The 288,358-nt window shown below is 42.5% G+C and overlaps 1 protein-coding gene across 2 annotated transcripts; it reads left to right on the top strand.

Moving 5' to 3' along the window:
• Positions 1–136,962: 136,962 nt before the first annotated feature.
• JADE1 (jade family PHD finger 1) lies at positions 136,963–288,037 on the top strand. Of its 2 annotated transcripts, none has more exons than XM_075860454.1 (11): positions 136,963–137,241; positions 188,580–188,658; positions 225,901–225,980; positions 227,748–227,905; positions 243,473–243,663; positions 247,172–247,383; positions 261,565–261,732; positions 262,752–262,868; positions 275,501–276,022; positions 278,587–278,707; positions 285,511–288,037. In XM_075860454.1, the coding sequence occupies exons 2-11, from the start codon at positions 188,607–188,609 to the stop codon at positions 286,392–286,394; spliced, it is 2,505 nt and encodes an 834-aa protein (XP_075716569.1). In that variant the 5' UTR covers positions 136,963–137,241; positions 188,580–188,606; the 3' UTR covers positions 286,395–288,037. The 2 variants fall into 2 exon arrangements, with proteins under 2 accessions (XP_075716569.1, XP_075716570.1); XM_075860455.1 differs by lacking the exon at positions 136,963–137,241 and adding an exon at positions 137,784–137,947.
• The last annotated feature ends 321 nt before the right edge of the window (positions 288,038–288,358 follow it).

Genomic DNA, 288,358 nt, shown 5'->3' with positions numbered 1-288,358 from the left:
CGACGCTGATGTGAATGAGGCTTAAAAGGGGTTGTCCATGGCATATGTCATCAGTATATGATCGGTGGTGGTCTGACACCTGGACCCTGCACCGATCAGCTGCACTGACTGCCTCCGGGCATAGTAGATGGCTCCGTACACAGAATAGCGGCCGAGCTGCAGTACTGTAGCTCTGCTCTTATTTAAGTGAATAGCAGCATCTGGTGCCCGGAGGCAGCTGTAACAGTTGATCGGTGCGGGGTCTGGGTGTCGGACCCCCACGATCATATACTGATGACCTATCCTGTGGATAGGTCATCAGCTGCCCGTGCCAGAACAACCCCTTCTAGTACTATATGGCCTGGCTGCAGCAATTGTCTGGTCTGGGGTCTGAATTTTTTCAAAAACATTCTGTTATTGTGACATATATTATCTGTGGTCTAAATAAATATTGCTGCAATAATACTATTCTGCCAGAGTAAAGTAATGGCAGAGAAGAGGTTGGTGTTATGTAGACCAGTGAGTGTGAATGGGGGACCTAATTATTCCCCTCCCTCCGCAGCCATTTTTCGGATTTTCACTTCTGTTTTTTCCTCCCACCTTCCAAAAGCTATAACTTTTTTATTTTTTCATCTATATAGCTGTATGATGGCTTGCTTTTTGCGGAACGAGTTGTAGGTTTTCATGGCACCATTTATTGTACCATATAATGTACTGGGAAACTGGAAAAAATGTCTTTGTGGGGTGGAATGTGAAAAAAAACAGCGATTCCTCCATTTTTTGTTGAGGATTTGTTTTTAAGCGTTCACCACGTGGTAAAAATTACATGTTAACTTTATTCTGTGGGTCAATGTGGCTACAGCGATACCAAATTTATATTTGTTTTTATTTACCGAGTTGACTGAATAAAAAATTTGGGGACCCTCTTGCAATTTTGCCCAGGGCCACACTTTGCCTAAAACCGGCCCTGCCTGTTATTCCTCCTGAAATATATGAATAAATAGACAACTGGGAGTTGCCATTCCCCTTGTCAATGGGGTTTATCCCTAAACATGCATATTAATATATTAATGTGATTCTGTCCCTACACAGTCTGACACTATCCAATTATTGTTGCTGTTTGAAAGATAAAATATCGGTAAAACTGTGCCTGGGCTATTGCATAGCAACAATCCTGGAATATCCGGGGTGCAAACCATGTATTTTCTTAACCTTGTGTATTCTGCTGTGGTCCCTGAATTTACCCTAGGCTGCTTCCTGTAGATTATGTCACGCTGTAGCCAGTCAATAATCTCTGCCCCTCACAGCAGTGAGCTGTCGTTGGCACACTGCCTTCTGACATGGGTATTGCAGCATAGGCACAGTCTGCACCCTGCCCTGTATATTTTCCTATTCCTTAGATCTGCATCTGTGGCTCCCGAACATCCTGCTCACAATTTGTAATGATCTATATAAATTTAGCTTCTGCTAGATTTCATATGCTTATACCTCCCTGAAAAAAGCAACATGCGAAGTTGCCCGAAGTACTGCCTGCAGTGATTCCTGCAGAATATACTATACTCTTCTTGAGAAATCTGAAGATTATTTGAAGGAAAAGAGTCACTGTCTCGTGATACGATTTCCATCAAGAATATAACCTGCACTTTTTCTTCCATGCTTCTTTATCATTATAGAGATGACATTTGGCAACAAAACAGTGACTCATGCAGAAGTCACATTCAAGCACATACTATGCAAACTTAAGATCTGATTATAAAAGGTGACGTTTAAATGTCACCAAAACTAGATCTGCCCTTCTATGTAAAGTGCATTACTTATGAACGGATACTCAGTAAATGGCTTGTTGTAAATTTGAAGCAAAGATTAGTGTGGATAGTGTTTGGTGTGAACCTATAGTTCCAATATTAAAGTATACTTCCTGAGATGAAGGATATGTATTGAAGATAGCTACTGTATATTGATTTCTATTGAAACCTAAGTAGGTGGAGAAACTAGCCATGTTCCATCAGATGCCATATTACCAAGGTATTCCTCCTTAGAAACATTACTTCTAGATAAGAATAACTCCGTAATATAGTGGCATAAAGCGCAACATATAGCAGCACATGGAGTGAAAATAGCCTTATTCCAGTGCTGGGGAGCGCTGCTCACTGAAGTGCTGGCAGCAGATATTATTACACGACGCCGTCACTTACAGTAAAATTGAATGAAGTAATTTCTATTTCAAAACGTTTAATTTTTAATACATAAATATAAACAAAATCCTATACCCCCTCCCAATCCCATCCTCTCAAAAGAGAATCCACAGTTTGTTTCAGCTATAGCCCGTGTTCAGGAATAAAACATCTCAATACAATCCATTCCACATTATAAGACAACTAGTATAGAATCCCCGTTACACGGGTTTGCTAGCAAAACGAATGATAAGTATTTATAATTGTGCTCTTTGAGAACGACGTTGTTCATTACAGGCTTGTCTTACTTCAGGGTTTTGCCTTCTTAACGCCTTGTTTTGGGAATTGGTTTCTCGTTGTTTCTGACGTTCTTCTGCACTCATAGTTGCTCTTTTTCTTATTCCCTGAGTTAAATATATATATATATATATATATATATATATATATATATATATGATTATCAGCATTGTCCCTTTTATAAGTTAGCGTGATGACACATAACAGCTAAGGGACAATCCTGATAATCAATATATCATTGGATAACTATGGGTGCAATTCTCTTATGTGAAAGAATTGTGTCTTAGTATTTTTATGAGATAAGGGAATTGCATGCACAGTAATTTTTTAATTACTCCTAAAAATAAGAAAATCGGCAATCAAATAAAAAATCATCCATAGGGTTGACAAAAATCTAGATTTAATTTTTTTCGCAAAATCGCCCAGCCCTACACACAGTGATAACTCTGAGTACAGATAATGTAGTAGATGTCAACTGCAGTCCTATGTAACACCACAGATAACACAGTGATAACTCTAAGGGTAGAGATAATGTAGATGTTACCTGCAATCCTATGTAACACCACAGATAACACACAGGGTAGTAGATGCACACACAGAAATATATACACATACAGATACAAGGGCGGAGCTAAAGGCTCATGGGCCCTGGTACAAGAATTCAGCTTGGGCTCCCCTACCCCTTCCCAACATCACCAGACCCCTGCGCACGCCTATGCCCAGCCGCCTTGCCCGACAGACCCCCTGAATGCCTTCACAATATAATGCTCCCCATAGTTGATCCCACAGTATAATGCCCCATAGATGCTCCCACACAGTATAATACCCCCATAGCTGCCCCATACAGTATAATGCCCTCATGCAGTATAATGCACTCCATACAATATAATGCTCCATATAGTATAATGCCCCCATAGCTGCGACATACAGTATAATGCCCCCCATAGCTGTGCCATACACTATAATGTCCCATACAGTATAATGCCGCCATAGCTGCCCCATACAGTATAATGCCCCCATACAGTATAATGCCCCCTATAGCTGCCCCATACACTATAATGTCCCATACAGTATAATGCCCCCATAGCTGCCACATACAGTATAACACACCCCATACAGTATAATGCGCCCATAGCTGTCCCATACAGTATAATGCCCCATACAGTATAATGCCCACCATAGCTGTCCCATACAGTATAATGCCCCACACAGTATAATGCCTACCATTGCTGTCCCATACAGTATAATGCCCCACACAGTATAATGCCCCCATAGCTGCCCCATACACTATAATGTCCCATACTGTATAATGCCCCCATAGCTGCCACATACAGTATAACACACCCCATACAGTATAATGCGCCCATAGCTGTCCCATACAGTATAATGCCCACCATAGCTGTCCCTTACAGTATAATACCCCACACAGTATAATGCCCACCATTGTTGTCCCATACAGTATAATGCCCCACACAGTATAATGCCACCATAGCTGTCCCATACAGTATAATACCCCATACAGTATAAACCCCCATAGCTGTACCATACAGTATAATGCCCCCCATACAATATAATGCCCCCATAGCTGTCCTTTACAGTATAATGCCCCCCATACAGTATAATGCCCTCCATAACTGCCACATACAGTATAATTCCCCCATACAGTATAATTCCCCCTATAGTTACCCCATACAGTATCATGCCCCCCATAGCTGTCCCATACAGTATAATGCCCCCATACAGTATAATGCCCCCCTTTAATGTCCTATACAGTATAATGCCCCCATATAGTATAATGCCCCCTCAGCAGCTACCATATGAGCCCCCTCTCCAATATCCAGTATAATGCCCCCATATGTACGTACCTAATAAAAAAATAATAACATAATTACTTCCCTATCCCTGGTCTCACGATGGGTGGAGAATCCTTCTCCTCCGGTCTGTGCTGTGAGTGACTTGGCGCAGACAGGCGCGATGATGTTACTACATCGCGCCTGCCTGCGCCGAGCTGCTCGCGGCACAACGAATGCTGAAGCAAGGCTCCAACTTTGCACTGAACTGTATTTGCGTCCCGAGGAATACAGTTGGAAGTGCGGTCAGCGCTGTGTGGCAACGGGGGCTCTGCGTACAGGCAACGTTTCATCTTCCCATTGAAGGCATTGTTAATGTTGCCTGTATGTTGGGTGAATAAACTTTTTGGGATTTTTCTATTACATTGGAGTGCTGCCTCTTTTCTTGGATTGTCTTCTGACGTTTATATGAGGTTTTTTGTCAGGATTCCTCTGAGGATAGCACCCACCAGTTTCTGGTTCCTGCTACAGTGCAGCTCCTACATCTTGTTTGTATCTTGGTAAATTTTAAATGATTGGACATTGTCAGTCTATGTAGGGACACACTCCCAACTGGTAACAATTGTCAATTTATTCATACATTTCCAGGAGGAATAACACAACTTAGAGTTCTAAGAATCTGTACTGTAAAAGTGTGAGCCAGCCACCCATTACACGCCTGCATGAACCAACTTGAATTATACTATGAGACTGTGTCGAAAAGTGGTATTTCTGTTGCTGTGGTCGAGTGTGATGCCACACCAGCCGTAGTAAATATTTTGTTGCCACAACTCCCGGTCTCCATAATTTTTTGCCATGACAATCCTGCCTAGGCTTTACGTCACCCGAGCCTCATCTTACAAGTTGGCATAGTCAGCCGAAAGGTACATGGGTCGCATGTACACTACCGTTCAAAAGTTTAGGGTTACTTAGATATTTCCTTATTTTTGAAAGAAAAGCACAGGTTTTTTCAATGAAGATAACATTAAATTAATCAGAAATACACTCTATACATTGTTAATGTGCTAAATGACTATTCTAGCTGCAAACGTCTGGTTTTTAACCCCTTAAGGACGCAGCCTAGATTTGGCCTTAAGGCTCAGAGCCCATTTTTGAAATCTGACATATTTCACTTTATGTGGTAATAACGTCGGAATGCTTAAACCTATCCAAGCGATTCTGAGATTGTTTTCTCGTGACACTTTGGGCTTCATGAAAAAACTTTGAGAAAGAGAAGTCATTACGCCAAAGATATAGTAAAAATGTAACAAATTTTATTAGGACATACAACATAAAAATTATTACATAAAATTCAAAAACAGATCCGAATAAAAATAGGAACAGGAACAGGAGTATTCAAAACAGCATTTAGAAAGTTTTTTAACCCTTCAGGCATTTCACAGGAATTAAAGCAAAGTGGAGGTGAAATTTGCAAATTTCATTTTTCTTGCTGAATTTCAATTTTATTCTATCTTTTTTCTGTAACACATAAGGTTTTTACCAGAGAAACACTGCTAAATATGTATTGTCCAGATTCTGCAGTTTTTAGAAATGTCCCACATGTGGCTCTAGTGTGCTTCTGGAATAAAACACAAGCCCTAGAAGCAAAGAAGCACCTAGTGCATTTTGAGGCCTCTTTTTTATTAGAATATATTTTAGGCAGCATGCCAGGTTTGAAGAGGTGTTGAGGTGCTAAAACAGTAGGAATCCCCCAATAGTGACCCCATTTTGGAAACTACACCCCTCAAGGAATTCATTTATGGTTGTGGTTACCATTTTGACCCCACAGTTTTTTCACAGCACGTATTTGAATAGGGCTGTTAAATGAAAAAAATGTCATTTTTTCCAATAAAATTTCATTTGTGATCAAAATTTCTTATTTTCACAGGGAACAAAATACCCCATTTTGTTGCCCAATTTGTCCTTAGTGTGGCAATACCCCATTTGTGGTGATAAACTGCCCTTTGGGCCCATGGGAGGGCTCAGAAGGGAAGGAGCGCTGTGTGTTCTTTGGAGTGCAGATTTTGCTGGTTTGGTTTTCGGGTGCCATGTCGCATTTGCAGAGCCCCAGAGGTATCAAAGCAATGGAAACCCACCAAAAGTGACCCCATTTTGGAAACTACACCCCTCAAGGAATTCATTTATGGGTAATGTGACCATTTAGACCCCCGTAGTTTCTTCACAGAACTTATTTGAATTGGGCTGGGAATTTAAAAAATATATATTTTTTCCAATAATATGTCATTTTAGCTCAAAAATTCTTATTTTCACAAGAAATAAAGTACTCAATTTTGTTGCCCAATTTGTCCTGAGTGCGGCAATACCCCATTTGTGGTGATAAACTGCTGTTTGGGCCCATGGGAGGGCTTAGAAGGAAAGGACCACTATTTGGCCTACTGGGGATTTTGTAGTGCGAAGTCATGTATGCAGAAGCACCTGAGGTACCAGTACAGTTGAAACCCGCAAGAAGTGACCCCGTTTTAAAAACTACACCCTTAAGGCATTCATCTAGAGGTGTAGTGAGCATTTTGACCGGAGACCTACACCCCATAAACTGTAATGTGGGTTCTCCCGAGTATGGCAATACCCTACATGTGGCTGTTATCAGCTGCCTGGGCACACAGCAGGGCTCAGAGGTGAAAGACGAGGGGGGATAAGCTGTGCGGAGTGCATCAGGGTAAGTAAAATTGGGGTAAATTATAAACCAAGGGATGTATGATAAATTTTAAAACACTCTTTCATACAGAGCTCTGGTTATTCAGGACACGTGTCACATTGATGTATTGTGTCATCCCTTATCGCCCTCTTATAGCAGACTTTGCACCTCTTTTGACTTTTTCCCTTCTTGCCAGTTTGGTGAACTTCTCCTGGAAAGTGTTGCCGCCCTGGTATGATGCGTGTGGCCCCGCTTCCAGAAGTACTGGGTGCCCCCCACCCCTTCCTGGTCCCTAAAGATTAGGTTCTTGATAATCACCTCTTGAAATTCCAGGAAAGTTCCCGTCTGGCCTGCACATCGACGTAGCACGTACACATTGTACAATGCCATCTGTATGATGTGTACGGCCAGCTTCTTATACCACACCGCATGGCGCTGTAGGGCTTCAGGATTTGATTTTACAAGTCCATCCCTCCCATGTACCTATTGTAGTCCAGGATGCAGTCTGGTTTGGGGGTGGCCTTTCCTTCATATATCCTAAACCTGTAGGTATACCCTGATGCACTCTCGCACAACTTATACATCTTCACGCCATACCTTGCCCTCTTACCCGGCAGGTACTCGCGTAATTGAACCCTCCCTTTAAAATGTACCAGGGACTCATCAATAGAAATACACTTCTCGGGGGTGTATGCTTGGGAAAACCGGGCACTGGAACGGTCTAATAGGGGTCTCCGTTTATACAAACGGTCAAAACTGGGGTCATCTCGGGGTGGGCACGGCTCATTATCAGTATAATGTAAGAAGCAAAGTATTGCCTCATTTATTTATTTTTTTAGGTTCCAGTTCAGTTCTGAAGTTGCTTTGAGGGGCCCATATATTAGAAACCCCTATCAAACACCCCATTTTAGAAACTAGACCCCTCAAAGTATTCTCAACAGCATTTAGAAAGTTTATGAACCCTTTAGGTGTTTCACAGAAATTTACAGCAAAGTAGAGGTGAAATTTACATATTTTTTTTGTCAGAAAATCCTCTTTATACCATTTTTTTAATAACACAAAAGGATTTATTAGAGAAACGCAACTCCATACTTATTACCCAGATTCTGCCGTTTTGAGAAATATCCCACATGTGGTCCTAGTGCGGTAATGGACGGAAGCAGCGGCCTCAGAAGCAAAGGAGCCCCTAGCGGATTATGAGACCTCTTTTTTATTAGGCACCATGTCCGGTTTGAAAAGGTCTCGTGGTGCCAAAACAGTGGGATCCCCCCAAAAGTGACCCCAATTTGGAAACTAGACCCCTTGAGGAATCCATTGTAGTTTTCTTGGGGTGCATGCAGCTTTTTGATCAGTTTTTATTCTATTTTTAGGTGGCGTGGTGACTAAAAAACAGCAATTCCACTATTGTTTTTTTATTATTTTTTTTTTACAGCGTTCACCGTGCGCTATAAGTAACATATTCACTTTATTCTGCAGGGCGATACGATTACGGCGATACCAGATGTTTATAGTTTTTTTTATGTCTTATGGCGTTTGCACAATAAAATACGTTTTGTAAACAATCATTCACTTTTTGTGTTACCTTATTCTAAGAGCCAGAACTTTTTTATTTTTCAATCAATAAAGCCGTGCGAGGACTTATTTTTTGCGTAACGAACTGTAGTTTCGATCAGTGAAATTTTTCGCTACATGCGACTTTTTGATCTCTTTTTATTCCATTTTTTGGGAGGTGAAGTGACCAAACAATTGTGATTGTGGTACGGTTTATTATTATTTTCTTTTACGGCGTTCACCTAGCGGGATAAATAACGAAATAATTTTGTAGTTCAGGCCGTTACGGATGCGGCGATACCAATTATGAATAGTTTATTTTTGTTTGTTTATATATTTTTATTAATAATAAAGGACTGATAAGGGAAAAAGGGGGATTTTTAGTTTTAATACTTTTAAAACTTTTATTTTCTTATTTTTACACATCTTTTTTTAACTTTTTTTTTACTTTATTACTTTATTACTTTGTCCCACTAGGGGACTTGAGGGCAGGAGGCCCTGATCGCAATTCTAATACACTGCACTACATGCGTAGTGCAGTGTATTAGAACTGTCAGCTACTCACTGACAGCAAGCATAGTGGGTCCTGACGTTGTCAGGGCCCACTAGGCTTCCGTCTATGGCATAGCCGGACGCCATTGTTTGGTGTCCGGTTGCCATAGTCACCATCGTCGGCCGCTATCGCGTAGCAGGCCGACGATGGCAGCTTAACCCCTAAAAAGCCGCGATCTCTATAGAACGCGGCTTTTAAGGGGTTAATCAGCGGGGACACAGCGATCGGTCCCAGCTGTCACAGCTCCTGTATGTGTCGGGAGGACGGCCGAAACGGCCGTTACTCCCGAGACGTACTATTAGGTCATGGAGCGCGAACGATACAGCTACCATGACCTAATAGTACGTCCAGGAGCGGGAAGGGGTTAATGCAATATCTACATAGGTGTATAGAGGCCCATTTCCAGCAACCATCACACCAGTGTTCTAATGGTACATTGTGTTTGCTAACTGTGTTAGAAGGCTAATGGATGATTAGAAAGCACTTGAAACCCCTTGTGCAATTATGTTAGCACCACTGTAAACAGTTTTGCTGTTTAGAGGAGCTATAAAACTGACCTTCCTTTGAGCTAGTTGAGAATCTGGAGCATTACATTTGTGGGTTCGAGTAAACTCTCCAAATGGCTAGAAAAAGAGAGCTTTCATGTGAAACTCGACAGTCTATTCTTGTTCTTAGAAATGAAGGCTATTCCATACAAGAAATTGCCAAGAAACTGAAGATTTCCTACAACGGTGTGTACTACTCCCTTCAGAGGACAGCACAAACAGGCTCTAACCAGAGTAGAAAGAGAAGTGGGAGGCCCCGCTGCACAACTGAGCAACAAGACAAGTACATTAGAGTCTCTAGTTTGAGAAATAGACGCCTCACAGGTCCTCAACTGGCAGCTTCATGAAATAGTACACGCAAAACGCCAGTGTCAACGTCTACAGTGAAGTGGCGACTCCAGGATGCTGGTCTTCAGGGCAGAGTAGCAAAGAAAAAGCCATATCTGAGACTGGCTAATAAAAGGAAAAGATTAACATGGGCAAAAGCACACAGACATTGGACAGAGGAAGATTGGAAAAAAGTGTTATGGACAGACTAATCGAAGTTTGAGATGTTTGGATCACACAGAAGAACATTTGTGAGTCGCAGAACAACTGAAAAGATGCTGGAAGAGTGCCTGAAGCCATCTGTCAAGCATGGTGGAGGTAATGTGATGGTCTGGGGTTGCTTTGGTGCTGGTAAAGTGGGAGATTTGTACAAGGTAAAAGGGATTTTGAATAAGGAAGGCTATCACTCCATTTTGCAACGCCATGCCATACCCTGTGGACAGCCCTTGATTGGAGCCAATTTCATCCTACAACAGGACAATGACCCAAAGCACACATCCAAATTATGCAAGAACTATTTAGGGAAGAAGCAGGCAGCTGGTATTCTATCTGTAATGGAGTGGCCAGCGCAGTCACCAGATCTCAACCCCATAGAGCTGTTGTGGGAGCAGCTTGACCGTATGGTACGCAAGAAGTGCCCATCAAGCCAATCGAACTTGTGGGAGGGCCTTCTGGAAGCATGGGGTGAAATTTCTCCCGATTACCTCAGCAAATTAACAGCTAGAATGCCAAAGGTCTGCAATGCTGTAATTGCGTCAAATGGAGCATTCTTTGACGAAAGCAAAGTTTGAAGGAGAAAATTATTATTTCAAATAAAAATCATTATTTCTAACCTTGTCAATGTCTTGACTATATTTTCTAGTCATTTTGCAACTCATTTGATAAATATAAGTGTGAGTTTTCATGGAAAACACAAAATTGTCTGGGTGACCCCAAACTTTTGAACGGTAGTGTATATATAGAATATTTTATTGTGGTTCTATAACACCTTACCACTACATGACAAATATATTTGTCATGGAGCTCCATGACTAATATATTCGTTATGGCATCAAACTGTCACCATGTCTTAGAGCACGGTGACAGAGCTGTGATGTTAGCTGTCACAGACAGCTGACCATCACCGCTAGCCAGCCCGAGACCAAGGAAAGCAGTCCCGTGTCGGCGAGCGCTCTAATTGGCCCGTGAATTCTTTCCTTCTGAGCCCTGCCATGTGCCCAAACAGCAGTTTACATCCACAGGTGGGGTATTTTCTTTCTCGGGAGAAATTGCTTAACAAATTGTGGGGTGCATTTTCTTCATTAACGCTTTGTGAAAATGAAAATATTGGGCTAAAGCGAAGTTTAATTGGAAAACCTTTCCGTTTTAATTTTCACAACCCAATTCTATGAAACATCTGTGGGGTCAAAATGCTCACTATACCCCTTGATAAATTCCTTGAGGTGTGTAGTTTCCAAAATGGGGTTATTTGTTGGGGTTTTCCACTGTACTGGTACTTCAGGGGCTCTGCAAATGTGACATGGTGCCTGAAAATCATCCTAATAAAAAGGGGGGCACCAAAATGCATAAGGCTCTCCTTCCTTTCTGAGGACTGTGTTTCAGACAAGTAGCACACTAGGGCCACATATGCAAAACTTCTACAAACTGCAGAATCGGGGTAACAGATATTGATCTTTGTTTCTGTATAAGCACCTGCTGTGTTACTGAAAAAAAAATATTTTTTTTTTGGACTACGTTTTTGAAATTTATCTCCATTTTGCATTAATTTCTGTGAAACACCTAATGGGTTAACAAAGTTCATACATGCCATTTGGAATACTTTGAGGGGTGCTCTTTCTAAAATGGGGTTATTTATGGGGTTTTCTATTATATAAGCCCCTCAAAATCAATTCAGAACTGAATTGGTCCCTAAAAAACTGAATTTTAACATTTTCGGAAAAATTAGCAAACTTGCTACTAAACTTATAAGCCTTCTAACATCCTACAAAAATAAAAGGATGTTAAAATAATGATGCCATTATAGTGTATGGTAAATGTTAAATACTAATTATCTTCGGTGATATGACTATCTGTCTTACAAGCAAAATAATTGAAACTTTAAAGATAGGTAATTTTTCAAAAATGTCAATATATTTAGCATTTTTTAATAAATAAACGCATAGAGTAATGCCCAAATATTACCATCAACATAAAGTACAATGTGTCACGAAAAAACAATCTCTCAATCACTTGGATAGGTAACTGCATTATAAAGTTATTCTCACATAAAGTGACACATGTTAGATTTGAAAAAATGGTACCAAGCCTAAGTCCCAAACTAGGCTGCGTCATTAAAGGGAATGTGTTGCCAGCAAAACATGTTTGTTTTTTTTTAGTTAAACAATTAGTGTGTAGGTGATTAAACATTGTTCTAATTTATTTTATTTTTTTCACGAGTCAGGAAATATTATAAATTGGATTCAATTTATAATATTTCCCAGCACTGGTCACTAGATGGAGCCATTCCCAAAATTGCAGCATTGCATGTGGTAAAGCAACCACATTGCTTTATGCTGCAAAATTGGGTAAAAATCCCTCGCTCTAGTGAGCTCTCAGAATCCCCCCCTCCTTTATCCTGGCTAGTGCCGGGAGAAACGAGGGGTTTGAACGGTCTAACCTCCTACACTGTGTGTCGCCATTTTTTGAGCTAACACACAGTGTAGTAGGTTTACATACAGTAGTAAACACACACTGAAACACGAACATACATAGAAATAACTTACCTGCTCCAGTCGCCGCCGCTCCCTCCGGTCCATCCGCTCCGTCTGCTGCCGCTGCTCCATGTGCTCAGGTCCGGAAGCCGCGACCGGAAGTAGTAATCTTACTGTCCAGCCGCGACTTCCGGTCCACAGGAAAATGGCGCCGGACGGCGCGCATTTCAAATTGAACTGTGTGGGAGCGGCGCATGCGCCGTTCCCACACAGCTGCGTACACGATAGTGGATGGAACGGGCCCCGTTCGCAGTCCCTATGGGACTGGAGCTGCCGTATTCCATGTCTGTATGTGTCGTTAATCGACACATACAGAAATGGAAAAAAAAATGGCAGCCCCCATAGGGAAGAAAAAGTGTAAAAATAAAAAAAAGTAACACACAAACACACAAATTAATCCAAACGTTTTTAATAAAGCACTAACATCTTTAACATATTAAAAAAAAATTGGGGTGACACTGTTCCTTTAAGGGGTTAAAGAAGACCAAAATAGATTGTTCACCCCAATACTTAGGAGAAGACATCAATGTTTGATAGGCAGGGTTCTGAATCAGGACCGCAGAATGAAGTCGCCAGGTACCATTTATTGTGTACATAGACACAACGGCTCATCCGTATGAGTGTTTGTGCCTGGTACTGCAGCTCGGACCCCCACCAATCAAATATTGATAATGTATACTAAGGATAAGCAATCAAATTTAAATCCTGGTAAATCCCTTTAATCCAAACGTAATAATTTTTCTTATGTGATTTTCTGGTTATGCACAAGCAGCGCTTATTCCTATTGAAGTCATTTGGAAGATTTAAAGAGTAACTGTACTTTCAGAAAACGTTTGATATGTCATAGAGGCATGTAAGAAGTTTTCATCTGTGAGGGTCTGGGTACTGAGACCCTCACTGACCGTTTAGGCGATAAGGCAGAAACACTCAGTCCCAGAGGTGTAACTTAAAGCTCCTGTGCCCCAATGCAAAATCTATAACAGGGCCCCGCCATCTACCACGTGCCATTTATAATACATGTGGCAGATAGGGCTTTGGGCCACCACAGGAACCAGGGTTTGCGTGCAACTGCTTCCTCTGTACTCCCTATAGCTATGTTCCTGCTAGGGCATCAGTTCCTGAAGCAAAGAGCCAAACTGTGTCAGAGGACTATCTTCGATATTTCCACCTACCCTCAGTGAACGTAATTATAAAAGTCACCCAGGATAATAAATGGAATACCTTCTTGTCCCTCTAGAAATGACATCACTTTTCCTACCACATCATACTTTAAGAGTGTTGATAATAACATAGGCTAGAGATAAATAGCGCAGTGTAGACCAATAATGCCGCCATTGGCATCTATTTCCTTCTGTAGACAAAATTTGTCTGAACGCCCAGAAAGACCTGACATACCAGCTTACATGTAGTGGCTGCAGAATGCATGGCAGATTATAATTTTCCCCATTCCTTTTGTATAAATTACAGATTATAAATCACAGATGACACCCGGACTCAGACAAAAATAGTTCTTTATAGGAATTTATCCACTGACATCAAAGCTTACAGTGACAGGCAGTGGCTCAAATGTAGAAACTAAGAACAAATTATCAGGAGCAGATTTCAAACTTTTATCACTGAACAATTATGTGGTGAACCGCCAACTGTGCAACTATAGCCAAACCATTATCACCGAGAGAATAGAGAAGGAAGCACAAAGAATGAGGATGAGGTTTGGCTGTACTCCACTTCCTATAATATGTCATAACCTCTTTTATGCACCATCAGACAGCATGAGGTTTTTTTTACAGCAACAAGCAAAATCATGTTTTAAGTAGATTTCATCCAGATCTATCTATCTATGTAAAAAAAAAATAGGCAGGACTCCTGGATATCAAGGCGAAGAACCAGTGATGGTTATCCGACTATCATAGTGAATCTATCTATCTATCTATCTATCTATCTATCTATCTATCTATCTATCTATCTATCTATCTATCTCTCTATCTATCGCTAGAGAAACTTCAGTGCGGTATACATAAAATGTATAAACAGTATACAGTATATGCCCCTTCTGTACAACATTCTACAGTGAGGTCATACCAATATCAAAAGTTGGTGGTGCTATCATGATGGTGGATGCTTTGCTTGCCATTATTGAAGGGTCTATTTAATCTTTAGGGTATATTCACATGCGGCAGATTTGTTGCAGGAACTTTCTGTGACTGAAACTGAATTCCATTCATCAGATGAATGAGACAGTTGCAGAAATGTATGCAACAAATCTGCCATGTGTGAATTTACCCATACTTTAACAGAAGCTAAACCATAATTGGCTTATTTGAGTAGATGATGCAATTATCCATAATACAAGTTTACATCTGAATTTCCTACCATGCAAAAAAAGTTTTTTCAAAAAGGAAGTAAACTGTCACTTTAACAGTCTTACTGAGTTGAACTAGTTAATAACTAGGCGATGGCTTACCCATGTGGCTGAAATTCCTCTCTTTGTCTCACCGCCAGGGTCTCCAAAGTTTCCTGTTTCCTTACTCTGCCTTTTATTACTGCCTGCCTTGACCTCTATCTCTGTCTTCTCATGTTGCATGAACTCTGCCAGCCCTTACCTCAAATTTGTACAACGTTTATCTTTATCGATTCTAGTACCTCGCTTCGGAAATTCCATCTGCAAGCCATCAGCATTTGCTATTAGATACTGCACTATTGATGCCACCTGAAGATTACTTGCACAAACTCCATACTCCCGTGAGAGGTGTTATAAGGTCAAATTTGCAAAATCTCTTGAACCTCCACACATTCACTTTAACGCTAGACCAAATCTCATAGTAATACAGTGGGTTCACACTTTTGTCCAAAGGCCTGACCATGATATAGTCAAAGTTCTTATGTGAACCAAATAGTGACGCCAAACCATGACTGTTATAAACCAGTCTTTGGGGGGATGTAATATTCTTAATTTTCATGTTGTGAATCAATCTCCCATGCCATCTATAAAAGGGAGAAGTGTTATGAGTTATGTTTTTATGCCCATGCATCAGGTAAATCTCCCTGACTGTCAGGGATAATCAGGATGTCCTTTTCCAGAGACATAATCAAATTAGAAAGTACATAGGAAAATGGGGGAAGGAGGGATCCTCCAGCTCACCAACTCAGCGTTCCGTCCTCAGAACTCGCCCGGATCTCCGTGACGGCACACGGCAAACAACATAGAAGAAGCAGAAGAAAAATCCAGCGACGTACGGTGGGTAAAAGGAAATCCTGGTTTCCACTTTATTTAGGCAGACTATGACATATACCACACGGGAGGAAGAACGCAATATAGGTGGTCATACAAAGGCAGATAATGAAAGCCTACGCGTTTCGAATACACACAGTATTCTTAGTCATGGCTGATATCGTCTGCCTAAATACAGTGGAAAGCAGGATTTTTTTTTACCCACCGTACGTCGCTGGATTTTTCTTCTGCTTCTTCTACATAATCAAATTAGTTTGCATGTCAACACAAGGACCAAATGAGTCTCTGGGGGTCCCATCACACCTGGGTGCTTATAAAGTCAATGCATTGGGAAGCCAGACAGCCAGACTCCAGTATCCACATGTCTACATAAATGGCTGTATTGGACAAAAGAAACATAATCCTTCAAAGGCCCCCCCCCCGTCATAATTTATCTTATATATAACCTAGCTAGGTGTATATGATCGTGGAACTCAGACGCTCCTTGGGTCTCAAGCGCACAGATTCTTGGCCTTGGGAAAGTCCAGAACTGAATTTTGGTTAAAATTATTAATATTTCATAGTCATGTTTGGTATGCCAAGTTGTTAAATATATGCCCGGGAAATTGTCGGACATAGTATCTCCCTAGGAGATTCATAGGAGGAGTTATGTCCGATTAGAAATGTGTCTGTCCCTGTTTTGCATGTAATAAGCCATCTTCCTCCCACCTGACCAGGAGGAGGGGTGAGGGATCTTGTTTAGACCCTTTATAATGGCACACCAAGACATATACAGTGTCAGACCACAGGAGATGCGACCACATTGCAGTTCTGTCCACCTTCAAGCTGTTCTACTCAGCGGGATCTCTAACCTATCATATACGTAAGAGATCTGTTATTCTTTGCTTTATTCCCTTTTATTTTGTAACTGTTTTGATATTTGTATGTCGTTTTATTACATAATTTTTTAACCTTTTTTGTAAGCACTGTACTTTCGTATATTAAAACTTAAACTTAATAAGTTTGTTCCATGCTGCTCTAAACCTACCCACAACCCTGAAGAGGAAAAGCGTAAACCTGTTGAATGCTATTTAGATTCAGTGTGTGCCTGTGTGAACGTGTGCGCTACCAGGAGGAGGCTCTTGTCGGCCTAATACGGCAAGGGGTGGCAGCATTTTGTGTGGATGTGTGAACTGGTTTTGGGGTGCGCTTTACTCATTGTTAGCCTTTTGCAATAGGCATGTGTAAGAGTGATAGTGGACAAGCGGAGTACCCCTTTACAGTAGCGGTGGCAGCGGTGGGATCATGTAATTTTTTTTTATTAGAGCATTAAGTGCCTGGATTAAATAATTAACCCTTAAGAGGCTCTGTCACCACATTATAAGTGCCCTATATTGTACATGATGTGATCGGCGCTGTAATGTAGATTACAGCAGTGTTTTTTTGTTTAGAAAAACGATCATTGTTGACGAAGTTATGACCTATTTTAGCTTTATGCTAATGAGTTTCTTAATGAACAACTGGGCGTGTTTCACTTTTTGGCCAAGTGGGCGTTGTACAGAGGAGTGTATGACGCTGACCAATCAGCGTCATACACTTCTCTCCATTCATTTACACAGCACATAGCGATATAGCTATATCGCTATGTGCAGCCACATAAACACACTATAACATTACTGCAGTGTCCTGACAATGAATATATATTACCTCCAGCCAGGACGTGATGTGCATTCAGAATCCTGTCACTTCTGTAGAGTCTCTGTGATATTTACAGCAAGGCAATCGTAATCTCGTTTGAAATGACAGGCTACATCGCAATCTCGCGAGATTATGCTTGCCTTGCTGTAAATATCACAGAGACGCTACAGAAGTGACTGGATTCTGAATACACATCACGTCCTGGCTGGAGGTAATGTATATTCATTGTCCGGACACTGCAGTAACGTTATAGTGTGTTTATGTGGCTGCACCTAGCAATATAGCTATATCGCTATGTGCTGTGTAAATGAATGGAGAGAAGTGTAAGACGCTGATGGGTCACTGATTGGTCAGCGTCATACACTCCTCTGTACAACGCCCACTTGGCCAAAAAGTAAAACACGCCCAGTTGTTCATTAAGAAACTCATTAGCATAAAGCTAATATAGGTCATAACTCCGTAAAAAATGATTGTTTTTCTAAATAAAAAACACTGCTGTAATCTACATTACAGCGCCGATCACATCATGTACAATATAGGGCACTTATAATGTGGTGACAGAGCCTCTTTAAGGACTGGCGGAATCCTTGCCAGGAGCTCACAAGGACAAACTCAGTGCCTATTTTTTTTATACTTAATTAAGACATACTTGCAAACAGTTCTCCTCCCTTCTTGTTTTTCTTTTCTATTTTTATTTGCCAAGTAACTGCTAAGATGGCAGCTACTTACAAGAAGCAAGACAAAGCCGTTTTGATCAGCCTTTGTGAGCAGAGAGGTCTGGATGGGACTGAAAAACAAAAGAAATGCTGATCTGGGCATTGGTAGAGGATGATGCCAAGCACCAACGCCGTGTGTTACCTGAGCCAGGGACCTATACAGCACATGGGGATCAAGCGATGGATATGGCTCTGGAACTGGCAAACCCAGAGGGTACCAGCAGCAGCAGTTCCCGGAGTGGAACGGACTCCTGTTTGCCACTAATTCATCAATAGATGCGTGAGTGTGACCCCCAAATGTGTATGCAGCTTGCTTTACAAGAACGCCAAGCAGAGCGAGAGGCGCACCAGGCGGAGTGCCAGGCGAAGCGAGAGTACCAGCTGGAGTTAGCGCGACTCCAATTGCACACTTCTACACCACAGAACAGAGAGTCCAGGGATACAACAACAAGATTTAAACCCTGTCTGGAGCACTTTCCTGTTATGGAAAAGGATGGAAACCAGGACACTTTCCTAAGAGGTTTTAAAAAAACTTGGTACGGTCTACCAGTTACCTAGTGAGCAATGGGTCAGGTACCTAACCCCAGGGTTATGAGGCAAAGCCCTGGAAGTGTTTGCAGCTCTTCCCCGAGACCACAATAGGGATTATGATGCCATTAAACAAGCTTTGATCCAGAAATATAACCTCACCCCAGAGGTGTATCGCAAAAGATTCTGGACTTTACAACGTGGACCTAACGACAGATGTGGTAGATGGCCTGAAAATCAACCTCCAGCAGTGGATCCGAGGGTTTTCCATCACTACCTTTGAGAACCTGGAGGATCTGATTTTTATAGATCAATTATTGCTCATTTGCTCTGTGTAAGTGTGACAGTTTGTATTGACCGGGAGCCCAAGGATGCAACCAAGGCAGCACACATTGCGGATGCCCATGTTGCCAACCAGGAACCAGCAGTGTGGAATCCTGCTATTGCCAACTAGAAATGGGTGTAAGCCAACTACAAACATATTTTCTTTTTCTAACCGACCCACAGGGGGTCCTGGCCCTATTCCCCGCACCACACCTGCCTTTGATTCCCGCAGGTGTTTTGTGTATCACAATTTGGGCCACCTGAGCACTACTTGCCCTGAGAAAAAGAAGAATACCCCCCTGCCCAAGCCACCTGGTTCCCCTCCAGATGTTTTGTTTTTGGGTGGGATTGAGGGGAAACGCAGTGACAATCTACAGTCGGTTACTGTGGGCAATGCCGTCACTGTGGGGCTGAGAGACACCGGTGCTGAGATGACCCTGGTCCATCCTGAACTTGTATCTTTGGAGGACATTATTCCTGGAAAAACCCTGACTGTCACAGGGATTTGGGGAGTCAACCTTGCTTTGCCCATGGCACGGGTGTACCTTGATTGGGGTGTAGGGAGGGGGTTAAAAGAAGTGGGGGTGTCTGAAAATATTCCCGCGAATGTCTTATTGGGCACTGAACTGGGACGGTTCGTATCTCAGTATGTTGCTTCAGATGTTGCTGATGACCCCCCAACCTCTGTTGAAATGTGTGATTATGATAAGGTAATATGTTCCCCACTTGATCTCTCTGAACCCTGCAATGTAGAATTGTCTAATGGTGTTAATGTGCTATGTGAACATGTGGAACCCTGTAATGAAATAACTGTTGGGTGAGGCAGCTAAGGTAATCGGTAATAGTTGTGTAATCAGTCATGCACTAGAGATACGTCCTGATAACCGTAATATGGTATATACTTAGAGTGACCCCCAGAACCTAGCTAGCCAGAAGCTGACTTACATATCAGCCGTGACCCGCAGTCAGAGTAACCCTAACTCAGCGATCTGTATGCCAGCTAACAGTCCAGAAAATGTCACAGAGGAGCCCAGTGAGGCTGCCGCTTTTACTTCCCTCCTAGCCACCCAGAGCCAAGAGTTCCGGGCCGCTTTACATGATGATGCCAGCTTAGACAAGCTAAGTGACCTTTCTGGAAAAACACATGATGAATCTGACAAGGAGAGGATATTCTGGGAACAAGGCAGGCTGTATAGGTAGACTATTCCCTGTGATCACCAACAGGCATAGTTAAAAGTGCAACAGCTCATAGTACCCCACCAGTTTTGTGAGCAATTAATGAGGGTTGTCCCAGTGGCGTAACTACCGCTACTGCTGCTACGGGGCCTGCGGCATGAGGGGGCCTGTGTCGCCCGCCGGCACGGGCCCCCACCATGGCCGGAGGCTCCGCTAGCAGCCGCTATGGCTGCTACAGCGGGACGCCACTGAACACTACGGCAGAGCAGGGAGGTATCTCCCCGCTCTGCCATTAACTGGTTCCCGACCGCTGGCTGTATTTTTACGGCCAGCGGTCAGGGTCCTTAAAACCCGAGCCATAGACTTTCTATGGCTCGGGTTTTAACTTGCTGCCCGCGCGATCGGGCAGCTGAATGTCGGGTCTCCGGCAGTCAGTGACTGCCGGGGACCCTGAGGAGAGGATAGAAGCAGCTTTCGCTGCTTCTGTCTTCTCTGATCACTTGTACACAGCGCTGAATGCGCGCTGTGTACAGGAATAGAGACAGCAGCAGCGGCGCTGTCTCTATTCCTCCCGGTGATCATGTGACTGGTCACATGATCGCCGGGTGCCGTTAGTGGCAGGCTGCTGCTGGGTCTTACTAGACCCATCACAGCCCTATTAGTGACAATCGTCACTATGAGAGGGCTGATTTCCCCTGTAACTGGGGCTGCTGTGCTGCTCCAGTTACAGTGGAAAAACATGGTGTAAAAGAAATAAAAAAAATATATAAAGTTCCCCAAAGGTCTTCTTTGACCTTTGGGGGACAGACCATAGTAATAAAAAAATAATAAAGTAAAGTGCAAAAAAAATGTAAATAATAAATACACATAAAATACCCACCCCAAAAAAAAACGTTCCCCCCCCCCCCGCCAATCATTGTTGCAACGCTAGCGCTGACCCAATTACCCTAATATAGACATGTAATATATAAAAATTTACGGTAGACAATGACGATCACAAATAAAAGGTCTATTTTAGGGTAAAACTATGTTATTACCAAAAAAAAAATAGCTGAAATGTAAAAAAGCTTATTTTTTTACTATTATTTTCAAACTTTATGAATAAAAATTCTAAAATAGCAAAAAAGGTGTGTATAAAAATGATAAAAAATGAAACCTGCATTGTCTACGGAAAAAACGTCGCAAAAATCATGTAGTTAGCCCAACAAATAAAAAAGTTATAGCCATTTAACTAACACGTGCTAAAAAGGGCTAAACGGTGTCTGGTCCTGAAGGCCCAAATAGAGCAAAAGACATGTATCCCCTCTCCCCACAGGACAGGGGATACATGTGTGATCGCTGGCATTGATAGGGAGAACGGGGGACTGAAAGTCCCCTGAAGTTCTCCATCACAAACCTCGGACTTCCGGGGTCTGTGTCGGCAGCTCCGTAGAAATGAATGGAGCGCCGGTCGCGCTTGTGCGCATGCGTGACCAGCGCTCCTTTCATTTTTATTGAGCTGTGCAGACGCCGGAAGTCAGAGGTTTGTCATGGAGAAGTTCAGGGGGACTTTCAGTCCCCCGTTCACCCTATCGCTGCCAGCGATCACTCATGTATCCCCTATCCTGTGGAGATCCTGTGGAGATCCTGTGGAGAGGGGATACATGTATTTTGTAGGACACACTGTAGGTCGCATTTTTTTGGGAGGGCGGACGCTGTATGGCATTCCCTACAGGGTGGGGGGTGGCTGTATGGCGTTCCCTACAGGGGGGGTGGCTGTATGGCGTTCCCTACAGGGGGAGCTGTATGGCGTTCCCTACAGGGGGGGGCTGTATGGCGTTCTCTACAGGGGGGGCTGTATGGCGTTCCCTACAGGGGGGGCTGTATGGCGTTCTCTACAGGGGGGGCTGTATGGCGTTCTCTGCAGGGGGGCTGTATGGCGTTATCTACAGGGGGGCTGTATGGCTTTATCTACAGGGGGCTGTATGGCGTTCTCTACAGGGGGATGTATGGCGCTATCTACAGAGGGGGGCTGTATAGCGTTATCTACAGGGGGGGGCTGTAAAAAATGCACTATCTACAAGGGGGGGGGTTGTGTGACACCCAGGGGAGGGGGGGCCCCAGTCAAAAGTTTGCTATGGGGCCCAGTCTTTCCTAGTTACGCCCCTGGGTTGTCCATGAGATTCCCCTAGCTGGACATTTAGGGGTACAGAAGACAAAAGCCAGGCCTGCTCATAACTTTTATTGGCCTAAAATGGGAACCGACATAGCAAACTACTGCCGTTCTAGTGTGACATGCCAGAGGGTTCGGAAGTCGGGACATATCCCAAAAGCTCCATTAGCCCCTGTGCAAATCATTGATAAGCCCTTCCAGAGAATCACTGTGGATATCATTGGTCCTCTGGCAATACCCAGCAGTTCCAGGAAACGCTTCATCTTAACGGTGGAAGACTATGCTACAGCAATATGGGTTAGTACTTCACTCTCCATTTCAGATCTTCTCTGAAAACTTTTGCAATAAGCACTTTATAGTCAGTACATACAATCTAATGGAGTAGCGATACAGGCTTTATGCTAGATTCCTTGTGGGGACTACTAACAGCGTATGTCAAACATCTTTCTAACTGGGCACACAAATGCCAGACATTTTCTTTGCACTATGCACTTTTCTATTGTGTCCTGTATAATACATATTCTGGTATATTCAAACATTTCTGCAATACTTTCTCTTGCTTAGCGATTCTCTCTTCATCTGTGATTCATTTTGAATGCTTTGTATATGTAATTGTTTATAATTTATGAAATAAAAATGTATGTTTTATATCTGACTTTGTGGGCTCTCTTTTTGGTGTTATATTGAGTGTGATGATGACTATTAATAGACAGACGGCCTCCTCTCTTCTGCCTGTGGTTCCTTTGTTGCGGTATTTGGTGTTGTTGTGTTTGCGATTGAACTGTTTCGTTTCGGTGGTGCATGTGTCTGGTGTGCATAATGAGATAGCTGACTTATTGTCTCGATTTCAGTGGGACAGATTCCGAGTTTTGGCACTGGAGGGGGAGCAATGTCCCGGTCAGCTGTGGAGTTTGTCCTTGGAGTGACAGGTGGTCGGTAAATAGGGTGTGTCGGCAGCAGTTATGAATCTGAAGATGTCAGCTTTGTCTTTCATGTTTAATTTTAGAGGGGAGCAGGATTGGGCTAAGCCTTTTTTGGTGAGGTAGATGATGAAAAGTTTTAGGACAGGCAGTGGAGTCCTATGTGACCATAGGCGGTCTGTGTCCTTGAAGTTCTTGAAGTTCTTGGGACAATTGTATGATGTCTTGGAGAGGGTGTGTTTGTCGGTGTATTAAAATGTGCTGTTTCGATTGTCTTTTGCCTGGGCCTTCTTTGGTGCTTTTCGTGTGGGTGAATTGGTGTTGCCCAGTAGTTTGTGTCCCTGTGCTTGTTAATTGGGGACATAGTCAGACTGGCTCACCAGAGTACCAGAGGATCTTCCGGTGGGCACATACTCTGACTCAATAATGGCTCCTAATAGGTCTAGCAGAAGACGACCCCATTTGGAGATGACTTGTGAGCCAAACACTTGCCACTAGGGTCTATTTCTTATGGGTGATTCACCAAAAACCTATTAGACATTATTGAAGATATGTGATATGTGTAAAATGATAACAACAAGTGGATGTGCACCTATTCTGTAGAGATGGTGGGTGGGCCACCAGAATCATTCCATTTCGTGGACCCAAGAGACCCCAGTCCGACATTCGTTGGGGATGTCTTCAGGCAAGAGATAAAAGTGGTGTGTCGCTTGCGGAAAACTAAGATGGACCAGGTTGGTAGAAGTGCTGAAGTGGTTTTGTACAGTTTGCCTGGTGTGAAGGTGTGGCCAGTTCTGGGTCTGGATGATTATTTGAGGTTGCGGCCTGATGGGTCTAGTGCTCTATTAGTTGATGTGTATGGGTTTGCCTTTTCTCGTTATCAGTTTATGTCTGTTTTTAGGGCGTGCTTGAAGAAATTGGGGGAGTGTGAGAGTGAGTATTGTACCTATTTGTTCCGCATTGGGGCATCTTCTGAAGCCTCGCAGTCGGGTCTCAGTCCGGATGTGGTGAAGAAGATTGATCAATGGGAGTCTGAACGTTTTCGTCTGTATGACCGTCTTCATTTGTTTTGAGGTTGCTTCTATATGGTCATTTGCTGTATTGTTATGTTCTAGGTAGGTCATCGTGCGGGTCTTGTTTGGATTGTTGGTCATTCGTATGTTTACTGAGGTGCCATCAGAGAGGATGTCCGTACGTCAGACCAACAGTTAGGGATCCCCATAGCCTTGGCAAATGTTTGGTGGATAGGAGTTAGGGGGATGTAGTGGGGTGCGGTACTGCCAGTGATTTTATGCTCGCATCGATCATCCCCCAGATGTGCTGGTTTTGCACATAATAGGTAATGATTTAGAAATGCGTACTTCTGGGGAGCTCATCAGAGACATAAAAATTGATCTGCTTCATCTGATGACGTAATTTACAGGCCTAGTGGTGGTGTGGTCGGACATTGTAGTGAGATTGGTGTGGCGGTATGCCAGGTCCCCATTGGGAATCAATAAAGTCTGTATTAGGGTTAGCAAAGATGTTACTCGATTTGTTGATCGCAATGGGGGGTAGCGCTGGAAAATAGGGAGCTGGAGTCTGCTGATAAGATATTTTTGCAAGATGATGGGGTTCATTTGAATGTCATAGGCATTGATTTGTGGACCTTGGCTTTGCAAGACGGTGTGGAAAAAGCATTGGGTCTTTGGCGGGTGGCACAAGTGTAAGGTTTCTCACATGCGTACTGTGGCAGCGGAGAAGTGGGTCATTTGAAGGCTGAGGTGGTGAATTCAAGTGTGAGACTGTGGGCATTTTGGTCCTGGGTTAAAAAAAAAAGGGTAGTCAGCCTCTTACAACTGTGTCCTTATTCAGAGGAGTGTTATGGTACCTTTGAGGCGGAGTTAGCGGCTGAGGGTAAAAAAGAGTTGGTTGAATAATTTTGAGTTATCTTCAAGTGACTCCTATCCTGACTCCACGGTTTGATGTTGTAGAATAATATTTATATTGTTTCTGAAATTAATTATTAAGGGGCTACTGTGGCCATTTTCAACCAACAGTCACATAGTGTGGCATATTTATTTCTTTGGCATTGAGGAAGGTTCGGGTTTGTTGAGTTTATCCGCAATGCCATGTGTTTGGCCCAAAAACTAAGCCAAAAACTGTATCAAAACTATGTGTGTGATCACGGTCTTACTAAACCCACATATTTAAAAAATAATGTCATGTATACAAGTGACCATGTTTTTTACCTGAACTGGTGATTTTTGAATTCATATTGCGCAGAGTTATAAATTATTATTATTATAGGCCCTTTACTTAAGCTGACAGACTCTCCAGGGTTAAAAACAGAAACATCCTAAATAACAGCTGTGAAACATGATTTACAGCTTGTACTATATCTCATGATCTTCCCATTTATATAATTTTGATGTCATGAGTCTTTTTTATTACAATAAAGTGGTGATGTTAATTATAAAAACATAATAATTGTCTGGGAAAAAATTCATTTCCTCCCCAAGAACAGATGCACATACAAATTAGACTGTCCGAGTATCAGGTTTAAAAGAATGGGGCCTGCTGACATCAATATAATGCCCATGGGCTGGCTGCTTATTGAACTATCTGTTGCTACAACCATTTTCTATAACTGACCATGGTCTGATTCTATATTGTTTATAAACTAAATTTCTGTGAAGTCTGAATTTCAAGTAGTTGTCTGCACGATATGTACATGATATAAACAAAAGTATATTTGAACATGTTCTCATCAAAACTTTAAGAGATTCGACAACACTGTACACATTGTGGATTGCAGTCTATACTTTGGTCGCATGCAAATAACTTAAATACCTGAGAGATGTGTAATAGTAAGGATGATAACTGTGATGGCTGACATGAAAATAGTGTGCCCTCTAGTGGTCACAATTACGCGAATAAACTGTAATAATGAAATTTCATTTCAAACAATAATAATAAAACAATGAATAGAGACACTTGTAACAGTTTGTCAAATGTGCTTTCTATATTTCATAACAGACTCAGATCTGGGGACCCCACCCACATACACATAAGTGGTACCTCTGCAAATGCTTAGGTTCAATTCAATGAAAGTGGACACATTTATCGACAACAATGAACGGAGGTAGAGGACCTTCAGTTGTCACTTAATTGGCAAACTATTATTACTCTCTTTTTACCAAAAATATATAGAAAATACTGAATATCCAAATGGTTTGGATATGTATGTAATTAACAACCATATCTCATCCTATATTGTGCCTGTTTCTGTTAGACAGTTTTGATAGATGAGGCCCAAGCATGCACAGTTAGGGTATGTTCATACGGCAGCGTCCGTAACGGCTGAAATTACGGGGCTGTTTTCAGGAGAAAACATCCCCGTCATTTCAGCCGTAACGGCATGTGCAGGCGCTTGAACGCCGCGTCCATTACGGACGTAACTGGAGCTGGTTTTCCATGGAGTCCATGGAAAATGGCTCCATTTACGTCTGAAGAAGTGACATGACACTTCTTTGGCGCGGGCGTCTATTTACGCGCCGTCTTTTGACAGCGACGCGTAAATATACGCCTCATGTGAACAGACAAACGTCAGCCCATTGCTTTCAATGGGCAGATGTTTGTCAACGCTTTCAAGACGTAATTTCGGACGTAATTCGGGGGTTAAAACGCCCGAATTACGTCCGTAAATAGGCTGTGTGAACATACCCTAACTATATAACTTTATAATACTCTTATTACATAATGCTGACTTATATCTTTAGTATTTAAACTAAATCCACTTTTTTGATTTTGTCTAAGTAAAGTACTTAATGAGTGGTCTATATGGACAACCATATGAAGAATAGTGAATTTTTCACAGATATCATAAGGTACACATGATTAAAAAAAAACAAGCGCTAAAAGCAAAATAAAATTCATTTTAGGCCTCATTTACACGAGCGTGTGCGTTTTGCGCGCGAATAAAACGCAGCGTATTGCGCGCGTTGGCATTGCGTTTGCACTGCGTTTGCACTGCGTATACACAGCGTTGTTGCGTTTTTAACGCGCGCACGACTAGCGTTTGCAACGCGCGTAAAAAACACAGAGGGGATTCATGAGAGGCCAGCCTACAAATAGGCCAGCTGGCCCAACCCCTGCTTGCTGGGAGAAGCAGGTTTTGCACCTTATTTCCGCCTCTGCAGAAACCCCAGTGTGTGTTTCTCCATTGAAGTTGGGATTGGCTTTGCACGGCGCACTTATGCCTTCTCAGTCGCTGGCACGTGTGCTTCTTGCCTGGATGATCTCACGTCGTTTTGGGGAGCGTGGACCCATGCTGCAGCACCAGACGCCTGTAAGATGTCGCATTTGGGTTCATCCACTTGTGGCCCAACGTACGAAGAAAGGCCATTTCCATAGCCTGTATGAGGACTTACGACGGAATCCTGAAAAATGTAGAGCCTTCTGCCGCATGTCTGTGGGCACATTTGACCTTCTGCTTGAGCAGATTCGCTCTGGTCTCACCTACAAGAATACCAACATGAGACGCTGCATTTCGCCCGAGGAACGTCTGCTTGTGACCTTGAGGTATGTGTGCAGTTGCTATTACTTAGTCAATGACGCTGTCTGCTTTACCAGCCCCCCCCCCCCCTAACATGTGTTGTGGCTTTCTTTTTCTTTCTCTTTGTTTTCTAGATTTCTGGCCACAGGCAATAGTTATCATTCGTTACATTTTGAATTTCTTTTGGGAGTGACCACCATTTCGTTCATTGTAACATCCACCTGTGTCGTGTTGTGGCAGAGGTTAAAGACCACGTCATGCCTCAGCCCACGACAGAACAGTGGCTAAGAATTTCAGAGGGATTTATTAGAGCAAGTGAATTTCCAAATTGCATTGGTGCCCTAGACGGCAAACACATTCGTGTGAGAAAGCCCCCACGCAGTGGCTCGCAATACTATAACTACAAGCAAAAACCTAAAGTTCGGAGTCTGACACACCAAAATAATTTAAAACAAAGATTTCTTTATTAAATACATCTTAAAAACAACATAAATAAAACAGAGATGATTTCCACAGTGTGGAAAGACAACCAGATAAATTGTATATAGTATATCCAAATATATGGGTAATGGGTGACACTGTTCAAATATAGGATTATATCAACGGTATATTACAATTTATATAATGTACATATACTGATACATATATCAGTAGCACAGACTAGTCAGCAACAAGACAAATTATTTATATATCTATTCACATTTAAAGTATGATTAGAGTAAATATAAGTTAATGAGTGTACACCAGTGTACATACCCCTGATTAAAGCCAATTAGAAAAATCAGTATTAGTACTATACATGAACCAAATACATGGCTCAGTTTGACCTCGTAAAAAATCCACAAAGCAGTCAGGGCAGCGGCTGTGTTGTCAGCCATAGGTGCAGACACTCAATGAAAAATAAGTTTAATCTAATGAAAATCATTTGCTGAACAAAGTGCATAGCTGAAAACCAAGTTCATACCCATTAGAACAGGTCACCGTCTCTGGTTTGTATAACTACAAGCAGTTTTTTTCCATGGTATTGTTAGCCTTGGCGGACACTAATTATTGTTTAACTATTGTTGACATCGGCTCGTATGGAAGCTCGGCAGATGCCCGCATATTCCGTTCATCAAGAATGGGGAAGCGACTCGTGAATAATCGACTGGCGGTGCCGGAACCTTCCATCCTCCCGGTCTCCAGAGGACCCCCAATCCCGTATGTCATCGTGGCGGATGAGGGGTTTGCCCTGACAAGGCAAGTCATGCGTCCTTTTGCGAGAAGGGGCTTGGATGACTGTCGGCGCATGTTCAATCTCCGCCTAGGCCGAGCTCGTTGATGTGTGGAATGTGCCTTTGGCATTATGTCGAACAGGTGGCGTGTCTTTCTGACGACAATGCAATTGTCCATGCAGAATGTGACACGTGTTATACAAGCGTGTGTCGTTCTGCATAACTTCTGCAGCATTAATGATGCTACCTTTGATGCAGAATATATCCTAACATATGCAGGCACACTGTCCCGGTTATTCCTCGCGGCCGATCTCTCTCATCCGGCCTTCGAGTGCGGGATACTTTGGCGGCATATTTCGAGTGCCCATCAGGAGCCGCACCATGGGGGCGTGATGACCTTTGAAGGGTTGTCTGTTGTTTGGAGGCTTCACTACACACGTCACATGTGGCCAGGGTTTTTGGAAGTTTTTGGGGTTCGTGTTGGGTTAGGGACTCGCAAAACATGAGGACCCTTGACGCGGGTTGCGAGCTTACATCTGTCGGGGTTTGAGCAGGACTTTTGACATTTGGCAACATGCTTTCTGGAGAAAGAATGATGGGTGGCCTAAAGTTAGGCAAGTCCAATTGCAAGTGTACTTAGTGTGCTTTGGGGCCCATGACAGCACCCAAACGTTCTCACCTCTTGCAAACAATGTCAAACCCCGAGAGATTAACTAAAACCTCATATCACGTGTGCATGCATTGGGCCCAAAGGCCAGAAGTGTGTGAGGGTATAGCCAAAAGAAATGTGGGTCAAACATTGTGTTGAGGGGTGTAAAATAAAAACAACACGCAATAGAAACAATCAACATCCATGTTTTTTATGTGTTCGGAATTCACACAACGGAAACATGGTGTGGTCAGTAAAATACACATACATATTGTAGCAACAAAAGAACACCAACATGGTGTAACCTACATGAGAGGACGAGTTGCCATCCCTTAATAAAAAACAAATTGGCCGCCCAACTATCACGACACCAACACACTCACAGGTGTTGGTAGTGGTGGCCCGGGGAGGAATACGCCGGCATTTCAGCACCACTATGCTGGACCTGGAGCTGCGGAGGTTGTTCCTCGCCAGCATAGTGGTGCTGATGTTGTCCGTGGTACGTTGGGGCAGGGAAGTGGGGAGCCATAGGGCGCATATAGGGGTGCGGCCGTGCCATCTGGGGGGCTGGATGGTATGTTGCCAGCAATTGGGGCGTGGTGGCTGGCATGGCTAATCCGCGCCACTGCTCTATGGCCGTGAAGCAGTGGTTTGGATTGTGGGGGGGTGTGGAGGCGTCGATCAAGGTTATGATCGACGCTTGCAGCCGGGCCATGCGATCCATGGGGACCAGCCGGAGTAGGGGAACTATGCTGCACCCAAAGAAGTCGTTGCCGTCCTCATCCGCGGCTCGGCGTAGATATTCCAGTATCCGGCTATCAACTTGGCCACCAGCGGAGGCCTGTGGAGCACGGTGCCGGTGAGTTGGGGCACGCACGGGGCGCTCCTCAGCCGGAGAGGCGACGGCCCGGCAGACTGGACAGGGGCGGGGTCCAGGGGTGTCGGCTCGGGGCTAAGGGGCAGGACATGGGCAGCAGGAGGTTGCGGCAGAGACTCTCCGATGTCCGTCTCCTCAGTTGTGTCCTCCAAATTGTCGGTGGTTCTATAATGGGAAAATTGCGTAAGAACAGAATATAGAACAATGCCCACAACAAGACGATGGCAAACAGGACATGGGCGAACACACATTAGACACATGCAAAAGCAGAATCTCTTACGTGCGCATCTCCATTATGTCCTTGAGGAACATCAAATGTTTTGTGTACATGTAGGGGCGCTTACGCGAGCCCCCATCTCCGCTGCATCCCTTTTCCCCCATTTCTCGGCGGAATTGGTCCCGGCAGCTCCGCCACCGTGTTTTGATATCTTGGACTGTTGGAGTAAAAACAAATATAACGCCATAAGAACTGTGCCCTCTCACTAAAATGAGGGGCCCTACCCTGCCAATGACATGGTACACGGTGATGCGCCTGCTCCACAAAAGGTCATTGGGCAAATGCGCGGAAGACACATACAGGGCAACAGTTCTTCAATAGGGATGATATTGCATTGCCTGAAAAAACATGGTACTCACCCAACCGACTGCGGTCCCGGGTTCGGCCACTCTCCCACTCCTCGCCAAAAAGCTCCTTTGCTACCTCCTCCCAGGCGTCCTCCTTGACCGTGCGGTCGTGGTACGCCTCCGCGCGAGTGTCCCAAATAGCCCCATGGCCCTGGACCAGGGTGATGAGGCGCTCGACGTCAATCCCACGCGGCATGGCAGCAGATCTCAGTGGAGGGAAAGTTCTGTGTCAACAGGCTTGCCCACTCGCAGTGAAAACGCAAGCACTTCCTGGTTTTTGTTTGCTTTATCCAGCTTTATAAACTCTTTTTTATGGACATAACAAGTGATGCGTGAAATTCGCGCATGCAACGCAGGAGCTTCCGTGTGTCATGCGTGTTTTTCACGCACCCATTGACTTCAATGGGTGCGTGATGCGTGAAAAACGCACGATTATAGAACATGTCGTGAGTTTTACGCATTGTCTGCACTGCCCCATAGAGTATTATAGGTGCGTACGACACGCGTGAAAAGCACGCGCGTCGCACACGCGTATATTACGCTCGTGTAAATGAGGCCTTACTGATATATGATCTATTGCAGGTATTATGTAAACAGACAGCAACAGAATGAAAGTAATGACAAAAAATAGGAAAAAGTGCAATTTTTAAAGGCATAGGAACAAACACTAAATAGATATCGTTATGTGCACAACAGTAATGACAGAATGTAGTAGATTAAAAACAACCTTTATGTATCAGTTTGAACCAATATAACAATTGGTGCAGAAAGCAATTATTGAAATTCACAAAATGATCTCCATTGAGCCCCATAACATATGAACCGGATAAACACTTATCTAAAATGAGCAATAGCAGTCAGGCATCTAATGAAAAGAAATTTGGTCAATGAAGTGAATTTCTGCAGAAAAAGTAAAATAATAGCAGCCAATAACCCACTGTGCACCATCCATGGTAAATGGTCACAATGAGAAGAAAGTGCAGAGACTGTGGAGAGCTTACATTGCTCATGAGATGTCATGGATCAGGAAACTCATTGTCGTTAATTTACTGCCAGACCATCCAATAGTTGTCCATGGACATTGTCAGAACACAGTAGAAATTGACATAGTGCAAGGTGATTAAACTGGACGAACAGCAAGTCTTAATATTGATAGATGTATATAATGGCTTAAAGGGCCATTAGCTTTTTTTAGTTTGATACTAACACATCTATAACTGGTTATTAATGGAAAGAATATCTACAAATATAAAACTGGGAATTGTATGTGCATATTTGCTTTTCAAACTTAAGAATCTGAAAGGGTATGTTGACCTTTGCAACCAATGCTCCAATGCATTTAAGATTAAATAAAAAGCAGCTGTGCAAATAATCTTGATTAAAAATGTCATACTGTTTTCTGTCAACAGCTCCTATGCAGAACTTTTGCAGAACTATTGCAGAACTGTGTCTCCATGGCTATAGAGTACAAACCCTTTGTAGTCTGAATCTACCACATGTATGTTAGCAAGAAGTAGAGGAGATATGAAGGGGAGTATGACTGCAGGATCAGAATACACAGGGTTTGTTTGTAGTCTGTAACCATGGTGATACATACATCTGCATAAGAGCTGTAAACACAAAATAATAGGATATTTTGAAAGACATGGCAAAGCTGCATGATTTTTTATTTTAGCTTTCATTTGCATTCGTTGCAAAGGTGCACGTACCCCTACGTAACGTAATGAAACTAAATTATAAAGATAGGGCAGTATTGATCATTAGGCACAGTAAACCTCTGCCTATAGGAAGCAGGATATAACTTGAAGCTCTTGGGCCCCAATGTAAAATCAGTAACAAAGCACAACACTTACAATATGTTATTTGAAATACTGGTGTCTTCTTCTGTAGCAAAGTGTAGCAAAGTAGCCTTCTGTAGCAAAGTGGCCTATGGGACCATGGCCCAAGACTACTTCCTCTGCACCCCTTATGGCTACGACCCTGAGGCAGAGGTTGAAAAGCATCCCCTTTCACTAATCCATGTGCATCTCAAATGTATCTTCTTTCATTGGCCAAGAAAAATAACCTTATGATATGTTTCACGGAGGTATGATTGAAGTCAAGTACCAGGCTATAATGGCACTATAAAACAGATTTGACTAAGTGACCAAATGTATTTTGTATTTTTGGGGGGATATTATGCTGTTGGGTTTCCAACATTAGATATATAGGCATTATACTACACCTACACATCGACCGCATCAAATCTTCCTAAGGCCGGATTCACACGAGCGTGTTCAGTCCGTGACATACGGTCCGCAGGTCGGCCGCATTTCCCGGACTGAGCACACTGAAGGGAGCTGGGCTCCTAGCATCATCGTTATCTATGACGCTAGGAGTCCCTGCCTCTCCGCGAAACTACTGTCCCGTACTGAAAACATGTTTTCAGTAAGTGACAGTTTTCCCGCAGCGAGGCAGGGACTTCTAGCGTCATAGATAACGATGATGCTAGGAGCCCAGCTCCCTGCAGTGTGCTCAGTCCGGGAAATACTGCCGACATACGGACCGTATATCACGGACTGAACACGCTCGTGTGAATCCGGCCTAATAGGTAGCGCTGTGACATGGTAACCCTTTATTGCATTACACATGCGCATGTGTTCCTCGTAAACCCCCTTCCAGCCCCGTATCTATGGAGATAATACATAAACGCTGGGTATCATGTAATATGGTACTTGACCACGTAATTACACATCCAAGCGCTTGACATTATGTGATGCTGGACTAGGAGGAGGATGTGTGGGTAAAACAGGTGTGGCACGGCGTCACTGAGGAACAAGGTATTTAAAATTTAATCAGCCCCTGATAAAGTTGATTCGTGATTGGTGTTCCTGTGCTAATATAGGGAATATGTGATTATGATGCGACCCTCAGACGAAGGCTGAAGCCAAAACATGTGTGGTGGTTGGTGCCATGGAGACTGCACTTCAGCACTTTACCTATGATGAATTGTGTCATTTTTTGCTGTGGTGATCTACGTCATTACTTAACTATATATGTACTTTGGTGGTATTGGCTTGTTCTACATGTAAGACTTGAAACAGAGAAAATCTTGTGAGACAAGAAACAGTGAAAAAAAACAGAGAAAGGGCATAGGCCTTAACAGTGGCGGATTATCATTAGGGCGTTTCGGGCGGTCGCCCGGGGCCCAAGACTGCCAGGGGGCCCAGCGAGCCTATGACCGCCCGAACCCCCTCATGCCCAGTGGCGTCGCTAGCACCGGAGGGAGCCCCGGTGCCAGGACCGCACCTGTCAGGCGAGGGGAGCTTTGCTTCTACTTAGCAGCCGTGGTCTGTGCTGCTTTAGAAGCTCCCCCTCCAGCCCCCCTTCCCTGCTCTAAACATCTCTGCTGCTAGCTGTCGGGACATGGGGGAGGGGAGACTGTCGGCGGGCTCTGTGCTGTGAGCAGGAGAAGAGCTGCAGTGAAGACATAAAAGGTAAGTGCATGTGTGTTTAATATCCATATTCATGTGTGTTTAATATCCATATTCATGTGTGTTTAATGTCCATATTAATGTATGTTTAATGTCCATATTCATGTATGTTTAATGTCCATATTCATGTGTTTACAAGGTGTACTTTGTGTATAATGTGCATACTCGTGTATAATGTGCCTACTTAGTGTATAATGTGCATACTCGTGTGTACTTTGTGTACTATGCATACTTTGTGTATAATGTGCCTACTTTGTGTACTTTGTGCATAATGTGTGTACTTTGTGTACTGTGCGTACTTTGTGCATAATGTGCGTACTTTGTACTGTGCGTACTTTGTGCATAATGTGCGTACTTTGTGCGTACTTTGTGCATAATGTGCGTACTTTGTGCGTACTTTGTGCATAATGTGCCTACTTTGTGCATAATGTGCGTACTTTGTGCGTACTTTGTGCATAATGTGCCTACTTTGTGCATAATGTGCGTACTTTGTGCATAATGTGCGTACTTTGTGCATAATGTGCGTACTTTGTGCATAATGTGCCTACTTTGTGCATAATGTGCGTACTTTGTGCATAATGTGGTACTTTGTGTACTGTGCATACTTTGTGCATAATGTGCGTACTTTGTGTACTTTGTGCATAATGTGCGTACTTTGTGCACTTTGTGCATAATGTGCGTACTTTGTGCATAATGTGGTACTTTGTGTACTGTGCATACTTTGTGCATAATGTGCGTACTTTGTGTACTTTGTGCATAATGTGCGTACTTTGTGCATAATGTGCATACTTTGTGTACTTTGTGCATAATGTGCGTACTTTGTGCATAATGTCCTTACTTTGTGCATAATGTGCGTACTTTGTGCATAATATGGTACTTTGTGTACTGTGCGTACTTTGTGCATAATGTGCCTACTTTGTGTACTTTGTGCATAATGTGGTACTTTGTGTACTTTGTGCATAATGTGCGTACTTTGTGTACTTTGTGCATAATGTGGTACTTTGTGTACTTTGTGCATAATGTGCGTACTTTGTGCATAATGTGCGTACTTTGTGCATAATGTGCGTACTTTGTGTACTTTGTGCATAATGTGCGTACTTTGTGCATAATTTGCGTACTTTGTGCATAATGTGCCTACTTTGTGTACTTTGTGCATAATGTGGTACTTTGTGTACTGTGCGTACTTTGTGCATAATGTGCATAATGTGCGTACTTTGTGCATAATGTGCCTACTTTGTGTACTGTGTGTACTTTGTGCATAATGTGCGTACTTTGTGCATAATGTGCGTACTTTGTGCATAATGTGCCTACTTTGTGCATAATGTGCCTACTTTGTGTACTAGTGTTTAGGTAGTGTTAGCAATAGTTACGGCGCGGCAGGGTGGTGGTGGAGAAGGGGGGCCCAAGTTTGGGTAACAGCCCAGGGCCCATGGTCTTCTTAATCCGCCACTGGGCCTTAACCCTTTCACGCCGCAGCCCTTTTTCAGATTTTCATTTTCGTTTTTCCCTCCCCACCTTCCAAAGGCCATAACGCCTTTATTTTTCCGTCTATACAGTACTATGAGGGCTTGATTTTTGCGGGACAAGTTGTAGTTTTTCGTAGCACCATTTATTTTGCAGTATAATGTACTAGGAAACGGGAAAAAAATTATTTGTGGGGTAGAAAATGAAAAAAACTGTGATTCCGCCATGGTTTTTTGCGCGCCATTTTTACGGAATTCACTGTACAATTAAAACAACATATTCATTTTATTCTATGGGTCAATACGATTACGCCGATACCAAATATGTGTAGGTTTTTCTATATTTTACTACTTTTACAAGTAAAAACCTAAGTGTAAAAAAGAAAATTTATTTTGTTTTGCCAAATTCCGAGAGTCGTAACGTCTTTATTTTTCCGTCGATTAAGTGGTATAAGGGCTTATTTTTTGCGGGATAAGCTGTAGTTTTTAATAATACCATTTTGGTGTAAATGTGACGGTTTGATCACTTTTTATTTCATTTTTTGTGGGAGATGAGGTGAACAAAAAATAGAGATTCTGGCGTTTACAATTTTGTTTTTTTTACGGCGTTCACCGTGCGGGTTAAATAATGTTATATTGTGATAGTTCAGACTTTTACGGACGCGGCAATACCAATTATGTTTATTTATTTAATTTTTTACTATGCTCTAGGGGGAAAATGGGAAAAGGGGGATTTTTTGAACTTTTAATATTTTATTTTTTTTTACACAAAAAAAACAACTTTATTTAACTAATTTTTACATTTTTTATTAGTCCCCCTAGGGGACTTCAACCAGCGATCGTTAGATCGCTTGCACAATATACTGCAATACTAATGTAATGCAGTATATCGTGATTCTGACAGTCTCCTATGAAGCCCTGCCGGAGGCAGAGCTTCTTAGGAGTACCAAGATGGCGGACCTGGGGGACTTCGTCAGACCCCCAGGCAGCCGTGTGAACCAACGGCTCCCCCCGATCTCGCCGCAGGGGGGGCGTTGAGACGTTACAGGTGGTCGCCCCCCTGTTTTTAGTAACTTAAATGCCGCGATCTCTATTGAACGTGGCATTTAACGGGTTAAACAAGCGGGATCGCGCTAAAGCGCGATCCCGCTCGTAACCCGGAAGTGTCGGCTGTAACACACAGCCGACAGATTCGCTCTATGGAGCGGACTCAGCCCGTGAGCCCGCTCCATATTCCCCCACCCGGCGTGCGCCGTATATATACGGCGGATGTCGGGAAGGGGTTAAACAGTAATGGAAATAGGTCCAAAATAACATAGAGCCAAAAGTAAACATTAAGCATGAACAAGGGGGAGACAGCCATATGTATGCATGACTGGAGCCGGAGTTCCAGGGTGAATACCTCTGTGGCAGATGTGAGCATGTTGGTCATCTGGAAGCTCGCATTAGAGATCTGGAGGAGCAGAATGCAACACTGAGGAAGATAGACAATCTTGAGCTGAGCTTGCTGCTCATGGATCATGCAGTTAGTGGGGTAGAACTGGAGGGTGAAGACATGGGTGAGCAGGATCAGGCAAGTAGCTGGGTTAATGTAGTTAGGGGCAGTAGAAAGGGGTCAAAGAAAGGGAAGGCCAATCCTGTTTCTGAAAATCCTGGCAAAATTACAAAGTTGGGTGATGATACGAGGGTGTCGGTCTCAGAAGTGGCAGCCCTAGTGTATACTGATCTCCCTAACAGAACAGCCCAGCTAGTAGTCGGCAGGATGGTAATGCAGGTAAGGCAAGACAATTGATAGTTGTAGGGGATTCTATAATCAGGAAGACGGATAGAATAATTTGTCGCCAAGACCGCCTCAACCGAATGGTTTGCTGTCTCCCTGGTGCCAGTGTTCGGCATGTGGTGGAACGGGTGGACAAATTGCTGGGAGGGGCTGGTGATGATCTAGCTGTTGTGGTCCATGTAGGTACCAACGACAGAATAAATGGTAGGTGGAGGAGCCTTAAGAATAATTTTAAAGAACTAGGCTACAAGCTGAAGGGAAGGACCTCCAAGGTAGTATTCTCAGGAATACTGCCTGTGCCATGCGCATCACAGCAAAGACAGCGGGAGCTCAGGGAGTTAAAAGCATGGCTTAAGTCTTGGTGTAGAGGAGAAGGCTTTGGGTTTGTAGAGCATTGGGCTGACTTTTCATTGGGTACAAACTGTATTCTGCAGATGATTTGCTCCTAAATGGAAGGGGGTCCGCTTTGCTGGGGGAGAGAATTCTAGCATGGGTGGCGGAGTATTTAAACTAGAGCTGAGGAGGGAGGCCAATGTAGAAAATAAAGGGGTAGTTAGGTTAGAGAGGGGTCAGACTATATTGGTGGGGGGAGAAACAGACTGTGGGTAGAGGACTAGGCAACAAGATAAGGAGATCCTTTCGTTACAAAAGAGCAGTGAAAATAAAAATGGCCAAATAATGTCAAATAATCACATTTCTGATACTGAAAGTGAAACATTTAAAGGCAAGTTAAAGTGTATGTTCACAAATGCCAGAAGTCTAGCAAGCAAAATGGGGGAGCTGGAGGCCTTGGTACTGGAAGAAAATATAGATATAGTTGGTGTTGCTGAAACATGGCTGGACTCTTCACATGATTGGGCTGTAAATCTACAGGGTTTTACACTGTTTCGGAAAGACAGGGTGAATAGGAAAGGTGGTGGTGTATGTCTGTATGTGAGAAGCGATATGAAGGCGAGTTTGAAAGAGACAATAGTGGGTGAAGATTGTGAGGAGGTTGAAACCTTGTGGGTGGAATTACAAAGGGAGGTAAACACTTAAAAAATTACTTTTGGTGTAATCTATAGACCCCCCAATATAACTGAGGAGATGGAAGGTCAGCTATATAAACAGATGGAGCGGGCTGCACAGGTTGGTACTGTAGTGATAATGGGAGATTTTAATTACCGGGATATTAATTGGTGTCATGGTTCGGTTTCAACTGCAAAGGGGAGACATTTCCTTAACCTGTTGCAGGAAAATTTTATGGGCCAGTTTGTGGAAGACCCGACTAGAGGTGAAGCTCTGTTGAATCTGGTCATTTCTAATAATGCAGAGCTTGTTGGGAACTTCAATGCTCGTGAAAAGCTCGGTAACAGTGATCATAATATAGTTATATTTTACATATACTGTAAAAAACAAACACAGGCTGGGAGGTCAAAAACACTTAACTTTAAGAAGTCCAATTTCCCTACTACACCTGCTGTCATCCACCACGTCTGGCGCATTCTGCTACACCAACTACCATCCGTGCCAGAGCCCCTGCCACCATCTGAACTATTTCAGGTACCCTTGTTCTACAAACTTGTATAGTCTTTTGCAAAGACTGTGACTTGGCACGCTGCCTCGACGCTACGGTGGAGCGGCCTAGTGGGTCATGGAACCCGCTGGCCAGCCCAAGACCGCAGATCAAAGGATTCAGACGGAGATGCATGACCTACGGACATGTCAGTATCATCTCCTTGAGGCTGTAAATTCCATCATGGCCCGTCTGGATCAACTCACTGTTCTACCTCCGGTTCTTCCTCCAGAGACTGTTGCCATCCCACTGCACGTTGCTCCTCCTGTTTTTTCCGGATCCACAGTTTCACTGCCTCTTCCTCCTCGCTATGATGGTGATCACAGAGCCTGTAGAGGGTTCATCAACCAATGCACGATTCATTTTTGGCTAAGAGCTCATATTTTCCCCTCTGAGGAGGCCAAAGTAGCATTTATTATCTCCCTCCTCGCTGGCAAGGCCCTTGCATGGGCGAATCCCATCTTGGAACAACAGGAACCTGAATCCTCGGACCGAGCCTTGTTCCTGCAGTCTTTCCGTACCGTGTTCGAGGAGCCGGGCCGAACATCTTCTGCCGCAGCCACTCTTCTTCCCTACCCTGGCAGCAGAGTTCGCATGGAACAATGAGGCATTGGTGGTGACCTTTTGGCAAGGACTGTCCTCACACACCAAGGACGAGCTAGCAGACCGCAACCTTCCTTCTACCTTGGATGCCCTCATCCTGTTGGCCACTCGGGTTGACATGAGAATCTGGGAGCGCACTCAGGAGGTGGGACAGGAGAACTGGTTTCACAGTCTAGCACCCTCTGGACCACTATTGCAGACTATCTTTCCTCAGGAAGTCTGCCTAGGTCAATGAGAAGGTCTGCCTTGATTGTTCTATCAAAGGGTAAGGATCCGTCACGTATTGAGAATTGGAAACCCATGGAACTTCTCAATACGGACAGAAAGATCTTGGCAAAGATACAGTTTAATAGATTGGTCCAATGTCACGTAGGGTTCGTAGACTCACTAGGCCATACTGCCTTGGCAGCTGGCCAACAGGGCGCAGGTAACAGTCTACAGTTCATATAGGGTACCTGTGACAGCTTGGACAGTAGTAAGGCAGGCTTGGCTGGGACTAGGCAGCGGGTAGATGTCAGGCGTGGAGTAGCAGGACAGGCGTGGAATACAGCACAGCACAACTACAGCACAGCACGGCACTTGACCAGGATAGCACGGGATAAAGGAAACACTGGGATCTGGAAAACACTGGGAGACCATTTGCATAGACAAACTAGGATACGACAAACAACGCTCAGCTGGGCCCCTCTTATAGTCTAGGGAACTCATGGGCTGATTAAACATGAAAGTCCGGTGCGCGCGCTGCCCCGTTGAGAGCGGGCACGAGCGTGCGTGCGCACCCTACGGGACCCGGCCGAGGTGAGTGGAAGTGAGCGCTGGCATCTCCTGAGGAGGAGACTGGGGCCAGCGTTTGCAGACCCATGGCTGCGGCCGACAGGAGGAGAGTGAACCTGACGGCCCACGGACATGACATCCAGTTTGCACCCCAGCTCCGCTCAGGGGCCCAGCACTGCTCTGTTCCAGGTCGCAGTACATTTAGTGCTATTCTTGGTGTCTGGGAGGCCGTGGAGCAAGGCAGGGCAGGCCTCTGGGAGGGGTATGTGCTGTCTTGCATCAGGCAAAAGCGTTTGATCGGGTTGATCATGAGTACCTCTGGTCTGTCCATTTGAGATATGGCCTGCCTGGGGGGGTTGTTGATTGGCTTAAGACTTTGTATGCAGGGACTGAGACTTTCCCACTTGTTAATGGTTGGTTGGGCCGTCCTTTTAAGGTGGACTCCGGTGTTCGCCAGGGTTGTCCTATGAGTCCCCTTCTATATGTGTTCGTGATTGACCATTTGTTAAAGAGGGTTGAGCGCGGACCATTGGTTGGAGTCGGGGACGACCAGGTGGCGTCGGGGTACGCCCTGAGGACGGTGGCATATGTTGAACGACGTCACTCTCTTCATCTCCTCGAGAGGGAGGCGGACTTTGTGATGTCGGAAGTTGCCTGCTACTCAGAGCCATCTGGGTCCAGCATCTATCAGGACAAATGCGTGAGTCTCTGGATAGGAGATGGAGATCCTGCCTTTGATCTCCCGGACACGCTCCCAGTGCCCTCAGATGTGGCAAAACTTCTCGACATCGATTTCGGACTTGGGGATTTTCCAATTTCAAATTGGGAAAGTAGGCTTAAGATTGCTGCTCAGAAGTTGGCCCAGTGGAGGGGTTGGTCTTTAAACCTCAGGGAAAAGATCAACCTGATCAAAACATACCTGATGCCCATTTTAAAAGTTATGTAGGCAGTGTATGTATCTTGCCAGAATCTCTCTGGGCCCGGGTCTACAGTTTGTTCTTCAAGATGTTATGGGAGAAAAAACTCAACTTAGTCAAAAGGGAGGTCACTTACCGTACAAGGAGACTAGGGGGATTAGATATGGTCAACCCTGTGGTATTTCTAGTGAATATCTTTCTTGAGATCAATCTTGCAAACCTCTGGCAAGAGAGGGCTCCTTTGTGGGTATTCTCCTGTAGGGGGTGGTATTTGCCTTTCTTCCAGGAATGGGAGAGAGGAGGGCAAGTGAAGAATTTCCACAGACCCCACAGATATATCTTGGCTTCCGTTGCCTTGGTTCTGAAGGTAATTTACCGGTGGGGTTTGGGGGTGTGGGAGATTAGGGCCTTGTCGAGGAAATTCCTTGACATAAGAGTCCTGTCGACCCATTTCCAAACTCCATTGGTGCTTAGGGATTGCCCAGGCAGGGTCCTAGAGGTCGGGCTGGGTTTATTGAATAGCAAAAGGATGCCCGCGAAGTTTAGAGACTTCGTCTGGCACTGCTTACAGGGGAAACTGTATGTAAAGGGTAATTTGAAGTACAGGAGGCTCGAGGAAAGAGGTTGTCCTCGAGAGGAGTGCTGCGATACGCTGGAAAGCATGGAGCAATTCTTGTTTCAATGCCCATTCGATGCAGAAGTGTACAGTAGGGTGGGTACTTCCATCGGTTGGCCTAGGCTGGCCGGTCTTTCCTATCCTGAGGTGGTTTATGGATCATCGGAGGCCTTGGTGGGAGGGACCAGAAAACTCTTTATCTAGTTAGCGTAGTTGTTAGGTTTTGCACCTGGAGCGCACAATGTTTAGTGATGACGCAGCAGAAAATCCTCCCTGTAGATGAAATATGTAGGAACATCTTGGGGAACCTGGTGAAGGTACGCTCCTTGGAGTTTGAGAGACTTGGTGTTAGCAGGGCCTCTTCCTTGTGGAGGGGTCTTGCTTTTTAAGTGCACTGACTCTTGGCTCCCTTCCTGGTGATAACACCCTAGTCTTTTGTTTTCATGAAGTACGGTGAATACATGGCTTGAAAGCACTGAAATTGGGCCTTCAAGGGTGTGTTTTGTTGGTAAGTTACAGCCATGCCACAGCTGATCCACATCGTAGGCTAGCAAGTGGGTAAGCAGAGGGCCCCAGCAGTATCAGCTCGGTTTCCGGTTGTGGCCCTGAGGTGCTGTGGGGTTGTTTATGTGATGCAAAAGGGCATATATTTGTCATATGTTGTCTTATAGAGAAGCATGGGTTGTTTTTATTCCTTTTCTTTTTTATCTGGTTCGTCTCTCCTTCTAGGTGATGGACGCATGGGCGAGGGAAATTTTTGTACATTATTGTCAGACTTTTTTTGCGGGGGGGGGGGGTTAGGGGGTAGTAGGATGATATTGTTTGTTCTCATTACTTTACTGTTATTATTAAAAATATATATATATATTTATGTATGTGGTAGTAGTGGTTGTTTTCTTGCTTGTAGTGTGTGTTAAGTGGGGATGCTGGACCAGTAAAATGGAGAGTAGGTTCTATTTGGTATGTATGATCATGTATGGGTATAGAGGTGGAGTGGATGGATGTGAGAATGGGGCTTGGGCCAAGGAGGTTGGGCTAAGGATGACTTTGTGTATGGTTAATATATGGTTAGTGTACTGTTGCAGTTGTAATTTTTCTGTTGGTATGGTGACAATACTGTCAATGGCAAGTTATGTTATGTTTTTCACATTTTTTAATAAAAAAAAAGATTAGCAGACCAGCAGGTTTGGAGCAGGTAGACTTGTTCGAGGCACAGTTCGTACATGAGGAGACATAGTCTGAAACACCTCTAGGCAGAGTGGGCCACCAATAGTGATGAGCTATCGAGTCCTGTGTCTTATGGACACCAGAGTGCCCAGCCAGTTTAGATTTGTGTCCCCAGCGGAGAATTCTCTTCCTGTCCGCAAGACGAACAAAAGTTTTTCCGGGAGAAATGTCTCTAATTTGCAGAGGGTTAACAGCAATAATCCTAAAAGGATCTATGATATATTGAGGAGTTTCCTCAGAGTCATTGGACTCAAACGAGTGAGACAGAGCATTAGCCTTCACATTCTTGTCTGCAGGACGAAAGTGAAGCAAGAATTGAAATCGGGCGAAGAACAGCGACCATCTGGCAAGGACTTAGTCGCTGTGCCGACTGTAAGTACGTGAGGTTCTTGGGATCTGTATAGATGATAATAGGACGGATAGCACCCTCCAGCAAGTGTCTCCACTCCTATAAGGAAAACTTGACGGCCAGCAACTCCCGATCCCCGATGGAATAGTTGCGTTCTGCTGGAGAGAATAATTTTGAAAAGAAGCCACAAGATACCATCTTGCTTTTAGAGTTCTTTTGGCATAGTAGAGCTCCAGCACCAACGGAAGACGTGTCTACCTCCAGAAAGAACTGCCGAGGAGCATCAGGGTGAGAACAGAGGCTGAGGTGAAAGCGCTCTTGAGGATAGTAAACGCTGATGACAGCCGATGTGGCCGGTGACAGCAGGCGTGGCCGATGACAGCAGGCGTGGCCGATGACACATACGACTCTAACTAAAGGCCTAGGTACAGGAGACAATACAGCAACAGGATACAGGATACAGGAACACTGGGAGCAGGATACAACTAAGAGACCATTTGCAATACGAACATGGGTAGACAACGAGGTGGGAGACGTCAGTCAGAAGACAGGAGTCTGCGGTCGCAGCCGTCACGGGGACGTTATATTGATTTTTGCTGCACAAGTTGTATTTTTTAATGCCACTATTTTGGGGTACATATAATTGATTAACTTTTACTAACTTTTTTGAGGGGCTATGAAAAAAAAAAGAAATTCTGCCATTCTTTTTTGCATCTTAAATTTACACCGTTTACCGTGTGGTATGAATAACATAAAAAACTTTATTCTACGGGTCCTTACGATTATGGAAAAACAAAATTGATATAGTTTTTTTAATGTTTTTCTGCTTCTGCACACTAAAAACCCTTTTTTTTTAAAGTATTTGTTCTTGTGTAGCTATATTCTAAGAGTTATCACTTTTTTATTTTTCCGCCGACGTAGCTGTATGGGGACTTTTTTTTCTGTGGGACAAGATGTTTTATTCTATTTTTACGGCGTTCACCGTGCGGGTTAAATAACAAACCAGTGTAGCTACTTACCTGTAAACGCTGATGCTGCTGCAGAATCAACTGTAACCTCTGGTGCCGATGTGTCCTCGCTCGTCCGACACGATGCAGGACCTGGGGCAGGAAGTGAGTGACGTCACAGCGTGATCTCTCGAGAACACGCTGTGTCTGCACTGCCAGAAGCTGGGCGTTGTGTAGAGAAGTGGATGATACTTCTATACACAACGCCCAGCTAGTAAAAGAAGTAAAAACGCCCCGATGTAATGAACACAATACACGCCCAGTTGTACTTTTACTTTAAACACGCCCAGTTGTACTTTAGAAAGCCTCATTTACATAAATATAAAAATGGTCATAACTTGGGCAAAAATGCTCGTTTTAAAAAAAAAAAAAAAACGTTACTCTTATCTCCATTGCAGCGCCGATCTGCTGCAATAGGAGATAGGGGTTGCAAAATCTGGTGACAGAGCCTCTTTAAGACTATGGTAGATACCCCAGGCTTTGATAAGAAAGACAAAACCTTGCAACAATCTTTAGAGAGGTTTACTAATCATCTAAAAGAGCGTAAGCACTTCCCGTTCCAAAGAGATCTGCAGGAGTTCAGGGAGAAAAAATCTTATGATTTTGTAAATCAACAACAACAACAGCAGCAGCAAAGTAGGGGTTTAAGAGAATCTGACCCTTCCACATCTGAGAGTGAAACTACAGACTCTGAAAGAGTGGGCCCATTTTTTGGGACTAGTGGCGGTAGACAAAAATATAGGGGGGGTGCCAGAGGCAGGAATAGAGGCCAGGCAAGAGCTTCTTCCAACAGTGGCAGTAATAATTTTTTATCCAACAATCCCCCCATTTCCCGCTACATGCTGAGGGGGCAAAAGGATTTATAAAGGGAAGAGGAACAGATAAATTACAAATTATTAATTTATCTGAATACAATAAGTCCATCTGAGATCATGCTTCTGGAGAAGGGGCTTTCATTTGTCCCCACAGTGAAATTTGATTCATTTACCTGGGTGAAGGATTTGAATTTATTTGCTCGTAAATTGAAATGGATAAAGTTCTTTAAGCATCACAATAGAAAGAAATGTCTCGAAATGGGTTTAGAAGAATCTGATTTGGAAGGCCTAGAAGCCTTGGAAGGGTTGCTTGAGGAATCAAGTAGAGCTCCAGGACTAGGTCCATTTACCAATTTAAAAACTAAAAGTAGGAGACTACCGCCACTGGGAGACTTTACAAATGTTGATCTGTTTGTTGATTTGGTGGGAGATGAGATTAAGGCTTTGGCTCAGGATGGGAGTGGAATAGACAACAATCTGTCTTGGTCTGAACGTGTAGCTCTTACCACTTTAGAAAAAAGACAAAACATTATTCTTAAAGCATCCGATAAGGGTGGGAATATTGTGGTTATGAGCAAAGAAGACTATAAGAAGATGTGTGAGGACATCTTTCTCAATCCTGACTGTTACACCGTTTTAAAGGAGAACCCCACAGCACAATTCAAAAAGGAGCTTTTAGGCATCTTGCGTGATCAAAGAGTAGTTCCCTGATTAGTGCTAGTGAATTCAACTTTTTGTTTCCACAATTTCCCATCATGGCATGTTTTTATAGCCTGCCCAAAATTCATAAAGGGTACCCTCCCTTACGTGGCAGACCTATTGTATCAGGTATCAATAATCTAACCCAGAATGTGAGTACATACATAGATGAAGTGTTGCGTCCCTTTGTGCTAGGTCTTACATCATATGTGCGTGACACTATGGATGTTTTAAAACAAATTGATGGTATTACGCTGGAACAAAATACATTTTTGGCTAGCCTTGATGTGGAGGCATTGTATTCCTCTATTCCACATGGACTTGGCTGTGAGGCAGTGGAATATTTTTTAAGATCTCGAGGCACTCAATATGTGGCTCACAACCAGCTTGTGTTGCAACTGTTACATTTTGTGTTAGAAAGGAACGTATTTATCTTTGAGGATCGCATTTTTCATCAGCAACGTGGCACAGCAATGGGGAGTCCTACTGCTCCCACCTATGCGAATTTATATCTTGGATGGTGGGAAGAGACAGTAGTGTTTGGGGATAAATTTGCAAAGTGGACTTCATCAATAGGTATGTGGATTAGATATATTGATGACGTGTTGTTGCTTTGGAATTCCACAGTTGAGGAATTCAATGCCTTTGTGGCAGCCCTTAATGAAAATAATCTAGGGCTGAGGTTTACATGTGAAATCAGTGATCAGGAATTATCCTTTCTAGATCTTAAGATTATGAAAACTAAGGAAGGCACAATTCGTACTAAAGTACACCGGAAGGAGACAGCTACCAACAGCTTTTTACAATGGGATAGTTGTCACCCTTATCCCCTCAAACGAGGTATCCCCAGAGGCCAATTTATGAGAGTACGCCGGAACTGTAGCTCTATGGATGATTTTGAGATACAGTCACAAGATCTCACAAATAGATTGAAGGAGAGAGGCTTCCCCAAGGGGGTAATCAAAAAAGCCTATGAGGGAGCGAGGGATTCAGACAGGCAGAGTCTTCTAGTTCCTAGACAACGGAAAGAAGAAAAGGTCACGAGACTTATAGGTACCTATGACTCCAAACAATCTGAGATTATGAAAATATTAAAAAGATACTGGCGTATCCTAAGTGCAGATGTGGACTTGGTGGATCAGATTACACAATGGCCTTCAGTCACGTTCCGTAGAGGCAAAAACATCAGAGATAGGGTGATGCACAGTTGTTTTGACCCTATAACACAAAAAGGAACTTGGCTGAATAGGCAGATACCAGGCACACATAGATGTGGCAGTTGTAAGGCTTGTGACTTTATCCAGAATGGGAGAAAATGTAAAAGTGTTACCACCAAGGTCGAGTATGACATTCGAGACTTTGTTAACTGCAAAACAGCAGGGGTGGTTTATTTGATAACATGTCCATGCCCACTGAATTATGTGGGCAAAACGGTGCGGCAGTTTCGGCGCCGGATTAGAGAACATGTTGGAGATGTTACAAATGAAAGAGATACTCCCATATCCAAACATGTACATGCAAAACATTAGGGCAGAGCAGAATGTTTAAAATTCCAGGCGATTGAACTGGTACGTCCTCCAAAATGGGGAGGGGACTGGGACAATCTTATTCTGCGTAAAGAGGCCCAGTGGATCTATAGACTGGCTTGCGTACAGCCTGAAGGTCTAAATGAGCAAACAAACTATACCTGTTTTATTTAAATAGATATCTCAACGTTACAACTTATGGTTGTCAAAGTGTGTGTGTGGCTGTTGTTCCTGGTTATTATACAGTTACTTGCAGTACACCATTTATTGTTTAACAGGTATAGTCTTTCCTTTCTAAATAAATGTTTCAGATTCTAACGTGTGGCAAATATGAATATTGCTTATTTATCCATGCAAAGTGTATTTACAGAGAAGGTGCTTTATCTACGGCAGCTGAGTTGCGGTTTTGAGCTGATCCGCAATATTTACCCTAATGTTATTATCATACTCTATCCCTGATGAGAATGGGTTTATGTGCAGTAAGGAGATGCGCTTACAGCCTCCCACTGCACCTGCGCGTTCGGTTTATGTTGTCGATGTTACTTCCGGTTACGTCAGCTGACGGCCGGGAGTCACATGGTCAGACGTCACGAATGAGGTGGGCCATTGTGATTGGCTGTTTCGAAGTGCACTGCCGAAGCCCAGGGGGAGGAGTATTAGCTATATCAACTCTGGGTCCCGAGTGAAGCATGCCGCTGACATCCATGCGTGCACGCTTCCGTGTTGTACAGCAGAATATCTGCTAATGAATGAATATCGCTGGCACCTTAGCCAGAATGACCAAGTTACAGACCCCTGATGAAATATATGTATAGAAACGCGTAGGGTCAGGTTAGTGAGGGATCATAGCGTAGGTGACAGTGGCACTGTTGTTCACCCTAGCACCAGGTGAATTAGGAGCGGTAACTGCAGGCTCTGGTGTGTTTTAGGGTCTAATCCACTGCTACACCAATGTTGAAACGCTGATCCCATATTTGTATCTTTCAAGTATACCCAGTTAGAGAGGGTTCACAAATGAACCAGGAATTGGAGTATGTGTTTAATACGTTTTTAATGCACACTGTGGGGCTTTTCACAGTGGTGACTGTACCCCTGTTTTTAGAGAGTTATGAAATAAAATTTATACGTTTTACTCATTCATCACTTCAGTGAATTACAATTTCCTATACCTTGTGGGAGCACAAGAAAATATATATCGTAGAATACAGTGAATTACAAACAAATTTCAAGACCATCCGATGGACCCTCTGGAGAAAAAGGCCAGGAACTGGAACAGAGATTGCACGGAACAAATAGAGCAGTTTAGGCAATAGGGCAAATTTGATCGCGTGCATCAGCCAAAACATGAAATGTAATAATGTAATATCTGTTTTCTTCTTCCAGGTGTCCCCGGAGGTGGTAAATAAGTGGAGGGTAGTCTTTAATGTTTAGAGTACATAAAGACTAAATTTTATGTGTACCTTTGGCATTTAGTACTCAATTGTATTGTAGATATTTGCTGTTAATTCAAGTGTAGCCCCTTTGATAAGCGGTATTACTATACACGATTGGATTAGGATTGATCTTGTGACAATAAAGGTGTGTGCACATTCAGCTATAGAAATCGGTGTGGCTACCAAGTGTGTGTTCATAAGCATCCTGTCATTTTATAATTGTGGTTGACTTGATTGGGTGGCCACATTGAATTAGACAGGTCCATTCATTCATTCTTTATGCAGATCTGGAAGAGCATTACCTGTTAAATTTTGTTTGCCCAGTTCTATGATAACAGTTAAACATCATTTTTGTCAACTTTCATTCTACTACACTTTTGATTTCTGAGTCTCTGATTTATACTAACTGATATATAATATACAGTTGAGCAATATTAGCTTTAATATCATAGGTGTGTGAGAACCTTAATAAATTACACATTGTTCTATTTGTAAGGCATGTGTGGCTTTGTAAAAAGAGTTGTTTATTTCTTACAATCTAATGTTTTAAATGTATAAAAATGTACAAAGCAATAGCAACATTCTGCTTTATATATTCACTTTAAGAAATGTAAACTTTGCAATGATTTCCTCAACTTGGCATTGTGTTACATTACTGCTATAATTCTCCCAGTAATTATAGTGAGCATATTTTAAGCTTATAATGATGGAAAATGCCCATGTATATAGACTCAAATATGTCCCCATGGTTTAATAATCTGCCACATACTCTGTAATCTGCTGGAGTGCACAGCAAGGATATGCACATAATTTACATTCTTTTTATAAATATGCCATTATAATATTGCAAGACTCACGCAGTTACCAACACACAACATTGGTTCACCATTTATAACCTGGAAAAATAAATTAAACACAGATTTTTTTAAATAGGAAATAAACTGCTCTAATTTTGAATACAACCCTCAACTGTTTAATATGCTACCTATATGCTTTATCCTGTGTCTATACATATTAGATATTTACTTCCTAGTACAAGAGAACTCTAAATGCCCTTTTACAATTATCGGGCAAACGAATGCTCAGAGAACACTCATTCCCAATCATTGCCCTGTGTAAACAGGGCAACGATCAGTCGATGAAGGAGCAAACACTCATTAATCGGATGATTGTATAGTTTATGCAGCCAAAAATATTATCGCCGGCAGCACATCTCCCTGTGCAAACAGGGAGACATGCTGCCGACATGATAGAAATGCATGGGGACGAGCGATCGTAGTAAGGAGTGCTCGCCCCCATACGTAGCTCCTTCTGAAAGGAGCAAATGAGCGCCGATCAACGAGCTATCTCGTTGATCAGCGCTCGTTTACACAGTCTACGTCGAGCAGTGTAAGAGGACACTAAGGCCTCTTTTACACAGCAGTATTTTGGTCAGTATTTTGCATTAGTATTTGGAAGCCAAAACCAGGAGTGAAACCTACACAGAGAAAATATATAATAGAAAGATTCGTACCTTTTCCATATTTTGGACCAATTCCTGGTTTTTGCTTACAAATACTGATGCAAAATACTGACCAAAATACTGACGCGTGAAAGAGATCTTAACCCCTACCCGCACCACGACGTAATAGCACATCGTGGTGTAGGGAGGTGATGTTTGGGGCAGGCTCACCCGCTGAGCCCGCTCCGTACGCAGTGGGTGTCAGATGTGTATTAATGAAGGCCCCCAGGACTGCCTTTCTTCATCTCCTGTTAAGCCCTGCCGTTGGGAGGGCTTAACAGGAGCCTGTAAAAATTACAATATACTGCAATACATTAGTGTTGCAATTTATTGTACCAGCGATCCAACGATCGCTGATTCAAGTACCCTAGGCAGCCTAATAAAATGTGTAAGAAAAAAATATATATTAAAAGTTAAAAAAAAAACCTTTTCCCATTTTTCCCCTGAAGTAATGTAAAAAATATACAAATTTGGTATTGCTGGGTCTGTAAAAGTCTGAACTATTACAATACAGCAATATTTAAGGAGCACGGTGAACGCCGTAAAAAAGAAAAATATAAATCATCAGAATCGCTGTTTTTTGGTCACTTCATATCCCACAAAAAATGAAATAAATAGTGATCAAGAAGTCTCATGGAGCCTAAACTGGTACCAATAGAAACTACAGTTCGACCCGCAAAAAATAAACTTGCCGCAGATTTTAGTTTTTGCAATGCAAAGACTGAAATCTGCTGTGACAATCTACTGCTTCTCCGCTGGCGGTCATGCATGCTGCAGAATGAAAATTTTGCATCGCAGCCTAAATTACGCACTGTTATTTTCCGCAGCGCCTGAACTAAGATTTCCTGGTAGACGGCTGCGTGGAGTCTGGACTTAATATAACTCAGTGGACCAACACCAGCAAATGACATGGCTGAGCAACATTGTTGGACCATTGTGTTATATCAAGTCCAGAGTAAACGCAACGTCTACCAGGAAATTTTCGAGCACTTCAGGCTTCCCTCTGCTGACAAGCTTTATGGAGATGCTGATTTCATTTTCCAGCAGCACTTGGCACCTGCCCACACTGCCAAAAGTACCAATACCTGGTTTAATAACCACAGTATCACTGCGCTTGATTGGCCGGCAAACTCGCCTGACCTAAACCACATAGTGAATCTATGGGGTATTGTCAAGAGGAAGATGAGAAACACCAGACCCAACAATGCAGACGAGCTGAAGGCCGCTATCAAAGCAACCTGGGCTTCCATAACACCTCAGCTGTGCCACAGGCTGATCGCCTCCATGCCACACCACATTAATAACACCTCAGCAGTGCCACAGGATGATCGCCTCCATGCCACGCCGTATTGATGCAGTAATTCATGCAAAAGGAGCCCCAACCAAGTATTCAGGGCATATACTGTACATACTTTTCAGTAGGCCAACATTTCGGTATTAAAAATCATTTTTGAAATTGGGCTTATATAATATTCTAATTTTCTGAGAGACTAAATTTTGGGTTTTCATTAACTGTTCCCATAGTCATCAACACTAAAAGAAAGAAATGCTGGAAATAGATCACTCTGTGTGTAATGAATCTATATAATAAATTATTTTCACTTTTTGAATTGAATTACTGAAATAAATTAACGTTTTGATGATATTCTAATTAATTGAGAAGGACTAGTTAATAAGGCCTTTATAGACGGCAGGAATTAGATCATTATTTTGCTTCAGTATTTGTAAGCCAAAACCAGAGTGGGTCCGAAACATGTAAGAGTTACAAATCTCCATTATAGTATTTCTGTGTAAGTTACAGTTCTGGTTTTGGCATCCAAAAACAAAAAACAATATACTAACAATATGCTACGGGACACGATATCACTCATCTCCCATAGACTAGAGTCTATGGAGGGATGTGTGAAGCGTCAAAAAATAGGACATGTCCTATTTTCTCACTGACCCTTCACACGATGCGTTGCAACAATGGCTGTGTGAACGACCACATTGAATTATATAGGTCCGTTTGACTGCCGTTGTTTCAACAACGTCTGAATAAGGCCTAACCTAAATACTGCTGTCTGAAAAAGGCCTAACTCAAAGCCTATGTTTAACCCTTTCATGACCGGAGGTGGTTTGGTCTTTCAAACCCAAAACAAATTATAATCTTTTGTAATGCTGCATTTTAAAGGTACATTATTTTTTTATATATATTTCTTAGTCGAAAGCAACATTTTTTGTTTCTTTTTTGCAAAACACATAACTTTCATATTATTTAACCCGTTAGTGACCGGCCCATCGTGTTTCTACGTTGGTCACTAACGGGCCTTATTCCGATGCCATAGACTTTTTACGTCGCGGCATCGGAATAAGTAAACAGAGCAGGGAGCTGTCAAATCTCCCTGCTCTCAGCTGCCAGAGGCAGCTGAGGGCTGGGAGCGTCCCTGCTCTGCCGGGTGAGATCGATATTAGTATCGATCTCACCCGTTTAACCCCTCAGATGCGGTGCTCAATAGCGAGCACCGCATCTGAGTGGTTTTGGAGAGAGGGAGGGAGCTCCCTCTCTCTCCCACCGACACCCGGCGATAAGATCGCCGAGTGTCTGTGTCTCCAATGGCAGCCGGGGGTCTAATAAAGGCCCCCAGGTCTGCCTGGAGTGAATGCCTGCTAGATCATGCCGCAGGCATGACCTAGCAGATGCCTGTCCGTGCTAAACGGACAGGCAGTAATACACTGCAATACAAAAGTATTGCAGTGTATTATAAATGCGATCGCAGAATCGCATATTATAGTCCCCTAGTGGGACTAGTAAAAAAGTTACAAAAAAGTTTAATAAAGTTAATTTAAAAAAAAATGTGAAAAAAAATGAAAAACCCAGCTTTTCCCCTTACAAAATGCTTTACTATTAAAAAAACAAAATAAAGTAAAAAGGTTACACATATTTGGTATCGCCGCGTCCGTAACGACCCTGACTATAAATCTATTACATTATTTAACCCGCACGGTGAACGCCGTAAAAAATGTAATAAAAAACTATGGAAAAATTGCTGTTTTCTGTGAATACTGACTTTAAAAAAATGTGATAAAAAGCGATCAAAAAGTCGCATCTACTCCAAAATGGTATCAATAAAAACTACAAGTCTTCCCGCAAAAAAAAGCCCTCATACAACCACATCGGCGAAAAATAAAAACGTTACGGCTCTTCAAATATAGAGACACAAAAACAAATAATTTTGAAAAAAAGTGTTTTTACTGTGTAAAAGTAGTAAAACATACAAAAACTATACAAATTTGGTATCGTTGCAATCGTAACAACCCGCTGAATAAAGTTATTGTGTTATTTATATCACACGGTAAACGGCGTAGATTTAAGACGCGAAAAAGAGTGGCAAATTTCAGGTTTTTTTCTATTTCCCCCCAAATAAAAGTTAATAAAAGTTAATTAATAAAAAATATGTCCCCCAAAATGGTGCTATTAAAAAATACAACTTGTCCCGCAAAAAACAAGACCTTATACAGCTATGTCGACGCAAAAATAAAAAGGTTATAGGTCTTGGAATGCGACGATGGAAAAACTTAAAAAATGGCTTGGTCATTAAGGTTTTAAATAGTCTGGTCATTAAGGGGTTAAAGTCATAAATGGAAAAATATACTTTTTGTTGAAATTTTTTTTAGTAGTTTGTTAAATTAATAATATTTACCCCAAAAATGTATCCTAATCTTATTCTTCAGGACAGAGCACAGAGATTGCAGGTACCTAAGCAAATCATCATCCAAGCCATCATCCAAGGACATACTTCCTTCCCTGCTATAACCCCCCTTAATTCTTTATCTAACCCCACTTCCTAAACCAATCACATGAATATCTGCTACTGTTACTCCAGTTACTTCAGGGCAAGCTGCCCACAAAGGAGTAGAGGAGAAGGGAGGAGACAAAGAAGCATCCTCGGCACTTCAACCCCCACCACTAAGTAAAACTCACACGACCATGACCCCATCTTGGAGGCTAGACAAGAAAATATCCGTGCCTATTGGTTTCAAATGCATGCTATCCAGCAACAAAAGATCGTTATTGTCTCCTTCCACAACATTCTTTGACTTACCGCCATGTCTCCCCTCAAACATATAAACCTAAAGACCATTAAACTAGGCAGTCTTTTGGCCCGTTTAATTTCTCCTAATTCCTAGCACTTCTCCAAATACATCTAAGATCGAACTCTAACCAGGCAATAAAACATTTTTTGAAGAAATCCAGAGAACGACACAGGTCAGACGTAGGTAAAGCTAATAACTCCCTTTACTTGACCAATGTCATTTCTTCCCACATGGACTAACATGGTCCATTTGTTATACGACTAACCACCACCACTTATGGCAACAACTGCAGAGCCCTATGATGCCTCGGCAATGGACATCGACTGTCGACACTCCCAGGTCCAAACTCAAAGCTCCATGTGCCGCCAGCTGAGCAGCCCAGTAGACAAAAGAATGGCCCAGGATCCATAACTGAGGATGCTCCAAACCTGCAAGAAAACAAAATAACTTATGAAAGCAACAGATCAATAAAAACAATAAATGCTGGCGCTTTATTCCATCTTTTTTCAAGGCTGAGGAATCAGCTTAAGTGGCCACCCTTATCCTGAAGGACTGCATACCTAAATCTCACACCTCCACCCCGATTCGTAACAGACTCCCTTTAAAAAATGCTGCAGATCCGTATCGTCTCAGCAGGGGACCATCGGCATTCACCAAGAATTGAGAGCCTACCACCCTAACAGATCAGTAGTTATTTAATATATGCAACCCCATCAATCTCCCCCTAGGACAGCACCATCGTAATTACCTGCCTTATCAGTCATGGATTTTCACACACACACACACACACACACACACACACACACACACACACTTTTATACTCTCTTCCAACACCCCCACCACCACATTTAAACATGAGTGACCACCTATGTTTTGGAGTAGGGGAAACTATTTCTCTTATGCGCATTGCTAAAAAATACCAAAGCAACAGCTACTTTGAAGAGCAACAAATATTCATACTTGCTCAAACTTCAGCCACAACTAACATAATTTGACTCAGAAAAAAAAGGTAACTGGGGGTCTCCAGTCCCTGTTAGAAGAATCATTTATCCACCCTGTTAAAGCCTGCCGCAACACAAACTCTTTTGTAACTTCCCAAAAAATCCACAATTTTAGCATAAATACTCCATAGGCCTGCAACTGCACTAGGGTAACCTCCAAATTCTTCTCAGTACTGAATGGAAAATTCTTACCAGCCAACCTCAACCAAACATTCCAGGCTTTGCTATGACTCCTCCATGTAGACAGTATTACTCATCAACGTCATAAGTTTGCCTTGACCACTGACCACAAATTCTCTGAGCAAGAATACCCGACACAAAGGCACGAAGTGTGGTTCCGCTACTAACACCATCTGAGAATAAGCCAATGCATCAGCCAGTTTGTTACCTACTCCAGGGACATGCTTAGTCCTAAACTAGACATTCAACTTTAGACAACAAAGCACTTAATGTCAAACTAAAGCCAACACAGGCAGCGAACCTGGCAACAGAGTATTAACCGCGTGCACAACTGACATGTTGTCAGAACTAAAATGGAAACGTATAGTCCCCTATATATCAACTTCACAATTTAATTGCCACAGAAATTATGACTAATTCAAGCAGTGTAAAATTTTTAGTCAAACCCAAATAAACCAACACTACCTGCTGCATCTGTAAAAACAACTGTAAATCCTTGCCTCTTGGCACACTTCCCTACCATTGAACTACTGCAACAAAAACCAACAAATCCTTGCTTATGCTTCTAGTAATCATAATAAAATGATATGGGTGCTGTACACCCCACTTTGCCAATGAGCAGCAACAGAGGTATTACCCACCCCATGGGAATGATTCTACGTACAAATAGCAGGCCGAACCAGGACTGCAAATTACTTAAAGCTACTCTCTTTGTGACTACATACTGATCAATATTAGCGACTAAGTGGCACCGCTACCTCTAAGGTAGCTTGAATGGCATCTCTATGTGACTGAACTTAGTTTTTTCTTCTGCAATTGGCACACAAATCCTTGCGATCAAAGACCTAAATGAATGTAACAAATAAATACATATCCCATGGGGGGTCAACAAACAAAAAAGTCATCTAAAAAGTGTATGAACGACAGAAACCCCTCTACTGCATCGGCAGGGACCACTTTAGCAGGCTGCTTCGAATTCTGGAAATGGATTCTGGATTCTGCTGAATCTACAGATGGAGCAGTCATGATGGAATTTACAAGTTGCAAAGAACCAACAGTGCCCTTTGTTATAGAGCCAGCAGGCTCCATTAGGCTGCTGCCCCAGGTATGGTTCCAGATGCAGTGGCTGCCCCTGGAAAGGGCCAGGTTAAACTGATCCACACCAATTGCCTAAGACGCCCAACCAATTGCGGGCATCATAGCCAAACGACAGCTAAACTGCTTATCATAACACTGTACAACTTGTTGGCGAGAAAGATGGTTCCCTAATAGACAAACAGCTCACCCATTTTTTAGATACAAATGCTGTTGTTTTCCACCGCTGAGCACACGTGACTGAATCACCGCTCCTGTGTAGTCTGGAGCCAGGACGCTCCTTCTTGAGCCACTCTCGCCAGTACAATGGCCTCCAGATCAACAGCCATTCTCAAGATGGCAGTGAAAACCCTTTGGACTCCTCACAGCCTACAGAGATAAACTTCTTGTAGCTGCAGCAGGTCAAAAAGGACATGCTTCTCCCCTGCTAACTATTTAAACCTTCCTTAACCCCTTGCCTAAGTCCACTTGTTAAACGAATCCCTTGAAGGCCTTCTCCTGTTACTTCACCTCTTCCTTCTACTACAAAACCCTGCATTTCTTTGCACTTTTACTATACACTTTAGTGCCTATAAGTACAACGACCCTATTTTAGTCTTGTAATGTATCTTTTAACTTTAAATGCAACCTCTGCGCATGGATGATCATGCAGGAATAGATATTTTTTACTGAAGGCACAAAAGAAGATAGCACCAATGTAGAACACCCAAAATTTTGTGGCCAGGGGATAATTAATGTATGTTTGGGGTAACTTACATTCTGCGTGACGTAATGTAATAATGGCTGAGCACGTGAAGGTTAATGCAAAATGCGTTCATGTTACGCAAGTGTTATGATCCTCACCGGAGTTGTGGATCCTCTAAACCACAATCGGTTTGGCACTGGCTAGACTGGGTTGCAGAAGGTATGGACTTTTCAAGTTGTATTTCAAGGTCACGGTCCCCTGTATAGTCACCAATTGATGGCAAGTGCGCTGAAGGAATTGTAGCATAGTCATGAATGAAGCCAATTGTCGTCACCAGAAACGCGATCAGGATGCAACAAGCCAGGGGATGAGACAAGAATTGTAGAAAGATTATGGGCTATGAATGAGAACCAGGAATAAGACAACAGGGACCAGGTGACAAATCCCAGGAGGAAAACAGTAGCAAAATCCAAAACAGTGTACCATAGTCAGCAGGTGAGGTGTTCAGAAAAGAGTCCCCTTTAAATAGACTGTCTGGGGGAAAGTCATCAAAAAAAGCTGGTTGCCATGACAAACCAATGCGGAAAAAAAAGGAATGGCGGAAAGTCACACTGGAGAAGCAGGTATGTGGCGTCCAGCAGAGGGCATTGTCTGAACGAGGAGAGGTTAGTCAGGCTGCCTAGTAACCTGATTCAGCAGACAGCTGGAGCCATGGCCGCCAGTGGGCACACGCACATGGAATGAGGTAGGGTGAGTAACAGCAGGATGTCGAATAATGGTGCACTTTTGGGGAGGGTAGGGCTTTTATTTTTTACTTTTTTAATTGTTAAATTATATTTTCTCATTTTAATTATTTATCCTTTTTCTTTTTTTTTTTACAATTTACTATATTTATTTTTTACTATGGGGGCCACAGGTTAGCAGGGAATACATGATCTATTTTTTAAACACATGATCTGTTTCCTGCTATCTATTTATTATATACTATATGGACAACAGTATTTGGACACTTACACATTACACCTACAGGAGTTGCTATGACATCCCATTCTAAATCCATAGGTACTAATATGGAGTTGGTGTCTCCCCCCCCCCCCTTAGCAGCTAAATAGCTCCCACTCTTCAGGGAAGGCTTCTACAAGATTTTGGAGTGTGTCTGTGCAAATATTTGCCCATTCATCCAGAAGAGCATTTGTGAGGTCAGACACTGATGTTAGATGAGAGAGCCTGGCTCGCCATCTCTGTTCTAGTTCATCCCAAAGGTGTTCGATAGGATGGAGGTCAGGGCTCTGTGCGGATCAGTCAATTTCTTCCACACCAAACTCAACCAACCATATCTTTATGGACCTTGCTTTGTGCACTGGGGCACAGTCATGCTGGAACCGAAAAGGGCCTTCCCCAAACTGTTCCCACAAAGTTCGAAGCTTACAAAGGTCCAAAATGTCTTGGTTTAAAATTTCCCTTCACTGGAACTAACGGGACTAGGCCAACTCCTGAAAAAAAAACCCACAGCATTATCCCTCCTCCCTCAAACTTTACAGTTGGCACAATGTAGTCAGGCAGGTAACGTTCTCCTGGCATACGCCAAACCCAGACTTGTCCATCAGACCGCCAGTGGCAGCATGCTTTGCACCACTCCATCTGACGCTTGGCATTGTGCTTGGTGATGTAGGGCTTACCTGCAGCTGCTCGGCCATGGAAACCCATGCCATAAAGCTCCTGGCGCACAGTTTTTGACCTGATGTTAATGCTAGAGGAGGTTTGCAACTCTGCAGTTATTGAGTCAGCAGAGCACTGGCGACTCTGATGCACAGTAGCGTAGCTAGCGGGGCACAGGGGGCGGTGGCCCCGGGCCCATTGAGATGGTGGTGGCCACCAATGCCCCCACCATTGCCATGCCACAAAGGGTGTCCTGCTGGTTGTCTGAGGGGGCGGCGGCGCAACTGGAAACAGCCGTCACCCCCTCTTGCACTAATTAAATGCATGAGCACGGAATGGTGTAGCTATAGGGGTTGCAGCAGTCGCAACTGCGACCGGGCCCCCAGCAATGGGTACACAGTAGTGCTACAATGATTCCTCTGCATTGCTGGCTCCCTGCTGGGGTACAAAAGAGACCCAGTAATGTATTTTGAAGCAATGGTGGCAGCTCAGCGGTGAAATAGTCATTGCACGGAGGGGGAAGACTCTTGCCCGCCCACTGTGCTGTCCAGCCAATCAGCTCGCTTCTAGCTGTTTACCTCTTCCTCGTGGCCTGTGCAGAGGGAAAGGAATGGCTACAGCAAGAAGATCGTGTGTGTGCTGTCTCCTCCCAGGAATGCTGACTCCTGCTGCTCCCTGACCCCACACCAGATGTATGTAAGTAGCTGCTAGTAATGCAGCTATTAACCCCTTCATTGTGTATGTCTGTCATGATGAGCAGTCACACTTCAGGGCTGACTGTTTAGCATAACAGACAAAGTATATCTATCTATCTATCTATCTATCTATCTATCTATCTATCTATCTATCTATCCATCCATCTATCTCATATCTATCTACAATACATCTATCTATCTATCTATCTATCTATCTATCTCATATCTATCTTTCTATCTATCTATCTATCTATCTATCTATCTATCTATCTACCTACCTACCTATCTATCTATCTATCTATCTATCTATCTATCTATCTATCTATCTATCTCATATCTATCTATCTATCTATCTATCTATCTATCTATCTATCTATCTATCTATCTATCTATCTATCTATCTATCTATCTATCTATCTATCTATCTATCTCTTATCCAATTGCGGTGTGTCGGCGATTCACAGAGTGAACAAGTGACCGGAATGAAGGGGAAGCAATGCTCGTACGAGCACTGCTCCCCCTTCAAAATAGCTGATTAGCCGGGGTCCCGACGGGTGTCTGCTAGGCACTTTATCTAAGCCAACCACATGGTAGGCTTAGATACATGGCCCATGTGTGATCCTGTCTGCTGGACCCTGTATCTAAGCCTAGCTCGTGTTAGGCTTAAACACAGAGTCCAACAGAAGTGGGCCCTGTATCTAAGCCTACAATGTGTGTTACTAATGTTTTTTTTTGTTTGCTTGTGTTTTTTTGCAGGTTCGGTCATTGGACTACTTTGGATTCGAGGACTACTTCGAGGACAGCTTTTTTTATTTTGAATAAAATGGTTAATGAGGGTTGTGTGGGGGCGACAATTACGAAGGCGGTAGTAATAAAGTTTAAAAAAAATACAAATATACAGAAAAAATATATTATTGAAAATAAAAAAGCACAGAACCCTCATTATCCATTTCATTGAGAATAAAAAAAACGCGCCATCAAAGTAGTCCAACATCTGAAGTAGTCCAACATCCGAACCTGTAAAAAAACACAAACCCAAAAAGAATTTGTAACATATAAAAAAGCAAAACAATTCTTATACTTACCTTTCCGGGGTCCAGCGCTGGAGCCGAAATGTCAGTGAATGGGCCCTGTATCTAAGCCTATCATGTGTGATACTGTCTGCTGAGCCAATGTATCTAATTCTATCAATATCTATAGGGTTGTAGTGCTATAGATATGCTGTCTCATATATATATATGTATATATATATATATATATATATATATATATATATATATATATATATATATATACATATATATATATATATACATACAGTGAAGGAAATAAGTATTTGATCCCTTGCTGATTTTGTAAGTTTGCCCACTGTCAAAGTCATGAACAGTCTAGAATTTTTAGGCTAGGTTAATTTTACCAGTGAGAGATAGATTATATAAAAAAAAACAGAAAATCACATAGTCAAAATTATATATATTTATTTGCATTGTGCACAGAGAAATAAGTATTTGATCCCCTACCAACCATTAAGAGTTCAGCCTCCTCCAGACCAGTTACACGCTCCAAATCAACTTGGTGCCTGCATTAAAGACAGCTGTCTTACATGGTCACCTGTATAAAAGACTCCTGTCCACAGACTCAATTAATCAGTCTGACTCTAACCTCTACAACATGGGCAAGACCAAAGAGCTTTCTAAGGATGTCAGGGACAAGATTATAGACCTGCACAAGGCTGGAATGGGCTACAAAACCATAAGTAAGATGCTGGGTGAGAAGGAGACAACTGTTGGTGCAATAGTAAGAAAATGGAAGACATACAAAATGACTGTCAATCGACATCGATCTGGGGCTCCATGCAAAATCTCACCTCGTGGGGTATCCTTGATCCTGAGGAAGGTGAGAGCTCAGCCGAAAACTACACGGGGGGAACTTGTTAATGATCTCAAGGCAGCTGGGACCACAGTCACCAAGAAAACCATTGGTAACCCATTACTCCGTAATGGATTAAAATTCTGCAGTGCCCACAAGGTCCCTCTGCTCAAGAAGGCACATGTACAGGCCCGCCTGAAGTTTGCAAATGAACATCTGGATGATTCTGGGAGTGATTGGGAGAAGGTGCCGTGGTCAGATGAGACTAAAATTGGGCTCTTTGGCATTAACTCAACTCGCCGTGTCTGGAGGAAGAGAAATGCTGCCTATGACCCAAAGAACACCGTCCCCACTGTCAAGCATGGAGGTGGAAACATTATGTTTTGGGGGTGTTTCTCTGCTAAGGGCGCAGGACTACTTCACAGCATCAATGGGAGAATGGATGGATCCATGTACCGTCAAATCCTGAGTGACAACCTCCTTCCCTCCACCAGCACATTAAAAATGGCTCGTGGCTGGGTCTTCCAGCATGACAATGACCCGAAACATACAGCCAAGGCAACAAAGGAGTGGCTCAAAAAGAAGCACATTAAGGTCATGGAGTGGCCTAGCCAGTCTCCAGACCTTAATCCCATCGAAAACTTATGGAGGGAGCTGAAGATCCGAGTTGCCAAGCGACAGCCTCGAAATCTTAATGCTTTACAGATGATCTGCAAAGAGGAGTGGGCCAAAATTCCATCTAACATGTGTGCAAACCTCATCATCAACTACAAAAAACGTCTGACTGCTGTGCTTGCCAACAAGGATTTTGCCACCAAGTATTAAGTCTTGTTTGCCAAAGGGATCAAAAACTTATTTCTCTGTGCACAATGCAAATAAATATATATAATTTTGACAATGTGATTTTCTGTTTTTTTTTTTTAAATATAATCTATCTCTCACTGGTAAAATTAACCTAGCCTAAAAATTCTAGACTGTTCATGTCTTTGACAATGGGCAAACTTACAAAATCAGCAAGGGATCAAATACTTATTTCCTTCACTGTATGTAGATATTGCATTAAAAAACAGACATTTGCAGCTAGAATAGTCATTTAGCACATTAAAAATGTATAGAGTGTATTTCTGATTAATTTAATGTTATCTTCATTGAAAAAAACAGTGCTTTTCTTTAAAAAATATGGAAATTTCTAAGTGACCCTAAACTTTTGAATGGTAGTGTATATTGAGTTGCATTTCTCATGTAAAACTTTCTGTGTTACAGAAAAAACTGTATTACAAATGATTTTCGGCAAAAAAAAAGAATTTTCTAAATTTCACCTCTACATTGCTTTAATTCCTGAGAAACGCCTGTGGATTCCTGAGAAACGCCTGTGGGGTTAAAACACTTTCTAAATGCTGTTTTGGATACTTTGAGGGGTACCGTTTTCAAAATATTGTGATTTATGAGAACTTTCTCATATATAAGGCTGTCGAGAGCGTTGCTGTGAAAAAATCCTAAAAAATTCGAATATTAGAGCTGTTTTTTTGCTTCCTACCTCCTCCATCCACTTCCCACTCCTGTCCTCCTCCTGTGTTCCCCTTGTCACCCCCACATTTTGGGTCAGTGATCTATCACTGACCACTTCCTATTCTTCAGGGCCACATTTCTTGGTCCCTGGGGTTTTTGATTTTTTTAAATATAAAAAACTAAAAAAATATCTAAAAATGTATAAAAATAAAGAAAAAAGTTAGTTTAGACAGTTATCAGCTAGTTAGTTTAGTATTAGTGTTAGTTAGTGTTAGTCAGGGAACCGTTGAAAAGCATTGTTGGATATAGCGTCAGGGAATTTAGCGTCAGGAATCTGTCACCGCAGTTAGGTTTAGCGTTAAGGATCCATCACCATAGTTAGGTTTAGCATCAGAGAAGTTCACATAAAATCTAGTTAGGTTTAGTGTCAGGCACCCGTCACCGTAGTTAGGTTTAGCGTCAGAGAAGCTTGGAATACTCTAGTCAGATTCACACGAGCGCTGCGCATCTCGGACATGAAAAACTACAGTTTTTCACGTCCGAGGTGCATCCGTGCTCAGCGCTGCGGGACGCGATGTCACGCATCCCCCATAGTTGAGAGTCTATGGAGGGATGCGTGATGCGCGAAAAGAACGGACATGTCTTATTTTGACATGTCTTATTTGACATGTCTTATTGCAACGGCTGTGTGAACGGCCACATTGAATTACATAGGTCCGTGGGGCGACCACTGTTTCAACGGCCGTCCCACGGATGTTTAACAGGCTCGTGTAAATAAGCCCTTAGTGTGAGGGAATCGGCACTGTAGTTAGGTTTAGCATCAGGGAAGTTCACATAAGATCTAGTTAGGTTTAGTGTTAGGAATCTTCACCCTAGTTAGGTTTAGTATCAGTGAAGTTAACTTGTTATATATATATATATATATATATATATATATATATATATATTGTAATGACGGGGGTGGGGAGACAGACAAGTGAGCCCTAATCTACCCACCACTCAGTCCCTGCCCACTTGCAACGACCCGCCCTAGGCGACGGGGTACAACTGGGCGACGGTCCCTACGCTCAATAAGTGCACGACAGACAAACAGACAAGGGTACACAGAGCTAGGGGGAGAAAGGGGCAGTTGCCCACGGCAACACCGTGAGCAACAAGAGAAGTGAACAAGCCGAGTCAAACCAGGAGAGTACGAGGTGCCAAACGCAGAGCAGAAGAGTAGTAAACAAGCCGAGTCAAACCAGGAGTGTACGAGGTACCAAACGCAGAGCAGGAGAGTAGTCAGCAAGCCGGGGTCAATATGAAGCAAGGACAATGGTCCAAGAAGCTGCAGCAGGGCCAGGAAACCAAACGAGAAGAATCACAAGCAAAGGAGGAACAGGAAAGGCAGGATAAATAGACAGAGGGCCGGAGCTAGCTCCGTCTGGCCAGGCTGTGATGGGTTCTCCCACTCCTAAGCCTGCCACCCTGAGTGGTGGAAGATGGAGTCAGTCTCACAGACATAGAAGCAGGTGCAGACTGATTATCTATGGGCGTTAACCCCGAAGCTGTGCCTGGCAGATCCTTTACAGTACCACCCCTTTTATGAGGGGCCACCGGACCCTTTCTAAGTCGACCTGGTTTACTGGGGAAACGAAGGTGAAACCTCCTGACAAATATCCCAGCGTGAACATCCCGAGCGGGTACCCAAGTCCTCTCCTCAGGCCCGTATCCTCTCCAATGGACCAGGTACTGGAGGGAGCCTTGGACCATCCTGCTGTCCACAATCTTGGCCCCCTCGAATTCTGCCCCCTCAGGGGTGAGAACAGGGACCGGAGGTTTCCTCGAGGGAGCCAAGGACGGGGAGCAGCGTTTAAGGAGGGAGGCATGGAACACGTCGTGTACTCGAAAAGATGGGGGCAACTCCAGTCGGAAGGAGACAGGACCGAGGACTTCAATGACCTTGTACGGCCCTATAAACCGGGGAGCAAACTTCTTGGACGGGACCTTAAGGCGCAAATTTTTAGACGATAGCCACACCAGATCCCCGACCATAAACAAGGGGTTAGCAGAACGTTTTCTATCTGTCTGAGTTTTTTGTATGCTCTAGGACGCCTCTAGGTTCTTCTGAACCTGAGCCCAGACGGTGCACAGTTCTCGATGAACGACCTCTACCTCGGGATTGTTGGAACTACCAGGTGAAACGGAAGAGAACCGTGGATTAAACCCAAAATTACAGAAAAAGGGGGAGACCCCTGACGAGTTACTGACCCGGTTATTAAGGGAAAATTCGGCGAGGGGAATGAATGAGACCCAATCATATTGACAGTCAGAGATAAAACACCTTAAATATTGTTCTAGAGACTGATTAGTCCTCTCGGTTTGGCCATTAGTTTCAGGATGGAAGGCAGAGGAGAAGGACAGATCAATCTCCAACTTTTTACAGAAGGCTCTCCAAAACAAAGAAACAAATTGTACCCCTCTGTCAGAAACAATATTGACAGGGACCCCATGGAGACGCAGGATGTGTTTGACAAACAAGGTAGCTAACGTCTTAGCATTGGGTAGTTTTTTGAGGGGCACAAAGTGGCACATCTTACTGAAGCGGTCTACTACAACCCACACCACCGACTTGCCTTGAGATGGAGGCAGATCGGTGATAAAATCCATGGAGATATGGGTCCAAGGTCTCTGGGGAATGGGCAAAGAACGTAGTAAGCCCGCTGATCGGGACCTGGGAGTCTTCGACCTAGCACAAACCTCACAAGCGGCGACGTAGGCCTTAACGTCTTTAGGCAACCCAGGCCACCAATAGTTTCTGGCAATGAGGTGCTTGATACCCAGGATGCCTGGATGACCAGATAGTGCGGAGTCATGATTTTCCCTAAGTACCCTTAGCCGGAATTACAGGGGAACAAACAGCTTTTTCTCAGGAAGGTTCCCGGGAGCTGAACCTTGATCAGCAGCAATTTCAGAGACTAAATCAGAATCAATAGAAGAAATGATTATACCTGGAGGCAAAATACAAGCAGGATCTTCTTCCGAAAGAGGGCTGGCCATGAAGCTATGCGACAGTGCATCAGCCTTAATATTTTTAGACCCAGCCCTATAGGTAACCAAAAAATTGAATCTGGTAAAAAATAACGCCATCGAGCTTGTCTCGGGTTTAGCCTCCGGGCCGATTCTAGGAAAACCAGATTCTTGTGGTCGGTAAGGACCGTTACCTGGTGCCTAGCCCCCTCCAGGAAGTGGCGCCACTCTTCAAATGCCCATTTAATGGCTAAGAGTTCGCGGTTGCCAATATCATAGTTACTCTCAGTGGGCGAAAACTTCCTGGAGAAGTAGGCACAGGGACGGAGATGGGTGAGGGACCTGGTACCCTGGGACAAGACAGCCCCCACTCCCACCTCGGACGCGTCAACCTCCACGATAAATGGCTCCATTTGGTTGGGCTGAACCAACACCGGGGCCGAGATAAAGCACTTCTTAAGGGCCTCAAAAGCCTGGACAGCCTCAGGAGGCCAGTGGAGGAGATCAGCACCCTTGCGAGTGAGGTCCGTAAGAGGCTTAGCGATGACCGAGAAGTTAGCAATAAATCTCCTGCAATAATTAGCGAACCCCAAGAAGCACTGTAACGCCTTCAGGGAGGCAGGTTGGACCCATTCCACCACAGCCTGGACCTTGGCGGGGTCCCTGCGGAATTCATGAGGAGTGAGGATTTGACCCAAAAATGGTATCTCCTGCACCCCAAACACACATTTTTCGGTCTTCGCAAACAGTTTGTTTTCCCGAAGGACCTGGAGCACCTTCCTGACATGCCCAATGTGGGAGGACCAGTCCTTGGAAAACACAAGTATGTCATCAAGGTACACTACAAGAAATACCCCCAGGTAATCTCTTAAAATCTCATTTATGAAATTCTGGAAGACCGCGGGAGCATTACACAACCCAAAGGGCATGACGAGGTATTCGAAATGACCCTCGGGCGTGTTAAACGCAGTCTTCCACTCATCCCCCTCTTTGATGCGGATAAGGTTATACGCCCCCCGTAGATCAAACTTAGAGAACCATTGGGCCCCCTGAACCTGATTAAAGAGATCAGGAATCAAAGGAAGGGGATACTGGTTCCTTACAGTGACCTTATTCAAGTTACGGTAGTCAATGCATGGCCTAAGACCACCATCCTTCTTCCCTACGAAGAAGAAGCCAGCACCTACCGGAGAAGTAGAGGGGCGAATGTAACCCTTGGCCAGGCATTCCTGGATATACTCTCTCATGGCTTCACATTCGGGACAAGAGAGATTAAATATCCTACCCTTAGGTAGCTTAGCTCCTGGTACCAAATCGATAGCGCAATCGTATTCTCTATGAGGAGGTAACACTTCGGAGGCCTCCTTAGAGAAAACATCAGCGAAGTCCTGAACAAACTCAGGTAGCGTGTTCACCTCCTTAGGGGGAGAAATAGAATTAACAGAAAAACATGACGTCAAGCATTCATTACCCCATTTGGTAAGATTCCCAGTATTCCAGTCAAACGTGGGATTATGCAACTGCAACCAGGGAAGGCCTAAAACCAAATCGGACGATAATCCCTGCATCAACAGTACAGAGCACTGCTCCAAATGCATGGAGCCAACAAGGAATTCAAAAACAGGGGTTTGCGGAGTAAAATAACCATTAGCAAGAGGAGTGGAGCCGATACCCACTACCGGGACAGGTTCAGGCAAATCAATCAAAGGCATAGCTAGAGACATAGCAAATTCCACAGACATGATATTAGCAGACGACCCTGAATCCTCGAAGGCACTGCCGGTAGCAGACCTACCACCAAAAGAGACCTGAAAGGGAAGCAAGATTTTATTACGTTTCATATTTACGGGAAATACCTGTGCGCCCAAGTGACGTCCCCGATGATCACTTAGGCGCGGAAGTTTTCCGGCTGCTTATTCTTACGCCTAGGACAGGTGTTCACTTGATGCTTGTCATCCCCACAATAGAAGCAGAGACCATTCTTCCTGCGGAACTCTCTACGTTGTTGGGGGGACACGGAGGCCCCGAGTTGCATTGGTACCTCCGAGTCTTCCGTGGAAGAACGAAGCAACGGAACCTCGGGAGGCATCATGGGGGAGTCAGAGGAGAAAACACATAAACGTTCACGTTGTCGTTCCCTGAGACGTCGGTCAAGTCGTACCGCTAAAGCCATAACCTGGTCTAGGGAGTCAGAAGAGGGATAGCTAACTAGCAGGTCTTTCAGGGCGTTCGACAGACCCAACCTAAACTGGCACATTAAGGCAGGGTCATTCCACCGAGAACCTACGCACCACTTCCTAAAGTCAGAGCAATACTCCTCAACAGGTCTGTTACCCTGACGTAAGGTCACCAGCTGACTCTCGGCAAAGGCAGTCCTGTCAGTCTCGTCATAAATGAGTCCGAGAGCAGAAAAAAAAAGATCAACGGAGGAAAGTTCAGGGGCGTCAGGAGCCAAGGAGAAGGCCCATTCTTGGGGCCCTTCCTGGAGCCGGGACATAATTATACCCACCCGCTGGCTCTCAGAACCTGAGGAGTGGGGCTTTAAATGAAAATAGAGCCTACAACTCTCCCGAAACGAGAGAAAAGTCTTCCGGTCCCCTGAGAACCGGTCAGGCAACTTGAGGTGGGGTTCAAGAGGTGAGGTGAGGGGCACTACCATGGTAGCATCAGGCTGGTTGACCCTCTGAGCCAGGGCCTGGACCTGTAGGGAGAGACCCTGCATTTGCTGAACCAGGGTCTCAAGGTGGTCCATAGTGGTATGAGGGACCAGGGTAGAGTAGGTATACGGGCTTGCGATTATGTAATGACAGGGATAGGGAAACAGACAAGTGAGCCCTAATCTACCCACCACTCAGTCCCTGCCTACTTGCAACGACCCGCCCTAGGCGACGGGGTACAATTGGACGACGGTCCCTACACTCAGTAAGTGCACGACAGACAACCAGACAAGGAAACACAGAACAAAGGGAAACGGGGCAGTTGCCCACGGCAACACCGTGAGCAACATGAGTAGTAAACGAGCCGAGTCAAACCAGGAGAGTACGAGGTGCCAAACGCAGAGCAGGAGAGTAGTGAACAAGCCGAGTCAAACCAGGAGTGTACGAGGTACCAAACGCAGAGCAGAACAGTAGTCAGTAAGCCAGGGTCAATACGAAGCAGGGACAAGTAGTTCAAGAAGCTGCAGCAGGGCCAGGAAACCAACAGAGTAGAATCACAAGCAAGGAGGAACAGGAAAGGCAGGTATAAATAGACAGAGGGCGGGAGCTAGCTCCGTCTGGCCAGGCTGTGATAGGCTCTCCCACTCCTAAGCCTGCCATCCTGAGTGGTGGAAGATGGAGTCAGTCTCACAGACATAGAAGCAGGTGCAGACTGATTACCTATGGGCGTGGATACAGAAGCTGTGCCTGGCAGATCCTTAACAGTATGATTATGTTTTCTTTGAATGTTGCAGAGTCCCTCCAGATGGGAAGAGGTATATGGAGGCTGAATTCTACTCTCCTGGAAGAAGCAGAGATAAGACAGGCCTTCCAGGATTTTCTTCAGAGCCGGGAACCTTTATTGGATCTAGGTGGTACTAAGTCTGACTGGTGGGAGGTGTTCAAAAAACGGGTGGCTTCGTTTTTCCGCCAGATCTCGTGCCTCAGGTCCATGAGCAGGTATCGCCTGTATCAAGACATGAGGAGGAAACTCAAACATCTAGTCTCAACCGGAGGTAGCCGTGAGGAAATCTCTGGGGTGAAAGCTCTGCTCAAAAGATGCCAATATGATAAGCACACGTCTTTAGTTCTTGAACAGGATTTCGGGAGGTACCGCTCGCCCGACCCTTACAGGAACTGCAAGATGTCAGTGAGTCGTAAGGTGGTGACAGGACTGGTAGATAGCACAGTCTCCTTGATGTGATCCAAATCATGGATCCTGGAGGTCATCAGATCCTTTTATTTGCAGCTTTTGGGTGAGCAGGATCTAAACCGAGACGAAATGTCGGCTTTCCTGGCTGAAACCATCCCTGAGCCAGGAGAAGACCCCTCACTTGGTGTTTTGACAGAGTCGATCAAGGAAGAGGAAGTGATGCTGGCGATTGATGGGTTGGCCATCAAAAAGTCGCCAGGCCCAGATGGCTTAACATCTGAGTTTTATAAGGCTTTTAAGGGAACCTTAGTTCCCCTCTTGACTGCGGTTTTTAATGAGTGTCTCTCCTCGGGCACTCTGCCAAAGTCAATGGGCAAGTCGGCCTTGATCATTCTGTCAAAGGGTAAGGATTCGACCCATATTGAGAACTGGCGTCCCATAGCGCTCCACAATACGGACAGAAAGGTTCTCGCAAAAGTACTGTTTAATCGGCTGGTGAAGTTTGCACCCCTGCTCCTTTCGTCGGACCAGCATTGCTCTGTTCCAGGCCGCAGCACCTTTAATGCTGTCCTCAGTGTCAGAGAGGCAGTGGAGCAGGGACATTCTGGCCGATGGGAGTTGTACATGCTGTCCTTGGATTAGGCCAAAGCTTTTGACCGGGTGACTCACAAGTACCTTTGGTCAGTCTTTCTGAGGTATGGCCTACCGGGTGAGTTCGTTAATTGGCTCCAGACCCTATAAGTTGGGGCTGAGTCTTTTGCACTGGTGAACGGTTGGACTGGAACCCCCTTTGAGGTTGGGTCTGGTGTCCGCCAGGGTTGTCCCTTAAGCCCCTTGCTGTATGTTTTCGCGATCGACCCCTTTCTTAGGTGGCTCAATCGTGGGCTATTGGCGGGGGTGGAGATGGACTTGGAGGGGCCGGAAGCCACTCAGAGGGTGGTTGCATACGCGGATGATGTCACTATCTTTGTCTCCTCGAGAGGGGAGGCAGAGTGGGTGATGTCAGAAGTTGAGCGCTACTCACGGGCATCTGTGTCCAGGATTAACCGGGACAAGTGTGAAAGTCTCTGGCTGGGGGGGGGTCCCAGTTTTGATCTCCCGGACACCCTCCCAGAGCCCAAAGGGTCTGCTAAAATCTTAGGCGTTGAATTTGGCCCGGGTGATTACCCCAAGAAAAACTGGGAAGGTAGGCTATCAATAGCTGCCCAGAAGGTTGGCCAATGGAAGGGATGGTCTATGTCCCTTAGGGAAAGGGTTCACCTGGCCAAGGCTTACCTGATAGTAATAAAAATAGGAAAAACGGGATAAAACGGCGCTGCTTTATGGATTGAATAATAATTTAATGAAATGATACAAAGGATGCTACGCGTTTCGACGCCAGACTGGCGTCTTCATCAGGCATATCACAAAGACAGTAGATAGACACATATATATACACACACACACATAGTTGATGACAACTTAATTGGGCCAATTCAGACCAGCCTCCTGGTCAAAAAAACCGCCAAAACAGCAGGTCAGAGTTCAACAGCAACACATTGGTAAACAGTTTAAAACAACTTAATAAATAGAATCGAATAGTCTCAAATAGGTGGTTTAACATGATCTGAAAGGATGGACAGTAAATATATAAAAGAATTGAAACAGTAAAACTATAAAAAAAACTCAGCCGAAGTAAAAAAGATTCCATATCGTTCATACAATAAAAACTAACTGTGTGCACAAAAAAATCAAATAACACGGAGCAAAAATGCGATATCAAGAATAAATAGGATGTATACACATAGAACGATGTCATAGTACCTGCAGAGGGAAACATGGGATAGGGTCCTTGACCAGTAACTTGTCCCATTTTATAGATATCCACCTTCAAACACATGTGGTTAAACTGCCATCCTACCTTAAAGATTCCACCCATTTAATTAGAGAATTGTATAACCTGCAATCTATTTACGATCTTACGGACCTTTGGTTTTTAACAGCAGATGTGTCATCATTATATACGAATATCCCACATGATCTTGGCATGCAAGCCACTTTAACATATTTATCTTCAGATTCACGGTTACCAAACAATCAGATTAATTTTTTAATGGACTGTATTGATTTTATACTTACACATAATGTGTTTACATTTGAAGGGAAATTTTACAGACAGATAAAGTGCTGTGCGATGGGGTCGCGGTTTGCCCCATCGTACGCCAACCTATATATGGGAGCCTATGAAGATTTTTACATATATGGTGATCATGACTATAGGGATAATATTGCTTTTTACAAACGTTATATAGATGACCTCTTTTTTATCATTAAAGGCGATCCATCTGTGATTCTGGATTTTGTTAATCACCTCAACAGTAATAATTTTGGTATTTCTTTTACACACACATCTTCTTTGGATAGAATTGATTTTTTGGATCTCACAATTGAGAAAAATGGCCAACTTTTAACCACCAAAACACATTTTAAAGGGGATGACGTTAATAGCTATTTGAATTTTAAGAGCGCCCATTACTGACCATGGCTGAAGAATGTACCCTTTGGCCAATTTAAACGGATAAGGAAAAATTGTACTAATGATAAAGATTTCTCTATTGAGTGCAACATACTAAAAAAGAGGTTTAAACGAAAAAACTTTCCGACCAGTCTTATTATGGGGGCGGAATCCCGAGCTAAAGCGTTAACGCAATCCGAGTGTATCAACCCTATTGCTCAAGTTGCTGAGAAATCTACCGACTTCAGCTGCAACTTTATTACCACTTTTAATAAAGGGAGCAAATTAGTCAGTTCCATACTCCTGAAACATTGGCATATCCTTAAGAATGACCAATTCATGAAAACTATCCTTCCTATTAGGCCCAAGATTACTTATAGAAGGGCTAAAACCCTAAGAAATCTGATTGCACCCAGCAAACTTCAGAAAATTATTCATGACCCCCAGAAAATATCAATAATCACTAATGGTTCTTATCATTGCGGCAAATCTAGATGCTTATGTTGTTTGAATATTGCAAACAAAATAACGCACTTCACCTCTGTAACAACTAATAAAAGCTTTCAGATAAAAAGCTTTCTGAACTGCGGTAGCGATTATGTCATCTATCTACTACAATGTACGCGTGATCGACAATATGTGGGCCGCACTACCCAAACCCTCAGAAGTAGGATCAACAAACATAGATTTAATGTTAGGAGTGGCTTCACGAAACATAGTGTATCTCGCCATTGTGCCATTGAACACAAGTGCAATTTTGACACCATCACTGTTACCCCCATTGAGAAAATACCTATAGACATATCCAATAGGTTTATTAGATTGAAGCAAAGGGAAAACTTTTGGATATACAAATTAGGGACATTATATACAAATGGTCTTAATGACATTAAAGTCTGCACTGGACTAATCACACTACATATTTATTTATTTGTTTATTTATCCATTTTTTTCATTAATTTTGTTTCATGTACTTTGAGTGTTGTGCATATTATTATCGCTAACATGTTTTTCTTCCTAAATGTTGATACTTGAAATGTCAATAATATAATATATATATATATACCTTAGAATCTTTTAGAATCTATCGATTTTACATTGCCTTACCATCAGGTAATTGTTTTCATTTCATTATATTTTTAATATAGCCCACTCGTTATACCCTGTTACCATGTATTTTTTATGACACTCCTATCTGCACAACTATTCGGTTGTACTTACCTATATGTACAACTATTCGGTAGTACTTACCTGTCTCTCTCCTGTCATCTTTGCATCAATCGCTCATTGCTGGGAAATAGTGCGTTCCATTCTTGACTTGAACCATCCCGGCCACCGTAGTTTTTAGCGGTGGTTATGACTACAATTGTTTACTGATCTATCCGATCTTTATGCTATATTATCCATTTGTTCAAAACTATATATTCACGTCTTTTTAAATACAAATTTAAGTCCCTGTGGCTCTGGCTAAAACCTTCCCTTTCCTCCGGGTCTTCGAGCACATTATTCGCGTCTTGCGTTCCATTATGCGTTCCACCATGACTTTTACCTCTTCCGCTATCGTATTGTTTATGATCTCATTGACAACGTCCGATGTTTCCCTCTGCAGGTACTATGACATCGTTCTATGTGTATACATCCTATTTATTCTTGATATTGCATTTTTGCTCCGTATTATTTGATTTTTTGATTATATGACATCGTTCTATGTGTATACATCCTATTTATTCTTGATATCACATTTTTGCTCCGTATTATTTGATTTTTTTGTGCACACAGTTAGTTTTTATTGTATGAACGATATGGAATCTTTTTTACTTCGGCTGAGTTTTTTTTATAGTTTTACTGTTTCAATTATTTTATATATTTACTGTCCATCCTTTCAGATCATGTTAAACCACCTATTTGAGACTATTCGATTCTATTTATTAAGTTGTTTTAAACTGTTTACCAATGTGTTGCTGTTGAACTCTGACCTGCTGTTTTGGCGGTTTTTTTGGACCAGGAGGCTGGTCTGAATTGGCCCAATTAAGTTGTCATCAACTATGTGTGTGTGTGTATATATATGTGTCTATCTACTGTCTTTGTGATATGCCTGATGAAGACGCCAGTCAAGCGTCGAAACTCGTAGCATCCTTTGTATCATTTCATTAAATTATTATTCAATCCATAAAGCAGCGCCGTTTTATCCCGTTTTTCTTATTTTTATTACTACTATTTGGCATCTCCATGGGAGTTTTGCGTTTGGGATTGGCAGCAGCTTCTTATTGCAATTACATGCCAGTAATTTGCAGCCACTGAGCTGAGCATTTATGTGCATTTCTGCTCATTTATTACGTATTGATGCGCACATTTGGCGCCGTGTCCTTTTTTGCTTTGTTAAGGCTTACCTGCTGGCTATGTTGCTCTACCTTGGCAGCGTGTGCATGTTGCCAGAACCTCTCTGGACTCGGGTCTATAGCCTGTTCTTCCAACTGTTATGGGGAAACAGGCTTAACCTAATCAAGAGGGAGGTTACTTACCTACCGAGGAAACTTGGTGGGTTAGGTATGGTTAACCCAGTGGTATTTCTAGTAAACACGTTCATTAAAATTAATTTGGCGAACCTCTTTGAAAGAGAAAGTGCTCCTCTGTGGATATCCTCCTGCAGGGGATGGTTTCGGCCTTTCTTCCAGGAATGGGAGACAGGAGGCCAAGCGAAAGACCTGCGTGCACCCCATGGGCACCTCCCGGCTTATGCCGCCCGGGTTCTGAAGGTTGTTCGTCGGTGGGGTCTGGAGGCGAGGGAGATCAAGACCATGTTGAGAAAATTTCTTGACAGAAAGGTCTTGTTGACCTGCTTCCAGAAGCCCCTGGCGCTCAGGGACTGCCCAAGTAGAGACCTCGGGGTGGGATTAAAACTTTTAAACTCTGTGAGGATTCCCCAGAAGTTTTGGGATCTGGCTCGGTGCTGCTTCCATGGGAGGCTGTATGTAAGGGGCAATCTGAAGTTCAGAAACTCCGATGAAAGAGGTTGTCCTCGGGAGGAGTGCGGTGACACGCTGGAAAGCATGGACCATTTATTGCTTCAGTGTCCCTTCAATGCAGAGGTTTACAAACGGGTGGGTGCCTCCATCGGTTGGCCCAGTCTGACCAACCTCTCCTACGCTGTTTGGGCCTATGGGGCATTCGGAGACCTGGGTGGAAGGGATCATTGCACTTTTTTAGTTAGTTTAGTGATCAGGTATTTCACGTGGAACTCACGGTGCTTAGAATCGACTCAGTTTAAAATCCTCCTGGAGGACGAGGTGTGTAGGAATATCATGGGTGACCTGGTGAAGGTCCGGTCTCTGGAGGTTGAGAAACTGGGTGCATCCAAGGCCTCTCGACTTTGCAGGGACTTTAATTTTAGGGTGCCCTAGGTCGAACCAACCTTCAGGGGAAGGGGAGGGGGTGCCCCTGGGTATTAGACTGGAGGTGGGGGTCTACACCTGGCCATGACACCGGGAAATAGCGATAGGGACAGAATGAGAGACAGCAGGAGGGACAGATTAGTTTATAAAGTAATAAGGGATAGAGATAGGGCAAGCAGGATAGGTTTAGCGATAGGGACCGGGGTGGTGGTTGGGGGTGGCTTTGGCCTCCGGGCTGGTGTTCTAGGGGGGCTTTCCTCTCTCTCTCTCCTCTGGTGATGGGCTGAGTAAGCACAAGTAGGTTTTTGTTTTGAGCTTTTTTGAGACAGAAAAAGGGCTTACAGGCAGCCAAACTTAGGTTTTCGGGTTTATGTATATAGTATGGTATTTTGTTATAGTCGGTATGATTATATGGTGTATAGGTGTATGCATGGGTTTGTGTGAATGTTTAGGTAAGATGGGCAGTAGATAGGTGGGGTGGGGGGGCCTGGGGGTGTGCCCAGCGCGATTATGGATTACGTGGATGTGAGGAGGACATGAGACGTGGGATCGGGCTGGGTGGGTGATGTGTTGTGTGGTGGGGGCCAGCATCTGAACTATGCGGACATGGAAGGACATGAGGCGTGATGCTGGTTGGGGGAGGTGATGGGTGGTGATGGATAAGTTAGTATGTACAAGGTTAGGTATGAATGTGGATAAGTTAATAAAATGTTAAAAAAATAATTTAAAAAAAATAAAAAAAAAAGAAAAGAAAAAAAATAAAATGTTTAAGAAAAATTTTTTTTTTCTTTTTTTTGTGTTTTTTTTGTGTTTTGTTCTTTTCTTTTCATTTACATGGTGCACTGAAGTAAGTGCACCATGGGATGGTAACTTTTATTTTTAGAGTTTATTATTATTATTATTTTGTTTCTATTATTATTGTGATTATTATTTATTTTGTTTTATATATGTGGTGATTCTTTTTTTTAGGGGGCCATTGGTTGGCACATGGTTTTTAAGAGTATGTTATAATAAGTATGTTGTATATAGTGTTATACAGTAGTTATGTTTACTTGGGGTTTGGGGGTATAGGTGTGTGTATGAATGAGTATGGGATTATAGTTATGTGTGCATGGGGATGTATGTAAGCAGGGCCAGGCTGGGTAAATTGTGATGTACAGAAATGTACATAAGTTTTGTTTTGTTTGTTTTGTAAGTACCGTTTATTTTGTAATGTTTTATATTTTTCTATTAAAAGAGTACCAGAGAAACACACATCAATATTTATTGCCCAGATTCTGCAGTTTTTAGAAATATCCCACATGTGGCCCTAGTGCATACCTCACAACTTTCAAGTATCACAAAGAGGTACAACCGATTTTTTTTCTTTTAAGCCACGCCTCTAATCCCACCCAATTCCCGCCCATACACACCCGATTCAGCCCACACAGTATCATGCTCCCATAGTGCCACCCACACAGTATAATACCAAATAGCTGCCTCCACACAGTATAATGCCCTCTAGCTGCCACCATACAGTATAATGCCCCCATAGCTGCCACCATACAGTATACTGCACCATAGATGCACCCATACAGTATAAAGCCAACACAGATGCCCCCACACAGATTCTCCCATGCAGTATAATGCCCATACAGATGCCCCCATGCAGTATAATGCCCAAACAAATTCCCCCTTAGAGCATAATGCCCCCATAACTGCCCCATACAGTATAATGCCCCCTTGGCTGCCCCCAATGCAATCCCTGATGTCACTGTCCATATATGGACAGTAACGTCAGTGGCTACTCCTTGTGCAAAATCCCCGTTGCCGACTCTGGACAGGGATTCCGCTCCAGCAGGAGCCACTGACGTCAATGTCCATATATGGACAGTGACCTCAGGGGTTTCCTCTAGGAGCGGAATCCCCAGCCAGATCATCGGCAATGGGGATTCCGCTCAAGGAGTAGCTACTAATTCTGAAGCAGGGAACCATCAGCTCCCTGCTTCAGAATTAGTTCAGAGTTGAGGAGCAGAGGGAGCTCCTCCGCTCGCCGAGGACTCCCCAGGCACAGCACTTCTAAGCGCTTTGCTCAGGCAAGCCCTTGACGGTACTGTCCATATATGGACAGTGACGTCAGTGGCTACTCGTTGAGCGGAATCCCCGTTGCCGTCTCTGGCCGGGGATCCTGCTCCAGGAGTAGCGACTGATGTCACTGTCCATATATGGACAGTAACGTCAAGGGCTTCCCCAAGCACAGTGCTTAAAGTAACGCTGTGCCCGGGGAGTCCTCAGCGAGCGATGGAGCTCCCTCTGCTGCTCCGCTATGAACTAATTCTAAAGCAGGGAGCTGATGGTTCCCTGCTTCAGAATTAGTTTGACAGCGGGACATACCCCCGGCCGCCCAGCACAGTGGGACACCGCCCGGAATCCGTGACTGTCCCGCTGAATCCGGGACAGTTGGGAGGTATGCCCTAGTGTGCTAATGGACTGTAACACATGCCTCAGTAGCAAAGGAGCACCTAGTGGATTTTGGGGCCTCCTTTTTATTAGAATATATTTTACGCACCATGTCAGGTTTGAAGAGGTTTTGTGGGGCCAACACAGTGGAAACACCTTAAAAAGCACCATTGGGCAAACTACACCCATCACGGAATTTATAGAGGGGTACAGTGAGCATTTTGACCCCACAGATTTTTTGCTGAACTTAGTAGAATTAGAATGTGAAAATGAAAATCTAAATTTTTTTCCAATAAAACGTAGAAATTATTAGTTTTTACAAGGCATAAAGAAGAAAAAACACCCCAACGTATTAAAAGCAATTTCTCCTGATTATGGCAATACCCCATATGTGGTAATAAACTGCTGTTTGCACCCACAGCAGGGCTCAGAAGGAAAGGAGCACCATTTGGCTTTTGGAGCTCAAGTTTGCTGAATTGGTTTTCGGGTGCCATGTCGCATTTGCAAAGCCCCTGAGGGACCAAAACAGTGGAAAACCCCCCAAAAGTGACTCCATTTGGGAAACTACAGGCCTAAAAGAATTTATCTAGGGGTATAGTGAGCATTTTGATCCCACAGTCTTTTTTCTGAGTTTAGTGGAATTAGGCCGTGAAAACTATTGTTTTTTATTCTTTTTTTTACGGCGTCTACCGTGCACTATAAGGGTATGTGCACACAACCTCTTTTCAGACATAATAGAGGCATTTTACGCCACGAATTACTGTGCAGACGAGCTGTCACTTTACGTGTCGCTGTCAAAATACGGCACGTAAAATGACGGCTCGTCAAAAGAAGTGCAGGACACTTCTTGGGACGTTTTTGGAGCCGTTTTCTCATAGACTCTATTCAAAACAGCTCCAAAAAGGGCTGTGAAAAAGCTGCGAAAAACGCGAGTTGCTCAAAAAACGTCTGAAAATCAGGAGCTGTTTTCCCTTGAAAACAGCTCCGTATTTCAGACGTATTTTGTTAATCGTGTGAACATACCCTAAATGACAAATTTAATTTGTTCTGTGCGTCGATGCGAATACGGCGATACCATATGTATATAGATTTTTTAATGTTTTTCAGTGTTTGCACGATAAAATCACGGTTTTAAAAAAATGTATTAGTTGTTGTGTCGTCATATTCTAAGCATGATAACTTTTTTATTTTTTTATCAAGAAATCTGTGTGAGGGCTTGTTTTTTGTGGAACAAACTAGTTTTTATTAGTACAATTTTTGAGTACATGTGACTTTTTGATCCCTATTTATTTAATTTTTTGGGAGTTGAAGTGACAAAAATAGTGATTTTGGTATTGTTTTATTATTTATTTTTTTACGGCGTTCACTGTGTGGGATAAATAACATTATATGTTTATAGTTCAGGCTGTTACAGATGCAGCGATACCAGTTATGCATAGTTTATTTTTTATTTTTTTTCTAATAATAAAGTACTTTTATAAGGGAAAAAGGGTGATTTTTAATTGTATTACTTGGAACTTTTACTTTTTTATTTTTGTAAAAACAAAATCCTTTTTTTTAACTTTATTTTTGTCCCACTGACAGGCAGAGTATTAGGTAGGACCTAATCGCCTTCCATAGATGGCAGGCCCAAAGGCTTTTGTTAGGCCTCCGGTTTCTATAGCAACTGTCGGCACCCCTTAAATGCGGCGGTCGCTATTGACAGATGCTTTAATGGGTTAATCGGTGAGGATCACGGGAGTGATCCCACTCGGTGTCTTTCCTCAGTACTAAGGCTGCTAGTAGCAGCCAGTACTGAGAGATGCCGGGCTACGGGGAATGAGGCTCCGTTAGGAACACATGTATATTAACGGCTGCAGGCACAAGGACCAGCACTGCAGCCTGTTAATCTACGTGGGCTGGTCGTGAAGGGGGTTAAATAATCTTTTCTTTTTATGTTGTGGAAAATACACAATATTTAATAAACATCATAATTCTCTAATTGGGTTTCTTGAAACAAATGTACAGTAATCATGTTCAATGCAAACATCTGGCCTTTTGGTGTTTTAGAAAGAGATTTTCCTTTCTGAAAGATTGTTAGGGAATGCATCTCTAAATTTAGACCAGGCTGTGTGTCTAGTCAGTAAAAAGATGAGATGTAGAAATACAGGAAGAAACAGATGGTTTGAAGGACAAAAAAAAGTTATATTTTTGTAGTCACCAAGACTATACTAGATGTCGTAGTTTCATACATAAGAAATGCCCTATTTCCTATATATCTTTAGTGACGGGTTCCCATGTAGCGTAAACGCTGCGGAATTTCCACAACGGAATTGTCTGTGGAAATTCCACAGCATTTACAGTAGCAACAAAGTGGATGAAATTTAGAAAATCTCATGCCCGTGCTGCGGAAAAAATATGCAGCGTAAACATTAATAAATTGACCTGCGGTGCGGAATGCTGCGTTTTAGTTAATTTTCTGTTGCGGGTATTCCCCACTGAATTCAATGGGGATGCAAATCCTGCAACAGAAAGCCAAGTGTTGTGACTTTTGCGGCGTATTTGCAGCGATTACGCCACAGAAATCGCAACTACGGGAAAAAACATACTTACAGAGAGGTCTGTTTCTTCGTCCAGTCCGGCCTCCTGGGGTGACGTTGCATCCCATGTGACTGCTACAGCCAATCACAGGCTGCAGCGGTGGTCACATGGGATGAAACGTCATCCCAGGGTGCCAGCCTTGATGACGTATGAGCGCTGCAGACCCTTCAAAACAGCTGATCAGTGGGGGTTTTGGGAGTCTGACCCCGACCAATCAGATACTGACGGCCTGTCCTGAGGATAGGCCATTAATTTCTTAGGACTGGAAAACCCCTTTAAGATTTTTTAACAAAAAGATAAAAACATTTCTGACAAAATTTCCTGCTCTGCTTCCATTGGTTGAATCTGCACCACACTAAATTCAGAGAGGGGGCTTTGTTTTGGCAACTCCTGTGCAGCCGAGTAACATGCAGCCATTGTAACGGACGCGGCTCCCTGCCACCTCCAAATACTCACTTTTTCACAGCGTCATCTGGCTCCTGGCTTATGCCACGTCCCTCCCTCTCTTCCGTCAGTTTGCGGCATGAATCACCGCCACTGTCCTTCTCCATCTAGGGTAAATCCTAGTGCAAACATTGACCCTTCCTCCCTTAAAAGGGCAATTGTGCGCCAAATTTCCACCCAGTTTTTCTAAGTATAAAAGGGACCTGCCTAATATAAAAAGGTTCACATAGGACTACTAAATGGTTAATACTGAACACAATACACTACTCACCTAATAGATTGGTAATAATGGGACATAGGGCTACTTCAAATTGCCCAAAGTGTTTTTCTGGCAATGCTAATCTTATACACTTGTACTGGAGATGCCCCAAGTTGTGGCGCTACTGGGAAATGTTCATGAATGAGATTATGTATACATACAAGCTAAAAATATATATGGATTTCAAATTGTGTATTTTGGGCAAAATAAACAGCCTTAAAATCCCCCAAAAATGAAGAAATAGCAATTCTAAGGTTGCTAATGATAGCCCAGAGTGGTGTTAATGCAATAAAGGATGTCTCCACAGATGCCTTCCCTTCTATATTGAAAAAATCAGGTATACTTCAAAATATGATTGGAAAATATCTATCAATCCAAGAATCAACTGGTTAAATTCAATGAAATATGGAATAAATGGATTTCTGTTCATCTATATGTTTAAATGAAATAGACGCGAGTAAGGACGTTTCAACTGTGTTCAAAGTTATAATCTACCCAATTTAGGTACTGCAGATTAATTGACGCATATCCTCTCTTCTTTCTTTTTTTATTTCTCCTCCGCAGTCTACTTCAGGGTGGGGATGAAGTCACTTATATTGTGATGAAAGTTATTAAGAAGTATGATATTAACTTATTGTACTGAATAAAAATTATTATAAAATAAAAAAAATAAAAAAAAGGCACCTCCCCTTTTCACCATTGCCTAAGCAATTTAGTTCCTCTTAGCTTGCTAGAGATACCCTGCTGATCGTTGTTTGGAATTCCTGTGTTTGACTCTGCCTAAACCTGTGACTATCCTTGCCTGCCACCTGCCCTCAAATAGTATTACAGACGATTTTCCCTTAATCGCAGCAGGACTTGACGGACATGCCTCCGATGTGTCATCGGATCTGGGGAGAAAATCAAAATGTCATCGAGATGGACCACAACACAAACATAGAGGAGATCTCGGAAGATATCATTCACACATTCTTGGAAGACCGCGGGAGCGTTACACAGGCCAAAGGGCATCACCAGGTATTCGTAGTGCCCGTCCCGAGTGTTAAATGCCGTCTTTTACTCATCACATTGACACATTCGGATTAAGTTGTAAGCCCCACGCAAGTCTAGTTTAGAGAAGATCTTGACTCCTCGTATGCGATAAAACAGTTCCAAGATCAGTGGCAAAGAGTATTTGTTTTTGACCGTGATCTGGTTGAGACCACGGTAGTTAATGCAGGGTTGAAGAGATCCGTCTTTTTTCTTTACAAAAATGAACCTGGCACCGGCCAGGGAGGAGAATTTTCATATAAAACCCCTCTCCAGATTCTCCTTGATATAGGCCGACATGGACTGAGTCTCTGGAAAGGAGAGTGAGTATACCCGTCCACTGCGCAGTGAAGCATTAGGAACAAGTTAAATCGGGTAGTTGTATGCCCGGTGAGGGGGAAGCATATCAGCCTCCTTCTTGCAAAAGACGTCCGTAAACTGTGCAAAATGAGTCGGTAACCCTGTCAATGACTGAAACATAGGAGGCAGGACAGGCTGAATCTGCGACAGACAGTGGTGGAGACATTTGGAGCCCTATTGGAGAACTTCTCAGGAATTCCAATCCAGAACCGGGGCATGAAGCCGAAGCCAAGGCAGACCAAGCAACACCGGATTGACAGCTTTGAGCAAGATGAGGAATCTGCTCGGTATGAAGAGCTCCCACTTGGAGCTTCAGTGGCTTTTTCTCAGACATGATGGGGTCGGGCAGAGGAAGTCCATTCACCGAGGCAACAGCCAGGGGTGTCTCCAAGAGGACCATCAGCAACTGCAGCTGATCCACTAGGTCCTATTCAATGAAGTTTGCCGCGGACCCAGAGTCCAGCTAGGCAAAGACCCGGTACGTCTTTTCACCGGACGCTATGGTCACGGGAATAGACAATTTATTATTTAGTCCTTTTCCGTCTAGAGTTGTCTCTCTAACCAATCCTAGGCGCTGGAGTTTTTTGGATTTTGGGGACACATATGCACAAAATGACCTCCGAGGCCGCAATAAAGAGAGTCCCGAAGTGCGTCTGCGTTGTTTCTCTTGAACAGAAAGCTTGACACGGTCTACTTGTATAGCCTCCTCAGGTGGAACCGCTGATGAGGGCAGCAGGGGTTGCTGGAATGTAGGAGCCAGCTTTGGAAGTCTTCTGGCCCGGCGAACCTCTTGAGACTGTTTCTGGATCCTCATGTCAATCCGGGTGGCTACAAGAATGAGGTTATCTAGGGTAGCAGGCAGATCACGATCGGCAAGCTCATCTTTGATATCGGAGGATAAACCCTGCCAGAAGGTAGCCACCAAGGCTTCGTTGTTCCAGGACAGCTCTGCCGCCAGGGTACGGAACTGAATGGCGTACTCGCCAACAGAGATGTCTCCTTGGTGAAGGGTCAGCAGGGATGCAGCTGCTGAAGAGACTCACCCAGGTTCCTCAAATTTGTAGAAATCACTATAAGTCACAGATCTCCAGTCCTTGACGTTCCCAGATGGGATTCGCCCATGCCAGGGCCTTGTCAGTAAGGAGAGAGACTATGAATGCGATCCTTGTGCCATCGGAAGGAAATGCTCTGGCATGTAGACTGAAGTGGATCTGACATTGGTTCAGAAATTCCCTGGAGGTGTTGGTCCTGTCGTGACCGGAGGTCTAGCATATCCGCCCGCCTGACTTGTGATGTTGTCATGGTCTTGGTTTGACCAGCGGAGTCCATGGCCTGAGCGTACTGTCACGATCTGTGGGTATGTGGACCCACTATGCCGCACCGCCGTAGCGAGGTAGCCAAACAACAGTGTACAAAGTCAATATAAAATCCGAGCAAAAGGGTTCCTGACAGTAGCAACAGCTTAGGCACAGATGGGGCCTTGGCGGCAGGTGATGCAAAACGTGGCAGATGATACCAGACGTGGTGTAAGCCAGAAGCGTATTAGACGGCACAACATGACTCCAACACTAGACATAGCACAAGAACAAATACAGCACAGGATACAAGTAGCAGAGCACGGGAACACAGGGAACAGGATACGAATAAGGAACCATTTGCAAAACGAACAGAATAATAGAAACAAAGCTCAGGCAAGGAGTGAAAGGGCAGGGCTCCTTTTATAGTCGAGGGTGATCTTGGAGTAAATAGTTCATTCTTAACATGTGTGCGTGCTGGCCCTTTAAGTGCGGGAATGAGCTTGCACACGCACCCTAGTGGTCACTGCAGGACAGGACGGCCACATGTGCTGGCTTCTCCAGGGAGGAAGACGAACGGCAGGATGAGTGGGATCTGCGGTCTGCGATCGCGGCCGTTACAGGTACCCCTGGTGGAAGTGAGTACCGGGGTAATAATGGGGGTTAGTGTTAGCCTATGCACCCGATAATACTAAGCCCCGCCTTAGTAATGGACAATGTCAATCAGCCAGCAGCTATTAATAAGGCAGTAGTAATAAAGTTTAAATAAATACAAGGACATTAAAAAAATATTTTATTGAAATTAAAAAAAACACACAACCCCCATTAACCATTTGATTGAGAATAAAAAAAAGCTGTCATCGAAGTAGTCCACGAATCCGTCGTAGTCCAACAACTGAACCTGTAAAAAAACAAACACACAAATAAAATTAGTAACACATAAAAAAGCAAAACAATTATTATACTTACCTTTCCTTGGTCCAGCGCTGGAGCCGCAATGTCAGCGAGCTGGGCCCTATATCTAATCCTATCATGTGTGATACTGTCTGCTGAGCCATTGTATCTAATCCTATCCATAGCGGTCCCGATGACGTGACCAAGGAGGCGGGACTAAGCCCTTATAGTCTCAGTGTTCCCGCGGCGCGTATATGACCAGACATCAGTGTCGTGTACGTGCCGAGAGAAACTGACAGCACATTTGTGCTGACCGGCTAAATTGATCCACATACTGTGTTACCGCTGAGGATACTCTCCATAATAATTGGAGAGCAGAAACGCGTAGGGATCATTACACATCAGTAGCAAGCAGAACAGATGTAATTTGCTACTATTGATACAAGTGTCCACGCTACAGTGAGAAAATGCTTTAGACATTATGTATCAGTCTGCTGGGTCTGTTTGCTAATGCCTGTTACCAGATGTATTGGGCATAAGTGCCTAGCTTTTAATATTTATATAATAAATTTATTTTAAACGTTCATTCAGGCAGTCTAATATTTTCAATAATTGAACGTATACCTCTATCTTGTTCGCTGTTTATTACTTTAATAAAATACAATTCAGAGGGGATGGCAGGCTTTCTTATGACTGACCTTAAGGCTGGGTTCACATGACCTATTTTCAGGCGTAAACGAGGCGTATTATGCCTCGATTTACGCCTGAAAATACAGCTCCAATACGTCGGCAAACATCTGCCCATTCATTTGAAAGGGTTTGCCGACGTACTGTGCCGACGACCTGTAATTTACGCGTCGTCATTTGACAGCTGTCAAACTACGATGCGTAAAATGACTGCCTCGTCAAAGAAGTGCTGGACACTTCTTTGGACGTAATTTGAGCCGTTTTTCATTGAATTCAATGAAGAACAGCTCTAAATTACGGCTGTCAATGACGCCTCGCAAAATGCGAGGACGAGCAATTACGTCTGCAATTACGGAGCGGTTTTCTCCTGAAAACAGCTCCGTAATTTCAGACGTAAATGCAGTTTACGTGTGCACATACCCTAACACTGAACAGTGGATTAGTGATGCAAGGGAGGATTTTTCGGAGAAGGAACTGGTGCTTCAATCACAAAATCTTAGTATCACCACCGCTTTCCGGTACCTCACCAGAATCTAGAAGGATCGTATCAGATCATGGTGGGAGGTACAAACAATTGAAACCTATTTTAAAAAATCAAATTGTACCCCGGGGTTTAAGAATCACACTGATTCCAGCAGCTAGACTGCGTTCAGTGGATCTTATACGCAAATGGGAGAAGGAATCGATTGAATTATCTCTGAGACTGATGGGGATTCTTTTGGAAGAGGAAAAAATTATCTTAACCAAGAGTGCTAAGGAACTAAAAGACGGGATGGAATCTGTTAAAAAATTCACTAATACATCTGAATTTGAAAGGAAGGAGACCATATTACAACAGGCCATTGAAAAATTCACTGCTCACATCAAAGAAAGAAAACATTTCCAGTTTGTGAGAGATATGTTGGACTTTAAGGAGGGCAAAATATTTGACTTCAACACAAGTAATAGTATACGTCAAGAAGTAGATACTGAAATATCCTCATCAGAACAAGAGCTTTCAGATTCAGAAAACCATAGATACCATCTTAGGAGAGCACGGGGTGGTAGGACCCAGGGTAGGAATCTAACACGTGCAAATCAAAGAGGTAGAGGCAAGGGCCCAAACAGGGAATGTTTTTTGGCCAAAAGCCACCCGATTTCGGACTATCTGATACGGGACCAAAGAAAATTTACCTCCTACTCTGAAGATGACCTGCAGATTGTTAATCTATCCACTAAGACCCTCACTATACATGAAACTAATGTCCATTAAAAGGGAATGTCTTTTGTTCCTACGAACAGATACAATTTATTTACCTGGGTCAAAGATCTGAATTTATTCCTTCGTAAATTGAAATGGAAAAAATTCTTTAAAAGTCATGATAGACTTCAGTGTCAGGAAATGGGCATTTTAGAAGAGGACCTCCCTCATGTTAGAGTACTTCATTAATTACTAGAATAAGGCCAAAGAGGCCAAGGGGAGGGACCATTCACAGATCTGAGAATTCCATCCACAGAAAACCCACCCATCAATGACAATACCATGATGGATGTATTTCTAGAAGTTGTCACTGTACAGCTTAGAAAACTAGAGGGTTTTAGTGGATTAGATTACAATCTGTCGAGGGAGGAAATGCAGAGTTTACAGACTTTGGAAAAGAGGATAGTATAATCATAAAACCGTCCGATAAAGGTGGTAATATTGTCATAATGGATTTGGCACAATATAAAACTATGGGTTTGAATATTCTGAAAGACACACTCTGCTATAGTGTTCTGGATGAGAATCCTATCAGAATTTATAATAAGGAGCTAAGAAGCATTCTGAACGAGGCCCTAAAGAACAGGGTTATTGACGATAAAGAAATGACATTTATACTTGGCAGTCATACACAATGTGCCACTTTTTACAGTCTTACGAAGGTGCATAAGGGTCTAGTCCCCTTAAAAGGACGACCTATAGTTTTGGGTATCGACAGCATATCTCAAAATGCGAGTCTTTAAATCTATAGGATCCTTAGACCTTTTGTCAGCACTTCCATCGTATGTGAGTGATACGATGGATGCGCTGAGAAAACTGGAGGGGATACGATGTGAATCAAATGTATTCCTTGCCAGCCTTGATGTTGAGGCGCTCTTCAGCTCTATTCCCCATCACCTTGGGTGTAGGGCTGTGGAGGGCTTCCTTCAAGAAAGGGGCACTCATTTTCAGACACATAACAGCTTCGTTGTCAGACTACACCGCATTCCAAATTATTATGCAAATTGTTATTTTTCGCTGATTTTCTTAAATAGTCGATGCAAATGACAGTCAGCATAATCTTCAAGCCATCAACCGTTGGAGTATAATGCAAATTTTATTGCACAAATCTCCTAATGATAACATATTTTTTTAGAAGTAAAAAACTAAAAATGCACTGTTTCAAATTATTATGCACAACAGAGATCAAAACATTTTAAAGTTTGTAAAGAGAACTAAAATGGTCATTTGTTGAATTTGCAGGATCAGGAGGTCATAGTTACAGAAATCAAAAGCTCTTTCAATCAAAAAAAACTTAACAGGCCAAGTTACATGTTAACATAGGACCCCTTCTTTGATATCACCTTAGCAATTCATGCATCCATTGAATTTGTGAGTATTTGGACAGTTTCTGCTTGAATATCTTTGCAGGATGTCAGAATAACCTCCCAGAGCTTCTATTTTGATGTGAACTGCCTCCCACCCTCATAGATATTTTGCTTGAGGATGCTCCAAAGGTTCTTAATAGGGTTGAGGTCAGGGGAACATGGGGGCCACACCATGAGTTTCTCTTCTTTTATGCGCATAGCAGCCAATGACACAGAGGTATTCTTTGCAGCATGAGATGATGCATTGTCATGCATGAAGATAATTTTGCTACGGAAGGCACGGTTCTTCTTTTTGTACCACGGAAGAAAGTGGTCAGTCATAAACTCTACGTACTTTGCAGAGGTCATTTTCACACTGTCAGGGACCCTAAAGGGGCCTACCAGCTCCCTCCCCATGATTCCAGCCCAAAACATGACTCTGCCACCTCCTTGCTGATGTCGCAGCCTTGTTGGGACGTGGTGGCCATTCACCAGCCATCCACTACTCCATCCATCTGGACCATCCAGGGTTGCACGGCACTCATCAGTAAACAACACGGTTTGAAAATTAGTCTTCATGTATTTCTGAGCCCACTGCAACCGTTTCTGCTTGTGAGCATTGTTTAGGGGTGGCCGAATAATAGCTTTATGCACACTTGCAAACATCTGGAGGATCCTACACCTTGAGGTTCGTGGGACTCCAGAGGCACCAGCGGCTTCAAATACCTGTTTGCTGCTTTGCAATGGCATTTTAGCAGCTGCTCTCCTAATCCTATTAATTTGTCTGGCAGAAACCTTCCTCATTATGCCTTTATCTGAACGAACCCGTCTGTGCTCTGAATCAGCCACAAATCTTTTCACAGTACGATGATCACGCTTAAGTTTTCTTGAAATATCCAATGTTTTCATACCTTGTCCAAGGTACTATTTCACTATTTCACGCTTTTCGGCAGCAGAGAGATCCTTTTTATTTCCCATATTGCTTGAAACCTGTGGCCTGCTTAATAATGTGGAACGTCCTTCTTAAGTCGTTTTCCTTTGATTGGGCACACCTGGCAAACTAATTATCACAGGTGTCTTAGATTGATTACAATGATCCAAAGAGCCCTAAGACACAATACCATCCATGAGTTTCGTTGAAAAACTAATAATTAAATGTTTATGACACTTAAATCCAATGTGCATAATAATTTGGAACACGGTGTACTATGGTTTATCTTGGAACATAATTTTTTTCTGTTTGATACCAAAATCTCCCACCAGCTCAGAGGAGTGGCTATGGGAAGCCCTTGTGCTCCAACGTAAGCCAATCTTTTTCTGGGTTGGTGGGAGAAAGAAGTGGTATTTGGTGATACTATGGAAAGATGGGCATCGCCTATTGTGCTATGGATTAGATACATAGACGATGTATTGATTCTATGGTCTGGTACGCAGACTGAGTTTACGGAATTTGTATCTGCCCTTAATATTAACCCCTTAAGGACGCAGCCTAGTTTGGGCCTTAAGGCTCAGAGCCCATTTTTCAAATCTGACATATTTCACTTTATGTGGTAATAACGTCGGAATGCTTAAACCTATCCAAGCGATTCCGAGATTGTTTTCTCGTGACACTTTGGGCTTCATGTTTGTGGTAAAATTTGGTCGATATATTCAGTCTTTATTTGAGAAAAATTGCAAAATTTAGAGAAAATTTAGAAAAAATAGCATTTTTCAGAATTTAAATGCATCTGCTTGAAAAACAGACGGTTATACCAGCCAAAATAGTTACTAGTTCACATTTCCCATATGTCTACTTTAGATTGGCATCGTTTTTTGAACATTATTTTATTTTTCTTGGACGTTACAAGGCTTAGAACATAAACAGCAATTTCTCATATTTTTAAGAAAATTTCAAAAACCTTTTTTTTAAGGTACCTGTTCAGTTCTGAAGTGGCTTTGAGGGGCCTATGTATTAGAAACCCCCATAAAGCACCCCATTTTAAAAACTAGACCCCTCAAAGTATTCAAAACAGCATTTAGAAAGTTTTTTAACCCTTCAGGCATTTCACAGGAATTAAAGCAAAGTGGAGGTGAAATTTGCAAATTTCGTTTTTCTTTCTGAATTTCAATTTTATTCTATTTTTTTTCTGTAACAAAGAAGGTTTCACCAGAGAAACACAACTAAATATGTATTGTCCAGATTCTTCAGTTTTTAGAAATGTCCCACATGTGGCTCTAGTGCACTCGTGGACTAAAACACAAGCCCCAGAAACAAAGAAGCACCTAGTGCCTTTTGGTGGTGCTTTTTTATTAGCATATATTTTAGGCAGCATGCCAGGTTTGGAGAGGTGTTGAGGTGCCAAAACAGTAGGAATCCCCCAAAACTGACCCCATTTTGGAAACTGCACCCCTCAAGGAATTAATTTATGGTTATTGTTACCATTTTGACCCCGTAGTTTTTTCACAGCGCGTATTTGAATTGGGCTGTGAAATTAAAAGAATGAAAATTTTTCCAATAAGATGTCATTTTTGATCAGAATTTCTTATTTTCACAGGGAACAAAATGCCCCATTTTGTTGCCCAATTTGTCCTGAGTGCGGCAATACCCCATTTGTGGTGATAAACTGCTGTTTGGGCCCATGGGAGGCCTCAGAAGGAAAGGAGCGCTATGTGTTCTTAGGAGTCCAGATTTTGCTGGATTGGTTTTCGGGTGCCATGTCGCATTTGCAGAGCCTCAGAGGTATCAAAGCAATGGAAACCCACCAAAAGTGACCCCATTTTGGAAACAGAACCCCTCAAGGAATTTATTTATGGGTGTTGTGACCATTTAGACCCCACAGTTTTTTCACAGAACTTATTTGAATTGGGCTGTGAATTAAAAAAAAAAAAACTTTTTTCCAATAAGATGTAGTTTTGGCTCAAAATGTCTTATTTTCACAACGAATAAAATACCCCATTTTGTTGCCAAATTTGTCCTGAGTGCGGCAATACCCTATTTGTGGCCATAAACTGCCGTTTAGGCCCATGGGAGGTATTAGAAGGAAAGGAGCGCTATGTGTTCTTTGGAGCCCAGATTTTGCTGGATTGGTTTTCGGGTGCCATGTCGCATTTGCAGAGCCCCAAAGGTATCAAAGCAATGGAAACCCACCAGAAGTGACCCCATTTTGGAAACTACACCCCTCAAGGAATTCATTTATGGGTGTTGTGACCATTTAGACTCCACAGTTTTTTCACAGAATTTATTTGAATTGGGCTGTGAATTCAAAAAAATGTAATTTTTTCCAATAAGAGGTAGTTTTGGCTCAAAATTTCTTATTTTCACAAGGAATAAAATACCCCAATTTGTTGCCCAATTTGTCCTGAGTGCGGCAATACCCCATTTGTGGTGATAAACTGCCGTTTGGGCCCATGGGAGGGCTCGGAAGGAAAGGACCACCATGTGGCCTACTGGGAATTTTCTGGTGCTAAGTCGTGTGTGCAGAAGCCCCTGAGGTATCAGTACAGTTGAAACCCCCGAGAAGTGACCCCGTTTTAAAAACGACACCCCTTAAGGAATTCATCTAGAGGTGTAGTGAGCATTTTGACCCCACAGGTATTGTGTAAAAGATAATGCGCAGCAGATGGTGCAGAGTGAGATTTGCAATTTTCTATATATATGCCATGTCAGTGTCCGATATATTGTGCCCAGCATGTGCCACCGGAGACATACACCCCATAAACTGTAATGTGGGCTCTCCCGGGTACGGCAATACCCTGCATGTGGCTGTTATTAGCTGTCTGGCCACACGGCAGGGCTCAGAAGGAAAGGACCACCATTTGGCCTACTGGAGCTTTTCTGGTGCTAAGTCTTGTATGCAGAAGTCCCTAAGGTACCAGTACAGTTGAAACCCCCAAGAAGTGACCCTGTTTTAAAATCTACACCCCTTAAGGCATTCATCTAGAGGTGTAGTGAGCATTTTGACCCCACAGGTATTGTGTAAAAGATAATGTGCAGCAGTTGGTGCAGAGTGAAATTTGCAATTTTCTATACATATATGCCAATTCAGTGTCCGATATATTGTGCCCAGCATGCGCCACCGGAGATATACACCTCATAAACTGTAATGTTGGCTCTCCCGGGTACGGCAATACCCTACATGTGGCTGTTATCAGCTGCCTGGGCACACAGCAGGGCTCAGAGGGGAAAGATGAGGAGGGGTAAGCTGTGCGAAGTGGATCAGAGCGAGTAAAACTGGGGTAAATTAAAAATAAAGGGATGGATGATAAATTTTAAAACACTCTTTCATACAGAGCTCTGGTTTTTCGGGACACGCGTCACATTGATATATTGTGTCCTTCCTTATCCCCCTCTTATAGCAGACTCTGCACCTCTTTTGACTTTTTCCCTTCTTGCCAGTTTGGGGAACTTCTCCTAAAAAGTGTTGCCCTGGTACGATGCCTGTGGCCCCGCTTCCAGAAGTACTGTAAGGCTTCAGGACTTGATCTGACAAGTCCACCCCTCCCATGTACCTATTGTAGTCCAGGATGCAGTTTAGTTTGGGGGTCCCTGTACTGGTACCTCGTACAGGTACATGGGTACTGGTGTGGCATCTCCCTTGTCTTGTACTTGACACACAATATGTTGCTGCTAGATTGTGCCCTGCTCTCACCCCTTCTGAGTGTTTGCCCAAGCAGAGTCTTAGGGAGGCCTCTCAGGTTTCTTCTAGCAGTGCCGCATGCCGCAGGACTTCTGGAAGCGAGGCAGTTGAAGAGTGGGACGCTGGTATAAAAATTATCCAGGTAGAGGTGGTAACCCTGGTCCAGCAGTGGGTGCACCAAATCCCACACAATTTTTGTATTAACTCCCAGTAAGGGGGGGCATTCTGGGGGCTGAGTACTGGTGTCCTTCCCTTTATATATCCTAAATTTGTAGGTATACCCTGATGCACTCTCGCACAGCTTATACATCTTCACGCCATACCTTGCCCTCTTACCCGGCAGGTACTCGCGGAATTGAAGCCTCCCTTTCAAATGTACCAGGGATTCATCTATAGAAATACTCTTCTCGGGGGTGAATGCTGGGAAAACCGGGCACTGAAATGGTCTAATAGGGGTCTCCGTTTATACAAACGGTAAAAACTGGGGTCATCTCGGGGTGGGCACGGTTCATTATGAGTATAATGTAAGAAGCGAAGTATTGCCTCATTTTTATTTTATTTTTTAGTTTCCAGCTCAGTTCTGAAGTTGCTTTGAGGGGCCCATATATTAGACACCCTTATCAAACACCCAATTTCAGAAACTAGACCCCTCAAAGTATTCACAACAGCATTTAAAAAGTTTATTAACCCTTTAGGTGTTTCACAGGAATTTAGAGCAAAGTAGAGGTGACATTTAATTAATTTAATTTAATTTATTAGGCACCATGTCCGGTTTGAAGAGGTCTTGTGGTACTAAAACAGTGGAAACCCCCCAAAAGTGACCCCTTTTTGGAAACTAGAGACCTTGAGGAATCCATTGTAGTTTTCTTGGGGTGCACGCGACTTTTTGATCAGTTTTTATTCTAATTTTAGGTGGCGTGGTGACTAAAAAAACAGCAATTTTACTATTGTTTTTTATTCAATTTTTTTTACAGCGTTCACCGTGCGCTATAAATGACATATTCACTTTATTCTGCGGGGCGATACGATTACGGCGATACCAGATGTTTATAGTTTTATTTTATGTCTTATGGCGTTTGCACAATAAAATACATTTTGTAAAATATAATTTATTTTTTGTGTTACCTTATTCTAAGAGCCATAACTGTTTTATTTTTCCATCAGGAAAGTCGTGCGAGGACTTATTTTTTTCGTAACGAACTGTAGTTTCCATCAGTACCATTTTTAGGTACATGCGACTTTTTGATCTCTTTTTATTCCATTTTTTGGGAGGTGAAGTGACCAAACAATTGTGATTGTGGTACGGTTTATTATTATTTTCTCTTACGGCGTTCACCGCGCGGGATAAATAACGACATCGTTTTGTAGTTCAGGACGTTACGGACGCGGCGATACCAATTATGTATAGTTTATTTGTTTAGTTATATATTTTTATTAATAATTAAGAACTGATAAGGGAAAAAGGGGGACTTTTACTTTTATTACTTTTAAATCTTTTATTTTCTTATTTTTACACAACTTTTTGTTACTTTTTTACACTTTTTTTACTTTGTCCCACTAGGGGACATGAGGGCAGGAGGCTCTGATCGCTATTCTAATACACTGCACTACATACGTAGTGCAGTGTATTAGAGCTGTCAGCTGTTCGCTGACAGCAAGCATAGTGGGTCCTGATTTTGTCGGGACCCACTAGGCTTCCGTCGATGGCGTAGCCAGAGTCCATTGTTAGGATTCTGGTTGCCATAGTAGCCATCACGGCCCGCTATCGTGTAGCAGGCCGGCGATGGCAGCTTAACCCCTAAGAAGCCGCGATCGCTATTGAACGCGGCTTCTAAGGGGTTAATCGGCGGGGACCACCGCGATCGGTCCCTGCACACTAAGCTGTGATAGCCTGCTGTCGGAAACAGCAGGTATCACAGTTCAAACACGCGCCGGGATTAAATGGCGCCGTGTTTACTCAGGTCAGTACTATTACTGACCTGAGCTCGAACTATGTACTTAGCGCGACGTAATAGTACTGACCTGAGCGCGAAGGGGTTAATGATGTTGGTCTGTTCTTTAGATCCGAGATTAGGAAAAACGATATAACATTCCTAGACATCAGTATACACAAAACGGATCAGGGATATCTGCAAACCGACATCTTTAGAAAGGATACAGCGACAAATAATTTGCACAGATGGGATAGTTGGCACCCAAAAGCATTAAGAAAAGGGATACCAAAGGGACAATATATCAGAGCTAGAAGAAATTGTTCATCTATAGCTAACTATAAAAAATCATCAGAGAATCTAAAGGAAAGATTTACAAGGAAAGGATATCCCAAATAAGTACTTAAAACAACCTATCAATATGCTCTTGCATCAAATAGGGAATCCCTTCTAAACCCTAAAGAACAACCACAGAAGGAGGAAAAAATTAGGGTAATTGGGACATATGATGAGGAGGTGAGAAGAATTCTCAAAATTTACTGGAGGATCTTGAAGGCAGACCCTGATATAGGGAATTTAGTGGGGGATAATCCCGCAATCACCTTTGGCAGGGGATGTAACATCAAGGACAGAATTGTCCATAGTCACTTGGATCCAAGAGAAAGAACAACTTGGTTGACAACCAATCTGAAGGGTACTTTCCAATGTGGTGGCTGTAGGGCCTGTAATTCTGTCCTTAAAGGCAAGAACTTCAGAAGTAGTACTATTGGCATAATTTTTGATATTGATTCTTTTATTAATTGTAAAATCATGGGAGTAGTATACCTCATCACCTGTCAGTGCAAGATTCAATATGTGGGCAAGACGAAAAGGGAGTTTAGGAGGAGGATCAGAGATCATATTTGTGATATTGGGAAGAGGGAGGATACCCCAATCTCCAGACATGTTTGGGAATATCACCAAGCGGATTCGACAGTTATTAAATTTCAAGGCATTGAAAATGTGAGACCCTCAATCAGAGGTGGAAACTGGGATAGGAGGATTTTGCAAAAGGAGTCCCAGTGGATTTTCAAGATGCAAACCATCAAACCACTGGGTCTCAATGAACATATCTCCTACATGTGCTACCTATAGAACAACTCCATAAATGGGATATGTATCTCAAATATTTGATCTAGGTATGTCATGTTTATGCCACTCCAGAATCCTGATAGGATTGTTGTTTTATCCCCAGTATAGCAATAGCTGTATGATAAGACCCAATATAGTCCGGAATATAAGATTTCTGGAGGATCACACGTATGAGACATATCCGTCTATCTTCTGAGTTACCTAATCTATTGTATACTCTAAATAATCTGCCAGTGTAATGTTAAGGCTAATAGAATCTGGGCCGCTTTAAGCTCCCCTATTTACTTATTATGCTTTAGCATACTTACCTGAGTGGCCGCGCTGTCAACAAGGGTATTGACCGCATCAGCGGACGTCATTCTGACGCCTAACACGCTGATTGGTCGGCGGTCCCGAAGATGCGACCAAGGAGGCGGGACTAAGCCCTTATAGTCTCGGCGTTCACACGGCACGTGTACGACCAGACATCAGTGTCGTGTACGTGCCAAGAGAAACTGACAGCACATTTGTGCTGACTGGCTATATTGAACCACATACCGTGTTACACCGGAGGACGCTCTCCATAATAATTGGAGAGCAGAAACGTGTAGGAATCATTACACATCAGTAGCAAGCAGACCAGCGTAATTTGCTACTATTGATACAAGTGTCCACATTAAGATGCTACATTGAGAAAACGCTTTAGACATTATGTATCAGTCTGCTGGGTCTGTTTGCTAATGCCTGTTACCAGATGTATTGGGGCATAAGTGCCTAGCTTTTAATATTTATATAATAAATTTATTTTAAACGTTCATTCAGGCAGTCTAATATCAGCTATTAATAAGGCAGTAGTAATAAAGTTTAAATAAATACAAGGACAATAAAAATATTTTATTGAAATTAAAAAAAACACACGACCCTCATTAAACATTTGGTTGAGAATAAAAAAGCTGTCATCGAAGTAGTCCACGGATCCGTCGTAGTCCAACAACCAAACCTGTAAAAAAACACAAACACACAAATAAAATTAGGAACACAAAAAAGCAAAACAATTATTATACTTACCTTTCCTTGGTCCAGCGCTGGAGCTGAAATGTCAGCGAGCTGGGCCCTATATCTAATCCTATCATGTGTGATACGGTCTGCTAAGCCACTGTATTTAATCCTATCCATACCTATAGGGTCAGAGTGCTACAGATATGCTGTCTCATATATATATACACACACATACATATACACACATATACATAAATGCACACATATGTTAGTACAAGGATACTTACTGCTGGGGACCTGAATCTAAGTCTATCATGTGTGATACTGACTGCTGGGGCTTTGTATCTAAGTCTATCATGTGGGATACTGTCTGCTGGGCCATGTATCTAAGCCTATCATGTATGATACTCTCTGCTGAGACAAAGAGGGTATGTAGGACTACCTACAGGGGGCTGCATGGCACTGTCTACAAGGGGGATGTATGGCAGGGGGAATGTGTGTGGAACCATACAGGGGGGTTGTGACACTATACAGGGGGCACTGTGTGGGGAACGCTCTACAGGTGTCTTTGATTAGAGCCCCGAGACAGAACTTTGCTTGGGGCCCCAGAAATGCAAAATTTGCCCCTGAGGATTAGTACAAGGATACTTACTGCTGGGGCCCTGTATCTAAGGCTACATTCACACAAGCGTGACAGCTTTACGTGCGTAAAAAACGCACTTAAATCTGGTAGTGTGCTTTGCGTGTGGCATGTGTTTTTCACGCACTTGCAAGTACTTGGGTGTTGTCCGTGTACTGTACGTGGTTTTCACACCCATTGACTTCAATGGGCAACTAGGTGCGCAAAAACGCACTAATATAGGACATGCAGTTTCATGCAACGGACTCTCGCTGTGTGAAATCTCACGCATGTGTGAATAGCCCCATTGAAATCAATGGGTCTGTGTGCTGTGCATTATTTTAACGCACAGCACATGGACGAGAATCACGCTCGTTTGAATGAGCCCTAAGTCTATCATGTGTGATACTGTCTGCTGGACCCCTGTATCTAAGCCTATCATGTATGATACTGTCTGCTGAGACAATGCATCTAATTCTTTCCAGCGGTGTAGCTAAAGGAGCCTTAGTCTTTTAGATATGCTATTTCCGATATATACACTACCGTTCAAAAGTTTGGGGTCACCCAGACAATTTTGTGTTTTCCATGAAAATTCACACTTGTATTTATCAAATGAACTGCCTGATTAGTACGATTAAAATATAAGTTTTATTGATACATTCTTAAAATAAGCTCAAAAAGCCCAAATTCAAGTATAACAGGCTCAGACAAGTGGTCAGCAGGAGAGAAAGGTCTATTAGTAGTGGTAGTATTGTTCCACCCCTAGACCCACCTCTCCCCTTATGATATAATACACTGAAGCCGCTTGCTGATTGAGTTATCCAACGCGTTTCTGTATCACTGGTAAACGTGACACATCATCAGGGATTAACGTTTATTATATTGTTTATGCCGGTTAGCACAGTTATGTGCCGGTTCTACCTCCCGGCGCGTGCACGACTCTAATGCAATAGCCGCACACGCGTCGGCGAAGTACCGGTCTTTTGACATGCATGAGCCCTTCCTCTCTGCTGACGTATTTTCGGCCAGCCGCCAACCCGATGTAGACACGTCAATCATGATGTTACTGGGTGGCGCCGAGCCTCCTTTTTACCAGCCAATCAGAGCCAACTCGGACGATACAGCGTCCCTGGTAGCCTTGGAGACCTGGAAAGCGGATATTTACACTTACGGAGGTACAATACAGTGGATCGGGTATGTCTTAGAGCAAACGATCTCTGCATCAGAACGCCACCATACTTCAGAAGCAGGGTTATATACGATTAGTACCAGCCAATCTAAAATAATAAGGTAGATAGAACTTGTAGAGCTCATAATTAAGATGAAATTTAGATACATAGTGGAGTCGGGCGGGTGGTAATGGGTTAATAAGGACATGGGACCATAATAGAGTATGATAGTTGTATCTCTACCTAAAAGGACTAATGTGTACGATAAGCCTGGATATGTACCACGGGGCCAGGCCATGTTAAATCAGATGTATATACATTTCAAGCCACAGATGTCACATAACGTCACGGAGCCAGATGATGAGGGTCCAGCTCATCTTAGAGTGCTGTGCAGCTGACTGTAGCCTAGTACTCCCTGTTATCAGGTGTTTCAGATTTGAAAGATATTCAACTATGACAAGAAAAGGATCATCCCTATATGAAACAGGCATAAGAGATCTGTTCATTAAGACCTAATGGACTGATGGTCTGCAGACAAAAGATCCACTGTGCCTCCTTTTATAGGATCCTCCTATCAAGATCACCGCCTCTCAATGTCGGTGTAATGTGCTCTACCCCTTGACATTTAAGGCTCAAAATATCCCCTTTGTGACATTCCCAGACATGACGAGACACTGGAGTATCCTCTTTCCTCCTAATGTCACCTATATGGTCCCGAATCCTTCTTCTAAATTCCCTTTTAGTTTTCCCGACGTATTGCAATTGACAGCCACATGTGATCAAATATACAATCCCCTTAGTCTTACAATTAAATTAATTAAATTTTAACTTAATTATGAGCTTTACAAGTTCTATCTACCTTATTATTTTAGATTGGCTGGTACTAATCATATATAACCCTGCTTCTGAAGTATGGTGGCGTTCTGATGCAGTGATTGTTTGCTCTGAGACATACCCGATCCACTGTATTGTACCTCCGTAAGTGTAAATATCCGCTTCCAGCTCTCCAAGGCTACCAGGGACGATGTATCGTCCGAGTTGGCTATGATTGGCTGGTAAAAAGGAGGCTCGGTGCCACCCAGTAACGTCATGATTGACGTGTCTACATCGGGTTGGCGGCTGGCCGAAAATACGTCAGCAGAGAGGGAGGGCTCATGCCTGTCAAAAGACCGGCACTTCGCCGGCGCGTGTGCGGCCATTGCATTAGAGTCGTGCAATCGCCGGGAGGTAGAACCGGCACATAACTGTGCTAACCGGCATAAACAATATAATAAACGTTAATCCCTGATGATGTGTCACGTTTACCAGTGATACAGAAACGCGTTGGATTACTCAATCAGCAAGCGGCTTCAGTGTATTATATCATAAGGGGAGAGGTGGGTCTAGGGGTGGAACAATACTACCACTACTAATAGACCTTTCTCTCCTGCTGACCACTTGTCTGAGCCTGTTATACTTGAATTTGGGCTTTTTGAGCTTATTTTAAGAATGTATCAATAAAACGTATATTTTAATCGTTCTAATCAGGCAGTTAATTTAGAAATATAACGGAACGTAAGATTCATATCAGTGTGTATAGGTATTTATCAAATGAGTTGCAAAATGACTAGAAAATATAGTCAAGACATTGACAAGGTTAGAAATAATGATTTTTATTTGAAATAATAATTTTCTCCTTCAAACTTTGCTTTCGTCAAAGAATGCTCCATTTGACGCAATTACAGCATTGCAGACCTTTGGCATTCTAGCTGTTAATTTTCTGAGGTAATCGGGAGAAATTTCACCCCATGCTTCCAGAAGGCCCTCCCACAAGTTCGATTGGCTTGATGGGCACTTCTTGCGTACCATGCGGTCAAGCTGCTCCCACAACAGCTCTATGGGGTTGAGATCTGGTGACTGCGCTGGCCACTCCATTACAGATAGAATACCAGCTGCCTGCTTCTTCCCTAAATAGTTCTTGCATAATTTGGAGGTGTGCTTTGTGTCATTGTCCTGTTGTAGGATGAAATTGGCTCCAATCAAGCGCTGTCCACAGGGTATGGTATGGAGTTGCAAAATGGAGTGATATCCTTCCTTATTCAAAATCCCTTTTACCTTGTCCATAACACTTTTTTCCAATCTTCCTCTGTCCAATGTCTGTGTGCTTTTGCCCATATTAATCTTTTCCTTTTATTAACCAGTCTCAGATATGGCTTTTTCTTTGCCACTCTGCCCTGAAGGCCAGCATCCCGGAGTCGCCTCTTCACTGTAGACATTGACACTGGCGTTTTGCGGGTACTATTTAATGAAGCTGCGAGTTGAGGACCTGTGAGGCTTCTATTTCTCAAACTAGAGACTCTAATGTACTTGTCTTGTTGCTCAGTTGTGCAGCGGGGCCTCCCACTTCTCTTTCTACTCTGGTTAGAGCCTGTGTGTGCTGTCCTCTGAAGGGAGTAGTACACACCGTTGTAGGAAATCTTCAGTTTCTTGGCAATTTCTCGCCTGTAATAGCCTTCATTTCTAAGAACAAGAATAGACTGTCGAGTTTCACATGAAAGCTCTCTTTTTCTAGCCATTGAGAATTTAATCGAACCCACAAATGTAATGCTCCAGATTCTCAACTAGCTCAAAGGAAGGTCAGTTTTATAACTCCTCTAAACAGCAAAACTGTTTACAGCGGTGCTAACATAATTGCACAAGGGTTTTCAAGTGTTTTCTAATCATCCATTAGCCTTCTAACACAGTTAGCAAACACAATGTACCATTAGAACACTGGAGTGATGGTTGCTGGCAGTGGGCCTCTATACACCTATGTAGATATTGCATTAAAAACCAGACGTTTGCAGCTAGAATAGTCATTTAGCACATTAACAATGTATAGAGTGTATTTCTGATTAATGTAATGTTATCTTCATTGAAAAAAACTGTGCTTTTCTTTCAAAAATAAGGAAATTTTTAAGTGACCCTAAACTTTTGAACGGTAGTGTACATTTGTTTACAATGGGAGTCAATGGGCACATATAACACTGTATGGATTACATGGTAACAGGACCAATGGCACTCTGTGGTGCAAAAGTAGGGTCCCATATATGAAACAACAGCACTCCTTATGATGTTTCAAATACATTTTTTAACAATTCAAAATAAATTGTCTGACATTTTTTTAAACACGATTGCCAAAGGTAGAACTCTCACTTATATCTCTAATAAATGTACTTGAAGCCTCATCTGGAGTGCAGAGTTCTTTTATACAGTATATATACTGTATGGATTACAGTTGCAATGTATACATTGGTATATTTTTCCTGATGTATTATATAAATGTACTGTGAACAGAGCCTAACAGTGATAGCTGCAGCACTCCAATAACAGGAACAGCAAAGACGCAACCATAATGGTGAAAGCCACATTGCCCCCATTAGTCCCAACCATAATGTTCCTGATGAATACTGGTATTCAACCCCTATGTTCTCTATGAATAACAACCACAGTTCTCCCCATCAGAATCAACTTAGTTTCAGCTATAATGTCCACCAAAACCTACCAGCGACATTTCCTTCAGGAGTACTAGCCAGGGTGCCACCATCAAAGCCATAATAAAATATATTGCCCCTGGCACCCTCTTCACAAAGGCTGAGTAAGTTACATGTCGACCGCAACTACTGTAGGGTGCTTTCATGTAACTTACTGCTGCTGCACTTGTATCTAACCCTATAATCTGTGTCCAACAAAGAATGCCACTGAACCATATCCAAAATCAGTTCTCCAGTAAAATGTTCTCTTTATTCCATAAAGAGCTTGAGAAATACCCTCACTTGGGTCAAAACGTCGCTTTGTATGGTGGAATAAAGACACTCCTTTTGATACCTGTGTGTGCTGCGGTTTTTCTATCTACTTGAAACCCCTATCATCTGTTATGACCGATGTTGATCAAAAATGTTTTTGCACATAATAATAATCTTTAACATTCGTCTTTCTGGCCATATCTTAAAAAATGATAAGAATTTTTAAAAAATTCTTTTTACGTACAGTATGTAGCTTGTAATGTAAAGGAGGCTCTTACCAATCTACTTTATGTACAAGTTTAATCACATTAATTAAATGTCTAAAGACAGGTTCTGAGGCCTTGGATACACCCAAGATTATATTACATTTCACATGTTGGTAAATTCCTCCTTTTTTTAATTGTAAGTTGCATATTGTAAATAAATAAAAATGTACTCCTGAAAATGCATGGACGTGATTGGAGGACCTGTAAGGCTAAGGCTTCGTTCACATCTCCGCTAGGGCTCCGTTCCGACTGCGCTATTGATTCCGTCAAAACGACGGAACCCTGTCACAACGGTGACAGATGGAAACCATTAGCTAGGTTTCCGTTACCATTGAGTTCAATGGTGAGGGAAAAGGAAGCTGAGGTTTCCGTTTGCCTTTCTGCTGAGGGGTTAACCCGACAGAAACCTCCGACCGAACCCCTCAGCGGAACACAGAAGGTGATGTGAACACAGCCTTATATCCGGATGACTAACATAACAGAAGCAACGGATGCAATAAAAAATCTGATTGATTTCAATGGGATTTTTAATGGATCCATTGTTATTAGTTATTTTAATCTAAAAACGGATCAGAGTAACGGATTATACAACGCAAGTGTGAACTTAGCCTAACTGCAGCAGTTTTGTTGTCATAGGGCTGCTGATTTTCTACAATGTTACTGAAGGAAAAAATTGCACATTGAATATATTGTCCCTCCATTTTCCATACTGCACTTTAAATCCTTTCCCATTTACCTAAAAAAGAAAAACCAAATGATGCATCACACAACTTAGTTCTGACATTTTAGAAATTTATGTTGTATATATTAATACATAGTCATAAAAATGTTAAAAGTACAGAAAATCGTGAAATACAGAACAGCATAAAGCTATCCAGTATGAACGTACCCGCAGGCTTGGAGGCATTTTTGGGCCTACATCACACTGAAGAGACAAATGTTAGGCATGTTTTGTGACAAGTTTTGATGGTGAAACAATACTTTTTATACATGAACGCTCTATGAACACAAAAGGTGTAAGAACACACGCTGAAAATGCTAATAGGCAAAATGGTAGCCCGGAAAATAGTGCAGAGATATTTGCAAAATTAAGGGCTCATATACACGGCAGCTGCAGACCCAAAGGCGCTCCATATGTTGCCTCTGTACAGCCCCCTATCATGGACATATTCTCCAGAATACATCTGATAGCATGACATGATTTTATTCAGTCATATTTTGTATTAGGGTATGTGCACACACACTAATTACGTCCGTAATTGACGGACGTATTTCGGCTTATGTACGATGCTAGGAGTCCCTGCCTCGCTGCAGGACAACTGTCCCGTACTGAAAACATGATTACAGTACGGGACAGTTGTCCTGCAGCGAGGCAGGGACTCCTAGCATCGTACATAAGTATGATGCTAGGAGCCCGGCTCCCTGCACTGTGTTCGGTCCGGTACTTGCGGCCGAAATACGTCCGTCAATTACGGACGTAATTAGTGTGTGTGCACATACCCTTAAACTGACAGAAAAAGACACCGTATGAAATCAGAGGCATATAAAGCACCTGTATCTGTGTTTTATGTGGAGTTATGAGGTGAAGGTCACTGGTTGTTGTCACTCATATGTAAGAAGTGCATGGCAGCAATGAGAGGCCGGAGGTTATGTTACCCGGGTGTCTTTAGGTTTGGGGAAGATGCTGACCATGACCTCTTATATCTGCAGGAGTAAAAGTCCCATTAGGACAGTAAGTGACAGGGCGACAATTATGACCAATACAAGTGCCGTGGAGGAGAAGTTTGGATTATTGCCAATATTAGTAGGTTTAACAGTAAAGAAGGCGAGGGGCTTAGAAGCCAGATTCGAGGGTCCATACCAGGTCCTTCTGATCTTGCCCACTGCAGTCAAGTCGGGAGGAAGGCCGACATGGATCCACGCCTCGCACGGCAAGAGGGTCTCTTCCAAAGAATGACTATCACCATATACATCCTTATCCTTTTTCGTGTTATTGCACAGAGTGCTATGGGGGGACATGGAGCAATCACCCAGGCTGATGGGGTGACCACTTTTTGGCATAATTCTTCTAATACACATGTAGCTACATACCAGTTTGAGTTTGAGTCTCTTATCCCAATTATTACCGTTAATAAAAATGTAGACTGGATTAATTATATATATTACAACCAGCAGCGGTTTGTAAATTATACCAAGACAAGCATCCTGTATCCTGAGGAGAATAGGGAAAGTTAGGACCATTCCGAAACCTTGGAAGTCCAGGTACAAAGGGGGGTTACTCATAAGGAGTAGCTCGTCTCAAGCTGGTGAAGAAATCCAAAACCCCTACTCGTCTGGTTCGAGTGGTCAGTGGTAGGTTGCTAGGCAAGACTCAGGGATAGAGTAATAATATTTTTAGGGGGGACTGTCAGGGATCATTAGCCTGCATATTGCTTGCAAAAACATTATTACTTTATATAAACTAAATATCAGTATATTACACAAAGAACTTGAATGGAACAAGATGGAGTCTGCATAAGGAACAAGCCTATGGAAGACACCGCCCCTGGAATGCAAGAGGAGTGTACAGATGAACTCACAGCTGAATAGAACCAATGGGGCTTAAGAACGTCCCACCTTCCTACAGAGAAGATTTTTCTTTGTAACCTCTTTGTTCAATAAAGTTTAATTGTACTTCCTGCTTCACTGAGGGAGGATGTCTACCAACATTTGTCTGTCTGGTGCATTTCTTCCATGCATGCCCTCAGTTTCCAATTTACAGAGGTGGCTATTCGGTGTGAAATAACAGGGAGAAGGAAGGAACCCTGTCAATAGCACCATAGACCTTTATGGGTACATATTACAGCTCTGTACGACTCATAGTTGGTACAGAGCTGTAATATGGCCATGTGCATGAGACCGTATACTTTGGGAAATACTAAGTTTTTAATTTTATGAACAGTAATTTTCAAACAAGAGTGTGTCTTAGGGTACGTTCACATGTACCAGGAGTGGTACAGCATAAAGCTGCATTACTTCGGCAATGCAAAAGTTGCATGTAGGAAAATTTGTTTTTTGCAGCGGTTCGCAGTTCCAGTAAAAGGGTTATCCGACTTGTTAACATTTTTTTTAAACATCTACATACGTCTTAAAAGAATAAAGATTATTTGTTCACCTTTGCTTTTCCCCGGCTGTCCAGCGCTGATGCTCCAGCGGTCCTACTGGTATCTCATTACATGCGGGCAGCATGTGACCGCTGCAGCCAATCTGAGACCTCAATTGTGACGTGTTGTATTCCTGACATCATAGCGCCTATCACTGAGCATTCATGCCAGGAATACAACACATGTCTGGTGAGTCTTCTAAATGGCTGCAACAAACACTGGAGGGACCACTGGATTGCCGGGAAAAGAATAGGTGAGTAATGATTCTTTTTTCTTTTAGGACATTTGCAACTGTTCCAAAAAGAATTCAATAAGTCGGATAACCCCTTAAAAGGGTTTTTCTGGTTATATAAAAATCAAGATCAATTGTTGTTAAATTAAAAGATCTGTACACTATATAGACAAAAGTATTGGGACAAACCTCTTAATTATTGAATACAGGTATTTCATTTAGTCCCATTACCACAGGTGTATAAAATCCAGCACCTAGCCATACAATCTGCTTTTACAAACATTTGTGAAAGAATGGGGTGTTCTAAAGAAATCATTGAATTCGAGCGTGGTACTGTAATAGGATGCCACCATTATAACAAGTCCGTTCCTGAAATTTTTTACTTGCTAGACATTCCACAATCCACTGTGAGTGGTATTATTGCAGAGTGGAAGTGTTTGGGAACCACAGCAACTCAGTAATGGAATGGCAGAACAAGTAAAGTCACAAAGCGGGGTCGGCGAGTACTGAGGCGCGTAGTGCATAAAAGTCATCAACGCTCTGCTGACTCAATAACTGCAAAAGTCCAAACCACCTCTGGCATTAACATCAGCACAAAAACTGTGCGCCAGGAGGTTTACAGCATGGATTTCCATGGCCGAACATCTGCATGTAAGTCTTACACCATCAAGCACAATGCCAAGCACCCTTTTCTGTTCCAGCATGACTGTCCCCCAGTGCACAAAGCAAGTCTATAAATATATTGTTGGGTGAGTTTGGTGTGGAAGACCTTGACTGGCCCGTACAGAGCCCTGACCTCAACCCCACCCAACACCTTTGGGATGAACTAGAACGGAGATTGCGAACCAGGCCCTCTCATCCAACATCAGTGTCCGACCTCACAAATGCTCTTCTGGATAATTGGCCAAAAATTCCCACAGACACACTCCAAAATCTTGTAGAAAGCCTTACCAGAAGAGTGGAACTTGTTATAGCGGTTAAGGGTGGACCAACTTAATATGAATGCCTATGGATTCAGAAAAATATGTTAGAAAAGCTGTCCGTGTAATGTGTAGGTGTCCAAATAGTGGGGTTTTTCCGTTTTAATTCCTCACCATTTCATTATCTCTGCTTGTTGACAGTGAATGTAAACCCATACAGACGTAAATCGAATAGCTGGGAGTTTGATACTATGTATCAATTCGTGTAGCAGCATTTCTCCTGTACTGATTATTTATTACAACATATCAGTGTAGGTAAAACGTATTAGCCTGAAGCACAGGCTGTTCAGCTCACTGGATACAATTATAACATACTGTCATTTGCATGAAGTATAAGCTACACAATGACTTTAGTTGTGGGATACCCAATAATACTAAAGTTGGATGCCACAGTGGCACATGTGTTTTTGGCATGACTGTGATGCACTTGGTTGATATTGCGCGTTTTTGGCCAAAAGTTGTTTTTGTGGTAAAGGTATTGGTATGTCTTGAAACATTTTGTCTCTGTCATGTGACAGGAAAGTTGCATATTTCTCTCACTGAAATAAATTGGAGCTTTGGGAAAGCTGTCTTGTTCCTCCCGGACAGGATCCGATCCCATCCTTGGCACTAAACATATGGCTCCTCCCGGACAGGATCCGATCCCATCCTTGGCACTAAACATATGGCTCCTCCCGGACAGGATCCGATCCCATCTTTGGCACTAAACATATGGCTCCTCCCGGACAGGATCCGATCCCATCCTTGGCACTAAACATATGGCTCCTCCCGGACAGGATCCGATCCCATCCTTGGCACTAAACATATGGCTCCTCCCGGACAGGATCCGATCCCATCCTTGGCACTAAACATATGGCTCCTCCCGGACAGGATCCGATCCCATCCTTGGCACTAAACATATGACTCCTCCCGGACAGAATCCGATCCCATCCTTGGCACTAAACATATGGCTCCTCCCGGACAGGATCCGATCCCATCCTTGGCACTAAACATATGGCTCCTCCCGGACAGGATCCGATCCCATCCTTGGCACTAAACATATGGCTCCTCCCGGACAGGATCCGATCCCATCCTTGGCACTAAACATATGTCTCCTCCCGGACAGGATCCGATCCCATCCTTGGCACTAAACATATGGCTCCTCCCGGACAGGATCCGATCCCATCCTTGGCACTAAACATATGACTCCTCCCGGACAGGATCCGATCCCATCCTTGGCACTAAACATATGGCTCCTCCCGGACAGGATCCGATCCCATCCTTGGCACTAAACATATGGCTCCTCCCGGACAGGATCCGATCCCATCTTTGGCACTAAACATATGGCTCCTCCCGGACAGGATCCGATCCCATCCTTGGCACTAAACATATGGCTCCTCCCGGACAGGATCCGATCCCATCTTTGGCACTAAACATATGGCTCCTCCCGGACAGGATCCGATCCCATCCTTGGCACTAAACATATGGCTCCTCCCGGACAGGATCCGATCCCATCTTTGGCACTAAACATATGGCTCCTCCCGGACAGGATCCGATCCCATCCTTGGCACTAAACATATGGCTCCTCCCGGACAGGATCCGATCCCATCCTTGGCACTAAACATATGGCTCCTCCCGGACAGGATCCGATCCCATCCTTGGCACTAAACATATGGCTCCTCCCGGACAGGATCCGATCCCATCCTTGGCACTAAACATATGGCTCCTCCCGGACAGGATCCGATCCCATCTTTGGCACTAAACATATGGCTCCTCCCGGACAGGATCCGATCCCATCCTTGGCACTAAACATATGGCTCCTCCCGGACAGGATCCGATCCCATCCTTGGCACTAAACATATGGCTCCTCCCGGACAGGATCCGATCCCATCCTTGGCACTAAACATATGGCTCCTCCCGGACAGGATCCGATCCCATCCTTGGCACTAAACATATGACTCCTCCCGGACAGAATCCGATCCCATCCTTGGCACTAAACATATGGCTCCTCCCGGACAGGATCCGATCCCATCCTTGGCACTAAACATATGGCTCCTCCCGGACAGGATCCGATCCCATCCTTGGCACTAAACATATGGCTCCTCCCGGACAGGATCCGATCCCATCCTTGGCACTAAACATATGTCTCCTCCCGGACAGGATCCGATCCCATCCTTGGCACTAAACATATGGCTCCTCCCGGACAGGATCCGATCCCATCCTTGGCACTAAACATATGACTCCTCCCGGACAGGATCCGATCCCATCCTTGGCACTAAACATATGGCTCCTCCCGGACAGGATCCGATCCCATCCTTGGCACTAAACATATGGCTCCTCCCGGACAGGATCCGATCCCATCTTTGGCACTAAACATATGGCTCCTCCCGGACAGGATCCGATCCCATCCTTGGCACTAAACATATGGCTCCTCCCGGACAGGATCCGATCCCATCCTTGGCACTAAACATATGGCTCCTCCCGGACAGGATCCGATCCCATCCTTGGCACTAAACATATGGCTCCTCCCGGACAGGATCCGATCCCATCCTTGGCACTAAACATATGGCTCCTCCCGGACAGAATCCGATCCCAACCTTGGCACTAAACATATGGCTCCTCCCGGACAGGATCCGATCCCATCCTTGGCACTAAACATATGGCTCCTCCCGGACAGGATCCGATCCCATCCTTGGCACTAAACATATGGCTCCTCCCGGACAGGATCCGATCCCATCCTTGGCACTAAACATATGTCTCCTCCCGGACAGGATCCGATCCCATCCTTGGCACTAAACATATGGCTCCTCCCGGACAGGATCCGATCCCATCCTTGGCACTAAACATATGACTCCTCCCGGACAGGATCCGATCCCATCCTTGGCACTAAACATATGGCTCCTCCCGGACAGGATCCGATCCCATCCTTGGCACTAAACATACGGCTCCTCCCGGACAGGATCCGATCCCATCTTTGGCACTAAACATACGGCTCCTCCCGGACAGGATCCGATCCCATCTTTGGCACTAAACACATGGCTCCTCCCGGACAGGATCCGATCCCATCCTTGGCACTAAACATATGGCTCCTCCCGGACAGGATCCGATCCCATCCTTGGCACTAAACATATGGCTCCTCCCGGACAGGATCCGATCCCATCCTTGGCACTAAACATATGACTCCTCCCGGACAGAATCCGATCCCATCCTTGGCACTAAACATATGGCTCCTCCCGGACAGGATCCGATCCCATCCTTGGCACTAAACATATGGCTCCTCCCGGACAGGATCCGATCCCATCCTTGGCACTAAACATATGGCTCCTCCCGGACAGGACCCGATCCCATCCTTGGCACTAAACATATGGCTCCTCCCGGACAGGATCCGATCCCATCCTTGGCACTAAACATATGGCTCCTCCCGGACAGGATCCGATCCCATCCTTGGCACTAAACATATGACTCCTCCCGGACAGGATCCGATCCCATCCTTGGCACTAAACATATGGCTCCTCCCGGACAGGATCCGATCCCATCCTTGGCACTAAACATATGGCTCCTCCCGGACAGGATCCGATCCCATCCTTGGCACTAAACATATGGCTCCTCCCGGACAGGATCCGATCCCATCCTTGGCACTAAACATATGGCTCCTCCCGGACAGGATCCGATCCCATCCTTGGAACTAAACATATGGCTCCTCCCGGACAGGATCCGATCCCATCCTTGGCACTAAACATATGACTCCTCCCGGACAGGATCCGATCCCATCCTTGGCACTAAACATATGACTCCTCCCGGACAGGATCCGATCCCATCCTTGGCACTAAACATATGGCTCCTCCCGGACAGGATCCGATCCCATCCTTGGCACTAAACATATGGCTCCTCCCGGACAGGATCCGATCCCATCCTTGGAACTAAACATATGGCTTCTGCACAGAGATGTAATACAGCCATGTGTATGGGCTGTTAGCCTCATACACACGACCATTGTGCCACTTGGGCAGTTTTTGACGCCATCCGAGTGGCAACCAATAGTCTTCGCGGACCCATTCACTTTAGCGGGTGAATCAGGTCCGTGATAAATTATCCGAGTCTCCGATTCGAGGAAAGATAGGACATGTTCTATCTTTCCTCGGATCACTGACGGGACTTGGCCAGCGCACACGGTCGTGTGCATGAGGCGTTCGAACCGTGTGGGTTTTCAACCTCACAATGTAAACAATAACATTTCTATTTACTGACAGAAAACAGAGATCTTAAAAATGGTAAGCATATCGATAGCACAAGGCACCAGAACATGGCCTGGGTATTTTGCCCAGTGCCAGCAATGGAAACACTCAATTGTATTTAAGTCCTCAGAATACAGCAGGCTGGGAAATCAATGGGAAAGCGCAGCGTTAGTGCATATGACGCATTTTTTACGTGCACGTTTAAAAAACTTGTCGCTTAAGAAAAGAAGCGTTAGGTGAATGCTTTGGCGCGTAAAATGCACCAAAAACTTACCTAATTCCCATGGTCAATGGGAGTCCTAATTACGTGCCAAAAAAACTTGCAGAAAGCGCACACAAAACACGAAAAATAAACACTACGAAAACACGTAAAATAAACACTACGAAAACACGTAAAAAACACCTGTAGTTTAAAAAGCTTCTTACAAAAACGTTAGCTTATTTGACACGTCGGTTTTTTGAGCGCCGTGTGAACAAGGCCTTAGGCGGGATTCACACGACCGGGTCGCGTCCGAGCCCGAGTGCCGGCCGGTAAAATCGGCCATTCTGCCCGGCCGGTTTGCATAAAGTTATGCATCCGTGCCGGGCCGGGCAGATCCGGACAGTGACATCATCGGCAACTCCTGAAGGGGAATCCCCATGTGTTCGGGGATTCCGCTTCTGGAGTTTCCCCTGATGTCACTGCCCAGATATGGACAGAGACATCAAGCGCTCTGTCCAGGAGCGGAATCCCCGAACACACGGGGATTCCGCTCCTTCAAGGAGCTAAGTGCGGCTAGCACATAGCAGAGCGGGGAGATACCTCCCCGCTCTGCTATAGTGGCGTCGCTACAGTAGTAGCAGCCGCAGCAGCTGCTGCAGCTGCTAGCGGCGCCATCAAAGGTGTCGCCGGGCCAGGGCGCTTTTAACAAGCAGGAGAAAGGAGCCAGCGCAGCGCTCCCTCCACCTGCTGTACACCCCGGCCCTGCCACACCGTGTACAGCGATGCCATTCGTCAGAATGGCATCAACTCCTCCTCCTCACATGCACTCTGCGCTGTGAGGAGGAGGAGATAGAGCGCAAGAGCCGGAAAACCCGGCCGTCACTCGGGACACATCCCGGTGATGGCCGGGTATTACCCGGCCCCATAGACTTCTATGGGAGCCGGGCGGCCGGGTACCCGGGCGAAAATAGAGCATGTCCTATTTTTTGACGGGCGGTTTTCCCGGCCGTCAAAAAATCGGCCGTGTGAATAGCCCCATTAGGAGTATATTATTCCTAATGCAGCCGGGTGCCGGCCGATTTATGAACGGCCGGCACCCGGCCGGGAAACCCTGCCGTGTGAATGAGGCCTTATTGTGCTTGACTGAGTCTGATCAGTACTGTATCCACTTTTCTGATCTGCAGTGCGATGATGCTCTATAGACCCTTGGTGTACAAATTGTATTTTACTACTACATAGTCACAGTATGATGGCATTATATTAATGGTATGGTGGTAAAATTTATTCAAGGTATAGTGATATTTTATTTAGTCACTGTATGGTGGCAATATTTGGTCATGGTATGGTGGTATTATTCAGTTACTATATTTTTGGTAATATTTGGTCATGGTACGGTAATAATTAATTCACTTTAATGTAGTAATATTTGGTCATGATATAGCGGTATTTATTCATTGTATGGGGGTTGCTTATGGTATGGCAGTATTCATTCACTGTATGGTGGTAATAATTGGTCACGGTAAGGTTTCATTCAGTAATGGTATGGTGGTAATAATTAGTCATGGTATGGCAATATTTATTCATTGTATGGTGGTAATATTTGGTCATGATATGGCGGTATTATTTATTCAGTGTATGGTGGTAATATTTTGTCATGATATGGCGGGAATTATTCAGTCACTGTAGGTGGTAATATTTGGTCATGGTGCAGAGGTATTATTTGATAGCGGTAGTATTATTTGGTCATGGTGCAGAGGTATTATTTGATAGCGGTAGTATTATTTGGTCATGGTGCAGAGGTATTATTTGATAGCGGTAGTATTATTTGGTCATGGTGCAAAGGTATTATTTGATAGCGGTAGTATTATTTGGTCATGGTGCAGAGGTATTATTTGATAGCGGTAGTATTATTTGGTCATGGTGCAGAGATATTATTTGATAGCGGTAGTATTATTTGGTCATGGTGCAGAGATATTATTTGATAGCGGTAGTATTATTTGGTCATGGTGCAGAGGTATTATTTGATAGCGGTAGTATTATTTGGTCATGGTGCAGAGGTATTATTTGATAGCGGTAGTATTATTTGGTCATGGAGCAGAGGTATTATTTGATAGCGGTAGTATTATTTGGTCATGGAGCAGAGGTATTATTTGATAGCGGTAGTATTATTTGGTCATGGTGCAGCGGTATTTGATAGCGGTAGTATTATTTGGTCATGGAGCAGAGGTATTATTTGATAGCGGTAGTATTATTTGGTCATGGTGCAGAGGTATTATTTGATAGCGGTAGTATTATTTGGTCATGGAGCAGAGGTATTATTTGATAGCGGTAGTATTATTTGGTCATGGTGCAGAGGTATTATTTGATAGCGGTAGTATTATTTGGTCATGGAGCAGAGGTATTATTTGATAGCGGTAGTATTATTTGGTCATGGTGCAGAGGTATTATTTGATAGCGGTAGTATTATTTGGTCATGGTGCAGAGGTATTATTTGATAGCGGTAGTATTATTTGGTCATGGTGCAGAGGTATTATTTGATAGCGGTAGTATTATTTGGTCATGGTGCAAAGGTATTATTTGATAGCGGTAGTATTATTTGGTCATGGTGCAGAGGTATTATTTGATAGCGGTAGTATTATTTGGTCATGGTGCAGAGATATTATTTGATAGCGGTAGTATTATTTGGTCATGGTGCAGAGATATTATTTGATAGCGGTAGTATTATTTGGTCATGGTGCAGAGGTATTATTTGATAGCGGTAGTATTATTTGGTCATGGTGCAGAGGTATTATTTGATAGCGGTAGTATTATTTGGTCATGGAGCAGAGGTATTATTTGATAGCGGTAGTATTATTTGGTCATGGAGCAGAGGTATTATTTGATAGCGGTAGTATTATTTGGTCATGGTGCAGCGGTATTTGATAGCGGTAGTATTATTTGGTCATGGAGCAGAGGTATTATTTGATAGCGGTAGTATTATTTGGTCATGGTGCAGAGGTATTATTTGATAGCGGTAGTATTATTTGGTCATGGAGCAGAGGTATTATTTGATAGCGGTAGTATTATTTGGTCATGGTGCAGAGGTATTATTTGATAGCGGTAGTATTATTTGGTCATGGAGCAGAGGTATTATTTGATAGCGGTAGTATTATTTGGTCATGGTGCAGAGGTATTATTTGATAGCGGTAGTATTATTTGGTCATGGTGCAGAGGTATTATTTGATAGCGGTAGTAGTATTTGGTCATGGAGCAGAGGTATTATTTGATAGCGGTAGTATTATTTGGTCATGGAGCAGAGGTATTATTTGATAGCGGTAGTATTATTTGGTCATGGTGCAGAGGTATTATTTGATAGCGGTAGTATTATTTGGTCATGGTGCAGCGGTATTTGATAGCGGTAGTATTATTTGGTCATGGTGCAGAGGTATTATTTGATAGCAGTAGTATTATTTGGTCATGGAGCAGAGGTATTATTTGATAGCGGTAGTATTATTTGGTCATGGTGCAGAGGTATTATTTGATAGCGGTAGTATTATTTGGTCATGGTGCAGAGGTATTATTTGATAGCGGTAGTATTATTTGGTCATGGAGCAGAGGTATTATTTGATAGCGGTAGTATTATTTGGTCATGGAGCAGAGGTATTATTTGATAGCGGTAGTATTATTTGGTCATGGTGCAGCGGTATTTGATAGCGGTAGTATTATTTGGTCATGGAGCAGAGGTATTATTTGATAGCGGTAGTATTATTTGGTCATGGTGCAGAGGTATTATTTGATAGCGGTAGTATTATTTGGTCATGGTGCAGAGGTATTATTTGATAGCGGTAGTATTATTTGGTCATGGTGCAGAGGTATTATTTGATAGCGGTAGTATTATTTGGTCATGGAGCAGAGGTATTATTTGATAGCGGTAGTATTATTTGGTCATGGTGCAGAGATATTATTTGATAGAGGTAGTATTATTTGGTCATGGTGCAGAGGTATTATTTGATAGCGGTAGTATTATTTGGTCATGGTGCAGAGGTATTATTTGATAGCGGTAGTATTATTTGGTCATGGTGCAGAGGTATTATTTGATAGCGGTAGTATTATTTGGTCATGGTGCAGCGGTATTTGATAGCGGTAGTATTATTTGGTCATGGAGCAGAGGTATTATTTGATAGCGGTAGTATTATTTGGTCATGGTGCAGCGGTATTTGATAGCGGTAGTATTATTTGGTCATGGAGCAGCGGTATTTGATAGCGGTAGTATTATTTGGTCATGGAGCAGAGGTATTATTTGATAGCGGTAGTATTATTTGGTCATGGAGCAGAGGTATTATTTGATAGCGGTAGTATTATTTGGTCATGGAGCAGAGGTATTATTTGATAGCGGTAGTATTATTTGGTCATGGTGCAGCGGTATTTGATAGCGGTAGTATTATTTGGTCATGGAGCAGAGGTATTATTTGATAGCGGTAGTATTATTTGGTCATGGTGCAGAGGTATTATTTGATAGCGGTAGTATTATTTGGTCATGGTGCAGAGGTATTATTTGATAGCGGTAGTATTATTTGGTCATGGAGCAGAGGTATTATTTGATAGCGGTAGTATTATTTGGTCATGGAGCAGAGGTATTATTTGATAGCGGTAGTATTATTTGGTCATGGTGCAGAGGTATTATTTGATAGCGGTAGTATTATTTGGTCATGGTGCAGAGGTATTATTTGATAGCGGTAGTATTATTTGGTCATGGAGCAGAGGTATTATTTGATAGCGGTAGTATTATTTGGTCATGGTGCAGAGGTATTATTTGATAGCTGTAGTATTATTTGGTCATGGTGCAGCGGTATTTGATAGCGGTAGTATTATTTGGTCATGAAGCAGAGGTATTATTTGATAGCGGTAGTATTATTTGGTCATGGTGCAGAGGTATTATTTGATAGCGGTAGTATTATTTGGTCATGGTGCAGAGGTATTATTTGATAGCGGTAGTATTATTTGGTCATGGTGCAGAGGTATTATTTGATAGCGGTAGTATTATTTGGTCATGGAGCAGAGGTATTATTTGATAGCGGTAGTATTATTTGGTCATGGTGCAGAGGTATTATTTGATAGCTGTAGTATTATTTGGTCATGGTGCAGAGGTATTATTTGATAGCGCTAGTATTATTTGGTCATGGTGCAGAGGTATTATTTGATAGCGGTAGTATTATTTGGTCATGGTGCAGCGGTATTTGATAGCGGTAGTATTATTTGGTCATGGAGCAGAGGTATTATTTGATAGCGGTAGTATTATTTGGTCATGGTGCAGAGGTATTATTTGATAGCGGTAGTATTATTTGGTCATGGAGCAGAGGTATTATTTGATAGCGGTAGTATTATTTGGTCATGGTGCAGAGGTATTATTTGATATCGGTAGTATTATTTGGTCATGGTGCAGAGGTATTATTTGATAGCGCTAGTATTATTTGGTCATGGAGCAGAGGTATTATTTGATAGCGGTAGTATTATTTGGTCATGGTGCAGAGGTATTATTTGATAGCGCTAGTATTATTTGGTCATGGTGCAGAGGTATTATTTGATAGCGGTAGTATTATTTGGTCATGGTGCAGAGGTATTATTTGATAGCGCTAGTATTATTTGGTCATGGTGCAGAGGTATTATTTGATAGCGCTAGTATTATTTGGTCATGGTGCAGCGGTATTTGATAGCGGTAGTATTATTTGGTCATGGTGCAGAGGTATTATTTGATAGCGGTAGTATTATTTGGTCATGGTGCAGAGGTATTATTTGATAGCGGTAGTATTATTTGGTCATGGAGCAGAGGTATTATTTGATAGCGGTAGTATTATTTGGTCATGGAGCAGAGGTATTATTTGATAGCGGTAGTATTATTTGGTCATGGAGCAGAGGCATTATTTGATAGCGGTAGTATTATTTGGTCATGGTGCAGAGGTATTATTTGATAGCGGTAGTATTATTTGGTCATGGTGCAGAGGTATTATTTGATAGCGCTAGTATTATTTGGTCATGGTGCAGAGGTATTATTTGATAGCGCTAGTATTATTTGGTCATGGTGCAGCGGTATTTGATAGCGGTAGTATTATTTGGTCATGGTGCAGAGGTATTATTTGATAGCGGTAGTATTATTTGGTCATGGTGCAGAGGTATTATTTGATAGCGGTAGTATTATTTGGTCATGGAGCAGAGGTATTATTTGATAGCGGTAGTATTATTTGGTCATGGAGCAGAGGTATTATTTGATAGCGGTAGTATTATTTGGTCATGGTGCAGAGGTATTATTTGATAGCGGTAGTATTATTTGGTCATGGTGCAGAGGTATTATTTGATAGCGGTAGTATTATTTGGTCATGGAGCAGAGGTATTATTTGATAGCGGTAGTATTATTTGGTCATGGTGCAGAGGTATTATTTGATAGCGGTAGTATTATTTGGTCATGGTGCAGAGGTATTATTTGATAGCGGTAGTATTATTTGGTCATGGAGCAGAGGTATTATTTGATAGCGGTAGTATTATTTGGTCATGGAGCAGAGGTATTATTTGATAGAGGTAGTATTATTTGGTCATGGAGCAGAGGTATTATTTGATAGCGGTAGTATTATTTGGTCATGGAGCAGAGGTATTATTTGATAGCGGTAGTATTATTTGGTCATGGTGCAGAGGTATTATTTGATAGCGGTAGTATTATTTGGTCATGGAGCAGAGGTATTATTTGATAGCGGTAGTATTATTTGGTCATGGAGCAGAGGTATTATTTGATAGCGGTAGTATTATTTGGTCATGGTGCAGAGGTATTATTTGATAGCGGTAGTATTATTTGGTCATGGAGCAGAGGTATTATTTGATAGCGGTAGTATTATTTGGTCATGGAGCAGAGGTATTATTTGATAGCGGTAGTATTATTTGGTCATGGTGCAGCGGTATTTGATAGCGGTAGTATTATTTGGTCATGGAGCAGAGGTATTATTTGATAGCGGTAGTATTATTTGGTCATGGTGCAGAGGTATTATTTGATAGCGGTAGTATTATTTGGTCATGGAGCAGAGGTATTATTTGATAGCGGTAGTATTATTTGGTCATGGTGCAGAGGTATTATTTGATAGCGGTAGTATTATTTGGTCATGGAGCAGAGGTATTATTTGATAGCGGTAGTATTATTTGGTCATGGTGCAGAGGTATTATTTGATAGCGGTAGTATTATTTGGTCATGGTGCAGAGGTATTATTTGATAGCGGTAGTATTATTTGGTCATGGTGCAGAGGTATTATTTGATAGCGGTAGTATTATTTGGTCATGGTGCAAAGGTATTATTTGATAGCGGTAGTATTATTTGGTCATGGTGCAGAGGTATTATTTGATAGCGGTAGTATTATTTGGTCATGGTGCAGAGATATTATTTGATAGCGGTAGTATTATTTGGTCATGGTGCAGAGATATTATTTGATAGCGGTAGTATTATTTGGTCATGGTGCAGAGGTATTATTTGATAGCGGTAGTATTATTTGGTCATGGTGCAGAGGTATTATTTGATAGCGGTAGTATTATTTGGTCATGGAGCAGAGGTATTATTTGATAGCGGTAGTATTATTTGGTCATGGAGCAGAGGTATTATTTGATAGCGGTAGTATTATTTGGTCATGGTGCAGCGGTATTTGATAGCGGTAGTATTATTTGGTCATGGAGCAGAGGTATTATTTGATAGCGGTAGTATTATTTGGTCATGGTGCAGAGGTATTATTTGATAGCGGTAGTATTATTTGGTCATGGAGCAGAGGTATTATTTGATAGCGGTAGTATTATTTGGTCATGGTGCAGAGGTATTATTTGATAGCGGTAGTATTATTTGGTCATGGAGCAGAGGTATTATTTGATAGCGGTAGTATTATTTGGTCATGGTGCAGAGGTATTATTTGATAGCGGTAGTATTATTTGGTCATGGTGCAGAGGTATTATTTGATAGCGGTAGTAGTATTTGGTCATGGAGCAGAGGTATTATTTGATAGCGGTAGTATTATTTGGTCATGGAGCAGAGGTATTATTTGATAGCGGTAGTATTATTTGGTCATGGTGCAGAGGTATTATTTGATAGCGGTAGTATTATTTGGTCATGGTGCAGCGGTATTTGATAGCGGTAGTATTATTTGGTCATGGTGCAGAGGTATTATTTGATAGCAGTAGTATTATTTGGTCATGGAGCAGAGGTATTATTTGATAGCGGTAGTATTATTTGGTCATGGTGCAGAGGTATTATTTGATAGCGGTAGTATTATTTGGTCATGGTGCAGAGGTATTATTTGATAGCGGTAGTATTATTTGGTCATGGAGCAGAGGTATTATTTGATAGCGGTAGTATTATTTGGTCATGGAGCAGAGGTATTATTTGATAGCGGTAGTATTATTTGGTCATGGTGCAGCGGTATTTGATAGCGGTAGTATTATTTGGTCATGGAGCAGAGGTATTATTTGATAGCGGTAGTATTATTTGGTCATGGTGCAGAGGTATTATTTGATAGCGGTAGTATTATTTGGTCATGGTGCAGAGGTATTATTTGATAGCGGTAGTATTATTTGGTCATGGTGCAGAGGTATTATTTGATAGCGGTAGTATTATTTGGTCATGGAGCAGAGGTATTATTTGATAGCGGTAGTATTATTTGGTCATGGTGCAGAGATATTATTTGATAGAGGTAGTATTATTTGGTCATGGTGCAGAGGTATTATTTGATAGCGGTAGTATTATTTGGTCATGGTGCAGAGGTATTATTTGATAGCGGTAGTATTATTTGGTCATGGTGCAGAGGTATTATTTGATAGCGGTAGTATTATTTGGTCATGGTGCAGCGGTATTTGATAGCGGTAGTATTATTTGGTCATGGAGCAGAGGTATTATTTGATAGCGGTAGTATTATTTGGTCATGGTGCAGCGGTATTTGATAGCGGTAGTATTATTTGGTCATGGAGCAGCGGTATTTGATAGCGGTAGTATTATTTGGTCATGGAGCAGAGGTATTATTTGATAGCGGTAGTATTATTTGGTCATGGAGCAGAGGTATTATTTGATAGCGGTAGTATTATTTGGTCATGGAGCAGAGGTATTATTTGATAGCGGTAGTATTATTTGGTCATGGTGCAGCGGTATTTGATAGCGGTAGTATTATTTGGTCATGGAGCAGAGGTATTATTTGATAGCGGTAGTATTATTTGGTCATGGTGCAGAGGTATTATTTGATAGCGGTAGTATTATTTGGTCATGGTGCAGAGGTATTATTTGATAGCGGTAGTATTATTTGGTCATGGAGCAGAGGTATTATTTGATAGCGGTAGTATTATTTGGTCATGGAGCAGAGGTATTATTTGATAGCGGTAGTATTATTTGGTCATGGTGCAGAGGTATTATTTGATAGCGGTAGTATTATTTGGTCATGGTGCAGAGGTATTATTTGATAGCGGTAGTATTATTTGGTCATGGAGCAGAGGTATTATTTGATAGCGGTAGTATTATTTGGTCATGGTGCAGAGGTATTATTTGATAGCTGTAGTATTATTTGGTCATGGTGCAGCGGTATTTGATAGCGGTAGTATTATTTGGTCATGAAGCAGAGGTATTATTTGATAGCGGTAGTATTATTTGGTCATGGTGCAGAGGTATTATTTGATAGCGGTAGTATTATTTGGTCATGGTGCAGAGGTATTATTTGATAGCGGTAGTATTATTTGGTCATGGTGCAGAGGTATTATTTGATAGCGGTAGTATTATTTGGTCATGGAGCAGAGGTATTATTTGATAGCGGTAGTATTATTTGGTCATGGTGCAGAGGTATTATTTGATAGCTGTAGTATTATTTGGTCATGGTGCAGAGGTATTATTTGATAGCGCTAGTATTATTTGGTCATGGTGCAGAGGTATTATTTGATAGCGGTAGTATTATTTGGTCATGGTGCAGCGGTATTTGATAGCGGTAGTATTATTTGGTCATGGAGCAGAGGTATTATTTGATAGCGGTAGTATTATTTGGTCATGGTGCAGAGGTATTATTTGATAGCGGTAGTATTATTTGGTCATGGAGCAGAGGTATTATTTGATAGCGGTAGTATTATTTGGTCATGGTGCAGAGGTATTATTTGATATCGGTAGTATTATTTGGTCATGGTGCAGAGGTATTATTTGATAGCGCTAGTATTATTTGGTCATGGAGCAGAGGTATTATTTGATAGCGGTAGTATTATTTGGTCATGGTGCAGAGGTATTATTTGATAGCGCTAGTATTATTTGGTCATGGTGCAGAGGTATTATTTGATAGCGGTAGTATTATTTGGTCATGGTGCAGAGGTATTATTTGATAGCGCTAGTATTATTTGGTCATGGTGCAGAGGTATTATTTGATAGCGCTAGTATTATTTGGTCATGGTGCAGCGGTATTTGATAGCGGTAGTATTATTTGGTCATGGTGCAGAGGTATTATTTGATAGCGGTAGTATTATTTGGTCATGGTGCAGAGGTATTATTTGATAGCGGTAGTATTATTTGGTCATGGAGCAGAGGTATTATTTGATAGCGGTAGTATTATTTGGTCATGGAGCAGAGGTATTATTTGATAGCGGTAGTATTATTTGGTCATGGAGCAGAGGTATTATTTGATAGCGGTAGTATTATTTGGTCATGGTGCAGAGGTATTATTTGATAGCGGTAGTATTATTTGGTCATGGTGCAGAGGTATTATTTGATAGCGCTAGTATTATTTGGTCATGGTGCAGAGGTATTATTTGATAGCGCTAGTATTATTTGGTCATGGTGCAGCGGTATTTGATAGCGGTAGTATTATTTGGTCATGGTGCAGAGGTATTATTTGATAGCGGTAGTATTATTTGGTCATGGTGCAGAGGTATTATTTGATAGCGGTAGTATTATTTGGTCATGGAGCAGAGGTATTATTTGATAGCGGTAGTATTATTTGGTCATGGAGCAGAGGTATTATTTGATAGCGGTAGTATTATTTGGTCATGGTGCAGAGGTATTATTTGATAGCGGTAGTATTATTTGGTCATGGTGCAGAGGTATTATTTGATAGCGGTAGTATTATTTGGTCATGGAGCAGAGGTATTATTTGATAGCGGTAGTATTATTTGGTCATGGTGCAGAGGTATTATTTGATAGCGGTAGTATTATTTGGTCATGGTGCAGAGGTATTATTTGATAGCGGTAGTATTATTTGGTCATGGAGCAGAGGTATTATTTGATAGCGGTAGTATTATTTGGTCATGGAGCAGAGGTATTATTTGATAGAGGTAGTATTATTTGGTCATGGAGCAGAGGTATTATTTGATAGCGGTAGTATTATTTGGTCATGGAGCAGAGGTATTATTTGATAGCGGTAGTATTATTTGGTCATGGTGCAGAGGTATTATTTGATAGCGGTAGTATTATTTGGTCATGGAGCAGAGGTATTATTTGATAGCGGTAGTATTATTTGGTCATGGAGCAGAGGTATTATTTGATAGCGGTAGTATTATTTGGTCATGGAGCAGAGGTATTATTTGATAGCGGTAGTATTATTTGGTCATGGAGCAGAGGTATTATTTGATAGCGGTAGTATTATTTGGTCATGGTGCAGAGGTATTATTTGATAGCGGTAGTATTATTTGGTCATGGAGCAGAGGTATTATTTGATAGCGGTAGTATTATTTGGTCATGGAGCAAAGGTATTATTTGATAGCGGTAGTATTATTTGGTCATGGTGCAGAGGTATTATTTGATAGCGGTAGTATTATTTGGTCATGGTGCAGAGGTATTATTTGATAGCGGTAGTATTATTTGGTCATGGTGCAGAGGTATTATTTGATAGCGGTAGTATTATTTGGTCATGGAGCAGAGGTATTATTTGATAGCGGTAGTATTATTTGGTCATGGTGCAGAGGTATTATTTGATAGCGGTAGTATTATTTGGTCATGGTGCAGAGGTATTATTTGATAGCGGTAGTATTATTTGGTCATGGAGCAGAGGTATTATTTGATAGCGGTAGTATTATTTGGTCATGGAGCAGAGGTATTATTTGATAGCGGTAGTATTATTTGGTCATGGTGCAGAGGTATTATTTGATAGCGGTAGTATTATTTGGTCATGGAGCAGAGGTATTATTTGATAGCGGTAGTATTATTTGGTCATGGTGCAGCGGTATTATTTGATAGCGGTAGTATTATTTGGTCATGGAGCAGAGGTATTATTTGATAGCGGTAGTATTATTTGGTCATGGTGCAGCGGTATTATTTGATAGCGGTAGTATTATTTGGTCATGGTGCAGAGGTATTATTTGATAGCGGTAGTATTATTTGGTCATTGTGCAGAGGTATTATTTGATAGCGGTAGTATTATTTGGTCATGGTGCAGAGGTATTATTTGATAGCGGTAGTATTATTTGGTCATGGTGCAGAGGTATTATTTGATAGCGGTAGTATTATTTGGTCATGGTGCAGAGGTATTATTTGATAGCGGTAGTATTATTTGGTCATGGTGCAGAGGTATTATTTGATAGCGGTAGTATTATTTGGTCATGGTGCAGCGGTATTATTTGATAGCGGTAGTATTATTTGGTCATGGTGCAGAGGTATTATTTGATAGCGGTAGTATTATTTGGTCATGGTGCAGAGGTATTATTTGATAGCGGTAGTATTATTTGGTCATGGTGCAGAGGTATTATTTGATAGCGGTAGTATTATTTGGTCATGGTGCAGAGGTATTATTTGATAGCGGTAGTATTATTTGGTCATGGTGCAGAGGTATTATTTGATAGCGGTAGTATTATTTGGTCATGGTGCAGAGGTATTATTTGATAGCGGTAGTATTATTTGGTCATGGTGCAGAGGTATTATTTGATAGCGGTAGTATTATTTGGTCATGGTGCAGAGGTATTATTTGATAGCGGTAGTATTATTTGGTCATGGTGCAGAGGTATTATTTGATAGCGGTAGTATTATTTGGTCATGGAGCAGAGGTATTATTTGATAGCGGTAGTATTATTTGGTCATGGTGCAGAGGTATTATTTTATAGCGGTAGTATTATTTGGTCATGGTGCAGAGGTATTATTTGATAGCGGTAGTATTATTTGGTCATGGTGCAGAGGTATTATTTGATAGCGGTAGTATTATTTGGTCATGGTGCAGAGGTATTATTTGATAGCGGTAGTATTATTTGGTCATGGTGCAGAGGTATTATTTGATAGCGGTAGTATTATTTGGTCATGGAGCAGAGGTATTATTTGATAGCGGTAGTATTATTTGGTCATGGTGCAGAGGTATTATTTGATAGCGGTAGTATTTGGTCATGGTGCAGAGGTATTATTTGATAGCGGTAGTATTATTTGGTCATGGTGCAGAGGTATTATTTGATAGCGGTAGTATTATTTGGTCATGGTGCAGAGGTATTATTTGATAGCGGTAGTATTATTTGGTCATGGTGCAGAGGTATTATTTGATAGCGGTAGTATTATTTGGTCATGGTGCAGCGGTATTTGATAGCGGTAGTATTATTTGGTCATGGAGCAGAGGTATTATTTGATAGCGGTAGTATTATTTGGTCATGGTGCAGAGGTATTATTTGATAGCGGTAGTATTATTTGGTCATGGTGCAGAGGTATTATTTGATAGCGGTAGTATTATTTGGTCATGGTGCAGCGGTATTTGATAGCGGTAGTATTATTTGGTCATGGTGCAGAGGTATTATTTGATAGCGGTAGTATTATTTGGTCATGGAGCAGAGGTATTATTTGGTCATGGAGCAGAGGTATTATTTGATAGTGGTAGTATTATTTGGTCATGGTGCAGAGGTATTATTTGATAGCGGTAGTATTATTTGGTCATGGTGCAGAGGTATTATTTGATAGCGGTAGTATTATTTGGTCATGGTGCAGAGGTATTATTTGATAGCGGTAGTATTATTTGGTCATGGTGCAGAGGTATTACTTGATAGCGGTAGTATTATTTGGTCATGGTGCAGAGGTATTATTTGATAGCGGTAGTATTATTTGGTCATGGTGCAGAGGTATTATTTGATAGCGGTAGTATTATTTGGTCATGGTGCAGAGGTATTATTTGATAGCGGTAGTATTATTTGGTCATGGAGCAGAGGTATTATTTGATAGCGGTAGTATTATTTGGTCATGGAGCAGAGGTATTATTTGGTCATGGAGCAGAGGTATTATTTGATAGCGGTAGTATTATTTGGTCATGGTGCAGAGGTATTATTTGATAGCGGTAGTATTATTTGGTCATGGTGCAGAGGTATTATTTGATAGCGGTAGTGTTATTTGGTCATGGTGCAGAGGTATTATTTGATAGCGGTAGTATTATTTGGTCATGGTGCAGAGGTATTATTTGATAGCGGTAGTATTATTTGGTCATGGAGCAGAGGTATTATTTGATAGCGGTAGTATTATTTGGTCATGGTGCAGAGGTATTATTTGATAGCGGTAGTATTATTTGGTCATGGTGCAGAGGTATTATTTGATAGCGGTAGTATTATTTGGTCATGGAGCAGAGGTATTATTTGATAGCGGTAGTATTATTTGGTCATGGAGCAGAGGTATTATTTGATAGCGGTAGTATTATTTGGTCATGGTGCAGAGGTATTATTTGATAGCGGTAGTATTATTTGGTCATGGTGCAGAGGTATTATTTGATAGCGGTAGTATTATTTGGTCATGGTGCAGAGGTATTATTTGATAGCGGTAGTATTATTTGGTCATGGTGCAGAGGTATTATTTGATAGCGGTAGTATTATTTGGTCATGGTGCAGAGGTATTATTTGATAGCGGTAGTATTATTTGGTCATGGTGCAGAGGTATTATTTGATAGCGGTAGTATTATTTGGTCATGGTGCAGAGGTATTATTTGATAGCGGTAGTATTATTTGGTCATGGAGCAGAGGTATTATTTGATAGCGGTAGTATTATTTGGTCATGGAGCAGAGGTATTATTTGGTCATGGAGCAGAGGTATTATTTGATAGCGGTAGTATTATTTGGTCATGGAGCAGAGGTATTATTTGATAGCGGTAGTATTATTTGGTCATGGAGCAGAGGTATTATTTGATAGCGGTAGTATTATTTGGTCATGGTGCAGAGGTATTATTTGATAGCGGTAGTATTATTTGGTCATGGTGCAGAGGTATTATTTGATAGCGGTAGTATTATTTGGTCATGGTGCAGAGGTATTATTTGATAGCGGTAGTATTATTTGGTCATGGTGCAGAGGTATTATTTGATAGCGGTAGTATTATTTGGTCATGGTGCAGAGGTATTATTTGATAGCGGTAGTATTATTTGGTCATGGTGCAGAGGTATTATTTGATAGCGGTAGTATTATTTGGTCATGGTGCAGAGGTATTATTTGATAGCGGTAGTATTATTTGGTCATGGTGCAGAGGTATTATTTGATAGCGGTAGTATTATTTGGTCATGGTGCAGAGGTATTATTTGATAGCGGTAGTATTATTTGGTCATGGTGCAGAGGTATTATTTGATAGCGGTAGTATTATTTGGTCATGGAGCAGAGGTATTATTTGATAGCGGTAGTATTATTTGGTCATGGAGCAGAGGTATTATTTGGTCATGGAGCAGAGGTATTATTTGATAGCGGTAGTATTATTTGGTCATGGTGCAGAGGTATTATTTGATAGCGGTAGTATTATTTGGTCATGGTGCAGAGGTATTATTTGATAGCGGTAGTATTATTTGGTCATGGTGCAGAGGTATTATTTGATAGCGGTAGTATTATTTGGTCATGGTGCAGAGGTATTATTTGATAGCGGTAGTATTATTTGGTCATGGAGCAGAGGTATTATTTGATAGCGGTAGTATTATTTGGTCATGGTGCAGAGGTATTATTTGATAGCGGTAGTATTATTTGGTCATGGTGCAGAGGTATTATTTGATAGCGGTAGTATTATTTGGTCATGGAGCAGAGGTATTATTTGATAGCGGTAGTATTATTTGGTCATGGAGCAGAGGTATTATTTGATAGCGGTAGTATTATTTGGTCATGGTGCAGAGGTATTATTTGATAGCGGTAGTATTATTTGGTCATGGTGCAGAGGTATTATTTGATAGCGGTAGTATTATTTGGTCATGGTGCAGAGGTATTATTTGATAGCGGTAGTATTATTTGGTCATGGTGCAGAGGTATTATTTGATAGCGGTAGTATTATTTGGTCATGGTGCAGAGGTATTATTTGATAGCGGTAGTATTATTTGGTCATGGTGCAGAGGTATTATTTGATAGCGGTAGTATTATTTGGTCATGGAGCAGAGGTATTATTTGGTCATGGAGCAGAGGTATTATTTGATAGCGGTAGTATTATTTGGTCATGGAGCAGAGGTATTATTTGATAGCGGTAGTATTATTTGGTCATGGAGCAGAGGTATTATTTGATAGCGGTAGTATTATTTGGTCATGGTGCAGAGGTATTATTTGATAGCGGTAGTATTATTTGGTCATGGTGCAGAGGTATTATTTGATAGCGGTAGTATTATTTGGTCATGGTGCAGAGGTATTATTTGATAGCGGTAGTATTATTTGGTCATGGTGCAGAGGTATTATTTGATTGCGGTAGTATTATTTGGTCATGGTGCAGAGGTATTATTTGATAGCGGTAGTATTATTTGGTCATGGTGCAGAGGTATTATTTGATAGCGGTAGTATTATTTGGTCATGGTGCAGAGGTATTATTTGATAGCGGTAGTATTATTTGGTCATGGTGCAGAGGTATTATTTGATAGCGGTAGTATTATTTGGTCATGGTGCAGAGGTATTATTTGATAGCGGTAGTATTATTTGGTCATGGTGCAGAGGTATTATTTGATAGCGGTAGTATTATTTGGTCATGGAGCAGAGGTATTATTTGATAGCGGTAGTATTATTTGGTCATGGAGCAGAGGTATTATTTGATAGCGGTAGTATTAATTGGTCATGGAGCAGAGGTATTATTTGATAGCGGTAGTATTATTTGGTCATGGAGCAGAGGTATTATTTGATAGCGGTAGTATTATTTGGTCATGGTGCAGAGGTATTATTTGATAGCGGTAGTATTATTTGGTCATGGTGCAGAGGTATTATTTGATAGCGGTAGTATTATTTGGTCATGGTGCAGAGGTATTATTTGATAGCGGTAGTATTATTTGGTCATGGTGCAGAGGTATTATTTGATAGCGGTAGTATTATTTGGTCATGGTGCAGAGGTATTATTTGATAGCGGTAGTATTATTTGGTCATGGTGCAGAGGTATTATTTGATAGCGGTAGTATTATGTGGTCATGGAGCAGAGGTATTATTTGATAGCGGTAGTATTATTTGGTCATGGTGCAGAGGTATTATTTGATAGCGGTAGTATTATTTGGTCATGGAGCAGAGGTATTATTTGATAGCGGTAGTATTATTTGGTCATGGTGCAGAGGTATTATTTGATAGCGGTAGTATTATTTGGTCATGGTGCAGAGGTATTATTTGATAGCGGTAGTATTATTTGGTCATGGAGCAGAGGTATTATTTGATAGCGGTAGTATTATTTGGTCATGGAGCAGAGGTATTATTTGATAGCGGTAGTATTATTTGGTCATGGTGCAGAGGTATTATTTGATAGCGGTAGTATTATTTGGTCATGGTGCAGAGGTATTATTTGATAGCGGTAGTATTATTTGGTCATGGTGCAGAGGTATTATTTGATAGCGGTAGTATTATTTGGTCATGGTGCAGAGGTATTATTTGATAGCGGTAGTATTATTTGGTCATGGTGCAGAGGTATTATTTGATAGCGGTAGTATTATTTGGTCATGGTGCAGAGGTATTATTTGATAGCGGTAGTATTATTTGGTCATGGTGCAGAGGTATTATTTGATAGCGGTAGTATTATTTGGTCATGGAGCAGAGGTATTATTTGGTCATGGAGCAGAGGTATTATTTGATAGCGGTAGTATTATTTGGTCATGGAGCAGAGGTATTATTTGGTCATGGAGCAGAGGTATTATTTGATAGCGGTAGTATTATTTGGTCATGGAGCAGAGGTATTATTTGATAGCGGTAGTATTATTTGGTCATGGAGCAGAGGTATTATTTGATAGCGGTAGTATTATTTGGTCATGGTGCAGAGGTATTATTTGATAGCGGTAGTATTATTTGGTCATGGTGCAGAGGTATTATTTGATAGCGGTAGTATTATTTGGTCATGGTGCAGAGGTATTATTTGATAGCGGTAGTATTATTTGGTCATGGTGCAGAGGTATTATTTGATAGCGGTAGTATTATTTGGTCATGGTGCAGAGGTATTATTTGATAGCGGTAGTATTATTTGGTCATGGTGCAGAGGTATTATTTGATAGCGGTAGTATTATTTGGTCATGGTGCAGAGGTATTATTTGATAGCGGTAGTATTATTTGGTCATGGAGCAGAGGTATTATTTGGTCATGGAGCAGAGGAATTATTTGATAGCGGTAGTATTATTTGGTCATGGAGCAGAGGTATTATTTGATAGCGGTAGTATTATTTGGTCATGGAGCAGAGGTATTATTTGATAGCGGTAGTATTATTTGGTCATGGAGCAGAGGTATTATTTGATAGCGGTAGTATTATTTGGTCATGGTGCAGAGGTATTATTTGATAGCGGTAGTATTATTTGGTCATGGTGCAGAGGTATTATTTGATAGCGGTAGTATTATTTGGTCATGGTGCAGAGGTATTATTTGATAGCGGTAGTATTATTTGGTCATGGTGCAGAGGTATTATTTGATTGCGGTAGTATTATTTGGTCATGGTGCAGAGGTATTATTTGATAGCGGTAGTATTATTTGGTCATGGTGCAGAGGTATTATTTGATAGCGGTAGTATTATTTGGTCATGGTGCAGAGGTATTATTTGATAGCGGTAGTATTATTTGGTCATGGTGCAGAGGTATTATTTGATAGCGGTAGTATTATTTGGTCATGGTGCAGAGGTATTATTTGATAGCGGTAGTATTATTTGGTCATGGTGCAGAGGTATTATTTGATAGCGGTAGTATTATTTGGTCATGGAGCAGAGGTATTATTTGATAGCGGTAGTATTATTTGGTCATGGAGCAGAGGTATTATTTGATAGCGGTAGTATTATTTGGTCATGGAGCAGAGGTATTATTTGATAGCGGTAGTATTATTTGGTCATGGAGCAGAGGTATTATTTGATAGCGGTAGTATTATTTGGTCATGGTGCAGAGGTATTATTTGATAGCGGTAGTATTATTTGGTCATGGTGCAGAGGTATTATTTGATAGCGGTAGTATTATTTGGTCATGGTGCAGAGGTATTATTTGATAGCGGTAGTATTATTTGGTCATGGTGCAGAGGTATTATTTGATAGCGGTAGTATTATTTGGTCATGGTGCAGAGGTATTATTTGATAGCGGTAGTATTATTTGGTCATGGTGCAGAGGTATTATTTGATAGCGGTAGTATTATGTGGTCATGGAGCAGAGGTATTATTTGATAGCGGTAGTATTATTTGGTCATGGTGCAGAGGTATTATTTGATAGCGGTAGTATTATTTGGTCATGGTGCAGAGGTATTATTTGATAGCGGTAGTATTATTTGGTCATGGTGCAGAGGTATTATTTGATAGCGGTAGTATTATTTGGTCATGGTGCAGAGGTATTATTTGATAGCGGTAGTATTATTTGGTCATGGAGCAGAGGTATTATTTGATAGCGGTAGTATTATTTGGTCATGGTGCAGAGGTATTATTTGATAGCGGTAGTATTATTTGGTCATGGTGCAGAGGTATTATTTGATAGCGGTAGTATTATTTGGTCATGGTGCAGAGGTATTATTTGATAGCGGTAGTATTATTTGGTCATGGAGCAGAGGTATTATTTGATAGCGGTAGTATTATTTGGTCATGGTGCAGAGGTATTATTTGATAGCGGTAGTATTATTTGGTCATGGAGCAGAGGTATTATTTGATAGCGGTAGTATTATTTGGTCATGGTGCAGAGGTATTATTTGATAGCGGTAGTATTATTTGGTCATGGTGCAGAGGTATTATTTGATAGCGGTAGTATTATTTGGTCATGGTGCAGAGGTATTATTTGATAGCGGTAGTATTATTTGGTCATGGAGCAGAGGTATTATTTGATAGCGGTAGTATTATTTGGTCATGGAGCAGAGGTATTATTTGGTCATGGAGCAGAGGTATTATTTGATAGCGGTAGTATTATTTGGTCATGGAGCAGAGGTATTATTTGATAGCGGTAGTATTATTTGGTCATGGTGCAGAGGTATTATTTGATAGCGGTAGTATTATTTGGTCATGGAGCAGAGGTATTATTTGATAGCGGTAGTATTATTTGGTCATGGAGCAGAGGTATTATTTGATAGCGGTAGTATTATTTGGTCATGGTGCAGAGGTATTATTTGATAGCGGTAGTATTATTTGGTCATGGAGCAGAGGTATTATTTGATAGCGGTAGTATTATTTGGTCATGGAGCAGAGGTATTATTTGGTCATGGAGCAGAGGTATTATTTGATAGCGGTAGTATTATTTGGTCATGGAGCAGAGGCATTATTTGATAGCGGTAGTATTATTTGGTCATGGTGCAGAGGTATTATTTGATAGCGGTAGTATTATTTGGTCATGGAGCAGAGGTATTATTTGATAGCGGTAGTATTATTTGGTCATGGAGCAGAGGTATTATTTGATAGCGGTAGTATTATTTGGTCATGGTGCAGAGGTATTATTTGATAGCGGTAGTATTATTTGGTCATGGAGCAGAGGTATTATTTGATAGCGGTAGTATTATTTGGTCATGGTGCAGAGGTATTATTTGATAGCGGTAGTATTATTTGGTCATGGTGCAGAGGTATTATTTGATAGCGGTAGTATTATTTGGTCATGGAGCAGAGGTATTATTTGATAGCGGTAGTATTATTTGGTCATGGTGCAGAGGTATTATTTGATAGCGGTAGTATTATTTGGTCATGGAGCAGAGGTATTATTTGATAGCGGTAGTATTATTTGGTCATGGTGCAGAGGTATTATTTGATAGCGGTAGTATTATTTGGTCATGGTGCAGAGGTATTATTTGATAGCGGTAGTATTATTTGGTCATGGAGCAGAGGTATTATTTGATAGCGGTAGTATTATTTGGTCATGGAGCAGAGGTATTATTTGATAGCGGTAGTATTATTTGGTCATGGTGCAGAGGTATTATTTGATAGCGGTAGTATTATTTGGTCATGGAGCAGAGGTATTATTTGATAGCGGTAGTATTATTTGGTCATGGTGCAGAGGTATTATTTGATAGCGGTAGTATTATTTGGTCATGGTGCAGAGGTATTATTTGATAGCGGTAGTATTATTTGGTCATGGAGCAGAGGTATTATTTGATAGCGGTAGTATTATTTGGTCATGGTGCAGAGGTATTATTTGATAGCGGTAGTATTATTTGGTCATGGTGCAGAGGTATTATTTGATAGCGGTAGTATTATTTGGTCATGGTGCAGAGGTATTATTTGATAGCGGTAGTATTATTTGGTCATGGAGCAGAGGTATTATTTGATAGCGGTAGTATTATTTGGTCATGGTGCAGAGGTATTATTTGATAGCGGTAGTATTATTTGGTCATGGTGCAGAGGTATTATTTGATAGCGGTAGTATTATTTGGTCATGGAGCAGAGGTATTATTTGATAGCGGTAGTATTATTTGGTCATGGAGCAGAGGTATTATTTGATAGCGGTAGTATTATTTGGTCATGGTGCAGAGGTATTATTTGATAGCGGTAGTATTATTTGGTCATGGAGCAGAGGTATTATTTGATAGCGGTAGTATTATTTGGTCATGGTGCAGAGGTATTATTTGATAGCGGTAGTATTATTTGGTCATGGTGCAGAGGTATTATTTGATAGCGGTAGTATTATTTGGTCATGGTGCAGAGGTATTATTTGATAGCGGTAGTATTATTTGGTCATGGAGCAGAGGTATTATTTGATAGCGGTAGTATTATTTGGTCATGGAGCAGCGGTATTATTTGATAGCGGTAGTATTATTTGGTCATGGTGCAGAGGTATTATTTGATAGCGGTAGTATTATTTGGTCATGGAGCAGAGGTATTATTTGATAGCGGTAGTATTATTTGGTCATGGTGCAGAGGTATTATTTGATAGCGGTAGTATTATTTGGTCATGGTGCAGCGGTATTATTTGATAGCGGTAGTATTATTTGGTCATGGTGCAGAGGTATTATTTGATAGCGGTAGTATTATTTGGTCATGGAGCAGCGGTATTATTTGATAGCGGTAGTATTATTTGGTCATGGTGCAGAGGTATTATTTGATAGCGGTAGTATTATTTGGTCATGGAGCAGAGGTATTATTTGATAGCGGTAGTATTATTTGGTCATGGTGCAGAGGTATTATTTGATAGCGGTAGTATTATTTGGTCATGGAGCAGAGGTATTATTTGATAGCGGTAGTATTATTTGGTCATGGTGCAGCGGTATTATTTGATAGCGGTAGTATTATTTGGTCATGGAGCAGAGGTATTATTTGATAGCGGTAGTATTATTTGGTCATGGAGCAGAGGTATTATTTGATAGCGGTAGTATTATTTGGTCATGGTGCAGCGGTATTATTTGATAGCGGTAGTATTATTTGGTCATGGAGCAGAGGTATTATTTGATAGCGGTAGTATTATTTGGTCATGGTGCAGCGGTATTATTTGATAGCGGTAGTATTATTTGGTCATGGAGCAGAGGTATTATTTGATAGCGGTATTATTTGGTCATGGAGCAGAGGTATTATTTGATAGCGGTAGTATTATTTGGTCATGGAGCAGAGGTATTATTTGATAGCGGTAGTATTATTTGGTCATGGAGCAGAGGTATTATTTGATAGCGGTAGTATTATTTGGTCATGGAGCAGAGGTATTATTTGATAGCGGTAGTATTATTTGGTCATGGTGCAGAGGTATTAATTGATAGCGGTAGTATTATTTGGTCATGGTGCAGAGGTATTATTTGATAGCGGTAGTATTATTTGGTCATGGTGCAGCGGTATTATTTGATAGCGGTAGTATTATTTGGTCATGGAGCAGAGGTATTATTTGATAGCGGTAGTATTATTTGGTCATGGAGCAGAGGTATTATTTGATAGCGGTAGTATTATTTGGTCATGGTGCAGCGGTATTATTTGATAGCGGTAGTATTATTTGGTCATGGAGCAGAGGTATTATTTGATAGCGGTAGTATTATTTGGTCATGGAGCAGAGGTATTATTTGATAGCGGTAGTATTATTTGGTCATGGAGCAGAGGTATTATTTGATAGCGGTAGTATTATTTGGTCATGGAGCAGAGGTATTATTTGATAGCGGTAGTATTATTTGGTCATGGAGCAGAGGTATTATTTGATAGCGGTAGTATTATTTGGTCATGGTGCAGAGGTATTATTTGATAGCGGTAGTATTATTTGGTCATGGAGCAGAGGTATTATTTGATAGCGGTAGTATTATTTGGTCATGGAGCAGAGGTATTATTTGATAGCGGTAGTATTATTTGGTCATGGTGCAGAGGTATTATTTGATAGCGGTAGTATTATTTGGTCATGGAGCAGAGGTATTATTTGATAGCGGTAGTATTATTTGGTCATGGAGCAGAGGTATTATTTGATAGCGGTAGTATTATTTGGTCATGGTGCAGAGGTATTATTTGATAGCGGTAGTATTATTTGGTCATGGAGCAGAGGTATTATTTGATAGCGGTAGTATTATTTGGTCATGGAGCAGAGGTATTATTTGATAGCGGTAGTATTATTTGGTCATGGAGCAGAGGTATTATTTGATAGCGGTAGTATTATTTGGTCATGGTGCAGCGGTATTTGATAGCGGTAGTATTATTTGGTCATGGAGCAGAGGTATTATTTGATAGCGGTAGTATTATTTGGTCATGGTGCAGAGGTATTATTTGATAGCGGTAGTATTATTTGGTCATGGTGCAGAGGTATTATTTGATAGCGGTAGTATTATTTGGTCATCGTATAACTATTATTTATAGATTAGTTTGTGAAAAGATACATTATTTGAGGTCGGGGGTTACGTGGAATACACACCAATGGCAAATTATGCGCAACTTATCTCCCCTCTAGAGCGCCCAGATAGAGAATCTTACAGGTATCGTGGAACTCTCATGTGATGTGAAGTTTTCCTTGTTTTATGTGAATACGATTTTTAAATGACCGCAGCCGCCATAACACAAAATAACGGGTGTGTGAAAGTATCTTCGGTTCCCGTGCCTCATGTGACGTATTTATAGCCATGCATTTTTTATCAGTAACCATGACAGGAAATAACACTTCAGGCAACTCATGCTTTAATATCAGACAAATCTGAGACATTTCAACACCTTTTTTTGTTTTCAAACTAGGATGCAGAAAAGGCCATGTTCCTGCCTGTGTCAGCGGTGACAGGCAGCCGAGGAGGATTTGCTCGGTATAAGCCTCACTTGTGGGGGAGCCGCGTGTAAATATGTGTTTATGTAATAATACTTATTAGGCTCTCCATGGCCACACAACGGTGTTTCCCTCTCTCCCCTCCCTTCTGTAGCTCTGTGTTTTGGCAGGAGATCAAAGTGCTCCCCCCTGTGGCAGCAGTGACCCAGAAATGAGTTTGATTCACGGAGTCCTTCCTCCATAACAAGTAAATAACGTCAGTCATAGAGTGCATGTGTGTGTGAGAGAAGAGCCACAATCTGCTCCCCCTGGCACCAGAAGCCGCTGGGCTGGACCTTCTCAACACATCACCCACTGGAGAGCAGTGTGGGGGGGGGACACGGATCCACACTCCAGACAAGGTGGCGCAGGACTCCCCGGGCAGGTACAGTCACCCATGCGCCCTATTTCTGCGGGGAGAGGGGGAGTGTTCTCAGTGCAGGAAGCAAGCACCGGAGTTGGGGAGGGGGAGCCCGAGTGATCAGAGCGCTGCCAAGGTCGCTGCTTAGTGGAAAAAATAATCGAGTACGTCATTAATATGGCGCCAAAATGCTCATGTAACAGACACTGGCTGCCCTCACTATCCCACCACCGAATGCGTAGGGGGGGGGAATGGCAGATGGACGAAGTTTTAGGGGGCTTGGGCAGAGTTGTAGTAAGACATACCCGCAGAGCTGTGCGGGGAGGTGAAGTTCATTACTAGATGTGACCTGCTGAGGTAAAGTGACTTGTAAACAGTCGGGCGGGAGGAGCGTCTGCCGTAAGGCGATCACTGGGTATGGGCGCCCCGCTGTAATGCCGGCAGTTTGGCGGGCGCCCTTTATACACGTGTTGTTTTGCATATGGTTGGGTAAGAGCTATCTTAACGTGGCCCTCAGGGGGGGGGGGGCACAGGTTGACGAGTAATTCTATGTAATACAAAACGTTACCCCCCCACCGGGGGAGGGGCGGGGCAGGTGCATGGACTGCAGCGATTCCTGTTCCTAGCCCCAGGCCTGGAGGAGTTAACGACTCGTTGGTGTCCAGCCCGCCCGTCATGTAACGGATTGCACACGCCGCTTATCCAATGAGCTGGCCGTGTCATCTGGCAGGTTTGAATTGCGTGGTGCGCTGTCATTGGGGAGAGCAGCCTGTGTTTATTTAGCCGTCGCCTTGGTGGGCAGCCGGAGCTGGGGGACAAATGCTAGTGCAACACGTGGCTGCTGAAAGTTCCACGCCTGTCTGTGCAGTCAGTGGGAGGAATGTAGCCCCGGAGGTGAGAAATATACAACACCTGACACTGGGGGAAAGTCATCACAAAGCAGCCAATCAGATGCAGGATGTTAATTAGTTGCTATGGGCAACTGCACCTTGTGGACCTCCCTGCTGATAATGCCACTGCCAGATCTTCCTAGTAAATGAGAAGTTGGCTCTAGAACCCACTAATACCTGGCAGGCTGGATGTGGGGTGGAAGAAATAAAGGCAAGATCATGGGTACGGCCACACACGTAGTGTGAACGCTGCAGAATTACCGTCCGGGTTATCCATGGGGAAATTGTGCAGCTTATTGCAGTTTACAGTAGCAGAAAAGTGAATCCACAGTATGTCAATTTCTTTTGCGAAAATGCTGTGGTATTTTCGCGCGGAAATTCTGCCATGTTTATACTGTGTGTGGTCGTCCCCTCATAGGGCTTCTCTATTTAAATCCAATACTTGTTTTGGCTAAAGGGTAAATAAAAACACCATTCCCTAAATGCGCATAAAAAATGCCTTGTGTAAAAGGAAACGAAGGCCAAATGCACACGATGTGTATTACGTGTGCATTTTCACGCATCAAATTCGCAGTGTAATACATCTTATCTACACGGTGCAGATTTTTTCTGCGTGTAAATGAACTTGCTGCGCGTATTTTAAAGTCCGCAGCACGTCCATTTATCTTGCGTTTCAGCTTGCATGTTCTATCGGACTAGTTTATAAAAAAAAAAAAATGCACCGCTTTCTGCGTCAAAATGTAAAAATCCCACCTAAAAATGCATAAAAAATGCTCTATTAGGTGCAGAATTTACCTGTGGAGTCACCCGCGTCTGCTTGCCGTAATGATGAGGATTTTCTGTATCAAGTTCCGCAACGTGTTTACAATGTAGCCGAAGATTTCTCCATGCACAAACGTCTCATATATAGGTTGTTGTTGTTTTTTTACTTAAAAAAAAAATAAAAAGTTCAGGTTTGAACCCTGTCAGCCTATTTCACCACGTTTATGACCACACGGTTTAGGGCCTGTTCACATCAGCGTGGTCTTTCCATGGAGGTTTTCCATCTGAGATTCCGTCGGGGTGAGAGAGAGCTAGAGAAGGCTGGCTGATAGGATAGAGCTGCTGTATGTTCGGAGCGATTCCTCCCTAGAAACGTTCCGTATTGTCTGAGCTCTAAGGGTATGTGCACACACACTAATTACGTCCGTAATTGACAGACGTATTTCGGCCGCAAGTACCGGACCGAACACAGTGCAGGGAGCCGGGCTCCTAGCATCATAGTTATGTACGATGCTAGGAGTCCCTGCCTCTCCGTGGAACTACTGTCCCGTACTGAAAACATGATTACAGTACGGGACAGCTGTCCTGCAGCGAGGCAGGGACTCCTAGCATCGTACATAACTATGATGCTAGGAGCCCGGCTCCCTGCACTGAGTTCGGTCCACTACTTGCGGCCGAAATACGTCCGTCAATTACGGACGTAATTAGTGTGTGTGCACATACCCTTATTCTGTTCCCCACTGCTGGTCCAGTGTTATGTCTCGGCCACAGTGATGTTTGGTCCATAGTGACATAATATACATCCTATACTCTGTCTCCATATCATAGTTATTATAATTGTGGTTTCAACAAATTAATGTTTGTTTTTTTTGCATAATTAAACTTTTATACAATTTTTCAATATACTTTTCTGCATTCATTTCTCACAGTTTTTAAGATCTCTGCTTGCAGTCATTCAATAGGAGCATTCATTGTTTACTCCCAGTTTTTTAAAAATGAATGCTGGTTTATGTGATTATCACATAGTTGCAGGACTCGTTACAGTGTCGTTATCCGAGATGTGTGTTGTAACGAGCCCTGCACCTGTGTGTCCCCCACATGACTAGGACAGATTTATAACCACTAGAAGTAAACGAAGGATCCTATTAGGGCTTGTCCACACACGATGGAAGTTGCAGCAACTTCGTTGAAAGTCAATGGCTGAGTTCACACGGGCGGATACACTGCGTAATAGCATGCACCGCATACGCCCTGTGCGCCGCAGAGATTTCAGTCGAAAAAGCGCACCAAACAATTGGTGCAATTTTTCGGCTAGAATGTCCGCTGTGAAAAACTGCAGTACTTGGCTGTCAAGCTAGCAGACCGGCCTCCTGGGATGACGTCTCATCCCAGGAGACCGCTGCCGCGGCGGTCACATGCATGAAACCTCATCCCAGGAGGTCGGCCCTCTGACGTCATCCAGGCCGGCCTCCTAGGATGAGGTTTTATGCATGTGACCACGGCTACAGCCTGTGATTGGCTGCATAGGTGGTCACATGAAATGAAGCGTCATCCAGGAGGATAAAACACAGACTCCTAGATAAAAAAAATAAAAATTCTGAGTTTCGTTTTTTTGTGGTGGGATAGGCACGATACCGGCACAAAAAATTGAATAACTGCTATTTGATGCAGGATTTACATCCCCATTGAATTCAATGTGGAAATCCCGCAACATATAAGCAGCGTTTACATAAAGACAATTGACTTGCTGCAGAATTTATTTCCGCACCGCAGGTAATTTCCGCTCAGTATTTACGCAGCGTGTGGATGAGATTTGTTTTACCTCCTACACTTTGCTACTACTGTATTTTCTGCAGACTTTTCGCAACGAATTCTGTTGTGGCAAATCCGCAGTATTTACGCAACATATAAACTGGCCCAAAGGCTTTCCGCTACGGCAAAAACGCACCATTTCCTGCAAATGGTGCGTAAATTGCTGCGTTTTTCCCAATGTTAGGAGATTGTGACATCTACAAAAAACGCAGCAATTCTGCACACTTTCCGTAGCAGGAATTGACATGCTGTGGTCCGAAAATTACGCACCGCAGGTCAATTTCGGCTCCGAAAGTTTACGCAGCAAGTGGATGAGATTTGTTAAATCTCATCCACTATTCTGCTACTGTATTCTGCTGCGTTTCTCCTGGTCGAAATTCCGGCTGGAAAAAAAATGTGCCAATTCCAGAGAGTGTGAATTAGCCCTTAAATAACAGCTAGCAGAGATCTTGTAAACCGTGAGAAATTGATACAGAAAATATATTAGAAAAATTTATATATTTCTATTATACAAAGAATAACAATTATTTGCATTTGTATTCACACTGTGCGGTTTTGCTGCACGTCCAAAGACCGCACTGAAAAAACGCATTTGTTTTTACCGCGATTTGCCATGGTTTCCGGGTACTTCTAACCAAGGCCATTTTTGGTGTTTTGGCTGCTGCTGTAAATGATCAAGCAGGCTGTTGTATTAAAAAGGATTTTTAAACTTCATACCTCACCATGTCCTCTTGGTTGTGAATTTGCAGTGGGTTTTCTTTGCCAATGATTTAAATTGGGAAAAACATGTAGTATTAAAAACAAACAAACCTTTTAAGTTATTATTTTTAAGATAGGGTGGTGTATTCCTATCAAAGCCATAAATGTCTGATACATGTGGGTCCCACCTCCCTACTCAATGAGGCAGCCGCATCCAGGCAGGTGATCAGTGCAGAGGTGGCTGGGAATTTCGGAAATGGTTAAAGGGTAACTAAACTTTCAGAAAACTTCTGACATGTCATAGTGACATGTCTGAAGTTTTGATTGCTAGGGATCCGAGCACGGATTGCTAAATTGAAGCGGCAGAAGCGCTCGGGTGAGCGCTGAGCCGCTTGGTTTCTGATCTTTTCTCGGAAAGCCGATGTAACGGTGTACGCACTCAATAGAAAGTATGTGGGCACTTACACCGTTACATTGGCTTTCTGAGAAAAGCCGGCCAGAAACTAAGCGGCTCAGCGTTCACCCGAGCGCTTCTGCTGCTTAATTTTAGCGGTCGGTGGGGGTCCCTGTACTCGGACCCCCACTGATCAAAACTTTTGACTTGTCACTATGACATGTCAGAAGTTTTCTGAAAGTTTAGTTACCCTTTTATTTACACTGTTTCTGTATCTCCCATTCACTTCTATGGGAGTTATTAAAACGGCGTAGCGCAGCTAGCTTAGCCTTTACCGACATTCCCGGCCACCCCTGCACGGATTAATCTCCTTTATGCGGCGGGCTCAGCAGGTGGGAGAAAGGTGCGTGTCCCAGAGATGGGAATCTCATCTATCAGTCATTTATGGTATATCGTGTAGATATACCATAAATGTGTAAGATGGGAATACTCGTCTACCCTGTTACCAACGTTTGACGTAACTGTACGTCCTCCTCGGCAACGGGTTTTCCGCCATTTGCCATACGGTTATGGCAAGCTGACGGCGCTGGCTCATAAGTGTTCTTCGCCAGCAGCTGGTGTCAGCTGTAATGCATGATTAGCCCTCTAGATGTCGCTGACAGTTGCTATAGCAACCAGAGGCCTAACCATGGCCTCCAGGTATCCCATGTACGGAAAAAAAAACTGAAAAAAAAATTAAATGTTTTAGAAAACGTAAAGTTTCAAATAATAAGGTCGGGTTCCCACATAGCGTAAATGCTACGGAATTTCCGCAACGGTATTCTGTGCAGAAGTTCCGCAGCATTTACAGTAGCAGCAAAGTGGATGAGATTTAGAAAATCTCATGCCTACTCTGCATAAAAAAACACAGCGCGAACGTTAATAAATTGACGTGCAGAATTTAATTCCGCAGCATGTCAATTTATGCTGTGTCTTAGTTGATTTTCCGTTGCAGGTTTTCCCCATTGAATTCAATGGGGATGCAAATCCTGCAACAAACAGTTAAGTGTTGCGACTTTTGCGGCGTGTTCACAGCGATTACACTGCAAAAATCCCAACTACGGAAAACACAAAAAAAATCATAGTTGCCTAGAACTTCTTCCTGCAATCCGGCCTCCTGGGATGACATTTCATCCCATGTGACCACTGCAGCCAATTGACAGGCTGCACCGTCACATGGCCTGCAACGTCATCATTGGATGCTGGACTATGCGCAGAGAGGACAGAGGGAGCGTAAGTATGAACGGCTTTCTTCCACAACGGAAAATCCATCCAAAAAAACGCACCACAATGTGGTGTTTTTTTTTGGGTTTTTTTCCGGACGGAATGTACTGTGGGTTTTAGGTTGGACATGCTGCGTGATTTTTACGCAGCGTGTCTGACCCGTGTGAACCCGCCCTAAAAGTCAAAAACCTCCTTTTTTTTTTTTTTTCCTTTAAGTAATTTATCATCAGAAATATTATTTTATTTATCCCGCGCGATTAGCGCAGTAAAAACACAGACTGAGAAACAATGTCAGAATCGCTGGTTATTGGTCACCTGGCCTTCAAAAAAATGGAATAAAAAATTATCAAAGATTTGCATGTCCCTCAAAATGGTACCAATATAAACTACGCCTCCTACCACTCGCACCACTCTATAGACGGAAAAACAGAAAAGTTATGGCTCGCAGAGTATCCGAACATAAAAATTTGATTTTTATAATGTTTTTATTGTGTTGAAGTAGTAAAACCTAAAAATAAACTATATAAATGTGTTATTGCCATGATTGTACAGACCCGCAAAATACATTTTAAAATGTAACTTTTTACAGCACGGGGAAGGCCGTATTAAAACAGCTCCAAAAAAAACCCGATGCTAGAATTGCTGTTTTTTGATCACCTCGCCACCCAAAAATTTCATGAAAAGGATCAAATTGTTGCGTGTACCCCAGAATAGTATCCATATAAAACTACAGTTTGTCCTGCCAAAATCAGCCCTCATATGGCTACATCTATTAAAAAATGTATTATGGGTCCCGTAAGGTGGGGATAAAAAAACATCCTGATATGCAGGCCAGAGGGGAACATTTCTTCTGTTTCAAGAGTTGGTAATCAAGATCCTAGTATTTGGGAACCAGGTAGGGCAGGGCCCAAACATCTGCTGGAAGCGAGGATACCCGTACTGTACCAGGACAATACTTTTCCAGCAAAATTCCCCAAACTGCAAAGGTGCGGAGTGTGGACCTAAAGGGGATAAGAAAGGACACAGTTTAGGCATTATTTACACGAGCGTTGTGCAGCTCGAACGTAAAAACGACAGTTTTTCACGCCCGAGGTGCATCCGTGCTCAGAGCTGCGGGACATGATGTCTCGCATCCCCCATAGAGGAGTCTATGGTGGGATGCGTGAAGCGTGGAAAAATAGGATATGTCCTATTTTCCCACAGACCCTTCACACGGTCAGTTGAAACAACGGCTGTATGAACGGCCACATTGAATTACAAAGGTCTGTGTAAATAAGGCCTTATCAGTGCGACACTGGCCTGTGCATAACGATTGCTTCAAAGTGAAACAAACATCTATGAATCATTTTATTATTTATTTGCCTCTTATTATGCCCTGATGTACTCCGCACAGCTTACATATGCACCAACATTATAAACTGAAATACCAGTAAAACCCTAAACAGAACAACTACCGAGTAAAATCTGTGTTACAAAAGCCAAATAGCGCTCCCTCCTTACTGAGCCCCACAGCGTGCCCAAACAACAGTTCACTTCCACATATATGGCACCGCCATAACCGGGAGAACCCGCTTAACAGTTTTTGGAGTGTGTAGCTCAAGCTGGGCACAACATATTGGGAACTGAAACGGCATATCTGGGGAAAAAAGCTATTTTCACACTGCACCATTTGCATTAATTTCTGGAAAACAAATGTCGGGTGAAAATGCTCACTACACGCCTAGATGAATAACTTGAGGGGTGTAGTTTCCACAATGGGGTCATTTCTTTGGGGTTTTAGTTAATATTTTACATCAGAGCCCCTGCAATTGATCAATGCTGCCTAAATTTCCAAACTGCGCATGGTACTTTTTTACTCCTTAGCCTTGTCGTTTCTCCAGGCAAAAGATGAGGGCCACATGTAGGGTGTTTCTAAAACCAGGAGACACAGCATAATAATTAGAGAGCTGTCTTCAAAGTGTCTCGAGCTAGGCACAAACATATTTGGCACTGAAATGGCATATCTGTGGAAAAAGTGCAATTTTCACTTTGCACCATCTGCTGCACATTAATTTTGGGAAAACACCTGTGGGGTTAACATGGTCACTACACCCCTAGATTAATTCCTTGAGGGGTGTATTTTCCAAATTGGGGTCATTTCTAGGGGATTTCTGCTGTTCTAGTAGCTCAGGGGGTCCGCAAATGTGACGCGGCAGCAGAGCCCCAATAGAGCAAAATCTGCACTCCAAAAGCCAAATGGTGCTCTTTCCCTTTTGATCCCTGCTTATGTGCCCAAACAGACGTTTATGACCACATATGGGGGATTTCCATACTCCGGAAAAATTTTGTAACAAATTCTGGGGTGCTTTTAAAGGAAAAAAAAAACAACTTTTAATATGCCTGTGAGAATAAAGCCTAAGGCCTCATGCACGCGACCGTAGCCATGTGCACGGCTGTGATTTTCGGGTCGGCCGGCTGGCCACGGAGTGACAGCCGCGAGCCGCCCGCAAATCTCGGGCCGTGCACATGGCTACGGTCGCGTGCATGAGGCCTTAGGCTTTATTCTCACAGGCATTATTTTCAATGAGCCCGGACCGTAGAACACGTCCGTAATAAGACATGTCCGTTCTTTCTGCGGTGCGGGCTCCTGGGTCGTGTGCATGGCCCCATAGGAATGAATGGGGCCGCAATTCTCCCGTGGATTTTCGGGGGAATTGCGGCCGCAAAAGCACGATCGTGTGCATGAGGCCTAAGGGTGATGAACAAGGCCCTATTACAGCTCTGTATTGTGCAGAGTTGTAACAGGGCTGCCATGGAGATGCATGAGCTTTTTAGTTCACATCCGTGTGCCTCTAATTTCATACAGAGGGTTTTTCCTGTCTGATGTAGCATGCCACAACTTTTTCAGATCCATAAGGATTCAGACTCTGTATGTACAGAGGTATTCTGCAGGACAATTTGTCCGTACAGCCAGACAGAGCCTCGGAGGAGCTGTACTGGCTTACTTTACTGGCTCCCTGCACTGTTGTAGAGCTGTATACTTGAATTCAAGATCGGAATGAGATCCTGTATTAACCCCTTCAGGACTGAGCCTGTTTTGGGCTTCAGGACGAAGCCGATTTTTCAAATCTGACTTGTCACTTTATGTGGTAATAACTCTGGAATGCTTTTACCTATCCAAGTGATTCTGAGATTGTTTTCTCGTCACATATTGTACTTTATGTTAGGGAAAAAATTTGGCCGATAAATTCAGTATTTATTTGTAAAAAACGCCAAGATTTTGAGAAAATTAGCAAAAATTTGCATCTTTCTAAATGTAAATGTATCTGCTTGTAAAACAGATAGTAATACCACACAAAATACTTACTAGTTTATATTTCCCATATGTCTACTTTGTTTGCATTGTTTTTTGATCATCCTATTATTTTTCTAGGACGGTACAAGGCTTAGAACTTTAGCAGCAATTTCTCATATTTTCAAGAAAATTTCAAAAGCCTATTTTTTTCAGGGACCAGTTCAGTTCTGAAGTGGCTTTGAGGGCCCTATATATTAGAAAGTCCCCACAAATCACCCCATTTTGAAAACTGCACCCCTCAAAGTATTCAAAACAGCATTCAGAAAGTGTTTAAACCCTTTAGGCGTTTCACAGGAATTAAAGCAATGTAGAGGTGAAATTTACAAATTTCATTATTTTTTTTCGAAAATTAATTTGTAATACATTTTTTCTGTACCACAGAAGGTTTTACCCAAGAAATGCAACTCAATATTTATTGCCCAGATTCTGCACTTTTTAGAAATATCCCACATGTGGTCCTAATGCGGTAATGGACTGAAACACAGGCCTCAGAAGCAAAGGAGCACCTAGTGGATTTTGGGGCCTCCTTTTTTTAGAATATATTTTAGGCACCATGTCAGGTTTGAATAGGTCTTGTGGTACCAAAACAGTAGTGACCCCATTTTGGAAACTATACCCCTCAAGGAATTTTTCTATGGGTATAGTTAGCATTTTGAACCCACAGTTTTTTTGCTAAATTTATTTGAATTAGTATGTGAAGATGAAAATCTACTTTTTTTTTTGTGAAAAAACATAGAAATGTTAAATTTTTACAAGGAATAAGGTAGAAAAAACACCCCAACATATGTAAAGCAATTTCTTCCGATTATTGCAATACCCCATATATGGTAATAAACTGCTGTTTGGATCCACGACAGGGCTCAGAAGAGAAGGAGCACCATTTGGATTTTGGATTTCTGATTTTGCTGGAATAGTTTTCAGTGCCGTGTCGCGTTTGCAATGCACTGGAGGGATGAAAACGGTGGAAACCCCCCAATAGTGACCCCATTTTGGAAACTACACCCCTCAAGGAATTTTTCTAGGTCTAAAGTTAGCATTTTGACCCCACAGTTGTTTTGCTGAATTCATTGGAATTAGTCTGTAAAGGTAAAAATCTACTTTTTTTCTATAAGAACTTAGACATGTTTAATTTTTACAAGGAATAAAGGAGAAAAAGCACCCCAACACTTGTAAAACAATTTCTCCTGATTACGTAAATACCCCATATGTGCTAATAAACTGCTGTTTGGACCCACACCGGGGCTTAGAAGGGAAGGAGCGCTATTTTGGCTTTTGGAGCTCAAATTTAGCTGGAATCGTTTTTGGGTGTCATGTCGAATTTGCAAAGCCACTGAGACCGAAACAGTGGAAGCCCCCCAAAAGTAACCCCATTTGGGAAACTACACCACTTAAGGAATCTATCTAGGGGTATAGTGAGCATTTAGGCCCCACACGTCTTTTGCAGAATTTATTAGAATTAGGCGGGATTCACACGACCGGGTTTCTCGGCCGGGTGCCGGCCGTTCATAAATCTGCCGGCACCCGGCTGCATTAGGAATAATAGACCCCTAATGGGGCTATTCACACGACCGATTTTTTGACGGCCTGGAAAGCCGGCTGTCAAAAAATGGGACATGCCCTATTTTCGGCCGGGTGCCCGGCTCCCATAGAAGTCTATGGGGCCGGGTAATACACGGCCGTCACCGGAATGTGTCCCGAGTGATGGCCGGGTCTACCGTCGCTCGTGCACTCTCTCCTCACAGTGCAGAGTGCATGTGAGGAGGAGGGTCTTTTTTTGCTCCCTGTAGGAGTCGGAATCCCCAATCCCCGGCCGGGGTTTGGGGATTCCACTACAGGAGAATTGCGTGACTGCACTGTCCATATATGGACACAGCGAGGTCACTCACTTCTGCAGCGGAATCCCCGACTCTATGGCAGGGGATGCCGCTACAGGAGAAGTGAGTGACTACACTGTCCATATATGGACACAGCCAAGTCACTCACTTCTGCAGCGGAATCCCCGACTCTATGGCCTACAGGGGGCAGGATGGCATCGCCTACAGGGGGCAGGGTGGCATAGCCTGCAGGGGGCTGGGTGGCATCACCTACAGGGGGCTGGGTGGCATCGCCTGCAGGGGGCTGGGTGGCATCGCCTGCAGGGGGCTGTGTGGCATCGCCTGCAGGGGACTTGGTGGCATCGCCTACTGGGGGCTGGGTGGCATCACCTACAGGGGATAGGGTGGCATCGCCTGCAGGGGGCTAGATGGCATCGCCTGCAGGGGGCAGGGTGGCATCGCCTGCAGGGGGCTGTGTGGCATCGCCTGCAGGGGGCTGTGTGGCATCGCCTGCAGGGGGCTGGGTGGCATCGCCTACTGGGGGCTGGGTGGCATCACCTACAGGGGATAGGGTGGCATCGCCTGCAGGGGGCTAGATGGCATCGCCTGCAGGGGGCAGGGTGGCATCGCCTGCAGGGGGCTGTGTGGCATCGCCTGCAGGGGGCTGTGTGGCATCGCCTGCAGGGGGCTGTGTGGCATCGCCTGCAGGGTGCTGGGTGGCATCGCCTACAGGGGGCTGGGTGGCATCGCCTACAGGGGGCTGGGTGGCATTATTTACCAGGGGGGCTGTGGCATTATCTACAAAGTGCTGTGTGTGGCAACATATTTAAATGAAATTCATCCGATTTTAAAACGGACAGGAAAAAAAACGGATGCAAATCAGGTCCAAATCGGCCAGTAAAAACAGCAACACGGCCCGGAACGGATGCAAACCGGCCGACACTCGGCCGTAAAAATTAATATCAACATTATTTCCACTAAAATGTTGAATTTTTTCAATTTCACAAAGGATAATGTGGGATTCACACGACAGGGTTTCCCGGCCGGGTGCCGGCCGTTCATAAATCGGCCGGCACCCGGCTGCATTAGGAATAATAGACCCCTAATGGGGCTATTCACACGACCGATTTTTTGACGGCCGGGAAAACCGGGCGTCAAAAAGTAGGACATGCTCTATTTTCGGCCGGGGTGCCCGGCCGCCCGGCTCCCATAGAAGTCTATGGGGCCGGGTAATACACGGCCATCACTGGAATGTGTCCCGAGTGATGGCCGTGTCTACCGTTGCTCGCGCACTCTCTCTCCTCCTCCTCACAGTGCAGAGTGCATGTGAGGAGGAGGGTCTTTTATTGCTCGCTGTAGGAGTCGGAATCCCCAATCCCCGGCCTGGGATTGGGGATTCCGCTACAGGAGAAGTGCGTGACTACACTGTCCATATATGGACACAGCGAAGTAACGCACTTCTGCAGCGGAATCCCAGACTCTATGGCCGGGGATTCCGCTACAGGAGAAGTGAGTGACTACACTGTCCATATATGGACACAGTGACGTCACTCACTTCTGAAGCGGAATTCCCGACCTGTGGCAGGGAATTCCTCTTCAGGAGAAGTCAGTGACTACACTGTCCATATATGGACATTGAAGTCAGTGACTTCTCCTGGAAGGGGGGGATGGGTGCAACCTACAGGGGGCAGGGTGGTATCACCTACAGGGGGCAGGGTGGTATCACCTACAGGGGGCAGGGTGGTATCACCTACAGGGGGCAGGGTGGTATCACCTACAGGGGGCAGGATGGCATCACCTACAGGGGGCAGGATGGCATCACCTACAGGGGGCAGGGTGGGTGGCATCGCCTACAGGGGGCAGGGTGGGTGGCATCGCCTACAGGGGGCTGGGTGGCATCGCCTACAGGGGGCTGTGTGGCATCGCCTACAGGGGGCTGTGTGGCATCGCCTACAGGGGGCTGTGTGGCATCGACCTACAGGGGGCTGTGTGGCATCGACCTACAGGGGGCTGTGTGGCATCGCCTACAGGTGGCTGTGTGGCATCGCCTACAGGGAGCTGTGTGGCATCGCCTACAGGGGGCTGTGTGGCATCGCCTACAGGGGGCTGTGTGACATCGCCTACAGGTGGCTGTGTGGCATCGCCTACAGGTGGCTGTGTGGCATCGCCTACAGGTGGCTGTGTGGCATCGCCTACAGGTGGCTGTGTGGCATCGCCTACAGGTGGCTGTGTGGCATCGCCTACAGGTGGCTGTGTGGCATCGCCTACAGGGGACTTGGTGGCATCACCTACAGGGGGCTGGGTGACATTACCTACAGGGGGCTGGGTGGTATTCCTACAGGGGGCTGGGTGGCATCGCCAACAGGGGGCTGGGTGGCATCGCCAACAGGGGGCTGGGTGGCATCGCCTACAGGGGGCTGGGTGGCATCGCCTACAGGGGGCTGGGTGGCATCATCTACAAAGGGCTGTGTGTGGCAACAAATTTAAATGAAATTCATCCGATTTTAAAACGGACAGGGAAAAAAACGGGTCCAAATCGGCCGGTAAAAACGGCAACTCGGAACGGAATCGGAACGGATGCAAACCGGCCGGGAAAATCGGCCAAAAACGGCCGATTTTCCCGGCCGACACTCGAACCCTGTCGTGTGAATGAGGCCTAAAGGAGAAAATGCACCCCAACATTTATAAAGCAATTTCTCCCGAGTACGGCTATACCCTACATGTGGTCATAAATATTTTTTCAATCGAAAATAATTAACCCTTTCCGAACTGATCCATGTTTTGCTTTTTCTTTTTCGTTTTTCCTCCCCGCTTTCCGAGAGCCACAACTTTTTTATTTTTCCATCAATAGAGCAGTGTGAGGGCTTATTTTTTGCGGGACGAGCTGTAGTTTTTATTGGTACCTATTTTTGGTACATAAGACTTTTTGAGCACTTTTTATTACATCTTTTGGTAGAGCGAAGGTGACCAAAAAACGGCGATTTAGCAGTTTAAATTTCTTTATTTTTCACGGCGTTCACCGTGCGAGTTCAATAATGGTATATTGTAATAGTTTGGACTTTTACGGACGCAGCGATACCAATTTTGTGTATTTTTTTTACATTACTTTAGAGAAAAAATGGGAAAAGGGTTTCTTTTTGGACTTTAAATATTTATTAAATTTTTTCCACTAATAATAACTATTTACTTTTGTTTTTACATATTTTATTAGTCCCCCTAGGAGACTTGAACCAGCAATCGTTAGATCACTGGTAGAATACACTGCAATACTAATGTATTGCAGTATATCGTCATTTTTACAGGCTCCTGTAACAGCGTGATCGCTGTTTCTGTCCGTTAGTCCCGGGTATCAGCTGTAATACACAGCGGACACCCGCAGCGTATGGCGCGGGCTCAGCGCGTGAGACGCTCCATATATCACTCCCCACACACCACGACATGCTATTAAGTCATGGTGCGCGAAAGGTTTTAATGCGCAGCGGATGGTGCAGAGTGAAAATTACAATTTTCCACTCATGTGCCATTTTAGTGCACTATATGTTGTGCCCAGTTTGTGCCACAAATACCTCATAAAATATGATGCCATATCGGTGGATGTAAATAGCTGTTTGGGCACGCTGTAGGGCTTAGAAGGGAGGGACGCCATTTGGCTTTTGGAGCGCAGATTTTGCTTGGTAGTAGCTCTGGCGTTTTGCTGGTATTTCAGTTTATAATGTGGGGGCACATGTAGGCTGGGCAGAGTACATCAGGGGCATAATAAGAGGGTATAATAATGCGGTAAATAAATAATAATCCGCAGATATGTGGCCAGTGTTGCACTGATAAATGGCGCCCAATCTTATCCGCTTTTGGAACGCTCTGCTCATTTTGCATTGCCATAATCTGGGAGCCGGAACTTTTTTATTTTTTTACCACCGGAGCTGCGTGAGGGCTTATTTGTTGCGGGACAATCTGTAATTTTCACTGGTAACATTTTGAGGTACATGCGATTTTGTTGATCACTTTTTATTCCATTTTTCGGCAAAAACCATCAATTCTGACAATGATTTTTATTTATTTTTTACAGCGTTCACCCTGGGCTATAAATGACCATTATATTTTATGCTGCGGGTCGGTATGATTACGGCGATACCATATGTATATAGTTTTTTTATGTTTTGCAGCGTTTGCGCAATAAAATAACTTATTTAAAATATAATTTATTTTTTGTGTCACCATATTCTGAGAGCCATAAGTTTTTTTATTTTTCAGTCAAAAAAGCTGTGTAAGGGCTTGTTTTTTGCGGGACGGGTTGTAGTTTGTATCGGTACAATTTTGGCATACATGCGACTTTTTGATCACTTTTTATTGTATATTTTGGGAGGGGTGGTGACCAAAAAATAGTGATTCTGGCATTGTTTTTCGTTTATTTATTTTTTGCACTGTTCACCGTGCGTGAAAAATAATATTATAGTTTTATAGTTGGGGTCGTTACGAACGCGGTGATACCAAATATGTGTACTTTTTTTTTACGTGTTCATTTTTTTCCTATAATAAGAGACTTTTACTATAGGAAAATAAGCAGTGTTTGTTTATATCACTTATAACTTTTATTTTTACATTTTTATTCTTTTTTTTACTTTTTTCACTTGTCCCACTAGGGGATACTTAGACTTGCAGCTTTGATCGCTGCTGGAATACATTACACTACACACGTAGTGTCCTCATAGGCTTCTGTACATGGCAGCCCGGAAGCCATTGTCTGGCGTCCGGTTGCCATGGGTACCATCGCCAGCCCCTGTGATTTACATGGGGGCTGCCGATCGGCGCTAAACACCTTAATTGTGGCGTTCAGAATCGAACGCCGCAATTAAGGGGTTAACTGCCGAAATCAGCGGCGATGGGCTGCTGATCGGCAACGGGGAATGCAGGGCAGACACCCTGCACAGTTAACCGCCGCTGCGGTGTAGCGCCGCGCGGCGGTTAACGGTCAAAGCACAGACGTAACTGCACGTGCGGGAACTTACTGCACACATCGACGTGCAGTTACGTCAAGGTGCGGGATGGGGTTAAGCTGTGTGAATGCAGCCTTAGATCTCATTCACTTTACGGCTCCATACAACCCTCCGACTTGTACAGAGCTATAATACAGATCCCATAGAAGTGTAAACCTTCAATTTCATATGGAGGTTTTTTTTTTCTGTCTGAATCTGTATAAATTTGACAAAAAAGAAAAATTGTGTCATGTTCCATCAAAAATTGTATTACGGACCTTTGCTATTAGAAGCGTGTGTCCGTTTTATGCGCGTAAAAAATGCAGCGGTTTTCCTGCGTTGCAGTTCCATGTGGCATCCGTGTACGGTGCGCTTCTGCGTTTTTACGCGCGTATGTCACACATTTTTTACGTCCGCCAAAAAAACTGAAGGTGTTTGTTTTTATTTTTTCCTCATTAATTCTTTAGCAACTGGTGCGTGAAAAACACGGACAGCACACGGATGTCGTCCGCGTGCTGTCAGTTTTTTTCACGCACCCATTGACTTCAATGGGTGCGCGATGCGCAAAAAACGCGCAAGAATAGGACATGCAGTGAGTTTCATGCAGCGGACACGCTGCGTGACAAACACTGAATGGCCCCATTGAATTGCAAAGGTCCGTGTGACGTCCGTTGTTTTAACGCGCATAACACGGACGTGAAATACGCTTGTGTGAATATCGCCTAAATACGATCCAGCATGGAATGCTTTAGGGCAGCACACGGAGTGCCTACAACTCTGTAGTGTAGAGCCGCCATACAGCCTTTTGCACGACTTAGATCTAATGCACGCAGTAGAGCTGTGTGAACCAAGGCACACACTCTGTACAATGCTGTACCACAGAGATCTCCATTATATGGCATCCTATGAAAAAAATGATTCCCACATAACCGTTACATTGGGCCAAATTTACACACTGCGTTGCTATACCACTAGCATATCTCAAAAAGGTTATTGGAGTCCATTCACACATTGTGGTGCGAACCACATTGAAAAAAAAACATCCGAAAACCACATGCGGCTTTAGCACGATTTAGTGCATATTTCGATGTGGTTGCGCTTGTTTTTACTGCAATCGCATAGAAAACTCACCAAATCGGGGTAAAAACTTTTTCGGACGTGTTTTTCCGATGCGGTTCTAACTGCACATCAACTGCAAGGTGTGAAGTGGCCCTTACAGTGCATTTACGCAAGACGTTTTGCCCACGCAGTAAAAACTGCATTCAAAATTGCAGTAAAACCGCATAAGGTTTTACGATGAATTGCCGTGGTTTTGCAATATGTTTTTTGTCCATGCTGTTTTTATAAGTGAAACCTGTAAAATAAGGGTATGTTCACACAGGCTATTTTCGGCCAGTTTTACGGGCCGTAAACGGCCCAAAAAGCAGCTAAAAGATCAGAAGCAGAATGCCTCCAAACATCTGCCCATTGATTTCAATGGGAAAAACGGCGTTCTATTCCGATGGGGCGTTTTTTACGTGGCCGTTTTTCAAAACGGTTGCGTAAAAAAACGGCCGCAAGAAAGTGCAGGTCACTTCAGCCGTTTTTGGAGATGTTTTTCATAGACTCGATAGAAAAACAGTTTAAAAAACGCGACTGAATAAAAAATGTCTGAAAATGAGGAGCTATTTTCCCTTGAAAACAGCTCTGTATTTTCAGACATTTTTTATTTTGTGTGTGCACATACCCTAAATGTTTCAGCTGTTAGAAGCGTGCAGTAAATTAAATTTTTTTTAATGTAATTTTTTACCGCACCTCCAAAAGGGTCCGATGCACCCTAAAAGAAGCAGTTGAGTACCGCATGTAAAATAAAATCTGAGTGCGTTTTTTTTTGCTGGTTTTCAATGACCGTTTCCTTGTGTACTAACATTGTGGTTCGGGACAGCTCTACTGTCATCCTGCATTAAGCTGCTGTTCTCTGTTGTCAGCAGTTTTAGTTTGGTGAGACTTGCTGTGGTGTTCTTGAATGGGATTACTGACTAGGAGCCCAGAAAATGTTCACCCCTATGATCACAACTTTGTTCCGAATGAGACAATAACAGAGTGAATATGATCCATAATTGTATGTATTGGTGGAATATTTTGTTATTTTGAGATGATTGCTATGTCTCTGGCCAGGTTGTGTCATGCACATAATCTTGGAGCAGAGTCAGGAGAGATGTGCTCTCCAGAACTGTCTGGAGGTGGGGAGGAATATTGTAGCTCAGCCTTCCTTGCATTCCCTGCAGCACACTTGAGGCCAGCGAGATGTCACCGCACCTCCCTTCATCCATGAGGCGGAAGCACCTGGTGTGATCAGCTGTGGAGAACACTCCCATTGATGGCTTTTCTTGCTTTAGAGGAGGGATCAGCTGATTCCATGTAAACATAGTAACAATTGTCAGTGCACAAGGTTTGGGAGCTCACCGGCGTGTTTCACTTTACAGCACCCGATAGTAATTAATAGGTATGTTACATAAATAGTTTGCCTGATGTTTGACTTGGAGAATGTTATTTGATTTGAAGCATTGTTTAAGGGTATGTTTAGACTTTCATAATTGCTATATTTTTATATCGTTTTCTCATAAACCCCACACAAAAAAAAAAAACAAGGGATATTTAAAGGCGTATTCCCATCTTAAACATTTATGGCATATGGAGAGGCTAAGCCATAAATGTATGATAGGTGCGGGTCACGCCTCTAGTCCACTAACCTCATCCTGCCTCTGCTTCCGGGCAGAGAATGAGTGAAGAGGTGCCCGGGATGATGGAAGCAGTTGAGCTCTCTGTGCTCGGCTGTTTCCGTAACTCCCATAGAAGTGAATAAGGGTATGTTCACACGGCCTATTTACGGACGTAATTCGGGCGTTTTTGCCCCGAATTACGTCTGAAAATAGCGCCTCAATAGCGTTGACAAACATCTGCCCATTGAAAGCAATGGGCAGACGTTTGTCTGTTCACACGAGGCGTAATTTACGCGCCGCTGTCAAATGACGGCGCGTAAATAGACGTCCGCGTCAAAGAAGTGACCTGCCACTTCTTTGGCCGTAATTGGAGCCGTTATTCATTGACTCCAATGAATAGCAGCGCCAATTACGTCCGTAATTGACGCGACGTTCAAGCGCCTGCACATGCCGTTACGGCTGAAATTACGGGGATGTTTTCAGGCTGAAACATCCCCGTAATTTCAGCCGTTACGGACGCCCTCGTGTGAACATACCCTAAGAGTTATGGAAACAGCCGAGCACATCACATGTGTGAAACCACTATGACAAGCCTAGCAGTAGCCCCATCTTGACAAGTAGACTTGTCATGCTGATAGCAGAAGCAAAGTAGCAGTAGCTGCGCGATCAGGAGCGGTAATGCACGGGCACAGCCCAGTTTTAATAGCGAGATCAGAGAATACTCTGATCTTTGTGTTGTAGAAGGTTAGAAACTTAAGGCCCTTTTACACAAGCCAATTATCGGGAAAACAAGTGTAGGTATGGACGCTCGTTCCCGGTCATTGCCTTGTTTAGACAGGGCAATAATCAATTGACTTATTTGCTCATTCATGCAGCAAGAAATATTATCGCTAGTTGGCAGCACATCTCTCTGTGTAAACGTATGGGGAAGAACGATCGTATTAATGATCGCCCATCCCCATACATAACTAAGCATAATAGCTCCTTGTGAAAGCAGCAGACGAGCGCCGATCAACGAGCTGCCTCGTTAATCGGCGCTCGTTTTCATGGCCTTTATCGGGCCGTGTATTAGGAACCTAAGGTGGCACACCCTTTATAATTGCATCACCGGGAATCTATTGTATAGGCAGACACCCTAGGGTCCATTGAAGACCCCAGGGCTGTCTGGCCATATTCCCTGAAGGTAGGGCATACTTGGGTATGCCCTAACAGCTGTGTACTATTAGTACACATGGTAATGTACTGGCATATATGCCAATGTATTATAGTAAATAAAGGAAGTTCAAAATTAAATCTCTCTCTCTTTGTGATAAGTGAAATTAATAAAAAGATGTAAAAAAAAGTTATGATTTCTAGATGGCAAAGACAAAAAAAAATTCTGGTCCTCAGGGTAAAAAATACAGTGTTTGGGTACCAAGTGTAGATCTGGACAGGTTCTGGCTGAATGTGATCCCTATCGCCCTACTATACCGTACAAGTGATGCATTTCCTGGTTGGAGGAAAGTCCCCCCATGACACACTTTGGTATGTGTCATGGTAGGTAATTATTATTTTTGAGGAGGAAACTAGAAACTAGATGATAACATACCTTGGTTTGTGCCCAATAATCTGCTAAAAAGGATCTGTGTGCATACTTTTGGTGTAATCTGAGAATTGGCAGCAGTGACTGTGATTTAAGAGAGTGACAGCTCCTCTTTGATCAACATATTTAGCCGATCTGTGAGACCTGGGGAATTGTATGGAGATAGGATAGCAGATGGTTTATGCTTTTCACCTTCAGATCCACTCTCTGTCAATTACTCACTTCATTGAGGTTCAGTGGGCACTGAAATTGATACATCGTATCCACTGCTCGTGCCATTATAAGGACTAAAATACACAAAATACCCATGAAAACAGAATACCCTGTAGTACTAATGTAACTGTTAATTTAAAGAGGCTCTGTCACCAGATTATAAGTGCCCTATCTCCCATTTTTTAGCAAGTTATTAACAATTTTAGATTTATGCTAGTTAGTTTCTTAATGCCCAACTGGGCGTTTTTTAACTTTTGACCAAGTGGGCATTGTAAAGAGAAGTGTGTGATGCTGACCACAGCGTCATACACGTCTCTCCATTCATGTCCGTTTATATTCACAGCACAGCGTGATCTCGTGAGTGCTGTCACATACAACCACATTAACTTTACTGAAGTGTCTTGAGAGTGAATAGACATTGCCTCCAAGCAGGATACAATATCTCTTCAGACTCCCGACACTTCGGTAAAGTTTCTGTGGGACTTAATGGTTCTCCTCTGAAGAGTCACGCTGGCCAGGATACATCTTTACAAGCCAGCTCCTGTGGTACATCAATAAAGCCAGGAAGGATGTGTTTAGGGACCAGGCAGTAGGACTCTTCATCTGGGAGGTGCCACTGTCCTGAGTCTTGAACAGTAATTTACATTTAGCGTGCGCTAGGTTAATTTTTACAATATGCAGCATTGTCCAGTATACAGCATGGTGGCTGTTTGGAAGCCTAATAATTCTTGACCGATTCCCAATAAACACAATAAAAGAATATGCAGTAAGTTCTCTCTAGTGTGGTGGCTGCAGGCAGACAATTTTATTATTTGTCCCCTATGCAGGGAATTCGAAGCTCTGTAACAAAAATTTGGAGCTGCACTGCTATAAAGGTATATTACAAAATTAATCAGCACAGAATGTTAGGCCTAAACATGACATTGTAGACTTTCAATTTAAGGCCAGGGAATGGCACGCTAGACCGGCAAGTTTGTAATCTGTTTTGTTGCTTCTGGATGTCTTAATTTCAGAAGATTATAGCAGTTGTCTGGGACATTTAAAAGACTGACTACACACAGGGGATGCGATAAAATATCAAAATTAGTATCACTCACCTGGCAAGTCCCCCGCTAATCTAGCGCCACCGCTATGTTGCTGCCAGCTGGTTTCTTTTGCTGTCCATCAGTGATAGCACTATGACTACCTGCACGTGACTGCTCTAGCCACTCACTGTCCTCAGCGGTCCTGTGCGCACCGTTATACCATCACCGCTGAGGACAGTGATTGGCTGCAGCAGTTACTGCTAAATTTCGATGTACGTGATGGTGATCTGTGCCCAGGCAATCACCGTCTGAGCCCGGCTGTGACTGACAGCCGTGGCTCCAACTGCAACGACCGTAATCGGAGAAACCTCCGATCCCAACCATTTATCTCTTTAAATGTCGCAGCTAATAGCGACTGGTTTGACAGAGGGAGTGGGCTCCCTCTGCCACTCATTGCCCGCCACCGATGTGTTTCTATGTTAATTGGGGGCCTAACAAAGCTCCCAAGCCTACCATGACTATATGCCCATTAGGCCGTGCTAGAGGCATGGCATAATAGTCAGTTTTACATTGACAGGCAGTAATGCTTTCGGTATACGAAGTATACCAAATCATTATATTGGCGATGAGAAGATCGCATTGTGAAGCCCTCTAGTGGGACAAAAAAAAAATTAAAGTTTATTCAAAAATAGTGCACAGTAAAAATAAAATCCATTTTTCTCGTTAAAGTATTCACTTGGGGACACAGTACAATGGGTATAGGAGACCGCATAGGCCACTAGGAGGCTGACAAAAGGTAAATATAAAAAAAATGTGTGGCTCCGCCCAGTGGGCTATACCCTCTGCTGAGCACTTAGCTCCTCAGTTTTTAGCCTAGTGTCCATAGGAGGCAGACATGTCCTGCACGGCAGGCAATTCTGCTAGGTTTTTTATTTTAGTTTTTATTTCTTTTTTTCAGCTGAAGGGTGCGAGTCCCTTGTGTGTTCCACTTAATGAGTCCCCTGCAGGCGCTGGGCAAAAGGAATTCCAACTTTTTCAGTGGATGCCCGTTATTTTGGCGGATGCTCTTACCACCTCTGTGGATTCATGGGGCATTCAGACTAAGTCAGCGGGCCTTGCGGCTATATATATATATATATATATATATATATATATATGTGTGTGTGTTTTTTTTTTTATTCAGAGCTGTCGTGTCCTTACTAATGGGTTATCTAACACTTATGTGCTGGCAGACATACTTCAGTCTAATCTCCTGTTTTTTTTACTGTAAGCTGCAGCGTTCCACCAGCGGCGCCATTAATTTAGGCCCCAGCTTTGGTTCTCTGCTAGTTCGCAAGCTGGCTACGCCCCCTCGTGTTCCTGCCCACTATCCTCCCTGCCGTTTTCCCCCTCTGATTGGTGAACAGGCTGGACCTGAGTCCAATGCCCTCCCTGTCCAACCAGCGCGGCGCTGGTTTTTTTTGGCTAGAGGGGAGGGGTTATTCACCGGTATTGAACGCCATAGTACACAGAAGTCATACAGCGCTGGAAACATTCCTGCTTCATGGGGAACACGGCACCTAGGAGATCTGGTGGGATAGCCATTGGCTATAGTGTTCTTTTGTAAAGGGCTCATAATATGTCTTCAAAGGCAAAAAGGCATTTCGCGTGTACGCGGTGCTGTACAAAGTTTCCATGCGGGCAGTCTGACCCAGTCTGTGTTCAATGCACTCTGCCTAGACTACCACATGATTACCCAGCTCCCACAGTTAGTGAGCATGTTACCCCTCAATGAGCAGCTTCCCTCACCCAGGCTGTAGATAATCTCGCCCCGCCTCTCTCAGGCCACGGCAGATGCCTTACAATGTCTTCCTCAGTAGTTAGCATCCCAATTGTCTGTTTGTCTGTCGTGCACTTACTCAGCGTAGGGACCGTCGCCCAGTTGTCCCCCGTCGCCTAGGATGGGTCATTGCAAGTAGGCAGGGACTGAGTGGCGGGTAGATTAGGCATCTGTCTGTCTCCCTACCCCGCCATTACACAGGCAGTGAGAGATATACTGAACATTGCGGATGATCCTGCTGAAGCCCCTCAGAATGAGTTATAATTACATCTCCACAGATGACCCCCTCCGGTCTTTCCAGATCATAAGGATTTGACATTGTTTCCTGATACATGGAAACACCCTGACCGGTCTATGCACAGGTCCAAGAGTGCTGGCTATATGTTTCCTTTCCCTGATGAGTGTGTTGCCAAATTGTCAGCTCGCCCCAAGGTAGATGTTCACATGGCCCGTCTTTATGAAAATACGAACTAACCAGTTGCAGATGCTTCCGCCTTAAAGGATCCTGTTGATACCAGAGTAGAGTCTATGGCAAAAGCCACTTTCAGCGCGGCCACAGCTTCAGTCAGGCCCTCTTTTGCAGCATATAGGTTTAGCTTGGCCAGTGTTAAACTAGCTACTCAACTACAGGACGCAATTGATTCAGGGGACTCAAGTGGATACTTCCCTGCTAGCTGCACAACTTTTGCAGATGTCTAAATATATCTGTGAGGTCTCCGTCAAAGCTTCCCAAATGTCGGTTAAGGCCATAGCTAATGCATTAGCTGTTCACAGGGCCATTTAAACTAGGAACTGGGATACTGATAGTGCCTCTTCTTTCGCCCTTTCATTTGCCCAGGATCTCCTTTATGGACCTGACCTGGTCCTGCTACAGGAGGAAGGAGCGCCTTTCTTCCACAACGTCATCAAAAACGACGCCCAGTTCCCTCAGTCAGAAGTCAAAGATGGCTTAGTTAATTTTGGTACTCGGTAACACGTCCGAGGCAGAACTCGTGTGACTCCCATCCCTTCCTACCGGTCTAGAAACCACTGGCAGCCCTGTCTTCCACAGCCTGAAAATTTGCCTTCACCCGAGCTGCTCCCTCTGGTGGGGCGGGGGCTTTTCTTCTTCCAGGAGACATTGCTTGAAAACGTAGGGGACGTTGCTTGAAAACGTCTAAGATGCCTGGATGTGTTAGGTTGTGTCGACAGGCTGCAGAATAGTTTTCTACTCACCCTCCCGGCCACTATTTCCTGTCAAAGCCCCCTCGGTGCCCTTCCTTTTCTCAAGTCATTCAACGCCTCCATCACAGAGTAATTGTCCCAGTACCAACTCTAGAACTTTTCAAAAGGTTTTATTCAAGCGTTTTCACTGTACAAAAGGACAGATCTCTTCGACCCATTTTGGACCTAAAAGTCTCAATCAATATGTGAAGATTCAAAGGTTTCGCATGGAGTCTCTGGAATGGGTGGACGCTTCCTTGGAGGTTGACTAGTTCCTGTCCGCAATAAACATCAAGGGTGCTTATCTACATGTTCCCATTGCTCAAGTACATCAGCCATTCCTGCGCTTTGCAGTAGATTCCGAGCATTTCCAATTTTGTGGCCCTCCCCTTCGGGCTGACCACGGCTCCAAAGGTCTTCACCAAGGTCATGGCGGTGCCCATGGCTCCCCTCGGATTCAAGGGGATAGTGGTTATCCCATACCTGGACAATCTTCTGGTGAAGGCACCTTCCAAAAATCTCCACTTGGACAGGGAGTGACAGTACTCCGCAGGAATGCTCCTTTCTCCATACGCTTCTGCATGAAAGTCTTGGACGATAGTCTCAACCTTCGAGGCAGTCCCATTTGCTCTATTTCACTCCCGAACTCTACAGCTGGCAATTCTATCTCGTTGGGACAAGTCTCCAGACTCTTTGGATCTGATGATCCGTCTGCCCCTTCAGTCAAGAAGGAGCTGCTGTGGTGGATGTCTTTCCCCAACATCTCTCAGAGATAACCCTTCACAACTCTCTACTGACAAGTCATCACAACAGACGCAAGATAGTCTGACTGGGGGAGGGCGGTCTTCGGCTGCCTCACAGTCCAGGGCACCTGGTCCGACCCGGAAGCTCAGCTACAGATCAATATCTTAGAGCTAAAGGCCATCTTCCTGGCCCTGTCTTGCTGGACAGCTCGTCTCCAGGGTCTTCCAGTGCGGATACCGACAGACAACTTACAGCAGTGGCGTACCTCAATCATCAGGGAGGCACAAGAATCTGACTGTATGGAAGGAAACTGCCAAGATCCTTCGCTGGGTGGAACAAAATGTCCCAGAAATCTGAGCAGTGCAGATCCCAGGAGCAGACAACTGGGAGGCGGATGCCTGAGTTGGAAATGCCTGGATCCTGGAGAGTGGTCTCTTCATCCAGTCATCCAGAGATTTTTGCATTCAGTGGGGTTTCCTGCACGTGGATCTCTTCGCCTCTCACCTCAATCACAAGTGCCCGGACTACGTTGCAAGAACTAGGGATCCCAAGGCCATAGGAGCCGATGCTCTGGTTTTCCCCTGCTTGTCCTTCAACCTCCTTTTATATTTTTCCTCCCTTTCCACTCCTGCCTCGAGTGCTGAAAAGGGTCTAGGACGCAGGAATCCCAGCCATTCTGGTGGCCCCAGACTGGCCTCACAGAGCTTGCCACACAGATCTCATGCTCCTTTTAGCAGACGCACCGTGGCCGCTTCCTCTGAGGCACGACTTCCTTTCGCAAGGTCTAGTGTTCTACTCTGCTTTACGTCGACTGCACTAAACCTACATGGAGGACAACCACAATCCCCCTCTTACTGTTAATCATAGTCCAATAAGTATGTCATATATCATAGATCCAATATGGGGAATGGGCATAAATAAGCCCAATATTTGAGCGCCGGTGATGACTTCTTATTGATAATAATAACCTACGAAAGGAGTCAATATAACACCATTGCTATAAAATATATAAATATTATTGTTTACAAAAACATAAAAACTACATAAAAGATAAATCAGGGATGATGATTATCATAATGTGTAAGGCCTCATGCACATGACCGTAGGCCGTGATTTTCGGGTCGGACAGCCGTGTAATTGGCCGCGTGCATTCATTTCAATGAGCCTGGACTGCAAGATACGGCCGTAATAAGACATGTCCTATCTTTTTGCAGTCCAGGCTCTGCGACAATCCACGGAACGTGGAAACCACGGTCATGTGCATGGGCCCATAGAAATGAATGGGACCTCTATTCACCCGTGGATTTACAGGGCAACTGCGGCCGCAAAAGCACATTCGTGTGCATGGGGCGTAAGATGGAGGCTAAACAGCACTCAAATAAGGTAATAATAAACATATGCAACATATATATATATTTTTATGTGTGTGTGTGTATGTCTCATGAGCCAGGGCTGTAGAAACACAGCCCTGTTCATGACAGTAGGACAACTAGCATTGCCCTGCTTTGTTTGAAAACCATGGAGACAGGAGATACTGTTTGATCTCCTGTCTCCATTTCAAATTTCCTGCACGCAAGCGATCTCCCGGGATTACGCGCGGGCGCTCATGAGTCGGCTGGTGATATGTTATCACCATGCCGACCCATGTTAGCCGGGGCGAGCGCCACTCGTCCCCCGCTGCGAGCGTACCTGCAGCGTTAAAGAGGCTCTGTCACCAGATTATAAGTGTCCTATCTCCTACATAATCTGATTGGCGCTGTAATGTAGATAACAGCAGTGGTTTTTATTTTGAAAAACGATCATTTTTGAGCAAGTTATGAGCTAGTTTAGATTTATGCTAATGAGTTTCTCAATTGACAACTGGGCGTGTTTTTACTTTTTACCAACTGGGCGTTGTACAGAGGAGTGTATGATGCTGACCAATCAGCGCCATACACTTCTCATTGTTCCAGCCCAGCATGATCCACAGCACAGTGTGATTATGCAGTGAAAGAAGTAAATACGCCCAGTTGCTTAAAACACAATACACGCCCAGTTGGAAATAAGAGAAAACACGCCCAGTTGTCCATTAGAAAGGCTAATTTGCATAAATATAAAATTGCTCATAACTTAGCCAAAAATGATCGTTTTTAAAAAAAAAAAAAACGTTACTGTTATCTACATTGCAGCGCCGATCACATGCAAGAGGCTCTGTCACCAGATTTTCAAACCTCTATCTCGTATTGCAGCAGATCGGCGCTGCAATGTAGATTACAGTAAAGTTTTTTTTTTTTTTTTTTAAAACGAGCATTTTTGGCCAAGTTATGAGCATTTTTATATTAATGCAAATGAGGCTTTCTTAAGTACAACTGGGCGTGTTTAAAGTTAAGTCCAAGTGGGCGTGTATTGTGTGTGTACATCTGGGCGTTTTTACTTGTTTTACTAGCTGGGCGTTGTGAATAGAAGTGTATGATGCTGACGAATCAGCATCATCCACTTCTCTTCGTTAACACCCAGCTTCTGGCAGTGCACAGACACACAGCGTGTTCTCCAGAGATCACGCTGTGACGTCACTTCCTGCCCCAGGTCCTGCATCTTGTCGCACGAGCGAGGACACATCGGCACCAGAGGCGCCTGGTGCCGATGTGTCCTCGCTCGTCCGACACGATGCAGGACCTGGGGCAGGAAGTGACGTCACAGCGTGATCTCTCGAGAACACGCTGTGTGTCTGTGCACTGCCAGAAGCTGGGTATTAACGAAGAGAAGTGGATGATGCTGATTCGTCAGCATCATACACTTCTATTCACAACGCCCAGCTAGTAAAACAAGTAAAAACGCCCAGATGTAACGAACACAAGACACGCCCACTTTGACTTAACTTTAAACACGCCCAGTTGTACTTAAGAAAGGCTCATTTGCATAAATATAAAAATGCTTATATCTTGGCCAAAAATGGTAGTTTTTGAAAAAAAAATACGTTACTGTAATCTACATTGCAGCGCCGATCTGCTGCAATACGAGATAGGGGTTTGAAAATCTGGTGACAGAGCCTCTTTAAATAGCCTTGCGTCGGTACGCTCAGCAGGAGGAAATGACCGCACCACTCCACCAACAGGAGCAGATGGGACCTGCCTGCCTCATCTGACCTGCTTCTGCTCCCCTGCTCCACCAAGGACACACTAAGTATCAAGTGTAGCAACTACTACACTTAACCCTCTCTCTCCCTGTCCCTGAAGTTAATTCTTGCTCTCCCTGAGTACTGTCCCTAAGTTAACCCTTGCTTCCCTGAGTAACCCTTGGTTCCCCCTGAGTCCCTGTGTTAACCCTTACTGTCCCTGAATTTGACCCTTGCTGCCCTGTGTAACCCTTGCTGTCACTGAAGTTAACCCTTGCAGTCCCTGAGTTAACCCCTTGCTGACAACCCTTCCCACTGTTAATCCTTTACCTTATTAACCATTAGCGTACAGGGACATTATATCAGGAGGGAGTAGCACAGAGATAGTGAGCGTGTGAGAATTACAAGTAACTTATGTGTATTGTATTGTAACGTAACTTCTATGTATGTTTAGGTAAGTGGGTGGCGGTATAATTAGGATTGTGATACCGTGTTTATACTGTACTGTGATTAGTTGCCGTATTTTATATATGAGAGATTACTGTAAGCTAGTAAATATTATCTTTATTTACTATACGGTCTTATTCCCTTGAGTAGCAGCAAAAGCAAGTAGAGCGACGTTAGTATAAAGGAAAGATAGGGGAACTAGGCATAACCCTAGTGACCTTGATTATAAAGGAGATAGTAATAGTGGGTGACACTAACCAGTGAACCCCGCTATTACCCCACCCCCTTTTAACATATTTTTATATATATATATATATATATATATATACATGAAAAATGTCACAAAGGGTACAAAATTCACTGGGGGAAACGGGTCCCGCTCTATTTCTTTAGTGTTACATTTTTGGGCTTCTTGAGGTTGCTCTTCTCATTGGAAACATATTGTGTTAAACCTTCTCTGCTCTCCTACTGCTCTTTATACAAACTGAGTAGCTGAGTTCTCAGCAGAGGGCATAGCCACACAGTTTTTTAAAAATATTTACCTAGTGTCCGCCTCCTAGTGACAGTGGACTACACCCATGGTACGGTGTCCCCCAGTGAATTCAACAAGAAAATAATTTTACTTGTAAGTACAACAATTCTGTTTTTTCCAGAAAAAGTGGTTTTATTTATCAGAAGTGTAAAAAAAACAACCTCCTATACGCTATAGTAATGGCCCGAACAATAAAGTTAACATGACATTTTAACCGCATTGTAAATGCTGTAGGAAAAAAACCTGCAAAAGACAATGGTAGAAATCCTCCCCCCCCCCTCGTCCAAAAAATATATAATCAAAGTTAATCAATAGGCCCCGTCTTCCCCCAAAATGTTACTAATGAAAACTACATCTACAGAAAAAAGTTATGGCTCTTTGAAATTTGGTATAGCTGTAATCGACCCGTAGAATAAAGTTAACATGTTATTTACACTGCAGAGTGAACGGCATACATTTTTTCAAATTCCCTCCCCAGAAAAGTCAATAAAAGTAAATCAATATGTTATATGTACCCAAAAATGTAGTGCCATTAAAAAATGTAACTCGTTCCGCAAAAAACAAGCCCTAAGATGTTGCGACACTTGGAATTCGACAATGAGAAAATGTAAAAAAAATTGCTTGTTCATTAAAGGGAATGTGTCGCTAGAATTTTTTTTTTTAGTTAAACAATTATTATTTAAGTGATTACACATTGTTTTAATTTTTTCACAAGTCCGTAAATATTATAAATTAGATTAAGCAGATAAAGCAGTTCCCAAAATTGCAGCATTGGCATGTGGTAAAGCAACCTCATTGCTTTATGCTGCAAATTTGGGGTAGACACACTCGCTCTAGTGTCCTCACGATCCCCCCTCCCCTTATTCTGGCTAGTGCCAGGAGAAGGAGGGGTTTGAATCTTCAGACCTCCTACACTGTGTGCCGCCATTTTCTGAGCGAATGCAAAGTGTAGGAGGATTAGATACAGTGCTCAGCAGACAGTATAACACGAACATAATACACACATCACCTACACGAACATACATTAGCTGCCGCCTCCGCTCCTATTCCTTGCGCCATCGCTTCCTTGAACATATGGCCGGAAGTCGTCATCTTACTATCCGACAGCGGCTTCCGGTCCACGTGAAAATGGCGCCGGATTTCGCTCTGCGAACGAGCTTCGTTTTGGTCTGTGTGGGAGCGGCGCATGCGCCATTCCCACACAGACAGCGTATGTTGCAGAGAATGGAACGGCTACCGTTCGCATTCTCTATGGGGTTGTATGTGCCGTATTCCATCTCTGTATGTGTCGTTAATCGACACATACAGAGATGAAAAAAAAATGGCAGCCCCCATAGAGAAGTAAAAGTAAGAACAAAGTAAAAAGTATAACACAAGAACACAAATAAATAACATTTATGTTAATATATTAAAAACAATATGATAAAAAAAAAAAAAATTAATGACACCTTCCCTTTAAGGCCAAAAATAGGCCTGGTCATTAACCCCTTAAGGACGCAGCCTAGTTTGGGCCTTAAAGTGAAATATGTCAGATTTAAAAAATTGAGCCTTATGTGGTAATAACGTCGGAATGCTTAAACCTATCCAAGCGATTCTGAGATTGTTTTCTCGTGAGACAGTGGGCTTTATGTTCGTGGTAAAATTTGATCGATATATTCAGTGTTTATTTGTGAAAAATTGCAAAATTTAGAGAAAAATTTGAAAAAAATAGAATTTTTCAGAATTTAAATGCATCTGCTTGTAAGACAGATGGTTATACCAGCCAAAATAGTTACTAGTTCACATTTCCCATATGTCTACTTTAGATCGGCATAGTTTTTTGAGCATTATTTTATTTTTCTTGGAAGTTACAAGGCTTAGAACATAAACAGCAATTTCTCATATTTTTAAGAAAATTTCAAAAGCCTTTTTTTTAAGGTACCTGTTCAGTTCTGAAGGGGCTTTGAGGGGCCTATGTATTAGAAACCCCCATAAAACACCCCATTTTAAAAACTAGACCCGTCAAAGTATTCAAAATGGCATTTCGAAAGTTTTTTAACCCTTCAGGCATTTCACAGGAATTAAAGCACAGTGGAGGTGAAATTTGCAAATTTCATTTTTCTTGCTGAATTTCAATTTTATTCTATTTTTTTTCTGTAACAAAGAAGGTTTTACCAGAGAAACACTACTAAATATGTATTGTCCAGATTCTACAGTTTTTAGAAATGTCCGACATGTGGCTCTAGTGTTCTCGTGGACTAAAACACAAGCCCCAGAAGCATATATTTTAGGCAGCATGCCAGGTTTGGAGAGGTGTTGAGGTGCCAAAACAGTAGGAATCCCCCAAAACTGACCCCATTTTGGAAACTGCACCCCTCAAGGAATTCATTTATGGTTATTGTTACCATTTTGACCCCGTAGTTAATTCACAGCGCGTATTTGAATTGGGCTGTGAAATTAAAAGAATGACAATTTTTCCAATAAGATGTCATTTTTTATCAGAATTTCTTATTTTCACAGGGAACAAAATCCCCCATTTTGTTGCCCAATTTGTCCTGAGTGCGGCAATACCCCATTTGTGGTGATAAACTGTCGTTTGGGCCCATGGGACGCCTCAGAAGGGAAGGAGCGCTGTGTGTTCTTAGGAGTCCAGATTTTGCTGGATTGGTTTTCGGGTGCCATGTCGCATTTGCAGAGCCTCAGAGGTATCAAAGCAATGGAAACCCACCAAAAGTGACCCCATTTTGGAAACAAAACCCCCTCAAGGAATTAATTTATGGGTGTTGTGACCATTTAGACCCCACAGTTTTTTCACAGAATTTGAATTGGGCTGTGAATTTAAAAAAAATGTAATTTTTTCCAATAAGAGGTAGTTTTGGCTCAAAATTTCTTATTTTCACAAGGAATAAAATACCCCATTTTGTTGCCCAATTTGTCCTGAGTGCGGCAATACCCCATTTGTGGTGATAAACTTCCGTTTGGGCCCATGGGAGGGCTCAGAAGAAAAGGACCACCATTTGGCCTACTGGGAATTTTCTGGTGCCAAGTCATGTGTGGAGAAGCCCCTGAGGTATCAGTACAGTTGAAACCCCCGAGAAGTGACCCCGTTTTAAAAACTACACCCCTTAAGGCATTCATCTAGAGGTGTAGTGAGCATTTTGACCCCACAGGTATTGTGTAAAAGATAATGCGCAGCAGTTGGTGCAGAGTGAAATTTGCAATTTTCTATACATATATGCCAATTCAGTGTCCGATATATTGTGCCCAGCATGCGCCATCGGAGACATACACCCCATAAACTGTAATGTGGGTTCTCCCGGGTACGGCAATACCCTACATGTGGCTGTTATCAGCTGCCTGGGCACGCAGCAGGGCTCAGAGGGGAAAGATGAGGAGGGGTAAGCTGTGCGAAGTGGATCAGAGCGAGTAAAACTGGGGTAAATTAAAAATAAAGGGATGGATGATAAATTTTAAAACACTCTTTCATACAGAGCTCTGGTTTTTCGGGACACGCATCACATTGATATATTGTGTCCTTCCTTATCCCCCTCTTATAGCAGACTTTGCACCTCTTTTGACTTTTTCCCTTCTTGCCAGTTTGGGGAACTTCTCCTAAAAAGTGTTGCCCTGGTACGATGCGTGTGGCCCTGCTTCCAGAAGTACTGTAGGGCTTCAGGACTTGATCTGACAAGTCCACCCCTCCCATTTACCTATTGTAGTCCAGGATGCAGTCTGGTTTGGGGGTCTCTGTACTGGTACCTCATACAGGTACATGGGTACTTGTGTGGCATCTCTCTTGTCTTGTACGTGACACACAATATGTTGCTGCTAGAATGTGCCCTGCTCTCACCCCTTCTTGTTTGCCCAAACAGAGTCTTAGGGAGGTCTCTCAGGTTTCTTCTAGCAGTGCCGCATGCCGCAGTACTTCTGGAAGCGAGGCAGTTGAAGAGTGGGACAATGGTATAAAATTTATCCAGGTAGAGGTGGTGACCCTGGTCCAGCAGTGGGTGCACCAAATCCCACACAATTTTTGTATTAACTCCCAGTAAAGTGGGGGCATTCTGGGGGCTGAATACTGCTGTCCTTCCCTTCATATATCCTAAATTTGTAGGTATACCCTGATGCACTCTCGCACAGCTTATACATCTTCACGCCATACCTTGCCCTCCTACCCGGCAGATACTGGTGGAATTGAAAAAATGTACCAAGGACTCATCAATAGAAATACACGTCTCGGTGGTGTATGCTTTGGAAAACCGGGCACTGAAACGGTCTAATAGGGGTCTCCATTTATACAAACGGTCAAAAGTGGGGTCATCTAGGGGTGGGCGCGGCTCATTATCCGTATAATGTAAGAAGCGACGTATTGCCTAATTTTTATTTATTTTTTAGGTTCCAGTTCAGTTCTGAAGTTGCTTTGAGGGGCCCATATATTAGACACCCTTATCAAACACCCCATTTTAGAAACTAGACCCCCTCAAAGTATTCACAACAGCATTTAGAAAGTTTATTAACCCTTTAGGTGTTTAACAGGAATTTAGAGCAAAGTAGAGGTGACATTTAATTAAGTTAATTTAATAGGCACCATGTCCGGTTTGAAGAGGTCTTGTGGTGCTAGAACAGTGGAAACCCCCCAAAAGTGACCTTTTTTTGGAAACTATTCATTGTAGTTTTCTTGGGGTGCATGCGACTTTTTGATCAGTTTTTATACTATTTTTAAGAGGCGTGGTGACTAAAAAAACAGCACTTTTACTATTATTTTTATTCTATTTTTTTTTTTTACAGCGTTCACCGTGCGCTATAAATGACATTCACTTTATTCTGCGGGGCGATACGATTACGGCGATATCATATGTTTATAGTTTTTTTTTTTATGTCTTATGGCGTTTGTATAATAAAATACATTTTGTAAAATATAATTTACTTTTTGTGTTACCTTATTCTAAGAGCCATAACTGTTTTATTTTTCCATCAGGAAAGCTGTGCGAGGACTTATTTTTTGCGTAACGAACTGTAGTTTCCATCAGGACCATTTTTCGGTACATGCGACTTTTTGATCTCTTTTTATTCCATTTTTTGGGAGGTGAAGTGACCAAACAATTGTGATTCTGGTACGGTTTATTATTATTTTCTTTTACGGCGTTCACCGCACGGGATAAATAACAACATTGTTTTGTAGTTCAGGCTGTTACGGACGCGGCGATACCAATTATGTATAGTTTAATTGTTTATATCTTTTTATTAATAATAAAGGACTGATGAGGGAAAAAGGGGGATTTTTACTTTTAGCACTTTTAAAACTTTTATTTTCTTATCTTTACACAACTTTTTTTAACTTTTTTACACTTTTTTTTACTTTGTCCCACTAGGGTACTTGAGGGCAGGAGGCTCTGATCGCTATTCTAATACACTGCACTACATACGTAGTGCAGTGTATTAGAGCAGTCAGCTGTTCGCTGACAGCAAGCATAGTGGGTCCTGACTTTGTCAGGACCCACTAGGCTTCCGTCGATGGCGTAGCCAGAGTCCATTGTTAGGATTCTGGTTGCCATAGTAGCCATCGCGGCCCGCTATCGTGTAGCAGGCCGGCGATGGCAGCTTAACCCCTAAGAAGCCGCGATTGCTATTGAACGCGGCTTCTAAGGGGTTAATCGGCGGGGACCACCGCGATTGGTCCCTGCACACTAAGCTGTGATAACCTGCTGTCGGAAACAGCAGGTATCACAGCTCAAACACGCGCCGGGGAAAGATGGCGCCGTGTTAACTCAGGTCAGTACTATTATTGAGCTGAGCGCGAACGATGCGCTCAGCACGACGTAATAGTACTGACCTGAGCGCGAAGAGGTTAAAGAAAAACTCCCATGAACATTTTTATTTCTCTGCCCGTTTTTAATGGGCACCTTGTACATGTAAATGATATTTATTTGCTCACCCAGAGTCTATTATAGTAATCGCAAGCTCTGTCCGGCTCCCCCGTGCGGTCACGTAAATCTGTGAACCGATTTACACAGCGTCTTATGTGTGGACCAGAAGCCAGTTTCTCTATATAATTCAGTCTCCTAGACTTGCATAGAGAAACTGGCTTAATGTTTCCTCCCCGCTCTGTCTGCTCTGTGTTATCATGTGCATAGTACTGATGCTGCCTGTCAGCCTGTGCTTTTCAGTGAGAACGTTTATCTGCATCCTTATGTCTTACGTGCACCTCGGACTGTTTAGCGTAGTCTGGTTACTACTATTCTGTAGGCTGCATTAGCTATATATTGTGTATACCGACTTCCAGCTATAGGGATGAAATACATGGAGTGCAGTGCTACAGGTTTATGTCCCATAGGATATTTCATTATAATTCAGCCATGTCCTATATTGGTCTGTAACTGTATAAGAGATTCGAATGGAATGCTAATAAAAAAACAAACCAGTAATTATTCATTAGAGAGTCTTTCAAACTCCCTAATGAATAATTTCCTAGCTGTGCTGTTTAATAATAGTCAATAGACACCGGAGAGGGGGAGGTGTTGGATGATCCGGTGTTGTCACTCTCATTGAGTAGAAGTGCTGCATTAGGCTTGGTTTCCATATTTCTGGCGATCCGTAAAACGGATGCCAGAACTGATCCTATGTTTGTTTATGGAATCGTTTCTGGCATCGGTCGTTGCGTCGGATGTCTACCTTCACCTTGACAGAAAATTGTTGCGTGCAACGTTTTTCTGTCCGACTTAGGACGCTGGACAGATGCACAAAGTGCACAAAAATTTTGTTCAGTTGTTTTAGCCTGATCCAGACACAGCCTTAGTACGTTTCAATATACATATTTGTTTTTTAAATGTTCTGTTTGACCCTCTTTGAGTAATCCACTAGTAAGATCCCAGAGCTACAGAAAAAAAACCGACGTAAATTGTACACCATTGTTTCTCAATCCAGTTCATTAGGAACGCCAGTATGTCAGGTGTTGAGGTTTTTCTTAAAGCAGTTACTAGTCAATCGCTGTCCATGCGACTACCCAGAAAAAGCAGAGCGGATTTGACTGGAAATGAAGTGGCACAGCACTTTCTTAGCGCCGCTGCTACATTGTTCTAGGGACCAGTGGGTTTGAGAAATCCTCAAGACATGGCCTGGAATTCTTCGAGGACAGGATTGTAAGACACGTGTAGACTATAAGGCCGGGTAGCGTAAAGGCTGCAGAATTTCAGCATTTAAAATGTAAATGTTAAGCATTTACAGTAGTAATAAAGGGGATGAGATTTAGAAAAAACACAGCATAAACGTTAATATATTGACTTTACGTGCGGAATTTAATTCCGCAGCATGTCCATTTATGCTGCGTTTTCGGTGTTGATTTCATGTTGCAGGTTTTTCCCATTGAATTCCATGGGAATGCAAAACCCGTAACAGAAAGCAGCGATTCCACCGCAAAAATCGAAGCTCAGGAAAAAAAAAAAAATTAATCATACTTACCCAGAACTATCTCCTTCTTCCTGCAGTCCGGCCTCCTGGGATTAAGATTCATCCCATATGACCGCTGCAGCCAATCACAGACTGCATCGTCACATGGCCTGCAACGTCATTTTAGGAGGCCAGACTACACGCAGAAAAGAGGGAGGGGGTAAGTATGGTTGTTTTTTCCCCCCAGCGCTGCATTCCGCAGAGGAAATTCCGTTAAAAAAACCACCCCACAGTTTTTCGGACGAAAGGTGCTGCGGGTTCCAGGTCGGATAGGTTGTGCAGTTTTTATGCAGTGTATCCGACAACACTGGATCTTCACAAGAGCAATTTCATCCAACACCTCCCGTGTGAACCTGGCCTAAATCGCTCCATGGACATAAAATAACGTTTGTTGACCGTGAAGCTGCCTGAAATTTGAAATACCTACAGCTTTAATGCTCAATAATCCATTGTAATATTCACTCTTCTAATGAAGCAAATCTGACAATGAAAATGTAGGAGTTGCTGTTTGTGTAGTTTTCTGATACATATTTATTGAAATTGGGTGTGTTGCTGTTAACTAACGTTAAGAGTATTTACATTGATCATTGCTGTGAATTTATCCATCTTTTATGTGCAGATTTACTAATGAAAATGCGCCACAATTCTGGCTCAAAGTTGCCACCTTTATAAAATACTTTAGACGCTTCTTGCGACTCGTCCAACAAGGGGGTGTGGCTTAGGAAAAGTGGGCTTAAAGAGGCTCTGTCACCAGATTATAAGTGCCCCATCTCCCACATAATCTGATCGGTGCTGTAATGTAGATAACAGTGGTTTTTATTTTGAAAAACGATCATTTTTGAGCACATTATGAACAATTTTAGATTTATGCTAATTAGTTTCTTAATAGACAACGGGGCGTTTTTTTTACTTTTTACCATGTGGGCGTTGTAAAGAGAAGTGTATGAGGCTGACCAATCAGCGTCCTACACTTCTCTTCATTCATTTTTAGCAGTACTCGCAACACAGCGTGATCCGGCGAGATCACGCTGTGCTGTCACTTACTCCCACATTAACTTTACCGAAGTGTCTTGAGAGTGAATAGAAATCGCTTCCAGCCAGGATGCGATGTCTATTCACACTGCCGACACTTCGGTAACGTTTCTATGGGACTTACTCACAGCACAGCGTGATCTCGTGATTTTTCAATTCTGACGTGTGTCACTTTATGTGGTAATAACTCTGGAATGCTTATAACTATCCAAGTGATTCTGAGATTGTTTTCTTGGGACACATTGGTCCCTTGGTTTCTGGGCCCCATGTCGCATTTGCTGAGCTTCTGAGGTACCAGTACAGGGGAAACCCTTTAAAAGTGACCCCATTTTGGAAACTAGACCCCTTGAGGAATTCATTGTAGTTTTCATGGTGTGAATGCGACATTTTGATGAGCATTTATTATATTTTTTTAAGAGGCGTGGTGACTAAAAAACAGCAATTCTACTATGGTTTTTTTATTCCTCTTTTATTTTTTTTATTATTTTTTTTTACAGCGTTCACCATGCGCTATAAATTACATATACACTTTATTCTGCGGGGCGATGCGATTACGGTGATACCATATGTTTATAGTTTTATGTCTTACGGCGTTTGCACTATAATAATAATAACTTTTTTAATTTTCCATCAAGAAAGCCATGTGAGGGCTTGTATTTTGCGTAACAAACTAGTTTCGATCAGTGGCATTTTTGGGTACATGCAACTTTTTGATCTCTTTTTATACAATTTTTTGGAAGGTGAAGTGACCAAAAAATAGTGATTCTGGTATGGTTTATTATTATTTTCTTTTACATCGTTCACTGCGCGGGATAAATAATGAAATACTTTTGTAGTTCAGGTTGTTACAGACGCAGCGATACCAATTATGTATAGTTTATTATTAAAAATATAAATAAAGGACTGCTAAGGGAAAAGGGGGATTTCAACTTTTATTACTTTAAAACTTTCATTTTTTTAATTTTATACAACTTTTTTTTGTCCCACTAGGGGACTAGAAGGCAGGTAGCCCTGATCGCAATTCTAATACAGTGCACTACATGCGTAGTGCAGTGTATTAGAGCTGTCAGCTACTCGCTGACCGCAAGCATAGTGGGTCCTGACGTTGTCCTTTGTTAGGCCTCCGGTTGCTGTAGCAACCATGAGCGCCCGCGATAACGTCACAGAACGTCAATGGTGCTTTAACCCCTAAGAAGCCGCGATCGCTATTGAACGCGGCTTCTAAGGGGTTAATCGGCGGGGACAACGCGATCGGTCCCTGGGAAAGGAGCTGCGGCAACTGCTGTACGAGACAGCAGTTGTCACAACTCGTAAAAGTGCCGGGAGAGGGGGCAGAAGGGCGGTTATTCCCATGACCTACTATCAGGTGACGAAGCGCGAACACTACTTAGCGTGACCTAATAGTAGGTCCTGGAGCTGAGAGGTGTTAAAGGGAGTCTGTGACCAGAAATTGCCCTATAAAAGCAGCAGCACAGTAATACAGTTAGCCTCACCTGAATATAGTGCTGTTTTCACTTTTCAGATGCGTGGCTCCGCTGCAGAAATATAACTTTATTCTTCACATGCAAATTAGCTTTTTGGAGCAATGAGGGTGTCACCGTTGCTCCAAACACCTCTACCTTCTATCCCCAGTCCGTCCATCCTTCTTTCTTTGATTGACAGGGCCAGGCAGTGTAGGAGCCGTGATGACGCCTGGCCCCGTAGTCTCCTGAGCACGCCCGTGTCTCGGCTTCTGAATCGGTGCATGCGCAGTACAGCATCTAGGTGCATGTGATGTAATCGGTGCATGCGCAGTACAGCATCTAGGTGCATGTGATGTAATCGGTGCATGCGCAGTACAGCATCTAGGTGCATGTGATGTAATCGGTGCATGCGCAGTACAGCATCTAGGTGCATGTGATGTAATCGGTGCATGCGCAGTACAGCATCTAGGTGCATGTGATGTAATCGGTGCATGCGCAGTACAGCATCTAGGTGCATGTGATGTAATCGGTGCATGCGCAGTACAGCATCTAGGTGCATGTGATGTAATCGGTGCATGTGATGTAATCGGTGCATGCGCAGTACAGCATCTAGGTGCATGTGATGTAATCGGTGCTTGCGCAGTACAGCCGATTTGACCGACAAAACTTCAGTGCTGTACTGCGCATGCGCCGATTTAGAAGCCGAGGCACGGGTGCCCTCAGGAGAATATGGGGCTGGGCATGATCACGGCTTCTACACTGCCGTGGAAGGGAGGGGGGGGGCGGATTGGGGATAGAAGGTAGAGCTGTTTGGAGCAACGGCGATGCATTCGTTGCTCCAAAAAGCTAATTTGCATATAAGGAATAAAGTTACTATCGCTGGAACGCAGCCACTCATCTGAAAAATGAAAACCGCATTATATTCATGTGCGGCTACACTATATATTACTGTACTGATGCTTTGATAGTCCAATTTCCGGTGACAGACTACTTTACCTTTTCCGCGTACATCTACCTTCAGTCGATGTCTTATAGTCATTTGTGTCACAAAATTGCACCAAGATTTGGCAGAAAATCCACAGTCTGAATCGGCCTTTTCAACATCCAAAATTTCTAGTGTATGGGCAGCTTTACACACAAAATATTTGCAGACTGATCATACTTATTAATAGCAGTTATAGAGTATTACTGTTTTGTGTACGGTCGCTCAGAGCTCCAAAGTTTAAAATTCACTGTCGAATTGGGACACCATTACACATTTAGTTCTATTGACGTTGTCGTGTAAAATAATGGTGTATCGTGGAGAGTCCATGACGGAGTACGTTCTGTGTAGAAGAGGTAAAAGTCTCGTAGAATGTGATTGCTGGTTTATGCTATTTTCCTTTGAGAGAAACTACTTTGCATGCTGTATTAGAAATGCAAATGCCCCTACAGGCAAAATATGTCAGTTTAGGAAACCGAGGGCTCAACATGGTTTTCTTGTCAATGTGAAGATGCAGATAAAGAATTACTTCTAAAAAGAACATAAGCAATTTACATTTCGAAGCTTTCATCAATGTCCTCCCCCCTTCATCGTTCATATGCTTCTCACAGACTGTCTGCACATCGACAGTTGGGAAGAATGGAAGAAAATGACTGCTGATTCTCCCCATGAATAATTTCCTATATGTTGCAAGCCCAACAAAAGCATTCTTGAATTGGGAGAAGATTGATTTTGTATTATATATTTTTGATTTTGTATTATATTTATATTTTTAATTGTTACATTTACTTAAGTCAAACTGCAAAATCACCTACGCAAAGCCATAGTTAGTTTGGCAATTTTTTCACACAAGCTTTCTATGTTAGGAATGGGATGAGGAGGACTTTGTTTTCTGCTTTCAAGAGTAGATTTTTTTCCCCTCAGTAATATTCATTGAAAGGCTGTTCCTGGCTAAGCACATATAAGGCACCCCCGGCAGCACAGCTATTTATATGCTCATGTTTAGGACGGTATTTTTGGCTCATCTCCATTCTCTCTGGTTATATAGTTGTCAATATCCTTAAAATTCCAGGGACACTTTTATCATGCTATAATAAACTCAAATAATGGTGTATGCTGCCCAAATAATATCGCACAGTTCTATTGCATGACGCCTGCCTGTGTGGCTTTAGGCATGTGAAACATGTCCTGTTATATTCGGTAGACTAGGTTTCTTGGTGACACCTTCTCTGGGATCTGATGTGCACTGTGGATATTGGGCCTATTCTGGGATGGGGACCGGTAGGATTTGGGTGTTGTTTGGGCAGACCTCCTATTTCCTATTCATTGCTATTGAGGGTGAACGTGCTCTCCGTAGGACTTGGACTGCTGAGACATGCCATGAAAACTCTGAGCTGATACATGTTGTGCTGACCTAGCCACGCTTCTCCTTTTTTATATCAGAACTACAAGTATTTTTGAAGAAAAACCTAGTTATAAATATATTCAACCTTGCAAAATACTTCTGTTTATAGATTGATACACAAGCTCCAGAGTGCTTCCCAGGATTCTTACGACGTATCAATTGTTCTTATTTAAAGGGGTTTTCCCATCTTTGACATTTATAGCATATCCACAGGAACTTCTAAGGAAGTTACGGAAATCGCTTAGTACAGCGAGCATGGCTGTTTCCATAACGCCTGACCACCTCCTCAGATAGTGTCCGAGAGATGGGGGTCAGGTGGCCCTGTTTTAGAGAGAAAAGTAGGTGCAGGTCCCAGAACTGGGACCTGCATCTATCGAGATTTATGGCACATCCTGTGGATATGCCATAAATGTCTAAGATGGGAGTACTTTTTAATCTTAAATAATGATCGTTCAGTTTCTCTCTATGTGTCTCTACACAGTGATTGGTGCTACATGACTGATAGGAAGAATTAATGGTTTCCCAAGAGCCATGACTTCTAACCACAGTTTTATATTACAAATTGAGATAATTACTCAGAAGCCTCAGAATCGGTCTAGGTGGATTTATCTGTTCACATGACTATATCCCCGTGGATTTTTGAGCAGTAAAAACATCCAACAAATCATGTTTTTTTAACCTAAGGACTTCAAGACGTACAAGTGTTATAAAAACTTTATTCCCTTTAGCTCTTTAGTCTTGCAATGCATGATTAAAAAGTTAACAATATTATAATATGACATTTTCTACCCTGTTCCTATTAATGAAGGCCCAGGTCGCATCTTATATGCATGTGTCCAAGCCCCCTCTGCACAGGGGATTCCTGTGACTACATTAATGATGTCCTGGGGGGTCGATTAACAACCGTCCAATTGCAGAGCTTCTTCATTCAGGAACGTTGCCCTCAATATGAGTACTGTGTACAGGGGTCAGGGGCGTAACTAGCAAAGACTGGACCCCTTGTATATAGTGCCCCCGTGTACATTGTGCCATACAGCCCCCCCCTGTAGATTGTGCCATACAGGCCCTCCCCTGTAGATTGTGCCATACAGGCCCTCCCCTGTAGATTGTGCCATACAGGCCCTCCCCTGTAGATTGTGCCATACAGCCCCCCCCCCTGTAGATTGCGCCATACAGTCCCCCCCTGTAGATTTTGCCATACAGCCCCTCCTGTAAGCCGTGCTATACAGCCCCCTGTAGCTAGCGCCATACAGCAGACAAAGAAATGGCGACAGCACACTGCGAACACTAATACCACCTAAGCCACTAAATATAAATAAATATGCATTACTGCTAAATCTACTTACAAATAGGGAGGTTCTTAGTGCACATTTTGATCAAAAAGTGGTTGCCCACCTGCCACGACAAGGCGACCTCTGTAAGGTGGGGACCTACTCTGCACATACACCAAGAACTGGGACTAAGCCTACATATATATATGGGGATGGTAGGAACCAGCATTAAACTAATTAAAATCACCCCTGTAGCTGGCGTTGTACAGCTCCCCCCTGTAGCTAGCGCCATACAGCCCCCTTCCGTAGATAGCGCCATATAGCGACCCCCCCATCTGTAGATAGCGTCATATAACGACCCCCAAACAAATAGAACAAAAAAAGTTATACTCACCTAGGCCCTGTTCCCACGACGAACGGAGCGAATCATCGCCGACGGAATCCTTGCGTAGGCCTGTGTGATCCAGTGACATCATCACGCCGGCCTGCACAGGGATCCTGTCCCTGCACCTGATAGGCTGCAGGCCGAACGTGGCCTGTAGCCTAGTAAATGGCAAAATAGGGAGATACCTCCCTGTTGTACCATAGTGTTCAATAATATCTGCGTCCTAAGGACGCAGATACTATTGAATGTAGCGTTTCTAACGCTGTAGCAGCCATAGTGACTGCTAGCGTCACCACTGAAAATGGGGGGGGGGGCTCGGGCATGAGCCCACTCCTGCCGCGGGCCCCGTAGCAGCCGCTATGGCTGCTACAACAGTAGTTATGCCACTGACAGTGGTTATTAGTGGCGGAGCTGATTTTTTTCAGGAGTGCGCAATGCCATCAAAGCCAGCACGTAAATGAATGGGCTTCTGCCACAGGGACCGTGACATTAACCTGTTAATTTAATTGAGGTGGTGGTAAAGGTTTACCAGAAAAGAGGGAAATGCGCCATCAATACTTTTTAATCCTGATGAAAAGTATGTGAAATATTAAAACGGTTCATCAGAATCCACATCTGTTATAGGTTTAGTAGGGCTACTTCTTAAAGACATAAGGAGATGGGCGCTATAATGTAGGTGACAGCAGTGCTTTTTATTTAGAAAAAGATCTATTTTTACCACTTTATGAGCGATTTTTAGCTTTATTCTAATTAGTTTCTTAATGCCCAAGTGGGCGTGTTTCTACTTTTGACCAAGTGGGCGTTGTACAGAGGAGTGTATGACGCTGACCAATCAGCGTCATGCACTTCTCTCCATTCATTTACACAGCACTAGTGATATCGCTATGTGCAGCCACATACACAAAGACTAACGTTACTGCAGTGTCCTGACAATGAATATACATTACCTCCAGCCAGGACGTGATGTGTATTCAGAATCCTGACACTTCTGAATCTTTTCTGTGAGATTTCCAGCAAGGCAAACGTAATCTCGTTTGAAATGTCAGGTTACATCGTAATCTCGCGAGATTACGCTTGCCTTGCTGGAAATCTCACAGAAAAGATTCAGAAGTGTCAGGACAGGATCTGCGTCATATATATCTAGGAACAAAACACAATAAGAAAGCATACCTGGTAGTACTATATACCATACGAAGTTATAAGTGCAAAGTGCACTGGTCAAGAGGGCATCCTCTTGTGGGCCCTATGGGGGGAACAAGGCTGTCCACAGCCAGGCACAATGATAAGACTATCGATATCTGCAATAACAAAAAGTTCCAGGGAAGAAATTGAAGCAGAGTCATGAAATCAGAAACGCAATAGTATGAGGCATTATTTGGAGAGGAGCCAAAGGGAACATAAGTGAGGTAGATTCAACACTGGCAAGGTCGGCAGTCAGCAGGAGGTGGGGTTTGCAGATGGATTGGAGGGCATCCTCACGTTTGTAAACAAAGTAGTCCAGGCTGGCAGCTCCATCTGGAGAATGCAGAGTTCAGGGAGGAAGATGGGGAGATTGCATTGGATTTCACTGTAGAGACTTTGACCAGTAGTCACGAAGAGGGGAAAGAGGAGCCACCGTAGTAAGGCCCCATGCACATGACAGTATTTTTATCTATCCCAAAAAACTGACCGTAAATACGGATCAGTAGGCATCTGTATTCCATCCGTATATACGGATCTTTACAAAAATAGGGAGGTTGCAAATGATGTCATCAACATGTTGCCTAGCAATGCTTCCGTAAATACGGACGGTTTACGGATGCACATCAGTTGCCGTCCGTATTTACGGAAGCTCCCATAGACTTCTATGGGAGAGTCCTTGCCGTAATTACTGACAAGAATAGGACAGGTTCTATAATTTTTTCAGCACGGACACCCATCAGTAAAAATACTGGAAGGTGTCCGTGGTCAATAGAAATGAAAGGATCTGTAATTACTGATGAAAAAAACCAGTGGTGTGCATGGGGCCCCTACTTCAGCAATTTCGCAAGATTTATCTCTGAATTTGATGTTGTCATGATAATCGCCCAGAGGTATAAATGACAGCCGCTCACCTTGTTTAATTCATTATTTAAATAAAATATAGATATTAAGGACATTGCGATATCCGATATATAAAGTCCGCACTCACCATCCCACATTTCGGTCATCTGGATAAATCTCTGCAACCCATTCTAAACAGGGATTTATGTGAACAGTATCTATGATTTAGCATAAATTGAGAAAAACGGTGATCGTGGTTCAGTGTGATCCTGGATCGTGGAAAATTAGAGCGCCACTTCCCCTTCCTCCACTTTAAGGCCTCCTTCACACGCACAATTTTTCTGCTAATTTAAACTAGATAACAAAAAAGCTAGTGTTATTAAAATGTGACATTTAATGGTGTTTTTAGTGCCATTTTTCATTTGGTGTTACTTTGTACATCCTTTTTTTTCCCTGGCATTTTTGAAGTCCTATAGAACGCCCTGGCTATTCGATTAACAAGGTTCCATTCACTCGTGGTTTTGTATACCCCTTCCATTATATGCTAGCCATGTTTAGGTTGATCTGGTAGAGTGCCAGACTCTGAGATATTTGAGTTCTTATTCTGTACACTTAATGTTATTGTCTCTCCGTTCTAATCGTATGTGGTACTTACAATGATTCATTAACCCCTTAACGCACCATGACGTAACTGTACGTCAAGGTGAGCAGTAAGTTCGCGCACCTTGAAGTACAGTAACGTCAGTGCTTTGACAGTTAACCGCCGCGCGGCGCTACACCGCAGCGGCGGTTAACTGTGCAGGGTGTCAGCCCTGCTCTCCCCGTTGCCGATCAGCGGCCTGTCGCTGCTGATATCGGCAGTTAACCCCTTAATTGCGGCGCTCGATTTTCAACGCCACAATTAAGGTCGTTAGCGCCGATCGGCAGCCCCCATGTGAAATCACGGGGGCTGGCGATGGTACCCATGGCAACCGGACGCCAGACAATGGCTTCCGGGTTGCCATGTACAGAAGCCTATGAGGACCACCCCTAGGGTGGTCGTCGTAGGCTTCCTGTCAGTGTGACTGTCACGTCACAATGACAGTTGGAATGCATTACACTACCTGTGTAGTGTAATGTATTCCAGCAGCGATCAGAGCTGCAAGTCTAAGTGTCCCCTAGGGGGACAAGTAAAAAAAGTAAATAAAAAGAATAAAAATGTTTTAAAAAAAGTGTAAAAATAAAAGTTATAAGTGATATAAACAAGAACTTACGTAAAAAAAATGACACATATTTGGTATCACCGCGTTCATAACGACCCCAACTATAAAACTATAATATTATTTTTCTCGTACGGTGAACGGCGCAAAAAAAATAAACGAAAAACAATCACTATTTTTTGGTCACCACCCCTCCCAAAATATACAATAAAAAGTGATCAAAAAGTCGCATGTACGCCAAAATGGTACCGATAAAAACTACAACCCGTCCCGCAAAAAACAAGCCCTTACACAGCTTTTTTGACTGAAAAATAAAAAAGTTACGGCTCTCAGAATATGGTGACACGAAAAATAAATTATTTTCTAAATAAGTTATTTTATTGCACAAATGCTGCAAAATGTAAAAAAAACTATATACATATGGTATCGCCGTAATCGTACCGACCCGCAGAATAAAATATAATAGTCATTTATAGCCCAGGGTGAACGCCGTCAAAAATAAATAAAAATCATTGTCAGAATTGATGGTTTTTGGTTACCTTGCTTGCCGAAAAATTGAATAAAAAGTGATCAACAAAATCGCATGTACCCCAAAATGGTACCAATGAAAATTACAGATTGTCCCGCAACAAATAAGCCCTCACACGGCTTCAGTGGTGAAAAAAATAAAAAAAGTTCCGGCTCCCAGATTATGGCAATTCAAAATGTACAGAGCGTTCCAAAAGCGGATAGGATCGGGTGCCATTTATAAGTGTGACACTGGCCACATATCTGCGGATTATTATTTATTTACCCCATTATTATACCCTCTTATTATGCCCCTCATGTACTCTGCCCAGCCTACATATGCCCCCACATTATAAACTGAAATACCAGCAAAACGCCAGAGCTACTACCAAGCAAAATATGCGCTCCAAAAGCCAAATGGCGTCCCTCCCTTCTGAGCCCTACAGCATGCCCAAACAGCAGTTTACGTCCACCGATATGGCATTGCCATACCCGGGAGAACCCTGTTAATATTTTATGTGGTATTTGTGGCACAAACTGGGCACAACATATAGTGCACTAAAATGACACATCAGTGGAAAATTTTAATTTTCACGCTGCACCATCCGCTGCAAAATTAAACCCTTCGCGCACCATGACTTAATAGCATGTCGTGGTGCGGGGGGTTATATATGGAGCATCTCACGCGCTGAGCCTGCGCCATACGCTGCGGGTGTCAGCTGTGTATTACAGCTGATACCCGGGACTAACGGACAGAAACAGCGATCGCGCTGTTACAGGAGCCTGTAAAAATCACAATATACTGCAATACATTAGTATTGCAGTGTATTCTACCAGTGATCTAACGATCGCTGGTTCAAGTCTCCAAGGGGGACTAATAAAATGTGTAAAAACAAAAGTAAATAGTTATTATCAGTGGAAAAAATTAAATAAATATTTAAAGTCCAAAAAGAAACCCTTTTCAAATTTTTTCTCTAAAGTAATGTAAAAAAATACACAAAATTGGTATCGCTGCGTCCGTAAAAGTCCAAGCTATTAGAATATACCATTATTTAACTCACACGGTAAACACCGTGAAAAATAAAGAATTTTAAACGGCAAAATCGCAGTTTTTTGGTCACCCTGGCTCTACCAAAAAATGTAATAAAAAGTCTTATGTACCAAAAAATGGTACCAATAAAAACTACAGCTCGTCCCGCAAAAAATATGCCCTCACACCGCTCTATTGACAGAAAAATAAAAAAGTAGTGGCTCTCGGAAAGCGGGGAGGAAAAACGAAAAAGCAAAACATGAATCAGTTCGTAAAGGGTTAATTACTTTCGAATGAAAAAACATTTATGACCACATGTGGGGTATTGCCGTACTCGGGAGAAATTGCTTTACAAATGTTGGGGTGCATTTTCTCCTTTATCCTTTGTGAAATTGAAAAAATTCAACATTTTAGTGGAAATAATGTTGATATTAATTTTCACGCCCTAATTCTAATAAATTCTGCAAAAGACGTGTGGGGCCTAAATGCTCACTATACCCCTAGATAGATTCCTTAAGTGGTGTAGTTTCCCAAATGGGGTTACTTTTGGGGGGCTTCCACTGTTTCGGTCTCTCAGGGGCTTTGCAAATTCGACATGACACCCAAAAACTATTCCAGCTAAATTTGAGCTCCAAAAGCCAAATAGCGCTCCTTCCCTTCTAAGCCCCGGTGTGGGTCCAAACAGCAGTTTATTACCACATATGGGGTATTTACGTAATCAGGAGAAATTGTTTTACAAATGTTGGGGCGCTTTTTCTCCTTTATTCCTTGTAAAAATTAAAAATGGCTACCTTTTTTCAGAAAAAAAGTAGATTTTTACCTTTACAGACTAATTCCAATGAATTCAGCAAAACAACGGTGGGGTCAAAATGCTAACTTTACCCCTAGAAAAATTCCTTGAGGGGTGTAGCTTCCAAAATGGGGTCACTATTGGGGGGTTTCCACGGTTTTCATCCCTCCAGTGCATTGCAAACGCGACACGGCACTGAAAACTATTCCAGCAAAATCAGAAATCCAAAATCCAAATGGTGCTCCTTCTCTTCTGAGGCCTGCTGTGGGTCCAAACAGCAGTTTATTACCACATATGGGGTATTGCTATAATCGGAAGAAATTGCTTTACATATGTTGGGGTGTTTTTTTCTACTTTATTCCTTGTAAAAATTTAAAATTTCTACGTTTTTTTCACCAAAAAAGTAGATTTTCATCTTCACATACTAATTCAAATAAATTTAGCAAAAAAACTGTGGGTTCAAAATGCTAACTATACCCATAGATAAATTCCTTGAGGGGTATAGTTTCCAAAATGGGGTCACTTTTGGGGGGTTTCCACTGTTTTGGCAGCACAAGACCTCCTCAAACCTGACATGGTGCCTAAAATATATTCTAAAAAAAGGAGGCCCAAAATCCACTAGGTGCTCCTTTGCTTCTGAGGCCTGTGTTTCAGTCCATTATCACACTAGGACCACATGTGGGATATTTCTAAAAACTGCAGAATCTGGGAAATAAATATTGAGTTGCATTTCTTGGGTAAAATCTTCTGTGGTACAGAATAAATTTATTAGAAATGAATTTTTTAATAAAAAAAATGAAATTTGTAAATTTCACCTCTACTTTGCTTTAATTCCTGTGAAACGCCTAAAGGTTTAAAACACTTTGTGAATGCTGTTTTGAATACTTTGAGGGGTGCAGTTTTCAAAATGGGGTGACTTCTGGGGACTTTCTAATATATAAGGCCCTCAAAGCCATTTCAGACCTGAACTGGTCCCTGAAAAAATAGCCTTTTGAAATTTTCTTGAAAATATGAGAAATTGCTGCTAAAGTTCTAAGTCTTGTAACGTCCTAGAAAAATAAGAGTGTTCAAAAAACGACGCAAACATAAAGTAGACATATGGGAAATATAAACTAGTAAGTATTTTGTGTGGTATAACTATCTGTTTTACAAGTAAATACATAAAAATTTAGAAAAATGCAAATTTTTGCTAATTTTCTCTAAATCTTGGCGTTTCTTACAAATAAATATTGAATTTAACGACAAAATTTTTTCAGCATCATAAAGTACAACATGTCACGAGAAAACAATCCCAGAATCGCTTGGATAGGTAAAAGCATTCTGGAGTTATTACCACATAAAGTGACACATGTCAGATTTGCAAAAATGGGGCTGGTCCTGAAGGCCAAAACAGGCTTAGATACTAAGGGGTTAATGAATGTCTGGCTTTTTATTGTTTACAGCAGTCATTGTTCCTCAACCCCATTCCCTTTTGTTTCTTTCTCAAGTTTTTTACTTGTATGCATTAAAAACAAAAAAAAACAAATATATAAATAATATTTTTTTACAAAGTGTGTATGTATAATTATTCTTTCTTCGAAGGAGCTATGTGAGGAACCCTATCGCTGTTGATTGACTGTTTTTTCCTATGGAAAATCAATTTTCTCTTGCCACTGATTGACAGAAAACTGTCAATCAGCGGCGAGAGGGAAAGTTATTGGCCGGACTCTTCCTCACAGTGCGATGCGAGCGCTGCACCGATTAAAATGTACGTTTTAAAAAAAGTACACCTCATCTAGACCTTTTAAGCTAATAACGCTGAAATCAAAAGGTGGTGGCCGATGCTCTCTAACCCTGCTGTATAAAGTGTGTTTTAATTGTGGGTAATGAAATATACCCTGTGAAGGAATTTGAAATTTCTTTAGCAATTCCTGACATTTTTTATAGTTCCATTTCTAATTAAATGTAAAACCAGTGATATACCCATCTTTTTCCAATATTCAACATCCTGCATAATATTAAAATGAAGCACCAATTTCCACAAAGTGGAGTAAACAAAGAATAATTCCATTTACAGAATTCCATCATTTGTGGTAGAATACATACTAAAATAGGAGGGGAAATTTGATTTAACAGTTGGACTTCTACAGTAATTTAGTTGATGGCTGTACAAGGCCAGAGACCATAAGGGCACCCACACAAGTAGTGGATTTGTTGCCGATTTTCCGCAGTGTTTTTACAGCAAAATTTGCATGTCCTCTGTTTGGCTTTTGCTGCGGATTTTACCCAGTCTACATTGAAAATGGTGAAATCCGCCGTGAACATTTACAACCGAAATGAGCATGCTGCGAATATGCTAGCTCGCAACATGCTCTCATTTCCATACAGAAAATATTCAGCAGCATGTGGTTAATATATTTTTAAAAACTTAATCCACTTGCCTTCAACAGTCTTCCACTTCTTCTGATTTTTCGACAAAATCTGCAACCAATCCGCTACGTGTGCAGGGGGTTTTAGTCATGTATCGGTGCACTTGACATTTGACATGTTTTGTATTTCTTCTTAACTTGCAGGTTGCCTGCTGTATCCCCGTGCAAACCATGAAACGTACACGACTGCCGAGCAGCAGTGAAGATTCTGATGACAATACCAGTAAGTAGTTAGTTTTTTCTGGTAAAATGTATTTAACAAAGGGCCTGTTCACATCACTGTTGGGTTCCGTTTGGGGTTTCCGTTCATCCGTTTTGTCAGAGGAACAGATGAACGGAAAGCCGAACGGAAACTATAGCTTCCGTTTGCATTACCATTGATTTCACAGTGAGCAAGATAGAAATGAAGGGGCTGCAGCACTCGTACGAGCGCTGCAGCCTCTTCAGAACAGCTGATCGGCGGGGGTCTCGGGAGTCAGACCCTGACCTATCCGCTATTGATGGCCTGTCCTGAGTATAGGTTATCAATTTTTATTGGCTGGAAAACCCCTTTAATCCAAAAAAAAAGGCTGGAGTAAGATGCGCCTAATTTATTGAGAAAATAGGCGCATCTCTAGCCATCCGTTCACCGGAAAATCAAATTTACGCTAGGAGCTGGCGCAGATTTGAGCTAAAGTTTATTTTGTGGCGTAAAATTATCGGACTGGGGTGGCCCCTCCCTCCTAATCCTCGCCTGCTTTTTTTAATAAGTGGCGGAGGCGCCGGAAAAATAGAAAAGTCACAAAATGTTTTAGTGAAACAAGTTTTTGCACTCAACTGTTGTAGAATGTGTAATAAATTGCCCTCACTGTGTTGGCAGGATAAAACCAGCAGTGTATTGGCAAGAGAGGCTGCTGAAAAATTGTGCCCATATTCTATCACCAGCGTCTGCAGGACAACGACAAGGGGGAATATACATTTCCTCGCCCCCCTGAAGGGTTATTTGTGCATCACTTCCACATTTAAATGGAGCCGTTTAGTCCATTAATTCACATCATACCAAAGGAAATTCTTCATAAAAAAACAGAAATGAATGGTTACTATGGGACGATACGTCATTTTCTAATTTATATAGTTCATGAGATAGACCGTGAAATCACTACATGTTAATAGTGAGCTACTATATTAACTTTAAAAAAATCCTGACGCCATATTTGGGGAGATTTATCAAAAGTGGGGCAAAGAAAAAGTTTGGCATGTACTCTTAGCAGCCAATCAGATATCAGCGTTCATGACTTAGAGTAAAGCAGCATCCTAATTTGTTACTATGAGCAACTACTCCAAATTTCTCTATTGCCTGACCAGCTTTTAATACGTCCTCCCGATACCTCTATCCATCACATACAGAACCCCCTCTCCCAGTCTCCTCTGTAGGAGTCAGAAACCCGCTGTTGTAGATGTGAAGTGGAGGGCTCTGCTTTGTGTACAGCCGCTGCTCATCACATACAGAACAGCAGGTCCATTGTGTGAGAGTGTCTGTATCTGACAGCAGATGGAGAGGTGTTATTACACACACACACAAATCTGGGAAGGGTCACATACTAAGAGTTGTTGGGAGCTGGATTTATGGGAAGCTGGTTCAACAATACAGACAACATTGAGCTGTCAGACCCACTAGAGAGCAAGCAGGAGTTTTAATAATGTTTGCAATAAAGTGGTTCACATTCTGAACATTCAAGGGTTTATTATGTTTTGACGGCAAAAGTAGTACTTCGTGCAGCGCTATCTTCGCCGTAAAATTTGCTGGAATTACCTTTTAAAGGGTCTGAACAGACAGATTCCAAGCCAAGTGTGAATATAGCCTTACTTAATTATATAACTTACAAAACGTATTATGTTTTCACATACTAACCGCCTTTATATTTATTTTACTTCTTTTTTGGAGGATTATTTTTATCTTTTATAATTTATTTATAATAAGGAGTTTCTTTTTTTTGGGGGGGGGGGGGTTTAGTGTATTGATGATTATGCCCGTCATCTTCCTATTCATGATGGTGTTCAGTTAGTAAGTAATATGATATATATTGTTGCGTCTTGCTTCATAGCTTTATCTCACGGAGCGTTGTACTACTGGCTGATACAATGTTTTTCGAAGCTTCGGCGGCAGTTTGTGGAGGATTTGTTTTTCTCCTTGCGTAGAAGGACAGAATTGCTTATTTTGGCAGTATAGCTGTGCTCTGTGTTTGCTCACCTGTCATGGTTTGGCTGAAGTCCTGACAGTAGCATGTGGACAGGCACAGGTGTCCATCCTGCAGCTTCCAGCAATGGGTTTTGACTTATGCCTTCTAATAAGTGGACAGTAGCTAATAATGACAAATAGAAAACACTGGCTAGTTTGATCCTTTTTGCATGAATTTGAGTTGATTGATACTAAAAACAACATGTGGGTAACTAAAAGTCTATCTTAATGTGTGATGATATGGCTTACACCATAAATAATCATAAAGGAATGGGTCTACACGTAATGTGAATTAGGAAACAACTGGAGAAGCTGCTCCCGCTGGTTCCTTAGTATCAGACTCCGTATCCGTATATATACAGCATACTGGAGAATAATAGATCACGTTTAGTGCTCCGTTTTTAAGAGGTTGTCTCACAATGAAATAATATATTTCTCAATTCAAAAAGCACTCTAAAGCAAAAATGGCCCTTTCCCTTTTTTTTTTTTTTTACTTCATTTTTTTAAAATTTATGTGGAATAAATGATGATGGGGTTAGAAAACTCACTGAGGGCTTTATCTTGTAGCATCGCCTCCATATTAGGCCACCGATCTAACGAACTGATACCTACAGCATTTGCTGTATGCAGAGGCGTAGCTAAAGGCTCATGGGCCCTGGTGCAGGAATTCAGTTTGGGCCCCCCTTCCCAACAGTACCAGACCCCTGTGCACGCCTATGCCCAGCCGCCTTGCCTGACAGACCCCATGAATGCCTCCACAGTATAATGTTCCCCATAGCTGACCCCACAGTATAATGCCCCATAGCTGCCCCAACACAGTATAATGCCCCCCATAGCTGCCCACACAGTATAATGCCCCCCATAGCTGCCCACAGTATAATGCCCCATAGATGCCCCACACAGTATAATGCCCCCATAGCTGTCCCCACAGTATATTGCCACCCATAGCTGCCCCATACAGTATAATGCACTCCATACAATATAATGCCCCCATACAGTATAATGCCCCCCATAGCTGTCCCATACAGTATAATGCCCCCCATAGTTGCCACATACAGTATTAAGCCCACATACAGTATAATGCCCTCAGCTGTCCTATACAGTATAATGCCCCCCATATAATATAATGCCCCCTCAGCAGCTACCATGTGTGTCCCCCCCCCTCCCATACCGGTATAATGCTCACATACCCAGTATAATGCCTCCATATGTACGTACCTAATAGAAAAATAATAACATAATTACTTTCCTATCCCCGTTCCCATGACGGGTGGAGAATCCTTCTCCTCCGGTCTGTGCTGTGAGTGACTCGGCGCAGACAGATGCGATGACGTCACTACATCGCGTCTGCCTGCGCCGAGCCGCTCGCGGCACAGTGAATGATCGAGCAAGACTCCAGCATTGCACTGAACTGCATTTGCGTCCCGAGGACGCAAATAAAGTTGGATACGTGGTCAGCGCTGTGGGGCAATGGGGGCCCTGCGGGCACCCCAGGCTTGGGGGCCCGGCCACAACTGCGACCGTTGCGACCCCTATAGCTACGCCACTGGCTCTATGGTGGAGGTAGCACAGGTGCAAAATACTGATGAACATCCACTAAGGGTATGTGCACACACACTAATTACGTCCGTAATTGACGGACGTATTTCGGCCGCAAGTCCCGGACCGAACACAGTGCAGGGAGCCGGGCTCCTAGCATCATAGTTATGTACGATGCTAGGAGTCCCTGCCTCGCTGCAGGACAACTGTCCCGTACTGAAAACATGATTACAGTACGGGACAGTTGTCCTGCAGCGAGGCAGGGACTCCTAGCATCGTACATAAGTATGATGCTAGGAGCCCGGCTCCCTGCACTGTGTTCGGTCCGGGACTTGCGACCGAAATACGTCCGTCAATTACAGACGTAATTAGTGTGTGTGCACATACCCTAACACACCTATCATCCATCACAGGGGTGGCTTATCGGTATTACAATTACACACAGATGATGCCAGATATGGTGCCAGTCACACATTTGCATGTAGTTCACCATGCTGGATTACAGCTTATTAGTTCGGATTCATTCACACGTTGAGGTATGGTTAGAACTGCATTAAAAAAACGCATACAAAAACTGTGTGCGTTTTAACTGCAATTTGGTGCGTTTTCAGTTTCTGTTAAAACCCCGGCTGCATCAAAATACGCACCACATAGAGATAAAAACACATGCGGTTTTCAGAAATGTTTTCAATGCGGTTCTAACCCCACCTCAACCACAACACGTGAATAGACCCTTACGCCCATACTATTGGATTAGGTGGGCTGCCCAGCACCTTCTAAGTGTACCTACCACACACAGTATCGACACCCTATTCACCCCCAACATCACAAGGCCAGGCTGTATCCTGCAAAATTGATTAACATAAGGTATTAATATACATTTTTTTGACAAAAAAACGCAAGCTCGCAACCTGCGTTCCTACGCCAACATTACAAATAAATCTGATCAAATCTACTAAAAATCACAGAAAAGGGTCATACTGATACAAGAGCAGGGGCAGGTTAAAATACCAATTCCCAGCAGGATGCAGAAAATCCACAATGCTATATGGGTGACTGGTACCCTACATAAGCCTGATCTGTGTGGTATTGATCTACTAAGCAGCCACCCCCCTCATGAATAGTAGGTGTGAGAGTGGCTGTTCATCAGTATTTTGCACCTGTGCAGCCTCCCTCTATATAGCATTGTGGCTTGTCTGCATCCTGCTGGGAATTTATTTTTAACCTGCCCTTCTACTGGCAAGTATGGCCTTTTTCTGTGATTTTTTTTTTTTTTTGTAGATTTTATCCCGTTGTGTGTGATTTCTTTTAGGAAGACTCATTAGGAGGACTTTCTGAGCAATATCCAGATACAAACATTTTTTAAAAAGGATTCCATTGAAAAGCTTTTGCGCTGTATAACAAAATTTTCCAGGTCTTTAATACTGATGGCCTATCCAATATTTGGATCACCACCGATCAGCAGAATGAAGAGGCCGCAGAACTCTTAACTAGCACCATGTGCCTTCTGGTGTACTTGCTTCAAAAAAAGGATTATACAGCAATTCTGACACGGATTTTCAAATTTTTCTTGCTTGACGTTAAAATGAGCATCTTATTAGTCCAGCTAGAGACTGAGAGAGATCATGATTTCAAGTGTATTCTAGAGCTAAACTTCATCATTGTCCACCTGGAGCTGACAAGCTCCTCCCATGCACAATCCTGATATCCCACATGCCCCGTACAAGCTGCAGTCCCCCTTGGCTGTCGCACATGCTCAGTACAAGCTGCTATCTACCTGGCACTTACATATACTCGGTACAAGCTGCAGTCTCCCTGGCTGCAAAGAAAGAAAAAAAAGCAGCAGATGGAGTTAGGAGCGGTAATTCCACATTGAAATTGCTACTGTAGGACGTTCTCTCTCACTGCAGCTTGTAAAAATCCCTTTAATTGAACTTCACTTGTACAAATGTGTGCACCTCCTTTTTAAGTGTATTGTGTAGCTCTGCGAAAAGCTAAATCTAGATGGAGACATGGGACGTGAGGTCAACATATAGCAACATGTAGCCAAGGTATTGTCACATCTGTCTACAAACAAATGACATGCAATATGACTATAAAACAAAGGGACAAATTTCAATGTCCATTTGTATCCTAGTCAGTACAGATGGAAACATGAAGGTGGCTGCATCACATGGTGTCTTTCTGCCAGCTTGGCGACAGAAGTTACCATGTAGCCTTAGCAGCCTCAACCGCCCGTCACGATTTGGATTGCCTTTACAATTGAAAAGCAAAGTTTCTTCATATTGGAGTGCCTAGTTAAGTAGCTGGCCGGTGATACGGTTTTGTCCGTTCTGCTTTAATTACAATAGAACCATACTTATTGCTGCTTTTTCATCTGTTCCTGGACGAGTTTTTATTGACGTGTGATTTATGATCGGCAGGAGCACCGATCTAACAATTGTGAGCGTAGCCCTATTGATGATAATACCGTGTTTCCCCGAAAGTAAGACAGTGTCTTACTTTCTTTTTATCCCCAAAAGCCCGACTATGTCTTACTTTCGGGGTATGTCTTATATTGTAAAAAAATTGTCGAATTTTTTTTTTTTTTTTTTTCACAAACTTTATTTAACTGTTTTACATTTTTTTTTTTTAGTCCCACCAGGGGACTTCACTATGCGATGTGCCGATCGCATATATAATGCTTTGGTATACTTAGTATACCGAAGCATTATTGCCTGTCAGTGTAAAACTGACAGGCAACCTATTAGGTCATGCCTCCGGCATCGCCTAACAGGCAGATGCTGAAGGCAGACCTGGGGGTCTTTGTTAGACCCCCGGCTGTCATGGAAACCCGACGGCGACCCGCGATTTGTTTGCGGGGGCGCCGATCGGGTGACAGAGGGAGCTCCCCCCTCTGTCAAACACATTAAATGCCGCTGTCACTATTGACAGCGGTATTTAATGGGTTAAACTGCCGGAATCGGCGCGCGCTTCGATTCCGGCAGTTGCAGCAGGAGCAAGTGCAGGGGACGGCGCGGTGACATATGGAGAGGGGGCGGCGCGGAAGTGGGCAGGAGGCGGCAATACCCCCGTGTTTCCCCGAAAGTAAGACATATGTCTTACTTTCGGGGTACGGCTTATATTAGCCGACCCCCCTGAAACCCCCGATACGTCTTACAATCGGGGGTGTCTTACTATCGGGGAAACACGGTAGTAGTAGAGAGCATTGCCATAGGCTGACATAAGAGCCAATGAATGTGTTGCATAAAGAGGTAGTGTGGTCTTTGTAGGGGCAGGCAAGTTGTAGCCATGTGGTTAAGGGCCTGTTCACATCAGCGTTGGGCTCCTGAACATAGGTTCCGTTCGACCTCTCCGTCGGATGAACCGATGAACGGAAAGCCCAATGGAAACAATATATTTTGTTTGCATTACCATTGACTTTAATGGTAATGCTTCCTTTGCAGTTGGTTTTCATTTATTTCCGTTCCGTAAAGTTTCTGTTTTTTCCATGGCAACAATATCTTAGTCGACTTTCATTGTGTGCTCCGAGTGTTTCACATGTGGCGTATCTTCTTCAGTGTCTTAAGTTATCTCAGATAGGGTTGTCACAATACCAGAATTTGGACCTAGATACCGATACTTTGTGTAGTGTTACATAGTTCGTATGGTTGAAAAAACACACATGTCTATCAAGTTCAACCAAGTAATGGGAAAAGGGAATGGAGAAATGTCTACACATTGACATAGGAGCTGATATTTTTTCATTCTAGGAAATGATCTAAGCCTTCTTTAAAGCCATCTACTGTCCCTGCTGTGACCAGCTCCTGCGGTAGGCTATTCCATAAATTCACCGTTCTCACAGTAAAGAAGGCTTGTCACCTCTGCAGGTTGAACCTTTCTTTTTCCAGACGGAGGGAGTGCCCCCTAGTTTTTTTAGGGTGTTTTACATGGAACAGGATTTCACCATATTTTTTGTATGTGCCATTCATATATTTATATAAGTTAATCATGTCCCCCCTTAGTCGTCTTTTTTCAAGGCTAAATCGGTTTAGTTGTTTTAATATTTCCTCATAACTTAGATTCTCCATGCCCCTTATTAGCTTCGTTGCTCTTTGAATTTTTTCCAACATCCTTTCTATGAACTGGAGCCCAGAAATGAACTGCATATTCTAGATGAAGCCTCACTAATGCTTTGTAAAGTGGTAATATTACATCCCTGTCCCGCGAGTTCATGCCTCTTTTAATACACTACAATATTTTGCTGGCCTTTGAAGCAGCTGATTGACATTGCATGCTGTTATTGAGTTTATGATCTACAAGTACAAACCAGATACTTCTCAACAAGTGACTCCCCCAGTGTAGCTCCCCTAGGACATATGATGCATGCAGATTGTTGGTACCCAGATGCATAACTTTACAATTATCTACATTAAACCTAATTTGCCAAGTGGATGCTCAAACACTCAGTGTGTCCAAATCGGCTTGTAATTTACGAACATCTTCTATAGACTGAACAATACTACATAGCTTGGTGTCATCTGCAAAAATAGAAATAGTGCTAGTAATCCCATCCTCTATATCATTAATAAATAAATTGAATAATAGTGGTCCCATCACTGAACCCTGGGGTACACCACTTATAACCGGGGACCATTCAGAGTAGGAATCATTGACTACATCTCTCTGGATACGGTCCTTGAGCCAATTCTCAATCCAATTACAAACGATACTTTCTAAACCTATAGTCCTTAATTTACCCATTAGACGTCTATCAGGGACGGTGTCAAATGCTTTTGCAAAGTCTAAAAACACTATATCCACAGCGGCCTCTCTGCCTAGGCTTCTGCTCACCTCTTCATTAAAACAAATCAAGTTGGTCTGACAACTTCTGTCCTTAGTAAAACCGTGCTGGCTGTCACTTATAATACCAGCCGGACTTCTGCTTCAACGACACGATCGAAGTTTACTTCAATCGCGGCCGTTTAACCCATTAAATGCTGCGGTCAATAGCTATCACGGCATTTAACTTGTTTACAGAGGGAGAGAGCTCCCTCTATCACCCATCGGCGGCCAGCAAATGCAATCGCGGGTCTCCAATGGGGTGACATGGCAGCCGGGGGCCTCATAAAAGCCCCCAGGTCTGCCTTGGGCATATGCCTATTAGGATGCGCCAGAGAGACTTCCTAATAGATTGCCTGTCAGATTTACACTGACCGGCAATAATGCTTTGATATACTAAGTATACCAAAGCATTATAGTAGCGATCTAAAGATCGCATAGTAAAGTCCCCTAATGGGACTAAAAATAAGTAAGTAATGTGAAATAAAAAAATAAATACAAATTTTCTCCATTAAAAAGTGGTTTTATTTAGTAAAAGTGTAAAAAATTAATAAAAGTACACCTATATGGTATCGCCATGACCATAATGACTCAAACAATAAAGTTTAATATGTAATTTAAACCGCAAGGTGAACACCGTAAAAAAAATTGCAAAAAACAATGGCGAAATTGCTATTTTTTTTCATTGCCCCCTAAAAAAGTCATAATAAAATTTAATCAATAAGTCTAATGTACTTCAAAACAGTACCAATCAAAACTGCTACTTTCTATTCCCCCACAAAAAGTTAATAAAAGTTAATAAAAAAATGATATGTACCCCAAAATGGTGCCATTTAAAAGTAAAACTAATACCGCAAAAAAACAAGTCCTCATACAGCAATGTCGATGGAAAAATAAACAAGTTATAGCTCTTTGAATGCGACTATAGAAAAACAAAAAGAATAGCTTGGTCATTAGGGCCTAAAATAGGCTGGTCACTAACGGGTTAATATCCCTGTAACTAAAATCTCCCATTATCACTACAGTACCCCCCCCCCCCCTCCTGTGCAGCCCGCTCCATCTGTTTATATAGCTGACATTCCATCTCCTCAGTTATATTGGGGGGGTCTATAGATTACACCAAAAGTAATTTTTTCAGTGTTTTCCCCCCTTTGTATTTCCACCCACAAGGTTTCAAAACCCCCCACAATCTTCACCCTCTAATGTCCCTTTCACACTCGCCTTCATATCGCTTCTCACATACAGACATACACCACCGCCTTTCACATTTCATCCTGTCTTTCCGAAACAGTGTAAAACCCTGTAGATTTACAGCCCAGTCATGAGAAAAGTCTAGCCATGTATCAGCAACACCAACTATATCTATATGTTCCTCCAGTACCAAGGCCTCCAGCTCCCCCATTTTGCTTGCTAGACTTCTGGCATTTGTGAACATACACTTTAAATCACTTGCCTTTGTTTTTCTTTTTTATTATCAGAAATGTGATTATTTGACATTATTTGGGCATTTTTATTTTCATTGCGGTTTTGTAACAAAAGGATCTCCTTATCCTGTTGTTTAGTCCACTCCCCACAATCTGTTTCTCCACCCTCCAATATAGTCTGACCCCTCTCTAACCTGACTACCCCTTTATTTTCTACATTGACCTCCCTCCTCAGCCCTAGTTTAAATACTCCGCCACCCCAGCTAGAATTCTCTCTCCCAGCACAGCGGACCCCCTTCCATTGAGGTGCAAATCATCTGCAGAATACAGTTTTTACCCCAATGAAAAGTCAGCCCAGTGCTCTAGGAACCCAAAGCCTTCTCCTCTACACCAAGACTTAAGCCATGCATTTAACGCCTTGAGCTCCCGCTGTCTTTCCTGTGATGCGCATGGCACAGGCAGTATTCCTAAGAATACAACCTTGGAGGTCCTTTCCTTCAGCTTGTAGCCTAGTTCTGGAAAGCTAGTGCTTACCGCATTTTGCCGTATCTATACGCCAAATGCATGGCACCGGCTCAGAAGCTGAGCCGGTGCCATCGTCGCCGGATGTCAGCGGTATCTTACAGCTGACTTCCGGCTGTAATCGCGGGGACCGAAACTAGCTTCGATCCCCGCCATTAACTCCTTAAATGCAGCGCTCAAACGAGATCGCTGCATTTAAGGTGTTTGTAGCTCATCAGAACACCGGAAATAGAAATTGCCGGGGTTCCGGTGGCTGCAATGGCAACCGGAGGCCTAATACTGGCCTCCCAGTCTGCCTAGCACGGAAGACGTTCAGGACCCGCCCGGCGGCGGAGCCTGAATGGCTTCCGTAGCCGCCGGCAAGATGGCGCTGGCTCAGGAGCTGAGCCGGCGTCATCAGCAGTCGATGTCCGCTGTATGTTACAGCTGACATCCACCTGTAACGGCAGGAACCGGAGCTAGCTCCGATCCGGGTCATTAACCCCTTCGATGCAGTGATCGAAAGTGATCGCTGCATCTTAGCGGTTGCTAGCAGATCGCCAGCCCTGACAGCCAATCAGGACTGGCGACTGCTGCTATGGCAACAGGAGACTCAATAGCCTCCTGCTCTGCCATTACGGAAGCCGATCAGGTCCCGCCGGGAGGCCCCTGTAAAAATAACCTTTTGAAATGTTCTTGAAAATGGGAGAAATTGCGGCAAAATTTCAAAACCTTGTAATGTCCTAGAAAAATAAAAGGATGTTCAAAAAATTATGCCAATCTAAAGTAGACATATGGGGCATGTTAATTAGCAACAATTTTGCGTGGTATAACTGCCTGTCATACAAGCAGATACATTTAAAGTGAGAAAAATGCAAATTTTTGCAATTTTTTGCTACATTTTGCTGTTTTTCACAATTAAATACTGAACGTATCGAACAAATTTTGCCAGTAACATAAAGTCCAATGTGTCACAAGAAAACAATCTCAGAATCGCTTGGATAGGTTAAAGCATTCCAAAGTTATTATATCAGATTTGAAAAATTAGGCTGTCAGGAAGGTCAAAAGTGGCCAAATAGGGAAGGGGTTAGTGTGAGGCAGGAGGTGCGATGACTTTTGAACCTCCATGTGCCTTACGTTAATAGTAATTAACCCCATCATGTACCACACACATTAACCCAATGTTGTACATTGACTGTGAGGAACATGATGATGTTAATTACTATTAATGTGAGGCACATGGAGGTTCAAAGTTCATCACACCTCGTGCCTCACATCAAAAAATGGAAGAACTTTTTTTTTTTTAATGTTGGCAAAGTATCGTTTTGGTGTCGAGTATCACAACTGGTGGATAAAATACTGGGAGGGTCTGGTGATGATCTAGCTGTCGTGGGCCATGTGGGAACCAATGATAGAATACATGGTAGGTGGAGGAGCCTTAAGAATAATTTTAACCCCTTCACTCTTTGGCCACTTTTGACCTTCCTGACAAAGTGAAACATGTCAGATTTGAAAAATGAGGCCTGGACGTTTGACAGGGCTCAGAAGTGAAAGCGTACCATGTAAAATTGAGGCCTAATTTGGCAATTTACAAAGTATTGGTTCACAATTGCAGAGGCTCAGATGTGAAATAATAAAAATAAACCTCTGAGAAGTGACCCCATTTTGGAAACTGCACCCCTCAAGGCATTTATTAAGGGGTGTAGTGAGCATTTTCACCCCACAGGTCTTTTCCATAAATGAATGCGCTGCGGTTGGTGCAAAGTACAAAATATTTTTCCCTAGATATGCCACTTCAGTGACAAATATGTTGTGCCCAGCTTGTGCCACTGAAGACACCCACCCCAAATATTGTTAAAAGGGTTCTCCCGGGTATGGCGATGCCATATATGTGGAAGTAAACTGCTCTTTGGGCATGCTGTCGAGTCCAGAAGGGAGGGAACGCCATTTGGCTTTTGGAGGGCGGATTTTTCATGGTAGTAGTTTTGTTTGAGTATTGCTGGTGTTTCCATTTATAATGTGGGGGTACATGTAAGCCGGGCAGGGTATAACAGGCGCATAGTCAGGTGGTATAATAATAGGGTAAAAAAAACAATAAAATGATCCATAGATGTGTGTTACGCTGTGCTCAATCCTTTCTGCACAGGCCGGTGTCGCACTGATAAATGGTGTTCTTTCTTATCCCCTTTTTGGTCCACACTCTGCACCTTTGCAGTTTGGGGAATTTTGCTAGAAAAGTGTTGTCCTGGTATAATACGGGCGCCCTAGCTTCCAACAGATATGTTTGGTCCCTACGCTTCCTGATTCCCTAATTTTGGGGCCTTGATAAATCGCCTCTTGAAACAGAAGAAATGTTCCCCTCGGGCCGGCACAACTGCATATTTTTCTTTCCTGACTTATTGGAGCCTTAACTAATTTTATTTTTTCATAGACTTCGTGTTATGAGGGCTTTTTTTTTTTTGCGGGATGAGCTGTAGTTATTATTGGTACCATTTTGGGGTACAAGCATCTTTTTAATCACTTTTTATCCTATTTTTTGGGAGGCCAGGTAACCAAAAAACCGCAATTCTGGCAGTTTTTTTTTTTTAGTTTTTTTTTTTTTATACGGCGTTTCCTGCGTTAAATAAATCACATGTTAACTTTATTTTGCGGCTCAGTACGATTCTGGCGATACCTAATTTATGGCACTTTTTTATGTTTTGTACAATGAAATTACTTTAACTTTTTCGTCGACGGCGCTGTATGAGGGCTTGTTTTTTGCGAGACGAGCTATAGTTTTCGTAGGTACCATTTTTGGATACGTGCGACTTTTTGATCACTTTTTATTCCAATATTTATAGGGCAAATGACCAAAAAACAGAAATTCTGGTATAGGTTTTTATGGGTTTTTTTTTTAACGCTGTTCACTGCGTGCAATAAAAAATATAGTATTTTTATAGATCAGGCCGTTATGGCCGTGGCGATACCAAATATGTATGTTTTATTATTTTTTTTCAATAATAAAGGACTTGATAAGGGAACTGGGCGATTTGTGTTTTACTTTATTACTTGAAACTTTTATTATGTTTTCATGCTTTTTTTTTTTTTTTTTTACACTTTTTTTTTTTACACTTTTTTTTATACTTTTTGTTACACTTTTTCAAGTCCCACTAGGGGAGTTGAAGGTCCAACTGTCTGATTATTTCTTTTTCTAATACATTGTACTACCTACGTAGTGCAATGTATTAGAACTGTCAGTTACTGACAGCAATCCGATTAGGCTTTGCCTCCCGGCGGGGCCTAATAGACTTCCGTAATGGCAGAGCAGGAGGCCATTGGGTCTCCTGTTGCCATAGCAGCAGTCGCCAGTCCTGATTGCCTGTCAGGGCTGGCGGTCTGCTAGCAACCGCTAAAATGCAGCGATCGCTTTAGATCGCTGCATCGAAGGGGTAATGGCCCGGATCGGAGCTAGCTCCGGTTCCTGCCGTTACAGGTGGATGTCAGCTGTAACATCCACCGCTGATGACGCCGGCTCAGCTCATGAGCCAGCGCCATCTTGCCGGGCGGGTCCTGAACGGCTTCCGTGCTAGGCAGACCGGGAGGCCAGTATTAGGCTTCTGGTTGCCATTGCAGCCATCGGGACCCCGGCAATGAAAACGGGTTCCAATGAGCTGCAAACAACTGAAATGCCGCAATCGCGTTTGAGCGCTACATTTAAGGGGTCATTGGCGGGGATCGAAGCTAATTTCGGTCCCCACCATTACAGCCGGATGTCAGCTGAAAGATACCGCTGACATCTGGCGATGATGGCATCGGCTCAGCTTCTGAGCTGGTGCCATGCATTTGGCGTATGGATTCGGCAGAATGCGGTAAGCACTAGATTTCCATGACGTATATATCCATATGGTAAATGTCGGGAAGGGGTTAATAAGTGAGAAAAAGCTGTTTTTATTTTAGAACAGCGTATTCATCATAAATGACGCTATAAATTTGTCATTACGGTCGTGACTATACCGAATGTGTATATTTTATGCATTGACTTAAAGGGGTTGTCCAAGATTTAATGACTTTGTGTTAATGCTTGTAATTTATAAATGTAAATACTTTTGTAATATACTTTACATTTTCCAAAGTGGCCCCGTTTCCAGATCCTGCCGTGGGGTACTTGACGGATGACGTCACTCTCTGCACTGGCTCTGGCCGCTTTGTTGATCTTGAATTCATTTCCGGGTATATGTACATGACGTGTCGTTAAGGGGTTAACATTACTTTTTTGAATTTTTTTTTTTTTTCAACTTTAATGTACTGGCATATATCTATATATATATATAAATAATATCTATAAGTGCGTGCGCGCGGTCAGCATGAGGTGATGCGGCCGTCGCTGCACTAATGAGCGGCCACACAGCTTAGTATCGAAATGCATGAATTAACGGTATTGAACTATTTGAGGATGCACAGTATCGAAATAGTATCTAAATTTCGATGCATAGTTCAGCCCTAAGGCTGTGTTCAAATCACCATCGCTTACCGCTGAGGGGTTCCGTCTGAGGTTTGCGTCGCGTTAACCACTCAACGGAAAGACGAACGGAAACCTCAGCTCAATGGTGACGAAAACCTAGCTAATGGTTTTTGTCTGTCACCGTTGTGACAGGGTTCCGTCGTTTTGACGGAATAAATAGCGCAGTCGACTTCACAAATATGACCCACAGCAGTTTATGTAAGCCTCTGTATTACATTCACTGAGTACATTAGTTGTCAGTCACTATGTACTGAAATTCCTGTGATGTTTTAGGCAGCATGACAAAGTGCTACAAGTATGACTCCATTATTGCAGAACACTGAACGGTAGCCTATATCAGTGAAATGAGTCGGAATGGAGCTAAGATCATATTTCAGTTCAGTAGGGAAGCTATACTTGAGATGCCAGGAATACAGCAAGTATGATCCCGTATTCCATGCAACATGTTTTCTGTGATGAGTAGCTGCACAAAGAATGTCTTAAAAAGTGCCCACGGAGGCCAGCAATGCTGCTCCACACTGACATGAAAAGTAGTAGAAGTCAATGTTGCCAAAACCTCTAGTGATGTATCTTGTTGAAATGACAAATCATGACGTTGCGTTACAACCCACCAACCGCTAGTATTAATGGACTTTCGGTTATGATTGACCGTTTTGACAGATCTGTTTTGAAATGGATCCTAATGAATCCTATTGACTAAGGCTCTGTTCACAGCTGCTCTTTTGTTGTTTCCTTTGTTTTGCTCTGCAGACTATGCTGTTCTTTCTATAAAAAAAAAAGACTTAAAGGGAATGTGTCGCTAGAAAATTATTAATATTTTTTTTTTTGTTAAACAGTATATAAATGATTAAACATTGTTCTAATTTTTGCAATTTTTTTCACGAGTCAGGAAATATTATAAATTAGATTCTAATTTATAACATTTCCCTGTGCTGGTCACTAGAGGGAGAAATTCCCAAAATTGCAGCATTGGCATGTGGTAAAGCAACCACATTTCTTTATGCTGCAAAATTTGAGAAGACACACTCGCTCTAGCGTTCTCAAACAATCCCCCCTCCTTTATCCTGGCTAGTGGCAGGAGAAAGGAGGGGATTGAATGTACAAACCTCCTACACTGTGTGTATTCGCTCAAAAAATGGCGACACAGTGTAGTAGGCTTGCATACAGTGGTAATCACACAGTAAAACACGAACAAACATAACTTACCTGCTCCTGCCGCCGCCGCTCCCTCCGGTCCTGCTCCCTCCGCTCCTAGTGCTTGCTTCAGAACACATGTCCGGAAGCTGCGACCGGAAGTAGTAATCTTACTGTCCGGCCGCGGCTTCCGGTCCACAAGAAAATGGCGCCGGATGTCGCTCGGCCGCAGACCTTCCATTTGGACTGTGTGGGAAGGGCGCATGCGCCCTTCCCACACAGACGGCGTACACGATAGTGAATGCGAACGGCTCCCGTTCGCATTCTCTATGGGGATGTGTGTGCCGTATTCCATCTCTGTATGTGTCGTTAATCCACACATACAGAAATAAAAAAAATGGCAGCTCCCATAGAGAAGAAAAAGTTAGAAAATAAAAAAAAGTAAAACACAAATACACAAATATTTTTTTTTTTAATAAAACACTAAAAGCAAATTGATATAAAAATATATTTTTTCGCGACACCCTTAATTTAATTAAACGGAAACCTGACAAACCTATTCTAAGGCTATGTTCACACGGGGTCTTTTGCCGAGTTTTTTGACGCGGAAACCGCGTCGCAAAACTCGGCAGAAACGGCCCGAGAACGCCTCCCATTGATTTCAATGGGAGGCGTCGGCGTCTTTTTCCCGCGAGCAGTAAAACTGCCTCGCGGGAAAAAGAAGCGACATGCCCTATCTTCGGGCGCTTCCGTCTCCGACCTCCCATTGACTTCAATGGGAGGCAGGAGAAAGCGTGTTTTATGCCCGCGGCGCTCAATGGCCGCGGGCGAAAAACGGCGCGATAATTGCTGTTCACACGGAGTATTTTGGGGGAGGAATATCTGCCTCAAAATTCCGTTTGGAACTTTGAGGCAGATATTCCTCCCCCAAAATACTCCGTGTGAACATAGCCTTAGTCCATGGGATCCATCAGGATTTAAAAACACTTATCTGTGGTGTCATGGCTTTATGTGTGATCTCTCTGATGCATCGACGTTTTGTCTTTTTGAGTTGAAGTTTTTCGTAGCACCATTTATTGTGCCATTATAATGTACTAGGAAACGGCAACATTTTTTATTGTAGGGTAGAAAATTAAAAAAGCAGCAATTCCTCCATAGTTTTTTGCGCTTTGTTTTTACAGAATTCACTGAGCAATTAAAACAACATTTTAACTTTATTCTGCGGGTCAATATGATTATGGAGATACCAAATAAATAAATATATATATATATATACACATACACTAGGGATGCACGGTGCATCGAAACTTCGATACTGTGCATCCCTAAACTGTTCGATACCGCTATTTCCTGTATTTCGATACTGAGCTGCGCAGCCGCACAGCTCAGTATAGTAATACATGAATGTATGGGAGCGCGGCTGCGGCTGTGTAATTCAGCCACAGCCCCGCTCCTGAATCATGATAAGTTCGCGGGGTCAGGATGATGCGATGCGGCCGGCGCTGCACTAATGAGCGGCGGCACTGAAGACAGAACATGGCGGGCGCACTCCAAAACACCCCCATGTTCTGTCCTCCGTGCCTGAACTGCCGCTCATTAGTGCGGGGCCGGCCGCATCTCCTCATGCTGACCGCGCGCGCACTTCCTGTCAGGAGCGGGGCAATGACTGTATTACACAGCCGCAGCCCTGCTCTATAACGGCGGAGATCAGAGAAACTTCTCATCTCCGCCGTTATTCCCCTGAATGCTGCGATCACAGCTGACTGCAGCATTCAGGAGAAAATGAGCAGGGGGGATGCCCCTGGATCGCGCCCCTGGATCGAGGGCCATACCATATATGGGCAGACAGCCCAGGGTCTATTGACGGACCCCAGGGCTGTCTTACCATATTTCATGTTGTTAGGACATACCCAAGTATGTCCTAACAACTGCCTGTGTATTATTCGTCCACAGGTTAATGTACTGGCACATATCTGATATATGTCAGTACATTAAAGTTTAAAAATAAAGTAAAAACAAAGTATTGTTAAAATTAAAAAAAAAAATACACATTCACCTTTTTTTACAATAAACATTAAAATAAGTCTCAATACATAAAATACACACATTCAGTAATGGCGCGGACAACAATGTTTTTGCATCATTTATGACGTGTACGCTGTAAAAAAAATGAAATAAACATGGCTTTCATTCACTTATTAATGTGAGGCGCGAGGTGCGATGAATTTACCCTCCATGTTCCTCACATTAATAGTAATTAACCCCATCATGTACCTCGCACATTAACCCAATATGACTGAGAAACATGATGGGATTAATTACTATTAATGTGAGGCGCGTTCAAAATTCATCACACGTCGCGCCTCACATCAGAAAACGGAAGAATTTTTTTTTTATTACTGTTGCCAAAAGTATCGAAATTGGTATCGAAATCGCAATACTAAACGAAGTATCGGTATCGAAGGCCAAATTCTGGTATCGTGACATCCTTAACATACACACACACACACACACACACACACACACACACACACACACACACACAGTTTTTCTACATTTTACTGTTTTTACAAGGAAAAAACTAAGTGTAAAAAATTACATTTATTTTGTGTCACCAGATTCTGAGAGCCATAACTTTTTTTTATTCTTCCGTTGATTAAGTGGTATGAGGGCTTATTTTTTGCGGGATAAGCTGTAGTTTTTAATGATACCATTTTGGGGTACATGCGAGGTTTTGATCACTTTTTATTCAGCAACGGCTGTAATACACAGCCACGGCCCCGCTCTGACAGCGGAGAGCAGAGAAACATCCTCTATCCGCCGTTAACCCTTTGAATGCCGCGATGAAAGCTGATCACGGCGTTCAAGGAGAGGGGACTGCACTTTGATCGCGTCACAGAAAATAACGGAGACGCGATCAAAGCCCATAACTTGTATGGCCAGACAGCCCAGGGTCCATTGAAGGACTCCAGGGCTGTTTGACCATATTTCTTTATGCCCTAACAACTGCCTGTGTACAATCAGTACACAGGCTAATGTACTAGCATATAGATCTATGCCAGTACATTACAGTTACAAAATCGAAATCAAAATGATAAACCCCTTTATGGGATGAAAAAAAAAAAAAGTTAAATGAATGTAAAAAAAATTAATGATAAATAAATAAAAAGTAAAAAAAATACACAAACACAATTTTTTTTAATAATAAATAAACTTTTTAAAATATCCCAAAACATGAAATAGTATAGACATATTTTCGTATCGCCACGACCGTAACAACCTGTACAACAAATGTATAACATTATTTATGATGATCGGTGTATGGTGTAAAAAAAAAAATATATTAAAACTGCATTGGAACTACTTTTTTTTTTTCTGGATTTTCGTCAAAATAAAAATTTATAGAAATTAAACGATAATGTATTTGTACCAAAAAATGATACCTACATAAAGTACAACTCGTCCCGCAAAAAACAAAGTCTCATACAGCTACGTCGTACAAACAATAAAAGAGTTATGAGCGTCGGGATGCAAAGAGGGAAATCTAAAAAAATTGTTCTGTTCTCAAGGCCAAAATTGGCCGTGTCCTTAAGGGGTTAAAGAGTAACTTTACTTTCAAAAATACTTTTGATGTCATAAAAGTTTTGAGCACTTCTGCACCTTTGATTCAGTGATGTTGTGGGTCTCAGCGCCTGTACCTTCACTGATCAAAACTTTTGACACATCTCAAGATAAGAAAAGTTTTTTTAATGCAAATTTACCCTTTTAAAGAGGCTCTGTCACCACATTATAAGTGGCCTATATTGTACATGATGTGATCGGCGCTGTAATGTAGATTACAGCAGTGTTTTTTATTTAGAAAAACGATCATTTTTGACAGAGTTATGACCTATATTAGCTTTATGCTAATGATTTCTCAATGGACAACTGGGCGTGATTTACTATATGACCAAGTGGGCGTTGTACAGAGGAGTGTATGATGCTGACCAATCAACGTCATACACTTCTCTACATTCATTTACTCTGCAGATAGCGATATAGCTATATCGCTATGTGCGGCCTCATACACACACTAACATTACTGCAGTGTCCTGACAGTGAATATACATTACCTCCAGCCAGGACGTGATGTGTATTCAGAATCCTGACCACTTCTGTAGCGTCTCTGTGATTTACAGCACAGCGAGATCTCGCTGTGAATGACAGCTTACAGCGTAATCTTGCGAGACTACGCATGCTATGCTGTAAATCACAGAGACGCTACAGAAGTGGTCAGGATTCTGAATGCACATCACGTCCTGGCTGGAGGTAATGTATATTCATTATCAGGACACTGCAGTAACGTTCTAGTGTGTTTATGTGGCTGCACATAGCGATATAGCTATATCACTATGTGCTGTATAAATGAATGGAGAGAAGTGTATGACACTGATTGGCGTCATACACTTCTCTCCACAACGCCCACTTGGCCATATAGTAAAACACGCCCAGTTGTCCATTGAGAAACTCATTAGCATAAAGTTAAAATAGTTCATAACTCAGTCAAAAATGATTGTTTTTCTAAATAAAAAAACACTGCTGTAATCTACATTACATCTCCGATCACATAATGTACAATATAGGGAACTTCTAATGTGGTGACAGAGCCTCTTTAAAGGTCCAAACTAGACTGCGTCCTTTATCCCGACATCCGCCGACAGCCTGATGAAGGCTCCCAGGTCTGCCATCTTTTTACTCCTATGAAGCCCTGCCTCCGACACGGCTTCATAGGTGAGTGTCAGTATAACGATATACTGAAATACATTAGTATTGCAGTATATCTTGAATCAGCGATCGTTGGATAGCTTGCAAGTTAAATACAGTAAAATATTTTTTTATATATTAACCCCTTCCCGCTCCTTGACGTACTATTACGTCATGGCAGCTGTATCGTTCGCGCTCCATGCCGTAATAGTACGTCTCGGGAGTAACGGCCGTTTCGGCCGTCCTCCCGACACATACAGGAGCTGTGACGCTGCTGTCTTGTTCAGCAGCTGTCACAGCTCCTACAGCGGGGACCGATCGCTGTGTCCCCGCTGATTAACCCCTTAAAAGCCGCGTTCTATAGAGATCGCGGCTTTTTAGGGGTTAAGCTGCCATCGCCGGCCTGCTACGCGATAGCGGCCGGCGATGGTGACTATGGCAACCGGACACCAAACAATGGCGTCCGGCTATGCCATAGACGGAAGCCTAGTGGGTCCTGACAACGTCAGGACCCACTATGCTTGCTGTCAGTGAGTAGCTGACAGTTCTAATACACTGCACTACGCATGTAGTGCAGTGTATTAGAATAGCGATCAGGGCCTCCTGCCCTCAAGTCCCCTAGTGGGACAAAGTAATAAAGTAAAAAAAAAGTTAAAAAAAGATGTGTAAAAATAAGAAAATAAAAGTTTTAAAAGTAATAAAAGTAAAAGTCCCACTTTTTCCCTTATCAGTCCTTTATTATTAATAAAAATATATAAACAAACAAATAAACTATACATAATTGGTATCGCCGCGTCCGTAACGGCCTGAACTACAAAATTATTTTGTTATTTATCCCGCACGGTGAACGCCGTAAAAAAAAATATTAATAAACCGTACCACAATCACAATTGTTTGGTCACTTCACCTCCCAAAAAATGGAATAAAAAGAGATCAAAAAGTCGCATGTACCTAAAAATGGTACTGATGGAAAATACAGTTCGTTACGCAAAAAATAAGTCCTCGCACGGCTTTATTGATTGAAAAATAAAAACGTTCTGGCTCTTAGAATAAGGTAACACAAAAAGTGAATGATTGTTTACAAAACGTATTTTATTGTGCAAACGCCATAAGACATAAAAAAAAACTATAAACATCTGGTATCGCCGTGATCGTATCGCCCCGCAGAATAAAGTTAATATATCATTTATAGCGCACGGTGAATGCTGTAAAAAAAAAAAAGTATACAAAAACAATAGTAGAATTGCTGTTTTTTAGTCACCACGCCACCTAAAAATGGAATAAAAACTGATCAAAAAGCCGCATGCACCCCATGAAAACTACAATGGATTCCTCAAGGGGTCTAGTTTCCAAATTGGGGTCACTTTTGGGGGGTTTCCAATGTTTTGGCACCACAAGACCTCTTCAAACCGGACATGGTGCCTAATAAAAAAGAGGGCTCAAAATCCGCTAGGTGCTCCTTTGCTTCGGAGGCCGGTGCTTCAGTCCATTACCGCCCGAGGGCAACATGTGGGATATTTCTCTAAACTGCAGAATCTGGGCAATAAGTATTGAGTTGCGTTTCTCTGATAAATCCTTTTGTGTTATAAAAAAAATGGTATAAAAAGAGTAAATTTCACCTCTACTTTGCTCTAAATTTCTGTGAAACACCTAAAGGGTTCATAAACTTTCTAAATGCTGTTGTGAATACTTTGAGGGGTCTAGTTTCTAAAATGGGGTATTTGATAGGGGTTTCTAATATATGGGCCCCTCAAAGCAACTTCAGAAATGAACTGGAACCTAAAAAAATAAATAAATGAGGCAATACTTCGCTTCTTACATTATACTGATAATGAGCCGTGCCCACTCCGAGATGACCCCAGTTTTGACCGTTTGTATAAACGGAGACCCCTATTAGACCGTTCCAGTGCCCGGTTTTCCCAAGCATACACCCCCGAGAAGTGTTTTTCTATTGATGAGTCCCTGGTACATTTTAAAGGGAGGGTTCAATTCCGCCAGTACCTGCCAGGTAAGAGGGCAAGGTATGGCGTGAAGATGTATAAGCTGTGCGAGAGTGCATCAGGGTATACCTACAGATTTAGGATATATGAAGGAAAGGCCACCCCCAAACCAGACTGCATCCTGGACTACAATAGGTACATGGGAGGGATGGACTTGTCAAATCAAGTCCTGAAGCCCTACAGCGCCATGCGGTGTGGTATAAGAAGCTGGCCGGGCACATCATACAGATGGCTTTGTACAATGCGTATGTGCTACGTCGATGTGCAGGCCAGAGGGGAACTTTCCTGGAATTTCAAGATCTAATCTTTAGGGACCAGGAAGGGGGGGCACCCAGTACTTCTGGAAGCGAGGCCACACGCATCGTACCAGGGCAACACTTTCCAGGAGAAGGTCCCCAAACCGGTGGAAAGGGAAAGAGTCAAAAGAGGTGCAGAGTCTGCTATAAGAGGGGGATAAGGAAGAACACAATATACCAATGTGACACGTGTCCCGAAAAACCAGGGCTCTGTATAAAAGATTGTTTTAAAATGTATCATACATCCCTTGATTTTTAATTTACCCTGATGCACTCCGCACAGCTTACCCCCCTCATCTTTCCCTTCTGAGCCCTGCCGTATGCCCAGGCAGCTGATAACAGCCACATGTAGGGTATTGTCGTACCCAGGAGAACCCACATTACAATTTAAGGGGTGTATATCTCCGGTGGCGCATGCTGGGCACACTATATTGGACACTGAAATGGCATATACATATATAAAATTGCAAATCTCACACTGCACCATCTGCTGCGCATTATCTTTTACACAGTACCTGTGGGGTCAAAATGCTCACTACACCTCTAGATGAATGTCTTAAGGGGTGTAGTTTTTAAAATGGGGTCACTTCTCGGGGGTTTCAACTGTACTGGTACCTCAGGGGCTTCTGCACACATGACTTAGCACCAGAAAAGCTCCAGTAGGCCAAATGGTGGTCCTTTCCTTCTGAGCCCTCCCATGGGCCCAAAGGGCAGTTTATCACCACAAATGGGGTATTGCCGCACTAAGGACAAATTGGGCAACAAAATGGGGTATGTTGTTCCTTGTGAAAATAAGAAATTTTGATCAAAAATGACATCTTATTGGAAAAAATATCATTTTTTTCATTTCACAGCCCAATTCAAATAGGTGCTGTGAAAAAACTGTGCGGTCAAAATGATAACAAAAACCATAAATGAATTCCTTGAGGGGTGTAGTTTCCAAAATGGGGTCACTTCTGGTGGGTTTCCATTGCTTTGATACCTCTGGGGCTCTGCAAATGCAACATGGCACCCGAAAACCAATCCAGCAAAATCTGGACTCCAACAAACACATAGCGCTCCTTTCCGTCTGAGCCCTCCCATGGGCCCAAACGGCAGTTTATCACCACAAATGGGGTATTGCCGCACTAAGGACAAATTGGGCAACAAAATGGGGTATGTTGTTCCCTGTGAAAATAAGAAATTTTGATCAAAAATGACATCTTATTGGAAAAAATATAATTTTTTTCATTTCACAGCCCAATTCAAATAGGTGCTGTGAAAAAACTGTGCGGTCAAAATGATAACAAAAACCATAAACGAATTCCTTGAGGGGTGTAATTTCCAAAATGGGGTCACTTCTGGTGGGTTTCCATTGTTTTGATACCTCAACGCCTCTTCAAACCTGGCATGCTGCCTAAAATATATTCTAATAAAAAAGAGGCCTCAAAATGCACTAGGTGCTTCTTTGCTTCTAGGGCTTGTGTTTTAGTCCACGAGCGCAGTAGGGCCACATGTGGGACATTTCTAAAAACTGCAGAATCTGGACAATACATATTTAGTAGTGTTTCTCTGGTAAAACCTTCTCTGTTACTAAAAAAAAATTGAATAAAATTGAAATTCAGCAGAAAAAATGAAATTTGCAAATTTCATTTCCACTTTGCTTTAATTCCTGTGAAATGCCTGAAGGGTTAAAAAACTTTCTATATGCTGTTTTGAATACTTTGAGGGGTCTAGTTTTTAAAATGGGGTGTTTTATGGGGGTTTCTAATACATAGGCCCCTCAAATCCACTTCAGAACTGAACTGGCACCTTCAAAAAAAGGCTTTTGAAATTTTCTTAAGAATATGAGAAATTGCTGTTTATGTTCTAAACCTTGTAACGTCCAAGAAAAATAAAATGTTCAAAAAACGATGCCAATCTAAAGTAGACCTATGGGAAATGTGAACTAGTAACTATTTTGGGTGGTATAACCGTCTGTTTTTCAAGCAGATGCATTTAAATTCTGAAAAATGCTATTTTTTGTAAATTTTCTCAAAATTTTGCAATTTTTCACAAATAAAGACTAAATATATCGACCAAATTTTACCACGAACATGAAGCCCAAAGTGTCACGAGAAAACAATCTCAGAATCGCTTGGATAGGTTTAAGCATTCCGACGTTATTACCACATAAAGTGAAATATGTCAGATTTGAAAAATGGGCTCTGAGCCTTAAGGCCCAAACTAGGCTGCGTCCTTAAGGGGTTAAAAGTAAAAACAAAAATAACTTTTCCCATTTTTTTTCCCCCCAAGCACAATGTAAAAAAATAAATATAACTGGTATCACCGCCTTTGTAAAAGTCAGAACTATTACAATATATCATTATTTAGTCCGCATGGTGAACGAAATAAAAAAATTCAAGAATCGCTGTTTTTTTTTTAGTCATTTCATCTCCCACAAAAAATGGAATAAAAAGTAATGTACCCCAATATACTACCAATAGAAACAACAGCTCGTCCCACAAAAAATAAAACCCTAATACTGCTTAATCGATGGAAAAATAAAAAAAGTTATGGCTCTCAGAATGTTGCGACAAAACACAAACTTTATTTTTAACAATCCGTAGTAAAACATAAAAAAACTGTATAAATTCGATATCGCTGTAATCATATTGACCCGTGGAATAAAGTTAACATGCCATTTTTACCGCACGGTGAACGGCAGAAAAAAATTTAAACCCCCCAAAAGAATCACTGTTTTTTTCCCTATTCCACCGCACAAATATATTTTTTCCAGTTTCCCATGAAATTATATGGTATAATATATGGTGCCGTGAAAATCTACTACTCGTTCCACAAAAAACAAGCCCTTATACTGTTATATTGATGGAAAAAGCTTTTGGAAGTTGAGGAGGAAAAAATAAAAATCCGAAAAATGGCTGTGGCGGGAAGGGGTTAGGGGGACAATGTTGCTTTTTTTTTTTTTTTTTTTAAATTTGTGATTTCTTTTTTTTAGCATTACTTTTTAAATTGATCTAGTCATCATGATCTATAGCGCTATAATGATATCTATAGCGTTCATGTTATCCTCATGAAATCTCTGATCTTGCCAATGTCTAATGGCCCTGTTCACTTCTGAGTTGGAGGTTCCGTATTTGCCGGACAAAATAGTGCAGTATTCAGGCAAAATGACCGAAACTCAATAGAACGCATTTAAGCCAATAGATTCCATCTGGCGCCGTTGGTTTGTCATGCGACGATTCCGGTGCTTCCGGTATTCTCATTGTTCTACTCCTATGATGAAGATGAACAACAGGACCTGGAATGCAGATGTGAACAAAGCCTTCTACATATTTGCATTTTATTTACTGCCAGATGATCTATATTAGATCCTATTTAGTGAAAATCATATTGCTGGAATGGATTTCTGTGTGTAAGGTAAACCTTTGCTCTTATTGTTAAAGGGAACCTGTCACCAGCATTTCACTTATTAAACCTGCAATACCTGGTGGTAGTGGGAGAAAAATCATTTCTATATAACCTATAATTATCTTCTTAGTCGGCTCTGTAGCTTTACTATTCAGTTTTTTAGTGTTCCCACACCGTATGCTAATGAGCATAAAAGAGTCATATCTTTGTTTGAAAAGAGTCAAATCTTCGTTTGAAAAGTCATATCTTCATTCCTCAAGTCTTTCCGAGTTTACCCCGCCTCCTTACTTTTGATTGACAGCTCCTCGCCTTCCCACCGCACACAAAATTCTGCACTTGTGCATTAATGTCCTCTTCTGGGTTGTGCGCACAAAAGGACACCGGATTATTACGATAAAAAGCACAAAATGTTTGCAGACCGTTATTTACAGTCGGAGGAGGAGTTTAGGAGAGGGGATAACGGCAATGAACTTTTTATAGCAGCGGCCAGTGAGGGATATGTAAAGTTCAATAGGTGAAATGCTGCTGACGGGTTCCCTTTAAGCACATGTTGATTTTGATGCCTAGTGTTAGCTGTTGGAGGCGAACAAAAAAAAGAAATGGAATTACTCAGCAGCTATTGTAGGTTGAGTGAGGATACAAAAGTTCAAGCTCACGTCTCTTCTATGTTTAGATGAACTTTAATACTGTGCTTTCCCTTTTAGGGTATGTGCACACACACTAATTACGTCCGTAATTGACGGACGTATTTCGGCCGCAAGTCCCGGACCGAACACAGTGCAGGGAGCCGGGCTCCTAGCATCATACTTATGTACGATGCTAGGAGTCCCTGCTACTCCGTGGAACTGCTGTCCCGTACTGAAAACATGATTACAGTACGGGACAGTTGTCCTGCAGCGAGGCAGGGACTCCTAGCATCGTACATAAGTATGATGCTAGGAGCCCGGCTCCCTGCACTGTGTTCGGTCCGGGACTTGCAGCCGAAATACGTCCGTCAATTACGGACGTAATTAGTGTGTGTGCACATACCCTTAGGGTCAATTCAAACGATGCATATTATGTGCGTATTTGCTTGAGGCAAAACTGCATCATAATACCGTACCAGCATAGACTATGAGATTCCCGGAAATCTCATGTACACGCTGCAGTATTTTCCCGCAGGTAAATTGACCTGCGGTGCGCATTTTAAAATCTGGAGCATGTCAATTTATCTTGTGTTTCTGCTTGCGAATTCTGTCTGCCTAGTGCAGAGGAAAATCACACCAAAACAAGCAGCATGAAAATGCCGCGATTTACGCATCAAAATTTAAAACGCATTTTTTTTCTGCGAGTTTAAGGTTTCCTGCGGTTTTGCTGTGTATTTCCCACAGAAGAATACGCAATGTGTGCATGTAGCCTTAGGCTTCCCCTATGTAAGGGTTCCGTTGTTTTGACGGAATTAATACCGTAGTCGACTGCGCTATTCCGTCAAAACAACGGAACCCTTATAAAAGCGTGACAAATGGAAACCATTTGCATCGGATCCGTTACCATTGAAATCAATGGTGATGCAAACGGAAACCTGTGGTTTCCATTTGTTTCAGTTTGGATTCCGTTCATGGTTTCATGGGAAAGGTCCGACGGAACCCATGAACGGAGTCGCGACGCAGGTGTGAACAAAGCCTTACACCGAATGTCTCATGAAAAATGCCTGGCCGCTTACATATTTGTGAAGATGCTCTTTGTAGATGCACAGAAAACCAATTGTATAGACTAATCGAATGATATTTATTTATAGAGCACCCAGGGGGGCTAGGCGACCGTCTTGCTTTGACCTCTGGGGGGGGGGGGGGGAGTTGTGGGCATACTGCCTGCTTCAAAGAAGTGAGGATTGCATTACAATTGCATGTAACAAATTCAGATTTGCTGTGAAATCCACAGGGGGAAAATTCTGCAACATGTGGACTCTTGTCCATGTTTACAATATGTACCGTAAAAAGTGATCTCTCGGTATAGGCATATAATGAATTTGAGGGCTCGTGTCATTTGGCATCTTGTAGTGGATTTTGACATTTAATATTCATGTAACATCCAAATGGTTGTAATACTAGTAATCTAGATTTTAGTAAGTACTGAGAATGGCATTTAGAAGAAGCTATGTTATGTTCAAGGCTATATCTGTCCCAGAGAGTACGGACTTCGTGGTCTACCACCATTAGTTCGTACTGAGTCAGCACTACTCGTGGATACACTGACCCCTTAATGACCAGCCTATTTTAGGCCTTCGTGACCAAGCTATTTTTTAAGTTTTTCTATCGTCTCATTCGAAGAGCTATAACTTTTTTATTTTTTGGTCGATATAACTGTATACGGTTTTGTTTTTTTTGCGGGACAAGTCGCATTTTTAATAGCACCATTTTGGGGTGCATATAATTTATTGATTAACTTTTATTTACTTTTTTGGGGGGAAATAGAAAAAAAACAGCAATTTGCAAAAAATTTTTGCATTCTAAATTTACGCCGGTTAGCATGTGGTATAAATAACACAATAAATGTATTCAGCAGGTTTTTACGATTGCAACGATACCAAATTTATATAGTTTTCTCATGTTTTACTACTTTTTACACAGTAAAAACCCTTTTTTTTATTTATTTTTTCTTAAAAAGTCATTTGTTTTTTGGTCTCCATATTTGAAGAAGCATAACTTTTTTATTTTTCTGCCGATCCAGCTGTATGAGGGCATTTTTTTTGCGGGACGACTTGTAGCTTTTATTTGTACCATTTTGGAGTACATGCAACCTTTTGGTCGCTTTTTATCACATTTTTTATAAGGCAGGATTCACAGGAAACAGCAATTCTTGCATTGTTTTTTATTTTATTTTTTACGGCATTCGCCGAGCTCGTTAAATAATGTAATAACTTTATAGTTGGAGTCGTTATGGACGCTGCGATACAAAATATATGTAACTTTTTTGGTTTTTTAATAATAAAGCATTTTGTAATCCACTTAGGCCTCATTCACACGGCAGGTTTTCCCGGCCGGGTGCCGGCCGTTCATAAATCGGCCGGCACCCGGCTGCATTAGGAATAATAGACCACTAATGGGGCTATTCACACGACCGATTTTTTTTTGACGGCCGGGAAAACCGGCCGTCAAAAAATAGGACATGCTCTATCTTTGGCCGGGTGCCCGGCTCCCATAGAAGTCTATGGGGCCGGGTAATACACGGCCATCACCGGGATGTGTCCCGAGTGATGGCCGGGTTTTCCGGCGCTTGCGCTCTATCTCCTCCTCCTCACAGCGCAGAGTGCATGTGAGGAGGAGGAGTTGATGCCATTCGGACGAATGGCATCGCTGTACACTGTGTGGCAGGGCCGGGGTGTACAGCAGGTGGAAGGGAGCGCTGCACTGGCTCCCTTCCCCTGCTTGTTTTAAAAGCGCCCTGGCCCGGCGACACCTTCGATGGCGCCGCTAGCAGCTGCTGCTGCTACTACTGTAGCGACGCCACTATAGCAGAGCGGGGAGGTATCTCCCCGCTCTGCTATGTGCTAGCCGCACTTTAGCTCCTTGAAGGAGCGGAATCCCCGTGTTTTCGGGGATTCCGCTCCTGGACAGAGCGCTTGATGTCTCTGTCCATATCTGGGCAGTGACATCAGGGGAAACTCCTGAAGCGGAATCCCCGAACACATGGGGATTCCCCTTCAGGAGTTGCCGCTGATGTCACTGTCCAGATCTGCCCGGCCCGGCACGGATGCCAAACTTGATGCAAACCAGCCGGGCAAAATGGCAGATTTTCTCGCGAGATTTCGTATCCGTTGCTGGAATCTCACAGAAAAGATTCAGAAGTGTCAGGATTCTGAGTACACATGACGTCCAGGCTGGATGGTCATGTGTATTCATTATCAGGACACTGGATTAACGTTAATCAAGCAGAATCGCTGTGTATGTGGCTGCAGATCATGTTCTAGTAAGAACGCGATTCTGCTGTCTAAATGAATGGAGAGGAGTGCATGATGCCGATTGGTCAGCGTCATACACTCCTCTGTACAACGCCCACTTGGTCGAAAGTAAAAATACGCCCACTTGGGCATTAAGCAACTCATTAGCATAAACCAAAATCGCTCTTAACGTTGTGAAAATAGATAGTTTTTTTAAATGAAAAGCATTACTGTCACCTACATTATAGCGCCGATCTCCTTATGTAGGAGATAGGGCACTTATAATGTGGTGACAGAGCCTCTTTAACTGTGCGATCACTTGATCGCTTTTATAATACACTGCAATACTTCTGTATTGCAGTGTATTACTTGCCTCTCTGTGTAAATCGGACAGGCATCTGCTAGGCCATGCCAGAGGGAGATCTAACTGCTCCCTGCTCTATTTATTTATTCCGATGCAGCGCCGTAAAAAGGCAATTGCATTGGAATAAAGACCATTAGTGGCCGCCGTAAAAACACTTATGGGCGGTCACCAACTGGTATAAAGAAGGGTCTTAACTGGTTGCCGACACAGGACGAAAATACTCGTCCTGAGCGGCGGGTACTTGGCGCATTAGGACGAGTATTCTCGTCTTGTGTGATAGCCAGTGTCCCCCCACCACGATGAGCGGGGCAGCGACTAATACACAGCCGCAGCCCTGCTCTATCGGCGGAGAGAAGAGAAACCTCTTCTCTCCTCTGTTAACCCCTTGAATGCCACCGATCGCCGCATTCAAAGCTAAAGTGAGAAGGGGGTCTCCCCTTTGATCGCTTCACAGGAAATACCTGTGACGCGATCAATGGATATACCTGGTATGGGCAGACAGCCCAGGGTCCATTAAAGGACCCCAGGGCTATCTAACCAAATTAACAACTGCCTGTGTTCAATCACTACACAGGCTAATGTACTGGAATATAGATATATGCCAGTACTTTAACCCCTTAATAAACGGGCCTGTTTGTACCTTAATGACCAAGCCAGATTTGTCAAATCTGGTATGTCTGAATTTATCAGAGAACAACTCTGCGAAAGTTTTGAATATCCAAGTAATTCTGACATTGTTTTTTCGTCACATGTTGTACTTTATTTTAGTGGTAAAAGTAGACTGATACAATCTATGTAAATTAATTAAAAAATAGAAAAATTGAAGACATTTTGTAAAAATTAACATTTTTCCCGGTTTTTAACTGCAATATGTCACATATACTGTACAATTTTTTTTTAAATTAAATATATATTTCCATCTCTTTGCTCAAAAATTATTATTTTTGTCCAAAGTGCTGCCAAAATAGAGTAATTTAGAAGACTTCAAAATTTATAAAATGATTATTACATTTGTAAGTACATTTTGTTTTCCTGCACCAAGCCAGGTTTTCAGAGGCTCATAGCTGTTAGAATGATGGAAACCCCTTTTTTAAAACTACACCCCTTAAGGTATTTATTAAGGGGTGTTGTAAGTATTTTGACCGCAGTTTTTTTGTAAGAATTCATGCAAAGCAGGCATATAAAAATATAATTAAAATTCTTTCACAAATGTGTCATTTTTAAGACAGATTTATTTTAAAGCGAACATGAGAATGAAGAAACACACCCCAAAATCTCTGTTTCTCCTGTTTTCAAAAATACCCCCATTGTGGCCCTAATGCGTTGCCTGGACACACGGCAGGGCCCGAAAGGAAGGGAGCAACCGGAGGCTTTCAGGACTCCTATTTTGCTTGAAAATGTTTTAGGCCCCACTGTACATTTGGAGAGGCTTTGAGCTGCCAGAAAGATAGAAACTCCCCATAAAAGGCCCCATTTAGAAAACTAGACCCCTTAAGGTATTTTTCTATAGGTGTAGTTAGTATTTTGACCACACAGGTTTTTCACTAAATATATTGGAATTAGTCTGTAAAAATTAAAATCGACTTTTTTTCTTAAACATCATAAAAATTTGTCATATTTACAAGGAATAACGAAGAAAATGCACCCCAACATTTGTAAAGCAATGTTTCCCGATTACGACAATACCCCATATGTGGTAATAAATTGCTGTTTGAACCCACAGCAGGGCTCAGAAGGGAAGGAGTGCCATTTGGATTTCTGATTTTGCGGGAATGGTTTTCGGTGCAATTTCGCATTTGCATTTGGAGGGACCAAAACAGTGGAAACCCCCCAAAAGTTACCACATTTTGGAAACTACGCCTCTCAAGGAATTTATCTAGGGGTATAGTGAGCATTTAGACCCCACAGGTCTTTTGCAGAGTTTGTTAGAATTAGGCCGCGAAAATTAATATCAAAATTTTTTCCACTAAAATGTTGAATTTTCTCATTTTCACAAGGGATAAAGGAGAAAAAAGCTACCAATTTTTGTAAAGCAATTTCTCCCGAGTACGGAAATACCCAACATGTGGTCATACGTTTTTTCATTAGAAATGAATTAAGCCTTTCAGGACTGATCCATGTTTTGCTTTCTTATTTTAGATTTTCACTCCCCGCCTTCCAAGAGCCATAACTTTTTTATTTTTCCATCAGTAGAGTGGTGAGAGGGCTTATATCTTGCGGGAGGAACTGTAGTTTTTATTGGTACCATTTATTGGTACAAAAAAAGTGATTAAAAAGTTGTATTACATTTGTTTTTTTAGAGCTAAGGTGACAAAAAAAACTGCTATTTTAGCTGTTTCAATTATTAAATTTTTTGAAGGTGTTCACTGTGTGAATTAAATAATGGTATATTGTAATAGTTCAGACTTTTACGGACTTAGCGATACCAATTTTGTTAATTTTTTTACATTACTTTAGAAGAAAAATGGGGAAAGGTTTTTTTTTTTACTTTAAAAAAAAAAAACCTTACTACTAATAACTTTAATTCTTCTACACATTTTATTAATCCCCTTAGGGGACTTGACCCAGCGATCATTGGATCACTGGTACAATACACTGCAATACTAATGTATTGCAGTATATTGTTATTCTTACAGGGTTCTGTACCAGAGCGATCGCTGTACCTGTCCGTTAGTCCCGGGTGTCAGCTGTAATACAAAGCTGACACCCGCAGCGTATGGAGCGGGCACAGCACGTGAGCCGGCTCCATACATCAACCCCCGCACCATGATGTGCTATTAAGTCATAGTGCGCAAAGGGGTTAATGCACAGCGGATGGTTCAAGTGGTATGCCATTTTAGTGCATAATATGTCGTGCCCAGTTTGTGCCACAGAAGACAAATACCTCATAAAACATTAAGCGGGTTCATATATGTGGGCGCAAACTGCTGATTGGTCACGCTGCAGGGCTCAGAAGGGAGGGAGCGCCGTTTTGCTTTTGGAGTTCAGATTTTGCTTGGTAATAGTTCTGTTTGGGGTTTTACTGGTATTTCAGTTTATACTGTGGGGGCATATGTAATCTGTGCGGAGAACATCAGGGCATAATAAGAGTGTATAATAATGGGGTAAATAAATAATATTTCATAGATATGTGGCCGGTGTCGCACTGATAAATGGCGCCCGATCTTATTCGCTTTTGGAACACCCTGCACTTTTTGCATCGCCATATTCTGAAAGCCAGAACTTTTTTATTTTTTCCCAACCGGAGCTGGGTGAGGGCTTATTTGTTGCGGGACAATTTGTCGTTTTCATTGGTACCATTTTGGGGTACATGCGATTTATTTTTTTATTTTTTTTTTAATCACTTTTTATTCCATTTTTTTGCAATCCTGACCAAAAACCAGGAATTCTGACAAAGTTTTGTTTTTTGTTTTTTTGGTTTTTTTTTGCGGCGCTCACCGTACGCTATAAATGAAATTTTTACCTTATTCTGCGAGTTGGTACGATTACGGCAATACGATATGTATATAGTTTTTTTTCCTTTTTTTGCGTTTGCACAATAAAATCACTTATTTATACAAATTTAAATTCTGTTACCATATTCTGAGGGACATAATTTTTTTAGTCAAGAAAGCTGTCTAAGGGCTTGTTTTTTGCGGGACGGATTGAAGTTTTTATTGGTACTATTTTTGGGTACATGCGACTTTTTGATCACTTTTTATTCTTTATTTTGGGGGTGTTTTGTCGTATTTTTTTTATTGATTTTTTTTGGGGTGTGTTCATCATGCTGGAAAAATAACATTATAGTTTTATAGTTGGGGTCGTTAGGAACGCCTTGATACCAAATATGTGTACTTTTTTAACGTGTTAATTTTTTTCCTATAATAAAAGTTATAGGAAAAAAAAGTATTTTGTGTTTATATAACTTAGAACTCATTTTTACACTTTAAAAAAAAACAAAAAAAAACATTTATTACTCATTTTTACTTTTTTTACTTGTCCCACTAGGGGACTACGAGACTTGCAGCTTTGATCGCTGCTAGAGTACATTACACTACACACGTAGTGTAATGTACTCTAATGGTCATTGTGACGTAACTGTCACTCTGACAGGAAGCCGAGGAGGACCGGCCGGAGGCTGTTCCTCCGAGGCTTCTGTACATGGCAACCTGGAGGCCATTGTCTGGCCTCCGATTGCCACAACAAGCATCGGCAGTCGCCACAATCACTTCGTGGGGGCTGCCGATGTGCTTCAAACCACTTAAATGCTCCGACGGCAATCCGTCGCGGCATTTAAGGGGTTAATTGCCGAAAGCAGTTGCGATGGTCCGCTTACCGGCAAGACTGATGTGTCCGCTGTCTAGGACAGCTGTCAGCGTGGGCTTGTCACTCTGTGTTTACACAGAGTGACAGTTTGAAATACTGACGAAAATGAACGTCATGGTGCACGATCTAGCAGCAGACCATGACGTTCATTTTCGTCATAGGTCGGGAAAGGGTTAAAGTTCAAAAATAAAAATGAAAAATCCCTTTATGGGATTAAAAAAAAAAGTTACATTAATTTAAAAAAAAAAGGTTTTGTTAAATAAAAAAAAATACACAAATAAACTTTTTAAAATATAAGTCCCAAAACATGAAATAATATACGAATATTTGGTATCACCACGCCCGTAACAACCTGTACTATGTGTGTGTGTGTGTATGTATGTATGTATATATATATATATATATATATATAATCGGTGTATGATGTAAAAAAAAAATAAAGAAGACTGCAGCGGAGCGGCTTTTATTTTTTTTGTTAGCTGCTTTTATTTTTTTTCTACTTTTTTGCCAATATAAAAAATTTTTGAAATGAAACGCTACTATAAATCTCATACAGCTACGTCGGACAAAAAATTACAAAGTTATAAGCGCCGGGATGCAAAATTGGCCGTGTCCTTAAAGGGAAACTGTCACCAGCATTTCACCTATTAAACCTGCAATACCTGGTGGTAGTGGGTGAAAAATCATTTCTATATAACCTATAATTGTCTTCTTAGTCGGCTCTGTAGCTTTAGTATTCAGTGTTTTAGTGTTCCCACACCGTATGCTAATGAGCAGAAAAAAAAGTCAAAAGAGTGAAAAACGGCTTCTAGGACACTTTGGAGAAATGGCTTTACCACTGGTTCCACGACCAAATGAATGTAATGCCAAGCTGTTATGAAGACTAGAGTGGTCCGTCAAGCATACTTTATGCCACCCCACACCATAATCCCGGGAGTAGGACTGGTGTGATGTTCCCTTGTGAAGGCCTCTTCATGGCGTTGCCCACGTGGTCTCTAGACCAATCTCCGGCTATCATTGCGTCCGAGACAAAATCGGGACTCATCGCTGAAGAGGATAGACCTCCATTCCAGACTTCATTGCTGTGTTGCTCTGCACCATGATAGCATTTGAGATCGGTGGCGTGTGGTCAATGGAAGACCTGTAGCTGGACATGTGGCTTGTAGTCCAATGTTGTGCAGACGCCTTCTGATGGTTTGTGTCAACACTGGTTGCCACCCTAGGCTTGGAATGTAACGTCAAATTTCACTTGCAGTTAAGAATGGATCACTACGCGCCATTCTTCCAATCAGACGATCCGTCGGTGCAGAGGTTCGCACCTTTTGTGGTCATTCCCGTTCGTTGTTGGTCTCCCAAATTCCGGGACAAACAACGTTGAACAGTGCTGACATCTCGGCCTAGGCGCGTAGCGATCTGCCGGAGTGATAAACCTAGGTCTCTCAGTTTAAGGATTCTGTCCCTCTCAGTTTGCGACAAGTGGCGATAACTGGCACGTCGACAAGCAGGAGGCATCGCACAATCATCCCACACCACTTGAGGTTTCATGTGGCTTTCAATTTGGCTTTTATGCCCCTCCCACATGCCACAGATTGGAGCTTGGTGCTTGAAAATGTGATCATTTGTAGATCTTAGCGACACCTGGTACTTTCTCAATTTGCATAACCTTACAGCTTACCCTTCTTGGTGTTGCAATTTTAATATTGCCGAGTGTAGTTATTCCTTAGTGACTTTCTCATTATTTTGCCCTGAACCAGTTAAAGTACTGGCGTTTCAATAAGCTGAATGTATATTATATTATATAGGGACTATTACAATTGTCCTGTTTGACCACTGTTTTAGGCCCCATGCACACGACCGTTTTTACTGACCAATTCCGGTCCATTTGCCGCGGACACCTTTCCGTATCGCTATGGTGCCGTAGAACTGTGCCGGGAATTATGCAGCATGTCGGTTTTTCGCGTTTTATGGGCCGTGCTCCCATGCTTTGTATGGGAGCATGTCCAGAAAATGCGGGCCACTGTCAGCAGACGGCCGTGCCCGCAATAGTGAGCTGTGATTACGAGCACGGTCGTGTGCATGGGGCCTTAGTCTTGCATCACTAAGAGACTCTGCATTTTCCTCAGTGACTTGTCCATTGCCTTCACTTACCTCTACCCATATTGACACTGGTCATGGCACCGGTATCTCTATTGTTACTTGAGTGTATCTCATCCATAGAGGCTTAGAAAGCTGTACGCTTGTCTTATGTGTTGCTGTATGAATTGGGATGACTTGATTGTATTGTGTAATAATTTGCTGCTTGTTTTATAGGCCTGTCTACGTCATGGTCTCAGCAGACAAGATCTCGACATGACAGAATCTCAAGAGATGAAGATCAGAAGCCCTCTGAGGTATTGTATGGGTGTGCAAGTAGTAACTTGTGGTACTTCTGCTCATTCTAAAGCAACGTGGCATTGAATTATAGCTATAGTGGCCTTTATGGCTTTGTTGTTGTATAGTTTGAACTTAATGAGGATCTATCCGTTCTTAGAAAAACACAAAAATTGACCGTAGATGAAATTTTAAGAATTATTTCAGATATAGTCCTTTTCAAAACAGCACATTCCCTCAGTATTACAGGACACCGTTTCTACTTTTATTTCAGCAGAGTGAAGTCCAAATCTCATGAGATTCTCTTCTTTTCTGGGAGATATTAACTGTGAGGGGAGGAACTGATTCTTTACAGCGTCTGAATGGCAAAGTGGAGCCTTGTGCTTAGATCTGGTCAGGATTTGGGGTGAGCGAATCCATTCGCCTTTTTTATCGACTTTCTGGTCAATGGGAGAATCTATTCCCCTAATTTTTTTCCCAAAAGTGACTTGAGCATGGTTTTCCAATGAATACCCAAATGCATCTTAATGGAAGGCGGAATCAGTAAATTGCAAACCGGGACTAATAATTGCCTCGCCTCTAGCCAGGAGCCTAATCTATACTTCATATAGAATATTGTTCTTTTATCAGCCAGGTAATAAGGTTTTACTGTGTATTATGCAACTCAACTAGAGGAGGCTTGTAAAGGGTTAATCTGCTGGAGGAGGAGAATGTAACTATGTAACATACACACAAAGCCAGCAGTAGTCACTGAGCAGAAAGCTTTGACAGGATTTATCTCTGCTGCTTCTCTAGGCTCCTCCTCATACTGCTCTATAATACACAGGAGAATCAACTTACATTGCTGCTAATATAACTACATCCAGCATGAAGTAAGATCGCAGCAGAGATCTCCCCTGTACACATGCTGCACACTCCGTCTCCCCTCTCACAGTAGACTCTCCCAGCACAGAAGTGGAAAGTCTCACAGAGCAGTAAAAATTCAGTTCTCTTAAAGGACCTGAGATTTTATCACTCAACTCAATAAGGGAGAACATTTTTTAATATTGCTTCTATTTTACCTCATGAGGTTTCCCATGAGGTAATAGGACCTATTTTGAAGTGATACTTAAAGGCTATGTACACCTTTGAAAAAGTGTTATATTTTTTCTTTATAAAAATGTGTATCCGTGTGTTTGGTGCAACTTTGTAATTAAGTTTTTTATAAAAAAACAAAAACAAACAACCTTTTTGCGATACGGCTGCTTTGTATCCTGTATACAGCTATATCTTGCGCTGAGACGTAAATCCGGCTGGACTGACGGGTTCAGTGACAGCGGGTGCTGCATGTCATCCACCTGTTATCAATCACATCTAAGTTATGAACTTAGATGTGATCAATAACCGGTGGATCTCACACGCAGGACCCACTGACACTGAACCCGTCAGTGCTTCAATGGCCACAGGCGAAAAACGCCACGGGGAAGATAAGCGCATGCAGTTCAAAATCTGCCTCAAATTTCCTGAAGGAATTCTGAGGCAGATTTTTTTTTCTGCCTCCAAAAATGAACAGGGCCTTATTTTGTTTCCCTCGTTATCTTTGTACTTTTTCATTTAATTACAAAACCTTTTCTCCAGTGTCCAGCAGTACGACGGACTGGATGAGTGATATTTAATCCCATGCAGCTATTATTTGGCCCAGTGTGATAGGCCTTTTACAGTTAATGTCCACCCTGTTGATCATCTTGAACCTGCCAGCATTCTAAAGGAATGCATTAAAATGTTAATCGCTCCATGCTGTCATGTAGGTGTTCCGAACAGACCTGATCACGGCCATGAAACTGCACGACTCCTACCAGCTGAACCCAGAGGACTATTATGTGATGGCTGATCCGTGGCGGCAGGAATGGGAAAAGGGGGTGCAAGTACCTGTGAACTCAGAGTTTATCCCAGAGCCTGTTGCCAGGTGAGAAAATGGAACTTGCTATGTAACACCAGGCACAGCGGCGGATTATACTCACAGAAAATCGCCATATGCTGCAGTCATTTATTTTGCATGGTGAAGCAGAAACACATAAATCCTGTGGCTCATTGATCCTCTAAAAATGCTGGCTGTAGGCTGCTGTAATTGTAAGGCCTGTGTCCAGCGCTACTGTCATTGAAGTGTTAACTAGCGGATACAATGTTTCAGCTTTAATGCAGCAGGCCTAGAATTATATGATTACTGTATCCAAGTAGGGGGGAAGTGACTAGTTAAATATTTTATTAGAAACTTTAACGTGTGTTAGTGTGGGGGAGGGGAGCTGCTGGAAATGGCAGCTTCGTTATGCGGCTTGTAAAAGATGGGACCAAGATCCTGAATCTTACATTGATACATCTAGTAATGCACTTTGAAGTGACCGTTTTGCACATTCTATTGGCACAAGATTTCCAACTTGATGCACAATACAATGTCTCAACCAGCAGATTGTTTTACCTAAAAGTACCCAAATAAAAATGATAGATTTTGGATTCTTTCCTTTCTATGCTGATGAAATACTACTCTGACTCCAGGGCAGACACAGGCGGCAGAGGACCCCCATGCACGAATAGTTTACTTGACTTGAATTCCTCTTAGCTCACGGTCTATAAAAGAAACCTGTATGCCTCGGACGCTTTGGCATTCTCTGGATTACTAGTAAAGTTGCGCAGCGTGCCATGAAATGTTGCAATTGGATGAGCAGGTTTTGTAATTTATTTTAGCTGGTCGTCTTCTTGAATGAAGCATACATTTTGTTAGCGCTTGCCACCAATATGGACACATTAGCCCCCAGTTGACACTCCCCAGCTGCGTCTGAACGGTGGAAGTTGACGTCTAATTTCTATTCTAGGTTCAGCGTTGCATGCACTTTAAGGGACTGCAAACTGTGCAGTGATGACTTGTAACAGCGGTTTGCAGGCCTGCGTGGGAAGGCAAATCTGTGTGCTTGCCTGTGTATTATTTCACATTCAGATTTGTTTAGGGGGCTCCTGTGGAGATACAGCAGCTGTTTACCTGCTTAGAATTACTTAGTATTTTCTTCCTTTCCCTTATGTGGCATAAGACAGAATTCGTTTTTTACTTCACGTGCAGATTAGTTTACTGGGTATGATCCCTGCTGGTCACATGGAGAAGCCATAATATGAGGCTATTAGGTACCACGTTGATCTCCGAATTCTTACCATCGCTGTTTTAGGTTTACCACCCCTATGTAATGCTCATAGTGGCAATTATTTACTACTTGACAATTAGATTTACTGCCATAGAAGTCATCAAATGTGAGCTTTTACATTTGGGTTTTTCCCTTAACCAAGGGGATACTGTAAAAATACTCTGATTACACCTTATGTTCTGAAGAACTGTTGTCCCGTATCTCTCTCTGTTACATAGGGGGGGGGGGGGGGGACCCGTGCTGCGGCGGAGCTGTTGTGACTACTTATGTGCTTGAGTTGTTGCCTTCTGTCTACCTGTTATAAACCCTGTTCAGTTGTTTCAAAGTTAGACACATCAGCCACTAGGACTATCATTACAGCTCCCTGCTTTCCTAGAGGACTGATCAGCAAATTGGCCTAGAGGTGTGGGACCAAAGAAGCATCACTACATTACTACACCGATATGCCCTAATGCCCTGTTTACTAGTATTGGAAAAAAAATAAAACTAGTCTATCATGAACAAAAATGGTGTATATTGCATTAATCCCTTAAAGAGGCTCTGTCACCAGATTTTGCAACCCCTATCTGCTATTGCAGCAGATCGGCGCTGCAATGTAGATTACAGTAACGTTTTTATTTTAAAAAAACGAGCATTTTTGGCCAAGTTATGACCATTTTTGTAGTTATGCAAATGAGGCTTGCAAAAGTCCAAGTGGGTGTGTTTAAAAGTACAAGTCCAAGTGGGTGTGTATTATGTGCGTACATCGGGGCGTTTTTAATACTTTCACTAGCTGGGCGCTCTGATGAGAAGTAACATCCTCTTCTCTTCAGAACGCCCAGCTTCTGACAGTGCAGATCTGTGACGTCACTCACAGGTCCTGCATCGTGACGGCCACATCGGCACCAGAGGCTACAGCTGATTCTGCAGCAGCATCAGCGTTTGCAGGTAAGTCGATCTTACCTGCAAACGCTGATGCTGCTGCAGAATCAGCTGTAGCCTCTGGTGCCGATGTGGCCGTCACGATGCAGGACCTGTGAGTGACGTCACAGATCTGCACTGTCACAAGCTGGGCGTTCTGAAGAGAAGAGGATGTTACTTCTCTTCACAGCGCCCAGCTAGTAAAAGTATTAAAAACGCCCCGATGTACGCACCTAATACACGCCCACTTGGACTTTTACTTTTAAACACACCCACTTGGACTTTTGCAAGCCTCATTTGCATAATTACAAAAATGGTCATAACTTGGCCAAAAATGCTCGTTTTTTAAAAATAAAAACGTTACTGTAATCTACATTGCAGCGCCTATCTGCTGCAATAGCAGATAGGGGTTGCAAAATCTGGTGACAGAGCCTCTTTAAGGATGCAGCCTAGTTTGGGCCTAAAAGGGGTTTGTACCGGATGAGTAAAACATGGCTGCTTATTTACAAAAACATCTGTCCACAGCTTGTATGTGGTATTGCAGATAAACTTCATTCAATGAAGCTCAGCTGCAATACCAGACACAACCCATGGACAGGTGTGATGCTGTTTCTTGAAGGAAGCAGACATGTTTTTCCAGCTCTGGGCAATCCCTTTAACTCCTTAACAACCAGGCCTATTTTGGCCTTAATGACCAAGAATTCTTTTTTACTTTTCTCTTCACGTTCCAAGAGTTATAACTCTTTTATTTTTCCGTCAACATAGGCGTATGAGGGCTTGTTTTTTTGTGGGACGAGTTTTGTTTTTCAATGGCACCATTTTTTGGTGCATATATTCTATTTGATTAATTTTTATTAACTTTTTTGGAGGAAGGGAATTGAAAAATACCCGCTCTTCCTGCATTATTTTTCGCGTTTTAAATTTACGCCGTTCACTATGCGGCATAAATACCATGTTACCTTTATTCTATGGGTCGGTACGAGTACGACGAGATCACATATGTTTAGGTTTTTTATGTTTTACTACGTTTGCACAATAAGAAACCATTTAAACAAATATAACACATTTTTGCATAACCGCATTCCAAGAGCCACAACTGTATTCTTTTTCCATTGATATCGCCATATGAGGGTTTGTTTTTTGTGGGACAAGGTGTAGTTTTCATCGTTATTATTTTGGGGTGCATGGGACTTATTGATTAACTTTTATTATATTTTTTTGGTGGGGGAATTCAGAAAAAACAATTTCGCCGTTGTTTTTAGCGGGTTTTTTTCGTACGGCGTTCACTATACAGTTGAATAAATGTGTTAACTTTATTCTTTGTGTCGTTACGATCGCAGCGATACAATATATGTGTACTTTTCATGTGTTTTTACACTTTTATTACATAAAACCGCTTTTTATAGAAAAAAATGGTTTTATTTTGCTTTTTACTGTTCACTGTGTTTTTTTTATATTTTCAAAAACTTTATTTGACTGTTATTAATTATAAGGGGACTTCACCATGCGATCTTCTGATCGCAGATATAATGCTTTGGTATACTTAGTATACCAAAGCATTATTGCCTGTTAGTGTAAAACTGGCAGGCAATGTATTAGGCCATGCCTCTAGCACGGCCTAATAGGCATACAGCCAGGGCAGGCCTGGGGGTCTTTGTTAGACACCCAGCTGCCATGGCAACCCGTTGGCGGCCGGAGATACCCATCGGCGGCCCGCGAATGCTGACAGAGGGACCTCCCTCCGTCTGTCAATAGATTTAAATGCTGCAGTCGCTATTGACTGCAGCATTTAATGGGTTAAACGGCTGAGATTGAAGGTTTCTTCAATCTCGGCAGTTGCAGCGGGAGCCTGACTGTCAGTCATAGCCGGTCTCCCGCGGCGATCGTGCGAGCACAGCTTCTGTACCTGCATGATCTCTATCACGTACATGCACGTGGGAATGCGCGAACAGGCTGCATTCCGCGACGTGCATGTGCGTGAAATTGCGGGAAGGGGTTATTAAGGACACCAACTTTTTTTGTTAATTGTCACATTCTGAAAGCCATAACTTTATTTTTCCATCAACGTAGCCGTATTCGGGCCTGTATTTTGCGGGATGAATTGTAATTTTCAATGCAGTGGGTGGCCGGCTGTATATTACAGCCAGTTTCCGCAGTTGTTGGCGCAGGCTCAGCTTGAGCACACGCCATGCGAGCGCGGTAAATGTATAGGGGCTCACGTTAAAGACCTCCCACCCAAACCTTGTATATACAGCACAGGAAGGGGTTAACCCCTTCAGGACTGAGCCTGTTTTGGCCTAGAGGACGAAGCAGATTTTTTTCAAATCTGACGTGTCACTTTATGTGGTAATAACGTTGGGATGCTTTTACCTATCCAAGCGATTCTGAGATTGTTTTCTCGTCACATATGTAACACAGAAAGTTTTACCAGAGAAACACAACTCAATATTTATTGCCCAGATTCTTCCGTTTTTAGAAATACCACACATGTGGCCCTAGTGTGCTAATGGACTGCAACACAGGCCTCAGAAGCAAAGAAGCACCTAGTGGATTTTTGGGCCTCCTCTTTTTAGAATATATTTTGGGCACCATGTCAGGTTAGAAGAGGACTTGTGGTGCCAAAACAGTGGAAACCCTCCAAAAGTGACCCTGTTTTGGAAACTATACCCCTGAATGAATTTGTATAGGGGTATAGTTAGCATTTTGACCCCACAGGTCTTTTGCTATATTTATTGGAGTTAGTTTGTGAAAATAAAAATCTACTTTTTTTTCTGAAAAAAACGTAGAAATTCTTTACAAGGCATAAAAAGCACCACAACATTTGTAAAGCAATTTCTCCCGATTCCGGCAATACCCCATATGTGCTAATAAAGTGCTGTTTGGACCCATGGCGGGGCTCAGAAGGGAAGGAGTGCCATTTGTATTTTGGAGAGCAGATTCTGCTGGAATAGTTTTCAGTGCCATGTCGCGTTTGCAACGCCCCGGGGGATCAAAATAGTGGAAACCTCCCACCCCAAAAGTGACTCCATTTTAGGAACTACACACCTCAAGGAATTTTTCTAGGGGTATAGTTTGCATTTTGACCCCACAGGTTTTTTGCTGAATTTAGTGGGATTAGGCCGTGAAAATGAAAATCCTACTTTTTTTTTCTTTCTGAAAATATATAGAAATGTTTAATTTTTAAAAGGAATAAAGGAGAAAAAGTACCCGAAAATTTGTAAAGCAATTTCTCGAGATTATGGCAATACCACATATGTGGTAATAAACTGCTGTTTGGACCCACAGCAGGGCTCAGAAGGGAAGGAGCTCTGTTTTGCTTTTGGAGCTTAAATTTAGCTGGAATGGTTTTTCGGGTGTAATGTCGCATTTGCAAAGCCCCTGAGAGAATAAAACAGTGGAAACGACCCAAAAGTGACCCCATTTGGCAAACTACACCCCTTAAGGAATGTATATAGGGGTAAAGTGAGCATTTGGACCCCACAGGTCTTTTGCTGAATTTATTAGAATTAGGCCCTGAAAATGAATGTCAACATTCTTTCCACTACAACGTTTAATTTTTTTCATTTTCACAAAGGATAAAGGAGGAAAAAGCACCCCAACATTTGTAAAGCAATTTCTCCTGAGTACGGCTATACCCCACACGTGGTCATAAGCGTTTTTTCCATTCAAAATGTATTAACCCTTTCAGGACTGATCCATTCTGTGGTGTGATGGCTTATTTTTTGTAGGAGGAGTTGTAGTTTCTATTGACACCATTTAAAGTACCATTTAATGTACTGGGAAACTGAAAATAAAAAAAATTCTTTGCAGGCTGAAATTGGAAAAAAACTGCGATTTTTCAATTTGTTTTTTGGGTTTGTTTTTTTTTTTGTCTTTCACCATGCTGTAAAAAACATCAACTTTAAATTTTTTCTGCGTCTCAATAAAATGACGGTGATGACAAATTTACGTAGGTTTTTTATATATATATTTATAAACTATTTGCTAAATTAAAAAAAAATTGTTTTGTTTCACCACATTCCGAGACCATACATTTTTTTAATTTATTGGTCGATTGAGTGGTGTGAGGGCTTATTTTTTGTGGGACGAGCTATAGTTATGATCATTACCATTTTTTTGGTACATACTACTTTTTGATCACTTTTTAGGGTGTTTTTTTTTTACTTTAAAGGACTTAAAAAATATATATCTTTTTTTTTTTCACTAATAATAACTTTATTTACTTTTTTTTTTTATACACATTTCATTAGTCCCCCTAGGGGACTTGAACCCGCAATCATTGTATTTCTGGTACAATACACTGCAATACAATGTATTGCAGTATATTGTCATTTTTACAGGCTTCTGAAACCACGCGATCGCTGTTCCTGTCAGTTAGTCCCGGGTGTCAGCTGTAATACACAGCTGACACCCGCAGTATGGCGCGGGCTCCATACATAACCCGGCGTGAGCCTGCTCCATACATCACCCCCCACACCACGACATGCTTTTAAGTCGTGGTGCGCGAAGGGGTTAATGCGCAGTGGATGGTGCAGAGTGAAAATTTAAATTTTCCACTGATGTCATTCTAGTGCACAATATGTTGTGCCACTGAAGACAAATACCTTATAAAATGTTAAGCGGGTTCTCCCGGGTATGGTGATGCCATATATGTGGACGTAAACTGCTGTTTGGGCACACTGTAGGGTTCAGAAGGGAGGGAGCATAATTTGGCTTTTGGAGTATATATAATTTTTTTATTAACTTTTCTTTTTTTTTTGGGCAGGGATGTGAAAAGAACAGCAATTTAGCAATTCTGTGCATTTTACATATACGCCGTTTACAATGCAGCGTAAATATCATGCTACCTTTATTCTATGGGTCGGTACGATTACGGCGATACCACGTGTATAGTTTTTTTATGTTTTACTACTCTTGCAGAATCCAAACACTTTTGAACTAAAATAATTTTATTTTGCATCATCGCATTCCAAGAGCCATAACTTTTATTTTTCCGTCAGTGTCTCCATATGAGGGCTTGTTTTTTGCGGGACTTCATTGCTGCCATTTTGGGGTACTTGGACTTATTGATTAGCCTTTTATTATTATTTTTTTGTCGGGAATGGAAAATAATTGCAATTTTGCAGTTTAAATAATATAATAACTTTAAATTTTGGGTCATTACGATTGCGGGGATACCCTATATGTGTAGTTTTTATATTATTTTTACGCTTTTACTAAATAAAAAAATTTTTTATGGAGAGAAAAATGGTTCTATTTTTTTTTTTTTTGTGTGCACTTTCATTTTCTTTCACATTTAATTATTTTTTCAGTCCCTCTAGGGGACTTCACTATGCGATTTTTAGATCGCAGATATAATGCTTTGGTTTACTTGGTATAACAAACAATCACTGCCTGTCCATATAAAACTGACAGGCATCTATTAGGCCACACTCCAATGGAGCTGTGTAAGGGCTTATTTGTTGTGGGACGGGCTGTAGTTTTTATTGGTACTATTTTGGGGTACATGCGACTTTTTGATCGCTTTTTATTCTTTATTTTGAGATGGGTGGGGACCAAAAAAAAAGTGATACTGACCTTTTTTTTTACTTATTTTTTATGCAGTGTTCACCGTGTGGGAAAAATACTATTATAGTTCTATAGTTTGGGTCGTTACGATTGTGGTGATACCAAATATGTGTACTTTTTCTAACATTTTAATTTTAATTAACCGCCGCTGCGGTGTAGCTCTGCGCGTCAGTTAACTGTTAAACTCCAGGCGTAACTACACGTCAATGTGTGCTAACTAACTGCTCGCCTTGACGTGCAGTTATGTCAAGGTGCGGGAAGGAGTTAAGGACGCAGTAGGCCAATTTATACTTTTCAATAGTACCATTTTGGAATACCTATAGCTCATTAACTTATTACTTTTTTGTGGGGTGGAGGGAAGAAAACAACATTTTTGTTATTTTGTATATTTTTTTGTTACATTTTTCATGGCGTTCATTTAACGATATAATTAACAACTAAACTTTATTCGGCAGGTGGTTACGTTTACGCCTATATCCGATATGTAATTTTTTTTCTATATACATACGTTCATTTATATATGTACGTACGTACGTACGTACGTACGTACGTACGTACGTACGTACGTGTGTGTGTGTGTATGTATATATATAATATATATATATGAAGAGGCAGCACTCCAAGGAAATTGGTGAAAAAAAGTGGTGTGTTTGTTCACCCCAGGCAGGCAACGTTTCGATCCGTCTCTATGGGATCTTTGTCAAGCTTGCACCCACTGCTGTTGCTGTGCTGCTTTACTCTTTTTCTCATATTATATATATATATATATATATGTGTGTGTGTATATGTATGTTTTTGTACTTTTGCATGATAAAAGCATTTTTCATAGAAACATTTTTTTTGTATCCCCACAATCTAAGAGCAGTAACTTTCTTATTTTTTTTCGGCGACATAGCTTTGAGAGCTTGTTTGTTGTTGGATGAGTTAGGGTATGTGCACACGATAACTGCAATTACGTCTGAAATTACGGAGCTGTTTTCAGGAGAAAACAGCTCCTGAATTTCAGACGTAATTGCATGTACTCGCGTTTTGCGGGTGCGTCTTTTACGGACGTAATTTGGAGCTGTTCTTCATTGGAGTCAATGAAAAATGGCTCCAATTACGTCCCAAGAAGTGTCCTGCACTTCTTTTGACGAGGCTGTAATTTTTGACAGCGACGCCTAAAATGACAGGTCGTTGGCACAGTACATCGTAAAGCCCATTGAAAGTAATGGGCAGATCTTTGCCGAAGTATTGGAGCCGGTTTTTCAGACGTAATTCGAGGCGTAAAACGCCTCCATTACGGCTGAAAATAGGTCGTGTGAACCCAGCCTTATATTGTTTATTGGTACCATTTTGGGGAACATATAACAATTTTTTTAGGGTGGGGGTTAATGGGGTTCCGCCACTATTTTTGGGGATTTCCCACTGTGATATAGATAACATTTCAACTTAATTATATGGGTCGATAAAAAAATTTACTTCTACCAATTGTGTATACTTTCTTTTTTTCTTCACTATTTTTGCACAATAAATGTATTTTTATTGAGGATTTTTTTTTTTATTCTTTTCGGTGCTTTACTGACAGGCAACATATTAGGACCTGCCATAGGCAGGGCCTAAAAGGGAAGTACACATGGCAGTAGGGCTGGGCGATTATGACCTAAATCAAAAGAACGATTAATTGAACATGTAAGCTCGATTTACGATTAATAAACGATTTTTAGGCCAAACTCCTTCTTGCATGTCACACCCCTATTTGTATGCCACGCCATTGAATTAATATAGATATCCTGAGCCTTCTGTATACTACTGTATAGAATATACCCCCTGACACAATATAATGCCCCTATAGCTGCCACTACATTGTATAATGTCCCTACAGCTGCCCCTCACATAGTATAATGCCCCTGTAGCTGCCCCCACGCAGTATAATGCCCCCATACAGCCCCAATAGTGCCTAATAAAATACACACTCCCCTAAATCCTTTCCAACGACGAGTGGAGGAGATCCCTCTGCTCTTCCGTTCTGTGTGGCTCTGCACATATTTTCAGATTCCGCTGGACTTCTGCCATATGCAGTGTTTCAGGCATCCTATTGGTCCACGGAGTCCTCAATGCCCACCCCATTTACTTCTTGTTTAGCCTCTATGCTCCCGCACCACGGTGAGCGGACAGTGCCTGCCCAAAGCTATATACACGGATGATGGGGTTATATACAAGGTTGGTTGGGGTAATCTACAGGAATTATGGCTGACTGGTATATACAGGGATGATGTTGGTTATATACAGGAAAGATGGCGGGCTGGTATATACAGGGATTGAAACCAATGGTGGTGGAAACGGAAACCTCTGGTTTCCATCTGTGTCCGTTTGTGTCTATTCTGGGTCCTGTTCTGATGGAAAGCTCAGACGGAACGTCAGAACGGGACTAGAAAGTTAAAATGTTTTTACATATCCCGTAAAAGATACTGGAGTGTGACCGTGCATGTGTTGTCACCTCTGTGCTGCAAACGGGGATACAGGACTTTGAATGTAACGTGCAGCCCTCAGATATAGTCAAAGGGCCCTGTCTGTGGCCCCCATAATGTGGTAGGTACACACTGCAGTCCTATTTTAAGCACAAGTCCTCCCGACTTCTCTCCGGACTGGGGAGCCATCTTCCATAATTGCTTCTGGCTCCCTACCAACAGAGCTGTTTCTGAGTGTGGGCTAGTGGTGGCCCTGTCCCTTTAACTGGGGAGGCAAACTTCCTGAGAGACTTTTAGTGATTGGGCAGAGCGCTCATAAACTTTGAACATCATTTAATTCTAAGTCCAAAACTGTGCAGATTAAAGTAGTTATCTGACGAAACCCAGCCCTGTTTGATATGCCCTATGTGGTCATATGGACATCATAGAAGAGGGACATTTGTAGCAGGGCAAAAGGTCTGGCTGGTCGTTGGTAGTCCGCTGATTGCTTGGGCGTTCCAGGAGCTGAACCTGATATCCATGGTGGCTCCTAAGTTTAATTTTCTGATAAATCTTTCTTGTTGGGTTTTTTTCTGTTTGATGTTAAAAGTTGTACAATAAAAATCTGGCATTATAGAAAGTTTTCAGATTGTTTTTAAAATTCCTAATATTCTAGATGTGGGTTTACAGAAATTGAAGCTGATTTTAAGATTTTTGTTTTTCTTGTTTGTTTTTTTAAAGCTTTTAACCCCTTCCCGACATGCGCCGTACATGTACGGCGCTGTCGGGAGGTGCTTCCCGCAAAGCGCCGTACATGTACGGCGCAGTGATTGTGCGGGCTCAGAAGCAGAGCCGGCACCATCACCGCGGGGTGACAGCTGTATTATACAGCTGGCACCCTCCTGTAACTGCCAGGACCGGAGCTACTCTCCGATCCGGCAGATTAACCCCTCAGATGCTGCGCTGGGTCGCTGTGGCAATCGGACGCCAGAAAATGGCGTCCGAGTCTGCCTTGTACGGGAGCCGATGAGGACCCGCCTTCGGCGTGTCCTCATAGGCTTGCTGTCAGTGAATAACTGACAGCGCTAATACACTGCACTACGTATGTAGTGCAGTGTATTAGAGTAGCGATCGGGGCATCAGGCCCTCATGTCCCCTAGTGGGACAAGTCAGAAAAGTAAAAAAAAGTTAATAAAAATGTGGTAAAACAATAAAAACACACACATTTCAAATAAAAATAAAGCTAAACTGACTTTTTTCCCATAGTAAGTCTTTTATTATGGGAAAAGCCGTAAAAATTAAAAAAACTATACATAATTGGTATCGCCGCGTCCGTAACGACCCAAACGACAAAACTATTATGTAATTTATCCCGCACGGTGAACGCCGTAAAAAAAAAAACATGAAAAACAACGCCAGAATCTTTGTTTTTAGGTCACATCTCCTTCCAAAAAATGCTATAAAAAGTGATCAAAAAGTCACATTTACTCCAAAATAGTACCAATAAAAACGGCAATCCGTCCCGCAAAAAATAATCCCTGACACCGCTTTGTGCACGCAAAAATAATAACGTTATGGGTCTTAGAATATGGCGACACAGAAAACAAATGATTTTATAAAAAAAGTGATTTTGTTGTGCAAAAGCCGCAATACATAAAAAAAACTATATAAATTTGGTATCGCCGTAATCGTATCGACCCGCAGAATAAAGCTAACATGTAATTTAGGGCGCACTGTGGATGCCGATAAAAAAAACAATAAAAAACGATTCCAGAATTGCTTGTTTTTGGTAATTTCCTTTACCAAAAAATGAAATAAAAAGTGATCAAAAAGTCGTATGTGTTCCAAAATGGTACCAATGAAATCTACAGCCCGTCTCGCAAAAAACAAGCCCGCACACCGCCCAACCAACTGAAAAACAAAAAAGTTACGGCACTAGTAATGCGGTGATGAAATAACATCTCAATGCCCAGGCCGGAGGGGAACATTACTTCAGTTTCAGGGCCCTAGTATTTAGGAACTAGGAAAGGGAAGGGACATAGCACATCTGCTGGAAGCGAGGGCGCCCGTATTATACCAGCGCAAAACTTTCCCAGCAATATTTCCCAAACTACGAAGGAGAAAAAGTCCCCAAAAGGTGCAGAGCGTTACAGAAGGGGGATAAGAAAGAAAACTGTTTATCAGTGTGACACCGGCCTGCGCATAACGGATTGCTTCACATCGTAACACACATCTATGGATAATTGTATTATTTACCCCATTATTATACCCTCTTATTATGCCCTGATGGACAGATTACATATGCCACCACATTATAAACTGAATACCAGCAAAACTCAAACAAAACTACCAAGCAAAATCCATGCTCAAAATGGCGGTCTTTCCCTTCTTAGCCCTACAGTGTGCCCAAACAGCAATTTATGGCCACAAGTAAGGCATTACCATACCCGGGAGAACCCGCTTAACAATTTATGGGGTAACATTCTCCAGGGGCACAACATCTTGTGTGGTGAATGGGCAGATCAGTGGAAAAATTGCAATTTTCACTTTGCACCATCCACTGCGTATTCATTTCTGAAAAACACCTGTGGAGTCTAAATTCTCACTACATCCCTTGATAAATGCCTTTAGGGGTGTAGTTTCTAAAACGGGGTCACTTTTGTTTGGTACATCAGGGGTTTTGCAAATGCAACATGGCGTCCGCAAACCATTCCAGCAAAATCTACGCTCCAAAAGATAAATACCGCTCCTTTTCTTCTGAATGCTCCCATATATGTCAACAGCTGATTATAACCACATATGGGGTGTTACCGTACTCGGGAGAAATTACTTTACAAATGTTGGGGTGCTTTTTCTTCTCTATTCCTTGTAAAAATGAAAAATGTTGATCTAAAACGACATCTTGTTGGAAAAAAAAATTATTTTTCATTTTCATGGCTTAATTCTAATTAATTCAGCAAAAAACCTTTGGGATCAAAATTTTCACTATACCCCTAGATGATTCCTCAGGGGTGCAGTTTCCCAAATGGAGTCAATTTTGGGGTGTTTCCACTGTACTAGTACTACGGGGCTCAGCAAATGTGACATGGCGCCCAGACACTATCCAAAATCCAAATGGTGCTCGTTCCATTCTGAGCCCTACCGTGTGTCCAAACAGCCGTTTATGACCACATGTGGGGTATTGTTTTACTCGGGAGAAGTTGCGTTACTATTTTTATGGTGCTTTTTCTCCTTCAGTCCTTGTGGAAATGAAAAAAAAAACCTAAACCTACATTTTATTTCAAAAAATGTAGATTTTCATTTTTACGGCCTACTTCCAATAAGTTCTGTAAAACACCTGTGGGGTCAAACTGCTCACTGTACTCCTAGATAATTTCCTCCTGGGGTGTAGTTTCCAAAATGGGGTCACTTGTTGGGGGTTTCCACTGTTTTGTCCCCTCAGGGGCTTTGTAAATGTGACATGGCCTCCGCAAACCATTCCTGCTAAATTTGAGTTCCAAAAGCCAAATGGCGCTCTTTCCCTTCTCAGCCTCGCCGTGTGTCCAAACAGCCTTTTATTAGTACATGTGGGGTATTCTTTTACTCGGGAGAAATTTCTTTACAAGTTTTATGGTGCTTTTTCTCCTTTAGTCCTTGTGGAAATGAAAAAAAATTAGCTAAACCTACATTTTATTTGAAAAAATGTAGATTTTCATTTTCACAGCCTACTTCCAAAAATTTCTGCAAAAAACCTGTGCGGTCAAAATGCTCACTATACCCCTAGATAATTTCCTCAAGGGGTATAGTTTCCAAAATGGGGTCACTTGTTGGGGGTTTCCACTGTTTTGTCACCTTAGGGGCTTTGCAAATGTGACATGGCCTCCACAAACCATTCCTGCTAAATTTGAGCTCCAAGAGCCAAATGGCGCACTTTCCATTCTAAGCCCTGCCGTGTGTCCAAACAACCGTTTATTACCACATGTGGGGTATTGTTTTACTCGGGAGAAATTGCTCTACAAATGTTGTGGTGCTTTTTCTACTTTAGTTCTTTTGGAAATGAAAAAAAATTAGCTAAACCTACATTTTATTTGAAAAAATTTAGATTTTCATGGCCTAGTTCCAAACATTTTTGCAAAAAAACTGGCCGGTCAAAATGCTTGCTACACCCCTACATAAATTCCTCGAGGGGTGTAGTTTCCCAAATGGGGTCACTTTTGGGGGGTTTCCACTGTTTTAGTTCCACAAGACCTGTTCAAAGCTGACATGGTGCCTAAAATATATTCTAATAAAAAGGAGACCCAAAATCCACCAGGTGCTCCTTTGCTTCTGAGGCCGGTGCTTCAGTCCAGTAGCACACTATGGCCCCATGTGGGATATTTCCTAAAACTGCAGAACCTGGGCAATAAATATTGAGTTGCATTTCTTGGGTAAAACATTCTGTGGTACAAAAAAAATGGATTCAAAATGAATTTCTGGAAAAAAATAATGAACTTTGTAAATTTCACCTCTACTTTGCCTTAATTCCTGCGCAATGTCTAAAGGGTTAAGAAACTTTCTAAATGCTGTTTTGAATACTTTGAGGGGTGACTTATTGGGGGTTTCTAATATCTAAGGACCTCAAACCCACTTCACAACTGAACTGGCCCCTGTAAAAATAGCATTTTGAAATTTTCTTGAAAATGTGAGAAATTGCTGCTAAAGTTCTAAGCCTTGTAACGTCCTAGAAAAATAAAATGATGTTCAAAAAACGATGCCAATCTAAAGTAGACATATGGGGGATGTTAGTTAGCAACATTTTTGTGTGGTATAAGTGCCTGTCTTACAAGCAGATACATTTAAATTGAGAAAAATGCAAATTTTTGCAATTTTTCGCTAAATTTTGGTGTTTTTCACAATTAAATACTGAATGTATCGGGCAAATTTTGCCAGTAACATAAAGTCCAATGTGTCACGAGAAAACAGTCTCAGAATCACTTGGATAGGTAAAAGCATTCCGGAGTTATTACCACATAAAGTGAAACATGTCAGATTTGAAAAATGAGGCTCTGTCAGGAAGGTCAAAAGCGGCCAAAGAGGGAAGGGGTTAAAACACCTTTAACATTCGGCTCAGGGGTAGGTGAAATATTTTAGAACGGAAAGTTAGGTGTAACTACATTTTTAGCATTAAAAAATTCACAATTTTTACGATTTTACACCTTCGTTATTTTCCTTTTGGCTTTTCCATAACCAGCTCTTTATGAAATGTTTGTATCATCTTTTGGACAGCATTCAGCATGAGTGGTCATTAATCATATTTATGGCAGCGGAATATATAAATTAGTGAACTTATACGCAGGCTTAAGCTACACTGAGAATCCATATTGGAGCTAGTAAACCTATTTCTTGTTGTCGCAATAGAAATTAGCAGTAATGCTTAATAATGTCGGCACTAAATCTTCATTTATCTATTTATTTTTCTTGTTGTAGGGTTATTGCCGAGAAAGACAATGTGGTAACGTACACTAGACCTCGAAAGTATGTCCATTCGTCAGGGTCAGATCCTCCTGAGCTGGGATACGTTGATATCCACACTCTGGCAGATGGCGTATGTCGCTATAACCTAAATGAGATGGATGTTGCTTGGCTGGAGATGATTAATGAAGAATTCAAAGACATGGGTAAATTATTTTATCTGGCCAGCTACCTTTTAATAACAGAAGCCTGTTTCTGCTGTGACATAGGCAGATTACAGGCTTCCATGAACAGTTCTGGCAAAGGCCAGAGTTTGATTTTCCCACTATTGCCTGGGTCCAGCATGTGATTTCTCCTGTTAAAAAAGTACATTGATAAATGACTGTATAAGCAGTTCCCAAGTATAACTATGCTTTAAATTCAATTTAGGTCTTATACGTGTCAGATGCATGTGAGATCACATTGGTGAAGTCTGTGATCTCTGACCAGCACAGATCTCACAGCTCGGAGATTTTTCAATGCAAATCTGAAACGATCTTCTAAGCAAAAGTCTGCTCATAGATATCGGAGACTGCCGTTTAGTTGAATGGTGTCAGAGGTTATACTATAGAGCTCTTTCAATCTAGGAAATCAATGGAGGTCCAAGATCCAATGGAGGTCCACTTCACCAGTGTGATCTTCTCCCATGTCTCTATGATATTTCAGAAGATCGTTTTGACCGGATTTCCGCCTTTTGATATAATATACTTTTGTCCTTTCTCCTATTGTGGTGTTGCCTTTATACAACTGCTTTTGTCTATAATAAAATTGGCACATGAACTGAATTTTGTAGGGATGTAATTCTTAATATAGTCTCCTCTGTCTGAGGATACCTTACTGATACTTTACTTGACAAGATAGTGTAGAAAAACGTGTAACCAAAATGTAAAAGATGATGACAAAATTGTAGCAGTTACATTTTAGACTTTTTTCATTGATTGCTAAATTTGCAAAGTTACAAGACAAGTGGACGTGGTCTCCAACAGAAACATAGTTTAGGCCAGATTTAGTATGAAGAATAGGTAATAATGGTACAAATTTTGGCGCAAATATGCACTTTCTCATAGCGGGCGTACATTTCATTTCCTTTATTGTCAGACAGGTAAAAGTGTGCCAAATTTAGAGAGATGTACCTTTTAATAAATTTGTAGAAAATTACTCCAACTACCTTCCTGACTTAAACTAGATTTTTTTACGCTAGTCTTAGTAAACGTGCACCTATTTTTCTGTTCTATAGTGCCTAGGAAAACTATTAACACTGCTTGAAAACAACACGCTCCAATATTGAATCATTAAGGGATCTATGTTCATATATACATACGTTTATTAAATGTAAGATAAATTAAGGTATCCTTTTTCAGACCTGTTGCTGTGACTTACATAAATCATCAATGGATCAGCCAATTCATTATAGTAGTCACATAATTGTTTAAAATAGATGACCTGTGTACCGCTAAAGGGGTTGTCACATCTGGAAGACACATTTCTTAAAATAAATCCACCCCATAAATCAACTGGTCCAGCTTTTCTAACCCCCAGCGTTCACCTCTCATCACTTTGGGAAGCTTGTTTTCCCTGAATAGACGTCCATGTAATACCTGATGGCATTGAGTCCACCAGAGCAAAAGCTGCTTTTTGCAGCTGCTCTCTGTCTTGACTTATAATTGGGGTACCCTAATAGGTCATATGTCCACCTCCTATCAGTAGTCTCTATTTTCTGAAAGTCTTCTTTCTGTACAGAAATCACACATTGAAGACAAGTGAACACTAAAACCAGCTCTATAAGGGGCCGTTCACATATGTCCGGCGTCCGCTTCAGTTTACCTCCGGCGTGTTGAAGAAAAGCCGGAGGAAACTGATTCTAGAATGGATCCCATAGTTTCAATGGGATCTGTTCTGGCACGGAGGACATCATTTGTGGCACTGTACGGCACCGGACTTCCCTGGGAGCCGGATCTAAAAACGTTACCTGCAGCGGTTTTGGTTCCCTCTCGCAGGGAGGTCTGGCGCCGTATTAGATCTATTTTGATGGTGGCCGAATGAACGCTGGGTCCTTCCATATCCACCTTCTGGCAGCACCCGGCCAGAAGGTGGATGTGAGCTAGGAGCGGAATCACCGATCATAGCATTGCTGGGGATTCTGCTCCAGGCGGAGACCCTGACGACTACCCTCCCACCCAGGACCGGCCTTAGGGGTGTGCGACCTGTGCCATTGCACATGGCGCATCACCCCAGCAGGTGGAAAGGGTCGCTGCACTGTCTCACTTCCCCTGCTTGTTTCATAAGCGCACGGGCCCGGCGACTCAGCAGTCGCCTTTCCGCCCGGCCGCCTCTTCACTCAGTGGCGTCGCTGCCGCTGTAGCAGCCATAGAGGTTGCTAATGGCGACACCGGGCATGAAGGTGCCGGTCGGGTCGGGACCCCCCATGGCCAGCGGCGCCGCTAGCGACTAGCTGCTACAGTGGTAGACTAGCGATGCCACTATAGCAGAGAATGGAGGTATTTCCCTGTTCTGCTATTTACTAGCGCCATTGTAGCTCCCTGAAGGAGCGGAATCCCCGTGTAGCCGGGGATTCTGCTCCTGGAGCGCTCCGCTTGATGTTTCTGTCCATATATGGACAGTGACATCAGAGGAAACTCCTGAAGCGGAATCCCCGTCCACAGCGTTGCCGACTCTGTGACCGGGGATTCCACTCCAAGATAAGCCAGTGACATCACTGTCCATAAATGTACTCAGACGACAGGGGCTTCTCCTGGAGTGGAATCCCGGTCACAGCATCGGCAACGCTGTGTACGGGGATTCCGCTTCAGGAGTTGCCCCTGATGTCACTGTCCATATATGGACAGACATATGAAGGGGTGCGCTCCAGGAGCGGAGTCCCTGGCCAAAGTGGGATTTCGCTCCTTCAGGGAGCTACAGGCTATCTGCAAGAAAGGGGGAGGGGGTGCTATCTACATGTGGGCTGTGTGGCACTACCTTCAAGGGGACTGTGGGCTGTGTGGCACTACCTTCAAGGGGGCTGTGTGGCACTACCTTCAAGGGGACTGTGGCACTACCTTCAAGGGGACAGTGTGGCACTACCTTCAAGTGGGCTGTGTGGCACTACCTACAAGTGGACTGTGTGGCACTACTTACAAGTGGGCTGTGTGGCACTACCTACAAGTGGGCTGTGTGGCACTACCTACAAGAGGGCTGTGTGGCACTGCCTACAAAGGGGCCTGAGTGGTGCTACCTACAAGGGAGCTGTGTGGCGCTATCTACAGGGGGGCTGTGTGACATTATCTACAGGGGGTACTGTGGCATTATATACAGAGGGCACTGTGGCATTATCTACAGGGGCATATGTGGCAATATATACCGGGGGCGTGAGTGGCACTATATACAGGGGGGGTGGCACTATCAACAGAGGGCACTGCAGTATTTTCAGGGGGTGTGGCACTATATAGAGAGGGCACTGCGGCATTATCTACAGGGGGTGTTTGGCACTATATACAGGGCACATTTTCAGAGCCTAGACTACCATTTTGTGGACCATAGTGGTAAAAACTGATGACAACTGATGGTTTTGTAGTAAAAATCGTGAAAAAGCCTGATGGCAAGAGAGAATTTATCAGTTTTATTCTAATCACTTTATGGTGTCTTATGAGAGTTGATCCTTATTTTCTTGAATTTTAGGTATGCCACATATAGATGAATACACCATGGAGCGGATAATGGAACAGTTTGAACAGAGGTGCTATGACAATATGAACCATGCCATTGAGACAGAAGAAGGCCTTGGAATAGAATATGATGAGGATGTTGTATGCGATGTTTGCCAGTCCCCAGATGGAGAGGACGGCAATGAAATGGTCTTCTGTGATAAATGTAATATCTGTGTACATCAGGTAGGCAAATCCGCTATGTATTCTGTGTGGGCAAAACAATTTTGTGAGGTTAGACTGGCGATGAAGCTTATTGGTGAGGGGAGGATTCGTTAGTATGTTGCCTTTTATCTGGAGGTAACTTTGGGAAATTGCAGACAATACACATTTTGTAAAGATTTCTAATTCCTGAATTATTTTAACCGGTTAAGGACTAGGCTGTTTTACAGCTAAATGACCAGAGCAAATTTCACAATTTTGCTATGCGCTTCTTTAGATGACTATAACTCAGCAGGTGAATAAAGTTCATCTTTGAATTTTACACTCTTTTTAAAGGACAGATAGGGCTTTGTTTTAGTGGCATTTGTCAGTATATATCATTTATATTTTTTTCTCTAAAGTGGGCAAAATTGGAAAAAAATGCAAGAATTTAGCAATTGCGCCAGTTTATGCTAGCATTTTTCACACACGGTATGGACCACGGACAAAATTAATCTCCTTTCACATTCTTCCACTTCTCCCGTGCATGGGGATACCAAATATGTGTGCCTTATTCACTGTGCGGGCATGTGCCAGGGCTTGGCATAAAAGGAGGCTTTTCGGTCCAGGAATTTAGCATTTGATTTTATAGCAGCATACTGTTTTCTGGGGGGTGTAATGCTGCTGAAACATTAGAAACACCCCATAAATGACTTCATTCACACAAGTAGACCCCACAAGGTTTCCTTCAAGGGGTTTATCATATTTTTAGACAGTCCAGTTTTCTTCTGAAAGTTTCTTGAATAAGATGGAACAAAATAAAATTACCTTTTTTTTTTAACAAATGCGTCAGTTTATGCTAGCTTTTTCACACACAAAATGGACCACGGACAAAATTCATCGCATTTCACATTCTTCCACTTCTCCCGTGCATGGGGATACCAAATATGTGTGCTTTATTCACGGGCATGTGCCAGGGCTTGGCATAAAAGGAGGCTTTTTGGCCTTTTCGGTCCAGGAATTCTGCACTTGATTTTATAGCCGCATACTGTTTTCTGGGGGCCTAATGCTGCTGAAAGATTAGAATCACCCCATAAATTACTTCATTCACACAAGTAGACCCCACAAGGTTTCCTTCAAGGGGTTTATCATATTTTTAGCCAGTCCAGTTTTCTTCTGAAAGTTTCTTGAATAAGATGGATCAAAATAAAATTAGCAATTTTTTAGCAAATGCGTCAGTTTATACCAGCATTTTTCACACACGGCATAGACCACGGCCAAAATTCATCTCCTTTCACATTCTTCCACTTCTCCTGAGCATGGGGATACCAAGTATGTGTGTCTTATTTATCACATAGAGAAGTAGGAGGGCGGACGATAGAAGAAGCTTATTTCACAAATCGCTTTTTTTCAAAGCTGGTTTTACAAAACTCAATAGAGTTTCTATAACACTTCCAAAATATCTGCTCTTGAAGCAGAAATCCCAAAATATTCATCTAGGGGTATAATGGGAATTTATTTTTTGGGGTTTTCTAAAATAAGAAATTGCAGGTTTATGCAAATGGAGCTCTCCAGCAGATGAACTTTAGAGAATATGCAAACATGACATCCACCCCCCACCCACCCATTCCCTCCCTCACCCTTGGAGTAAAATCAGGGGAAAAATAAAAACGTAATGTAGGGCAAATATATTTTCAACGAATTAACTAAAATCTAATAATTCAGAACAGTGTGGTATTTTTTAAAACATGGCTCAATGCACAGGCCTGGTTGTGAGGGACAGAAATATCGGGAATCTTTGCGGTGCCCGTCTTTTCTGCAGACGCGGCACTTTTTCTGGGGGTTGCTTCTGGTTGGTGTTGGGGGAATCCGACTGATGAAGTGTCTTTCAGTCAGTCGCGTGACATCCTCAGACTGGGGGCATTCTCGGGTGTCCTGAACATCAAAAATGAGGCCTTCAATAATTTTCTCCTGGAAATCCAGGTATGTGTCTCTGCCTCTGTTTTTTTTGTAGAGCACAAATGAGTTGTGGATGGCCACCTGTAACAAATAAATGGCCACTTTTTTGTACCAGGTTTTAGTTTTGCGTTTTACTAAATAAGGCTGTAAAACCTGGTCGCTTAAATCCGCCCCCACCCATGTACTTGTTATATTCGGACACGCTCACTGGTTTGTGCTTGTCCAATGTTGCCCCCCTTTCCCTCACTGCCACTGTTCCTGCGGTATGAATCGTGCTTAGCACATACACATCTTTGCGATCCCTGAACTTGACCGCCAGCAATTCTTCAGATCCATAAGCACAGGAGTCCCCCTTTACCATGCGCTTCCCCACTAATTGCTGTGGAAAACCAATTCTGTTTTTGCGCATGGTACCACATGCCCCAGTCCTTGCAGCATGCAAATGCCTAAACAGGGGCACACTGGAATAGAAATTATCACAGTACAGGTGGTACCCCTTGTGAAGCAGAGGCTGCATTATCTCCCACACGATCTTACTGCTGGTGGAAAGATCAGGGGGGCATCCAGGAACATTTATTGTGCGGTCCCGCCCTTCATAAATTCTGAAGGCGGTGGTATATCCTGACCCGCTTTCACACAATTTGTAGAGCTTAACGCCATATCTTGCCCTTTTTGAAGGTAGATATTGGCGAAAGCTAAGTCTGCCATGAAAGTTGAGGAGGGATTCGTCCACACTTACATTCTGCTCAGGGGTGTAGAGTTGCAGAAATAAATTATTCAGGGAATTTATTAGCGGTCTTATTTTGAACAACCGATCCCGGTTTGCATCGGTACTTGGGGGGGCCTGTGCGTTGTCATTGAAGTGGAGGAACCTCCTTATTGTCTCATAACGAGACCTGGGCATTACTGCAGAATATACTGGGGTGGCTTGGGCGGGTCTTGTTGACCAGTAAGACCTAATGGAGGGCTTTTTGACAATACCCATATTTAGGGTGAGCCCCAAATTTTTTTTTAATTCCAGAAAATTGGTGGGCGTCCAATCTCTGGCATGGGTGGATGAAGGTTTCTGCCTTATATATTGAGTGGCATATAAATTTGTTTCGTGGACAATCTGATTTAGGATGTCGTCCGTTATAAATAAATGGAAGTAATCCATTTGGACAAAATTTGTATTGTCCACGGTTATGCCAGGAGTGGCAGTAAATCTGTGGATTCTAGGCCCAAAAGATGGGGCAGGTGCCCATACAAGAGCCTGGACTGAAGGGACCAGGCTCTCCCGTGCTACAGCGCTACTTGGCCCTGCGCTTTCAAGTTCTGCAGTTTCAACTGCATCAGGGACAACGTCCCCTGAAGATGAACCTGAAGTGACGCTGTCATCGTCACTACCTAAAACAGGTTCCATCTCGGACGCCATCTCTGATGCGGTCTCCGACTCAGACCACAGCATGGCGTATGCCTCCTCAGCGCTAAACAACTTCCTCGCCATAACGTAACTAACACTAACTAAACAAATTGTTGTTTTTTTATTTATATAAAACACACAAACTAACTGCTATATATATCTACACTACCGCTAACAAAAAAATAAACCGCTATTGCTATATATATTATATATATGTGGATATATATATAATTATATACTCCTTACCTGCCTATTCTAATAGAATAAAAGATAGAAAGGTAGATATATAGAAAAAAAGATAGATGGATAGATAGATTGTATAGATAGATAGAAATCTATCTATACAGAGAATGTTTTAGAGTGTAACTGTATTTTTTGTGTAACTGTAATCTTCTGGCAGCAATTCTCCCGAGTCTCTTCTTCTCCTCAAACTGAAACAATGTTTGAGGAGAAGAAAAGAGGCAGGAGATTTACTGCCAGAAAAGTCAAAATAAAACAAATGTGGTCGCTGTGATAGGTTTTCACAGCGACCACATGTTCAGGGACCATCAGATTGGTCCCTGATACTCTGCCCAGTGCCCAGAGCTGTTGGTAACAGCGTGGGCACAGGGCTGTGTGCACGCGATCGCGTGCACACTGTTTTCTATGCAGAAATGCATGTGATCGCTGTGATTGGTTGTCACAGCGATCACATGTTCAGGGGCCAAAAGATTGGCCCCTGACATTCTGCCCAGTGCCCATGGCTGTTAGCAACAGCCAGGGCACAGAGCTGTGTGCACGCGATCGCGCGTGCACAGTCTCTGAAGTGCCGCCGTAAATAGTCTATACGGCGGACTTCAGAGACCCTGACCGCTGGCCGTATAAATACGGCCAGCGGTCGGGAACCTGTTAAGTTTTATTTCTCGGCTTATCTATGCAGCCATCACGATTATGACCACGTATGCATAAGGCCCTGTTCGCAGTAGCGTCATTGCTTCCTTTTCTATAGCATCCATGATTTTTTTTTGTTTTATTTTTCTAGGCTGAATAGCACAGTAGACCATACTATCATGCCCACCAGGAGCACCAGAACCAAAACAAAGACATTACACCATTGTGATCAGAGGCTTATCCATTGAGACCTTCAGACCCTTATTTGTCATTTGAGACTTTTAGGCCCGTCTGTTTTTAGCATTGTAAAGATTGTATTAAAAAAAAACACTGCCCACAGAGTGCCAGACACCTCAATAGAGCTCACTTTATGAATGAGCCATGTATATAACAATAAATAATACCAAAGCTATAGTAATGTCCCAAAATAAAGCACAAACCCATATATATTATATATAAGGCTTGGATGTCAAAAAAGTCCATAAATATTCTCAAAGTAAGAGTTGGCGTAAGCCTTTATTAGGCTCCCGATTGCCATGGAAACCATCAGCACTCCGCAAACAATAGCGACCGCGGCATCTAGGTGCTTTCCCGAGTGAGTGGGTCCTAATAAAGGTTTGCCAAATGTGTATGCCTATTAGGCCCTGTCAGACTTAAAAAAAAGTTAATATGTATACAAGCTCTACCCCAAAGTTATGCCATTAAAAAAATACAACTCGTCCTGGAAAAAACAAGCACTTAGGCCCCATGCACACGAACGTGCTTTTGCGGCCGCAATTCCCCCGAAAATCCATGCGTGAATTGCGGCCCCATTCATTCCTATGGAGCCATGCACACGACCGTGGTTTCCACGGTCCGTGCATGGCCCAGGAGCCCGGACCGCAGAAAGAACGGACATGCTTTATTACGAACCTGCGGTCCAGGCTCATAGCACATAATGGCCACGGCCATGTGCACGGCCCGCGATTTGCGGGTGGCTTGCGGATGACACTCTGCCCCCGGCCGACCCGAAAAGCACGGCCGTGCACATGGCTACGGTCGTGTGCATGAGGCCTTATATGGCTGTCTTCAGAAACCTAAAAAGTTCTGGCTCTTGGAATGCGAAAATGGGAAACAAAAAGTCATTAAAGTCTCAGTGAAGTTATACTCTCTCGCGTGAAAAGATGCTCCTGCACGCTGTTCTGTACTGTTGCCGTGGCAACCGTACGACGCCCGGAGAGTATTGTGCTTGGCTCTGATGAATTAGAATGTTAGTTCACGCGGGAGAGTATACCTATACTGACACTTTAACCCCTTAAATATGTTTGGGGTCCACATATTAATAATTTTAGGTTTTAATAAATCAGCAAGCTATTTTATATGTGTTTATAATTAGACAACTGAATTTTTGCTGTAGATTCTCTTATAAAATTTAGGTTTTCCTCCTCTGTCGTCACTCCTGGTTTTTAACTCCTTCCCTCTTTGGCCACTTTTGACCTTCCTGACAGAGCCTCATTTTTCAAATCTGACATATTTCACTTTATGTGGTAATAACGTCGGAATGCTTAAACCTATCCAAGCGATTCTGAGATTTTCTCGTGAGACATTGGGCTTTATGTTAGTGGTAAAATTTGGTCGATATATTCAGTGTTTATTTGTGAAAAATTGCAAAATTTAGAGAGAATTTAGAAAAAAATAGAATTTTTCTGAATTAAAATGCATCTGCTTGTAAAACGGATGGTTATACCACCCAAAATAAGTTACTAGTTCACATTTCCCATAAGTCTACTTTAGATTGGCATAGTTTTTTGAACATTATTTTATTTTTCTTGGACGTTACAAGGCTTAGAACATAAACCGCAATTTCTCATATTTTTAAGAAAATTTCAAAAGCCTTTTTTTTAAGGTACCTGTTCAGTTCTGAAGTGGCTTTGAGGGGCCTATGTATTAGAAACCCCCATAAAATACCCCATTTTAAAAACTAGACCCCTCAAAGTATTCAAAACAGCATTTAAAAAGTTTTTTAACCCTTTAGGCATTTCGCAGGAATTAAAGCAAAGTGGAGGTGAAATTTGCAAATTTCATTTTACTTGCTGAATTTCTATTTTATTCTATCTTTTTTCTGTGACACATAAGGTTTTACCAGAGAAACACTACTAAATATGTATTTTCCAGATTCTGCAGTTTTTAGAAATGTCCCACATGTGGCTCTAGTGCGCTCGTGGACTAAAACACAAGCCCCAGACGCAAAGAAGCGCCTAGTGCATTTTGGGGCCTCCTTTTTATTAGACTATATTTTAGGCAGCATGCCAGGTTTGAAAAGGTGTTGAGGTGCCAGAAAAAGTAGGAATCCCCCAAAAGTGACCCCATTTTGGAAACTGCACCCCTCAAGGAATTAATTTATGGTTGTTGTTGCAATTTTGACCCCACAGTTTTTTCACAGTGCGTATTTGAATTGGGCTGTGAAATGTAAAAATTTTTTTTTTTTTTCCAATAAGATGTAGTTTTGGCTCAAAATTTCTTATTTTCACAGGGAACAAAATGCCCCATTTTGTTGCCCAATTTCTCCTGAGTGCAGCAATACCCCATTTGTGGTGATAAACTGCCGTTTGTGCCCATGGGAGGGCTCAGAAGGAAAGGAGCGCTATGTGTTCTTTGGAGTGCAGATTTTGCTGGATTGGTTTTCGGGTGCCATGTCGCATTTGCACAGCCCCAGAGGTATCAAAGCAATGGAAACTCACCAGAAGTGACCCCATTTTGGAAACTACACCCCTCAATGAATTCATTTATGGGTGTTGTGACCATTTAGACCCAACAGTTTTTTCACAGAACTTATTTGAATTGGGCTGTGAATTTTTTTAAAAAATGAATTTTTTTTCCAATAAGATGTAGTTTTGGCTCAAAATGTCTTATTTTCACAAGGAATAAAATACCCCATTTTGTTGCCCAATTTCTCCTGAGTGCGGCAATACCCCATTTGTGGTGATAAACGGCTGTTTGGGCCCATGGGAGGGCTCAGAAGGAAAGGACCACCATTTGGCCTACTGGGAATTTTCTGGTGCCAAGTCATGTGTGCAGAAGCCCCTGAGGTATCAGTACAGTTGAAACCCCCGAGAAGTGACCCCGTTTTAAAAACTACACCCCTTAAGGCATTAATCTAGAGGTTAACAACAAAAATGTCTCTCAGGTATAGTAGTTGGTTAGGTGTCGCCAAAACAGTTGTATTACAACACCTCCAGAATAATTACAAAACAGCAAACTCCATTTAGTCATGAAAAAACACTTGAGAACAGGGAGTATTTACGCCATAGTCATAGAAAAATATCCATCTTTATTCTTTATTACATACAATAATATACAATATATAAAAAACTCAACAAGGTTCTAAAAAATTAGAGTCTATTTGTGGATCAGTCACAAACAACCATAACGAAAAATGGGTAAGGTAACACTCATTTTCAGTACAAATTTCACTGTAGTTTAACCCAGGATAGTTTTGACAACCACAGTATATGTAAGATAGTAATGAGTAACAAACCATCATACCCATAAAGTTTAGGAATGAGAGTGGTCCACACGGTGCCTAAAACTACCGTGTGGACCACTCTCATTCCTAAACTTTATGGGTAAGACTGACTTTACTGATTACCTTGGTGTTACCAGGTAGACATAATTTTTTATTGCCTCAGGTTATGGCCTTCTCTTTTGATCTATGTCCGTGATTATGCAGAGGACTAAAAAAGATTGAATATGTACTTTACATCATAAGGCTTGATGGTTACAGTGTATGATGGTTTGTTACTCATTACTATCTTACATATACTGTGGTTGTCAAAACTATCCTGGGTTAAACTACAGTGAAAATTGTACTGAAAATGAGTGTTACCTTACCCATTTTTCGTTATGGTTGTTTGTGACTGATCCACAAATAGACTCTAATTTTTTAGAACCTTGTTGAGTTTTTTATATATTGTATATTATTGTATGTAATAAAGAATAAAGATGGATATTTTTCTATGACTATGGCGTAAAGACTCCCTGTTCTCAAGTGTTTTTTCATTAATCTAGAGGTGTAGTGAGCATTTTGACCCCACAGGTATTGTGTAAAAGATCATGCGAGGCAGATGATGCAGAGTGAGATTTGCCATTTTCTATGCATATATGCCATTTCAGTGTCCGATATATTGTGCCCAGCATGCACAACCGGAGACATACACCCCATAAACTGTAATGTGGGTTCTCCCGGATACGGCAATACCCTACATGTGGCTGTTAACAGCTGCCTGGGCACACAGCAGGGCTCAGAAGGGAAAGACGAGGGGGGATAAGCTGTGCGGAGTGCATCAGGGTAATAAAACTGGCGTAGATTAAAAATCAAGGGATGTATGATACATTTTAAAACACTTTCATACAGAGCCTTGGTTTTTCAGTAAACGTGTCACATTGATATATTGTGTCCTTCCTTATCCCCCACTTATAGCAGACTTTGCACCTCTCTTGACTTTTTCCCTTCTTGCCAGTTTGGGGAACTTCTCCTGGAAAGTGTTGCCCCGGTATGACGCGTGTGGCCTCGCTTCCAGAAGTACTGGGTGCCCCCCCTTCCTGGTCCCTAAAGATTAGGTTCTTGATAACCACATCTTGAAATTCCAGGAAAGTTCCCGTCTGGCCTGTACATCATAGTTACATAGTTCGTACTGTTTAAAACTTGATGTCCATCAAGTTCAACCAAGGGATGGGAAAGGGGAAGTAAAAAATGTCTACACATAACAGCTTGTATTTTTTTGTTCTATTATCTAAGCCTTTTTTAAAGCCATCTACTGTCCCTGCTGTGACCAGCTCCTGCGGTAGGCTATTCCATAGATTCACAGTTCTCACAGTAAAGAAGGCTTGTCTCGTCTGCAGGTTGAACCTTTCTTTTTCCAGACGGAGGGAGTGCCCCCTTGTTTTTTGAGGGGGTTTTACATGGAACAGGATTTCACCATATTTTTTGGATGTGCCATTATTATATTTATATAAGTTAATCATGTCCCCCCTTAGTCGTCTTTTTTCAAGGCTAAATAGGTTTAATTCTTTTAATCTTTCCTCATAACTTAGATTCTCCATGCCCCTTATTAGCATCGTTGCTCTTCTTTGTATTTTTTCCAACTCCAGGGCATTCTTTCTATGAACTGGAGCCCAGAACTGAACTGCATATTCTAGATGAGGCCTCACTAATGCTTTGTAGAGTGGCAATATTACATCCCTGTCCCGCGAGTCCATGCCTCTTTTAATACACGACAATATCTTTCTGGCCTTTGAAGCAGCTGATTGACACTGCATGCTGTTATTGAGTTTATGATTTACAAGTACACCCAGATCCTTCTTAACAAGTGACTCCCCCAGTGTAGCTCCCCCTAGGACATATGATGCATGCAGGTTGTTCGTACCCAGGTGCATAACTTTACATTTATCTACATTAAACTTAATTTGCCAAGTGGACGCCCAAACACTCAGTTTGTTTAAATCCGCTTGCAATTCATGAACATCTTCCATAGACTGAACATTACTACATAGCTTGGTGTCATCTGCAAAAATAGAAATAGTGCTAGTAATCCCATCCTCTATATCATTAATAAATAAGTTGAATAATAGTAGTCCCAGCACTGGACCCTGGGGTACACCACTTATAACCGGGGATCATTCAGAGTAGGAATCATTGACCACAACTCTCTGGAAACAGTCCTTTAGCCAATTCTCAATCCAATTACAAACGATGCTATAGTCCTTAATTTACCCATTAGACGTCTGTGAGGGACAGTGTCAAATGCCTTTGCAAAGTCCAAAAACACTATATCCACAGCGGCCCCTCTGTCTAGGCTTCTACTCACCTCTTCATAAAAACAAATCAGGTTGGTCTGACAACTTCTGTCCTTAGTAAAACCGTGCTGGCTGTCACCTATAATACAAGTTATTGTGACATAATCCTGTATATAGTCCCTAAATAGCTCCTCAAACATTTTCTTGGCTTTTTTGCATTTAGATTCTTGTAGAATTTTTGGGGATTTGTTTTACTATCCTTGGCCACCTGCCTTTCATTTTGTATTTTTGCTGATTTTATTACCTTTTTACACATTTTATTAAGCTCTTTATAATTTACAAAGGCTACAGCTGTACCCTCAGATTTGTATTTTTCAAATGCCCTTTTTTTGTCATGTATTTCCCTTTTTACAGAAGGTGTAAGCCATGTGGGGATTAATTTTAGTCGTTTATAGTTGTTACCTATAGGAATAAATTTTGCACTATAATTACCCAAAGTAGATTTGAAAATTTCCCATTTATCATTTGTTCCATTATTTGACATTAGTTCTTCCCAGTCTATATCCTGAATTGCCGCCCTCATCCTGGGGAAATTGGCCTTCTTAAAATTAAGTGTTTTTGCCTTCCCAGCCTGTTTGTTTTTTACAGTATAGGTAAAATATAACTATATTATGATCACTGTTACCGAGGTTTTCACGAACATTGACATTCCCAACAAGCTCTGCATTATTAGAAATGACCAGATCCAACAGTAGTCGGGTCTTCCACAAACATCGATGTACCATGTACGCATTGTACAATGCTATCTGAATGACGTGCACGGTCAGCTTCTTATACCACACTGCATGGCCAATAAACTACCAATAAAAACTACAAGTCGTCCCGCAAATATGGAGACACAAAAACAAATAATTTTGAAAAAAAGAAGTGTTTTTACTGTGTAAAAGTAGTAAAACATACAAAATCTATACCAATTTGGTATTGTTGCAATCGCAACAACCCGCTGAATAAAGTTATTGTGTTATTTATACCACACGGTAAACAGCGTAGATTTAGGATGCAAAAAAGTGTGGCAAAATTTCTGGGGTTTTTTTCTACTGCCTCCCCCCCCCCCCCCAAAAAAAGGTCATAAAAGTTAATCAATAAACCATATGTACCTCAAAATGGTGCTATTAAAAAATACATCTTGTCCCGCAAAAAACAAGACCTTATGCAGCTATGTCGACGCAAAAATAAAAAAAGTTATAGCTCTTGGAATGCGACGATGGAAAAACGTAAAATATCGCTTGGTCATTAAGGTTTAAAATAGGCTGGTCGTTAAGGGGTTAAGGTAGGAAGTGTTCTGTTGGCGTCTCCCAAATCCCAAGTTCGTCTGCCAGATAGTGAAGTATGATTCACTCTTCCACGGTGCGTTGGAGGTATGCTTTTTGACACTTCAGCCAATGCTTGTGCTAAGTTTCCTTCTCCCTATTGAGTTGTAAACTCCCTCTAGAACTGCCACCAAGGACATTTGATGATCTGCACTACAGGTTTCAGCACTAAGCTTCTGTGGATCACTACTAATAGGGTAGAAAGTTGACAAAAAAAAAAAGAACTGTTTTAAATAGATGCAATGGCTCAGTGTTTAGCACTGTTTGGGTCCTAGTTTGAATCTGAACTTGGTAACCTCTGTATTGAGTTTGTATGTTCTCCCTATGCTTGTATAGGGTTCCTCTGGGTCCTCCAGTTCCCTCCTACACTCCAAAAATATACTAATAGGTTAATTGGTTTCCTGTGAAGTTGTCCCCAGCGTGTGTAAGATAGTGAAATTAGGTTGTGAGCCCTCGAGGGTGACACGGACTGATATGTGTTATCTATGTACAGCGCTGTGGAATATGATGGCGTTTCAAAAGCAATTGAAATATCTCTATCTAGGTAATAGATGCCATGGAGAAGATGGCAAAACCGATTTTCCCTGCTTTATTTCTGTAGGTTTGTGTTCAGAGCGTGCAGCAAGTCTTGCAAACCGGAAAATAGAAACTAGTAAAAAATGTATTTGACTATAACTTATTTGTAGGTGTATGGAAATATATGGTAGTAAAACGGTGAAATATTGGATTATGTATGTTGATCATAGTGAACACGCTCTGTTGATGAATGATGCACTGATCATGTAACGAATTATCATTAAGAGAAATATTGTTTACAGTTAGTGACATTGACGTATGTAACTGACTAATGGACTTTTTGGTTAACGTTCAAGTGTTTACACTGATATATATGTTAGAAATATACACTTCATATGAGTGATGACAAGCCTGTACAATAGACTCGTCATGCTTGACATATAACACTGTATAGAGAAAATGGAATAACATCATTCCCTTGGTAAAGCCAAAAAGATTATCTATGAAATGTGATGACATAGTAAAATAATGTTAAGATAAGCATGAGGCTTAGCAGGAATCTGAATAATGAATATGTTCTTTTACCCCTTAACGCCCTGTGAAGTACTATTACGTCACGGGGCGTTGGCCTGTTATCACGAACTGACATAATAGTACGTCATAGGGTTAACAGGCTACTGTGTCTGCAGACACGGTTTTAAAGCAGTGATGGCTTAACGCAATCACTGCTTCAAGGCCAAGCCCGGAGCTAGCCTATGATCCGGCTGATTAACCCCTTAGATTGAGCTAAAACGTCATTATATTAGAAAAAACTTAGATTTTCATTTTCACAGCATAATTCCACTAAATTCAGCAAAAAAAATTGTGGAGTCAAAATGCTCACTATACACCCCTCAAGAAATTTATCCAGGGGTAGTTTTCCAAATGGGGTCACTTTTGGAGGGTTTCCACTGATTTGGTCCCACAGGGGCTTTGCAGATGCAATATGGCACCCAAAAACCATTGCAGCAAAATTTGAGCTCCAAAATCCAAATGGTGCTGTCATGTGTCCAAACATAAGTTTATTACCACATATTGCCGTAATTCGGAGAAATTGCTTTTCAAATGTTGGGGTGTTTTTTTTCTCCTTTATGCCTTGTAAAAATTGAAATTTTCTATGTTTCATTGGAAAAAATTAGATTTTCATTTTTACGGCCTCATTCCACTAAATTCAGCAAAAAAAACTGTGGGGTCAAAATGCTCACTATACCCCCTGATGAATTCCTTGAGGGGTGTAGTTTGCCAAATGTTGTCTTTTTGGGTGATTGTACTGTTTTGGCCCCACAAGACCTCTTCAAACCAGTCATGGTGCCTAAAATATATTCTAATAAAAAGAAAAACCCCAAAATTCACTAGTTGCTCTTTTGATTCTGAGGCCGGTGCATTACCACACTAGGGCCACATGTAGGATATTTCTAAAAACTGCGGAATTTGGGCAATAAATATTAAGTTGCGTTTCTCTGGTAAAACCTTCTGTGGTACAGAGAAAACAGAATTAAAAATGAATATCTGCAATTTGTAAATTTCACTCCTACTTTGCTTTAATTCTTGTGAAACGCATAAAGGGTTAATAAAATTTCTAAATGGTGTTTTAAATACTTTGAGGGGTGCCGATTTTAAAATTGGGTCATTTATGGGGGGTTTGTAAAGTATGGGCCCCTCAAAACCACTTCACAACTGAACTGGGTCTGTAAAAATAGCCTTGTGAAATTTTCTTAAATTCTAAGCCTTGTAACGTCCTAGAAAAATGAAAGGATCTTCAAAAAACGATGCCAATCTAAAGTAGACATATGGGATATGTGTAATAGTAACTATTTTGTGTGGTATAACTGCCTGTCTTACGAGCAACCACATTTAAATTTAGAAAACTGCAATTTTTTTTGCGAAATTTTGGTGTTTTTCACAATTTAAATACTGAATGTATTGACCAAATTTTACCAGTAACAAAGTCCAATGTCTCACGAGAAAACAGTCTCAGAATCACTTGGATAGGTAAAAGCATTCCAAAGTTATTACCACATAAAGTGACACATCAGATTTGAAAAATGGGGCTGCGTCCTAAACGTGACCACTAGTCCACATCCTTAAGGGGTTATAAATGTAAATATCTTGTGGCGCCGTATACACGATTAGTTCCTAGCATGCTTGCCATTATTTGGCTATATTCTGACCCTTATTTCTCCTCCTTCCTTTATCATGTGTTCAAAAAAATGAAATCTCCCACAATGTTTCTGTATAAAGGCCGGTCATTGTATTTGCAGGAGGTTCATTATTTCTCTTTCCTCTTGATTACAGGCCTGTTATGGCATATTGAAAGTGCCAGAAGGAAGTTGGCTCTGCCGGACCTGTGCTTTAGGGGTGCAGTCAAAATGCTTGTTGTGCCCTAAGAAAGGAGGTGCCATGAAGCCCACCCGGAGTGGCACGAAGTGGGTCCATGTCAGCTGCGCTTTGTGGATTCCTGAGGTAAATTTTAAGCACTGCAGCTTAAAAGGGTATTCCCATCTTAGACATGGGGATATGCCATAAATGTCTAATAGATGTGAACCTCACCACTGGGATCCGCACCTATCTCCAGAGCAGGGGTTCCCCAACCCCGTCTCGTCTGGCTGCCGTAACTGGGTGGAAATTCAATGGAGAGGTGGCTGGGAATTACGGAAACAGCCGAGTTTGCTGTGTTGCGCTGTTTCTATAACACATATAGACATTAATGGGATTTACAGAAAAATCCCGTATAACAGCGAGTTTGGCGGTTTCCTTAATTCCCGGCCACCTCTCCATTGGTTCTCTGCCTGGATGTGGCGGCTAGCGCTATGGTTTCGAGGGGGCCCTCTGTTCTGGAGATAGGTGCGGCGCCTAAAAGTGGGACTTGCACCTATCAGACAATTATGGCATACCCTGTGTATATGCCATACTGTAAATGTCTAAGATTGAATACACCTTTAAAGAAGTAACACAAATAATTTTTTATTAGCTTGATTAACAATAGTCTTAAGACACTATGCCTGTACAATTGCATGTGTCTGCCAATGACTCCAAATGTAAAAAAAAGTAGACAGCGCAGTATACATAATTTTTTTTTAATGCAGAATTCAGTTGTATTAAAGAGTATAGTCGACTACACTTTTCAATACAGTTAAATAAAAAGGTATACCAATATATACTGTTATACTGGAAAAACATGCCAAAAGAACAGTCTCTCTCTTGGCATGTGTCTGGCTAATAGATGTCTATAGACTTGTTAGACGGTTATGCTTGAAGCATTTCCCATTTTAGTACATGTCTAATGTAGTGCTCGATCACTATGTGAATAGAGACTAATTCTTCTTACTCTTTTAAAGGTATCTCAATGAGTCTTGATATAAAAAAAAAAAAAGGTTTTCTTCTTATGCTTCAATTAACTTACTGCTTTCAAATGTCTCCCATTTGCCCATCATGAGAAGCTTTGAAGCTACTGAGAATGTCTTATTTTTGGGTTATTCTAGGTGAGCATCGGAAGTCCCGAGAAGATGGAGCCCATTACAAAGGTGTCACACATACCCAGCAGTCGCTGGGCTCTCGTCTGCAGCTTATGCAGTGAGAAGGCTGGGGCCTGCATACAGGTATGGTGGCCTACAACTTAACAAGTATGTTGATTTAAAGTGAAAATTCGAATAAAAATTATCTTCTGCAATGTTAGAAGACAAGTCAGGAGCCCAGACACCCATCAATTCCAAAAACTAAAGGGGCTGTGGCGTTCTGTAAGATTGCCTATTCTTTGACTGGAAATCTCTGACCGCTCTTGCACTACTATATGGCTATATAGAGTTATACTTCTTTTAAATCAAACCCTGGACGGAATTCAAAAGTTTATTGAAAGGTCTTCTTCATCGTATTGTGTCGTCTTCAATTTCAGAATTAACGGGGTCCACTGTGATATGTAAAAAGCAAAAACATTCAATGCAGGTTTTTCTTTTATTTTTCCAAACTCTCACAAATCGTTTCTTCCATTGTTTTTACCTATGTCAACATAATTCAGTTGTAGTAAAACACTGCACCTTCTAGTAAAGATGAGCTACATGTTATCAGTGTTGTTAAAAATCACTCTTCCATAGGGATCTTTCACAGAAGGTTTTACCAGAGAAATACTACTAAATATGTATTGTCCAGATTCTGCAGTTTTTAGAAATATCCCACATGTTGCCCTAGTGTGCTCGTGGACTAAAACACAAGCCCTAGAAGCAAAGAAGCACCTAGTGCATTTTGAGGCCTCTTTTTTTTATTAGAATATATTTTAGGCAGCATGCCAGGTTTGAAGAGGTGTTGAGGTGCCAAAACAGTAGGAATCTCCCAATAGTGACCCCATTTTGGAAACTGCACACCTCAAGGAATTCATTTATGGTTGTTGTTACCATTTTGACCACACAGTTTTTTCACAGCACCTATTTGAATTGGGCTGTGCGGCAATACCCCATTTGTGGTGATAAACTGCCGTTTGGGCCCATGGGAGGGCTCAGAAGGAAAGGAGCGCTATGTGTTTGTTGGAGTCCAGATTTTGCTGGATTGGTTTTCGGGTGCCATGTTGCATTTGCAGAGCCCCAGAGGTATCAAAGCAATGGAAACCCACCAGAAGTGACCCCATTTCGGAAACTACACCCCTCAAGGAATTCAAATATGGTTGTTACAATTTTGACCGCACAGTTTTTTCACAGCACCTATTTGAATTGGGCTGTGAAATGAAAAAAATTTAATTTTTTCCAATAAGATGTCATTTTTTATCAAAATTTCTTATTTTCACAGGGAACAAAATACCCCATTTTGTTGCCCAATTTCTCCTGAGTGCAGCAATACCCCATTTGTGGCGATAAACTGCCGTTTGGGCCCATGGGAGGGCTCAGAAGGAAAGGAGCGCTATTTGTTCTTTGGAGTCCAGATTTTGCTTGATTGGTTTTTGGGTGCCATGTCGCATTTGCAGAGCCCCAGAGGTATCAAAGCAATGGAAACCCACCAGAAGTGACCCCATTTTGGAAACTACACCCCTCAAGGAATTCATTTATGGGTGTTGTGACCATTTTGACCCCATAGTTTTTTCACAGAACTTATTTGAATTGGGCTGGGAATTAGAACAAAATTAATTTTTTCCAATAATATGTAGTTTTGGCTGAAAATTTCTTATTCTCACAAGAAATAAAATACCCCATTCTGTTGCGCAATTTGTCCTGAGTTCAGCAATACCCCATTTGTGGTGATAAACTGCCGTTTGGGCCCATGGGAGGGCTCAGAACGAAAGGACCACCATTTGGCCTACTGGGGATTTTCTGGTGCGAAGTCATGTATGCAGAAGCCCCTGAGGTATCAGTACAGTTGAAACTCAAAAGAAGTGACCCCGTTTTAAAAACTACACCCCTTAAGGCATTCATCTAGAGGTGTAGTGAGCATTTTGACCGGAGACATACACCCCATAAACTGTAATGTGGGTTCTCACGGGTATCACAATACCCTACATGTGGCTGTTATCAGCTGCCTGGGCACGCAGCAGGGCTCAGAAGGGAAAGATGAGGGGGATAAGCTGTGTGGAGTACATCAGGGTAAGTAAAATTGGGGTAAATTATAAACCAAGGGATGTATGATAAATTTTAAAACACTTTCATACAGAGCTCTGGTTTTTCGGGACACGTGTCACATTGATATATTGTGTCATCCCCTATCCCCCTCTTATAGCAGACTTTGCACCTCTTTTGACTTTTTCCCTTCTTGCCAGTTTGGGGAACTTCTCCTGGAAAGTGTTGCCCTGGTACGATGCATGTGGCCCCGCTTCCAGAAGTACTGGGTGTCCCCCTTCTTGGTCCCTAAATATTAGGTTCTTGATAATCACCTCTTGAAATTCCAAGAAAGTTCCTGTCTGGCCTGTACATCGATGTAGAACGTACACATTGTACAAAGCCATCAGTATGATGTGCATGGCCGGCTTCTTATACCACACCGCATGGCACTGTAGGGCTTCAGGACTTGATCTGACAAGGCCACCCCTCCCATGTACCTATTGTAGTCCAGGATGCAGTCTGGTGTGGGGGTCTCTGTACTGGTACCTCATACAAGTACATGGGTACTGGTGTGGCATCTCTCTTGTCTTGTACTTGACGCACAATATGTTGCTGCTAGAATGTGCCCTGCTCTCACCCCTTGTTGTTTGCCCAAGCAGAGTCTTAGGGAGGCCTCTCAGATTTCTTCTAGCAGTGCCGCATGCCGCAGGACTTCTGGAAGCGAGGCAGTTGAAGAGTGGGACGCTGGTTTAAAAATTATCCAGGTAGAGGTGGTAACCCTGGTCCAGAAGTGGTTGCACCAAATCGCACACAATTTTTGCATTAACTCCCAGTAAGTGGGGTCATTCTGGGGGCTGAATACTGGTGTCCTTCCCTTCATATATCCTAAATCTGTAGGTATACCCTGATGCACTCTCGCACAGCTTATACATCTTCACGCCATACCTTGCCCTCTTACTGGGCAGGTTCTCCTGGAATTGAACCCTCCCTTTAAAATCTAACAAGGACTCATCAATAGAAATACACTTCTCGGGGGTGAATGCTTGGGAAAACCGGGCACTGAAACGTTCTAATAGGGGTCTCCGTTTATACAAACGGTCAAAACTGGGGTCATCTCGGGGTGGGCATGGCTCATTATCAGCATAATGTAAGAAGCGAAGTATTGCCTAATTAATTTATTTTTTTAGGTTCCAGTTCAGTTCTGAAGTTGCTTTGAGGGGCCTATATATATTAGAAACCCCTATCAAACACCCCATTTTAGAAACTAGACCCCTTAAAGTATTCACAACAGCATATATAAAGTTTATGAACCCTTTAGGTGTTTCACAGGAATTTAGAGCAAAGTAGAGGTGAAATTTACATTTTTTTTTTTGTCAGAAAATCCTCTTTATACCATTTTCTTTATAACACAAAAGGTTTTATCAGAGAAACGCAACTTAATACTTATTGCCCAGATTCTTCTATTTTGAGAAATATCGCACATGTGGCCCTAGTGCGGTAATGGACTGAAGCACCGACCTCAGAAGCAAAGGAGCACCTAGTGGATTATGAGACCTCCTTTTTATTAGGCACCATGTCCGGTTTGAAGAGGTCTTGTGGTGCCAAAACAGTGGAAAACCACCAAAAGTGACCCCATTTTGGAAACTAAACCCCTTGAGGAATTAATTGTAGTTTTCATGGGGTGAATGCGGCTTTTTGATCAGTTTTTATTCTATTTTTAGGTGGCGTGGTGACTAAAAAACAGCAATTCTACTATTGTTTTTTATTCTATTTTTTTTACAGCGTTCACCGTGCGCTATAAATGACATTCACTTTATTCTGCGGGGCGATACGATTACGGCGATACCAGATGTCTATAGTTTTTTTTATGTGTAATGGCGTTTGCACAATAAAATAGTTTAGCCATAACTTTTTTATTTTTCAATCAATAAAGCCGTGCGAGGACTCATTTTTTGCGTAACGAACTGTAGTTTCGATCAGGACCATTTTTCGGTACATGCGACTTTTTGATCTATTTTTATTCCATTTTTTGGGAGGTGAAGTGACCAAACAATTGTGATTGTGGTACGGTTTATTATTATTTTCTTTCACGGCGTTCACCGTACGGGATAAATAATGAAATAATTTTGTAGTTCAGGCCGTTACGGACGTGGCGATACCAATTATTTATAGTTTATTTGTTTGTTTATATATTTTTATTAATAATAAAGGACTGATAAGGGAAAAGGGGGGATTTTTACTTTTATTACTTTTAAAACTTTTATTTTCTTATTTTTACACATCTTTTTTTAACTTTTTTTTTTTACTTTATTACTTTGTCCCATTAGGGGACTTGAGGGCAGGAGGCCCTGATCGCTATTCTAATACACTGCACTACATACGTAGTGCAGTGTATTAGAACTGTCAGCTACTCACTGACAGCAAGCATAGTGGGTCCTGACTTCGTCAGGACCCACTAGGCTTCCGTCGGTGGCATAGCCGGACGCCATTGTTTGGTGTCCGGTTGCCATCGTTACCATCGCCAGCCGCTATCGTGTAGCAGGCTGGCGATTGTAGCTTAACCCCTAAAAAGCCGTGATCACTATTGAACCCGGCTTTTATGGGGTTAATCAGCGGGGACACAGCGATCGGTCCCCGCTGTAGGAGCTGCGGCAGCTGCTGTACGAGACAGCAGCTGTCACAGCTCCTGCATGTGTCGGGAGGACGGCTGAAATGGGCGTTACTCCCGCGACGTAATAGTCCGTCGCTGAGCGCTAACGATACAGTTAGCGCGACGGATTATTACGCCGCTGAGCGCGAAGGGGTTAACTGTGGTCATCATAAAAACCAGGATAAATGTCATTTCTCCGAGATGTAGCATAATCACAAATGTACATATATATTATATATCTAAATTTAGTGGGGGGGTTTCCCCTAGATTCCCTGGAGGTAGCAAATGAGTCTAGATGTGTGATTAAACTGTTGTGCATGTGCTTTAAGTAGACTGAGTGCAGCCGGTCTCTGAATACACCGTTGTAAATGAACAGCTAAAATCCCTGTAATTGCAGCAAGCAGTCATTTAAATGCCATGGGATAATGAATGAGACCTTTCCATGTTCTAATTGTTCGCCATTGCCCAGGTGATTGCAGTAGTCTGTGCTATGTAGTATTGATCACCTCCCTACACCCTGCAGTCTTGTGTTTATTTTCCAATAACATCTTTTGTAGTTTATGGTGTTGTATTTTCTTGTTTCCTTTGCTCCTTTTATGTTTTTTTTTTGGTGTTTTTTTTCACGGTATTGATTTCTGACTTCAGAACTACATAGTCTTGGATGATGTAAAGTCAGTTAATAACCGTCTTGGGTGTTTTCCCTTTCATCTCCGTGCCGAATCAACCTGAGCAGGAAAGCCCAGAGGAGGGCGAACTGGCTTCTTTTCAAGGGAACGTAGAAATGCACTTTACCTTAAAGCGTACCCACACTTTTTCAAGACTATTTCAAATCATACTCTAAACTAAAAAAGAACTAAATCTAACTATTTGCTTTACAACAAGGACTTACTGATGACTTTCAGAGAAGTTAAGTAATCTAAATCTAGCAACTCTCCATACAGAACAAGCAGATTGTATGCCGTTTGATACTCATGTTTTGCTTTTTTTATTTTCTGTGTTTCCCCCATAATACAAGTTAAAAAACAAAAAGACAGGAAAATATATTTGTCGCTTTTACAGAAAGAACACAAGCAAAAAAAATATGGATAAACCCCACATGTTAACATGAAGTCCGTGACACTGGTGGCATTATTGGCGCATAGTTGATGCGGGGCCCACTTTGACCCTATTGCACGAGGGCCCACAAAAAACAGGTTCTGGTTCTATTTCTTGCTGAACTACACGGGGCTCTTGTCCCCACCTATGCCAGGACTCAGTGCTACGCCTGATTTGTGATTTGCTAGAATGTCATGAAGTTGTGTGGTTGCAATTACTGATTTTCTTTCACTGAATATTGCATTTTTATATTACTGTCAAATTTTGCGTTCAATTTCCATTAGGAAACGGTTTACTGAGACTTGCAGCTTCCTTGAAAGTTGATTTTATTTAGGATTATGTCTTCAGTGCAGAGTTTTTATTTTATCATTTTTGGCGCAGATTCACTATAAAGTGAATCTGCCTTTTATCATCATGTTATTTTAGGTCCAAAATTATGTTTAACCATTTAAGGACTAGGCTGTCCACAGCATCGGAGAAAGATGTAAAAATACTGGGTGCAAGCCTCAGAGGGACCCAATCCAAAGTCCCACAGCAGGTATCCGCAGACAAAATAGGGACGAGGCAGCACTTCCAAAATACGTAGGGATTTATTCACCCACCAGTGCTAAATGTGTTGCATCTTTCAGCTGGCCGTGCACAACGGGCCTCTGCCTTGCTACGCCCCCCAGAGTGAAATCCTAGCCAGCTAGGTGCTGGCGTAGATTTCCACTATAATTTATAGTAAGAAAGTACGGCCATGTACTGTTACTGGTTTGTAGATACAACTGGAGATCTGAGTCTGGGTTTACTTCAACAATGTAACTCCAGGTTTGTACGAACACATAAGCGTGCACCATCCTACCTATTGTTGATATTCAATTGTACACTGTTCAGGAAAACGACATTAGATTTGTATGCTTGGTGCAATACTAAGTATTCAGACAAATATAAATTATATTTTTTAAGGATTGTGGCTTATTTATTTTAGTATGTTAGTGGAAGAGACATGTCCATATGTTTGGTTTTTTATGAGACACATAGTCTTGCTTGTCAGGTGTAACCAACACACAACTAGGCGATGGATACCTACAGAAGTAGCTATGGGATTTTTAATAAATTGATGGTACCATTTATAAAAATCCTAATCCAAAAAAGGAAGAAAAAAATATTCTCTAGGCAAAAAAAACACTTTTTTTTTTGATGTTTACATGATTGCTGTGCTATGCGGTCGTCTCTGTTGCTGCAGTGCTTTGCCTGTAGTGCCTCCGTGGATCTACTGGTAGATTTTGACTGGTCCCTGAGTAGGTCACTGGTGCCAGAGTTCAACAATGAGGTCACTTCAGTCCACAAGTTCTGGAAGAAAGTATTAGTAATTGTTATATGCCTCAAGAAATCATTTGTTTGTATAGAAGAGGGAAGAATGTGTCAGTCAGTATGGTAACAAATAAAAACGGAGTTCTTCTGTGAAATATGCGGTTTCTGCTCCATTTTTTGAGAAAACATTTGCAGACTAATTCTAGGTTCACACCTGCGTCAGTGTTTCCATTGTTCTGCTCTGTCAGGGGAGCAGAACTACAGAAAGGGCCAATTCCATTGTGCGGCGGCCGGCGGAACCAATTAAGTGGATCTCCAAAGCAGATGTGAACAAGGCCTTACAATGTGATTGGATCATGTATGTTTGTTAAAAATTCAAAATCAATATGTGAAATTGCTCCTTTTCTGTATGAAATAATACATTTATATCCAAAAAGATTGAGAACCTTCTGCATTATTAGGCTTTGTTCACATGGCGTTCAAAAAAACTGCTGTGTAAATGTGTCAAAAACGCGTTTTAAAATACAGGCGTTTTGTGCGCATTTTTTGGCGCGTTATTATGACTCCCATTGACTGTGGGAATTAGGCACGTTTTCGGCACCAAGAATTGACCTGACGCTTCTTTTTTTTACACGCATGCGCCTGTTTTTAAATGCGTGCGCGTGTGTTTAACCCCTTAATGATGCAGCCTAGTTTTGGCCTTAAAGAGACTCTGTCACCAGATTATAAGTGCCCTATCTCCTACATAATGTGATCGGCGCTGTAATGTAAATAACAGTGTTTTTTATTTTGAAAAACTATCAATTTTGAGCAAGTTATGATCAATTTTAGACTTATGCTAATTAGTTTCTTAATAGACAACTGGACGTGTTTTTACCATTTGACCAACTGGCCGTTGTAAAGAGAAGTGTATGACGCTGACCAAATCAGTGACCAATCAGCGCCATACACTTCTCCATTCATGTCCATTTGTATTCACTGCACAGCATGATCTCGCGAGATCATGCTGTTCTGTCACATACCCACATTAACTTTACTGAAGAGTCTTGAGAGTGAATAGAGATTGCCTCCAGCCAGGACGCGATGTCTATTCACACTCCCGACACGGTAACGTTTCTGTGAATGACAGCACAGCGTGATCTCGCGAGATCACACTGCTGTGTGAGTAAGTCCCACACAAACTTGCTGTGCAGTGAATACAAATGGACATGAATGGAGAGAAGTGTATGACACTCTTTACAACGCCCAGTTGGTCAAAAGGTAAAAACACGCCCGGTTGTCTATTAATTAGCATAAATCTAAAATTGATCACAACGTGCTCAAAATTGTTTTCAAAATAAAAACTACTGTTATCTGCATTACAGTGCCGATCACATTATGTAGAAGATAGGGCACTTATAATCTGGTGACAGAGCCTCTTTAAGCCATGAGACATGTACAGTTAAAATGTTTCTCCTCTTCTAAGCTTCCAACCCTTTAGAGACCAGCCAGTTGTGGGTCTCTGGCAGCTGCATGTGGTCCAGATCCCACCTGCCAATCACATCGCAAGTTTGCCCGATAAACCTCATGTTGCACTGTGATTGGTGGGCGGGGGCTCGACAGCATGCAGCTGCTGAAGCATGTGGTCGCAACCTTATACACTGCACTACTGATATGCAGTATTGAGTGGAATAAGTTAACCAATTGCAGTCATACCTCTGTCACGTGCTGGGGGCACTATACTGTGTGGCAGGCACTTATAATCTGGTGACAGAGCCTCTTTATATAAAAACGCTTTTTTTTCCTTTTTAGTTAAAGTAACTGATTAACGATGAGTATTCACAAGATAATGGGTTACTGTGACTTCGCTGACTAGTAGCTGTTTCAGGTCCATTCTTATTCTTAGATAGGGCACTTATAATCTGGAGACAGAGACTCTCTAAAGAGGCTCTGTCACCAGATTTTTAAACCCCTATCTCCTATTGCAGCAGATCGGCGCTGCAATGTAGATAAGAGTAAAGTTTTTTTTTTTTAAAGAAACGAGCATTTTTGGCCAAGTTATGACCATTTTTATATTTATGCAAATTAGGCTTTCTAAAGTACAACTGGGCGTGTTTAAAGTTATGTACAAGTGGGCGTGTATTATGTGTGTACATCTGGGCGTTTTTACTTCTTTTACTAGCTGGGCGTTGTGAATAGAAGTTTATGATGCTGACGAATCAGCATCATCCACTTCTCTTCGTTACCACCCAGCTTCTGGCAGTGCACAGACACACAGCGTGTTCTCGAGAGATCACGCTGTGACGTCACTTCCTGTGAGTGACGTCACAGCGTGATCTCTCGAGAACACGCTGTGTGTCTGCACTGCCAGAAGCTGGGTGTTGTGAAGAGAAGTGGATGATGCCGATTCGTCAGCATCATACACTTCTATTCACAACGCCCAGCTAGTAAAAGAAGTAAAAACGCCCAGATGTACACACACAATACACGCCCACTTGTACATAACTTTAAACACGCCCAGTTGTACTTTAGAAAGCCTCATTTGCATAAATATAAAAATGGTCATAACTTGGCCAAAAATGCTCGTTTAAAATATATAAAAAAAACGTTCCTGTTATCTACATTGCAGCGCCGATCTGCTGCAATAGGAGATAGGGGTTGCAAAATCTGGTGACAGAGCCTCTTTAAGGCTCCGAGGCCATTTTTCAAATCTGACGTGTCACTTTATGTGCTAATAACTCTGGAATGCTTATACCTATCCAAGTGATTCTGAGATTTTCTCGTGACACATTGGACTTTATGTTAGTGGTAAGATTTGCTCGCTATATTCAGTGTTTATTTGTGAAAAATTTAGAGAAAATTTAGAAAATAAATCATTTTTCTGATTTTCAAATGTATCTGCTTGCAAGACATAGTAATGCCACACAAAATAGTTACTAGTTCACATTTCCCACATGTCTACTTTATGCTGGCATGATTTTTTTGAACATTCTTTTATTGTTCTAGGACGTTACATGGCTTAGAACATAAGCAGCAATTTCTCATATTTTAAAGTAAATTTCCAAAGCCTTTTTTTTTTAGGTACCAATTCAGTACTGAAGTGGCTCTGAGTGGCCTACATATTAGAAAACCCCATAAAACACCCCATTTTAAAAACTAGACCCGTCAAAGTATTAAAACAGCATTTAGAACGTTTCTTAACCCTTTAGGCGTTTCACAGGAATTTAAAGCAACGTATAGGTGAAATTTACACATTTCATTTTTTTATGCAGAAGATCCTTTTTATTCCATTTTTTTTCTGTAAAATAGAAGGTTATACCAAAGAAATGCAACTCCATATTTATTGCCCAGATTCTTCAGTTTTTAAAAATATCCCACACGTTGCCCTAGTGTGCTTTTAAACTGAAACACAGGATACAGAAGCAAAGGAGCACCTAGAGAATTTTGAGGTCTCCCTTTTTATTAGAATATATTTTAGGCACCACGTCAGGTTTTAAGAGGTTTTGTGGCACCAAAACCGTGGAAACACCACAAAATTGACCCATTTAGCAAACTACACCCCTCGAGGAATTTATCGAGTGGTGGTATAGTGAGCATTTAGACCCCACAGGGGTTTTGCTGCATTTTGTGGAAATAGGCTGTGCAATTGAAAATCACATATTTTTCTGATAAAAGGTACAAATGTTACATTTTTACAAGGAAAAAACAAAACACCCCAACATTTGAAAAGTAATTTCGCCAGATTAAGGCAATACCCCACATGTGGTCATAAACGCTGGTTGGACAAACGGCAGGGCTCAGAAAGGTAGCAGCAATATTTGGCATGTAGATTTTGCTGGATTGATTTCTGGGCGCCATGTTGCATTTACAGAGCTTCTGAGGTACCAATACAGGGGAAACCCCTTAAAAGTGACTCCATTTTGGAAACTAGACCACTTGAGGAATTCATTGGCCTTTTCATGGGGTGCATGCAACTTTTTGATCAGTTTTTTATTCTATTTTTTAAGAGGCGTGGTGACTAATTCTACAGGTTTTTTTTTATTCCTTTTTGTTGTTTTTTTTACAGCGTTCACCGTGCCCTATAAATGACATTCACTTTATTCTGCATGGTGATACGATTACGGCAATATAGTTTTTTAATGTTGTTTGCACAATAAAATACTTTTTATAATAAATCATTTACTTTTTGTGTTACCTTATTCTAAGAGCCATAACTTTTTTATTTTTCCATAAAGAAAGCCGTGTGAGGACTTGTTTTTTGCATAACAAACTGTAGTTTCGATCAGTACAATTTTTGATTACATGCGACTTTTTGATCTCTTTTTATTCCATTTTTTGGGAGGTGAAGTGACCAAAAAATTGTGATTCTGGTATGGTTTATTATTATGTTCTTTTACAGCGTTCACCGCGCGGGATGAATAACCAAATACTTTTGTAGTTCAGGCCGTTACGGACGCGGTGATGATACCAACTATGTATAGTTTATTATTTTTGTTTAATAATAAAGACTGATAAGGGAAAAAGGGAGATTTTTACATTTATTGCTTATGAACTTTTTATTTTTTTTATATAACTTTTTTTGTACTTATTGTTTTGTCCCACTAGGGGACCTGAGGGCAGGAGGCCCTGATCGCTATTCTAATACACTGCACTACATGTGTAGTGCATTGTATTAGAGCTGTTAGCTACTCGCTGACAGCAAGCATTGTGGGTCCTGACTTTGTCAGGACTCACTAGGCTTTTGTAGATGGCATAGCCGGAGGCCACTGTTAAGGCCTCCGGTTGCCATAGCAACCATCGGTGCCCGCGATCATGACGCGGGATGTCGATGGTGTATTAACCCCTAAGAAGCTGCGATCGCTATTGATCGCAGCTTCTATGGGGTTATTCAGCGGATACAATCATGATCGGTCAGTGTACGAGACAGCAGTTGTCACAGCTCCTGTATGGCCGTTCCTCCTGTCAAGGTACTATTAAGTCATGAAGCGCAAACTATGTGCTCATCATGGCCTAATAGTACGTCCAGGAGCGACATTGCTCTGATTGGTCCGTGAAAATTCACGGACCAATCAGAGCGATCGACGACCCAGGACTGTTCTCATTCGTCCCGGGCCGGCTAGCCGTGATGGTCAGCTGTCGTCACAGGTCTGTCACCATGCACTAAGACACGGGGACGCTTTGATGGCATGACGAATATATTCGTCATAGAGCATTAAGTAACGCTGCTCGATAACTAATATATTCGTCATGGAGCGTTAATGAGTTAAACGCATCGTATGCACTACTAGGCGTTTGCCCATTGATGTCAATGGGAAGCCTAATGCATGCGGTTTTTGGCGCGTTAAATACGTCAAATACACGCCGTGTGAACAAGGCCTTACAGTAGATCTCTGCTTCACCAAGGTTACCTACACCTGCTGTAGAGGGATGTAACCCAGAGCCAAGGAGACTTAGCCTGGCAGCAAATACTGTTGTATTGCTGGGCTGTTCCCCCTGCAGGCATGGTGTTGCTGCAGTGTTGATAGTCCTGTGGTCCTGCACCTAATATTAGAGTAGATCACTGTAAAAATTGGATATGCAGACTTTTTTTTTGGAATGTTTTCGGAAAATTTAGCTATAACTTTCGCTATAATAACTTTATCATTCAGCAATCGGTATGTAGAATTCTCTGACATGTTCTTTTTGCTTTCAGTGCTCTGTTAAAAATTGCAGAATTGCTTTCCACGTCACATGCGCCTTTGATCGTGGCCTAGAGATGAAGACCATCCTGACAGAAGAAGATGAAGTAAAATTTAAATCTTACTGCCCAAAGCATAGTGGAAGCAAAAACACAGAGGACAATCAGTTCATTGAGAGCACTAGTGATTTAAATAGCACAGCTGAGGCTTCGCCAGCTTGTTTGGATGATATACAAGGTTTTGGTGCCTGCCAACAGGAGACCAAACATGGGAGCCAGCGTAAACTGAAACTGCAGCAGCTTGAAGATGACTTCTATACATTTGTCGATGTACAGGATGTGAGTCAGACAATGCAAATCCCATATGAAGTCACAGACTTTATATACCAGTACTGGAAACTGAAGCGGAAAACCAACTTTAACAAACCACTTATAACTCCAAAGAAGGATGAGGAAGACAACTTGGCCAAGCGTGAACAAGACTTTTTGATTCGTCGGTTGCAACTATTTACTCACCTAAGGCAGGATCTAGAAAGGGTAAGACTATTTTCTTCTGCTAGTATGATGAAGAGGGCAAGTTAAAGCAGGGGATTGCAGCTCATTTGGTTATCTTAATTTACTGAGTTGTCTACAGCTCCTATGCAGACCTATGTGTCTCCATTGTAACAGACCACTAACAAACCCTATATGGTCTGATCCTTCAGTAATACTACTTTTGATCTGCCTAGACTTGATGCCAACATACATTCGGTAGGATAAGTTTGCTACAGATGGAATAGAGTATAACTGAAGGATCTGACCACACAGGATTGTTTTGTCTGTTTCCATGACGCATAGAAGCTTTAGAAAAAAAATAGTACATTTCTAATTAAGTCTATTTGTTAATAATTTTAGTTGCATTAAGCAATAAAAAGATGGTTGCAAAGGTATATATAAACTTTAACAACAGCAATGGCCTGCTGCGTGAAAGTATATTAAAGGGGCTCTGTCACCGCATTATAAGTGCCCTATCACCTACATAATATGATCGGCGCTGTAATGTAGATAACAGTGTGTTTTATTTTGAAAAACGATCATTTTTGCGCAAGTTATGAGCAATTTTAGATTTATGCTAATTGGTTTCTTAATAGACAACTGGGCGTGTTTTTACCTTTTGACCAAGTGGGCGTTGTGAAGAGAAGTGTATGACGCTGACCAATCAGTGTCATAGACTTCCCTCCATTCATGTCCATTTGTACTCCGCACAGCGTGATCTCGCGAGATCACGCTGTACTTTCACATACATCCACATTAACTTTACTGAAGTGTCGTGAGAATGAATAGACATCACCTCTAGCCCGGACGCGATGTCTATTCACACTCCCGACACTTCGGTAACGTGTGTGTGGGACTTACTCACACAGCACAGCGTGCTGTCATTCACAACGTGATCTCGCCAGATCACGCTGTGCAGTGATTAAGTCCCACACAAACTTTACCGAAGTGTCGGCAGTGTGAATAGACATCGCGTCCTGGCTGGAAGGAAAGTCTATTCACTGTCAAGACACTTCAGTAAAGTTAATGTGGATGTATGTGACCGCACAGCATGATCTCGCGAGATCACACTGTGCGGAGTACAAATGGACATGATTGGTCAGCGTCATACACTTCTCTTCACAACGCCCACTTGGTCAAAAGGTAAAAACACGCCCAGTTGTCTATTCAGAAACTAATTAGCATAAATCTAAAATTGCTCATAATTTGCTAGAAAATTACAGTTTTTCAAAATAAAACACTTATCTACATTACAGCGCCGATCAGATTATGTAGGAGATGGGGCACTTATGAAATGGTGACAGAGACTCTTTATATAAAAACGCTTTTTTTTTCCTTTTTAGTTAAAGAGGCTCTGTCACCAGATTTTGCAACCCCTATCTGCTATTGCAGCAGATAGGCGCTGCAATGTAGATTACAGTAACGTTTTTATTTTTAAAAAACAAGCATTTTTGGCCAAGTTATGACCATTTTTGTATTTATGCAAATGAGGCTTGCAAAAGTCCAAGTGGGCGTGTTTAAAGTGAAAGTCCAAGTGGGCGTGTATTATGTGCGTACATCGGGGCGTTTTTACTACTTTTACTAGCTGGGCGTTGTGTATAGAAGTATCATCCACTTCTCTTCAGAACGCCCAGCTTCTGGCAGTGCAGACACAGCCGTGTTCTCGAGAGATCACGCTGTGACGTCACTCACTTCCTGCCCCAGGTCCTGCATCGTGTCGGACGAGCGAGGACACATCGGCACCAAAGGCTACAGTTGATTCTACAGCAGCATCAGCGTTTGCAGGTAAGTCGATGTAGCTACTTACCTGCAAACGCTGATGCTGCTGCAGAATCAACTGTAGCCTATGGTGCCGATGTGTCCTCGCTCGTCCGACACGATGCAGGACCTGTGAGTGACGTCACAGTGTGATCTCTCGAGAACACGGCTGTGTCTGCACTGCCAGAAGCTGGGCGTTCTGAAGAGAAGTGGATGATACTTCTCGTCAGAACGCCCAGCTAGTAAAAGTAGTAAAAACGCCCCGATGTACGCACATAATACACGCCCACTTGGACTTTCACTTTAAACACGCCCACTTGGACTTTTGCAAGCCTCATTTGCATAAATACAAAAATGGTCATAACTTGGCCAAAAATGCTAGTTTTTTAAAAATAAAAACGTTACTGTAATCTACATTGCAGCGCCGATCTGCTGCAATAGCAGATAGGGGTTGCAAAATCTGGTGACAGAGCCTCTTTAAAGTAACTGATTAACGATGAGTATTCACAAGATATTGGGTTATTGGGAGTTCGCTGACTAGTAGCTGTTTCAGGTCCATTCTTATTTTCTGAAGTTTCTAGAAAACATAGAGAATTACATTAGTGCTTGAAAACTGGCTGGATTGTCTCCCCATAGTTCTTATCCCTTGGATCCTGTTACATGAATCCTGTGGCTTTACAGTGTCGTCTGTACATCTGCTGTGGTGTTGTAATCCTGATCGAGCCAATGGAGGATTCTGTCATCAAGTCAAGATCCATCCTGTGTGCTAAACAAATGCTTTATCCACAAGTTTCTTTTCTCTATTTTAGGTACGCAACCTCACATACATGGTGACCAGAAGGGAGAAGATGAAGCGCTCTGTCTGTAAAGTTCAGGAACAAATCTTTAATCTTTACACAAAGCTCATGGATCAGGAAAGAAGCAGTTCTGGTAGGATACGTGGTGTAACTAAAACATGTGTGTTCTGCTTTGTCACACTGAATTCATAACTCAGTTTGCCTTAGGAGCGAGTGTCAATTCAGGAAACTGGCAAATATTCTCTGCCAATGCATTCGATTTTAATGTTTGCTTTAACCCCTTATGTTTTTTTTGCTTTTTCATTGTCTTGTTCCACAAGCCATGCTTTCCATCCACGTAGCCGTATGATGGCTTGTTTTTTGTGGGACGAGATGTTGTTTTTACTTGAGCTTATTGGGGTACATCTACATTTTTAATGACATCATATAATAACAGCAATTCCACTATTGCCTTTTGTGATTTTTTATTTTTTTTCTTATGAACGGCCCAAAACAGGGCATGTTCTATCTTTTGACAGCCCGGTTTACCTGGCTATCCAAAAAATCGTCCTTGTGGATAGCTTTATCTGGGGTCTATTGTTCCTACTGCGGCCGTGTGAAGACCGTTAAAAAAAACAGCCATCACACGGCTGAGAACCGTGTGAATAGGGCTTAAAGAGGCTCTGTCACTACATTATAAGTGGCCTATCTTCTACATAATGTGATCGGCGCTGTAATGTAGATAACAACAGTGGTTTTTATTTAGAAAAACAATCATTTTTTACGGGAGTTATTAGCGATTTTAGCTTTATGCTAATGACTTTCTTAATAGACAACTGAGCGTTTTTTACTTTTTGACCAAGTGGGCATTGTGGAGAGAAGTGTATGACGCTGACCAATCAGCGTCCTACACTTCTCTCCATTCATTTAGTCAGCACATACACACACACTAACGTTACTGAAGTGTCCTGAGAGTTAATAGACATCGCTTCCAGCCGGGACGTGATGTCTATTCACAATCCTGACACTTTGGTAACGTTTGTGTTGGATTTACAGCACAGCAAGCGTAATCTCAAAAGGTTACGCTGTAAATGACAGCCCACCGTGATCTCGATGTGCTGTGTGAGTAAGTCACACACAAACGTTACTGAAGTGTCGGGATTGTGAATAGACATCCCGTCCGATGTCCATTAACTCTCAGGCCCAGGGCCGCCATCAGGAATTTCAGGGCCCCCTACAGCTACATTTTCTGGGCCCCCCTACCGTGGCACCGCCTGTTAACGGTACTCCGTCCAGTACTATATCATGGTACCCAGGGCCGCCATCAGGGGGGGTATTAGGGGTACTGATGTGAGAGGCCCGGCCAAACCTAATTGAAAGGGGGGCCCGGCAAACTGCCGCGACTTGCCTTTGGTAGAAAAAAAAACAGGCCCCTGCAATGGGGCCCGTTTTTTTCACCAAAAGAATGTCATGAGCTGCGGGCCCCCCTTTCAATTAGGTTTGGCCGGGCCTCTCACATCAGTAACCCTAATACCCCCCCTGATGGCGGCCCTGGGTAGCATGGGGGCCGTCAAACACCGCCGCCCGTGCGACCGATCACGCGCACCCGCAAACTCCCGCGCATGCGCACCGGCGACCGCCTGGAACCGCGCACCGAATTTTGTGGCAGATTTTGACCTGCCCACACTATCTTGCCACGTTTTTTGCCTGCGGCGATTGAGGACAGCAGACAAAAAACGCAGGGAAAAATGCATTTTCTGCCTCCCATTGATTTCGATGGGAGGTCAGAGGCGGAACCGCGGCAAGAAAGGACGTGCTGCTTTTTCTTTTTTCCGCGACTGGCTCCCATTGATTTCAGATTAAATCAATGAGAGCCGGTTTTGGAAGTTGTTTGGTGCTGATTCTGACGCAGTGTCCGAGTCAATATCAAGGCCCAAAAACTCTGTGAACTGGGCCTTATTGTTAGGGCTTATTCAGACGAACGTGTAATACATCCGTGCAACGCCCGTGATTTTCACACGCCTCGCACGGACCTATGTTAGTCTATGGGGCCGTGCAGACTGTCAGTGATTTTCACGCAGCGCGAGTCCGCTGCGTAAAACTCACGACATGTCCGATATTTGTGCATTGTTCGCGCATCACGCACCCATTGAAGTCAATGGGTGCGTGAAAATCACGCCCAGCACGTCCCAGCCGTATAAACTATGAATGAAACCAGAAAAGCACCACGTGCTACAAACATACAGAGTGTCATAATGATGGCGGCTGCGCGAAAATCACACAGCCGCGCATCATACGCTGCTGACACACGGAGCTGTTATGGACCTTTTGCAAGCGCAAAACGCCACGTTTTTGCGCGCGCAAAAAGCACACGCTTGTGTAAATCCGGCCTTGGGGTAGGAACACACTAGGCATGAACGCTGCGGATTTTATGCAACACATTTTATTGTGGATAATCCGCAGCGTATTACAGTCGCAGCAGAGGGGATGAGATATGAACAAATCTCATCCACACGCTGCAAAAAAAATGGACCTGCCGTGTGGCTTTTTGGCTTTTTAAGCCGCAGCATGTCAATGTATTCTGTGGAATCGCCGCTCCTCTGTTGCGGAAATGCTGCGGTTCTGCCGCAAAAATCACAAATGAGAAAAAAAAAAAAGGCACTTTTTTAAATTTATAAAAAAGTTTAGACTTACCCCGGCCGTAGTCCTGGTGACGCGATCCTCTAATCTTAGCGCAGCCCGGCCTCCTGTCATGACGTTTCATCCCATGTGACTGCTGCAGCGGTCACATGGTCTACAGGGTCATCCCAGGAGGCGGGGCTACGTTCAGAAGAGAGAGATGCGTCACTTAAACTACGGCCGGGGTAAGTCTAAACTTTTTTTTCCCTGCAGGATTCCCGCAGCGGACACGCCTCACGAAACCTGCGCCACTATTTGGTGCGGTTTTGCTGGCGGAATTCACTGCGGCTACCGGGGCGGATAAGCAGTGTAGTTTTACTCAGCATATCCGCCTAGTGTGTCCCTTATGATGTCGCTCCTGGAGCTGCTGCCGCTCTCTAAATAGGCAGTTGGTGCAGTAGAATTTGGAATTATTTTTTTGTGTGAACCAGCTTAAAAAAATACAAAACTTTTGTGTTAGGGCCTGTTCACATCACCGTTCGCTTCCGCTCCGGGGTTCCTTCTGAGGTTTCTGTCGGGTGAACCCCGCAACGGAAAGTGAAAGCACAGCTTCCGTTTCCATCACCATTAGTGCAGTCGACTACGCTATTGATTCCGTCCGAAAACCAGCCGGAATGGTGACGAACGGAAACCATTAGCGATGTTTCCATCACCATTGAGATCAATGGTGACTGAAACGGAAGCTGTGCTGTCACTTTCACTTTCCGTTGCGGGGTTCACCCGACAGAAACCTCAGACGGAACCCCGGAGCGGAAGCGAACGGTGATGTGAACAGGCCCTAACACAAAAGTTTTGTATTTTTTTAAGCTGGTTCACAAAAAAAAATAATTCCAAATTCTACTGAACCAACTGCCTATTTAGAGACCGGCAGCAGCTCCAGGAGCGACATCATAAGGGACACACTAGGCGGATATGCTGAGTAAAACTACACAGCTTATCCGCCCCGGTAGCCGCAGGGAATTCTGCCAGCAAAACCGCACCAAATAGTGGCGCAGGTTTCGTGAGGCGTGTCCGCTGCGGGAATCCTGCAGGGAAAAAAAAGTTTAGACTTGCCAGGGCCGTAGTCCTGGTGACGCATCTCTCTCTTCTGAACGTAGCCCCGCCTCCTGGGATGATGCTGTAGACCATGTGACCGCTGCAGCAGTCACATGGGATGAAACGTCATGACAGGAGGCCGAGCTGCGCTAAGAATAGAGGATCGCGTCACCAGGACTACGGCCGGGGGAAGTCTAAACTTTATCAATTTAAAAAAAGTACCTTTTTTTTCTTCTCTTGTGTGATTTTTGCGGCAGAACCGCAGCATTTCCGCATCAGAGGAGCAGCGATTCCACAGAATACATTGACATGCTGCGGCTTAAAAAGCCAAAAGCCACACGGCAGGTCCATTATTTTTGCAGCGTGTGGATGAGATTTGTTCATATCTCATCCACTCGGCTGCGACTGTAATACGCTGCGGACTTTCCACAATAAAATGTGTTGCATAAAATCCGCAGTGTTCATGCCTAGTGTGTTCCTACCCTAAGGCCGGATTTACACAAGCGTGTGCTTTTTGCACGCGCAAAAAACGTGGCGTTTTGCGCATGCAAAAGGTCCATAACAGCTCCGTGTGGCAGCAGCGTATGATGCATGATTTTCGCGCAGCCGCCATCATTATGACACTCTGTTTGTATGTTTGTAGCACGTGGTGCTTTTCTGTTTTCATTCATAGTTTATACGGCTGCGGAAGTGCTGGGCGTGATTTTCACGCACCCATTGACTTCAATGGGTGCGTGATGCGCGAACAATGCACAAATATAGGACATGTCGTGAGTTTTACGCAACGGACACACGCTGCGTGAAAATCACTGACAGTCTGCACGACCCCATAGAGTAACATAGGTCCGTGCGAGGCGCGTGAAAATCACTGACAGTCCGCACGGCCCCATAGAGTAACATAGGTCCGTGCGAGGCGCGTGAAAATCACACACGTTTCACGGACGTATTACACGTTCGTCTGAATAAGCCCTAACAATAAGGCTCAGTTCACAGAGTTTTTGGGCCTTGATATTGACTCGGACACTGCGTCAGAATCAGCACCAAACAACTTCCAAAACCGCCTCCCATTGATTTAATCTGAAATCAATGGGAGCCAGACGCGGAAAAAAGAAAAAGCAGCACGTCCTTTCTTGCCGCGGTTCCGCCTCTGACCTCCCATCTAAATCAATGGGAGGCAGAAAATGCATTTTTCGCTGCGTTTTTTTGTCTGCTGTCCTCAATCGCCGCGAGCAAAAAACGCAGCAAAAAAACGCGGCAAGATAGTGTGGGTAGGTCAAAATCTGCCTCAAAATTCTTTAAGGAATTTTGAGGGAGATTTTTTTTTGCCTGCAAAATACTGTGTGAACAGGGCCATACATAAACAACACTTTGAGATAATTTACTCACTGTGTCAGAAGAGCTGCTCCCACTCCAGTCCTCTTCCGGCGATGTCTTCCAGGGGAGGTCTTTGGTCCAGACGTCCAGTCCTTCACCTCCAGCCAGGCTCCAGGTAAGTTTTGTCCATGTGTGTCCGCGGCTGCGCGCTTCGTTGGCGGGTGCGCGCTTCGTTGGCGGGTGCGCGCGCGGTCGATCGCGGGTGCGCGCGCGGTCGATCGCGGGTGCGCGGGCGGTCTCTAGTGCGGGCGTTCGTGGATGCGCGCTCGCGAGTGCGCACGCGCGGGAGTTTCCTTGTGCGCGCGATCGGGTGCGCGCGCGCGCGCGCGGACGGACGGTTTGACGGCCCCCCATGACGAGGGGAGGGGGCCCGCAGCAGCAGCAGCAGCTCACGACATTCTTTTGGTGAAAAAAACGGGCCCCATTGCAGGGGCCCGTTTTTTCCTACCAAAAGAATGTCGAGGCAGTTGCCGGGCCCCCCTTTCAATTAGGTTTGGCCGGGCCCCTCACACCACTACCCCTAATACCCCCCTGATGGCGGCCCTGCTCAGGCCACTTCAGTAACGTTACTGTGTGTGCATGTGGCTGCACGTAGTGATCTAGTAAGATCACTATGTGCTGACTAAATGAATGGAGAGAAGTGTATGACGCTGACTGGTCAGCGTCATGTACTTCTCTCCACAACGCCCACTTGATCTAAAGTAAAAACACGCCCGGTTGTCTATTAAGAAAGTCATTCGCATGAAGCTAAAATCGCTCATAACTTGCTCAAAAATGATCGTTTTTCTAAATAGAAAACACTGTTGTCACCTACATTACAGCGCCGATCAGATTATGTAGGAGTTAGGCCACTTATAATCTGGTGACAGAGCCTCTTTAATTAGAGAAATGTCCTGATAACTAACTACTTTCATCTCTTTTACCTCCAGTGTTTTTGATCTTACGGTTTTAGATCTAGATATAAGTTATTTGTGTTATTTGTATATAACGTTACATAAATAACTATGGTATTAGCTGCTTTTTTTACCTGCTTTTCCATTTTAAAAGATTTGTTTATAAATTTTGGTGCTTTATTCATGTTGGGAAACATAAGTAGATGATGCGAAAAGAATATGTGCACATGGTTTTAGACTATATAACTATGCTGTAGCTCTGTACACAAATATCACTGATGAACCACATTGTACACTTACTGTCCTAGTCTCATGATTTTTAATGTATAATCCATTGAGAAAGCAATAGAGAAAACAATGCATGTTGGACACCAAACTTCACGAAGATCCACGTTACCTATACCCTTAGTTTAGTTTAGAGATGCATTAAAGCGTACCTCCAGTAATCCACGTCATACCACTTCGGATATGCAATTCAGTGTATACATTCAAGATCCTGATCGAGAATTTAAAAAAAAAAAAAAAGAGCTCTAAGCTGTTCATTCGCTTCATTCACTTGCAGGTTGCGCAATGTTCATTTCAATATGGGTTAGAGAAGTAGACATGAATTATTGCAGCCTTTCGCTTCCCATCTGCTGGGAGCAATATAGCTAATAGATTGTGAGATATGGCTAAAATTACATGAGCATCCTACCAAACAGGAAATTACAAGCGGTTTGTGTGTCTGTAGACTTTCTAGTTCGTAAAGTCATGATTACAGCAGCCTCTACACTATTTCAAGCACAAACTTTCTACCATGTGAGGGGCAGAGTGAGAACTGTACTGTGAGCTAGGAGGCTTGTAGACATAGTGACCAGTGACCGGGCTGCAGCTCCACTGTATCTGAAATCATGAATCCACCGTTTTCACTGTTAAGATGTGATAGTATTGACCTGATCTGTGTTTACTTCTCATTTTAACTTTTTTTTTTTATTAGGTGACTTTTCAGAAAGCGACCTTCTCTTTAACACACAGCCATCTGGGCCAGATGCTCCAAAAATTGAGGATTTGAAGTGGCATTCTGCTTTCTTCAGGAAACAACTTGGTTCTTCTTTGGGGCGCTCCATGAAAGTCTCCCACAAAAAGAGCAGAGGCAGAGAAAGATCATTGAGCAGCATGAAATCACAGTACTCTCGATCTACTTACAGTGATAAGAAGAGGGATCGAATACCTGCAGAGTCTACAATATCTATGGAGAAGGCCATTGCAAAGGTTTCACCAATCCAGCAGAAAAATGGGGCCAATATGCCAGAACACAGGAAAAGACGAGACAGTCGCACTCCGTGTGATATTATAAAAGCAGAGCTAAAGGAGAAGCCTCATAAGCAGCACCATAAGACTCTGAGGACAGCAGAGCCAATGGATAAGCAGGTTGAATACAAAAGAACCCTAAGCCAGTGTAGTAGTAAGACAAGTGCTATAGCCACAAAAAAGCTCTCCGCGGGAAACAGCTTCCCTAGGTACAGTGGCTCCATAATCAAAATACATTGTAACCAGACTTCAGTAAAAGTGCCTACAAGCCCTGTGAAAAACTGGGGGGGATTCCGAATTCCAAAGAAAGGAGAGAGACCGATACAAAAAACGGAAACTTGTCAACCAAACACAAACTGCCAATACACAGGACGTGTCTCGCCAAATGATAGGACAAAAACGAAACTCAAGGTAGTCAGTGACAATGATGGATACAGTCCAGATGCAGAGCTGAGCGACTCTGAAACAGAATCAACAGAGAAGTGTCCGCTACAAAGGCTGTCATCCAGCAGCAACATGAGCAGAGGGTATGAGACCGACATTATTAGGAGAAGCATCCTAGCCTCTTAACTGGACGCCATTGTTGTGTACTCCAAACTGGAACCACAGGACAGACTGGTTCCAAACAAGCATTTGTTCTATACAAGGGACTAGAAAGACTTCTAATGTCTGTGGCTGGAATGGTCAATGGTCCGCTCTTCCTACACTTGCTCCAGTGTGTTTACTTGCACTTGAAAATCCAGGACTCTCTTCCTACCCACGACACTGTTGTTCCTATTTTTCTGAAAAACGAAAGTATCGTGCATCTGCTTATGTTGGACATGGAATATGTCTAATGGGCAGGTTTACAAGCTAAAGGGTAGGTTGCACTGGAAATGCTTTCAGCTGTCCATTTGAAAGCACAATGAAGACATTTTGGAGTAATACACATTTTGGTTTGTGGGTACACCAACTTGCACTTCTGGCCCGTTACATTTCCTTGCACTTATTTTGATATCCAGGCATGGTCTTAAGTATCGTTTAATTTGCCTATTAAGCTGTTATGTTAGCACAATGGCCAATTGTGTTGGGTACTTGGTGGAGTGGAATCAATAATAGAATTACATGTATAGGAGCTCTGGTTCACCACCTTGTGGGTGTGTGATGCAATATGCACTTGAAATTATAAGTTTGGGGAACTGGAATAAAAGGGAGCACCTCCTTCCTCAAAATAAAACTGCACTGTACACATATTTTGATGAGCTGTCCATGCTTCTTTGGCCTAATGCATGTCTGGGTGTCATACACTTCATGCAGAAGAAGACTTGCCAGGCTATTGGGGCACATGTATACCAACTTTTTTTTTTTTTACAAGCTAATCTCATGGTTTGATATATCTAGCATCTGAAATGCAACCAAAACATACAGATGTGTGCACCATTATCCAGCTGCTCTGGACTGGCATGGTGAGCAGAATATTCTGAAAACCATGTATGATAAACTATTTCAGTCCAACCCAGTTATTATGCGTCTCTGGTTCCTACAATGTCCGCTCTGAAGATGGTTGCACATGCTAAACTAATGCTGACTTGTACAAAATACTGACCGTGATGCTCCTGTATATTACTATATACATGGATCATTACAGCTGGGGACTTCTGAATATGCATTCCGCTCCCCTTTTTTAGGTATACACTACTACATAACTTGTTCTGTTGGGGGCATTGAATGCAGACAATAATAATAGAGCTCCTTCCATTCCCAGAGGATGAAAGATTTGATACACAACGTGGATGCTGGTTTCCATAACCGTGCATATGAATTAGTCGTTGTTGTGCTTGCTTCCAGTGTACTCACGGAAGCATCATATATGGAATGAAAATGAAATGCCCAAATGAGCTGCTTAATCTGATCAGATTATGTCAAATTAAGAACACTGCCGCATACTTTCCTGCACTATTTAGCTCCGATAAGTAATGCGTGCAGTATCTTTTCGCTGGGAATTTTCTGTTTTTATGAAGGAGTCCTTACATAAGCAAAGGGAAAACACAACTGTCCTTTCCTAATCCCTCCCTTTGGTACTCTATAAACAGTCCTTTTAAAGTGTTTAGCCATTTTACCATGTAAACAGACTTTACCTGTACACGTCTGACCATTTCAGGTTATGCTGACCACTTTTTACGGCCTCATGGTCTTCCAATATGATTTCCAGATAATAAAATAGTTTCCCAGAATTTTACCATGACAAGGAATCATATCTAAGTTCATGTTTGTACTACCTTTAAGCCATCTCGGTGTGTGGTTTCCCTGATTTCCTTTACAGAATGGAACACCTAAAAGAAAAGTCGTCGTCGTCCCCCCCTCCAGAAACCGTGCTACTCTTGTCCATGGACTTTGTCTGGTACTACAGCCTAGTACCATTCACTTCACTAATCCTGGACAACCCCTTTAAATATGATGAACTTTATTAGGTTTATTGGCAAGGACCCATTTGTGGACAACACATTGGTATTGAGTCATGAAAAACATAAAACGAAGAGAAGCCTTTGTAACAA

This window comes from Rhinoderma darwinii, chromosome 1 (assembly GCF_050947455.1).
Source record: "Rhinoderma darwinii isolate aRhiDar2 chromosome 1, aRhiDar2.hap1, whole genome shotgun sequence".
NCBI classification, from domain to species: Eukaryota; Metazoa; Chordata; class Amphibia; order Anura; family Rhinodermatidae; genus Rhinoderma; species Rhinoderma darwinii.
Note: the sequence above shows the minus strand (reverse complement) of the source record. Positions and strands in the feature narration are given on the sequence as shown.

Coding starts and splice junctions, on each gene's coding strand:
- JADE1 (XM_075860454.1), top strand. CDS start 188,607: ATGAAACGTACACGACTGCCGAGCAGCAGTGAAGATTCTGATGACAAT. Junction 225,981..227,747: donor AAGATCAGAAGCCCTCTGAG/GTATTGTATGGG, acceptor GCTGTCATGTAG/GTGTTCCGAACAGACCTGAT. Junction 262,869..275,500: donor AGGCTGGGGCCTGCATACAG/GTATGGTGGCCT, acceptor TTTTGCTTTCAG/TGCTCTGTTAAAAATTGCAG.